Here is a 288,358-nt window from a genome sequence, read left to right as displayed (position 1 = left end):
TCAAAACATAAATAACCAACAAACTCTGACTGTGTGGGAAATGCACTGTACTAAAGGATTTACTTTCCCAGACAAAAGAGTGAAAGTAAGTGGGTTTGCTGCTATTGAATTCAAAGCAATTGAACTCAGCTTCTTTCTGTAGTTCAAGTTTCCAGCAAACAATTTACAGTGTAAACGTAGCAAAGGATTTTGCTGAACAAATGGTTGTGTAGTGTGAATGGGATATAAATTAAGGATGCTCTGTTTTTTCTGAACCTGCAAGTAACTTCTCATTATGTCTCCCTCTGCACTGCAGTTTGCTTTCCATGTGTGGAATGTGTAGCTTTGAAACAAAGCCATGGAAACTGGCATCTAGTCAAGCGGTGTGCAATCACAAATGGGTGGAGGAGTGCAGTAATGCAATGTGGCGCTTTAATTGAGTTTAGGTTAATACCACAACTTAGGAATATCAAGTTCTATTACCTACATTAAGAGTAATCTATTGGATGTAGTAGTTAGAAGTAGGAGAGGTTGGAAGCCACACATTAGTTAGACCTGCTTAAAGAGCTACCTGCTGTTGCTGTTTTTATCCCCTTGTCTATGGATAAAGATGTTAAGTGTCAATCACCAGAACATCTGACAACTCAATAATCTAATTGGACCATTTATAATTACTGAGACAGCCACCATTACTGGGGACCTGTGATCCATCAGGGTCTGTGTTGTTAGACATTTTGCTTATCTTGTTGCATTTAATCCTTACAGCAACCATGCAAAGTAGACATCAGGATCTTTATATTATAGATTTGGCAGCTGACAACTAGAGAGGTTAAATCACTTACCCACATTCACACTTTAAGTTATACAGCAAAGCTTGGACCAGGTCTGTTTGAATTCAAAACCTATGCCCTTTCCAGGTGAAGTGCTGCCTGTCAGCTATGTGAGAGGCAGAGAAAAGAACTGATGACTTTCAGCGGTACTACTGACCTATTGACGACAAGAATGTTCTACACCATCTCAAGATCACCTTTCTCTGGTATTTGGTGATGAGAGGACAACATAACGATTACCAACGTGAGTTTTAGCATAGGAAAGACCTGGAAAGACCCGCAATTCAACCACTTACTAGTAGTGGGATCTTGGATAATGTACTTATCTCTAGGCCCTTGTTTTCTCACCTGTAAAATGAGGGTAATAATGCTATGGTAAATACCTCATAGAACTGTAGAATGGATTAAATGAGATCATATATGTAAAGTATCTGGCATAGTGCCTGGTATATATTAAGCATTCGATAAACCTTCACTATCATTGTTAGTATATTATTTAATACTTTCATGTATAAAGTAAAGGAATTCTCTCTCTTCTTCTTGGAGATATGCCTGACTTAGCATTCTAGCACAAACACAACTGTGGCATCTACCCCCTAGTGTCCCACAAGCTATGTTCCAGCTATAAGACTTACCAGCTAATATGGCCTCAGATTCTAAAAGACCTTCAAAAGTGTCATGCCAGGGGCAAAGAATCCTCAGAGAAATGAGTCTCAGATTTTTTTTAACTGAACATAAGATTTTTCTCCCCAAATCCCAAATGCACTTAATCAGCCTTTCAATTTAACTGCCTTAAGCAACTACCCAAATTTCAGAATCATTTCTTGTAGCCACGCTCGCTGAGAACCTCTTCACTGAGTCACATCTCAGACTTTTAAGTCTCCTTCACAGTAGCCTTTAAAAAAGAAAGATCTGTTCCCTTTCAAATACTTTGCAAAGAATCAAATTGTTAGGTTAACTTACCTCATGCTGTATGAAAACCTGAGTTCCTAGCCCTCCCACTGAAATATTTAGTTTGCATGTACTACAAGTCATACCTATCATTTATTTTTAATTGCAATAAACTTATGTTTGCCATAAAGCAATTGCAAAGTTTTTATTTCAACAAGGTAAGCAGAAGCAGTGTTTATAAAGAATGAGCTTCATCCCCAGGGTCAAACAGCTTAGCAAGATTGAGTCAAATGGCCAATTTATAAAACTATGTTTAAAAATTATCCCATGTGTTAAAGGAAACATTTGAAGAAAAGTATAAAGTACTTGGTACTTGGAAATGTGAGGGAGTTCCTTAATTTTATTACAGCTGCAACCATAGACAGTAAGCCTTTAGGAAAATGGAAGTCATTTTGATGACACCCCTCAAAGCTGTAGCACCATGCACAAGTAGCAATCTGTCTTCTATAGCAGCTCTCTGGAAATATAAAGGGTCTGTCAAATGACAAGTTAGTACCCCAAACTCAGTAGGAAGACCAAATCGACATAAGATGCAATCCCCAGCCCCTCACTCTCTGCTCCAGCCTGAGGAATATCTTCCAGTTGTCCCAATGTCCTGTACTCTTTCATTCCTCCAAGCCTTAACCTCAGCTATTCTATCTGCCTAGTTTATTCTTACCTGCTACTTCACTTGTTTTACTCATCTTTCTGGTCTAATCTAAAAATGTCATTTTGTCAAAAAGTTTTCCTTGACCGCTCCCTCTCCACAAGTCTGGGTGAGTTGATACTGCTACATGTGATCACAACACCATACACTATTTCTGTCAGAGAACATATCACATCAGAGTGTATTATAATTGCTTATTTGCTTACCTAATCATCTGTACTAAATGTAAGCTCAGTAAAGCAGAGACAATGTGTTTCTTTTTCACCATTATATCTTAGTACCTAGCACACTGCCTAGTAAATAAATATTTGTTGAGTTGAATTAAATTGAATATTACTATAATAGAACTTCCATAGATATGAAAGATACCAAAAGAGTAAATTTATGATTTGGAAGTTTAACCTTCTCTGGCAATATAGTGTAGTAGTTATGAGCTGGATTTTACAGTCATCCAACCAAACCATAAGCTTTTAAGTGCAATTAACGTGTCGGTCATGCTCACTACTTTATCCTCAGCACATTGAACAGTATTGAGGGTATGATGGGAGCTCAACAAATATTCAATTAATGAATGAGTAACTGAATGAGTGAATGAACAAACAGCTCTCATATCAGACTTTCTCTCAATCAGGAAAAGTTCATGTCCTTGGAGAGTAAGGGAATCCCCACCAGGACCCTAACCCAAAATGTACCTCCTCCATGAAGCACTCTCTAATCCCCACTACCCCTCCCTAAACAGAAACCTTTATACCACCTGAATGAATACAGAAGGCAAACCTAAATAAATGTGAGCATTACATAAAGCTTAGAAGGAATAGTCAATAGGATGGATAATCAAATCAGGATTCAAAATGATCTCAATAAACCAGAATAAAATGCCTACACCTAAAAGATTCAATTTAACTGAAATATGCTCTAAGTCCAGCATTCAGGTTCAAAATACAATTTCATAAGTACAGGATAGGATGAGACCAGTCTAGACAGCTGTGAAATAGACCTGGAGATTTTAGTTGGCCTCAAGATCAATATGAGCCAGCAGTGAGATGTGACTGCTAAAGATACAAGTGCAGTCTAAAAACTACACTAGCAGAAGTATTTTGTCCAGTTCACTAAATGCAGTGGTCCCACAGTACCCTGTTCCAGCCCAACCACATCTGTGGTATTGTTTTCAACATTTTAAGATAATCATTTACAAACTAGATTAAGTTCAGAATAGATAAACCAGAATGATGAAAGTGTACAATATATGATAGATAGCTGAAGGACCAGGGGACATGTGTACTGAGAACAGAAAATCTGAGGTCAGGGAATGTAGCAGCCTCTCTGGGCAGGGGGAAAGAAACAAAAGGTAAGGAGTGATAGGGGGCATATATAATTTGAAGAAGTCCCACCAATGAGTCTAATACACACATAATCCACCATGTCCACCCCCCATAATTGTTGAGAACCACTGTTCTTGAAAAAATAAATTAAACCAGCCAGCAGAATATTACATGAGGACAATTCTAGAAATGATATTATAATGTTATTATAGTTGAGGCAGTGGAACAATGCAACAGACTGCCTTATGAGTCAAACAGCACCACCATCCCTCATTACTGGAAAAGTGTATACAGAAACTGAACATCCACTGTCAGGGATGTAACAGGGAAAATTAATTTTGGAGTCAGTTGTTGGAAGAGATGGTCTGAATAGTGCCTCCATGTTGTAAAGATGCTATGGGGGGGGGGGTGCAGGGAAGATGGCGGAAGAGTAAGATGCAGAGATCACCTTCCTCCCCACAGATACACCAGAAATACATCTACATGTGGAACAGCTCCTACAGAACACCTACTGAATGCTGGCAGAAGACCTCAGACCTCCCAAAAGGCAAGAAACTCCCCACGTACCTGGGTAGGGCAAAAGAAAAAACAGAGACAAAAGAATAGGGACAGCACCTGCACCAGTGGGAGGGAGCTGTGAAGGAGGAAAAGTTTCCACACACTAGGAAGCCCCTTCGCGGGCGGAGACTGCGGGAGGCGGAGGGGGGAGCTTCGGAGCCGCGGAGGAGATCAGAGCAACAGGGGTGCGGAGGGCAAAGCGGGGAAATTCCCACACAGAGGATCGGTGCCGACCGGCACTCACCAGCCTGAGAGGCTTGTCTGCTCACCCGCCCCGGCGGGCTGCGAGCTGAGGCTCGGGTTTCGGTCGGAGCGCAGGGAGAGGACTGGGGTTGGCGGCTTGAACAGAGCCTGAAGGGGTTAGTGCACCACGGCTAGCCGGGAGGGAGTCCGGGGAAAAGTCTGCACCTGCCGAAGAGGCAAGAGACTTTTTCTTCCCTCTTTGTTTCCTGGTGCTCGAGGAGAGGGGTTTAAGAGCACTGCTTAAAGGAACTCCAGACACGCGCGCGAGCCGCGGCTAAAAGCGCGAACCCCAGAGATGGGCAGGAGACGCTAAGGCTGCTGCTGCCGCCACCAAGGGGCCTGTGTGCGAGCACAGGTCACTATCCACACCTCTCTTCCGGGGAGCCTGTGCAGCCCGCCACTGCCAGGTTCCCAGGATCCAGGGACAACTTCCCCGGGAGAACGCACGGCGGGCCTCAGGCTGGTGCAACGTCATGCCGGCCTCTGCCGCCGCAGGCCCGCCCCCCACACCGTGCCCCTCCCTCCCCACCACCCCGGCCTGAGCGCGCCAGAGCCCCGAATCAGCGGCTCCTTTAACACCGTCCTGTCTGAGCAAAAAACAGACGCCCTCCAGGGACCTACACTCAGAGGCGGCCAAATCCAAAGCTGAGCCCCTGTGAGCTGTGAGAACAAAGAAGAGAAAGGGAAATCTCTCCCAGCAGCCTCAGAAGCAGCGGATTAAAGCTCCACAATCAACTTGATGTACCCTGCATCTGTGGAATACATGAATAGACAACGAATCATCCCAAATTGAGGAGGTGGACTTCGAGAGCAAGATCTATGATTTTTTCCCCTTTTCCTCTTTCTGTGAATGTGTATGTGTATGCTTCTGTGTGAGATCTTGTCTGTATAGCGTTGCTTCCACCATTTGTCCTAGGGTTCTATCCGTCCATTGTTTTTTTAAATTTTTTTCTTAATAATTCATTTTAATAACTTTATTACACTTTACCTTCTTTCTCTTTCTTTCTTTCTTTCTTTCTTTCTTTCTTTCTTTCTTTCTTTCTTTCTTTCTTTCTTTCTTTCCTTCCTTCCTTCCCTCCTTTAGACAACGAATCATCCCAAATTGAGGAGGTGGACTTTGAGAGCAAGATTTATGATTTTTTCCCCTTTACCTCTTTTTGTGAGGATGTATGTATATGCTTCTGTGTAAGATTTTTGTCTGTATAGCTTTGCTTCCAACATTTGTCTAAGGTTCTATCTGTCCTTTTTCTTTCTAAATAATTATTGTTAAATTCAATAACTTTATTATACTTTATTTTATTTTACTGTATCTTCTTTCTTTCTGTCTTTTTTCCTTCCTTCCTTCCTGCCTTCCTTCCTCCCTCCCTCCCTCCTTTCTTTCCTTCTCGCCTTCTTTCCTTCTTTTCGTCTTTCTTTCTTTCTTTCTTTCTTTCTTTCTTTCTTTCTTTCTTTCTTTCTTTCTTCATACTTCTACTAATTCTCTCTACTTTTTCTCCCTTTTATTCTGAGCCGTGTGGATGAAAGGCTCTTGGTGCTCCAGCCAGGAGTCAGGGCTCTGCCTCTGAGGTGGGACAGCCAACTTCAGGACACTGGTCAACAAGAGACCTCCCAGCTCCACATAATAACAAACAGCAAAAATCTTCCAGAGACCTCCATCTTAACACCAGCACCCAGCTTCACTCAACGACAAGCAAGCTACAGTGCTGGACAACCTATGCCAAACAACTAGCAAAACAGGAACACAACCCCACCCATTAGCAGAGAGGCTGCCTAAAATCATAATAAGTCCACAGACACCACAAAACATACAACCAGACGTGGACCTGCCCACTAGAGAGACAAGATACAGCCTCATCCACCACAACACAGGTACTAGTCCCCTCCACCAGGAAGCCTACACAACCCACTGACCCAACCTTAGCCACTGGGGACAGACATCAAAAACAACGGGAACTACGAACCTGCAACCTGCAAAAAGGAGACCCCAAACACAGTAAGATAAGCAAAATGAGAAGACAGAAAAACACACAGCAGATGAAGGAGCAATATAAAATTGCACCACACCTAACAAATGAAGAGGAAATAGGCAGTCTACCTGAAAAAGAATTCAGAATAATGATAGTAAGGATGATCCAAAATATTGAAAATAGAATGGACAAAATGCAAGAAACATTTAACAAGGACCTAGAAGAAATAAAGATGAAAAAAGCAACAATGAACAACACAATAAATGAAATTAAAAGAACTCTAGATGGGATCAATAGCAGAATAACTGAGGCAGAAGAACGGGTAAGTGACCTGGAAGATAAAATACTGGAAATAACTACTGCAGAGCAGAATAAAGAAAAAAGAATAAAAAGAACTGAGGACAGTCTCAGAGACCTCTGGGACAACATTAAACGCACCAACATTCGAATTATAGGGGTTCCAGAAGAAGAAGAGAAAAAGAAAGGGACTGAGAAAATATTTGAAGAGATTATAGTTGAAAACTTCCCTAATATGGGAAAGGAAATACTTAATCAAGTCCAGGAAGCACAGAGAGTCCCATACAGGATAAATCCAAGGAGAAATATGCCAAGACACATATTAATCAAACTGTCAAAAATTAAATACAAAGAAAACATATTAAAAGCAGCAAGGGAAAAACAACAAATAACACACAAGGGAATCCCCATAAGGTTAACAGCTGATCTCTCAGCAGAAACCCTGCAAGCCAGAAGGGAGTGGCAGGACATACTGAAAGTGATGGAGAAAAACCTGCAACCAAGATTACTCTACCCAGCAAGGATCTCATTCAGATTTGATGGAGAAATTAAAACCTTTACAGACAAGCAAAAGCTGAGAGAGTTCAGCACCACCAAACCAGCTTTACAACAAATGCTAAAGGAACTTCTCTAGACAAGAAACACAAGAGAAGGAAAATACCTATAATAACGAACCCAAAACAATTTAGAAAATGGGAATAGGAACATACATATCGATAATTACCTTAAATGTAAATGGACTAAATTCTCCCACCAAAAGACACAGATTGGCTGAATGGATACAAAAACAAGACCCTTATATATGCTGTCTACAAGAGACCCACTTCAGACCTAGAGACACATAGAGACTGAAAGTAAGGGGATGGAAAAAGATATTCCATGCAAATGGAAACAAAAAGAAAGCTGGAGTAGCAATTCTCATATCAGACAAAATAGACTTTAAAATAAAGAACCTTAGAAAAGACAAAGAAGGACACTACCTAATGATCAAGGGATCAATTCAAGAAGAAGATATAACAATTGTAAATATTTATGCACCCAACATAGGAGCACCTCAATACATAAGGCAAATACTAACAGCCATAAAAGGGGAAATCGACAGTAACACATTCATAGTAGGGGACTTTAACACCCCACTTCCACCAATGGACAGATCACCCAAAATGAAAATAAATAAGGAAACACAAGCTTTAAATGATATATTAAACAAGACGGACTTCAGTGATATTTATAGGACACTCCATCCAAAAACAACAGAATACACATTTTTCTCAAGTGCTCTTGGAACATTCTCCAGGATAGATCATATCTTGGGTCACAAATCAAGCCTTGGTAAATTTAAGAAAATTGAAATTGTATCAAGTATCTTTTCCGACCACAACACCATGAGACTAGATATCAGTTACAGGAAAAGATCTGTAAAAAATACTAACACATGGAGGCTAAACAGTACACTACTTAATAAGGAAGTGATCACTGAAGAAATCAAAGAGGAAATCAAAAAATACCTAGAAACCAATGACAGTGGAGACACAACAACCCAAAACCTATGGGATGCAGCAAAAGCAGTTCTAAGGGGGAAGTTTATAGCAATACAAGCCCACCTTAAGAAGCAGGAAACATCTCGAATAAACAACCTAACCTTGCACCTCAAGCAATTAGAGAAAGAAGAACAAAAAAACCCCAAAGCTAGCAGAAGGAAAGAAATCTTAAAAATCAGATCATAAATAAATGAAAAAGAAATGAAGGAAACAATAGCAAAGATCAATAAAACTAAAAGCTGGTACTTTGAGAAGATAAACAAAATAGATAAACCATTAGCCAGCCTCATCAAGAAAAAAAGGGAGAAGACTCAAATCAATAGAATAAGAAATGACAAAGGAGAAGTAACAACTGACACTGCAGAAATAAAAAAGATCATGAGAGATTACTACAAGCAACTCTATGCCAATAAAATGGACAACCTGGAAGAAATGGACAAATTCTTAGAAATGCACAACCTGCCAAGACTGAACCAGGAATAAATAGAAAATATGAACAGACCAATCACAAGCACTGAAATTGAAACTGTGATTAAAGATCTTCCAACAAACAAAAGCCCAGGACCAGCTGGCTTCACAGGCGAATTCTATCAAACATTTAGAGAAGAACTAACACCTATCCTTCTCAAACTCTTCCAAAATATAGCAGAGGGAGGAACATTCCCAAATTCCTTCTATGAGGCCACCATCACCTTGATACCAAAACCAGACAAGGATGTCACAAAGAAAGAAAACTACAGGCCAATATCACTGATGAACGTAGATGCAAAAATCCTCAATAAAATACTAGCAAACAGAATCCAGCAGCACATTAAAAGGATCATACACCATGATCAAGTGGGGTTTATTCCAGGAATGCAAGGATTCTACACTCTACGCAAATCTATCAATGTGATAAACCATATTAACAAATTAAAGGAGAAAAACCATATGATCATCTCAATAGATGCAGAGAAATCTTTCGACAAATTCAACACCCATTTATGATAAAAAACCCCGCAGAAGGTAGGCATAGAGGCAACTTTCCTCAACATAATAAAGGTCATATATGACAAGCCCACAGCCAACATCATCCTCAATGGCGAAAAACTGAAAGCACTTCCACTAAGATCAGGAAAAAGACAAGGTTGCCCACTCTCACCACTCTTATTCAACATAACTTTGGAAATTTTAGCCACAGCAATCAGAGAAGAAAAGGAAATAAAAGGAATCCAAATCAGAAAAGAAGAAGTAAAGCTGTCACTGTTTGCAGATGGCATGATACTATACATAGAGAATCCTAAAGATGCTACCAGAAAACTACTAGAGCTAATCAATGAATTTAGTAAAGTAGCAGGATATAAAATTAATGCCCAGAAATCTCTGGCATTCCTATATATTAATGATGAAAAATCTGAAATTGAAATCAAGAAAACACTCCCATTTACATTGCAACAAAAAGAATAAAATATCTAGGAATAAACCTACCTAAAGAGACAAAAGACCTGTATGCAGAAAATTATAAGACACTGATGAAAGAAATTAAAGATGACACAAATAGATGGAGAGATATACCATGTTCTTGGATTGGAAGAATCAACATTCTGAAAATGACTCTACTACCCAAAGCAATCTTCAGATTCAATGCAATCCCTATCAAACTACCACTGGCATTTTTCACAGAACTAGAACAAAACATTTCACAATTTGTATGGAAACACAAAAGACCCCGAATAGACAAAGCAATCTTGAGAATGAAAAAAGGAGCTGGAGGAATCAGGCTCCCTGACTTCAGACTATACTACAAAGCTACAGTAATCAAGACGGTATGGTACTGGCACAAAATCAGAAATATAGATCAATGGAACATGATAGAAAGTCCAGAGATAAACCCACACACATATGGACACCATATCTTTGATAAAGGTGGCAGGAATGTACAGTGGAGAAAGGACAGCCTCTTCAATAAGTGGTGCTGGGAAAACTGGACAGATACATGTAAAAGTATGAGATTAGATCAGTCACTAACCCCATACACAAAAATAAGCTCAAAATGGATTAAAGACCTAAATGTAAGGCCAGAAACTATCAAACTCTTAGAGGAAAACATAGGCAGAACACTCAATGACATAAATCACAGCAAGATCCTTTCTGACCCACCTCCTAGAGTAATGGAAATAAAAACAAAAATAAGCAAATGGGACCTAATGAAACTTCAAAGCTTTTGCACAGCAAAGGAAACCACAAACAAGACCAAAAGACAACTCTCAGAATGGGAGAAAATATTTTCAAATGAAGCAACTGACAAAGGATTAATCTCCAAAATTTAGAAGCAGCTCATGCAGCTCAATAACAAAAAAACAAACAACTCAATTCAAAAATGGGCAGAAGACCTAAATAGACATTTCTCCAAAGAAGATATACAGACTGCCAACAAACACATGAAAGGATGCTCAACGTCATTAATCATTAGAGAAATGCAAATCAAAACTACAATGAGATATCATCTCACACCAGTCAGAATGGCCATCATCAAAAAATCTAGAAACAATAAATTCTAGAGAGGGTGTGGAGAAAAGGGAACACTCTTGCACTGCTGGTGGGAATGTGAATTGGTTCAGCCACTATGGAGAACAGTCTGGAGGTTCCTTAAAAAAACTACAAATAGAACTACCATATGACCCAGCAATCCCACTACTGGGCATATACCCTGAGAAAACCAAAATTCAAAAAGTCATGTACCAAAATGTTCATTGCAGCTCTATTTACAATAGCCCAGAGATGGAAACAACCTAAGTGCCCATCATCGGATGAATGGATAAAGAAGATGTGGCACATATATACAATGGAATATTACTCAGCCATAAAAAGAAATGAAATTGAGCTATTTGTAATGAGGTGGATAGACCTGGAGTCTGTCATACAGAGTGAAGTAAATCAGAAAGAAAAAGACAAATACCGTATGTTAAGACATATATATGGAATTTAAGAAGAAAATAAAGTGTCATGAAGAACCCAGGGGTAAGACAGGAGTAAAGACACAGACCTACTGGAGAACAGACTTGAGGATATGGGGAGGGGGAAGGGAGAGCTGTGACAGGGCGAGAGAGAGTCATGGACAGATACACACTAAAAAACGTAAGGTAGATAGCTAGTGGGAAGCAGTCGCATGGCACAGGGATATCGGCTCGGTGCTTTGTGACCGCCTGGAGGGGTGGGATAGGGAGGGTGGGAGGGAGGGAGGGAGACACAAGAGGGAAGAGATATGGGAACATATGTATATGCATAACTGATTCACTTTGTTATAAAGCAGAAACTAACACACCACTGTAAAGCAATTATACCCCAAACTGATTCACTTTGTTATAAAGCAGAAACTAACACACCATTGTAAAGCAATTATACACCAGAAAAGATGTTAAAAAAAAAAAAAAGAAAACACTCCCATTTACCAACGCAACAAAAAGAATAAAATATCTAGAATAAACCTACCTAAGGAGACAAAAGACCTATATGCAGAAAACTATAAGACACTGATGAAAGAAATTAAAGATGATACAAATAGATGGAGAGATATACCATGTTCTTGGATTGGAAGAATCAACATTGTGAAAATGACTCTACTACCCAAAGCAATCTATAGATTCAATGCAATCCCAATCAAACTACCACTGGCATTTTTCACAGAACTAGAACAAAAAATTTCACAATTTGTACTGAAACACAAAAGACCCCGAATAGCCAAAGCAATCTTGATAATGAAAAACGGAGCTGGAGGAATCAGGCTCCCTGACTTGTGACTATACTACAAAGCTACAGTAATAAAAACAGTATGGTACTGGCAAAAAAAACAGAAAGATAGATCAATGAAACAGGATAGACAGCCCAGAGATAGACTCACGCACATATGAACACCGTGTCTTTGATAAAGGTGGCAGGAATGTACAGCGGAGAAAGGACAGCCTCTTCAATAAGTGTTGCTGGGAAAACTGGATAGGTACATGTAAAAGTGTGAGATTAGATCACTCCCTAACACCATACACAAAAATAAGCTCAAAATGGATTAAAGACCTAAATGTAAGGCCAGAAACTATCAAACTCTTAGAGAAAAACATAGGCAGAACACTCTATGACATAAATCACAGCAAGATCCTTTCTGACCCACCTCCTAGAGTAATGGAAATAAAAAGAAATAAACAAATGGGACCTAATGAAACTTCAAAGCTTTTGCACAGCAAAGGAAACCACAAACAAGACCAAAAGACAACTCTCAGAATGGGAGAAAATATTTTCAAATGAAGCAACTGACAAAGGATTAATCTCCAAAATTTACAAGCAGCTCATGCAGCTCAATAAAAAAACAAACAACCCAATCCAAAAATGGGCAGAAGACCTAAATAGACATTTCTCCAAAGAAGATATGCAGACTGCCAACAAACACATGAAAGGATGCTCAACATCATTAATCATTAGAGAAATGTAAATCAAGACTACAATGAGATATCATCTCACACCAGTCAGAATGGCCATCATCAAAAAATCTAGAAACAATAAATTCTAGAGAGGGTGTGGAGAAAAGGGAACACTCTTGCACTGCTGGTGGGAATGTGAATTGGTTCAGCCACTATGGAGAACAGTCTGGAGGTTCCTTAAAAAAACTACAAATAGAACTACCATATGACCCAGCAATCCCACTACTGGGCATATACCCTGAGAAAACCAAAATTCAAAAAGTCATGTACCAAAATGTTCATTGCAGCTCTATTTACAATAGCCCAGAGATGGAAACAACCTAAGTGCCCATCATCGGATGAATGGATAAAGAAGATGTGGCACATATATACAATGGAATATTACTCAGCCATAAAAAGAAATGAAATTGAGCTATTTGTAATGAGGTGGATAGACCTGGAGTCTGTCATACAGAGTGAAGTAAATCAGAAAGAAAAAGACAAATACCGTATGCTAAGACATATATATGGAATTTAAGAAGAAAAAAGAATGTCATGAAGAACCCAGGGGTAAGACAGGAATAAAGACACAGACCTACTGGAGAACGGACTTGAGGATATGAGGAGGGGGAAGGGAGAGCTGTGACAGGGCGAGAGAGAGTCATGGACATATACACACTAACAAACGTAAGGTAGATAGCTAGTGGGAAGCAGCTGCATGGCACAGTGATATCGGCTCGGTGCTATGTGACCGCCTGGAGGGGTGGGATAGGGAGGGTGGGAGGCAGGGAGACGCAAGAGGGAAGTGATATGGGAACATATGTATATGTATAACTGATTCACTTTTTTATAAAGCAGAAACTAACACACCATTGTAAAGCAATTATACCCCAATAAAGATGTTAAAAAAAAAAGATGCTATGATTCTATCCTTCCATTTCTCTGAATTCCTAAATCATCTAGCTTACCCCATTCCTCTCGCAACTACTACTCATTTTTTCAGACAGTATTTATATAAGACTTTTCTGAGGGTGGATTCATGCACAGAATTTTATGCAGAGTAGGTTGTCAGATGTTTAGTGAATAAATGAATCCTTGAATTGTAAAAGGTATTAAGAAGTTTCAGAAAACTGAATGTCAGCAATATTTACTAGAAAAAGACTGGGTTTGGATTTAGAATACCTGGATTCTAGACCCAGTTTGTCTTTTGACCTTAGTCATCTGAAATTAATTAACCTCGGCTTTCTCATCTATAAGATAAGAATAATAATGCCTGCCTTAGCTATCACATAAAGTAATAATTAAATGAGATAGTGTATCATAAACTCTAAGGTGTAAAAGTTTTTCTCAAACTATTGATGTAAAACACCAGCCGTCATCCAACCACTGGCCTATGAATAAGTGGCTGACTACTTCTTTGGCAGATTTCTATTGCTGTCAATATCAACACTACTCCCCACACCACCCACCTTCACTCTCACTCCAAGATCACGTAACCCTTCCTATGGCTCAAGACATTTGGCCCTTCTGATTAAGCCCTATTCTTCTCCCTGCTTGTAAATATGAGTGAGTACAAGGAACTTCCAGTGTGTTGAGATAATGGAAACCATTTGGTTAAGATAGATCGTCCCCATAAAGCCTTTTTAGCCTCTTTAAAGAACTCTCTCATTTACCCTCATAACCCCAGCCAGGGTCCCAATTTCTTCTTCCTATACCTATGCTGATGAAGACAGCTATCACAGCATCCTACAGTTTTCCCCTTTCAGGCAACCTCCCCTTGGGCCTCCCTCCCCTTTCTCTTTACTTTGGTAACTTACTTCTTTGCTACTCTTCCTTGGAAAAGCTATGAAAAAAATCTTCCAGACTGAAGAGCAAAGAGCTGATACTGTGCCTTTTTCCCTCCATTCTGGGAGAGAGATCCACTGATAGGGAACAAATACCTTCTTATCCCAAAGGAATGAGCCACTCAGGGACAGAATTACCATAATTTGAGAACATAGAACTCTTTCTGGAATCCTTCATATACTATCATATAGGCAACAGACTACTCTGAAAAGAAATGCCTCCCCGAGTCCATCTCTACTCTCTGATACCAGCCACCTTTTAATCTGTATCTAGGTGTACGTGGTTGGCCACATAATCTAGTCTTGGGTTTGAAAAATTTGGATAGCTGAGACTCCAGTGATCTATAGGTTGTGGTGTGAATACTGATAATAAAGTGAGAGCATGTGCCCCTTCAATTTCTCCTCTTCATGATTTTCTGAGATAAAGGTGGCACACATAGAGTCACTTGTTATACAATGTAAATATGTGTGTTTGAGGCTCCACATAGCAATTGGATTCACTGACTGACTCTAAAGCAACACAGATATTTGAAGCAATGTGAAGAGGCAGCCTGGCCAACAATTGTAGATTTTAAAAAATTGTGCTAAAGTGCCTGGCAAGGTTTCATATTTAGGCACTAATACAATTTAAACAATTTTCACAACCTTTTGATTTCAGAAATCATTCTTTGTATTTAACTTCTGCCTCTGCTTACTCTTGTAAAGTCAACTGGATAATGGAAAAATAAATTAAATCAGTGCAACCCGCTGTGTATCTCAAATCACCTTCATCTCTTTTAACAGACAGACACAGCCCTAAACGTATGTAAATTGCTCCAGACAAATTTCTTAAGGTAGAGTTTGCAGTAGCATCTGCTTTAAGAAAAAGAAAATGTGTTTTCTTTAATTTTGTCATAATATATGGAGTCTCATATGGAAAAAGTTCTCCTCACTTCATGTTCTATGCCAGGACTGCAGAGAATAATTGACCAAACTCATAAGATCCATATTCTAACCTCACTCTGTCACTAACCAGCTGTGGGTCCCTAAGCAAATCACTTTCCCTCTCTGGGTCTCACTTTATTCAACTGTGAAATGAATGTAGTTGGACTAAATCACTTGTTCCCAAATGGTAGTCCATAGACAGGTACCAGCCAGTGACAAAATATTTATCAGTCCTGAGCAAAAATGTTTATCTCATTCCTGAGCAAAAATGAGATAAATACAATGTAGCAAGTTTTGCATTAAGCTAATATTTTTAATCTTAAAAAATTTTGAACCTATGGACTTATTGGTATTGGACAAAAAGGCCATTGTTTTCTGATATGGTGATAATAGAAATGGTAATATTTTTCTTTAACAATATCTCTACTTGACAAAATCCGGTTAGCAAGCCTATATCAGTTCTCATGTTTTGATTTTTTAAATATTAATGGTAGATTACAATCAAAAATCAATTACATGGTTTCTAAGATCCCTTCTAGCTCTAAAATTCCTACGATTATGCATCCCATAACCCTGTTTTTGTCCAGGCTTTGCCATATATCATTAGAACTACATTCAAAAGTTTTGTCTTAAGAAACAAGGTATTGAGCAGTCACTTCAGAAGCATCTCCAAGAGATGTTGAAGGAATCTGTTAAAACGTGGAGGGTCTCTTTACCCCGTCAATCCAAACTCCAATAAGCTTCAACCTACAATGTCCAAATGTTGGCCACCTCCAAAACTGGAGAATTCAACTATGGCTGATATTTTAAACACACACACACACACACACACACACACACACACACACACACACACCAAGAGGGAGAGAGAGAGAGAGAACTCAGAGGGAGCAGAACTTCACATTCCCTCTACCCAAAGGATTTTGGGATCCTAGGATTGTCTGCCTTAAACATCACTACCCTCTACATGAAATCTTGCCTTTCTCAGTACCACACTAAAGAGTTTACCAGCTTGCCCTTACTGTGGTAGCCACAGATCCCTGTTAACCCACAGTTATAACACTACCTCACGTAGGTGCAAAGGTTTATGCTTTTCAGAAATCTCTTCTATACTTTGGAGCTACCCTGTATAAGCTGAGTTTACCACCTGAGGAAGACAGGTCATTGGCATGAAATTTATTGCATAAAACCAAAAAAATAGTGACCACTAACACAAGAAGGGTCTATATTTGCGTGATTTAAAGGAGTCTTCAAAAAAATTGCCCCAGTTTACTCTTGGAGGCCCAAAAGAGAAATAAGCTTTTATTGCTTGCTTGTTTGGGTTTTGTGTGTCTGTGTGCATGTGGGTGTGGGTGTGTGTGTGACATAGCATATTTTTAACATGTTTATTGGAATATAATTGCTTCACAATGGTGTGTTACTTTCTGCTTTATAACAAAGTGAATCAGCTATACATATATCCCCATATCTCCACCCTCTTTGCGTCTCCCTCCCACCCTCCCTATCCCAGCCCTCTAGGTGGTCACAAAGCACTGAGCTGATCTCCCTGTGGTATGTGGCTGCTTCCCACTAGCTATCTATTTTACATTTGGTAGTGTATATATGTCCATGCCACTCTCTCACTTCGTCCCAGCTTACCCTTCCCCCTCCCTGTGTCATCAAGTCCATTCTCTACATTTGCATCTTATTCCTGTCCTGCCCCTAGGTTCTTCAGAACCCTTTTTTTTTCCTTTAGATTCCATATATATGTGTTAGCATATGGTATTTGTTTTTCTCTTTCTGACTTACTGCACTCTGTATGACAGACTCTAGGTCCATCCACCTCACTACAAATTACTGATTTCGTTTCTTTTTATGGTTTAGTAATATTCCATTGTATATATATGCCACATTTTCTTTATCCATTCATCTGCCAATGGACACTTAGGTTGCTTCCATGTCCTGGCTATTTTAAATAGAGCTGCAATGAACATTGTGGTACATGACTCTTTTTGAATTATGGTTTTCTCAGGTTATATGCCCAGTAGTGGGATTGCTGGGTCATATGGTAGTTCCATTTTTAGTTTTTGAAGGAACCACCATATTGTTCTCCATAGTGGCTGTATCAATTTACATTCCCACCAACAGTGCAAAAGGGTTCCCTTTTCTCCACACTCTCTCCAGCATTTATTGTTTGTACATTTTTTGATGATGGCCATTCTGACTGGTGTGAGGTGATACCTCATTGTAGTTTTGGTTTGCATTTCTCTCATGATTAGTGAAGTTGAGGATCCATCCATGTGTTCGTTGGCAATTTGTCTATCTTCTTTGGAGAAATGTCAATTTAGGTCTTCTGTCCATTTTTGGATTGGGTTGTTTGTTTTTTTGATATTGAGCTGCATGAGCTGCTTGTAAATTTTGGAGATTAATCCTTTGTCAGTTGCTTCATTTGCAAATACATTTTCCCATTCTGAGGGTTGTCTTTTTGTCTTTTTTATGGTTTCTTTTGCTGTACAAAACCTTTTAAGTTTCATTAGGTTCCATGTGTTTATTTTTGTTTTCATTTCCATTTCTCTAGGAGGTGGGTCAAAAAGGGTCTTGCTGTGATGTATGTCACAGAGTGTTCTACCTATGTTTTCCTCTCAGAGTTTTATAATGTCTGGCCTTACATTTAGGTCTTTAATCCATTCTGAGTTTATTTTTGTGTATTTTGTTAGGGAGTGTTCTAACTTCATTCTTTTACATGTAGCTGTCCAGTTTTCCCAGCACCACTTATTGAAGAGGCTGTCTTTGCTCCATTGTATATTCTTGTCTCCTTTATCAAAAATAAGGTGACCATATATGTGTGGGTTTATCTCTGGCCTTTCTATCCTTTTCCATTGATCTATACTTCTGCTTTTTGCCAGTGCCATACTGTTTTGATTACTGTAGCTTTGTAGTATAGTCTGAAGCCCAGGAGCCTGATTCCTCCAGCTCTGTTTTTCTTTCTTAAGATTGCTTTAGCTATTCAGGGTCTTTTGTGTTTCCATACAAATTGTGAAATTTTTTGTTGTAGTTCTGTGAAAAACATAGCATATTTTTTAAAACAGAGCTGCAAGTCAAGTTTTCCCTCACTGTACTGGTGACAAATCAAGCCTAGTTTTGCTGTTTTTGAGAACGCTTCTCCTAAAGAGAATCTCTAAAAAGTTGTAGGACATTAGCCTCATGGCTTGTCCAAGGAGTTTTCAAAATGAAAAAAGAACATCAGAAACCTGGAGTGAGGAAGTACTGGAAATGAAATAGGCAGGAAAGTGTTTCTCTGATGTCATGTTTGAAAGATATATGAGATGATCAGGAGACTCCTTCTCAATGCAGAGCCTCGGAAACCAAAGTTGCACTTCAGGATGTAAGCAATATTAGAAAAAAAAAAAAAAAGAGATTCCATGAATTACCCTGTTCCAAGGCAGTGAAAGTTATCTAAAAAGCTAATGAATAGTAAATTTTCTTGCCAGTGACTCTGCAACTTGTCAACTTGTCATTCTTTGCTCCCCTCTGCCATGCATTGAAGGAAAGGATGACCAGAATCAACAGAGTGTTTTGTTATAAAGTGGCCTCATAGAACTTCAGCCAGCTCAGTACTTGACATATGGGGGATATTCAAAATTTGGTTACTTGGTCATGGTCAGAGGATAACCACATACTTTTTATCATTCAAACAGACATTTTTAGGGTAAGTGTGGCAGCTATTAATAATTACACTAGAACAGCAGGTATAAACTAAAACAGTCCTCAGGGAAACCAGCATGTCTGATCACCCTAATCATGAAGAATAGAATTCAGATGGTGAATTTAGTTCCAGACATAGCTGAATAAATAAAGGCTGTGACAGTCTAATTGCAGACAGAGGAGAATCAAATTGGGCTACTGCTTAACTCAGGAGAAGTCAGGTGATGGTTCAAAGATAGCCAGATGTTATCCAAAGAGAACACAAGTCTGTCTTAACTTATCTCTAATTTTAGGTTTATGATGTTTTTAATTATGTAAAACTACTGATTAAGAAAGGCAACTGTCACAGCACAGAATAAAAAGTATGTAAACAGTTGGACTGTATTATCATATTACCAAGAGTATATAACAGGCAAAAACTTTCTATTGAAGATCCAGTGATCTCAAGAGAAAAAGGAAATTGTCTCTCCCCCAGGAAGTTTCCCAAACAGCTCACTCCACTGCCAATAAGCTAACTTACACCAAGATGGACATCGTTCCTACTGAATGTCCATGAACCAAGTTTTCAGTCCCAACATGATTGCTAGAGTTGGAGGACATGCCATCCAACCCTTCTTACAAGAAACTGAAAAGTTCTGTGGATTCATAATGCAGCCTCCATTACATCTGACCCTCTCTCAGCATATATCCAATAGAAATCTTTCTGAATCAAGAGACAACATACCACCCAGTCATGCAGTAGGCATTTTCCTGGTAATCTTTTCAGCATCTTCAGAAAAGAAACTTGCTAGGTTGATCAAAGTACCTACTACTCCAGTAAAGGCCACATGACCAACCAGCAGCCACTTGGCAACAATTCAAGGCCAGCTCCAGAATAGGTGGAAGCAATGCAATTCCTGAGTTCTAAAATCAGGGAGTCCCAACAGTTCTGACAAAATTGGAGTGGTTATTCTGATCATTTAGGAAGAAGAAATTAACCCTGTTTGTTAACATTAAGAAATCATGTTGCTCAAAGTCAACATAACTCTCAGGATATAGAAAAATGTACCTAGATCTGTACGACCAGTAAACATCCTCAGTGCTGTGCTGCAAAGAGGATTATTGGCAGAGACAATCTTTAAATTACCTATAGCATATGTCTCCTTGGAAAAGCACCAAATAGCCCTTTCTTCAATGGCCATGCTAATGGAAAAAATATACTTCCGCAGATGACAACAAGATATGCACTGAGCCAATTATTATAATCTCTCCCACCAATGCTTTTACCATACATCAAGCAGCTATCAAAGTATCAGAAAGATACCCAGAAGTTAAGCAGCAGAAGGAAGTTGTGGTGTGGCTTGTCAGAAGTCTGGAGAGTTATTCCTGAGTAATTAAGATCTGGCTTAAACATTCTTAGTTCATAACCTTACATGTAATGCAATCTTCTGTCTAAGCAGCTTTCTAATTCTCGCCTTCTAGCCAACCCCTTACCAAGTCACCTGATGCTATACCAAAGGTGATAAAAACTTGGTGATTTCTATTAAATTAAATTCTAATACGTTACTTCTCTGCTTATTCATATTTTGAAAGAGAATTTAAGCTGACAACTTGCCTTCAAAGATAAACATACCTAGAGTGAGGTAGAAGACAGTCTGATTTAAAGCAAATGCCACTGAAATGGAGGCCAAAATTCTAGCCTTTTCAGCAACTCTCTGGTTTATCTTGACAAGATTACTTTATCCTTATATTTTCTCTTCTATGCAATGGAAACTTTGAACTAGATGACCTGTAACTTCACTTCCAGTATTGACAGTCTACATTAACTTTGGTCAGAAGAAACTTCATCTACAGAGAAGGCTGACCCTGTTCACAAATTTTATTTGTATGGATATCAGGACCACTCTGCCCCATACACGCTCAAATCCATATACTTGGGTGACAGTCTCAGCCATACCACTGGATCATCTTGGGTAAATCACTTAATGTCTCTGGGTCTTTCTCTTGCTCTGTAAAAATAAAGGGATGAAAAGGACCAGTAATTTTCAAATGATGTTCCATGGAGACCTTTGATTTCACATACCTATAAAGCAATGAACTCAAGAACTGCCATGAGACAAGGTAAGAGGGAAGACCAAGGAGAAAGCCAGTCATGTGAGACTCTTGGACACCTCTCCCTATTACAGGCCAATCAGAGCAGCTCCATTTTTATCTATATTAACTTGAGGGATAGGTAATATTTCACTTGAAGAGGGTGTTCAACAAATGAAAGGAAACTTGAAAACCATAGGACTAAGGTGCTTCCTGAGTTCTGCTTCATAAAAAGCATTTATTATTTGTTAAATGACTGATTCTGTGGTATTAAACCAGGTGTCAGCAAACTTTTTTCTTAGAAAGGCCACATAGTAAATATTTTAGGCTTTGTGTGCCATTCAATCTGCCACTACCATTCAAATCTGCCATTGTAGTGTGAAGGCAGCCTCATTAGACAATACATAAATGAATGGTCATGGGTGGCTATGTTCCAATAAAAATTTATTTATGGACCCTACAATTTGAATTTTATGAAGTGTTCATGTGCCACAATATATTCTTCTGGGTTTTTTTTTCCAACCATTTTTAAATGTAAAAACCATTTTTAATTTACAGGTCAAATAAAAACACGTAGTAGACCAAATTTGGACCATAGACTATAGTTTGCTGATTTCTTTTCTGAACCACATGGTACTAAAGAGAAAATCAGATGGAAACAACTATGTTATTAAAGGTACCTACTCCCTCTCTCCCAGGCTGTGATTTGGAAGTTCCTATCAGGTGACCCTCTCATTATGAATTTCCTTTCCAGTTTTCAGTAGCACGATTTTCTCCCCTTGTCCCATCAAGTCTAAAGTGGTAATCACTTCCTACAGTTGTTAGTCTCAGGGCAATTCACTGTCCCTTGTTAGTTCCCTTAACTCTGTTCACACCTTTGTAAATACTCCCTTCGTCAATCTCTCTACAGTTGCCCTTTGAGTGTGCCGTTTCTTATTAGAACGCTGACTCACACAAAGATGTTAAGTAAATATTCATTACCCCATCCTTCTGAATACACATTTCTCAATACGCTGCTTTTCTTTTTTTTTTTTTAATCCAGGAATAACCATCCCAAAATGTAATACAGGTCCAACTCAATTTTCTAAACAGAAAGTTCTTTCTCTGCCCAAACCTGAATTATCCTTCATTAAACAATTGCTAAATACAACAAACCTCATAAAGTCCTACCTTCATATTTACAAATGTCTTACAACTCGCTGAAATAAGGACAGAAGAGGTGGGAAACGTGTCTAGTAGACTTAACAGGAAGATCTTTGGTGTGAATTGGTTGACTCCTCTAAGGCTAAAAATCAGCTCCCCTTCATCTCTGGGAGTTGCAGCTTTGCTTTCATGAATCTATGGATCAGGCCAATAGCAACCTGTAGTTACATAACGTCTGAGCAAACTTCTAAAAGCAGCTGTTGATAACAGAAAGACTGGAAGTATCACACACAAAACGGACAGAGATTTCTGTTTGTTTATAAATTGTGTAATGTGTTGGTAAAAGTATGAGGAAATGGATATATTCATTCTAATTGGTGAGAGCCCATATTGATAAATCCTTTCAGGAAAGTGATTTGAAAATTAGCTTTAGTGACAAAATGAGTAAAACATTTGACACATTTGATCAAGTAATTCCTGAAGAAATAATGAGAGACTCAAAGATATATATAAAAGGATATCCTTGCAGAATTTTTTATTAAAATAATATTAATGTTACAATAAGGGAATTAATAGAATAGTATATTATAATCCATATCATTGGGCACAATGTAGTCATTAAAAAGTATATTTTCAAATAATATTCAATGTTATAAAAAGTGTTCATTATCAGTTGTTAAATGTAAAGAAATGTATATATACATATAAAGCTGTATGTATATCTATATGCATGTGTGTGTATAGATCTAGATAGATAAATATGATATAGATACAGATATAGATATAAATATATAGTGGTAGGCAGAATAATGGCCTCCCAAAGATGTCCATTTCCTAATTCCTAGAACCTGTAAATATGTTACCTTACATGGCAAAAACAAACTTTGTAGATGTGATTAAAACACATGTGATTAAGCAATTTTACATGGAGAGATTATCCTGGTTTAACTGGGTGAGTCCAATCAAATCACATGAGTCCTCATATAGATGTGACTACAGAAGAATTGTCAGAGAGATGCAACCTTGCTGTCTTAGAAGATGGAGAAAAGGGGTCATGAGCCAAGGAATGCAGGCACCCTCTAAAAGCTGGAAAAAAAAAGGAAATGGATTCTTCCCTAGAGCCTCTAAATAGGAACACAGTCCTGCTGACACTTTGATCATAGCCCAATAAGACCCATTTAAGACTTCTGACCTACAGAATTGTAAGATAATAAATTTGTATTAAGCCACTACATTTATGGTAATTTTGTTATTGCAGCTTCACACACACACACACACACACACACACACACACACACACACACACACATATTCCCTGTCAAGTTTGATTCAAACTGTATTGGAGTTTAGATTGATTTGGGAGGAATTGCCATCTCCTCAATGCAATGCTGCTCCCAATTGATTTTTTGAGCAGTATTATGCTTAGTGAAATAAGTCAGACAGAGAAAGACAAATACTGTATGTTATCACTTATATTTAGAATCTAAAAAATAAAACAAACAAATGTTCCCAGTTGATTTTTGTAACCTTGCTGAACCCTTTAAATCCAATTACCTTGCTCCCATCTTATATATTACTAATGTCAGTATTTTTAATTCTTACTTCTACATCCCCCAAATTAGTCATAATAGGTATTGATGCTTTACAGAGTAAATGTTTGTTAAGTTTACTCAAGCTAATTTCTTATTTGCCAGCTCTTCTTACATCTCACTCCCTTTTTCTGAATTCAGTACTGTTCTTTATTTTAACCCTCACTTTGAAGACATTATTCTGCTTTCTTCTGACTTCTACTGTTGCTATTGAGAATGCTGCTGTCAGACTAATTGTCACTCCTTGCAGATAAATCGGCCTTTCTTTCTGCTGCTTTTTAAGCTCTTCTCTTTGTCCTTGGTGTTCTGTAGTTTCATTGTGATTAAAGTAAGTATAGATTTATTTCTATTTTTCCTGCTAAGGATACATTGCACTTCCAGAATGTGGATTCAAGTCTTTCATCAATACTGAAAAATTCATAGCCACCATTTCCTTGAATTTGCCCCTCTCTCTCTCTCTATTTTCTCTTTGGAAATGGCATTTATTATTTATAATCTGCCTGTTTGCATAGTTTCTTATTACTCTTTAATGTTTTCGATTCTTTCTCTTATTTCTGTAATGATTTTAAACACTCTAATTTCATGGATTCTATCATATTGTGCTATTTTGTGATGTTTGGGGGATTCTAATCCTGATTTTTGTTGTATTTTCACTTATTCACGATGATATATTTTTTCATGTAATTTTGGGTTGTGAGCTCTTCTGCAGCAGGACTTTATATGTGAAAATCTTTTGCAACCTGGTTTTATCACTGGAATCAATTTTACCTGGAACCAATTTTAGGTTAAATCCTTGGCTTGCAAGTTCCTAAACCCTGCAGGTAGTGTAAATAAAATATGAAGGACATCATCCATTGTTACAAATTTTCAGGACAGAACTTTTCCTGACCCAGATCCTGGACAATGATAGGTTTCCTTGTTATTTCTATGTATTATTGCATACAATTTTTTCTACTCCACACTTACAATGAGGCTGTAGCCCTTCAGATTCCTGGTTTTCTGTGAGAGGCACTTTGTACTGACTCAAGGTTTTATCTCTTGTCTCCATATAGGTGTTATAACACAAGCCTTTAGACTATTGAGTGTGATACTCCCTCCACCTCTCTCTAAGGCATCCATATCATAAAGTATATGCTTACCCTCTGAGTTTTCCTCTTTGTTTCTGAATCCTACCAATATTCTTTACTTTCTCAATAGCTAAGTTATGTACTTAATAGAACACTGTTATAATTTATCTAATATTTCCAGAACCCTCCTGGAGGGTTCTCATGGTACCTAGTTCACATTAAGTCCCTCAATATTACTTTCTATATAACATTAAAAAATTTTTTTAGGAAAAGGGGTAGATGGAAGCATGAGGGAAATTTTGAAATAATGATGAAATGAGAAAGACTTTTCAAATGAAAAAATAAAACCTGGAATCTGTAAAGAAAATATTTGATAAAGCTACATAAAAATTAAAACCTTCTGTATGACAAAAAATTACCATTAAAAAAACAGAAGACAAATGATAAACTAAGAACAAGTATTTGCTATATATTTGACAGGAAAAAAAAGCTAATTTCTCTCATATTCAAAGAGCTATTAAAATCAATAAGAAAAAGATATAAATAGAAAATGAACAGTTCAGAAAATAAAAAATGCAAATCACCAATAAACATACAAATACATATTCAACCTCACTTATAATTAAAGAAATGCAAAATAAAACTGTAAGATACTATTTTTTCTAGCCATCAGATCGACAAAGGCTATGCTAATATCAACATTTTTAAAAGCTATACATGAGTTTATATATGTGCCTAAATATTATATCTGCATAGAAAGTTTCTGGAAAGATATATGAAAAACTCAAGTGACTACTGACTGCTACAGAGTGTGTAGAGGTGGAGAAGGAAGAAGATTTTATTTTTCGCCTTTTGTTCTTTTTTTACAGTTTGAATTTTTACATGAACAGGAATCATTTTTTCAACAACAACAACAAAAAGTTAGATAATAAGAATTATAGCAACAATAATAAATGCCAAAAGGAATAGGGCTCCATGGCATAAGTACAGGGAAGCGAAGAGGAGAGGAGGGGGGAAGGCTGAGATCCAAACAAGCACTGAGCTACTGTGTTTTCTGGCTGCTTCTAGAGGTACTGCCCATATAGAGATGAGGGACAAAGTGGCTGTGAGCTGCAGGCTCTTCAATGGGGACCAGTGATGCTTATTTCTATGCTGAATGTGTTGCCACATTACATTCTGCACTGTAATACTCTGTGTTAATTGACAATTTTCATTTTCATGCATATTAATTGTAATTGCATTCTAACTTTCAATCCTTCTTTGAGGAATACAGGTGGAAGCCATTATCATTAGCTATTTACCAAGTGCACAAACATATGTAAAAGATTTATTAATATAAAAAGGAAGAAAAGATAACAGACATATGTTAGCAAGAATTATGCTTTGAGAAACTCAAACATGCTTAAATCTCTTTCTCTTCCAGCTTAACCTGTAAACCCTTAATACAAGATCCAAATGCTCAAGCTCCCCTAAGATATTGCCCTTCCATTTTCATAAAGCATATAATGCACAGAGGGGAAAGCTCTGTCATTAGACTGGATCCAAATCCTGACTCAACCACTTCCTAGCTGTGTGCACTTAAGCAAGTTGCTTAAGCTCTGAGTTCGAGCCAGTTTCCTCATTTGTGAAATGGAGACCCTAAAAGTACCTACAGGGGTTGTTAGGAGAATTAAACAAGATGATTAGCATGTAAAGCAGTAAAGTGGCTGGCACATGGCAAATAATCCATAAATGTTATCTATGATTATTGTGAAAAATCAATCTATTGTATATTGAGGGCCCAGAACCATACTAAGATGATGTGAGGGATATTCTAACCTCTTATAATGTTGCTGAGTGGAAGAGCATGTAAATTCCAAGATAAAGCTATTGAAACCCTATATTGCCCACTGCCTGTACCCAATCAGCCTTACTCTTGAAATGAAAAGGTTCAGCACTTAAGCCCCAAAGCACAAAGCTTCTCTTGTCAATAATGGGTCCAACTAAAGCAACATTTTCAAAAGTAGTGGGAAGTAGCATCATGGTCATGGAAAGAAAAGGAAATCCAGTGAGTTGGGAAAATCAGACCTTCAGTGGGGCTGAATAGTCCAAATCCACAACACTGATTATTGTCAAGGTATATGATCTAAATAAGTCACTAATTGTACCTTAACGTACCTTTATAAAGCCCACCTTAGAACTCTTTGATTTTGTTGATTTTGTGTGGACTAACCAGCCAGCCAGTCAGCCAGGAAGTATCAGCAGAGGAGGACAGGCCAGTCTTTCCACAGGTGTTCCCCAGAAAGAAAAATACATCAATCAAGTGGCTTACAAATAAAAGATAACTGTATCTGATGGTGCTGGAGATGGTGGTGAAGTTGATGATACTGACTACACTGACTGCTAATGAATCCCAGAAGTGCTCTTATGCATTATAAATAACAAAATTGGAACTAGTCAAAATCTCATAGAAGCACAAAGTGTTAGAGCTGTAAAGGACATTAAGTCCTTTAAAGCATGGTGCATGGCCTGTGGACATCACAATTACTTGCAGGTATGTACTTGTTAAAATGCAAGTTCCTGGGCTCATTTGAATTTTTACATCTTCACTTTTATCAACATTCCTATGTGATTCTTAATGCAGTCTGAAGTATAAGGGTCCTGTCTTTAGAGACCGTAATTTCATTTTACAAAAGATGATCTTCAGTTGTGTTGAGAGTTACCTGCTGTAGAATAACCAAGAAATATTATGCTTCTTGGAAGCAGCATAATGAAAGAGCATGAGTATGAAATCAAACAGACCTATATTCAAATTATACTTGTGCTACTTATAGTTTGGTCTTAGATAAAATACTTAACCTTGTGACCCTCTGTTTTTCTGACGAGAGTGTAGATGAGAAGATTTACTTCTTGGGGTTGTTTCAAGGATTGAATAAGATCACAGAACATAGTAGGTATTCAATGAATCTGACTTCTTTAATACCATACTAACTGAGGATGTTTGAAAAGAAAGGAAGTTAATATAGATTGTTACCTATGTGCTGCTACTTTACATACATGTAAACTCCACAAGGGCAGGGATCTTTTTCTGTTTTGTTCACTGATGTATTTTGCTCATTGATGCCTAAGACAGGATCTGGAACAAGGTTAGTGCAAAGTAATAATGTGTGAAATAGATATCCTTGTCCTTTCTCTGGATCTCACTCCACCAATGATTGCCAAATGGATGGGGGTGGGGATTAAGGTTAGGGTAAAATTCAGGAATGCGCTAAAAGTTAGAGAAGGCTGTTGTACATATCATCTGTAAGAAATATGGAGGGTGTGTGTGTGTGTGTGTGTGTGTGTGTGTGTGTGTGTGTTCTATATATCTGGGGACAGCTGTTTTAACACCTGGACTAACAACATAAGTCCATAAATCATTGCCGTCAAGTGTGGAGAAGAGATGAGTGCTGTATAAGGCCTTGTGCAGAAAATGAGAATAGGCCTTGGTCTAAAAATATGGGTCAAATTCGATATATAGGCAGTAGAATTCACAGATGAGCAGAACTCGGAAAGGGATCTTTGATGTTATCCAACCTCCCACCAAGCAATGTAGGAATTCTCTCTACCATATCCCTAATAGTTTACCATCTGACCCCTATTTCAACCCTTTCTGGGAAATGAAGGTCATTACCTGGCTAGTCAGCCCATCCTTTCTAAGCAGCTCTGATTTTGACAGAGTACCCATGCTAAACCAAAGTCTGCCTCTTAATAACTTCTGCCCATTAGTCCTAGATTTGTCCTCTGGAGCTCCAAAGAATGTCTACTCACTTTCCCACATAACAACTCTTTACATTTTAGAAGGTAGCTCTTCAGCCCTCCTAAGCCAGGCTGAAGTGAGGAAGACATTCCTTCCTTGCACTCATATACAACATGCCCAGGCCCAGTAGTCTCAGGAACATTCCCAGTCCCAGTGGAGCCCACCCAAAAGGGAAAGCATTTCTGAAAAAATAAAATAGATATGTAAATAAGTCTGGTGAAATAATCACTGCTAAAAACAGCAACTTGCTAGGTGGCCTCCAATTCATAAAAGCAAGCAGCCAGCACAAATGTGTTCAAGTGAGAAACTGGGAAAATGGATCAATTTTCTCTTCAGCAATTGTTCTTCCTGAAATTGAACAATTTCTCACACTGTTCTACATTACCCACTAATTATTCCCTGGTGCTGAGGCCAGTGGAGGCTCCTTGACTGAAAAGTCCCAAAAAGAATAAGCCCCTCCCTCTCGACACCTCATTTCCAGAGTCTTTAGGTCAGGCTTTATTTGTCCTTGGAATCAGGGGAGAACTGGAGTGCCCACAGAACGGATAAGCCTGAAACATGTGTTTTCATGAGATGACAAGGGGAATGATTGCACTTGCAGAATTTCACAGCATATCCAAGAGAATATTGAGGATATGAAGAATTTTACAAGAAATATGAACATTGTCAAAAGGAGCATATTTCTGTGAAATTCTCTAAAACTCATCCACAGTTATCTCACAAGGAAATTGGTCATAACCTAATGGAACAGATTTTAATTTCTTACTCTGTCTATGCAGCTTTCATTTGTAGTTTAACAGTTTTAGTGAAGAGTTCGTATTGCACTCTTTTACTGTGCAGATTCATGTTTCCTAGATGATTTTAAGCACTTTCTCTCCACAGACCAGCCATTGCCTACATTTCCAATGGTAGCCTCCATTCTATCCCTTCACAGGTCAGTCTATTGGCCATGTTCCCAAAATACTCAGTGCTGCTCTACCTCTACATTTCTTAGTGACTTCCTCCACCAGAAATATCTCATTCCCTTGCCTCCATTCCTCTACATATTGAAACCCTGTTTCTTTCAAGGCCCATCACAAATTATTCTTTCTCCACGAACCTTCCATAATACTCCCATCCAACCCCCTCCTTGGAATTCCCAAAGTAATCTATCTATATTGCCCTAAGACCAAAGAATGTTTTAGTCTTAGTGAGAAAAGGGCAACATGATGGTAGAATTCAAGAGGAAAAAAATCAAAGGTTCGAAGCCAAACAAACTGCTGCAGCAGGTTGAAAAGGATAGAATTGGGGTTAATAAAATATACTTATTCAGCAAATGTCTACTGAGTACCCACTATGTGTCTGGCACCCTGAGAGACCCAGTAGTTACATTACAGAAATAAGAGAGAGATGATACTTAAGAGAGGCAGACATTTACCAACCCACCACACAAATATATTGATAGATCACACAAGGATTTTTTGCTTGAGAAACTGGATGGATGGTGCTGCCATTCACTGAGATGAGGAAAACTGGGAGAGATACAGGTTGGGGTGGAGCACTGGGGACTCATGGGTTCATTTTAGGTCCCTATAAATTTGGAGTGACCTGTGCGACATCCAAGTGGAGATATCAAGTCAGGGACTCAGAAGAGAGGCCAGGACTAGAAATGAGAGGAAGTGTTGAAAGTCAACAACCAGGAAATCAAGAGACAGCTGAAAGCAAGTGAAAAGTGGCCAGCCTGCAACCATTTCTGTAAATGTTGAGTGTCTCAAAAGGTACTCCTTTTCTATATTGGTAACAGGCTTTGAAGGGTGAAGAAAAGAATCTTAAAGGCGTCAAGTCACACTTATGGTACTTATCACATTCACCTTTTCTTATAATTATATATGGTCTTGTCTCACAACTCTTATTAGACCTTGGTGGGGGTGGGGAGAGGAGGCCAAATAAGTAGCACTCCTTCGAATTCTGAGTCAATCGCCTGCTAGACAATGAATTCAGACTGATGAAAATCAAAATATCACATTTTTTACTGCTGAAGTCTAGAGTCGAGGACATAGCTTGGGTGAATTTCCTAATATCTGAACCCCAGAACCTGATAGAGTTAACCCCATCACAAGTGACACCGGAAGTCAGCAGTCCTCCAGTGAGGACCTGCACCTATGTGACTTCAGGCATGCAGGAGCAGACCAGAATATGTCTCAAATAAAGATACAAGCTACAGGGCTCTCAAACAAAGCTGGAGGGCTCAGCTGAGCTACACTTGCCCAGCACCTTTTCTCAAACACACCAATCAGAGCAGTCACGTCTTCTCCTCATGAGAGGAGGAGATGAGGGGGCAGAGAGAGGCCAGAATGTTCTCCTAATGGGATGTCACTCCATATGGAAGGAAACATCAGGACTGGGGAAGAAGTGAACCTCCTTAACAGATTTGAAGCTCCTGGGGGAAGGCAGAGCTGGAGCTTTGTACCTCTGTGTATCCCCCAAAGCACCCTACATAGTGCTGTGCTACAACAGATGCCAAATAAATACTGCATAAAGGAATGGTGCCAGGAGCACTCTGTGTGTGTGGTATGGGTTTCCTTCATTCAAAACTCAGTTTAAAATTCTCCTCAGGGAAGCCATTTCTTTTTTCTTTTTTTAAATTGAAGTATAGTTCATTTACAATGTTATGTTAGTTTCAAGTGTACAGTAAAGTGATTCAGTTATACATATATATATATACATATATATATTCTTTTTCATATTCCTTTCCATTATAGGTTATTACAAGATATTGAGTATAGTTCCCTGTGTTATACAGTAGGTCCTTGTTGTTTAACTGTTTTATATATAGTAGTGTGTATATGTTAATCCCAAACTCCTAATTTATCTCTCCTCCCTGCCCCCCACTATCCCCTTTGGTAACCTTAAGTTTGTTTTCTATGAAGCCTTTTCTTTTTAACCCTCCTTCACTGTGATCATCTCTTCATCCTGGGCTTCCACAGCCCATTCCTGTTCTAGTTGGGTCATATGAATTTGCATTCATTTGTATGATAATTTGCAAATGTAACTATGAGTCATTTGCTATAAAAAAAAATCTTCCTTTCTTCAGCTGGATAGCAAGCACCTTGTAATCATGTGTTCTATCCTTCCTTATCAGTTGTGCCTAGAAGGGGACTGGCATTGCTAATTGTTGAGGCTGTCAATCTCCCACGAGAATCAAAGTGCAGTAACCACTGAGACACAAGAATCTCCACTGCAGCTCTGACTTCTTTACTGGATGCATTTCTCACTGCCTTTCTGTCCTATGCTCTCAGAACAAGATCCCTTGCCTACTGCCTTTTTCTATCTATCACAAAGGAGTGCATAAAGAATGATGGGCTCCAAACAAATGGAGTTTCTTCCCGCCCTTTTGCACTAAAGGAACACTCAACAGTGACAGGTTTTTGAAGGAGATGACAAAGAGAAGCCCTAAAATGAAAGCTGATGACATGGAGATTTCTCTGCATGAGGTCAGTCTCACCCTAATTCCTCCGTGAGCTGAGTTATGGAGCCATCATGGGTCACACAAATTGATAATGCATTTGATAGGGCATTCAAAATAGCATATAGGAAAAATTCTAGAAATAAGCTTTCACCCTAATGGAATTCGTAGAAGAAGGAACTAACCCAGCAGATGTTAACTGAAATGCCAGTTCTAAAACTGAGGGTCTTTCAGTTACTAGTCCCATCTTGACCTAATTCACTGCAGAATGATTTGACATATACAGGGGGTAAACTACAAATTAAATCCACAAGGGAGGCAGAGGTTCAAGATGAGTTTGAAATGAAAATATTTAGTGGGATCAAAGTTCATGTCTTAGCATGTCTATGCATCATCCTGCCAGCATGTGATATGTATGTGTGCTAAGTAGGAGAAGGGGGCGTGATCAGGAGTACACTCTGGATATGATTGGGGTTAATTGTCCTCATCTAGAAATATATAAAATATCAGACCTGATAAGCCCTAATTCAAAACCCTCATTCTATAGATGAGGAAATTGAATGAAGAGAGGGAGTAAATTAGGTCTCAAATCGGGCCTCTGATTCCTAGTTTGTATCTTTCTGCTCACCATAGGATGGGGATTACTATATGGTAGGCTATTTAATGGCAGTTCTCAACTGATTTGCCCTTTTAATTGTATAAACTATAGTAATAATATCTTTTTGGCCATTTTACCTCCATGTAACTCCAGAACCACTATTCATATTATTATGTGCCATGACTCTGCAAATTAAACACCCAGTTTCATTTTGCATATGGCACCACTGAGGGACGATGACTAAAGGGACTTTTCCAAATTCACAGAGGTCATTATAAACCCCAGTATTCCATCTTTACTCCCGGGGCTATTTAGAAGATTGGACTTTAGGATAAAAATTAATTCATCTCTACTGTTCCCTGAATATGCCATGTGTTTTCTTCAGAGTATACCTTGACTCATGCTATTCCTTTGCCTGGAACATCTTCTTACCAGCCTAGCCATCCTCATCACAGTCTGTCAAAATTCTATCTTTCATGGCACATATAAAGTATTACCTCCTTTATGAAGCTTTCTCTAAACCCAAGCTCTCAAGCAAAATGTCTTCTTTTCTTTGAAGCTACAGAGTCCTCTGTTTATACAGCCCCAAATTACATGTCACATTCTTCCTTTATGATGGTCATTTTTTAATGGCAAACACTGTTGCCTTCTCAACAGATATTTCCTCTACTTTCTTGCCAAAAGAAACCCGGGTTGGTGGAGCAATGTGCCTAGCCCCAGGGAATGAATTCTAATTTACCTAAGCCAAATATGATTATTCCACTTTCCTTTGCCATATAATCTCTAGCTTTGCTTCTCTCACAGCTAGGATTGCCCATATGGAAAAAAATCTGACCAATGAGACTGTCAAGAACAGGGAAGGATCTGAGATTTTACCCTATTTACAAGCTAGCAAGTTAAGCTGCCAGTGTTATGGATGCTGGCAGAAGACACACAATTCCTGAGCCAGAGACAAAGACTGTATCACTCACAACAGCATTAGTGATCAGACTCCCCATTTTACACAGGATGATAAAAAGAGAGCTGCACAATGACTGCAGACTCAGTGTGTTAGGTTACAGGAGAAGAACCCTGAATTCAGGAAGCATAAATCATTTATAATGGTCAGTACGCAGGCCTGCCCTTTGCCCTGAAAGAAGACATTATCTCTATCTTCCAAGCTATTTACTACACAAACATCCTTGAAAAAAATAATCCAGAACAAAGGTAGTCATTGTCTCTGCTCACAAGGCATGATGAAATGCAAATGACTGCTGGAGAATTATCTTCCAACAGAGAGGTACGTAGAAATTTGATGTAGAGGTTTTGTGAAAGATTTTTCTCCATAATAAAAAGAAAACTCTGCAAAAAATTAGAGCTCCTTCCATTTTTCCCTGCCTAGAACGCCTGCATGTGAGGACGTGATCTTTAATACTTCTGTAGCCATCTTGAAACTCTAAGAAGAGGCCAGAAGAATTCCAGGGATGGCTACCTAGTGCGCATGGATCATCTTGTTCAGAAACACCCCTGAAATAACCTACTTCCATGCTTGATGGTAAGTAACCATATAGTGGCTTTACGGCTTAAACCAGTGTCAGTAGAACTTTCTGTATCTTCAGGCAAAAGTGTCCAACCTGAAACATTTTTCATAGTTCTTATTATTCACCCACTTTCTGAAACTAAGAACTGTGTCATATATAATAATTAAGACAGATATGGGTTTGAATTCTTAGTCTTCTGTTGACTAGCTGTATGTTTTAGATTGTTACCTAAGCTCTCTAAGCCTTAGTTTTCATGTCTGTAAAATGAGTGTAATAATAACATAAACTACCTCAGAGAGTTTTTGTGAAGATTAAATGAAATTATAAATGTCAAGAGCTCAGCCCAATGTCTAGCATATAATAAGCATCCAATAAAGGACAGCTATCAGTATTTTTTTTCTCCCATATAAGGCCTAAGACAAAGCCACTTACAGAGTCAGAAGAATGTGTAAAATGAACTGTGCAGGGTCACATAGCCTGAGACTTAAATATAACTACTCCTCAACTCTCTGAGCTAAACAGAAATAGGAAGAACACAGCTAAATAGTGCCCTTGGATAATCTCTCAAATTCATTTTCATCAGTATTTTCAATTCCCACCCCAACCCCCACTGAATATTTTTTGAACAAAAATTTCCCAATATAACAGTAGAGCATATATGTATAGCTGATTCACTTTGTTATAATGCAGAAACTAACACACCATTGTAAAGCAATTATACTCCAATAAAGATGTTAAAAAAAAAAGTAGAGCATGCTCAGTGTGCAAAATTTGAAAAAAATGCAAAAAATAAAATAAAATAAAATCAGGAAAAAAATAAATTATAGCACCACCATCCAAACTCAACCATTCTTACCGTTCAGTTGCATTTCCTTCCATCTTTATTACTGTGCATTTACATGCATATTTTAAAATATAGTTGTGTTCACTCTCTAAATAAAGGCTTGTGTTTTTTCTCCAGTTAACATTACAACATAAGCATTTCCCCATGTTATTAAAAGCTCCTTGTAAGCACATTTTTAAATGACTGCCTAATAGCACATCATGTGGATATGCCATAATGTACTTAAATATATTCCCACATTCTCAAACATTTTGGTTGTATCCTATATTTGGCCAAAAAGAAATAAGCCACAATGAGCATATCTGTGCTTAAAACTTCACCTACTTAACATCATTTACTTAGGTTATAGAGATTCCCAGAAGTTAAATTATTGCATCAAAAATATAAACTCTGTCAAATTGTTTTCCAAAAGAGTTGTATCAATTTCTACTCCCACTAGTACCATTTGAGTGTGCCTATTTCATTATACCTTCCTTGGCTCTAGTATTTTCATTTCCCCTCCTTTCCTATTTTGATGGGGGGAAAAGTCTTAGTGTTCTAATTTGTATTTCTTCGATTATCAATGAAGCCAAACATTTTTTTTCCATATGTTCTCACTAAACCTTTTGATCAATGATGCTGACATATTACAGATCTTACTGATTCACACTTCCCTTATTCCTACCCTGGAAGCAATCCCCAGAAGACAGGAAGAGGCAAAAAACAATAAACTAGAAAATCCTCAAAAGTCCAAGATGGCTCCTAAATAATCTGATTTGATTGTAGAAATAGTTGACTAGAAGTTCTCCTTCCCATGGTATTTCCTGCCTCTGGGTCTGTACCCCACAACATTCCAGTCACTGACTGAGCTACATCTGAGGTGGGCAAGAAGCGAGGTACTTTCCCACTGCCTCTGGGTTTCATAAACTTAAGCTGTAAGAGGCATATTAAAGAACAAGCAAGAGATGCCTGCTTTGGAAACCTCAACTTAGAAGATCTTGCTTAATAGACCGTTAAATCAGTCATCATGCCTGCTTTTAACTTTCCTTACTACTAAGGGGCCTCTCAATTTACAAGGAATGTAGTACATGCTATAACTCTTTGTGCATCAAGATCTGACATATTTCTCACACTTGCCTCTCACCCCACCTCCCTCACACCCACGCAGTTGTCAGTGGCATGTCCCAAAGTGTGATTTAGGCTGACTTCACTGGCTCACTACTCTATGTCAGAAGAGTTTGCCAGGAGGGAAAGATGTGCAGCTACGCCATGAGTGCTTCTCTCAGGTGACCACCTGTATTTTGAGGACCAGGAAAGTGTCCTGGAAACCCCCTCCACTAGTTCTGCCTGCATACTGTGAGAAATACTTTGCAGTTCCCTACAAAATTTTAGTTGCCTACTTGCCAGTATTGTCACAGTGGTTACCCATCCGGGCCCAGCTACAGACTTTCCTGCCTGAAGGAGATGACTTTGCCTCAAGTCTCTGCACTTGAGGGTATTTTGACTTCTGAGAACCAGTCCGAGAAAAAATTTAAAGCTGTTAGGTATGTGATGTAGAAGTTCACTTCTGCTTGATCAGAATTCTTTTCTCAGCTTCCAAAGTTTAACTGGATCCAAGAACTAGCTCGCATCATTTTCCAAAGCAAGGCCACTGTTGTGTTATCCAGGCAACACAATAGATCAACATGACAGGAGGAGTCACTGAAGGTGTTTTAAGATTCAAACCCATTTACATTTACCCAGCTTGACATAAAGTCGGCACAAGCTTGCATCTCTTTTAAAACATAATGGGCATTCTGTGATGCAGCTCAGTGAAATCAAGAGTGTGAGGCTTGTAATGGAGGCATCAACCTACAACCATTTTCAGGAATAAATCCCAATAATAGATGTTTGCTCTGGGGCTGAATGTACCATTATCATACTATCTTGGTCTGACTATCATGTCCCAGCCCACTTCTCTCAGCAGCCCTCTGATCCACTGCTAACATGTCAGACAAGGCAAAGCCAAGAAATTATGGACTCACCCTCCAGGGAGCATGTTGCAGTTTGACTCAAGGAGATGTGAGTTCCATTCAGAAATCTCTTTGTCATCCTCTGTTGATAATCTAGCTGCCTTTTGTCTTTATTTTTTTTAAAAGACGACTTTCTGTCCTGGTGAGAGTGGAGTGACTGACTTGGGTGTCAGTACCACGTCACAGAAATGATTCTGTATTGGCTTAAGCCACACATTCAGCACCAGAGCTCAGTGCCTGGCATTTGCTTAGCATGCAATAAATGTTGAATTGAATCTAATTGAACTGAACCACATATAATCAAATTGAATTAAACAGAATGCAATTGGTTGGGTGTATTAAATGGGGTCTTCCTTTTCACATATATGGCAACCTTCCAAGTGCTCTATTTCAAACTTCCTCAAACAAACTGAGAATAACCAAATCATCACTAGAACATACAGCACAGCAAGAACAAAGACAGAGCTAGGTTTTTGGTTTTGTTTTGCTTTTGTTTTTTGTGGGGTTTTTTTTGGTAATATCATAACTTTATTTATTTACTTATTTATTTAGTTATTTTCTTCCAGTTTTATTGAGATATATTTGACATACAGCACTGTATAGGTTTAAGGTATACAGTATAATGATTTGATTCATATACATCATAAAAATGATTAGCACAAGTTTAGTTAAAATCCATCATCTCTTATACATACAAAATTAAAGAAACAGAAAAAAATATTTTTTCTTGTGATGAGAACTCTTAGGATTTACTCTCAACAACTTCCATATATAACATACAACACTGTTCATTATATTTATCATGCTGTACATTACATCCCTAGTATTTATTTATCTTATAACTGGAAGTTTCTACCTTTTGACTTGTTTTTGTTTTGTTTTTATAATGATAATCATATAACTAAAGGAGGGGGATAATTGTGCAGTTGGCTCAGAAAGCTGAGAGTCTAAGGAGAAGTCAGCTTTAGAAAGCACTATAATCAGAACAAAGTTTGTCCTCAGAAACCTTGACCTCTCCATTCGGGACCTTTTTCTGGGTCTCTCAAGCTTCTAGTGCCCAGCATGTTTATAAGCTTTCCCCCATAAAAATCCATTCTTGAGAAATGATGAAATGTACAGACTCATACTAAGATGTAAAGTATCAAAAAGTGTTGAAAGCATCAGCCCTCCTGAAGATGCCTACATGTTATAGGGACTTAAAAGCTTATGCTAAAGGGATGAAGTGGTGTATCAGTAGTCATCTACTGAGGAGAAACATTAGAGGTTGGGGACACCTAGGTGCACTCAAATCATACCACATCACCAGGAAGTAAGTTTTCCTTGAACTGTCACTTGACCCAATTAGAAAGTTAGAGGGTTTTTTGTTTTGTTTTGTTTTGCTCTGATTTGTTTTTTAATTAGGCCAATGGTTTAACCCCTGTGGTCTTCAACTTCCCCATAATAGAAAAAACAAAAAAACACAGAGGCAGTAATCAGACAACTCTTCTTGGTGATGCCTGTGGGCTGAGATGTTTGGGAGTACGTTTCTAAAGAGTTAGTAGTAAAGCAAACCAAATATATACTTCAATTGCCTCATTCTCTTCCCCAAGGAAAATCTAAGTTGTGCACCTGGCAATCCCCCAGTGTAAACTGGTTCCTCTGTCCACTCGCAGAAGGTACTAGCTCCATTCAGACTAGCCAATCTTGGGATAGGAAAAGTTGCTGATGAGTACACTTTTGAATGGAATGAGAATGGTATAAGAAAAAGGATGGACAAAATAAAAAGAGGATTTTTTTTCTTAAAAAACAGTGAGGGAGAAATCACTCTTCCTGCTGTTAAGGCCTACTACATAGCTACAACAATCAAGACAGCTACATATGTGATGAAATTACATAAAACTATACACACACACACACACACACACACACACACTAGAACACACACAAATGAGTACAACTATAACTGGTGAAATCTGAAAGAGTTCTGTGGATTGTACCAATGTCAATTTCATGGTTTTGCAAGATGATAACATTGGGGAAGGAGGGGTGAATACTGCATTGGACCTCCCTGTATATTTTTTGCAGCTTATTGAGAATCTATACATATTTCAAAATTTTTAATGTAAGGTGAAACCCCAATTTCAATACGGGGTGCTGCTGCCTTCCACTGTAGTATCCTGCCTTCTAAGCTCCAAGAAGTGTAAGACTGGCTACAGCAAGCATTAAGAAGACAAGTCCCTTTGCAGAGACCTGACCCTGGCCTCTCCCTAGGGGCTAGATGCTAACAGCAGGAGCTAGTCCTGGCCTTGGACTTTTTTCTTGCCTCTGCTAATGTTTTAGATCAGGGCCAAAAGCAATTGAATATAGGGGATTAAGCCTGATTTCCTTGGAGTCCTTGAAACAAGGAACCTGTCAGTGAGAGGAAAAATAGTAGATCTCCCAGAATACTGTGAGTGCTAAGAGCAGAATGAAAATGGATCTTGGGGGCAGGCAACAGGATGCCTCCCTGAAGAGAATCATAGCATTTGGCCATTGCCCTTTTCAAAGACCAAATTAAGAAAGGGGACAGAAGGAGCCTATCTTACTAAGTTGCTTTTAGACTGCAAAATTTTATGCCTGGTTGTTCTACTTGCTAGTTTTCTCTCCTGTGATGTGAAGAAGGAATGAGTTTTTGCTTCACTGAAGATTCTACTTCTAAGTTGTGTCCTTAAGGTATTACATGTTAACAAAATGTTGACAGATCAGACAGCATTTTTAAATGCTTCTTTTTTTAACTAAGATTTTTTTTCTTAAGCAGAAGTACTGCTAGCAGCACCTTCAGTGTTCATTTCATCAAATGACTCTCTAAACATATCGTATATTTATTGCATCTTTGGGAGTAATAATTTTCTTTCCAGCTTTCAAATTACTACATATTTGTTATTGCACCGCTGAGGGAGGAGATCATTTGTTATTAGTTCCTTGTCTGATGTGAAACATTTAATTTGAACTGAAACTACCACACAAGAAAATAAACAGTGCATTTCATATGCAAAGTGTCTGCTTCCCTCACTAGGAAGCACTGGGAATCATTTTGACCGTATGGTGGGTATTTATCGTCTGATGGCTCATAAGCGGCTCTGCTGTCTGCCTCCCTTTTTCCCTCAGACCTGGGCACTGGCTCTTTTTCAAGAGCAAGTGAGGTCAGCTTGATCTTAGACAGAGATTCTAAACCCTGGGAGCTCATCAGAATCCTCAGGGGAGATTTTTTAAAATACCGATGACCAGGCCTCATCACTCTCAGGTATGTTGCAAGGGTGGGGCAGGTTGTGAAGTGGTTACTCTCTTGGGCTCTAAAGCCAGATTGCTTGAGTATGACACCTTTGCCACTTAAGACTGTGAGTTGGTAGGCAAGTTATTTAGTATCTCTGGGCCTCAGTTGCCTCAAATGAAAATGGAGGTAATAATATTACCTACATCACAGAGTTACAGTGAGAGAATTCATGTAAAGTGATTAAAACAAAGCCTGGTTCACAGGAAGTACCTGATAATGTTGGCTATGTCCTTTACTGATGAGCACCATGATTCTTTTTTTTTTTATTGAAGTATAGTTGATTTACAATGTTGTGTTTAATTTCTACTGTACAGCAAAGGGACTCAGTTATACATATATATATATATTCTTTTTCATATTTTTTTCCATTATGGTTCATCACAGGATATTGAATATAGTTTCCTGCGCTATACAGTAGGACCTTGTTGTTTATCTATCCTATATATACTAGTTTGCATCTGCTAATCCCAAACCCCCAGTCCTTCCCTCCCCCACCCACCTCCCCCTTGGCAACCACCAGTCTGTTCTCTATGTCTGTGATTCCATTTCTGTTTCATAGATAGGTTCATTTGTGTCATATTTTAGGTTCCACATATAAGTGATATCATATGGTATTTGCCTCTCTGACTTACTTCACTTAGTATGATAATATCTAGGTCCATCCATGTTGCTGCAAATGGCATTATTTCATTCTTTTTTATGGCTGAGTAGTATTCCATTGTGTATATGTACCACATCTTCTTTAACCATTCATCTGTGGATGGACATTTAGGTTGCTTCCATGTCTTGGCTATTGTAAATAGTGCTTCAGTGAACATTGGGATGCATGTATCTTTTCGATTTAGAGTTTTGTCTGGGTATATGCCCAGGAGTGGAATTGCTGGATCATATGGCAACCTTATTTTTAGTTTGTTGAGGAACCTTCATACTGTTTTCCATAGTGGTTGCACCAATTTACATTCCCACCAACAGTGTAAGAGAGTTCCCTTTCCAGCATTTACTATTTGTAGACATTTTAATGATGGCAATTCTAACTGAACACCACCATTCTTAACCTATAATAAGAAAGCTAGGATTTATCCTCCTATAAGTTGTTCTTACCCACTGAGTTTCTCCCCCAGATGCTTCACACACAAACACGCACGTGCACGTGCGCGCACACACACACACACACACACACACACACACACACACATACACACATTCTACACAAGAAAGGGAAAAGCCCAGAGCCAGTTTCAAAGTAGGCCCGGTGCAAGGCAGATTGGATCCTTTGTTTTGCTTAGAATCAGAAATGTCAAAAATGAGTGAAAAGAATCCTTTGAAGAAACCTGATGCTTTCTATTCAAAAAAAATTTAATACACACACACGTAAAATGCCAAAAAGCTTTGATATTCCAAACTTTATGTCTAAATATCTTTTACCATCTACACATTACTAAAATATCATGTACCAAGTGGGAGAAAAAAGACTCTATCACACAAATTATTAGAGCATTAAGTTATGAGACCATAGACACCTGACAGAATACAGCAAACACCATAGCATCCCTTCTTATACTCAAACTCAGATCTGATAACTCTGGTTATTATGCATCTAGAAACTCACACACATTGCATTTCTGATGTCTTCTAGTCTTAGCCCTATAGGATGAGTCAGAGTCACAGGAGTGCTATTGTCTTGAAACATGTCCTTTGGGCTTCATAATTACATTCAGAGTTATGTGGCTCTTTAGGTTAAAATAATGTTTCTGTAAAGCAGTCTCTTTAGTCTGCCTTGATATTGCAGACTGCCACATGTTAATGAATTGTCAAAAATATAAAGTATAAAGAGGATGTGAAGAAGAAGCATATTGGACACGGCTCTGAGGGCTGTCATTTTACGTGTAAGTTAATTATAAGCGCATTTTTTCTTCCCATAGCACCTAGCAGTGCTTTCCACAGAGCAGGTGGTCAATCAAGATTTTGTGGCTTTTGAGTAGTATAAAATTTTCTGTACCTCCTGGAGGGTTTACATGTATTTAAGGTACAATGTGTAGTATTATTTTCAATCCCCTTGTTTTACTTTTTATTGCTTAAAAAATAAAAGTTAAAAATGTCTTCTTTCCAGAGACACGAAATGGGGAGTGATAAAACATCTTTTACTTACAGTAAGTTTGGATCTCTTCTGGTGATTGTTTATTTTTTTTCACCACTCATATTCATCTTCTTTTATTGATGCTCAGCTACAAATCATAGCACTGTATGTATCATGGCTTATTCATAACTCAGAATGAACCAGCATTTGATAAGCAGGCATGAATCACTAGCCTCTCTTATCTAAGTCTATCCCTCTACATATTTCTAGTGTCCATTAGCCCATCAGCCATAGGTACAAAGCTAAATATATTAAATATATTACCCTTCCCTGTTAGAGATAAGAATGACACTTTGGCACAAAGTTTAAGGACCCCCAAATCACATTTTTACAGTCATTTTCAAAATATGAATATATTGTATTAAATTTAACCCTCAGAATACATGACTTCAAGTGAAGCTGTTAAAGAAACTAGTTGTATTGTTAAAAGGCTCTGCTTTTTCCACTTCTGGGCACAATAGGAAGTTAACATAATGGAAAGTTACTAACACACAATATTCTTTTAGCACAACCCTCATATTATAATAAGGTTTTACTTTTAGATCTTTAAGCAATTTAACACAGTATGGATCTCATTATCTTAAGAGAACTATTGACCAAAAAAGAAGGTGGGGAGAGGAAAGGAAAAAAAAGCATATTACAATCAGGAGGCTAATGGCCTTATGTGAAAGGGAATTTTGCTAATGCTTTTCCTTTAAAGTGAAATTGGACAAAGGCCAGACTGATTGTTGAGGGAACAGTGCTGCCATGGTTAGGAGGAAGTGAGCTAATTGACCTGATAGGTTCTTTCCGTATGTGATAGCCGTGATTCTATCATTCAATTCTTATGAATGCATCCACAGACAAATGAACTGTGGTCTTTCCATGTGTACGGTACAAGGAAACATGTAACTATCTGAGCCTTGGGTCTCTCAACAAAAGAGTAATGCTGAAATTGACACATAGGAAGGTCTTTTTACTCAGAAGACAATGTGTACTCATTTGGCCTTTGCAGGTTCAAAGCCGCTAGACAAGAAACTATCCAGGAAGCAATCTGGTGAGGTGACAAACTTCAGTCTCCAGTGCTCTGTTAATTTCCAGTCCATGCCACTTCCATCTGCTAAAAGCATAGCAGCCCCAGCTATGGCCCCCACACTCCACACTCCACATTAAGAGTTCTCTCTGGAAACAGGTTTCCCTTTTAAAGATGATCCATCAGACTCCATTATAATCTTCTCTCCTGTCATTTACTTTGTTACACTTTTTGTGCCAACAGATTGTGAGGCACCAAACATTTTAAGCAAAGCTCTGTAAAATTGCTAACATCTAGCAATAAATATTAATGCCTAACTGTTACATAACTAGAGGTGGATATAAAGTTGGCTAACATTTGACAATAGTGGCAAATCATTATCTGATATTCACTTTAACAAATGTGATCAAGAGTGAACTCATTACTAGGATAGGCATGAAATACAGTTTTATGAGTGATTCTATTATATTTTCCTTTCTAAAGGGAAAATTATAAAAGATGGCTGAATGAATAGCAAAGATACTTTATTATATTGTAGTTAGTTGGGCTGGAGAGATTGGGGACAGGGAGACTGAGTCTATACTTTCACACTCACAGGCACACACACACACACACACACACACACAGGGCACTGAAAGAATAAGTATTTCTCCTAATCCTTCAATATAGACTTTTCCCTCCTCTTACAGCCTCTAGAAGAATTTGTTTTTAGTGCCAGGAAACTAAGGTACAGAAAGATTAAGTAACTTGCCAAGCCTGAAATAGGCAGTAGACTGGATTTAAACTCTAGGCTGCATGAATCTAGAGATGACAGATTTAGCCACTATGCCATGCTGTTTCTTCCGCCAGGACAGAGTACCAGTTTTGAAAGGCTCTACAAAATGCTACTATGAAAGCAGCCTGCAGCACCAACACAAACTTAGCAGACCTTCTAGAGACATCAGGCCAGCAACATCTAAGAAACTGAGCAGCTAACTTAGGTGGCTTTCAGAGACCCTCACAGAGAAGCACATAGGTCCTGCAGTATGAACAAGCTACCAAATATCATAAAATGATATTAGCTGTTTGAAAGTAGCAAAAACAAAGGCTGGGAGTGGGAAGGTTACAACTTTGTTATTCTGTAAGATGGACTGTGTTCGTGTACTTGGGTAATGTATTTTAAATACTTATTTGGAGAGCACTACATTACTGTAGCTAAGGACATGGGATGTGGAACCCTACAGTTGTTTCATCTGTAAGATGGGGTTTGTAATGTAATCTATCCTTTAGGGTTGTTAGAAAGGTGAAATGAAAGAAAATATGTCAAACTCTTAACACAAAGACTGGAACAGAGTAAGCACTCAATAACTGTCAACTCCTGCTGTTTTTGTTGTCTTACAGTTGATAATTTTTCTGTCTGTGCCTCCAGTTAGTCCATGAGTCTTTGAATGCAAAGACTCTTATTCCTCTTTGAAAGGCAGTAGAATGCAATAATTGAAAGAAGTCTTAGGAACCATACTACCTGGGTGTAAACCTGTCTCTGCACTTCCTGCCAATGAGATCTTGAACAGGTTATTAATCTCTCTGTGTCTTGGCTTCCTTACCTATAAAATGGACTTAAAGATAGAATTAACCTCATAAATGTGTCAGAAGGATAGAGTATAAGTTCCATGAGGACATTAATTTTTGTCTGTTTTGTTCAACCATATAAGCCCAGTGCCCAGAACATACCTGGCATACAATAAGTGCTCAGCACAAATATGCTGAAAGGTTAGACAAAATTCACCTCGAACAGATCCTGTACAGATATATAAAGGTTAGCTATGATTTACATCTCTACCATTGGAGCCTAGTATAGTGCTTTGCACAGGTTAAGCCTTCAAGAAGTATTAGCAGAGTGAATGAATGAATGTTGTCCTTCTAGTCTGGGGCAGCCCTCTCTCATGAGAAACTGTGAAGTTATTGAAGTTTAACCTTTCATGCCCCTGGCCTCCTTTACCTACATCATATACATACATGTGTAAATACCTATAGTAATTAAGAAAAATTTCTGTGGAGCAAATGAAATAGAACGTTAGACATGTAAGAGAACTCAGATCTATAATTCAAGCCTTCCATTTTGCTGATTTATTTTATATTCACTCAATATTATTTTATTGAGTGCCTACAATGGTAAGCAAAATACTTAAGATCCCTGCCCTCGTAGAGCTATGGATCTTATAGCCTCATCATTTCCCTTCTCTGCAGTTCATTTTCCTCATCTGTAAAATTAGGGAGTTGAATGATCAGTAAGGTACCTTTCAGCTAGGAAATAAAATGTAACATGCTGGTTAAAATCACAGGTTTTCAGATAAGGTTACTAGTATTTGAATCTCACTTCTGGTACTTGACAGCTGTTTGAACCTGAATCAAGTAAATGCTCTCCAAGCCTCAGTTTCCTCATCTGCAAAATGGGAATGATGATAATAGGAACTATCTTGCTATCATGTAAGGTGGACTAAATGAGAATATATATATTTCATTTTGATGGTGCCTGGCACATAGTAAATACTCAACAAGTGGTGGTTAATATTATTCTATAATGTGCAAACTCTGAGGCCCCATGTGAGAAGCTGCTCCCTGTAAGGCTAGCTGTGTCTATAGAGGTCAGATAGGGCCAATTTGCATATAAGGACTCTTTTTCTGAGATGTCTTTGGATTTCACCTCCTTTTGATTATCAGATAAAACAATGAAAGCCCTCAGCCCCTGCAATGCTTTCTTACCTGTGTCACATTACCAGGCAGCATCTGTATAGTGGGTCAGATTGTGATAAATTATAAGAAAATACAGGCAGGGAAAGGGGATAGTAAATGTCTAGGATGTTACTGAAATTTTAGTTAGGGCAGCCAGGGAAGGCCTCACTGGGAAGTGCCACCACAACTAAGTGGCAACCCAAGAATGTGTGTCTATTTCCTTGAGGTTTCCAAATGTGGGATTCTCATTCTTAAAGTGTCCCGGAAAGGAAGGTTTTCTGGTGCTCACTGCCTTCTGACTGAGGCTGCTTTTCTAATCACATTACTCTTTGGTTTATCAAAGCCAGATGCAGCTCCCTGACAAAGTGTTGGGAGAGACTTAAAACATCTTCAGCTGCCTTTGGAAACCTCAGAAGGGATTGATCCAGGCCAAATATTTGACCTGTCATCTGAAAATAGTAAGTGAAAAACTACCATATGCTCAGATCAAGCAGCACCCAGGTGCCGTTTCTGGAGCCCAGCCCAGTCCTCAACATCACTCCCCACAGGGCCAGCCTGTTGCCAATGAGCATGACCCTCCCATATAGAACCTCACTAGTGAGTACTTTGTGTCAAACTGGCTATTTTTTTTTCTATTTAAAATAACTTTTTTAAACCATCTTTATTGGAGTATAATTGCTTTACAACAAAGTGAAACAGCTATACATATACATATATCCCCATATCTCTTCCCTCTTGCATCTCCCTCCTTCCCACCCTCCCTATCCCACCCCTCTAGGTGGTCACCAGGCACCAAGCTGATCTCCCTGTGCTATGCGGCTGCTTCCCACTAGCTATTTTACATTTGGTAGTGTATATATAAGTCCATGCCACTCTCTCACTTCATCCCAGCTTACCCTTCACCCTCCCATGTCCTCAAGTCCATTCTCTACGTCTGTGTCTTTATTCCTGTCCTGCCCCTAGGTTCTTCAGAAACATTTTTTTTTTTAGATTCCATACACATGTGTCAGCATACGGTGTTTGTTGTTCTCTTTCTGACGTATTTCACTCTGTATGACAGACTCTAGGTCCATCCGCCTCAATACAAATAACTCAATCTCATTTCTTTTTATGGCTGAGTAATATTCCATTGTATATATGTACCACATCTTCTTTATCCATTCATCTGTTAGTGGACACTTAGGTTGCTTCCATGTCCTGGCTATTGTAAATAGATCTGCAATGAACATTGGGGTACACGACTCTTTATGAATTATGGTTTTCTCAGGGAATATGCACAGTAGTGGGAATGCTGGGTTGTATGGTAGTTCTATTTTTAGTTTTTAAAAGAACCTCCATACTGTTCTGAATAGTGGCTGGATCAATTTACGTTCCCACTAACAGTGCAGGAGGGTTCCCTTTTCTCCACACCCCCTCCAGACTTTATCATTTGCAGATTCTTTGAGGATGGCCATTCTGACTGGTGTGTGATGATACCTCATTGTAGATTTCATTTGCATTACTCTAATAATTAGTGATCTGGAGCATCCTTCCATGTGTTTGTTGGCAATCTGTATATCTTCTTTGGAGAAATGTCGATTTAGGTATTCTGCCCATTTGTGGATTGGGTTCTCTAATTTTTGATATTGAGCTGCATGAGCTGCTTGTAAATTTTGGAGATTAATCCTTTGTCAGATGCTTCATTTGCAAATATATTCTCCCATTATGACAGTGGCCTTTTCATCTTGTTTATGGTATCCTTTGCTGTGCAAGTTTTTAAGTTTCATTAGGTCCCATTTGTTTATTTTTGTTTTCATTTCCCTTTCTCTAGGAGGTGTGTCAAGAAGGATCTTGCTGTGATTTATATCATAGAGTGTTCTGCCTATGTTTGCCTCTAAGAGTTTTATAGTGTCTGGCATTATATTTAGGTCTTTAATCCATTTGGAGTTTATTTTTGTGTATGGTGTTACGAAGTGTTCTAATTTCATTCTTGTACATGTAGCTCTCCAGTTTTTCCAGCGCCACTTATTGAAGAGGCTATTCTCCATTGTGTATTCTTGCCTCCTTTATCAAAAATACGGTGACCAGATGTGCATGGGTTTATCCCTGGCCTTTCTATCCTGTTCCATTGATCTATATTTCTGTGTTTGTACCAGTACCATACTGTCTTGATTACTTTAGCTCTGTACTATAGTCTGGAGTCTGGGAGCCTCATTCCTCCAGCTCCGCTTTTCTTGCCCAAGATTGGTCTGGCTATTCGGAGTCTTATGTGTTTCCATACAAATTGTGAAATTATTTGTTCTACTTCTGTGAAAAATGCCATTGGTAGTTTGATAGGGATTGCATTGAATCTGTAGATTCATTGGGTAGTATAGTCATTTTCACAATGTTGATTCTTCCAATCCAAAAACATGGCATACCTCTCCATCTGTTTGTATCCTATTTAATTTCTTTCACCACTGTCTTATAGTTTTCTGCATACAGGTCTTTTGTCTCCTTAGGTAGGTTTATTCCTCGGTATTTTATGCTTTTTGCAGCAGTGGTAAATGGGAGTGTTTCCTTAATTGTTCTTTCAGATTTTTCATCACTAGTGTATAAGAATGCAAGAGAGTTCTCTGCATTAACTTTGTATTCTGCTACTTTACCAAATTCATTAATTAGCTCTAGTAGTTTTCTGGTAGCATCTTTAGGATTCTCTATGTATAGTATCATGTCATCTGCAAACAGTGACATCTTTACTTCTTTTCCGATTTGAATTCATTTTCTTTCTTTTTGTTCTCTGATTGCTGTGGCTAAAACTTCCAAAACTATGTTGAAAAATAGTGGTGAGAGTGGACAACCTTGTCTTGTTCCTGACCTTAGAGGAAATGGTTTCAGTTTTTCACCATTGAGAATGATGTTGGCTGTGGGTTTTTCATATATGGCCTTTATTATGTTGAGGTAAGTTCCCTCTATGCCTACTTTCTGGAGGGTTTTTATTATAAATGGTGCTGAATTTTGTCGAAAGATTTTTCTGCATCTACTGAGATGATCATATGGCTTTTCTCCTTCAATTTGTTAATACGGTTTATCACATTGATTAGTTTGCATATATTAAAGAATCCTTGCATTCCTGGGATAAACTCCACATGATCAGGGTGTATGATCCTTTTAATGTGTTGTTGGATTCTGTTTGGTAGTATTTTGTTGAGGACTTTTGCATCTATGTTCATCAGTGATATTGGTCTGTAGTTTTGTTTCTTTGTGACATCTTTGTCTGGTTTTTATATCAGGGTGATGGTGGCCTCGTAGAAAGAGTTTGGGAGTGTTCCTCCCTCTGTTATATTTTGGAAGAGTTTGAGAAGGATAGGTGTTATCTCTTCTCTAAATATTTGATGGAATTCGCCTGTGAAGCCATCTGGTCCTGGGCTGTTGTTTGTAGGAAGATTTTTAATCACATTCTCAATTTCAGTGCTTGTGATTGGTTGGTTTATATCTTCTATTTCTTCCTGGTTCAGTCACAGAAGGTTGTGCTTTTCTCAGAATGTGTCCATTTCTTCCAGGTTGTCCATTTTATTGGCATATGGTTGCTTGTAGTAATCTCTCATGATCCTTTGTATTTCTGCAGTGTCAGTTGTTACTTATCCTTTTTCATTTCTAATTCTATTGATTTGAGTCTTCTCCCTTTTTTTCTTGATGAGTCTAGCTAATGGCTTATCAATTTTTTTTTATCTTCTCAAAGAACCAGTTTTTAGCTTTACTGAACTTTATTATCATTTTCTTCATTTCTTTTTCATTTATTTCTGACCTGATCTTTATGATTTCTTTCTTTCTTTTAACTTTGGGTTTTTTTGTTCTCCTTTCTCCAATTGCTCTAGGTGTAAGGTTAGGTTGTTTACTTGAGATGTTTCTTCTTTCTTGAGGCAGAATTGTATTGCTATAAACTTCCCTCTTAGAACTGCTTTTGCTGCATCCCATAGGTTTTGGGTCATCGTGTTTTCATTATCATTTGTTTCTAGGTATTTTTGATTTCCTTTTTGATTTCTTCAGTGATCCCTTGGTTATTTAGCAGTGTATTGTTTTGCCTTCATATGTTTGTATTTTTTCAGATTTTTTCCTGTAATTGATAGCTAGTGTCATAGCGTTGTGGTCTGAAAAGATACTTGATATGATTTCAATTTTCTTAAATTTACCAAGGCTTGATTTGTGACCCAAGATATGATCTACCCTGGAGAGTGTTCCATGGGCACTTGAGAAGAAAGTGTATTTTGTTGTTTTTGGATGGAATGTCCTATAAATATCAATTAAATCCATCTCATTTAATGTATCATTTAAAGTCTGTGTTTCCTTATTTATTTTGATTTTTGATGATCTGTCCATTGGTGAAAGTGGGGTGTTAAAGTCCCCTACAATGCTTGTGTTACTGTCAATTTACCATTTTATGGCTGTTAGCATTTTCCTTATGTCTTGAGGTGCTCCTAAGTTGGGTGCATAAATATTTACAATTGTTATATCTTCTTCTTGGATCGATCCCTTGATCATTATGTAGTGTCCTTCTTTGTCTCTTGTAACAGTCTTTATTTAAAAGTTTATTTTTTCTGATATGAGAATTGCTACTCCAGCTTTCTTTTCATTTCCATTTGCATGGAATGTCTTTTTCCATCTCCTCACTTTTGGTCTGTATGTGTCTCTAGGTCTGAAGTGGATCTTTTGTAGACAGCATATATACGGCTCTTGTTTTTGTACCCATTTAGCCAGTCTATGTCTTTTGGTAGGAGCATTTAATGCATTTATATTTAAGGTGGTTATATGTATGTTCCTATTACCATTTTCTTTCATTGTTTTGGGTTTGTTATTGTAGGTCTTTTCCTTCTCTTGTGTTTCCTGCCTAGAGTAGTTCCTGTAGCATTTGTTGTAAAGCTGGTTTGATGGTGATGATTTCTCTTAGCTTTTGCTTGTCTGTAATGGTTTCAATTTCTCCATCGAATCTGAATGAGATCCTTGCTGGGCAGAGTAATCTTGGTTGTAGGTTTTTCCCTTTCATCACTTTAAATATGTCCTGCCACTCCCTTCTGGCTTGCTGAGTTTCTGCTGAAAAATCAGCTGTTATCCTTATGGGGATTCCCTTGTATGTTATTTGTTGTTTTTCCCTTGCTGCTTTATTTTTCTTTGTATTTAATTTTTTATAGTTTGGTTAATATGTGTCTTGCTGTTTTTCTCCCTGGATTTATCCTCTGTGGGACTCTCTGTGCTTCCTGGACTTGACTGACTATTTCCTTTCCCATATTAGGGAAGTTTTCAATTATAATCTCTTCAAATACTTTCTCAGTCCCTTTGTTTTTCTCTTCTTCTTCTGAGACCCCCATAATTCCAATGTTGGTGTGCTTAATGTTGTCCCAGAGGTCTCGGAGACTGTCCTCAGTTCTTTTCATTCTTTTTTCTTTATTCTTCTCTGCGGTAGTTAATTCCACTATCTTATCTTCCAGATCACTTATCTGTTCTTCTGCCTCAGTTATTCTGCTATTGATTCCTTCTAGAGAATTTTTAATTTCATTTATCATTTTGTTCATCATTGTTTTTTGCTCTTTAGTTCTTCTGTGTCCTTGATAAATGTTTCTTGTATTTTCTCCATTCTATTTCCAAGATTTTGGATCATCTTTACTATCATTACTCTGAATTATTTTTCAGGTAGACTGCCTATTTCCTCTTCATTTGTTTGGTCTGGTGGGTTTTTACCTTACTCCTTCATCTGCTGTGTATTTGTCTTTCTTCTCATTTTTCTTAACTTAAATGTTTTTGGGGGTCTCCTTTTCCGAGGCTTCAGGTTCATAGTTCCCGTTGCTTTTGATGTCTGCCCTCAGTGGATAAGCTTGGTTCAGTGGGTTGTGTAGGCTTCCTGTTGGAGGGGACTGGTGCCTGTGTTCTGGTGGATGAGGCTGGATCTTGTCTTTCTGGTGGGCAGGACCCCATCCGCTGGTGTGTTTATGGTGTATGTTACCTTATTATGATTTTAGGCAGCTTCTCTGCTAATGGGTGAGGTTGTATTCCTGTCTTGCTAGTTGCTTGGCATAGGATGTTCAGCACTGTAGCTTGCTGGTCGTTGAGTGGAGCTGGGTCTTAGTACTGAGATGGAGATCTCTGGGAGAGATTTCACCTTTTGATATTATGCAGAGACAGGAGGTACCTGGTGGACCAATATCCTGAGCTCAGCTCTCCCACCTCAGAGGCATAGGCCTGACACCCGGTCAGAGCACCAAGACCCTGTCAGGCACACGGCTCAGAAGAAAAGGGAGAAAAAAAGAAAGAATGAAGAGAGAAGGAGAGAAAGAAAAGAAAAGAAAGTTATTAAAATAATTTTTTAATTATTAAAAATAAAAAAATTAACAGGTAATTTAAAAAAAGGAAAGAAGGGAGCAACCAAACCCCAAAACAAATCCACCAATGATAACAAGCACTAAAAACTATACAAAAAAAAATGGGCAGACAGAGCCCAGGACAAATGGTAAAAGCAGAGCTATACAGACAAAATCACACAAAGAAGCATACACATACACACTCATGAAAAGAGAAAAAGGAAAATATATATATATATATATATATATATATATATATATATATATATATATAAACAAAAGGAAGAGACCAACCAAATCAATTAACAAATCTACCAATGGTAATAAACTGTAAATACTAAACTAAGATAAACATAAAACCAGAAACAAATTAGATGCAGAAAGCAAACTCCAAGTGTACATTTGCTCCCAAAGTTCACCGCCTCAATTTTGGGATGATTCCTTGTCTATTCAGGTATTCCAGAGATGCAGGGTACATCAAGTTGATTTTGAAGATTTAATCCACTGCTCCTGAGGCTGCTGGGGGAGATTTCCCTTTCTCTTCTTTGTTCGCACAGCTCCTGGGGTTCAGCTTTGGATTTGGCCCCGCCTCTGCATGTAGGTCACCTGAGAGCATCTGTTCTCGGCTCAGACAGGATGGGGTTAAAGGAGCAGCTGATTAAGGGGCTCTGCCTCACTCAAGCCAGGGGGAGGGAGGGGTACAGAATGCAGGGCGAGCCTGCAGTGGCAGAGGCTGGCGTGATGTTGCACCAGACTGAGGCACGCCGTGTGTCCTCCTGGGGAAGTTGTCCCTGGATCATGGGACCCTGGCAGTGGCGGGCTGCACAGGTACCTGGGAGGGGAGGTGTGGATAGTGATCCACAGGTTTCTTGGTGGCTTCAGCAGCAGTCAGCGTTTCATGCCTGCCTCTGGTGTCCACACTGATAGCTGAGGCTCACGCCCATCTCTGGAGCTCGTTTAGGCAATGCTCTGAAGCGCCTCTCCTCACACACCCCAAAACAATGGTATTTTGCCTCTTCAGCAGCTGCAGACTTTTCCTGGACTCCCTCCCAGCTAGCCGTGGTGCACTATCCCCCTGCAGGCTGTGTTCACGCCGCCAACCCCAGTCCTCTCCCTGCGCTCCTACGGAAGCCCGAGCCTCAGCTCCCAGCCCCGCCCACCCCGGCGGGTGAGCAGATAAACCTCTCGGGCTGGTGAGTGCTTGTCGGCACTGATCCTTTGTGCGGGAATCTCTCCACTTTGCCCTCCGCACCCTTGTTGCTGTGCTCTCCTCCGTGGCTCCGAAGCTTTCCCCCTCCACCACCCGCTGTCTCCCGCCCATGAAGGGGCTTCCTAGTGTGTGGAAACCTTTCCTCCTTCACAGCGCCCTCCCACTGCTGCAGGTCCCATCCCTATTCTTTTGTCTCTGTTTTTAATTTTCTCTTTTGCCCTACCCAGGTATGTGGGGAGTTTCTTGCTTTTGGGGAAGTCTGAGGTCTTCTGCCAGCATTCAGTAGGTGTTCTGTAGGAGTTGTTCCACATGTAGATGTATTTCTGATGTATATGTGGGATGGAAGGTCCTCTCCTCGTCTTACTCCTCCGCCATCTTGAAGGTCTCTCTAAACTGGCTATTTTGTAAGCCAAAGTATAACAGTGTTATCAGTTGGATCACTCTTTGGCAACAATTACTTATCAAAAGAAAGTAAACTTTTGTAGTTACTCCACCCTTCACTTACCCCATCCTAGAACCATCTAAGCACACTTCTCCAAACACACACACTCACATAATTATACTCACACACAAACACACAAATACACATATACACAGCTTTTTTGTCTCCAATGCAATCAAGTTTCAGGGATAAGAAAACTGAAGATGGTACAAAGTTAATTGTGACATTTTTTCCTATGAGAAGGCACTACTGTAAACTGTAAGGACCTTACATCTTTCAACAAAAAAAAGAGCTTGAACTTTTTTTTTTTTTTTTGCGGTACGCGGGCCTCTAACTGTTGTGGCCTCTCCCATTGCGGAGCACAGGCTCCAGACGCGCAGGTTCAGCGGCCATGGCTCACGGGCCCAGCCCCTCCGCGGCATGTGGGATGTTCCCAGACCGGGGCATGAACCCGTGTCCCCTGCATCGGCAGGCGGACTCTCAATCACTGCGCCACCAGGGAAGCCCAAGAGCTTAAACTTTTAAAAGTCAACATGCTGCAAAAAAAAAAGTGGTGAGTGAAAAACAACTACTTGCAAAGTAAATTACTTTTCCTATGGATTTTTACTGCTGAAATATAACAATGATCTCATGCTTCATCAAAAGAAAAAGAGGAAACACCCCAAGTAGAATGACTAAACTGAGCTGAAAACTTTGGGAAGAGAAAAGTTAACCATTAGATGCCAACCTCGTAACCTCTAGAGGGTTACACTCCACCAGCAGCTCAGGGCTTTGTACTTTTCCTTAGTAGATTTTTTCCTAATTCTAAAAGTTATCATTTTCCTTCTCTCTGCCCCTCGATGTTCTTCAGTCTGCAAAACTTGGAGATGTCTCCTATTTCTGGACCAGACTATACTCTGAATCTTCTGATTGCAGGGAAATTAAAATGTCAGCATTCCAAAAGACACAGTCTACCCAGGGTTCCAATTCTCCTTTATTCTCTGTGAAATATAAAGCTCAAGTGTACTGACAAGTATTCTCCTCAAAACTTGTGAAGTATATAGGTAACATCATCTGAAAATTCAAGCTAATGTGCTATGAAACAAGAGTGTCTCTTTCTTCCTCTGAGTTGTGTTCTTTGAAAAGATTCATTTTGTGAAGTTGGCTTGGAGATTGAATTTATGTTAAACTGTGCTTTACTTGTCGTGTATATGTATGTACTTATTTTCATACAGAGATGTGACCATTGTATATATTGAGAAAGAAAAAGAGAGAAAGAGATAGAATTTGTTTTGATTGATTGGGGTTTTTTCTCTCTTTAGTGATCGTGAAAATTATTTTCTAGCTCATTGCTTGCTAATCGAGGTTAGATAAACACTTCAGTTGTACTACGAGGGGAAGAAATGTAGAAAATAAGAAGTATGACATATAAAGGGGACACTGGTATGGAGCTTCTCAAGATCTGGGCCTATGGGTAAGGCACTGTATGATATGGAAATATCTCTAGTTAGAGCACTTACTACTCGGGATTGGGGATGAGTTGCTCTGCATGTGAAAACTGGGGGATCTTTGGGGAATGCACAAAGTCCTGGGAATTGTAAACAGAAGTCTTGTACACACCACTACAACAGTAAAGTTTAGTAGTTGCAACAGAGATCATCCAGCCTACAAAGCCTAAAATATATACCATATGTTCCTTTACAGAAGAAGTTTGCTGATCATTGGCATACAGAGTTGAATAGAAAATATCTGAGTGCATTGCAGGTAACAAGGATAATTGTTTGTGGAATGCTTGTTTTAGTTATGTGTGTGTGTGATACTGAGTCATCATGCAAAATGCATTTCTTACTATGCGGAGCAATCCCCCCAGATTGAAAAGCACTCTTGTCCATATTAAGGAGTTTGGACTTCATCTTAAGAAAATCATTGACAGGTTTTAAGCAGAGTTGTGACTTAACCAGCATTTTGTTTTAGCACTATCTTTCTGGCTACAGTGTGAAGAATGTGATAAATAGAGGCAGGGTGGATGAGAGGAGGCCAACTAGGAGACTATTTCAGCCATTCAGATGAGGGATGCTGTGGCCTGGATCACAGTGGTGGCAGAGGAAAGCTTATCAGATATTTGGGGAAAAGCTCCTCTGTATTAATTTGGGGACATAAAATGCCTCTGTCTTGGTCTCTGACACTCCATATTTTTCTGCTAAAAGGAAAAAAAATGAATGCTAGAACAGTGTTGGTAAAACATCTCCATGCATAGCATTCCCTGTAACTCAATTCTGACATCCTAAATCCTAAAGAACTATGTCCCAGACGAAGTTCTGGACCACTGAGGCAAGCTGGACAAGATCATTTCAATAACAGGAATTTTAAAATAGGTTTGTCTTTAAATTCTTTATATCAAGGCCTCCTTTTGGGAAACCTGGTATATTCATTACCAGAAACTTCATGCATGTAATTGGGATCATTCCTCTCCTCCCTTCCCATTTTTCTTTGTCTGGCTTCACTTCCTAGTTTAGCTCCGTGTTAAGGCCCTTGCTGACTAAGAAGGACCAGATAAAGGGCCTTTGGGGGCCTATCAACACCTCTTCGACCCCACTTGAACAATGAGGCAGGCATGGGAACAAATTCCTAGGCCTCTGGTGGCCAAGTGTTCACAACTAGTGCAGCCACTTTTCTCAGCTAATTTTTTTGACTCCTTGACATCTTTCTTTGCAATAGCCTGGGTTTCAATTTCTTTTCAAGCATGCCACCCATCCCCACCCTCACTACCACCCTGTTTTAGCCTTCAACCTACCTCACTTTCAATCAACTTTTTGGACCTAAAAAAGTCACCAAGGCTTGTTGTGAACATATATTGGGATTGACTCCAGCTGTGCTGACCTGTAACACACATGAATACATCCTTGACAGATTGCTTGAAACCCAGAGAGACAGATGAACATAGGGTTACCAGACCTTCATTTCATGGGCTGTTTACTAGCTAGTGTGCACAGACTCTAAAAGGAGCCATAGTTGTGTTGTGCATGACTAATGCAACTTGAAAGGCAGGTACTGGCTATAGAAGGAGTAGGGAGTTGCCTATGAGGCTGATCAAAAGCCCCCAGCTTAAAAATCCCACTGCTGCAATCACTTCTTTGGACCATGACACTGAGTTCACAAAAATCTCAGTTAAAATGTCAATATGTTTTTCAGATGGATAAATGCCTTAAGATATTAGCATCCATTGTTATTACTCTAGTAAGGAAGAACTTACCAGGTTGATTATTTGTCCCTTAAGAGTAGTTGAGAAGAGTAATAATTTCTAAGTAGATAGACATGGTTTTGAATTGTAGCTATGCTACTTAGTAATTGTGTGATATTGGGCAAGTCTCCTAAGCTCTCTAAGCCTCAATTTATTTGTGTATAAAATGGAGATAGCATCATCTACTACATAAAGTTACTGTGAGGATAAAATGAGATGATGTTTGTAAAACATCTGATACATAATAGGTGCTCAATAAACATTTGACTCCCTTAAACACTAGCAGAAAAAAACCGTAGAAGAGATGGGATTCAGATAAATTTTAGAGATAATGTAGAGAGGGAAGTAGGGAGACCCTTACAAGAGAGATGAGACCTCTGGTTGGGGAGATGGGGTATACTGGAAAACCTAGAGAGCTAAAAGAAATTCAGGCTTTGGGCACCTGAGGAAAGTCAAGACGCAAAAACACACAGAAAAGGAGAGTAGGGAAGTGTTGGGACCATTAGCCCAGCTCCCGCCTCACTTCTGGGCAGAAACAGCAGGTGTTCCTAACAGGGCCCAATGGACTCCCTGCAGTGCACTGAGCCTTGAGAGAGTGGGATGGGGTTATGGCCAGTGAGCCAGGAATTGCATGTACTGGAGAGAATCTTGTATCACTTCCCACCTATCCTCCTTCTCCACCTCAAAAACACATGAAAGAATGCTCAACGTCATTAATCATTAGGGAAATGCAAATCAAAACTACAATGAGATATCATCTCACACCAGTCAGAATGGCCATCATCAAAAAATCTAGAAACAATAAATTCTAGAGAGGGTGTGGAGAAAACGGAACACTCCTGCACTGCTGGTGGGAATGTGAATTGGTTCAGCCACTATGGAGAACAGTATGGAGGTTCCTTAAAAACCTACAAATAGAACTACCATATGACCCAGCAATCCCACTACTGGGCATATACCCTGAGAAAACCAAAATTCAAAAAGAGTCATGTACCAAAATGTTCATTGCAGCTCTATATACAATAGCTCGGTGATGGAAACAACCTAAGTGCCCACCATTGGATGAATGGATAAAGAAGATGTGGCACATATATACAATGGAATATTACTCAGCCATAAAAAGAAACGAAATTGAGCTATTTGTAATGAGATGGATAGACCTAGAGTCTGTCATACAGAGTGAAGTAAGTCAGAAAGAGACACACAAATACCGTATGCTAACACATATATATGGAATTTAAGAAAAAAAATGTCATGAAGAACCTAGGGGTAAGACAGGACTAAAGACACAGACCTACTGGAGAACAGACTTGAGGATATGGGGAGGGGGAAGGGTGAGCTGTGACAAAGCGAGAGAGAGGCATGGACATATATACACTACCAAACGTGAGGTAAATAGTTAGTGGGAAGCAGCCGCATAGCACAGGTATATCAGCTCGGTGCTTTGTGACCGCCTGGAGGGGTGGGATAGGGAGGATGGGAGGGAGGGAGACGCAAGAGGGAAGAGATATGGGAACATATGTGTATGTATAACTGATTCACTTTGTTATAAAGCAGAAACTAACACGCCATTGTAAAGCAATTATACCCCAATAAAGATGTTAAGGAAAAAAAAAAGCAGTACAAGAATGCAGTGTCAGACATGTGCAACTAGGTCATTTGCCAACATGAAGGAAGGTTAAGGACCCAAAACTCTAAGAGGACACCTCTCTGCTTCCATCCTGGAGAATTTTGTTTTGGGGGTTAAGGGTCTGATCCCCTTACAAGCCGTGGCAGTGCATCCAAGATGCTCCTCTCTCAGGCATATCTCTACCCCCAAACCAAAATAGTAAAAATGGTTAGTGCTATCTTTGTTCCTGGAGCAGCTGTCACCTCCTATCAGAAAACACCCTCTTAGGCATCAATTCCCAACATGGTTTCTTGACTCCCAACACAGCAAACCAGTGACACATTTGAGGTAAGTCAAAAGCACTCTGTTAACCAAAATGAAGAGGGGATTATTTTAATGATTTGTTTTATTGTGCTTTATAAATTTGAATAGTTTTGAGGTTACGCCTCTAATCTGGTCACTCTCCCATGTTAGGTAGAGGTACATAGTAGCGGTCCATGACCTTGGATATACCTATGTTGCATATGTGAATGCCCTTCATTACATGAGAATTTATTTACTTATTTATTTATTGCTCATCCATTCTTTGAAGGATCTAATTTTAAAGGAGGAGTTTCCATTTCTTTGGGGACCAAAAAACAAAAGGTAGACGAAAGAGAGTCAAAAAACTTTTCTTTGCCCTCTTAGTGTGGACTAACCCAGAAGCACTCATAATGGCCTTCTAAGACATAATGTCCTCCAAGCAAGTGACAGACCAGCCTCCCTCCAATACACGTTTATGAACATCTGTGAGTCTGTGTGAACATCTGCACCTATACCAGTGTGTGTGACTTGCGTGTCCCCCCATGTCCATGTTTGCTTTCTGATGTAACACCTGCTAAACTGCAGCACCAAATAGCTGGCTATTGCAGCTTTAGGGCTAATTCTGGGAAATAAGATGCAATCTCAATTTAATACATGTTGGTAGCGATAACAGGAAGATGGAGATCCGGGGAAGCAGTGGATTTCCTTGAGATCATTTTTTTTTTAATTGTCCAGAGAGAGTAGGTCATGCTGAAGCAGCTTAGCCTTTAACCACTAAAGGCAGTATTTGGAAATGGTCTGCCATGCTCCCTTTTTTTCCTCTACTCTGATTTTTTTTTCCTGCCAGTTGCAGCCAGAATGAATACTTACAGCGCAAGTGCTAAATCTCAGAGAATAATAGTTTGGATAAAGAAAGCTTGTCAGGGCTTTCACTGCAGCCTTGTTATGTGCAAAGTCAAAGTCTCTCTGGTTGCTTCTTTCAAACCTGAAGGCATCAAAGGGGCAGCCAGGTCATCTTTGTTTTAAACTCTTTTTTCCCCCCTGCTGTCAGCCTCTACTATTTCTCACCTTTTTTAAAATTAATTCTTCAGAGAAGACCCACTGTGGAGTTGGCCTGAAATGGTTTATTTTAAAGAAGAGTTTTAGTGCTCTTGTGTAAAGTACCACCCAGGAAAGTTGTTTACCACTCTGGATATGAATGGGTCTCCCTCCTCAGAAAAAGGTATTGACTGGGGTGGGAAGGAGAGAGGTACTAAGGAAATGACTGGAGCCTGGCTGAAGGAAGAATCTCCTCTTAGTTGGAGAATTGGTGATCATGTGAAATGAAAAAGGCAAAAGAAATCCTTTGGGTCTGAACATCAGTGAGCCCACCAAAGGCTGGTTCCCTCCTGGGCCTTATAGTCACCCTCACACCCTAGCCAACCAACACCCTCCGAGACAGATTTCACCAAACAATCATTTTTCCATAATAGCCTTTAATACTAAAATGCATTAAATTTTTGAAGCAGAGAAAACACATTAAGGGGAAAACAGAGAACCACCAGATAAAAGGAAACAATGTGGCAGATAACACTGTCTAAAACATAACTGTAATAATTTAATAAAGCTGCTTTATCATCTTCATAAAATAGAGTGGTGATTCTTTTTTGTCTTTTTTCTTTTTACAATGATTCAATCACTGTGAAAATGTACATAACATACAGATCAGCATATACAACAATTTCATCTTCATATAGTCAGCAACAGAGACTGCTTAATGAGACATACTGTACTTGCATCCCTCTAAATTTCCACCCTGGTTTGACACGTAAACAGTAATAGTGTCATCAGGCTCATTCCCCTCACTAGAGGAGCGAAGGCGTAAGCCTTTTGCAACTAATACCTTAGCATTCAAATAGCACAGGAGGTATTTGTTGCTGAATTTCTAGCTCGAGCTAGTCTGGCTCTTGGTCATTAAAGTCTGTATCCTAGCCTTCCTCAGATGAACGCCAGCCAGTGCCAGTAAAAATCTACTTAACCAGTGCTGTAATGGTGTTAGCTGGTTTGTTTGCTAAGGTTGACAGCAACGTTCAGTTAGTAACAAGGTCATCTTTAATTGCCAACACAGCTGGAGCAACAATCAGCATCATCAGTTTTCCCTAATGACCTACAGTGCTTTCCAATCAAGATCAAGTTTTTGTGGGTTGTTCTTTACCAAGAGCGCCTTACGATATATATTTCAGACAAGGTGGTTGATTTTCTTTGTTTTACAAAAGCAATATGAGTTCTATTGGAAATTAATTCACTTTGCACAACATGTGACCCACAGGCCAATTCCAGCCTCACAAGAAAACAAAGAGAGCTGCAATAACTTCATTAGGACAATGTGTTTTGCTCTGGAATATTTCATATCAATATAAAGCCACCCAGTCCCAGCCCCACCCCCACACATCCCCTTTGAATATTACTTTGTTACATACTTAAACTAAAGAACAACATCTCAATACACTTCAGTGTCAGCAGATACAATTTGACTCATGAAATGACATCCCTAAATGTAATTTTACCAAGAAGGCAAACACTAGGACTGTATACAATGGACTTCTTAAGCTCATTTATGCCAGTTTTTCAAAGGCAGGTTCTTATTACCCTGGGTAAAGAGCCAAGTGGACCATACTTGTCAGGATGCTTTGGGGAACATTCAACATCAAAATGATCCCCATAAAGTGAATTGGAATCACAGCCAGAACTTCTATTATGTACAATAATAATCCTTTTCCCACCCTGAATGCACAGTCAAGCTATCTCTACACCCTTGCCTCTCCCAGAACTGCCCTTTATCCTTGCTGCTTCAAGTGAACTGCTTTTGTTTTGCTTGTTAATACGATAGAGCTATACGAAAAGTTCAGCTGAATTCCCTTCAGACAATCAGTTGTATGCTGAAGTAACACTATTGGGATGACACTCTGGGTGGTTCCAATTTTCAGAGTTCTAAGTTGTATTCCTTTAATATTTTTGATTAGTGGTGAGAGGGTCACCGACTAATCAGTTTAAATGGGCACCTTAGGTGCAATTAGCTCTATTAGGCAGGTTCACACTGGAGCAGTGATACTCAAAGTGTGGTCCCTGGACCAGCTGCATCAGCATCACCTGGGAATTTTGAAATCAGCAAAGACTCAGGCCCCATTCCAGACCTACTGAACCAGAAACTCTAAGTGCGGGGCCCATCAACCCATGCTTTAACTAGTCCTCAACCTTTAGTGGGCATCTGATCCATATGGATTGCTAGGTCCCACCTCCAGAGGTTCTGCTTCAGTTGGTCTGCGTGAGGATGGAGAGTTACCATTTCTAACAAGTTCCCAAGTGATGTTGGTGCTGCTGGTCCAGGGACTACACTTTGAAAATCAGGAACTGCGGGGTCCCTTGGCCCATTACCTATTTGGGCAATAAGGTGGGCCATAATTTACTCTGCTGGCTTTAAGAGAATCAAAGGGATGGTAAGTTTCCTTCTGAACAGGTTCATAGATTAGTCAGTATAGGGAAAAGAAAAAAGAGACTCCACACAGCATGGCTCCCTTCTTCCTATTCCTTGTATGTAGTGTATTCCCATATTTGGGGAGAAGCAATCAATCAATGCAAACTAAAACCTTTATATTGCATGAAGATGTTCATCTGCTCAGGGACGTGCCCAGAACAGTTATTAGTAAAGCAAGTCACGTCTCAACACCAACTCCTCCCCAAAAGGGGCATCAGAATAAATGGAATAGAACTCCCTACGATTTAGGAACTGAAATTGCTGCCTCATATTTAAATGTGTAACATGTTTAGAGAGGAAAAGAAGAGAATATTTGGCCCTCTGGCCTTTGTGGCTTTTCATCAGACATGCTCAAAAGAAGGGGAGAAAAACATGAGCCAAAAGAGAAATTTAGGATCCTTGCACAAAATTCCTATTTGCAGCCACAGCCTGCCTATAAAACCAGCTTACAAAGCCCTCCTAGGATGCACTTGTGCTTCTGGGAGGATGTATACATCAAACAACTGTAGAGGAGAAAAAAAAAAGATATTTTCTTAATGAAGGGAATTCTCTGAACATGCTCAATAAAGGGTTTGGAAGCCAAAAAAATGTCTGACTGCCCATTGTGAACAAGTATTTTGAGAAGGAAAAAGGATTGGTCTATCGCTTAAAACTGAATTCTGGAAAAAAAATTGGAGGAAAATAAACACAAGAGAAAAGCAGAATCAATGTCACCCCTACACTAACATTTTAAACTTGGCTGGTTTAAAATGGTTAGTGTAAAGACATGGCAGCCAGTGGCCCCTCTGGCTCAATAGCCACATAACATTGAATGTTCCCACTTGCCACAATCTTTTCAGCTCCCTCATTCTGACTGAGCATAATAAGAAATACACCTATACAGAAACTGTCAAATCTGACTTGAAAGCGACCTTGAGGTGGTAGCCAACAATATGATATCAGGATGGATCAGGTGAGGAACAGTCTAAATTCTACAGGCAGCCATCATAACTTAAATGGAAAAAAATTAATTTTTAATGTGTTAATCAAATAGTCTATTCACTTGCAAACAGAAATAAATACCTAATTCAAAATCTACTACTAAAATGAAATGAATCAAAGGGGAAAAAAGCAAGAGAATAAAATGATCCAAAATGAAGATGCTATGGTAATTGATTTCTAATTGTGTCAGTTTCAGAGGGAAATTTGCAGCCACACCAATATTTTGCATGAGGTAGTATTCATCACTGAATAAGAAATAAGGATGAATTTGTAGCTTCATTATAACTTCTTTTTCAGAAATATTCTCCCCTACGTAACCCCATCCCCACTGCCTTACCCACCCTCCCCAAAACCATCCCTCCTGCAAAAGAAAATATTCCTAGTAATGTATAAAGCCAGGAACTCAGGCAAAAAATAACTAAAACATTTAAAAGATCAGACTTATCTACCTAAATTTAAGAAAATAAATCCTCTTTTGCATTCTTAGTGCTCTAACCTCTAAGCCTTTTTTTGCTGGATACTCTTGAATTTCAAAAAATGAAACAAATGAGAACATAACCACAAAACTTGTTTCTCTAGAAACAACTCTTTTAAGACCAAGGCAGAGCAAAGGTGACATATTTGTCTATTTTTAAATAATGAACTCTTAGGCTGCAAGAATACTATGTTGGCTAGTGAATATTAATAGACAGTAAATAAACGGGAGTTCGAGGAATGTTAAACAAACAAAAAAAGAATGTGTGTAACAAACTTGTTAATAAAAAAGATGTATTCCTAGCCTACAGCAAAGAGTTAGCTAAATGTAATGCATTTTTGATAGTTTCCTGTTCACATTTTTAATTTAAAAAAAAGTGTTAGTCATAAAAAGACGAGTTCAAGTGTCCAAGTGTCTCCATTTAGAAGGCACAGTAATTGAGTTAATGATGCTGTTACCTGTTACCTGTCTTTTCCTAAATGTACACTTTGTACTGCTTACTCTATCCCTATTTATAATCCTACGATACAGAGCAACATGGAGTTCTCAATTCCAGCCCATGACATGCTTTGCAGTCTAATTCTAATCATGACGGGGAAACACTGAATCAGGAAGTGTGTGTCTGAAAAGATGCTTATTTAGAACTCAAAATAGATTCAGTCTTTTTGAGTTTTAGATGATTGGAGATAAGGAATTTCTAAGCCTGGAAACTGATAACTTCAGGAGCAGCTTTCCTGTTCAGGGCCTGAAAATCAGAAAAATTGATCTCATAAAATTTTCAGCACAGTATTTCTGACAGCTGCAAATTAGATAGCAGAATATCCAAGAATGTCTTTCTGCAATGATCTATCATGGATCTGGGCAGAAGACTGAAAGTCAGGAAAAATACCCTGCAACGTGGTGAGCAACCACTCCGTGGGTAGACTCTGTGAGTGAGTATCCTCCAAGTACTCAATCTATATGTGTGGTGTTACTCATTCACTTGTTGTCTCAGTTGTTTGCACTTTGTTTTTATCTGTAGTTTTATTTTAGTTTTTTAAGAAAAAAACACCAACTTCTAAAAGCCTTTTGCCATCACCACACACGTAGCAATTTGCAATATCAAATATGACAATAGCACAGCTAGCAAAAGGGTTCTTAAAGCAGGGATGTCCACAGCAAAGTAGTGGCATTGGAAAGTACTCGAGCTTCAGAAACAACCATTTGGGGGCTTGATTTCACATCACTGAATCAATGAATAGTACACAATAAATGACCATTAACTTGTCTACACTACAAAACAGTGGCGAGCCTATTAAAGGTGTCCAGAGCTTTTTTTTTTTTTGCTTTTTTAAAATGTAATCCTCCACAAACAATGGTAATTTTTATTATAATTTTGACATACAAAAATATATAAATCCAAACACTTAATACATAATACTTTTCACAACTGAATTTGTCTCTGCTTCCCCAACATCAAGGCCCCATGAACAACTCAAGCCAAAGCTAATTTGCTCCAACGGAACACCCCTGCTGCCTGTTGAAACGAGAGGGATTGTCACAGAATGATAGTCACTTATAAACAATACATTTAGGGAAAGCTCTGAAATACAGCCACTCAAGAACCAACCATTGGTGAGCAATTAAAACGATCAGCTCCTGCTTCTTTGCTAGCCAGCATGGTTTCTCTCTCTTCTTCCCCAAGACTGATTTAGAGAATGATATCCTTCAGACGCTTCACGCCAGGAGACTCTTTGTCTCGACCTTCCTTCAGAATAGGGCTGACCTCATGCACGACTTTCTCGCCATCAGCTCCACGGGGTTCAGCTTCAGAGGGACGAGAAGGGCCATTGTTGACATACTGCTCTAGATCGCGGGCCGGGGGCGCCAGGGCAACGGTGTAAGACACAGAAGGCTTAGTAGGCAGAGGGCTCTTGAGGTGCAGAGGGGAGGTGACAGGGCTAATAGCCTCACAGCCATTGCCTGCCTCCCGGATAGCGCCGTTGACTTTGGGGCTGCAGATGGTCACATCAACAGTCCTCCTGCCTTTCAGGGTGGGCTTCTCCTCAGCTGGGTGGTCGCTGACATCCTTTCCAAAGGTTGCAAAAGTCCGCTTGGTGGGGCCGCAGTCATCATAAGCTTCAACATCGGCAGCAGTAGCTTCAATGGACAGTGCAATGATGTTCCTCACATGCTCAGGGGACTTGGAGCGGGTGGGCATGGGGTTCCGGGGCATCCAGCACCTGTCAGAGTGGCCAAGAATCCGGCATTCTTCCCTGCAATGAAATCCTTCATTCTGATCTGTTTGGAGAAAATAAAATGTCAATTTCATCAGCTTTTCCCAGGAATCATTGTTAGTCCCCAGTGTTCTGGTTTCTTAGGTACCCACAGGCCCTTTTGGGAAATGATACTTTTAGATAGTCCTTTATTGCCTTTTGGAACAAGTGTGAAGAATTGGATTTTTAAAAAGCTGCAGATCTCCCCCTCAATACTCTCCCCTTCTTTTTTATTTTTATTTTTGTTGCTGTTCCCACCGCTGACAAAACTAAAAACCTAAAGGAAAACACAGTGTGATGAAAAAATATATTTTTAAGAAGTTTATCCTGACTGTAGAGGTGCTGAGGGTCAGCAATTTTATCAACAACTCTTGTTAAAAATCAACTGTGTTTGAAACTGGTTCCAGCAGAAGAGGGAGTGGAGGCAGAGAAGGGAATCCAACAGTCAGTATATCTGAGAAGTCTTGGCCATGTTTTTGAGCAGTAGCACTGTCAACCACATTCCCACCCTACCTGTTAATGATATGCAACGCTTAATTTTAGATTAGTAACATGCTTTCTTTGAAAACCCAATCATGTCACTTCTTTTTGACCACCAGTCCCACCAGCCAATCTCCTCACTAAACCATTTACATAATTTCATTTCCCATCAGAAGGAATATATTGAGATCTCTTCCTTACATGTGACCCAGAAGGTTCAATTGGCCTTATGCACACATCACTCATAGATTGAACATCATTTAATTATACCCAACTAGCCATCCCTCCTTATCTTTCTTATCTGCAGTTTCATTAGGGTCATATTTCTTAAAATAATTCTTTCTTGGATTACCTTAACCCTATCATAGAAGATCTCAGCAAATAGAATTCATAATTATTGGCAAGACATGCTTTGCTCTTTTCATATTGGTTCATTTAGAGTTAAGGTTTTAATTTGGCTCTCAGAAAGGCTTTCTACAGGGGCTTCACTAAAGCATGGACCCAGGGTTAACGTCTACCTGTCCACTGGAAAACTATTAATGTCTGGTTTACAGCTCTAGTTTTCCAGATCAATTTATATTTGTTACATTCTTGCATGAGGATGACCTAATGAAGGTTTTCATAACATTGCACAATGCATCAAAATATTAGCAGCTTAACATTTATAGAAATCTTTGGGGCAGGATCAGAGGAGGTAGGGAGACCACAAGAGATCACAAGGACAAAAAAGTACATGTTAAAAAAAAGTTATAAATATGTGCTGTGACCGCTTTTTTTTTTTGCAGGAAGAAGTCTGCAATTCAGGGTCTTGCCTGATATTAGTCTATATATAACACACCTTCCTTATACAATTGTATTTCTGTGTTTTAGTCTGTTTCTTGATTTTTTTAAAGAGTAAATGACGGAGCAAAGAGGCACTGCTCTGCCTCAATCATCAAAAGTTATTTTGGTAAAGGGGCACTTGGGAGGGGGCTCAAGAAATAATGGTTGAATTGGGTGTATACTTCATCATTTGGAGAAAAAGTGTTAGAAGCAGCTAAACATCAAGGCCTAATCCAGGCTGAGTCTAGATTTCAACACAACTCTGGAAATGGCCTTTAACCTAGTCTAAAGTATGGAAAGGCCAACCAAAGGTAAGACCTCCTTCAATGCACCTGGACACAATTTGCCGACTTATCTTTAAGATGGCCATTTTAAGCCCCCTTTCAGTACTGAAGAATGAAACTTTCAGAATTTTGCAGAGGTGCAACCAAATAGCAAATGAGCATTATCACCAAGAAGATAAGTGCCTTCCCCATACACAGGACAATGCTTCTGCAATCTCCAGCACAGTTCCATGTCAGGGTTGCCTGGCCACCTCTGCAAAATGAGGGTTTGTCAAAAGCCCTTTCTCTGCCTCTTCCCTGAAAACTCTCAGTGTTGCCATCTGATAACTTATCATTATTCAAAACACATATGTTCTTAGAGAGTGAAGTAAGTCAGAAAGAGAAAAACAAGTATTGCATATTAATGCATATATGTGGAATCTGAAAAAATGGTATAGACAATCTTATTTACAAAGCAGAAATAGAGCCACAGACGTAGAGAATAAATATATGGATACTAAAGGGGAAAGGGGGGGTGGGACAAATTGGGAGATTGGGACTGACATGTAAACATTATTGATACTATGTATAAAATAGATAACCTAATGAGAACCTACTGTGTAGCACAGGGAACTCTACTCAATGCTCTGTGGTGACCTAAATGGGAAGGAAATCCGAAAAAGAGGGGATATATGTATATGTATAGCTGATTCACTTTGCTGTACAGTAGAAACTAACACAACATTGTAAAGCAACTATACTCCAACAAATATTTTTTTAAAAAATACACATATGTTCCTCGGAGGCAGAAAGTATGAAAGTATGGGAAACATGTTGGGATATACTTGGGAAACACTTTGTGTAGACCCAAACATTATGAGTGGAAGAGTCTATAGCTGATCTACCCACATTCAATTTCATCCAAATCTAGTGGATGACCCCAGTATCCCTCCAGTAGGACAGAGTTTCACACCTTCAGAGTTTCCCCAAAAGATGCTTCTTCCTCAACATTTCCTCTGAGGCTTATCTCATAACTCTCTAAGTAATGGCTCTAAAGAATTAGTTTGAGTGTTTGTTTGGAGGTGGGGAGTAAGGAGGTGCAAGTGGGGGAACAGTTCAATAACTAACTTCCATTTCTATAACTGAGTGAGCTCCCTGGAAGTCAGAAAAAAAAAGAAAAGAAAAAAATGTCTGGAAGGCTGTGGGATCCCTGTCCTTTTTGTCCACAATTTAGGGCACAGAGGCATAGAGGCCTTAACCTTTGAGCCATGGAACCACAGCCATATGACCAGCTATGAAGAGGAAATCCCAGCTGACCTTCAGACTGATATTACAGGCCACTTGCTCATATGCCCAGAGCAGAACAGTGATGAATGACAATCTAGTAGAATCTTCTCAATAGGCTCAACATAAAGCTCTCTTAAGTTTCTTTTAAGTTTTTAGTTTCAAGTAGCTATCTTCAAATTTGAAGAGGTACTTCTTTTCTCAACACAATTCATTAAGAGAACACCATTCATGTGTCACCCCAAATCCACATACAGTGCTCCTTCCCTATGGTAGGCTGCTTCAAATGAACAACATAAGGAGACCTGGATCCCCAGCATACACAGAGGGCAGAGACCCCAGAGGTAGATACCTCTAAGATCTTATGAATTGACAAAGACCAGAGCAGGGAACTCAATCATCTCAGAAGCTTCTCTGCAAAGATAGTGCTTGCTTTCAGCTTTCAGCTTACCCACTGCCTAAGTGAATAGATCACTCTCTGGGAAGAGAAAAAGGTAAACTCACTCAGCACCCCCAGGAACGCAATCGGTCTAAGCCTACACACCAATCTCACTAAGCCCACCTCAGCCCTTTGGAAGCTAGAATAATATACAATTTTCTTTGGTTAATTATGTGTACATATTAGGTACACTGCTCTTACCCCATGCAAGTGAAGACTTCAATCTGAAAGACTCATTTACTCACAATGTCTCACTCCTGGTTTAGATCTGATCTCTTTATTTCCTTAAACCCTTAACAAGGGCAGTGACTTGCTGCTTATCATTTTAGTATCAAACAACACTCAGTGACATTTGTGTCCATACTATTGAAACAAAATCTAACCTAGCTTTAGTGTTTATAGACATATGAAATATGAAAGAAAATATGGAGAATATAGATGGACAGAAAGAATGTCTTCCCAGCCCAAGGTAACTTACATTCATAAATGCAATGCAGATGAATTACCTTTAAAAATCAAAACTTCAGTTTAGTAAGGAAACTAAGTGTGCTTTAAAAGTGAGAGGGGGGAACTTCAAGAAAGCGGAGGACTAAGACATGGAGATCACCTTCCTCCACACAAATACATCAAAAATATATCTACATGTGGAACAACTCTTACAGAACACCTACTAAATGCTGGCAGAAGACCTCAGACTTCCCAAAATGCAAGAAACTCCCCACGTACCTGGGTAGGGCAAAAGAGAAAAGGAAAAACAGGGCTTCCCTGGTGGCGCAGTGATTGGGAGTCCGCCTGCCGATGCAGGGTACATAGGTTCGTGCCCCGGTCTGGGAAGATCCCACATGCCGCAGAGCGGCTGGGCCTGTGAGCCATGGCCGCTGAGCCTGCACGTCCGGAGCCTGTGCTCCGCAACGGGAGAGGCCACAACAGTGAGAGGCCAACGTACTGCAAAAAAGGAAAAAAAAAAAAAAAAAAGGAAAAACAGAGACAATAGAATAGGGATGGGACCTGCACCAGTGGGAGGGAGACAGGGGGGTGGGCAGATTCCCACACAGAGGATCCGTGCCCACCAGCACTCATCAGCCTGAGCAGGTTGTCTGTTCACCCGCTGGGGAAGGTGGGGGCTGCAAGCTGAGGCTCAGGTTTCAGAGGTCAGATCCCAGGGAGATGACCGGGGTTGGCTGTGTGAACACAGCCTGAAGGAGGCTAGAGCACCACAGCTAGCCGGGAGGGAGTCTGGGGAAAAGTCTGGACCTGACTAAGAAGCAAGAGACCATTGTTTCAGGGTGTGCGAGGAGAGGGGATTCAGAGCACCACCTAAATGAGCTCCAGAGGCAGGCGAGAGCCGCAGCTAACAGTGCGGACACCAGAGACGGGCATGAGATGCTAAGGCTGCTGTTGCAACCACCAAGAAACCTGTGTACAAGCACAGACCACTATCCACACCTCCCTTCCCAGGAGGCTGTGCAGCCTGCCACCGCCAGGGTCCCGTGATACAGGGACAACTTCCTCGGGAGAACACACGGCGCGCCTCAGGCTGGTGCAATGTCATGCCGGCCTCTGCCAACACAGGTACGCCCCACATTCCATACCCCTCCCTCCCCCCTGGCCTCAGTGAGCCAGAGCCCCCTAATCAGATGCTCCTTTAACCCCGTCCTGTCTGGGCAAAGAACAGACGCCCTCAGGTGACCTACATGCAGAGGTGGGGCCAAATCCAAAGCTGAACCCCAGGAGCTGTGCGAACAAAGAAGAGAAAGGGAAATTTCTCCCAGCAGCCTCAGGAGCAGTGGATTAAATCCCCACAATCAACTTGATGTACCCTGCATCTGTGGAATACCTGAAGAGACAACAAATCATCCCAAAATTGATGTGGTGGACTTTGGGAACAACTGTAAACTAGGGTTTTGCATTCTGCATCTAATTTGTATCTGGTTTTATGTTTATCTTAGTTTAGTATTTAGAGCTTATTATCATTGGTAGATTTGTTTATTGATTTGGTTGCTCTCTTCCTTTTTTTTGATATATGTGTGTGTGTGTGTGTGTGTGTGTGTGTGTGTGTGTGTGTGTGTGTGTGTATGTTTTCCTTTTCCTCTTTTTGTGGGTGTTTATGTGTATGCTTCCTGGTGTGAATTTGTCTGTATAGCTTTGCTTTTACCATTTGCCCTAGGGTTATTTCTGTCCAGATTTTGTTGGTTGGGTTTGTTTTGTTTTGGATTTTTTTTTAGTATAGTTTTTAGCACTTGTTATCATGGGTGGAATTGTTTATTGGCTTGGTTGCGCTCTTCTTTCTTTCTTTCTTTTTTAATTACTTTTTAAAAATTTTTAATTTAATTTTTTATTATAATAACTTTATTGCATTTTCTTTCTTTCCTTCTTTCTCTCTCTCTCTCTCTTTCTTTCTATCTTTCTTTCTTTCTTCCTTTTTCTCCCTTTTCTTCTGAGTCATGTGGCTGACAAGGTCTTGTTGCTCCAGCTGGCTGTCAGGCCTGAGCCTCTAAGATGGAAGAGCCGAGCTCAAGACATTGCTCCACCAGAGACCTCCCAGGCCCATGGAATATCAAATGGCGAAAGCTCTCCCAGAGATCTCCATCTCAACTTTATGACCCAGCTCTAATCAACGACCAGCAAGCTACAGTGCTGCACACACTATGCCAAAAAACTAGCAAGACAGGAACACAACCCCACCCATAAGCAAAGAGGCTGCCTAAAGTCATAAGGTCACAGACACCCCAAAACGCAACACCAGACATGGTCCTGCCCAGCAGAAAGACAAGATCCAGCCTCATCCACCAGAACACAGGCACCAGTTCCCTCTGTCAGGAAGCCTACACAGCCCAATGAACCAAGCTTACCCACTGTGGGCAGACAGCAAAAACAACAGGAACTATGAACCTGAAGCCTGTGAAAAGGAAACCACAAACACAGTAAGTTAAGCAAAAAGAGAAGACAGAGAAATTCACAGCAGATGATGGAGCAAGCTAAAAACCCAACAGACCAAGGAAATGAAGAGGAAACAGGCAGTTTACCTGAAAAAGAATTCAGAGGAATGATAGTACAGATGATTCAAAATCTTGGAAATACAATGGATAAAATACAAGAAACATTTAACAAGGACCTAGAAGAATGAAAGAGCAAGCAAAGAATGATGAACAACAAAATAAATGAAATTTAAAATTCTCTAGAAAGAATCAATAGCAGAATAACTGAGCCAGAAGAACAGATAAGAGACCTGGAAGATAAAATAGTGGAAATAACTACCACAGAGCAGAATAAAGAAAAAAGAATGAAAAGAATTGAGGACAGTTTCAGAGACCTCTGGGACAATATTAAACACACCAACATTTGATACAAAAACAAGACCCATATATATGCTATCTACAAGAGAACCACTTCAGACCTAGGGACACATACAGACTGAAAGTGAGGGGATGGAAAAAGATATTCCATGCAAATGGAAATCAAAAGCAAGCAGGAGTAGCAATTCTCATATCAGAAAAAATAGACTTTAAAATAAAGACTATTACAAGAAACAAAGAAGGACAATACATATGATCAAGGGATCAATCCAAGAAGAAGATATACGAATTGTAAGTATTTATGCACCCAACAAGGGAGCACCTCAATACATAAGGCAAATGCTAACAGCCATAAAACGGGAAATCGACAGTAACACAATCACAGTAGGGGACTATAACACCCCACATTCACCAATGGACAGATCATCCAAAATGAAAATAAAAAACGAAATACAAGCTTTAAATGACACATTAAACAAGATGGACTTTATTGATATTTATAGGACACTCCATTCAAAAACAACAGAATACACTCTATTCTCAAGTGTTAATGGAACACTCTCCAGGATAGTTCATATCTTGGGTCACAAATCAAGCCTTGGTAAATTTAAGAAAATTGAAATTGTATCAAGTATCTTTTCCGAACACAACGCTATGAGACTAGATATCAATTACAGGAAAAAATCTGTAAGAAATACAAACACATGGAGGCTAAACAATTCACTACTTAATAACCAAGAGATCACTAAAGAAGTCAAAGAGGAAATCATAAAATACGTAGAAATAAATGACAATGAAAACACGACAATCCAAAACTCATGGGATGCAGCAAAAGCAGTTCTAAGAGGGAAGTTTATAACAATACAATCCTACCTCAAGAAACAAGAAACATCACAAATAAACAACCTAACATTACACCTAAAGCAATTAGAGAAAGAAGAACAAAAAAACCCCCAAAGTTAGCAGAAGGAAAGAAATCATAAAGATCAGATCAGAAATAAATGAAAAAGAAATGAAGGAAATGATAGCAAAGTTCAGTAAAGATAAACGCTGATCCTTTGAGAAGATAAACAAAATTGATAAGCCATTAGCCAGACTCATCAAGAAAAAAAGGGAGAAGACTCAAATCAGTAGAATTAAAAATGAAAAAGAAGTAACAACTAACACTGCAGAAATACAAAGGATCATGAGAGATTACTACAAGCAACTCTATGCCAATAAAATGGACAACCTGGAAGAAATGGACACATTCTTAGAAAATCACAAACTTATGAGTCTGAACCAGTAAGAAATAGAAAATATAAACAGAACAATCACAAGCACTAAATTTGAAACTGTGATTAAAAACCTTCAAACAAACAAAAGCCCAGGACCAGATGGCTTCACAGGAAAATTCTACAAAACATTTAGAGAAAACCTAACACCTATCCTTCTCAAACTCCTCCAAAACATAGCAGAGGGAGGAACACTCCCAAACTCATTCTATGAGGCCAACATCACCCTGATACTAAAACCAGAAAAAGATGTCACAAAGAAAGAAAAGTACAGGCCAATATCACGTATGAACATAGAAGCAAAACTCCTCAACAAAATACTAGCAAAGGAAATCCAACAACACATGAAAAGGATCATACACCATGATCAAGTGGGGTATATCCCAGGAATGCAATGATTCTTCAATATATGAAAATCAATCAATGTGATACACCATATCAACAAATTGAAGGAGAAACCACATGGTCATCTCAAAAATGCACAGAGAGCTTTCGACAAAATTCAACACCCATTTATGATAAAAAAAAAAAAAACACCAGAAAGTAGGCATAGAGGGAACTTTCTTCAACATAATAAAGGCCATATATGACAAACCCACAGCCAAAATCGTCCTCAATGTTGAAAAACTGAAACCATTGCCACGAAGATCAGAAACAAGACAAGTTTGCCCACTCTTACCACTATTATTCAACACTGTTTTGGAAGTTTTAGCCACAGGAATCAGAGAAGAAAAAGAACGAAAAGGAACCCAAATCAGAAAAGAAGTAAAGCTGTCACTGGTTGCAGATGACATGATACTATACATAGAATCCTAAAGATGCTACCAGAAAACTACTAGAGCTAATCAATGAATTTCATAAAGTAGCAGGATACAAAATTAATGCACAGAAATCTCTTGCATTCCTATACACTAATGTTGAGAACTCTGAAAGTGAAGTTAAGAAAACACTCCTATTTACCACTGCAAGAAAAAGAATAAAATATCTAGGAAAAAACCTACCTAAGGTGACAAAAGACCTGTATGCAGAAAATTATGAGACATTGATGAAAGAAATTAAAGATGATACAAATAGATGGAGAGATATACCATGTTATTGGATTGGAAGAATCAACAATGTGAAAATGACTCTACTACCCAAAGCAATCTACAGATTCAGAGCAATCCCTATCAAACTACCACTGGCACTTTTCACAGAACTAGAGCAAAAAATCTCACAATTTGTATGGAAACAAAAAAGACCCTGAATATCCAAAGAAATCTTGAGAAAGAAAAATGGAGCCGGAGGTATCAGTCTCCCTGATTTCAGACTATGCTTCAAAGCTACAGTAATCAAGACAGTATGATACTGGCACAGAAACAGAAATATAGATCAATGGAACAGGATAGAAAGCCCAGAGATAAACCCATACACATATGGTCACCTTATCTTTGATAAAGGAGGCGGGAATATACAATGGATAAAAGACAGCCTCTTCAATAAGTGTTTCTGGGAAAACTGGACAGCTAAATGTAAAAGAATGAAATTAGAACACTTCCTAAAACAACACACAAAGAGAAACTCAAAATGGATTAAAGACCTGAATTTAAGGCCAGACACTGTCTAACTCTTAGAGGAAAACATAGGCAGAACACTCTATGACATAAATCACAGCAAGATCCTTTTTGATCCACCTCCTAGAGAAATGGAAATAAAAACAAAAATAAACAAATGGGACCTAATGAAACCTAAAAGCTTTTGCACAGCAAAGGAAACCATAAACAAGACCAAAAGACAACCCTCAGAATGGGAGAAAATATTTGCAAATGAAGCAACTGACAAAGGATTAATATCTAAAACTGACAAGCAGCTCATGCAGCTAAATATCAAAAAAACAAAAAACCCAATCCAAACATGGGCAGAAGACCTAAATAGACATTTCTCCAAAGAAGATACACAGATTGCCAACAAACACATGAAAGAGTGCTCAACATCATTAATCATTAGAGAAATGCAAATCAAAACTACAGTGAGATATCATCTCACAGCACTTAGAATGGCCATCATCAAAAAGTCTACAAACAATAAATGCTGGAAAGGATGTGGAGAAAAGTGAACTCTCTTGCACTGTTGGTAGGAATGTAAATTGATATAGCCACTATAGAGAACAGTATGGAGTTTCCTTAAAAAAAACTAAAAATAGAACTACCATACGACCCAGCAAACCCACTACTGGACATATACCCTGAGAAAACCATAATTCAAAAAGAGTCATGTACCACAATGTTCATTGCAGCTCTATTTACAATAGCCAGGTCATGGAAGCAACCTAAGTGTCCATCAACAGATGAATGGATAAAGAAGATGGGGCACATATATACAATGGAATATTACTCAGCCATAAAAGGAAATGAAATTGAGTTATTTGTAGTGAGGTGGATGGACCTAGAGTCTGTCATACAGAGTGAAGTAAGTCAGAAAGAGAAAAGAAAATATCATATGCTAACACATATATATGGAATCTAAAAAAAAAAAAAGAAAAAAAAGGTCAGGAAGAACCTAGGTGCAGGACAGGAGTAAAGATGCAGAGCTACTAGAGAATGGTCTTGAGGATATTGGGAGGGGGAAGGGTAAGCTAGGACGAAGTGAGAGAGTGGCATGGACATATATACACTACCAAACATAAATAGATAGCTAGTGGGAAGCAGCCGCATAGCACAGGGAGATCAGCTTGGTGCTTTGTGACCACCTAGAGAGGTGAGATAGGGAGGGTGGGAGGGAGGGAGACACAAGAGGGAAGAGATATCGGGATATATGTATATGTATAACTGATTCACTTTGCTATAAAGCAGAAACTAACACACCATTGTAAAGCAATTATACTCTAATAAAGATGTTAAAAAAAGACACTGATGAAAGAAATTAAAGATGATGCAAACAGATGGAGAGATATACCATGTTCTTGGATTGGAAGAATCAACATTGTGAAAATGACTATACTACCCAAAGCAATCTATAGATTCAATGCAATTGCTACCGAACTACCAACGGCATTTTTCACAGAAGTAGAACAAAACATTTCACAATTGTATGGAACACAAAAGACCTGAATAGCCAAAGCAATCTTGAGAATAAAAAACGGAGCTGGAGGAATCAGGCTCCCTGACTTCAGACTATACTGCAAAGCTACAGTAATCAAGGCAGTATGGTACTGGCACAAAAAACAGAAATATTGATCAATGGAATAGCATAGAAAGCCCAGAGGTAAACCCACACACATATGGTCACCTTATTTTTGATAAAGGAGACAAGAATATACAATGGAGCAAAGACAGCCTCTTCAATAAGTGGTGCTGGGAAAACTGGACAGCTACATGTAAAAGAATGAAATTAGAACACTCCCTAACACCATATACAAAAATAAACTCAAAATGGATTAAAGTCCTAAATATAAGGCCAGACACTATAAATCTCTTAGAGGAAAACATAGGCAGAACACTCTATGACATAAATCACAGCAAGATACTTCTTGACCCACCTCCTAGAGAAAGGGAAATAAAAACAAATATAAACAAATGGGACCTAATGAAACTTCAAAACTTTTGTACAACAAAGGAAACCATAAACAAGACCAAAAGACAACCCTCAGAATGGGAGAAAATATTTGCCAACGAAGCAACTGACAAAGGATTAATCTCCAAAATATACAAGCAGCTCATGCAGCTCAATATCAGAAAAACAAACAACCCAATCCAAAAATGGGCAGAAGACCTAAATTGACATTTCTCCAAAGAAGATAGATTGCCAACAAACACATGAAAGGATGCTCAACATCATTAATCATTAGAGAAATGCAAATCAAAACTACAATGAGGTATCACCTTACACAAGTCAGAATGGCCATCATGAAAAAATGTACAAACAATAAATGCTGGAGACGGTGTGGAGAAAAGGGAACCCTCTTGCACTGTTGGTGGGAATATAAATTGATACAGCCACTATGGAGAACAGTGTGGATGTTCCTTAAAAATCTAAAAATAGAACTAGCATACTATCCAGCAATCCCACGACTGGGCATATACCCTGAGAATACTATAATTCAAAAAGAGTCATGTACCCCAATGTTCAGTGCTGCTCTATTTACAATAACCAGGAGATGGAAACAACCTAAGTGTCCACATCGGATGAATGGATAAAGAAGATGTGGCACATATATACAATGGAATATTACTCAGCCATAAAAAGAAACAAAATTGAGTTATTCGTAGTGAGGTGGATGGACCTAGAGTCTGTCATACAGAGTGAAGTAAGTCAAAAAGAGAAAAACAAATACCGTATGCTAACACATATATATGAATCTAAAAACAAAAAATGATTCTGAAGAACCTAGGGGCAGGACGGGAATAAAGATGCAGATGTAGAGAATGGACTTGAGGATACGGGGAGGGGGAAGGGTAAGCTGGGCCGAAGTGAGAGAGTGACATCGACATATATACACTACCAAATGTAAAATAGATAGCTAGTGGGAAGCAGCTGCATAGCACAGGGAGATCAGCTCGGTGCTTTGTGACCACCTAGAGGGGTGGGATAGGGAGGGTGGGAGGGAGGTTCAAGGGGGAGGGTATATGGGGATATATGTGTACATAAAGCTGATTCACTTTGTTATACAGCAGAAACTAACACAACACTGTAAAGCAATTATACTCCAATAAAGATGTTAAAAAAAAAACAAATGTTAGAAAGTCACAACACAAAGTCCCTTAAGAATAGCAATGATGACAAACCAGATGTAAAAAAGTAGAGACGACTTGTGGAATTGCCTAGAACTGTTAGAGATTATGTGCCTGCCATCATGTAGTTCTGTGGCTGGGGATGGAGCTATGCGACTAGACAGGAATCATTTTGTACTGTCACAAATTAACTGTCAAGATTCTGGCTCCAGCTGAAATAGAGGTAAGCTAACAATTCACTAATTCCCGGCTAAGATTCCTCTTATGAGCCTATCTGTGACTCTATACCTTGCTACATCTTTCTCTGAAAGCATTACCCTGAGACTAGGCAAAGCAAAATGTTAAGACTAAAATCCACACAAAGTTGTGGAAATTTAAACACACTAACATGTACAGATGAATAAAAGCAGGTGTCTTTAATTCAAATACACACATGATTACGGGTGAAAGATGAATTTGCAAATTGGTTTTCCCTGCTTCTGAACTTGTTCCTAGGATTTGCAAATAAATAAATAAATAAATAAATAAATAAATAAATGAAGAGAGTGCATGAGTTTGGAAGAGGACACAAATCTTGAGGCCATGGAACTCCTTAGTTCAAAACAGATCAGATTATTTTAGACAAAAAAATAAATAAAATATAGAGAAAAAATAAAGCTTCTTCAATCTAGGTAGTAATAAATATATTTTTGGTCACAATCTGTCATTAGGGACTTTTGTAAGAGACTCCCAAAACCTCTGGCCAAAAGAAAAATTAAATAAATCTTAATGCATCAGTCTTATGAGAACATGGGAGGCATAAGAGGCTGCAACGCCTAAGTCATGATGGATAAGGAAGTAATTCAAATAGAAAAAGAACAGAATATGTTACTTTGTGCAGATAATAGCAAAACTTTTTGCAGCAATTACTACCCTCCTCAGGACGTGAAACTGCTGTCTCTTCAGATGTGGGCAAACAATATGTTTCCACACACTAGAAAGAGCCTACCCAAGGTCCCAACCAAAGTAAAAAAAGAAAATGATGAAAACACCATCTCAGGCTTTGCTAAAACTTTCAAAGTCTTGGTATAATAGAAGGGTTGAGAGGCTCTGTTGGGTTTGTATAGATGTTCAGCCACAATGGATGTGTTCAATAATGCTGGCAGTTCTTTACCATGATTCAGAGTTTGGTGTATTAACTCAAAGATCCCAATGATCAGAGACAAAACTCCAACACTAAAATAGTTCAAGGTAAGAATTACAAGAGCAATGTGTTACCTCCTCAGAAGTGATCTGCAATCAATGAGGCAGAAAGGGAAAGTTAAAATGAGTTCCAGTTCCTGAGAGCTCAAGTAGTTAGCTACATCTAAGTAGCAGCAGTAACATAACTTAGATGCAAGTGATGTGTAAATCAGAAAAGCTTCCTGGATTGTACTCATATATATCCACTTAGCTTACCCTGCGTCATCCCATAAACAAAATAATCTAAGACCAAAGTGGGGCCATTTTTTGTAAGATAAAATAGAAGGGATTGTGGCAAAGATTATGAAGAGGTTAAATGCTGTTAAAATTGATCACATGCACCTAATCAATAAAACATAACTGTCGAGAAGTGTCCCCTCTTGACTTAGCTAACTCCTACTCATCTGAAGCAGAAAAAACAAACTGCCTACCAAACATCCATATCTATTTTTTAACATCTTTATTGGAATATAATTGCTTTACAATGGTGTATTAGTTTCTGCTTTATAACAAAGTGAATCATTTAGAAACAGAACCCCACTTCTGTTAGGACTGGCAATGTGCCAGCTAAAAAACTACATTTTCTAGTCTTTATAGATAGGAGTGGCCATGTAATTAAGAGTGGGTCAATGTTATGGAGGTAGGATGTCAAGAAATCTCCTTAAAAGAGGTGAGCTGACTTAACTGGGGGACCTTTGTCCTTATTTCTCCCTGCTTTGTCCTGTCTGGAATGGAGACATAATAGATGGAGCCACAGCATCCATCTTACTACCATGAGGCAACTCTGAGGATGGAAGCCATGTGCCTATGAATAGCAGAGTAAAAAAATATAAGGACTTTGGGATACTGAAGATATTGTAAACCTACCTCACTAGACATGAACTTTTTTTAAATAAGAGGAAAACTAAGCTTCTCTCTTATTTCATTCAGTGATTTATTTTCCTTAGTGAGGGAAGGGGATGTTTATTACCAGCAGTTTAACACTATTCATATCTGATACATTATCCCTAAAGTCTCAACTTAAATGTAACTTCCTCAGGGAATCCTTGCCTGATTCCTTAGATTAAGGTAGGTCCCATACCACCTCCTATATAGCACTCATCATACTTGTAGTTACTTGTTTAATATCTATATTCAATGCCAGCTTGTAAACTCTAAATGAGCAAAGATTATATCTGTTTTGTTCCCTCCCATGTCCACAGAACCTAGCAAAGGGCCCAGCAGAAAGCAGGTACTCAATAACAGTTTAATTTAACTGAATGAAAAAGGTACCCAAAAAAGTGATGGCAACAGAACAAAGAATCTTGGTCAACACACCAGATACTGTGCCACTAATACAACTCCTAAAAGTGGAAATAACTAGTATATTCTATTTAGTAGAAACACTAAGGAAACCTGCAAAGAAAACTATGTAGCTTTGCTGAAGGCAATAAAGTAAATGAACACTTGAGAAACATTGAAGTCAAACGTCATCTTGGCCTCTGAGTGGTTTCCTGCACACTATATACAGATCTTAAAGAGATCTATTATGCTCTGATGTCCAGTCGAAAATACATTTGCCATGTACCTTGGAGTTTTTAATTCTAACAATAGTTAATGGGGCCTGTACTCATAAGTTAACAACACGATAAGCAGAAGCGTCTGTTTTATGAAATTAATCTGTTGTCCAAATACCCACCGCAGATGCTGACTCTTCCTGGCAAAACTAATTTAAATACCCATCAAGAGACTACTTCTCAAGTCAAATATGCCTGGGAATTACCAAAGGAAAGAATTATCCTGGAAATAATTCTTAAAAGCATTTTAAGGCCTGCAAAGAGTCAGGAGAAAGAACATCCATCCGTTATCTGTAACTTAACAATGCAAACGAGTAGCAATGGGCTCAGTGGAAAAGGGAGGGAGGGAAGGAAGAGGGAAGAAAGGAAAGAGAGCAGGAAGCACTATCTAGGCTTCAGATATTCCATCTTAGTTTTGATCTGATTGACATATTAAGAGCTAAGCTTCTTTTGGGTATTTAGATACCATTTGAGCATCTAGCAAAAATTCAATAAGGGCTCAGGACTTTGTAAAATCACAACTTCCCAAAGCCTTCCCCTCTTCCAGCTGTAATTCTGGGAGGAATTTACACTCACTTCCTAAAGGACCCAAAGTTTCAGCAAGTAAAGATGGAGTTCCATTTGTAAAATATTCAAGAGCGCACCAGTGAAGGCTGGGACATTTCTAGAGAGTCGTGAACCAATGACACCAGGCTATTCTACACCCATTCCAGTGTGACAAGAAGTAAATCACAAATTATGTACACTACAAACAGCTCCTTGTCTCTCATTCTCTTCTTCTGTTTCTTGCAGCATCTTCTGCCATTTTGGTTTCTCCTTCTTTCTGTTCTCCTGTTCCTTAACATCCTGCTAGTTAGCAGCCCTACCTACAGCACTATGGCCAGGCAGACAACATGCAGAAGGGGTAGGACCAAAAACTGTGATTGGCATTCAAAACGCTTATGTGACAGATGCCAAAGAAGAAGTATACAAAAACCAACACTTGTAACGTGGAGAGAAATTCCCACATTTTTCATTCATCTGGATACAGGTATTAAAAGTCCCTGTTAAAATAAGAGGATCCACTATCAAACTGATATCAACAGATTTCCTTTGGTCATAGAGCAAAGCCCTGGGTAAAGGGTACCAGGAGAGGAGAGTTTGATGGGGGTAAGAAAGCCTAGAAATGTCTGGAGGCAGAGATACCTCAGGAAAGGCAAGGTGGGGGATAGGATATAGGAACAGCGTTCCTGAGACTGCCAAAGGTATGTTGCCAAAAGAGAGGAGACAGAGAGAGAGAAAAGTCAGCCTTGATCAGCATAGGTTGGCATTTTCAGGATGGCTAACTAGTTAAACAGCAAGAATTCTGTGAAGTTTAGCTTTAGCTTGCAATAAAGAGGATGGCTGAAAAGACTGATGAATCCCAACCTTGTCCTAGACAATTTGACAGATCAGCATCAGTTAGCAAGTGCCACCCGATATTGGGCCTCTGTGATGCCAAATGGCACAAAGGTCTCTCCCCTCATTCACGGTCTATGCACGTGAAATTCACTTACTCCTGGTGCAACATGAAAATAGATTAAAAAGATGCCTCTTCCTGGGCTTCCCTGGTGGCGCAGTGGTTGAGAGTCCGCCTGCCGATGCAGGGGACACAGGTTCGTGTGCCGGTCCTGGAGGATCCCACATGCCGCGGAGCGGCTGGGCCCGTGAGCCATGGCCGCTGAGCCTGTGCGTCCGGAGCCTGTGCTCTGCAACGGGAGAGGCCACAACAGTGAGAGGCCCGCGTACCGAAAAAAAAAAAGATGCCCCTTCCAGAATGCAAAGCAGTTGAATTATTTTCAATGGAATCTTCAGTGCTGAGTTGGTCGAAAAGATAAAGTTAAAACATATTAAAGTATAAGTGGTTGAGAATTTAATATTTATGATAGATGAGAGTATAGCGTGTACAGTCATACAATCTAAGTTGCAATTTGGGCAATCACAATAGTTCCTGGAGTTTTCATTTTTGTACTGGGGCTCAATTCAATTCAATCCATAAAGAAGAGATTTCAAGATGTTTATAAGTATAAATCATTTGTGCTGATGCATGGGGAGTAAAGAAATGAAGCTGGGGTTGCCTGGAAAATTGAGACTGATAAATAAGAGGCACTGACAGTGACTGAGATAAGCAGAGATTGGCTAGACTAGAATCTTTGTATTTTGGCTTCTATGTGGAGCAAATTACCTGACAAAGTTCTGGACTTCATAGAGGTGCTTCGAAACCATTTGAAAAAGCTTTACAACTAAACTATGAGGTGTCACAGAAGGCCACTGAACTATTCCCCCAAAGGAGGAACATTGAGATACTGCAACTCTGAGAAAAGAGAGTTTCATTCTACAATGTCCACAGAATTAAGTCCTTTAGCCTACATCCATTGGACACCTACAACACCTCATCAGTTCTGTGAAGAGTTCGAACCAGCTGTTTAATTTTGTGTAGATGAAAAACAGACAGACCGTTTCACACATTCTACAGGTAGTTGTACCGCTGTGAAGACAAAGGCTTTAGATGATGCTTGCAAGTAGCACTGAACTTAATGTTATTGCCAACTTAGTTTCACTCTTTCCTTGAAACTAAGGAAATTGCTGACACATCATTAGCATGAGAAAAAAAGCCACTTTTATGCTGGTCATAAGTTTCTGGGTATTGGACATAATACGTAGTGAGGATGTCACAAATAAGGCTGGTATGGAAAGCAGGGGGGCAGGGCACGTTAGCCAAGAAAAAAACCTTCCCTTTTTGAGTGAAAATTTAATGTTGGTGGGGAAAAAAAGGCGCCCAGCAGCTGGTGTTCTTCTTAACAGGAACTGACACTTCCTTCAGTCAAGTCCCAGGACATTCAGTTTTGTGGAACAGGCAATGCCATACATGAGTCAATGAAAAATGTTGCAGCTGTAACTTCTAAATTCTTTAAAGATTCTCGACTGCCAAAATGTTCTTGTTACTGGGTGGGGAGGCTAAGAAACAACATTAGTAATTCTCCAATCACTTACTTCCCATTTGAAAAATAAAGTGTTCAGTAAACCAATCACTGTTTCTTGCAATGATTCAAAAAGATAGTGTGTGGCATGTCATCAGATAGGTAAGAATCACTAGAAATAGTCACTGGAAGCAAATGAGTGTCGGAGGGATTAATATCTATTAACTACCTTAGGTTGGACTATTCATTACCAACAAAAGCCTCATAGAAAAGTCTAGCATTATCTTGATATTTCAGCATAACTTCAGCAACCATCTGGAATACTGTAATTGCAATGACACTGCTTCTGGGTACAGCAAACAGCACAATCATTAAAAAATATTCATTTCAAATATCTTCCTGGAAGTTAATAAATTTTACAGCAGTTTCAATCCTTCCACATAGCAACAAAGAAAAGCTTCGTTCCAGACAAATTAAAAGTAAATTGATTGCCTTAGGGGAATCTATTCAAATATCACTTTTCCATGTTAGAAATCTTTTTTCCTAAAACATTAGAGAGAGAGAGAGAGGCAGAGAGAGATAATGAATCTTGGACGGGTGAGTGAGATGGATGATGGAGATAGTGTGAAAGGGATAGAAGCCAGTATATGAAAAAGACAAAATTGCAGCAGAGGGAGAGTGAGAAATAACCATAATCATTAAATCCTTGTTTGCAAAACCAGGTAGAAATCAACTTAAAATAAATGCAAATATGTCACTGAGGTGCAGGCCTAACATTTGTGCTGGAATTTATGAATCATAACTATGAATAATGAATACCAAAATTGAAGGGATCAAACGCCACCTTCTATGTTTACTTGTCATTATCCATCTTTCACGGACAATGCTTAATTTTATTCTTTTGCTCTTTTCCTTAGAATTACTTAGAATTATTCTTTTTCCAGTTGTCCACTTAATCATACTAGTAGGAGAAAACAAGCTGTATTTTTCAGGGTGTTGCCTCAAAAGCAATTAGACAAATTCAGAAGCAAAGCCAATATGGGAGGTCAGCTTCTTTGAGGAAGCTTGATCATTTGAAAGCATGAGACGCTAGTCCTGCTGCTCATTTTAGGAAGAAAAAAATCCTTTACACCTTTAGCACATGGTGGTTCCAGTATGACCGCCTGACCTTCAGCTTGTCCAACTCTACTTGGAAAGAAAGAATGGCTGCTCCATCTGAAGCATTGAGGAAGTCTTAGAAACTCTTTGGGCCACAGCTGTGAGGGCTTTCTCTGAGTTGGCTTGAACTCTGAATACAGAAGTAGCAGAAGCTTTTCGGTTGAGATGACCTGAGTTCAGACATCCTGACATGGCTCTAGAAAAATCTGTGTAAGAGCTGATGCATATTAATCCTAAATTATGGCCATAAAAAAAACTATCACGGACACACACACACTCACCAGCACCCCTATCAGTCCTCATCATCCTGAATACTCATCTCCATTCACAAGTTAAAACAATGGAGCATTATATATCAATCATATCTCAATAAAGCTGGAAAAAATCAAATGGAACAAATCAAAAGATTACTAAAAACCAGTCTGGTAAATTTAAATGCTTTGTCCATTTTGTACAGATCATGTATCTTTACACCCTTGGAATAATCTGTTTTTCCAAAACGTTGCCTCTTCTGAACTCCAATTTTATTGCATTTGCCCCTTGTTGGTTAATATGCCAATCTTTCATGACTGGGTCTGTGAAACATGGGGCTAATGAAGGAATGCCATGCTGTGGCTTAAGAAGCCCTGAGGAGTCTAGTTCTATGTTCAGAAAACAAGACAGCACTGGGAGTAGCGAATTTGATGCTTCAGCCAAGCCTGCATGATTTCTATTCTCTGAGATTCCAATTTGGCAGTTATAGAGAAGGAGGGTGTAGACTTGTTTAATATAAGATGTTGGACTCTAGCATAAAAATATTCTAAGAGTAAATTGAAATAATTAAAGAAAAAGACTTCTTTGGCCCTAGAGCTTTCTTATCCCCTTAATTCCACTTTGCAATCTTTTTTTCTTTGCTTCCCTCAGTTAGTGAACAGCAAATAATCTAGCTTGTTATTAAAACTGCAGATAAAATAATCAGCTTTGGCAAAATGCAAACGGTGACTAGCTGAAGAGCTAAGGATCATCATCTGCTCACATATGAAGACGTGACACAATTCTTTTAACTACCCTAATGGTCCTGGATTGGGGGCAGGGTTTAGAAAAGGGTTGGAAAGGAGAAAAGAACGGGGCAGATGCAGAATTATATTTTAAAACTTCCTGCTGGCAATCAATGAGCTCTCTGCTGTTACTAATCACACACACATATACACACAACACAGAATTGTAATGCTGACATAGCTTCCTGGATGAGATACTTATAGGACAGTAACAAAGACATTGACACATGGTTTTATTCTCCTGAGGAATCTTTGTCCCCCTTCTTCCAGAGTTTATGCAAACTGAAAGGTTTATATGTTTAACACCCTGTTATCCATTCCAATATGGGAGGTCAGCGGTATTTCAACAAAGAAACCACTCATGAGTAATGATTTTACGGAGACAAGAGTGGGAAAACGAACGGTTTGAAATGAGTCTAATTCCTTGTGTGACGGCTAATAAAAAGAAACATGTGAACACAGTGCTTGAGAAGCATTTTTGTACTGTTCAACAGACTGAAAATAATAGCCGTTTTTCTGGTCTGCATTACCATTAATAACAGCCTTCCCTTCTGGTCATCTGTGTTTACAGAGGGAATAAAGATTGATACAAGAGCTCGCCTTTCTTCTGCACCACCCAACTAGACACAGACTGTCCAGATGATTTTTTTTAAAACACAAACCAAGTTTTATTTTCAAAAGTAACACTAATCAGGGTACCCAAGTGTTTCAGAAATTACTTAGGAACTGTGCGGAAGCCAAAGAATTGCCAAGATGGTTCTCAGAAAGGTTGTTTGGAGAGTAAAAGGGGACGTTGACATCTCGCCTTTGTTTAAAGAAGCTCTTGAACTGTCCTGAGAGGAAATCTTTTATCCGTTCTATTTACTTTCTTCTGACCACACCCCAAAGACTGTCCAAGGCAGGGAAAGAGTAGATTGATTATGCACCAGATAGAATATTCCAAGGTAGGTTGTCGGTTCCCCCATTGCATTTAAGATGGAATTGCCTTCACAAAATTTCTAACATATTCACAGGCATTGCATAAAGGAAGGTTCCCCTGGAGTTCAATGGACCTTTTATTTCCACCTATAAATAATAAGTGCTCTCATGAATTAATTCTCATTCCTCTTTTCTCATCTCATTTCCTTTGTCTCCATTCCACAGTATTCAACACATCTCTGCCCTGCCCAAAATATCCTCTTTCTTACCATTCTGCTCAGACTTCATTTCTCTTCCTTTAGCTTTGTAGCCTTTCCTCATCACATCAAATCTTTCTGCCTAGAAACTCACACCTCCAGGGAAGCTACAGGGAGGCAATCAGAAATAACAGCAGTGGCCAAATCTCTGACAGAAAATCCCCCAATATGAAAAAGGCCTGTTCCCTGGGACATTTCCCACTTCCCACCAAGGAACCTTCAGAGTAAGCCTGATGGTTCTGTGGGGGCCCCTCCGAATATTAGAAACAGCTGTGTCTGGAAATTCCTTAGCCAGATATGTTACCAGAACCCCTTACAAGAAAAACTTGAGGAGAGGAATATTATCTGTACAACTACATAGTCTGCACACCCTATAAAAGAGCCCACATTTCCCTATTAGGAGAGTGAATGGTTAACATTTATTGTAAAACAAAATTTTAAGACAATTCCCTCAAATTCTAAAAAAGTTGCCGTGAATTTTATGTCTGCCAAAAAAAATCAGAAGGGTATTCAGTAAACCACTCAACTATTTGCTCACTGGAAACACAGTCTAATTTAACACTGGCCCTCTCCTGTCCTTCACGTTAGTATCACTGGGCCATCGGCCAAGGCCTAGAGAAGTGGTAAGCTTCATCTTGGTGAATTGGAATCTCTAGTGTCAGATATAGTCAGTCTGACTAAGGGGAACTACAGCTTGCCAAAATCTACAGTCTCCCTGTCTGTTCCACCCATCAAATATGCTTAGAAGTCCCAAGACCCAAGCCCAGCAGCCTACAGATCCCAATCAACTATCAATAGCTTAAGTGTAAGTGACTGTAGATGAAGTACAAGCCAAATGTGTTTCCTTTTTAGCTTCAGGAATTCCAGTGCTATTATGGCACCCATAATTCTCATACCTAATGATTCAGACAAGTATCCAGGAGCTAAGTTTTATGGGATGCTCTGCGCATGCTACAATTACAGCATTCAGCATAACACTAATAGGCATCCCAGTCTCGAGTTCCAAGGGCACCACATGCACAGTATTGACAGGATTACCCCTCCCATCCCTGGTTAAATATGATGGAAGATGTAGGGGTTCTCATATGCCCTGCTGCTAGTCTGGAGGCCTGTTTCTGCCTCTTCAGACTCCCACAGCTAGTGAACAAAGGAATGCATGTGTATATGTTATAGCCTAGAACTCTCTAGTGGGTCTCTTATTTCCCTAACATCCTAATATTGCATCAAATGTTAATTTATTGAATTTTCCTTCCCTTTCTATTCTTGAACACTACCCATATGATTCAAACTCAATGCTCTATCAAATTATCTTTTCTTCTCAAACCAGAGGCTTCCCATCCTATAAAAGAATATTCCATCTCAGAGACACTACTTCAAAGTGAGCTGCTCAGGAAAACAGTTTTTCAATAGCTAGTTGTATCAGGAGTGAATCTAACTGAGTTATCCCTAAATGCAGCAGCATCCCAGTGCATTTAAAGGGTGCTGCTTTATTTTCTTCCTTGATCAGGACCATATCTTGACATTCATATCCAGAGGAAAGCCAACTGCCTTGTGTTAACTATCATTGACCCTCCTCCAAGAATAACCTGGAAAATCCAAGGCATGGAAACCTGGCATCTCTTCAGAAAGCCCATACCTTGGGGCTCAGGTATATGCATGCCCATGTGCCTCTTTAGAGGGATAGAACAATTACTAGGTCCCAGACTCTATTGAACTGAGCAGAGCCAACTTTGTACATAATTGTGGGTGGAGGGTGGGAATGGAAAAGTTGGATAATCCATAATATTTGTATTTGCTATGGGGAAACCACAGTTCCTTTCACAATAATAGTGATCATATATTAAAAGTCTTTAGCATTATTGAGCTAGTCATTATTTAAACAAATCTCAGGAATAAAACTGAGTCCAGATATCATAACAAATCAGTCCTTTCCAAAGGCAGTATTCTTCTGCCTTTGCTTCCAGTGAACATGGAGAGAATCAAACTGAATATAAATGCAGCTACAATTTCACTAGATATTTTCTTTTCACTGTCATATTTAATCTTTGAGGGTTCCTTATTTTGTCCAACATCTTCCATTTCTTTGTTTCCTAGCACCATAACTGGAACATATTTGAGGATGTGTCTTTAGATTTTCCTAACCTTTGCCTAGTTTTTATCTCCAACTGATAAGAAGCTATAAGACAATATAATGAACACCAGCTGCCCCATCTTCACTTCTGACTCTAGGAGCTGAGCAAGCCAACCTCACAGGGTGTGGACTAGAGTGGGTAGAAAAATGTCTGGCTCCAGCCCAGCCATGGTGGGCCTCTCCCAAATTGCAATCCTCCTCTATTAGATAATACCTAAGTTCTTCAATCATGTTTACACAGCTGGAACTGTGCAGACCCTGAAAATCATGCAAAATGCAGACTGCTTAAGACTGCTGCCTGCTTCGTTCTAGATTTAATCCTGTTTATCCAAAGAAGAATAAATGCATGTATTAAATTCCCAGCACTGGGGTAACGGCTACCAGGAAAGAAAACTCCCCTTCCTGCAGCATCCCACAGGTGTGAGGCTTTATGTCTGCTAGTAAGTAAGCAGCAGCCAATACAAGTTCAGTCCAGTAGGAAAAGCAGTAATAACAGGAAACACAATCATTCACATCAGAAAACAATTCACTGTGTGACTACACTGAAAAACTACTTCTAGTGGAGAGACTGGCACTACCTTAGTGAGGCACAGTTTCTAGCCATTCCGGCCCTTGAGAGTATGGGTGAGTCTGCTCTCCCCTTCACAGAGTTCCCACCCTGAGTTTGTCATGTTCCTGCTGGCCAACACCAAGGAAAACCCTCCACACAGCTCCATCAGCTCCAAAAGTAGAGAACAGATAGAGTGTAAGTTTGGTCCTAGGCATTTGACAACCATTCCTGCTGAGGACCTAAAGTCATAGGGACTGGTGAAGAAAATTTTTAGCATTGCTAATTTTGGGGTTGCAGAAAAGCAAAGGCAAACCATGCTGATGCAGCAGTGTGTCCAAAGGCAAGCTTCTCTCCAGATAGAATGAGGTGTATGTAAGTCAGATCTACTGGAGCAACTCAAGACTTAATCTGCTCCTTGCCAAAGGGAAGCTTATCACCCTGCAGCACACCTGAAGCCAGCTTCTCTCAGTGAAGTGTGCATTTGAAAAAGGCACCATCCCTCTCTCCCAGAGGCAGTGTAGCATAGAGTGTAGACTGTAGGCTCTGGAGCAAGACTGCCTGGTTCAAGTCCCAGGTCTACCACTTAATAGCCCTATCGGGAAATTACTTAAAATTATTCTCTGTGCCTTAGTTTTTTTTCTTCTATCTGTAAAATAGGAATAACCCCACTGACCTCCTGGGGTTGTTGGGATGGTTAAAAGTAAAAATGCATGTAAACCAAGCTAAAGAGTACCTGGCACAAAGGAAGAACTCCATACATGTTTAGGTCAAGAAGCTCTAACTCTTTGGGATAGATGGAGTCCAAGCTGGCCTTATCCTTAGAACATGTAGCCAACTACTGGTGGGATATAAAGGAAGGGATGCTGGGAAAGATCCCATGTTAAAGAGATCACCCTCATCAGGCTGCCTTGGTGGCCCAAATGCCACCATTAATTATTCCCTTGTATTATCATCACATTAAGATATCAAATGCTATATGGAAAGAGAGACCAATGAGTTTAGCAGATCCCTTGGAATAATTAGGACCTTGGGGAAATGGAACGTGAAACAGATAAGTTTATATGTGGGAAGTAGGAAACAAAGCCTGAGAATGCAGGGCCCTGAGTGGTGACAGAAACTAAGAAAACCCAAGGGGAGTATTAGATGCCAGTGTTCCCAAATGGAGGGGAAGGAGAAGACAGATATAGTGGCACGATAGACACAATTTTGCCAAGGGCTCGCCCTCGCATACTCCTTCTGAGAATGTGAGCAATGCTCTTTCCCTCTGTGCTTTTTTTCCTCCTAGGCACAGAGCTAATTCTGACTCTCTGCTGCAGTAGAGCTCATCACTTAAGGGGAAAAAAAAAAAACCACACACGCAGAATGCATTCAAATTTAAAAAATAGACCTCAGAAAGGAAATATTGACAAGATGCCTAATATGCTAAGTATGAGGAATTAAATTGAATGAGGCACTTGGGGCGGGAAAGCAAAAACAGGCTGCACCACACACATTTGGAACGACAGTACTAAACCGACAATACAAAACGCTTTCAGTTGATTAACAGGGAACATAATATGAGAGGGAAGATGGAGTGGAGTGGAGAAGCTGACTTGATATCTTAGATGTAAGGGCAAGCTATGATAAGTGCAATTCCCAACAGTTAACAGTGGAAGTAAGTCATCATAAAATTAAAGGCCAGAGGGGCAGATAACATCAAAGCACCTAGGGAAAAACAGCAATTCTTTCTAAAATACAGGTGTACATAAAAGTAAAACAAAAAAAACAATGGGCAAGAAGGTTTCTTAGGAATTGAAGTGGAGAATCTGTGAAATGGACAAATGAGAGCCATTTAATTCAGGGGAAAAGTATATTTAGGATCTTTCTTACCCTCTGTTTCTCCATCAAAACCACATTAGAGACATTGGCCTAGGTTCTCCTCATAGATGAATCAGTGTCTCAAAAGGCTGAACAACAGAATCACTGGAGATAATGAGGCAAATGGAGCTCTGAAAGATTACTAAATTCCCCATTTCATGTGAATTAAGACCCCCAAAGATTGAAAGGCACCAAAGGGAACAACTCTGGTCATCAGATTTGGGAGTTCCATCACCAGGAGATGGGCTAGTAGTCCTGAACTAATGAACAGCTAAGAAATTGAAAGAAAGAGCTAATCATTACATTTTGGGAAAGGCAGAGGCAGCTGCCAAAGCATCAGAGAAGGAACAGCTGTGTTCTTCAGTTAGGGGAAAGACCTAATTAAGTTGAAAATTGCAAACTATTCAGAAATCGATGATTCAGTAAGGGAGAAGGAAGATGAGAACATGAATCGGGTGTAAAAAGGAAAGGAGGACCATTTTCACAAAATGCACGCACTTGAAAGCAGAGTTAAGCTAAACACATGCAAGCAAAAGTCAAAGACAAGGAAGAAACTCAGAATGTTTAATACAAGCTATCTTCACCAATGTTTCACCCTAATTTCACTTGCCACGATGGAAGGATTTTTACAACCCAAAGTCCCATGACTGAGTCATATTTCCCATCCTGGCTTGGTCTTTAGAAATACAAAGGAAAATTCAGCCAACATGCCTTCTACTTCCCCAATAATCGTTTCATACTAAATGAAAATTAAAGAGTCATAAAATATCAGCAATAATGAGCCCTACAAATCATTCCAGTCCAAACTCTTCATTTACAGATGAGGAAACTGGGGCCCAAAATGAGGAAGTAAGTCACTTAAGATCATAAATGGAGTTAGTAACAGATCCAGGACTTGAATTCAGATGCCTGAATCAGGGCTTTTCCCCAAACAACAAAAACCACAACAAAAAGAAAAAAAATAGAAAACACCTTAATAAATACTGGGAAGTCCTCAAGTCCATTCTCTATGTCTGCATCTTTATTCCTGTCCTGCCCCTAGGTTCATTAGAACCTTTTTGTTTTTTTTTAGATTCCATATATATGTGTTAGCATATGGTATTTGTTTTTCTCTTTCTGACTTACTTCACTCTGTATGACAGACTCTAGTGAAGAATGATCACAGGGTGTTTTAACAATGTGGAAAATATTTTTTAAGTCATCTTTGAGAAATGACTGTCACCAAAATGCCCATACAATACCACAAAGAACAAGCCAATCTAGAATGATTGGATCTCAGCAAGTTTGCAGTCCAATAAGTGAAAAAGAATGAAACCATATGATAAAACTTAGGACATTTATCTTAATGAAAACATTTGACCCAAAATAGCCCAGATCAGAGGAAATGATGAGGGGAACAGAAGCTAAAGATTTGAATTTCATCAGGCATTTTTTCAAGCCCCAACATGAGCAAGAAATCATCAAGGTCAGAGGGAAGGAAACTTCAAGAAGACTCAAGCTGTGATTCAATTGAAGTGTTGTGGTCAATGGAATTGCCAGTGAAACAGATTACACAGCAGACCAACTCAAAGAGTAAAATGTAAGAAACAAAGTGAAAGGCCAATATCTATATAGATATACTGTAGACACACCCAGGTACTATCAAACATGCCCCCTGGGCTAGTTAGGCACATTTCTTTCCTCCCATCTCATAGTAATGCTTCTAACTCCCTGATCTTTCTGGCTTCACTGCCATATTCTGCTGCAATTTCCCTAAGCAACATATCTTCTAAACTGGAGGAGGTAGCCCTTTAATAACAGGAATGAAAATTTCCTGCCAGCCCAATAGCCTTTGAGATTTCAAATGGAAAAACAGAACAATGCCCTGGAGTCACATAACAAGTCCAGGAAACACAAACTCTCTTCTGATCCTTGCACTGTCTTAGAGTAAATCATTTCACCTCCGGCATCTGTAGAAAGGGGTGGATGAGAACTGCCCTGGGGATCAAACATTGGTGGCTGGCATCCGTTGTTTGGTAGTGTTCAGAGCAATGAACTAATCAACATTTGTTCACTAAGGGTCTTCTCTAGTCATAGGAGTGTGCTATGAGCTGTGTGGGAGGAGGGGAAAAGTAATAAAGAAGGCAACTCTACTAAATGAAAAGAAGCCATAAAAATCTCCCATAAAGGAACACTGAACCACTACAACCAAAAAAAATTCTTACTCGATGTCATTGAAAACATCTCTGTTTTTCATAAAAATATAATGGTGAAAGAGAAGCTGTCCCTAGAAGAAAAGAGGATGGAATTAGGCTGAGTTTAAAAGGGGGAGGGTTGGAGAAAGAACTAAATAAGAAACATCAAAGGAAAAAGATGGGGGAAGGAAGAGGAGGAGGGGAAGGGAAAGGCTACAGTAAAGTGAGCAGTTTACAACTGACCCCATAGAAGAAAGTACACCAGATTTGGCTTAGAGTATTAGATTTTAAGAACAACAGATTGACTGTGAGAGGTGTGACATGGTAGCCAAGGAGGAGGAGTCTTAAACATTGTTTAAGGAAAATGAAGACAGTTATCAACTAGATATAGCCAACTTGCTTAGGAAAAGAGGAATGAACAGACATTCTAAGTTCATTGTGTCCTTAGACTTATTTGGCCTCTAATACTAGGGTGAAAAGCCCCTCCCTTGGTAGAACTTCACTGTTCCTTACTTTTTAACTGTAATTTTTCCTAAAATAGACAAGTGACCTGTTACTTCAGTTTGATTTTCACTCCATGCTTCATGACATTGTCATTGAGCAGTTTCCAAGAAAGGAACGCCAAAGGGAGAAAATTAAGATGAAAGAGCAATTACCCCTCAAAGCAAGCACACCATACCGTCTGTTAACTTGAGTATGGCACTCATTACAGATCCATTGGCAAATGGCTGTGTACTCAGGAATCTAAAAAGATTGTGCCCAGAACCCAAAATGCAGAATAAAAAGAGCTTGGAAGTTGAAAGGTCCTAACAATTACCAACCCCCTCATTTTACATTTTAAAAAAATAGGTAAAATGCAAATTAATGTGATATAAACTGTGTATATAGTTGTTGAAGAGGTACTAAGTAAAGGAGAGATCAGTCAAGAATGGCTTCTTATAGGACTTAAATTTTGCCCAAGAGGATTTTAAAGTAAGAAAGAGATATGGATAAGTGAAGAGGGGAAGTAAGCCAAGAAGGAGAATGATTTCATTAGCTTCATCTTACCACCATGATTCTTTGTGTGTCTACTATAAGAAAGGTACTTATCTAAGATTTTTACATGCATTATCTCATTTAACCCTTACAATCACCCTATAAGGTAGGTACTACCAATAGCCTCTGTTCTACAGATGAGAAACTCAAAGACTGGACAGGACAAGTAACTTGCATACAGTTGCACAGCTACGAATTTGTGGAATATAACGAGAACCAAAATCCCCTGACTCTCAGGTCAGTGTTTATCTGCTAAACTAGATTGTGCTGATAGTAAAGTGCTCAGGTCAAAAGGTCAAGCAGGAGACGGGCAGAGAAAAAAAATAGCTGATCACAATTATACTGTACCAAGAAAAAGTATTATACACATATAAATAGCACTTTGGTTATTGATCCTAGCAACATTATTGCAACATTGCTCATCAGCCTCTCTATAAATATATGAATTAAGATTTTGAGAGGTTAGTGACTTACCCAGGGCTCTGTGATGAATAAATAATAGAGTGAAAACTATAATTCTCTTTCCCCTGGGCAACATAGTATTAAATCATTTTAGGGCTATAATGATCTTTTTAGCATTTTGCAATATCATGTGGATTTGGATTTTTATAAAGGCAAAAATTATGCCCTTCCAGTTACACTGATCATAGAATGTTATGTTCAAGCTAGGGAAGTTTGGTTTTCTTTTTCAGAATCTGCCTTTTTTAAACACAGTGCGTGTTCCTGTGTTATAAGTCTTTTTTGCATATCCCTAATTCCACACTAGTCTCTGTATGTGTTCTCACTCTCTCCCTCTCTCATTCTTTCTGTCTTTCTTGCTCTCTCCATCTCCATTTATTGGCAAACACAAGCATAAGGTCCCTTACAAGCCAAAGCATTTTATGTCACAAAACCACAGCCTGCCAGCTAAATTCAACACACTATAACCAGTGAAGATGAGCTACCTGACTTACCTTAATATAAGACAAACAGCTCTAAGCCAAGGCATGAGGAAAAAGAAAAAGAAAATTCATTTATCAACTGTGTATTTGAGTGGCTCTCTCCTGGCATTTATATAGAGAGGATTTTATAAGGGGCTTTGGCTGAGTATTTTTCTATCATTAACAAATTCATTTTTTTCATTACAAAAAAGAGGCAGAAATCCAAAGGCACATAAATTCCCATCATTGCTCAGATGACATTGTCCCCATGGACCTGCTGTGAGCTCATTCATATGACAAGGAGATATGACCTTTCAGGTAGGAGCTGGGCATTTTTCAGTCCATTGGCAGAAAAAAAGAATAGAAATGATCCTTTGCAGGGTGACTTCTAGAGGAGAACTAGAAATGAAAAATGTATCTCCTCATTTATTTTTTAATGAAAGTCTGGGCATGAGGTAGAAACAAACAAAGAAAAAAGAATCAAAATGATGGCCCATTAGCCATTTAAGAGCAGTGAGGCAAGAGAAGGAGAGCAGGGAAGGATAAAGCCCCTGGGGGTTGGAACATGCACATTTTTGCAGAGGGAAAGCAAAGCAGAGTCAATGCCAACAGAAAAGAACTAGAACTTTGCTTGCCTCACCACAGGTGTTCAAGAATATGTGCATTTTGTAACATAGATTAACATGGACCTCTCTTTCAAATTCCACAATGAAACCAAGCAGGACACTGTGGGGCTCCTGGGCACAGAAGCCTTTCCATGTCCCCCATTTCTTGTTTGTAGAGAATAGAATCCAGCCTCCATGACCTTCCCTGAGTTTCAAAGGGCAGATTCTAACAGTTGCTAATCAGGGAAGGGAGGGGATGCAGAGACAAAGGAGGAACAGCCAAGAAACAATAGTGCAGCCTTATGGCAGGGTCCTGTTTCTGCCTCAAGGATACACATAACAATATCTTTGAGCTCTGTAAAGAAATAAAACCCCCAACAAATGGAAGATTTTAGCATTCTTCATTCCAGAGAAGATCACAGTTTGAATATCTAGAGAAACTCATCAGGAGACCACCTGAAACCAGATTAAAGGAGTGCAGGCCCTGCACGCACCCTGATCCTCATCAGCAACCCCACTGTTGAACCATTGCTATAAAACTCCTCACCAAATCCTCCTGGGTTGGGACACAGTTTTTGAGGCACGAGTCTGCTGTGCACCCCTTTGCCTGGCAAAGCAACAAAGATATTCTTTTCTACTTCACCCAAAACTCTGTCTCGAAGATTCTATTTGGCACCTGTGCACCGAGGCCAAGATTTCAGCATCGATAAGAACCTTTAGTGGACATCCTTTAATTTCTCAAACCAAAGTCTGGGCTAATTCAGAAACATGATGTGATAGTGAAGGCAGCTTTTCAGCATTCAGATATTTCACAGCAAGTAAATCAAATAATTATCCAGCATTCATTTGGACATTGATAGCTGTGGGTGAACTCATGAGGTTGTCATCTTTGGCACTCCTTTTCTGTGCTTCCCTCCACCTGCTGAGACTCAGTCTTCAATATTCTAGAAACCACCCACACACACACACCAAATTCCAAACTTAGAAACAATCTAATAGCAGTCATTTACAACTTAGTGTGAATTTGAATAAATGCATTCCCTCTTCCCATGGGCTGCTTGAAATTTGAGCTATAATTGTAAAATGAAATGCCTGACCCTCTGTTAAAGGTATCATAGATAGCAGCAAGCAGATGAGAGGCTCTGGACAGTGGTGTCCCTGAAATCATGGAAAGTAGATATTTCACTGACTGAATCTCTGTAGTAATAACAGCACTTTTTATTTTTGAGCACTTACTATGTGCCAGGAAGTAACACTAAGTGCTTTACCTGGATCATCTCACAACCATCCTGATAAGTAATTTCTATGTTTACTCCTATTTCATAGATGAGAATATTGAGGGTTCCAAAAAATAAGTAATTTGAGTAAGGTTAATAGCTATTAAGAAGCAAAGATAAGCATGGAACTTAGATCTGTCTTATTCCAAAATCTGTAGTCACTATGATGCTATGCTTGCCTTCAGATTTACAGGCAGACTAGTGGTGTCGATCTTGAAGAGAATGGAACAGGATAGAAGTTGGACTTGCTTATACTAGTTGGAGCCTGAATTGATGGGACACTGTCTGTCTGGAAAACTCTAATGACAATTAGCATTCTCCGGTTTACCTATGAGGATTAGCTAGATAGTCTGTCTGGACTATGCCTCTCCTGTCCCTGCCAACCCTACTTTCAACCACAGATATTTGTGTCTTATTTCATTTCTCTCAACTCTTCATTCTAACCTTGTCTACCTTTCTTAATCAGCTAAGATTCTGATTTTGAGTCTCATTTTAAATGGCTGTCACTCCTCTGTTAACTTTTTAAAATTCTACACTTGTCTCCCTCTCAGGGTTGCTGTAATAGATAAATGATATAACATGAACTCCCTTTCACGATGATTTTGGGGACTTTTCAGGACTTCAAACATTCTATGTTAAGTGGAAAATTAAGATACCAAAGGGGCCTCTAAGTAATGCTGCAGGTAGAATATTAGGTTCTGTGTCTGCATTTCTGGTATAGGTATTTTAATCTCTAAAGGATCCTACATAATTAACATTAGGCTTCTGGAAAAAGTACCACTTTTCTAAATTAAATAAAACAATGTCTAACTTTGCAAATCTCACTTATTTAATAGACAGCCAATTCCTCATCTAAAGGTTCTGTCCCCTAGGATCATGTAAGTTGTTCATTTTAGATAATTTTTCTTTACGACAATGAGAGAGAAATGAGGCAGTTAAAGGTGCTGTAGATGGATAAACAAAAGCACAGGATGAAGACATGAGTCCAATAGGTTTTGAACGCTTATCTCACAATGCTCCTTCCTCAGTGACACTTATTTCTGAGTGTAGAAACTATCAACAAGGCAGTGGGATGGGGGACAATAGCAGAAAGGAATGCTGCTCCTTCATCTTCATCATGCAGATGTAATCGTTTGAATGTTGGGTAGGCTCAGTTGATAACTATCATTTTTACTTAAACAGCTCTTTAAATATAGAAGACTTCCCCCCTCCTGACAGTACAATTCTCATTCCTTGGCTCATCATCCTGCAGAAAATAAGCAAAACACACCTCTAACACCCTTAGGCAATCAAGAGGAATTTAGCTCAACGCAGAAGGCAGACGGGGAGTCTGGCAGACAGGGTTACAGCCTGGGAATGGGTACCTTCAGACCATCAACCTATAATGTTGGTAGAAACATCTGCCACCCACTTCAATACCACCGGAATCTGGAGAGCATTATAAATTATACCAACTACAGAAGCAACTTTTTCTGGCATTTTAATTGCTGGAACATTAGAGATTAATTAAGCAAACTTTACTTAAATGGCAAGTCAGTCATTTTCCTCCATGAGGGGCACCATACTAATGGAAGCCTTAAAGTAGACTGTGTTTCTTTGAAAACTGGATTTTAAACCAAAGATACAAAGCAGATAGTTTTATGAGTCTCTAATTAGTATCACAAAGGAAACACCAAAAGGTTAATAAGAGATGGTTAGTTTGGAATGGTGGTTTCCTGGTGCCAGCTCCAGCAGCTCAGTCTGTTTGCAAACTCATTAGCTGCCTAGATTGATTATCAGCTGAATTCAGGAAGTGCTCACTTGCTGTGTTAGCAGAAAGTTAGTGTGATTCGATACACCTACCCTACAGCTAACTAGGGCCCAACAGTAAGGTAACATTTTCTGCAGTCAAATAAGGCAGGTTTTCTTTGCCTTCAACTTCAGTTGACATCAATTATAAATCTGAAAGTGTTTGGTGAAGCTCTGAGAGGCATAATGAAACCTTCTAAGTTGACAGTTGGCACAAACAAAGGTCTGGCTCCAGGTCTTTAATATCCAATTTGTGCATCGACACCATATTTCTGAATTCTCATTTTGCTGCTAAGCAAAATCATCCAGTGTAAGAAAACCCAAACTTAATAGAGTACTCACAGATAATCACTCAACTTCTAAAATGTACAGTTTGATGGGCAGTGAGTCAAGCAAAAGAATTTGCACTTTGGGTTTCACTCTGGACTTTGCCATTGATTTGTGTTCTGATGTGAATAAAGTTTTCAAATTCTTGGTGCATCAGTTTTTCTTCCAGAAAAAAAAAAAATGGAACAGATATTTATACGAAGCATGTCTCTGCAATAAAATGGGTCCTTGAATTAAACGGACTAAATTTTCTAGCTAGTGATGATAATAATAATAGCTCCCCAAATTTAAAATAGTTCACATTTGCATATGAATCATGGTTCAGCTTCTGCATCTGACTTACTTTAGTTTATCAACAGTGGGCAACCTGACTCTTACAAGCTGGAGGCATTTTTTTTCCAATAAGCTGATTTTTAAATTAAATTAAAATCAAAACCATTCTTTTTGTTCACCTCCCAGATTAGAGCAACTGACAGCCTCATTAATGATTAAAAACAGCAGGTGGTGATGTCTTAGAACAGTTTGACCAGTCTGAGTATCTTGGAACCTCTACCATTCCTCTTTTCCCCCTTTTACACGTATTAAAAAGGAAAGATTCTATTGTTCACACAGGTTGGAAACTCCACAGGGTGAAAGAGGAGGGAAGAAAGCAAGTGGTCAAACATCTATTATTATGCAACCTAAGGACAGAAAGGAGAGACTATATGAGCTTAGAAGTGGCAAAAGCGGCCACACATTGGAAAAATGTATCTCTGACACTGGATTTGAATTTGCAAACTCATGGCTGGGAAGCTGCCTTGCTGTAATCAACTAAGATTACCAAGTTTCTCCAGGTGATTATAGTAGTGTTTGTTTACAGATATCTATTCAAAGGGAAGCAGTATAATAGGTTATGCTTTTATTTTAAAGTAGATTACAATTGCACTCCTGCGTGACTTAGAGTCTAGTTACTAAACCACAAATTAGAAAGAATCTAAGGCTTAGCTAACTGGGGTAGGGGGAGATGAATGTGTTTTTAAGGTTTTAACTTCTTCCAAACTGAAAATCTCCCCGTTCAACTAAGAAAGGAACATAAAGAGTCTCATTTGCCATGAAAATGGATATTAAAGATTTAAAAGAACTAACAATAAGATGGTGTCGTCTATTATTTCAGATTTGACAGTTTACAAGTTTGTTGTCTACACTGTTGTGAAGAATAATGGAGTAGAATTATTATTTCTGATAACAAGGAACCCACAAAAGACAAAGTGTCTCTCATGAGGCCACCTCAATGAGACAAAACTTTGAATGAATTCATCCAGAGTTCATTTTATGACAAACTCCTTTGGCCCCTTCTGAATTCAGTGCCTTTCAAATCACCTCTGCTACCTACCATCTCACTTATTCCTCTAACTACAAGAGTAGATCTTTGGGGTGCACGTTTTGGGGTGAAGTCCAGTGTTCATCATAAAACCTAAAATCCCACAACACCCTTCTGACTTTGTCACTTGCACACAAATGTCTAGTCCCAAAGGATTTGCTCCAAAACAACTCTAGAGACTGGTATCTCACTGATAATCTTTATGAGAAGCCGTGGGGAACTGCTTTGTATGCTCTCTGCATGGCAGAATAACTAGTTGGCAGGGAGGGGGTTCCATTCTGCCCAATTGCAAAAGCATCTGTTTTGTCTACCCACTTTAAGCTGTGTGTAAGTCTCTAAAAAGTAACTTTTCTGATGGCTCTAAAGTCCAGTTCAAACCTTTTCCAATTTGGTGCCTGGTGATTTTTCCATGGTTGAAGTTTTATTGGGGGTAAGCCTTGGGGTAGGAATAGAAATTGAATAGACTTTCTTGTCAAGCCACATTTCAAAAGTGGATGTGTCAAATTAGCTTTCCTTGGCCCATAATGAACAAACAGGCAATGAGCCATCTAGTGAAGACAGAGACCAAAATACCTGGGGCAAAGACCTGATCCTGGATGACAAAAAGCATCTACAGTAAGAAAGGAAAGCCATTTCACAAGTATTTTGCCTACAGTGCAATAAAGGAATAATACATGATTTTGGTATTCTTGAAATTGCTTTTTAAATTATGACTCAATTCTTCATATTTATTTCATAATAAAAGGGTTAAAGGGAAGATGACAGAAAAAATACTTCATAAATATTTGAACAGAAAGTTCAGATTTATGTTTTCCCATCCTGATGGAGTTTATTTATGGTCCTTAACCACCTTATGATAGGACAGAAATAATGTTAAATAGATTGAGAGACCCAAAGAAAATAATGATCTTGACATTTCAATGGACTTTTTGAGTATGTGGATCAACCATATGATCTAGCCCTATACAACAACTTGATTTGCTTCTCATCTGTTGTCCTATTGGCAATGTCCCTACTTATCATGGCCTATAGAACTTGCTTCATCATGAAGCAATTGGGAAAAAATTCACCTAGCAAATCACATAGAGCATAATTTTATCTTGCATACTATGTCGGGGCCTGGCTTCCACTCTTCCTCCAAAGGGATCCCATTACACCAAACTGTCTTTTGAAATGCACTTTGCTTTCCAGCTCAAATAATCTTAATTAATTTCTTCACTGATCATATGCAGTCTATTCCATACTGGACCATTTGTGCTATTGGATCATAAACTCCTAGAGAATGAAACTGCTAATTGTTCAGTGTGCTCCCTTTATATAGCCTCCATCCTCCAATGCTTTCCGAGTGTTCAGAAATATAGAAATTCTTAGTGCCAACCAGTAAAGAAAGCCCTTGACATTTACTCTCGTGATGAGTAATGAATCCCATACTACAGGTAATTATTAATAATAATAAATTTTAAAATAGACAATGACTATGAGACAACTAAAAGTTCCAAGTGGATCAGGAAAACATTATTATATTAAGAAAAGGAATAGCGCTTTTATTTCAAAGCAGATGAACAGAGCTGTCCTAAAAGAATTCTCTGACCAAAAGGCCCAGGCCAAAATAATGCTAGTAAACAACTGCTAAGAGCATGGATGTTTCCATTAATTAAGGACAACATTTTATTCTAGCGGCTACCTTGCCAATAAAATGTAAATAATGCTTTGGAAGGAGTTCAATTATCTGGTGCAGCAATGTAGTTGAAATAAATAAAAGCATCCACCTGTCACTTCTCTTCCCACCTACCCAGCCATTGCTGAGACTGAGAATGGATAAAGGTCCTGGATGTCAGAATGAAAGGGAGACTGGGTATTGAGTATCACTGAGTACCTCTTAACCAGCAAGGTAACTGGGCATGTCAGAGATTAAACCAACCATCTTACAATGACAGTAACTAAAAGTAAGCAGGAAGTTCAATCTCAGAGTAGATGGATTTAAAAAGAAAATGTTTAATATTGTGACACTGTTCAAATTAGAACATCAAGAACCTTTCGTGATACTCTTACTAAAAATAAGATCTTGAGTGTAACAGTCTTCTTTTATTGTTTCTTTTGCTTTATTGGCACAATATTAATAAGGTTTTTATTAGTCCCAGGCTCCATTCTTACGATGATTTCTAAAATCAGAAAGAATTATTCATTTCATCATTGAGCTGACCTTGGTCACCCCAGTAAAACCCGGATAAGCATAGCTAAAAAAATAACTTTTACAGTCAATAACAGAAGTAGTTGACACATTCCCAGAGCCAGACATATAGTGGGCACTCCAAAATATTGCTGAATGAATGAATAATATATATCTATGCATGGATTGTTCCTGTCTGGTTAGAATGCTGTATACCTAAGGCAAGATGAAAAAAACCTGCAAGTCATATATATAGAAACACTGTATACATATACATTACTGTGTTCAAGCAATTAAACATTTTACCTGGTATATTTTCAAGAGGCTAAACACACCTTTAAAAGATTCTATATGAGCAAAACCAGGGGAGAAATAACCACATGAATTGCAAAACAGTATATCTAGCCTGAAAGATGCTAATTCGGGTCCAGGGGGAGCTAATCAACCCCTTTGTTGAAGTAAAGATAAAACTTTTTGACAGCAAATGCTATTCTGATAAAATGGAATTTTCAATTACTCTATGAACATCTGGTTCATGCTACCATTTCTGGAGCCCAGCAGCACACTGCTTTGCAATGTCACAAAATATTCTCCATTGAGAACTCCCTATTTTGCTAAGAGATTAATTGAAATGAGTGTTTGGAAATTTAGTGAGGTGAGAGGTGAGTCGGGGGATAGGTAAGAGGATAAGGAAAGGATGTTTAGTCACTGAATCATAATTTCCTTAAAAGTCTAGAGGAAATTAAATTACACATTGTTGGTAGAGTGTTGAAAGTGTAAACGTCTTAATACACCTGTGGTTGAAACTAGAATATGCATAGTATGCAGTCTACAGAACATTTTCATGGCTAATTTGCAAGCAGTGGTTACATTAGACACAGATCAAGTTCTTCAAATCCATGTTTTACACAACAAACATGTTAAATGATATTCAGGCGATGAAACTAGCAAATAAACAAGTTTAGGAACATGCAGAAGAACCTACACTCCGAGAAATAAAGCAATCATTATATTGCATTTTGGTGATTTTAGATGTCAAAATCAGCTAGATGTTATCACAAATTTCTGTATGTTCCTTCCATTTGGTATCAATTAGCATGGGAGGGGAAACCAATTCAGTGTTGTAGTGAACTCCAAATTAGGTGCATATTACAGCAATTAGAGTCATCTTTTCAGCTGATGAATTTATAATCAATAATTAAAATCATAAGGTAAGAGATTGAGTGTGATTTGAAACAAATTAGTTGGGCTTGGGACTAGTATGTATGGTTCTAAGACATGAACCTATAAACTCTAATTTCATATCAGGACTACACATTTGAGTATGCATAATGGGATATCCAAGTCATCACAAATGGGCATGCAAAGAAGCAAGGAGACAAAAGCCTCTTAACCCAGCACTATTCAATCCAAAAATAACCCTGACAGGAAGAGATTCAATCCCAGTGAAACCCCCAATTGTGCAACAAACCCATGAGCCTCTGGCATCTCTGACCACCCTACTTTTTGGCTATCCTTCTTAGAGATTGTCTGCAGAAATTGCATAGGGAGAAATTTTTGTCCCTGCCAGAAGGTGGTAATTTTACCAAATAACTCAAATTCACGGAGGGAAAACAATGGTTAAAAGATTTGAGTGCGACTCCCCAGCTCAGCACCAAATCACATCAGGAACCAGATCAGGTGGTAAAATCTGCTGAGTGATAACACTTACTTGTTCTCAAGGCACTCTGAGAGCTATAGAGAGCAAGCATTGCAAAAAAGTGCCATATGCCAGTAGAAGTACAGGATAAAGAATGTTCCATCACCTTCTTTTCTGGGAAGCCATGACAAGAGCTACAGTATGGGGGACAAGCTGAGACATATTAATTCAAAGGCACTGCAGATGATAAATGTAATTCAGTCACCTGGCAACCAGGAAATTCAGCTCAGCCAGTTCATCAACCCACTGACCTGGTTTTAGCCTTGTCGAGAGTGATACCAGGATTGATAATAATCCAGAAAGAAGAGATTCCTGCCATTCCATCATATCTCCACCCTGACCCAGCTCACAGATGTGTTTGGTTGGGGCAATCAAAATGCAATCAGTGATTGTCTTTCAACCACTGTGCCTTAGGATAAAATGAAAAACATTTATTATATGAATCCAAGTTTGAGAAAATGCTAGAAAATGTTAATTTTTGAATCATTGCTATTGTTTGAGGTAGCAATATTCAACCCAAGTAAACTGGTGACACCACCTATGTGGCTAGCCTAGAGTTGATTGGGGATACAATTAAGTACCATTATGGAAAGCTCAGTAGTACTGGGATATCATAAGGTAGAGCCAGAGATGTAAACAAGGCCTGAATTCCCTTTGTAACTAAACTTTAATGACTCAACCAAATTGAAAAGAACAAACCCGAAGGTTGGTTCAAGGTTTAGCCACTGCTAGAATAATGGAAAAAATGAAGATACATAGATAAGAATCGAATATTGAGAAACAAAATGTAAAAGTGTTGCCAAAACAGAAGAGCAAAAAACTGTGTGTGTGTGTGTGTGTGTGTGTGTGTGTGTGTGTGTGTGTGTAATCCCCATCTTAAACATAGGAGAGTCTTGGGATAATGCCACACATTTGCTTTAGAAGTCTCATTATTACAAATCTACAGTATCTATACACAATACATCCCTTTTGTAAGAAACACTCAGAAAAATTAGCTGCAGTCCACTGGTACTATTTTCCTAGAGACATGTGACAAAAAACTAAAACAAATGTTGTTCTAGCCAGGCACAAAGTGAGAATCAATTATGACTATTTCTTTTCCTGGAGTCATTTCATTTTAGAGAGCATCTAACTAAAACCCTTCCTGATACAAATGAAAAAGCATTTCTTTGAGACACAAGACTAGTAAATGATACATATCAGTCTGTATCCTGTGACACGCTGCTAATCCTCTGGGAATCAAATAGCCTCTGTTTCAGTTATATAAATGTTTGATTTTTTTCATCTTTAGTCTTAGTAAGATTACCCAGAAAGTATAGTATCTCTGCGGATGGCACCACTCACCAATGAGAGAAGGCAGCAGTGCATAATCGGTAGTGACATATATATTATAGACTTTGACACTTGGATCTGCTGGGGAGGGGATGGACTAAACAATTTAATAGAATCTACAGTGACTAACTTTTTCTCCATAGAAAACATTTTATTTTGTGGATCTTACATTTTTTCCCCTTTGGATTCATTTACAAGACCAAAACAAAAGCATTTAATGATGTTTACAGTGAAATGAAACCAGCACATAATCACCATATTTTGTTTTCTCATCTTTAAGTCTTTTAGCAGTGGGGCTTCCAGCTGAGCTTGCGTCTAGCTTCTCTCAAGACATAGCCAAGCATTCTGAACCTTCACTGAGCCTAAACACCAAGCTGAATTCATAGTTCTTAATTGAAAAAGACAGGCTGTTTGTCCAACATGTTTGCATCAGTAAAACACTGAAAATGACATTTGTGCTCAAGTCCATCTGAACATTCTGCCTTAGCTGAACTCTGCTAATGTTTTTATACCCTGGTTTATGCTTGGCTCCTCTTGCTAAAGCATGTGTGGCTGAGTTCCCAAAAATAGACTCTTCTTCATACATGAGGATGCCGTTCCTGACTTGTGCTTTGAGGCATTTTTGACATGCACAGAATGTTACATTAAGTCAGCCATGTTTTCTTACCCTGGTCTCTCCTATGAACAATGGCATGCATTTGCATGGTAGCTAGTGGGATTTGGCATCACAGCCCCATAGACAAAATGGGAAGTTTTGTACTCTCTCCTCAGTAAAGATTATGCAATCTGTGGTCAGAGAACAGAGTCTCTTTCTGGGTAAAGTTAACCAACTTGATATGGAAATAAAACTCACCCCTTTGGTGTCATAAGTGCTGTGCTCTCTGCAACTCAACTGATCAGTCCAATTCATGTACTAAAGCAAAAAGAGGCATTTATTCCTAGTGAGAAGGCATCTGTTAATTTCCTATGTGTGCAGTGCAGTTATGATCGATGAGTATGTATACAATATGTATAGGTAGTTGGCTTTTTAAATGCCTGAACGTTATATGATCATACGGGATCCACTCATGGAGGGTGAAGAAGAGTCTGGACAGGTGTCAGGACATCTCAAAACCCTGTAGGAAAATACACTCATTACAGTAAAGTAATGCAGTGAGCCTCCAAACATCCTGGGTTCTTTGGAATCTATGGTTGCAACTTACAGCTGATCAGCCCTTACCATGGTCAGGCATCTGAGATCCCATGGAGGTCACGCTGGTGTTCAGCACATCATTGACAGCAGTGTCACAATACAGGCTTCGCTGGACATCATGCTCACTGTCGGTCTGGTCACTCTCCTCATGGCCGCTATCCTTCAGGCTGTTGCCCTCTAAGTCCTTGAAGGTGGAGCTGCTGGGTTAAAGAAAGAATGATAATTTATAACTGTGATAGATCTGATTTTTAAAACTCTTTCAGAGCCAGGATGATGTCAGCTCTGTGGTGAGGCCAACAGCAACTGGATTGTCCAACAGGGCAGGAGGAAGAGAAATTTCTGTTTAAAGATCACGGAACTTAACACTGTAGAGAGGTTCCCACTACTGGATGCTGATGCAGCTAATACTTTCATTCACTTATCTTCATTGCATCACTACTGGCGAGGCGGAAGAAGCTACAACTCTGAAACAACCACCTGCAAAAAATATCATCATTTCAGAAGGTTTTTTTCTCTTCTTACATAATCAAATTAAAATAATAACAGCTAATGTTTACTGAGGGATTACTGTGCATGAGGCACTGTTTTAAGTGCTTGACATGAGTTAACTATTTTAATAATCACAACTCTATAAGAGACAGGTGCTATTAATATTCACATTTACAGGTGAAGAAAAGAGAGGCACATGGAAGTTAAATAACTTGTCCAAGGTCACATAGCTGGTTAAAATGTAGCAGATCTAAGACCAAACCCAGGCAGTCTAGCTGCAGAGCCTGGACCCTTAAACACTATGTATACTACCCCTCCAAAGATATCTACTAACCAACTGTGAAAATGAAAGTGGAAGAAATTGAGGTAATGCAATTCAAATAGAAAGGGTTATCAGGATCAGAGAACTCAGGTCAGTTTTAACTGAGAGAGGTTGAGGGACAGAGTCAAAGAAAAAGAGGAGAGGTAAGAGCTGAGAAGAAGAGAGCCTTCGCGCATGGAAAGTAAGACAAAAGTGAGAACCAGAGAGTGAACTCTAAGGAAACTGTGAGTGTAGCTATGCTAAGAACATGGCAACTTGCAGCTCAAGACTTTGTGTGTAAATTTTTCTTGCACCTATTAAATCAATCCACCATTCAATGCACTAAGCATACTACCCAAAATCCCCACACCATTTCTCACGAAATAGAGAACAATACATTAGGTACATCCATAGAGGCCCCATCTGCTATTTCTAATACTTTGTGTGTCCTGACAGAATCTGCAGCTGTGCTCCACCATGGACCATAAATTATGCATCTGAAATACCTAGTGAATGGGGAATCCATTCCCTAGTCAGTGAGGAAGCTGCAAAGGCATACTCAAGAAAATGTGTTGTTGTCTCAACAAGGGAGAGTGGCACACTTGTGAATTAGGACAAGTCTCAACAGACCTACTCTACCTCTGAAAAGGGAGCCCTGTGGAGATGACACTGCAAACTCGCTTGATCTGCTCAACCTTGAACATCCACAGGCCTGGCTCTCTGAAGCTTTGATAAGAACATTCAGTACATACGATGAAGAGCTATGCCATGGACACAATGGCTACATTGTCAATCTCCACACTTGGTCAAAAGGAAATCACAGCAGATTTTTAACATATGACCATCCTAGATGTAGAATGCTTGCTGCCCTGAATATGAAAAGGAAAAGACCAAAAGGGCAGTAACTGGAAAGCCATAATTGTCAGAAAATGAAGGGCAGAAGGGGGTGAAGCATTGACCTGTTTGCTAATTATTTTCAGAAAGAATAACTGAGCATCAACTGTATTAAAACTAAAATCATTCAATAGGCCAACTCACTCAGCTCCTCCAAATTATGTCATGCAGCTACTCAGCCCTATGGACCCATCAGGATGCAGTCCTATTCAAAAATCAATCATCTTATGAGTCTTTTATGGTCATTAAGACCAAATGGAAACACATGCTTTAAAGTGTGTCACCACCTCTAGTTTTATGGCACAGATTTGGAGGCTTCCTGTAAATACTAATCACACAGCATGAACAGATTCAAAGTTTGTTTTTTAGAAAAAAATCTGGTCCTGCCCACATGCACCCCTGCACCTCAGGAGAAAGGAAACCTGCCTGGATAGTATTACTAGTTCCTACATTTTTATAACAAATAATTTTTTGACCTGCATTTCTGCTATCTGAAGCATGTGAAAATTTCTTTAATCCACAATGCAAAATTGTTACCTTAAACCACAGAATTCAACCCTGAATTGACTGCATTTCAGCAGTTGCTAAAACTTGCTTGAGACATACGATGGTGAGGGGTGTAGAATAAGAACAATGCAATTAACCATTCCTTAGAGCAAGGTTCTCAACCTCGGCACCATTGATATTTTGGGATGCATAATTCTTTGTTGTGGGTTGGGGGGGTGTCCTGTGCATTGTAGGATATTTAGCAGCATCCCTGGCCTCTACCCACTAGATGCCAGTAGTGCCTCTCCCAGAAGTTACAACCAAAAATGTCTCCAGACTTTGCCAAATCACTCCCAGGTGAGAACCACTGCTCTAGGTTCTTTAAACTCTATTCCTGTAGCATATTAGATTTCCTGACTGTAGTGGAAAGAGCACTGAACTTGGAGTCATTAGAACAAGTGATAATCCATAATCTGCCACTTCATCTATGGGAACCTGGGCCTGAGAGCTAATGTCTTGGTGCCTAGACTTCCTTGTCTGTAAAATGCATTTGCTGGGAATTCCCTGGCGGTCCAGTGGTTAGGATTCCATGCTTTCACTGCCAAGGGCCCAGGTTCAATCCCTTGTTGGGGAACTAAGTACATCACTGTTAATCAATTATAATCCAATTTTAAAAAAAAAGAAAGAAAAAGAAAAAACTTAAAAAAATAAAATAATAAAATGCATTTGCTAAAACCTCTTTCAAGAGGCCATTTTGAGGACTCAATGAGATAGTTCACATGAAGTACCAGGTATACACAAATGCTCAGTAAATGGTTATTGTTTAATATGATCATTACTTCCATATATGGTAATGCTTTCATTGAGTTACTATTAAATATTATGCCCATAGTCTTTTTATAGGATTGATATAGGAAATGTATATATAAATAATGTTTCTATATCTTCTATAAACTATAGTCAGACATTGTCCACTATGTTAATTTCTTCTAAAATTCAGGGACAGGAAAAAAATTCTCCTGTCAAATGTGTATCCTTCCTTTATTAAAAAATGAGAATGACACGCTCTGGTATACTTACCTTTCTGTCTTGGCTTCTCAAAAGCTTCAAGGAAAATATAATGTTTAATTGCAGTGAGTTACATGTCAGGGATCTCTATTTAGCTTCTTGTAATTGGTTTTGGATCTGTCTTTTAAATTTTTAATCATTGTTTTTATATGCATCTAAATATTATAAACCACCTCGGAGCTTTTGGTTTTTTAGGTAGAAAGAAGAGAAATAATAAAATAGTGAAGAATTGGCTACTAGGACTTAAGGGACTGGTAAGGAGAGAATAAGTCATATATTCTCTAAAGAAAAAGCAAGCAGTATTAACCCCCTCCCCCAAACCTTAGAATAGTTAACTTGTTTAAAGCTCAGTTTGTCCATCTGACAAACTAAGTACCACTTACTCTCTAAGTACCACTTTCTCTCTCTCATCCTGTAAGGACATTTAGTGGCTTAATGAATGGATTTCTGTAAGGCAGTTTAAGACAGTAAGTAAGATGCTGCAAATTGTAAAACAGCCTGGTAAACGGCCACTCACCCAAAACAAATAACAATTTATGCCAGGCATAAAAAATGCTGATTCCACTTGCTTTATTACCTGTGTACTTCTTGGTAGATGAACGACTTGTAAACCAACTTTTGTGGGACAATAAATTAGGGTTCTTTTTGCAATGGTATTGTAAATACAAATGTTTCTATTACTTGCTCTGGTGGCCAACAGAGGGACAAGTTTGTCTGAGAAAACTTAGAACAAGATTCTGCACACAATAATTACTCATAAAATTCTTGATGAATGATCATTAATAACATTCTGACCCGTATTTACCCTTTAAAATATTAGAAATCTTTCCAAAAGACAAAAAAATCTGAAAGGAAACAGGTCTTATCTTCCTAGTAGGTCACACCACATACCCAGGAAATACCTTCTGAGAATGAGAAAAGAGTGAAAGTCAAAAGAGAAGGGAAACTATATTTAAGAAACATAAGGAAGATCCCAGAGTGGTTCCTAGACCACCTGTATCACAATCACCTTGGGAATCTGTGAAAACTGGAGATTCTCCAGGGATGGAGCTAGAGACTCTGCATTTAACAAGCCTCCCAGGAGATTCTAATGCACATAAAAGGACAGAAATTGCAGGTTTAAGGGAACATTTAATGCTAGTTTTCAATGGAAAAATGCTGAGGCGTTTTTTTCAACTTTTTTCCTCCATTCCTTCAATAAACATGTACCAGCATTTGTTATAGACAAGGCACCATACCAGGTGCTGCAAAACCCCAGGACAATTTGGGTGGAAAAGGAAAGCACTACGCATGGTTTAGGAGCCAATGCTCATTTTTTTCCCCACACTGCTTCAGTACCATGTTCATTTCCTGTTTTATTTTCTTTGAGCTATAGCCACATGCACTGCTTGATATTGCTCAAAAAGCACTGCAGAAGCAGGTATCAGACAGCAGCACAGAAAACTGGCATGAGGAAAGAGTGTTGCAGCAGGGACAAAGTAGCACTGCTGGCTTTCCTTGCTGAGATGACAGCAAGGAAACAAACATAGCAGGAAGGAAATCTATCCAGAAAAAAATCCTAACTGTCTTGGCTTGTTAATCTGGACTCTGACATAAACCTTGGGTATACCTGCAGGTTACAGGTGACGTTCTGAAAAAAAAAAAAACTACAGAAATATATTGCTAGATTACTCAGTGCAGAAGATTATGGGCGAATGTGCCATATATCTTCCGTTACCCTTCCAGATCTACTCTTCACCCTTCTCAACCTTGATTTGTGCTAGGAGAACCCCCTTGCCCTCTGGCTTTCCTTTGGTTTACCCTAGGTAGACAGATGAGAGAATAAAAGGAGTCTGAGTGTAAGACAGTTAACAACTGCTGGAGAATGCTAAAAAGAAGGGTCCAAGAAGCATCCTTGGATGGGTAGAAAGTGAATAGAGGAAGAAAAAATGGATAGGAAAAGAAGTTCTCAAGGTTGGCCTGAAATTGGATTGGCATTTAAAGAAACAAGGACTTGATAATAAAGTTAAAACTGATAATCAGATTCAGAATGTCCTGGTCAGGAGCTTTTTCCATGCATGTAAATGGATCCTCAAGAAACCACATACAGCGAAACACCTTTCAAACATCACTGTGAGCTATTTGAACATGGTTTGTGTGGTTTTATCACCTAGTCACTACTCTCTTAACATTTTCCACACATTTTACATTTAAAATAGTTAGTCCCCCCAAAAAGCATAGCACACAAGATTCCCTGTGTCTTTCCAGGTATTGTGCTTTGTCTAAATTCAATTGATCCTATAAATTCCAAGGCCTTTGTGGTTTTCTAAAGCCCTCAGGGTTCCAAAAACAGAACCTGGCAAAAATGCATGTGTCCCTGAGCTTTCAGATGTTTCCTCTTAATCAAGGTTGTCCCTGGTAAAAAGCCACTATCTTTGATTTCAGGCAACATCAGGAGATTTTTCCACTGAGATCCTATTGAGTCCAGGTTGTGCCTTTTGTGTGTCTGTGTGTGCAAACAAAAACATATAAAGTAATTAATCAAAATCAGAAGTTCAAGTGAGTCCCAAAGCTGCTGTGGAAATACATGTGTCCCGACAGCTAAATGTTCGAACATAAGTTTTCATCTCATCAGTTTGCCTTGTGCATTGGATATTCAGGTCTGACCTAAGACGGTGAGGGTCCCCAGGAGTCTTAGCTTTCTGCCATGCTATGAAAATCAGGCTTATGCTATTAGTTTAACCTGGTCGTAGAATCCCCGGGTACCCAGAGCTAGCCCAAGGGATCTATGAGGATAAGGTAAGTCACTGTTTTTACCAGAAGTTTAAAAAAGGAGCTATGAAATAACAGTTCTGAAGCAGAAAGAAAGCAAATTTCTGCTGTGGTTACTCTAATAAGTGCACAAAAAAGAGGGCTTTTTCCCTCCTAATAGATCAGTCGGATAATTTTGAATTCCTCCCCTTCTGCTTTTATTCTGTAGGCCAAGAAAATATTCAAAATGGATTCCTCCTAACCCCTCAAAAACTTCCAAACAATGCTATGACTGTTAATACTGGGCTATCCATTTTCAGATAATTAACGATCGACACTTAAGGTCACAAGCGATTCCAGACCAATACAGATAAACCTAGCATGTTTTCAGGGTTACTGCAGCATCGTGAATTAAATTAGATCTGAATTAAAGTTGTTTGTACAACAAACTAGTTTATTCCTTGAATCCTACACTTCTGGTGATGTAAATTTATGGAATTAGAGCCAGCAAATAATAGAATTTTCAGATCTTCTCTACTGCAGCTCTAACATACCCTGCTTGCTTCTCTATTTCATTTCTATTATTTTAACAATCACACACAGAGTTCAATTTTAGCTGCAGAATAACCACTGGACCATTCAAGAGGATATCTGCATCAAACAGTAATAAAGGCATCATCTGAATGGTCAGTACCAATTTTTCTGCACAAGTTCTCTCCTTAGAGGACTCCCTGAACCCCTTGTCTTGCCTGCCTTGGGCACCTCAGTGCCCACCGCACCAGATAGAAATCTTCCTTGGCAGTATTCAGCTCTGTATTCACATACGTTGTGGCTCCATGGATAACTGAGTTATGACCAACCATTCACACAAATCTCAACTTTGAACGCTTCATTTGAAATACTTCTATTTCAAGATTTACTGAATTAGGCAAATACCTTTTCTTTCCCTCTCTCATCTATAAAGTTTTTTAAAGATAAGGAATTAGTTTATCTGTCATTAAAATAGCCTTAAAATGATTTCAAAGTTGTCAAAATAACAGCCATGCTGAAATTCACTAGAAGTTCCACAGGAGAAAATTTTAATATTAGATTTCTTAATCATCACATAAAGCTGTATTTTAATATGACCCCAATTTTTTTTATTTTGTTAATTATTTCTGTATACAGTTATGTAAATAAACATGATAAAATGTCGACAGTGATTCTAGGTGGCGGAATTACCAGTGATTTTTACTTAGTTTTTTTTAATGCTTTTCTGAATTTTCCTAATTTTCTACAATAAACAGATGGGTATTTTCATTTCAAAATCTGAAAACGGCACCATTAAAAATACTTAATCTTTTTGCTTTTTATATTAAATCAAGCTTAGTTGTAGAAATAGGCAAGCAAACCAACATACCTTTTGATTAAATGGGCTCGGCTGTTCACGTAGTTGGAGTCAAAAGAATAGTTTTCAGTCTGCAGTGGGGGGAAAAAAAGATTAAAAAGGTTACAGAGATGACTCATGAAAAGAGCTAAACTCTCCTGCTTAGGAGGAATTTTTCTACTGGGCAAGAGGCAATGAATGAATCAGAAACCAAGGCCATAGTGGTGCAACAGCCTGACGAATGCCTGCCACCTCCTTGGGGCCCTGGGGGCTCTGTGGAGGCAGCTCTCCCAGGCAGATGAAGATGAACTTGACACAAACATCCCCTAGAATATGCCTGGCTACTGACCATGCAACCACTTAGGGAAGATACAGCATGACCCAAAATCTTTACAGAAACTAATTGCTTCCCATTCCCCAGTGGACACAATTCTGTGCCCATCAAATTGACTGGAAGTTCAAAGGTATTTTTATTAGTAGTAGATAATTAACATGTTAAAATATGTATTCCATAGATATGGAAATGCAAGCAAGGTAATCACTGTGGATTTAAACTGCACTTCCCTTTGTTTTAAGACATTTTGCTCAGCACTGGTTATACAGGAAGGCCTTCGTTTTATCACAGACATAAAGGCAAACAAGTATTATGCCTAAAACGGGATGAAGGGCAGTCCACAGGGGGTGCCAAAGCCTTTCATGTGAAACATGAAGTTTGCAAGCAAACCTATCATAGCACGTTCCTATCATTAAAACACCACTGTCTAATCTGGTTACAGCAGACTGCCTGAACAATGGTTTTACAAAAGCAAATGCAGAATACCTGCCAGATGAAAGAGATGGGCTAACAGCTGATGAGCATCCAGAGGTTGGGGGTGGATTGAAGGGGGGGCAGCCTTAGAAGGGGGAACACAGGGAAAAGTCAACACTGAAGTAACTGAAAGTCCAGTAAAGTGGATCTTACCTCTAACACTAAAGTACTACTCTCCTTGAACCATTGTATAAACTGAAAAATGTCCAAACACATCTCCTCCACTCTCCTGCCAGTCTACCAGAAATTCTCACCATTCTCACCATTCCTTAGGGCCTTCTGAAATCACTTCAACTGAAAGTGCCTGGGAAAGGAAACACAATAGCTGTCGAGCTAACAAAATAGTACATTCCTTTCCGATGACTACTGTCGCTAGGCTCTTAGATGCAGCTTTATGTTTCAAGGAGCTCAGAATTTGGTAGAGGGGAAAACAGGACAGGTGATAGCAGATCTAACTACCACATGAGCACCAAACAGCCAATAGTCAGGATAGGGACCCTAAGTATCTAGAGTAAGTGGGGATGGGGGTGGCGAGTAGGTGAGAGAAAGAAGGAAGAACGTATGGAGAAGAAAACTAAATCCCATCACTGCCCTGTACTTACTCAGGCATGCCCATGCCCTCCACATGCCCCTTATTTGAAGATGAGCTGTATAATATCCACCCACACTGCTTGTATCTAGAGGATAAAATCCCCTTTAATGAAAACCACAAGTAAGTTTTTGTTCTGTTGGAAGGAATGGATTGGGAGAGTGAAAATCAAAAGGGTTAGTTCATTTCTAATTTGTTCATAAGAAAATGGAGGCTGAAATTGTTGCAAACATAATTACAGAAGGAGGAAGCAAACTTGAAGGTGCATGGGGAATACAATGCTGGAAGAGGTTGTCCATCAGTCAGTCAACCAACAAACACTTCTTGAACTGATTTTTATACAAACATAAAATGCAAAAATGGTGTTGGGTAAATGTGCTTTTCTATGATATTCAGTACAATATATAATTTAATAAGTGGAAATCTCCTAACCGCCCCCCCAAAAGCATTCTATCCAAATAAAACAGGGAATTGATTAAGCACTCAGGAGTTTAATTATTAGTTTGTACAACCGGGACAAATTACTTAATTTCTATGTGTCTCATTTTACTCCTCTATAAAATAGGCATAATGGAACACAAATCCAAAGGGGAATTTCAAGTGCATTTATCATGACTCATTGTGGGAATGATGGAAACCCTTATCCTCTGCTTTCTACAGAACCTGGATCCCTGAGTAGGAGCAGGGATTTGACCACATTCGGGCAATAAAAGAGTAACGTGCATACATTCCATCTCAGCCTCCAAACTTCCTAAATCATTTTTTCAAGAAAGTTAATAGATAGAGAAACAGATGTAAAAGAAAAGAGGATACTGGCTTTGCAGGGAAAGCATGAGCAACATCCCAAGATATTGTCATGTTAAAGAAGCCAGTTTTCAAGTAGAATATTTTACATAGACTTGCATATGAGGGTGTCCAATCTGTGTGCACTGTGCATCAAATATGGAGCCCTGTGGAGATGTGACCTCCAGGCACGGTGCCAGAACTCTGGGCAAATAAGCAAAACCATACAAATTTATCCCTGGTGACTGTACTACTTCTTGGTCCTAATGGAATAATATATCTCACCTTGAGGATTCCCACTCACAGGCACTGAGTTAAAAGAGGACACAGGTCTAAAAGGCTTGCTTATGGAAACCTTAACAATTCTCTTTCCCTTGCTGTGATATACAGATGGGTTAACCTGGGCAGAAAAGCCAGCCATGATCTGCCACTGTAGGTAGGAGAGTATCATTGAAGCTTATCACCTTCCTATCTTTCTCCTTTTTCTTAGTCTAAAAGAGTAAACCCCCCTCCCATTCTCGTGGGTCCTGGCCTTCAAATGTAAATACTCCATTCCCCAAACCAGCACCAACCATAATGGACAGATGGCCCATGCTGCATCCTCATGCAATTAGAAGTACTGTTCATGAGGCAGGTTACTAGAACTGATTTTCCCATAATGGATGGTACTATACTGAGTCATCCATTGTCTTTTGCCTCTTTAATCAGTATCAGGTTTCTTTGTGAGGCAGCTTGGTTAGCGTTATGGAAACAACGTATGCAACAGAATTATTCTAATTGGGTAGGATACACTATTCTGGCCTCATTAGAACTATAATCCAAACAACTGAGCTAACTGGCCATAGATGGCCTTTTATGGGTCAGGGTATACTAACATCAAGTGTTCTTGCTCATACCGATTCAAGGCGTGTGCTCAAACCCAACTGTGCACTGAAAGAGTAAATTTTTTTCACACTTCAGGTAGAGCAAACAATGAGACTCAGACCACCCTGAAGAAGGAAATAATCTTTTCTTAATGAATAGTTTGCATGCCTTAAGCCGGTGATTCTCAGCCCTAACTGCACATTAGAATCAACTAGGGAATTTTTTTTTAATACTGTTGTGAAGGTCCCACTCCAAGAGATTCTGAGGTAATTGGCATGGAATGGGGCCCAGGCATTAGTATTTTTTTTAAAAGCTTCCCAGGTAATTCTAACAGACATCCAGAGTGGAGAACTCTCCTGAGCAAAAGATGGGCCACAGGCTTTGACTTGATGTGCTGTGTTTTCTAAGGCAAGCTCAGCTGTTTAGAAGATGGATCTCTTTTGTCAGATTATCTGCCAAGGTGATCTCAATAGAAGATAAAGAATGACAACAGAAATACACTTTTTAAGAAATAAAAGAAGAGCTTTTCTTTTTTGCATGAATGTATTGGCTCCTGGTTAGCCTTATTTAATCAAAATTTGCTTGACATTATTCCAATCCCCTCTCTAAGTATTCTAAATGGCAAATAACATAAAACATTTGAGAGGGGAAATTTTCTCTAAATGTCACATTAATTTCACTAGGAAATGTCCCCATCTCTAATGAGACAGCCAAGTTAACACAGGAACACAACAAAGAGACAAGAATATTTGTTTCTGAAAAACCTAAATCTTGACATTAGAAAAAAAAATGGGTCTAGAGCAAACTTTTATTTTCTGTCTCAGTGGTAAATAAGAGTCACTTTCCTATCATTTAATATATTTCTCCCAAATCCCTTCTCTAATTAGAATTCCTTATCCTAGGATTCACTGAGAGCAGACTTCTCACTTTGTTTAGGTTTAATAAAATCTTGATTTTCTGAAAACCTAAAGAATAAATACTTCTGGATAGCAGAGGGGTTTTTTTTGGGTTTTTTTGTTTGTTTGTTTGTTTGTTTTTGCAGTACGCGGGCCTCTCACTGTTGTGGCCTCTCCCGTTGCAGAGCACAGGCTCCGGACGCGCAGGCTCCGCGGCCATGGCTCACAGGCCTAGCTGCTCCGCTGCATGTGGGATCCTCCCGGACCTGGGCACGAACCCGTGTCCCCTGCATTGGCAGGCGGATTCTCAACCACTGCGCCACCAGGGAAGCCTGGGAAGCCCCTGGATAGCACAGTTTTTTAGATAGCTTAGTGCTTTCTCCTCTAAGGACTAAAACTTTGATTTAAAATCCTACCCATTCTGCCTTCTTTTTGAACGTTATCACACAGTTCCTTATTGGTTCCTTAGAAGAACCTTTCTAAACATAAATCACTGTACCATGCAGGTTTTGCCTGTACACTCACTGACCCCAAAGCACTGTGTTTTTTGAGTTCTTACCTTTAATTTTTAACATATGTCTCCCACCAACTTGCTATAAAACACTCAATATTGTTACTTCTCAGTACTATTAGTATATCAAAAGCAGCTCCTCTTCTGTTTCAAGTTTGATATTTCCACTCTGCTGTCTTGGAAACTATATAATTATTAGAACAGTCTAGAAAATGAGAGTTAAGTTCTGGGTAGAGAGCTGAGATGTTTTTCTGAGAGGGAAATGACGTGATCTTTACTATAGGGACTTCTGTGTAATGTTTTGGGTTTTGTTGTTGTTTGTTTTTTTACCTGCTCAGGAGCCTTCTTTGCTAACTACTTTCTACTCGCAGCTCCTTTCTGGATATGGGAGGTTTCTAGAGAGACTTTGGGGTGGGTAGTATGTTATTATGTTAATGAGTCTGGCACATCTGAAGTCAAATACTTCCACTTTGTCAGGCCCCCAAGGTACCAGAATGCCCTACTTTAACTGTCATTTTGCATTACTTTCACAGTTCACTAAGTTGTGCCCTAGTCTCTGGAAGAGTGACTGCGACTCTCTCAGCACCACATTTATCACCAGGAGAGACTTCAGCCCTAAGGAGAAACAAGCCCAATAAATGCAGATATCCAGGACTAGAATATTTGCCCAGCGGCACAAATCCCCAGGTCATGCTACAAAGTTAAAGAAGGTTACAGATGCTGAGATGAAAACAAGAGATTCATCAAACCTTAAGGTTTTCATTTGAAAATGAACAGCCATTTTAAATTACACTTTAAAAGTCCCATCAAACTGAAAAGCATTATAACTGCGATCTGCTAACTAATTCTTTTTAATTTTTCACTCAGTCATCTTATCAAAACAAATAGGAAAACTGGAATCCTAAATCAGATGCACAGCAAAATGATTTTTAAATGCTGGTTCTTGATCAATAATGATAAGATGCATAACCTTTTTCTAAAAGCGATTGCTGCTTTAGATGTTCAAATGGCATCTCCTCACAAAGGCGTTTTTAGAAAATGAATTGAAAATGACTTTTTCCTCCTTACTATCCTCAACACATAAAAATTAAAATGTAAATTCTATATAAAAACAAAGTCAACATGCCTCCAGTTAGAATGTATATTCAAAGACATCCATCCAGACAACAAAAGCTGGAGGAGGAATTAGTAAAGATGGAATAAAAGGCACCATCCCCAGAGCTGCCATCACTAGAAAGCTCATATTTACCCTGAACTGGAAAACAAGCTAAATAAACTTCCACTAGCCATGCCTATGTACACACCAGCACTAATTCTCATGCACACACACACGCGGTTTGACGATAGTAAGCAAGGTGGTGTAGTGGGGTGACCTGAATTCCCTCCTCATGTTTGTCACTGACTCGTTGATGGCCTTGAATAAATCACTTGATTCCTCTTGAAGCCTTAATTTATCTATCTAGGAAATGAAGAGAATAACCCAAATGATGCCAATGTTCCCTTCGAGCCCCCTCAAATTGTAGGATTCTAAAACAAAATGGGTCTTGTTCACGCACTGATTCATCTATTCATTCATCCATTCAAAACACATGCACCAAACCCTGAGGATGAAAAAAAAGATATAGGCTGTACCGGTAAGGAGGTCACAAATTGATAGACCTCTTGCTGGGGATGGTTAAAATGTCAGCCATTCAGAAAAACATGAAACACACACACACAGAGGCACATACACCTGCAGACACATGCATATACTTGTACAGAGGCTATGGAGTGCAACTTTGGGAATTACACTGCAACTTTATGGAACTAAGTAGCATCCTAGTGGCTTGATGGTAGTAGGTGATGCACATAGGCGGATTTGGCCTTTATATTTGTTACATGTACAAACCCATATCACAAGTACAAACCACATCCCTCTCCTATCAAATGAGTTATAAAACTTATGAAGTTCTTAGAAATAGCATGTGTATACGTCCTTTTGGCTCTACTTCAACAGCTTTCATCACCTTGTGACACTACTTCTTCAGTTCCATTTGCCTTTTCCTCTAGCCCATTTTGCAAAACGTTATGTGGATAATATTCCTCACCCACTATTTTCATCACAGCATTTCTCTTTGCAAGGCCTCAAAGAACCCTTTCAGTGGTTCCTTGTTACATTTAGCACTAAATCTAAATTAAATCTTTAGCTAAGCAGTCATCCAACACAAGTCCTCTATTTCTCTCATATCTTATTTCCTTCATTTCTAATATGTCTACATCCCTGATCATCCCACATAGCTTAGCATGTTCTCAGCACTTAGTGTACAGACTGTGTGATGTAGTTATGAATTTCCTCAGGTTCTATGATTACTTCAGTGTGTAGCATGTCAGTTCATCCTCCAACTGGATTGGAAGCTTTCATTTGAAGTGTCACTGCCACAATGCTGGACACTTAGCAAGTACTCATGTAATGAATCCATCAATGAAAGACCAGAGAATAAATGGAAGAGGTTTAGAATGAAGCTTCTTATTGCAGTTAAAGCAGGTGACCAATTCTATTAGTCCAAGGTGGTCTTGTTTCTTCAGAAAGTATCTATTCTGCCCACTGTCTTCTGTAGTTACAGTTTGTTTTCTCTCCTCACTTTCAACTATGACCTTATAAATACACAGTAGTCTGGATATAACTGCCAAGGATAAGATGCCACAGTTAGGTGCTTCCTGCCCATCATCCATCAGTCCTGCCATATCTCTGGGTATGGCAGTAGTGACACATGATACTGTTTCCAAACCAGGGGTAGATAAAATTCCTGTGATAAGGCTTTGCCTTATCTGTAGACTTCTGAGCCACAGATTGACAGCGTGGCAGCTACTTTTCTGCATGTGGAAGGGAACTCTAGGATTCCAATGGCTTTCAGGACAGGGCTATCAGTGGTAAACACAGCCCATTTAGTTAACATCCAAGTCAAGTTGAAAGAGTTCCCCTCTTGGTGGCCTTTTGTCATCACTGCTAAAATTCCACTGGCACCATTGATGTGGCCAGACTACATAGAGGTGACAAAGGCAGCTTAGGGAAATCACTTTTCTCCACCCTCATCTTTTATTGGGTCAAAGTTGTGACTTTAGAAGAGCAACCCAGTGCAAATTTTACTACAAAGGCCTCCTTGAGAAACCTAGCAGCTTTCTTCAGGAATCCATGTAATTCAGAGGCAAAGAGCCTACTGAATGACCAGGCTAAGCACCACCCCATTATATAGATAAGAACAGGCTTCTGAATAAGGCTCTGGGACCATTTTCTAAGTCCTCTGTGGGGCACAGTGCACTTTAAAATAATATCTGCTTATAAAAAGCTCTGAGGAACCAGTTAATGCCTATTCTACACAGGAATGCAAAATCAACAAGACTTCGGTGTGGATACAAGTAGTTTAAATAAAATGACTAACCCAATCACATGAGTCATACTATCTCATCCCACATAAACAAAATTCAACCTGAGAAGTAAATAGCTATCAACCACATTCACCAATGGAACAAACCCTGAAGACCAATCACCATCCCCAAATACGTAACTACAACACATTAAAGCTATTTTGCAGGCTCAGAGTGCCTTTCATCCCCAAATATTAAAGTACTTTACAAGCAGGTGCCAATTGTTACTCTCCCCCTTAAACAGCCAAGAAAACAAACACACAGGTTAAGTGCTACAGCCACGTTAAATACTGACTCAGCTAGAACAAGTCACAAAAACAAGAAAAATCCCCAGGAACACTGTTCTTGGCATTACCTACTACCGAGATGGAAAGAAAACACAAGATGGAAACATCAGGGAAGTGATTAGCCGGCTTTATACCTATTTTTCTCTGAATGACTTTCTTGGCTACTTTCAGTGAGTGGGTCAGGAGAGTATAGTGTAGCAGATAGACAAAAGAAAAATTTGGCACACACTAACTGGAGAAAGTTCTCCAGACCTAGATGGAGGACCCAGTCACATAGCCCAAAGGATCCAGGAATGAGCCACTTTCTTCCCTGCAACCTTGGTGACCATTTCAATTGTCCTTTAGAGGCATTTACAACCATCTTTACAAGGTGACCTAAGATGACTAGTGATGACTTATGGGGTAGCTTCAACTTCAGAAGCTATGATTTGGTAAAGCTGGTCTAACTGACAGTTAGAAACCAATATAAGATGTCCCACAAGCAATGGCCCATGGATCCACCGTATGAGCTCTCCTGAATCCAGCCTATCTTTAAGCCCTCCTGGCTTAGAGAAGGTCCAGCACTCTGAGCTGGTACATTTCTGCTAAATTCTATTTCATTGGTCTCAATTCTCTACTACTTAGCAGCTACAGAGCCTTGACTGCCTGCAGAGTACAATTTCTATTGAGCAAGCCTTGCCAGCCGAAAAACTTTCATAATATTTGGAGGGAAAGCAGTGTGTGGCCCTGTGCCTGTGGGCCAAAACAACACCCCCAAATCCAGTTCCAGCCCCAATCTCATTATTTATATTATACATCACTTAAAACCCAGTTGTCTCCACAAGCTTATTTAAGCGTGAAGGAGTAACAGCCTTTGGCATACCATTCTTAATTCATTTCCCTTGTATTGGCTTGTTGCTCAAGCCAGTAATGTGTGATCATGCTGACAAAAAAAACCGAGTTATATACCATCTTAGAAATAGTGAATGTGTTAGCTTCTAATATTAATGTTTTCTAATTAGATGCAACTCAATAGATCGTTTTCTTGTTTGTCGTCAATGAAATCCTCCATAGTCCTCTTTTGGTGTAGCTATTTTGATTACCACCATGGCAAACACAGGGGTGTCTCAGTTCACTGGGATGCATAGAGGAAAGGGTGTGCACACACAGCATCCACTACCAAAATATAAACAGATTATTTATTTCTGATCTTAAGTACTAATTTCAAATTTAATGAGGCACAATAAACATTTCTCAAAATCAGACTCCATCGGTTGCTTAACATTGGCAACCCTCTAATTATGACTGGAGTTTAAATAAAGGCATTTGGTTTTGTTGAAATTATTAGGCACTGAAGGAAATCCACAGTAACCTCCAATTTCTAGTGACTTAAAACAAGCATTGCAGCAAATCAGTGTTGGAGACAAGACAGAGCTTACACTTCGGCATCACCTTATGAAGCATCAATGAGAAACAATAGGAAGAGGACTGATTCAAGGAAGTAATGGAAATGTTTACTCATTCTTTCAAAACCCCTACCTGTCCTCCCAAATCCTAACAGATCTTGTTTTATGCCAGGGTGGGGGTGGTGAGGGTAGGCTGGAATTTGACCTGATTTTTTAAACAGAGATTAATCAAAAGGCTACTATCTGACGTTAAGAATGCTGGCAACCATGCACAGTAAATCCATGATTACACCTTGAAAAGTGGCTAATATTATGAGCAGTTTGAAATTGTCAGAGTATCAGAAATCTGTAATGTAGTTATGCAATGCACCAACAGAACAATTACTAAAGCACCTTGCATGTATATGAAACATTTTTCACAAAGAATTTCAGAAAGTTTAAAAAGAGTTTCAGGAGAGAGAAAAAAATGTACTTAACCTTTGAGAAACCATAAGATAGAGGAATATTCTTAGATGGGCAGAAAACAGACACCCAGGTTAGAAACTGGGCCTGAAGGTAGCTACATTTTCTACAGAGGTCATGGCACAGAATTTTGCTTCTCATCCATCCAGCAAGACTTCCAGGAGGTGCTTGATAAGTGCAATAGAGCAGGTGCCTCCTGTCAATATCATCCTGAAAGAATTAGCATTTGGAAATGAACACGATACACAAAAACTTGCCCTTTTTTCTTTTTTTCCCTTTTAACCAACATTAACTAGTTAATTCTCCTGCTACTATAAGTTAAATAAATATTAGTAACCCCATTAACAGCACGACAAAACACGTTAAGAGACTTGCCCTCTGCTAAAGAGAAGCAGTGTCACATCTGCAACTAGAATTCAAGATTTCTCACTGCAGGTCCTGCACTCACACCACTAGGCCACACCTCATTAGGATTCTTGGAAATGCAATGAAATAGAAGTAATTAAGACTGGCTGACTGGATGTACTATTTGGGAGAAAAAAAAATACCCTAGCCTGCTTGAACATGACAGGTTCAAGGGCAGTGAACACAACTAGAGCAATTTCCTCCTGCAGGAAGATTAAGAAATAATGAGGAGGAACACCTCAACTTCCCTCTCCCATCAGACTCTCAGCAGCAAAAACCAGGAACAATTCCAAAATTAACTGTCTAAAAAAAACTTAATGCTGTCAGAAACATAACACTGTACTGTGCCTGGGAGTCCTACCACTCAACCTGTACAAGTAACTTCTATGTTGCTTTCTCCACACAGTTCTTAGTGTCCTCCCTCCCCAGCTTTCTCCTGGCCAGTCTTCCAAATACTCTTTTTTTTTAAATAAATAAATTTATTTATTTATTTTGGCTGCGTTGGTTTCTTTTTTTTTTTTTAACATTTTTACTGGAGTATAATTGCTTTACAATGGTGTGTTAGTTTCTGCTTTATAACAAACTGAATCAGTTATACATATACATATGTCCCCATATCTCTTCCCTCTTGCATCTCCCTCCCTCCCACCCTCCCTATCCCACCCCTCTAGGTGGTCACAAAACACTGAGCTGATCTCCCTGTGCTATGAGGCTGCTTCCCACTAGCTATCTATTTTACACTTGGTAGTGTATATATGTCCATATATACACTACCACTCTCTCACTTCATCCCCGCTTACCCTTCCCCCTTCCCGTGTCCTCAAGTCCATTCTCTACATCTCTGTCTTTATTCCTGTCCTGCCCCTAGGTTCTTCAGAACCTTTTTTTTTTTAAGATTCCATATATACGTGTTAGCATATGGTATTTGTTTTTCTCTTTCTGACTTACTTCACTCTGTATGACAGACTCTAGGTCCATCCACCTCACTACAAATAACTCAATTTCATTGCTTTTTATGGCTGAGTAATATTCCATTGTATATATGTGCCACATCTTCTTTATCCATTCATCTGTCAGTGGACACTTAGGTTGCTTCCAAGTCCTGGCTATTGTAAATAGAGCTGCAATGAACATTGTGGTACATGACTCTTTTTGAATTATGGTTTTCTCAGCTCTTTCTCCATTTCTAGCACACTCACTCCTCATCCTGGTCTGCCCAATACTTCTGTCTACTTGATAACAAAGAAAGATTTTGTTTGGGGTTCAACCAGTACAAACAGGTGCGGGCAGTCATATCTTCATTCATAACACACATACAGGTACATGCAGATTACATATAATTTTTGTGAGGGAAAGAGGGTTGTGTTTTTGTGTCTCCATATTAAAAAATGCTTGTTCCTGGTCGACACAGCTCAGTTAGGGCCATAAGTCACCCTGGTGATTGTTTCTTCAGGTTGTTTTAAGCTTAGAAAAGAACACAGACTATTCAAAGAAAAGTCCTAGAAACCCTCCAAATACAGAACCTTCAAGGTAAAAATAGCTGTGTGACCTTACAGAAATCACTGAACCTCTCTGACCTGCAATTTCTTAATCTATAAAATGGAAATAGCACCTGTCCTAACTATCTTACAGAGTTGTTATTAGGATCAAATAAAATAATAAATGTGCAGGTGCTTTCTAAAAGTGAACTTCCAGACAAATGACAGGTCATCTGATTATCAGGTTATAAACTTGATCTCTCTTGAATACTCATTTCTATTTGCAACTAAATTTCCATTCAACATCATGAATAGTTTTTTTCTGAGGTTTCCTACTAGGATATTTTATCTCATTCTCCCCTTAACTGTACTATCAGAAAAAGAAAGAATGCAGTGAACAGTCTTGTTTTCTGGCATGAGAGATAAAAATATATATACATGAACCCAACTTCTCTAATTGCTGATTCAACACCTTAGCTGGAGTGTGTGTGTGTGTGTGTGTGTGTGTGTGTGTGTGTGTGGAGAGAGAGAGAGAAAGACAACTCATCTAAAGAGAGTTGAAATGACCTCATAACATCTGAAATTATGTGAAAGGCAAGATTTGAGACACTTTAAAATCCTTTATAAACTAGTTTTCCTTCGCCCCATTTGCTTCCCCTGTTATGATTGAACTGTCATGGAATCTCTTTTTAAAAAGAAGGAAGGAAGGAAGAAAGAAAGAAAGAAAAAGAAAGAAAGAAAGGGAGGGAGGGAGGGAGGGAGGGAAAGGGAAGATGAAAGAAAGGAAGAAAAAAGAAAGAAAGAAAGAAAGAAAGAGAGAGAGGGAGGGAGGAAGAGGGGGAGGGAGGGAGGGGGAAGGAAGGAAGGAGGAAAGAAAGAAAGAAAGGAAGGAAGGAAGGAAGGAAGGAAGGAAGGAAGAAAGGAAGGAAGGAAGGAAGGAAGAAAAAAAGAAAACCTCATCCCAGGATTAAGTAAAGCACATTAGCATGCATAATTCAGAGCAGTCAGCTGGAAAGGAGCCATTCAAAACCTAGTGTAGTGTGTGGATAGAAAAACATGGTTAAAGGGCTGGAGCAGCTTGACCAGGGCCTTCTAAGTTCCAAAGAAATGAGAGAGTTCAACTCAGGACCACCCTGGAGCCTACTGTGGGCTCATTCTACCATTCCTTAGAGCTGTGCTGTCCAATGGCATAGATACCATGTCCAATAGCACAAATATATGTAGTACTTTAATTTAAATTAGCAAAAATCAAGTTAAATTTTTAGTTCCTCAATCACAGTAGCCATCTTTCAAGTGCTCAGTAGGCAAATGTGGCTAGTGGCTCGCGTATTAAACAGCACAGATATAGATATTTCCATCATCCCTTAAAGTTCTATTGAACAGTGCTGCCTTAGAGAGACTGTTGGCCTGTGACTCAGGACTCTCCAGTTATGAAATGTGATGCTCTTGGTGACCTAACGAAATATAAGGAGTAGACTTACCTCTATCACATCATGTAATACATTTTATTACCTATTTGTCAGCCCCATGAGACTGGAAACTCCTTGAAGGCAAGGACCACGTCTTTAGTGTCTGTATCTTCAGTGCCTGTCACCATTCCTGGAACAGAGCACGTACTCACCCACTACTTGCTAGTCAGCTAACAGCTGATGTTAGACCTGTCCATCAGATAGGAAGAGCTCATTTGTCTCTTCCATAGATGAAATGTAAGGATTTGCAAAATTCTTTTAAGAAAGGCTACTCTGCTTCCTAGACTTGTATTTGTTTCAACATTTCTCAAGAATTTAGATTATAGGGAGGACTGGCTTAAGTTAAAACTACCCTTCTGTCTCCCACCCCTGTAAACCCATCTCTTTCATTCATCCAAAGAATCACTTGTGAACCTACAAAATTAGAATGGTATGTTTATTAACATTAAGATACCAGTGTATAATACACGTCATGATGAACATGATACAATCTACACATTTAAAGCAAGTTTTTACAATCTAATACAGTGAGAAACACCTGTAGGGCTGTGTCTCTCAATGGCCCAATTAAAAAAAATTATTTTCTTAAATAGCACCTTGTTTCAGTATGGTGACTGTTTTTCACACAGCCTTTCTCTATGCTCTTTTCCAATAACCACAACAGTCTTAAGAAGTACATAGGCAAGGTATTATTTTCCCTTTTTAACAGATGGAAAATATGAGGCCCAGAGAGTTTTTGAATCCAAAATCAATAGCCAATTTTTGGCAGAGTCAGAGCAAGAACCTGAGACTCTTGCTTCCCAGACCAGGGGACCTTCCACCCAGTCTAACTTTATAGACAGTAGGAAATGGAAACCCAGTTGGCCAGCACTGCTTTTGCTTTCAATCTATAGCCTCTTCTGAGTTCTATCTTTCATAAATTAGAAAGAAATACATCCTTTTATGCAATATTAATTATTTCTTCAGATCATGATAGAGCCCTCAGTTGCTTTTCTGCCAAATGTGGTCATTTGCAAAGGTTCTTGAAATCATTATTGCAGTCTGACCATGCTATGCCCTAGGCTTTGAAAAATTCCCTTTTGGCCTCATGACCGTCACAGAATCAGATACTCAGAGAGCATTAAAGCTCAAAAAGATCTTAGAGAGTATCTAATTTCTCTCTGTCTCTCTTCCCTCGCTATCTCTCTGTTTCTCTGTCTCTTTGTCTCTGTCTCTCTCTCTCACACACACATGCACACACACACGCACACACAGTCAATATTTTTAAGACAAGGAAATGGGCCCAGGGAACCTCACCACCACCCTCAAAGCATCACAGCCGGTTATTAGAAACCCAGACATAAGTTTAGAACTCATCTCTTTGGGCACCCAGGCCAGGGCTCATCCCTTTCCACCTTCCCAGCTCCTTCCTCTTATTTCTTCTAAGAAGTCCCCAAAGAGTAAAACCTAATGCTGTAAATTCCATCAACAAAATTTCTAAAGGGAGGGAAAAGTAAAATTTAGTGCAAATGATGTTTGTAAATCATTTTTTGTCAATGTCCTATCATTAAGAAAAGTAATTGTTCCTCAGGATACTGCAGAAAGAGGATGTATGATCCACCCAAGGAAACAGACTGTCTTTAGCTGAGTGATCCGAAAAAAGTCTAATGATAAAGCTCGATGAAATACAGCCTCATTCTAGCAAATGACTTGCTTTGTTGCCACTTAAATTGCTCATCTATAATTGCTAGAGATAAACTGCAATCAAAATACAGTATCTTCTATTAGTTTTGCCCACTGGGGATTGTTTGATCATACTGAAATTATTGAAAAGGTAAATTTGCTCATTTTTACTGCCTCAGTGGAAACTGGCATTAGACCACTGAGGGGGGCTAGACTGATAGCAAGTGTTGCTTCCTGGTGAGGGAGCTTTTCTCATCTCTGCATAGGACTGAGGTCCTGCCTCTGTGACTAACAACTAAGCAGGAAAGGAGGAATCTGCTCTGCCCACTTCCTCAAAGCATCATTCTCAGGCTTACTTGCTTCACCGTGTTGGAGTCATACCTTTGTAGTTCAGATGTCACTAATTCACATTTGGTGATCATTCTGATAGAGCTAGGCTGCTGTATCTATTTTTTAAAACGTTTGCTGGGCAAATTATGGTGTAAACAAGATTACAAGGGAAGTGTTTAAACCACTCAAGAGAATAAATTGTTTTTAAGCACTTTAGAAGCAATTTACAAACAATAAATATGTTAATTGCACATCATTCTTATTTATTCATTAAAGAAGATCCAAGGACTTCTACTTGGCAAAACTTCCTGGCAAGGGCTTTGTTAGTCTACTTCTTATTGCTCTATGAACTTGAAAGTAATAAAATTGCATTTCATTTCTATCTATAATTCCGACTGGCCTTCCCTCAAGTTAGTCTCAATTAATCAGATTTGACTGTACTAAATAAAGGCTGAGTAAAATGACAAAGCCATCAGCCCCAGGTCAAAAGACAAAAAAGTCACAGAAAATCCAGCGCTATGTTTAAGACTTTTCTTTGCACAAACTATAAGCACCCAGCAGTGAAAAATGGTAGATGGGAGTAATGGGGGAGGGGGGATAGAGGGAAAAGCAAAAAGATCATTCAGAGCCTTCCCCACAATTGAAAAGAGTTGCCTCATGCTCCCTGGCTCTCCTTGACTGCTGTTTAGAACAAATGGAAGCAATACACAGCTCAGGCCTGAAATAATTTAATTCAATTCAACAAATACTATTAAAACTATGTGCCAGGACCCATAGTAGATGCTAAGTGTATGGAGATGTATCAGATTCCACTCCTGCCCTCAAGGAGTCCACATTTCTAGTGTTGGGGACATGTAAGTAAAGACAGAATTAATAATGCCATGTTGTAAGTGCTATGACAAGGGTATATATGTGTGGGAGCACAGAGGAGAGAGCAACAGAGAAGAAGTTTCCTCTAGGTGACACTTGACATCAGAACTGCTTTCAGACACATTCAATCTAAGGTGGGGGATGGAACTAGGGAAATCATTTGTTTGGGGGGAAGAGTTTTCTTCTCTCTAGCTCTAATTCTTGATTTTGCAAGCTACGTGTGAGTGTCAGGTGTGAGAGAAAGAGAGCATAAGCCATGCTTAATAAAAGCAAGCAACTTCCCTACAGCCACAAATCCAACTGGATTTGGGTTGGCTCTTCTGTCAAGTTTGAAAGACAAGTTAAATTCAGTACAAGTGCTCAAAAAATCAATGTCCAAAGGGGTAGCTAATTAAACCACAGAGACTTATTTTTGAGCCAGGAAAGGTTTTCACCAGTGGTCAGATGTTCATGACCTTCAAATTCTTTTTTGCAGCCTTTGCATAAAGATGAGTCCCGAGACAAGTCGACCCTAGCTTGGATAATCTCTTAAAAGGTGCCCTAGTCCACTTGTCAGAGGTAGGAAAGAAGATGGAGCTCTTTCCTACAGCAGCCTGCAGGTGGAGACTTTCACTTTCCTTGCATGGCTGACCCACTTGCTCTCAGCCTTACAAGAGATTACCATAAAACTTGCACATTTGGTGGGGAGCAGAGTGAGCACTTTCTTTTCTCCTTTCATGGAATCTAAGAATGTGGATTTTATGCTTTTTCCATTCCTCTTCTGATTGCCTGACATTGTGCGTTTTTTCCAGAAGAAGCTGAAAGTTCTTGGGTCACCCTCTTGCCTTCCAGGTACTACTGGATCCCTAGTTCCTCCCTATCACCAGGTAACTGAGTGCCATCCCTGGAGCCCTGATTCCATCCAGTACCTCAAAGTGAGGGAAGGTCACAAGAGGAAACAAGGGAAATCTTGGCTTGTTCACAAACACTGTCTCTGCTCTGGATGACTCTCAAGCCAGACTCTTTCTGTCTACTACAGGCCTTAAGCCAACATGTACATGTTGTGTTTCTGTGCAAACAAAAGATTACTTTTATCTCTTCCCTCACAAGTTTTCTCCCCTGTGCTTTAAAAAATAAATGAATAAGGCATGAGAAGATAGACAATTAATAAATAAAGGTATGAGTGACCTCTCCCTACGTGTTCTAAAAATAATGAGGATCCTATGGAGGTCAAGCATTTCATAAAATTTGCCTTTTGAACATTTCTTTTCATAAGTTAATATTTCTTCTGCCATTTGCGATGATGATGATGATGATTAGAAGTGTTTTTTAGAAAAAGAGCCTATAAACCAGAAAATCTCAAAATTTCCCACTACATGCTCACCTTCTCAATATTCCTAAGAGGAAAACAAACAACATTCAAGGTTATTCCAAGATACTAACTCCTTCCTAACTCCACTAAAAGCACACCACTACAAAGCTGCAAAGGATGTCAAGATGGAAAACAGCATACTAGCAATCAGTCCATCCTTTCTAGGACCTTGCCTCTGGCAGTGGTGTTTTTTAAATGATGAGAATATTAAATATAGCACTCTACAAGAGGAAGGGAAATCCCCATGATCACCCAAGGATCCATGAGGTTTTAGCCTTATACCTGAGAACTGATCTTCCAGGCTGAGTACGTAAAGGCTGTTGTGCTGGTCGAACAATTAGCTAGTACTGGGTTCAAACAGCATATATTTTTACTCAAAGTAACTAATTCAAAGTTCAAACATTAGGAAGAAGAATGTTTTATACTTTTGTGACATTTTGGTTTCAGTATCTGCATTTCAACACATTTTCCCAGTGCAGACCAATGATAATGTTGGCTTCATGCAACTGACTTTTTGCCTCCATCATAATGAAGCAATAGAAATGTTGTTCCACAAATGACGTGGTTTCCTTGATCAGTTTCTTAACCTTCTTTGAAGCTTACTCTAGTCTGTCAGTGTCCTACTTAAAATAAGGCGATGCAGGATTGAACATAATACTCCAGATGTAATCTGAGCAGCAAAGAGTTCAGAGGAGCTAATCCTTTCTATAATCGGCAAACTATACTTCATTAATGAGGCCTAAGATCCTATCTGTTTTAGCAATCCACTTAACCTCAACTTGCTCTCCTCATAACATTTCTATCCTTCCTGAAGACTCCTTCCATTTTGGCATTACCAGTCCCACTCCAGATTGACATTGGGTTGGAACTTTCAAAAAAACCACCAGATAGGCAAGCAGAGCCACTGAAGAGTAGACCAAAAGGGAAAGTAACAGAACTCCCAAAGAAAAGAAATTCTCCTGAAAAGGAAAGCGAACAGGCTAGCTAATAGGGTTACCAGCTAATAGGTTACCTAGATAAAGAGGACAATTGGAGACTGCCAGATTTGACGACATGGAGAAGAATGTCATAGCCTTGCCTGTTGCACTCCTCACTTGTAAACAGCTAATTACTCCTGCTTACCAAAGTAACACCACATGGACATAGAGATTATCATACTAAGTGAAGTAAGCCAGACAGAGAAAGACAAATATCGTATGATATCGCTTATGTGTGGAATCTAAAATGTGATACAAATGAACTTATTTACAAAACAGAAACAGACTCACAGACATAGAAAACAAACTTATGGTTACCAAAGGGGAAGGGGGAAGGGATAAATTAGGAGTTTGGGATTAACATATACACACTACTATATATAAAATATTAGCCAACAAGGACCTACTGTATAGTACAGGGAACTATACTCAATATTTTGTAATAACTTATAAGGGAAAAGAATCTGAAAAAGAATACATATATATTATATATGTATAACTGAATCACTTTGCTGTACATCTGAAACTAACACAATATTGTAAATCAACTATGCTTCAATTTTTAAAAAATGAATTAGGGACTTCCCTGGTGGTCCAGTGGGTAAGACTCTGCGCTCCCAATGCAGGGGACCTGGGTTCAATCCCTGGTCAGGAAACTAGATCCCACATGCCACAACTAAAGATCCCACATGTCGCAAACGAAGATCCCGCGTGCAGCAATGAAGATCCTACATGCCGTAAGTAAGACTCAGTGCAGCCAAATAAATAAATAAATATTAAAAGAATAAATTGTACCAACAATGCAGGGAACATTAAAAAAAAAGTAACACCACATAGCACATAAAGGCAGAGATCAGCGTAAATAACCAAACTGTTGTCTACTTGAAGAATAAATGGAAAGAAAAAAAGTTAGCTAAACTATATTCCACAGATGTCAATTTTAAAGTCATAACTTTATTATAAGTCATGCTCTTCTGGACACACATTCCCCTCATGTCTCCTTTTGCTATTCTATTCTCCACCCACTAGCCTTTCTACACTATTAAGAATTTGGTAAATATAGTTAATTATTCTAAAGGTGCCCAAACTCTCATTTCAACTTGTTTCCCAGTTAATGTACCATAGCAGAGAATGAATCGCTATTACAAGGAACTGAAAATAAAAATGTTTCAGAGTCCGTAATTGGCTTGTCTTGTTGGTCTTTTTAGGGAGCCAAAGTACCAGTTCCAGGATATTAGCCCTTGGTTCATAGGAGAATAAAATATTTCATGAAAATACTTTGCTCTCCATGGTTTAAAAATAAAAAGGATGCATTTTATCCTACAATCTTTCATTTTAGGGGGTTTTGAATCTTTGCAGGCACAATGAAAGGAGAAGAAAAAATAAATAGGCACTCTGCTCCGAAAGTCAGCCATTACTTCATTAAAGCTTTCCCTCCTTTTAAGTTAGTTTATCTAGTAGCCCCACAAATTCACCACATCAAACAGTCATTAATTTGTTTTCCAGAAAAATACAGTCGTATATGTGTGTGTGTGTGTGTGTGTGTGTGTGTGTGTGTGTGTGTTTAAAATCAAATGCTAGTAATTATCTAGGATGGAGGCTGAAGGTATCTATATGCAATTATGGCAATCAGACATTTGAAATCACAAATTTGTGGATCCCTAGATACAACCAAAATCAAATGAGACTTGCTGTTTTATAATCATGTCATCATGGTCCTTCCTACTATAATCCAGTGAGATCAAATGTTCAGTGGTTTGTCTATGGCCTTTAGCCTCACAGAGTTGGTAGCTGTGTCCTGGCCTCCATGTGTGGTACATGTTAGTACGCTGTACTGCTTTCCATCACACTTATCATGATTGCAAGTAATTATCTGCGTAACCATTTTTTACTGTCTCCTGTACTATACTCTGGGCTCCATAAGGGTAGGAGAAATATCTGTTTTGTTCTTAAATGCATATCCCATGTAGGATACAAAGGTAGTAGGTAGGGTAGGTACTAATGAATGAATGAACTATGGGCCTGGCTGGAGAAGAGTCTGTGTGTGAAGTGAAAAGGAATAAAAATAGGTTTCACTGAAGCCTTACCTAACCACCCTATTTAAATTTGCAAAATTTCTCCAATACTCACAGTCCCTCTTTTCTGTCTTTCTCCATAACACCCATCTTCTAAAATATCATATATTTAACTTATTTATTTTGTTTATTATCTCTTTCCCCCTACTAGAATGTAAACTCCATGATCTTAGGAATTTTTGTCTGTTTTGTTCACCGCTCTTCCTGGAACCCTGAAAACACTGCCTTGCGTGAAGTAGGTATTCAATAGCTACTTGTTGAATGAATTAATGTTCTTTATGGACTAGGCAAATGGCTACACACACAAAAAAAATTTTCATAGTAAATGTGTGATACTCATTCTAAATTTTGTAAGGGCACACCAGAGAAATGGGCCTACACTAGCCCCCTTTGTCAGTTTTCGGCTTCCTAAGATGTCAGAACATGGTCCTGTTTTACTAGAGGACCCCACCCACCTCCATTTCCCATGTGTCCTATGTCTTCCAAGCATCACCAAGCCACTTCAGGCAACACAACGCCTTTCTTTCCTAACAGGGCAGTTGTAAGTAAAATAGAGAAGGAAACTGCCTTTTCCTGGTAATGAGATTCCGTTGCGACATGGGAAGAAAGTGCTGTGGTCATTTCTAAAGTATTAGCCTAATGTCCTCTACTAAAAGTTTTTCCTAGAATCGTCCCCCAACTCAAATTTTATGAGTCAGCCAGAATGCTGCCCCCTGTCCTAGAAGTCTCAATTGCCAAAGAGGCAGAGAAGCAAATTCCAGATGTCAAAGAGGGATCTGGAATTTGTACTAGAACTACTAGAATCCTCTCGCTTTTCTGGAAAACTCTGCTAGCTTTCTGCAGAAGAAAGGACTCTGGATCAGAGAGACTTGGGTTCAAGTCCTGATATATATGTGACCTCAGGAAAATTACTTAACCTTTAAATACTTCAGTTTCTTCATCTGTAGAAATAGGATAATACTGTTTCCAGTCTCAAAGGGCTGTTGTGACTATCGTTAGTTAATATAAGAAAGGACCAAGCCCAAGAACTGATTCAGTGATTCAATTGATTCAGTGTCCAATTAATGTCCTCAGTTCCCTTCCCTCCTTGGATCCCTTCTCCTTGTTTTATGGGAAAAACAGGGGGAAATCGATTTGCTATTCAAAAGCACTATAAAAAATCTTGAATTCTTGTTGCGCACAATGGTATCCTCTGAAAGGATGATCTCATTGGGGAAAACTGGTTTCATTTTTAACGTCTCCCTTTGTCTTTTCTTTGCACTATAATAAGGAAAACAACTTAATATGCTGAGATGCACAGAGAAGAAACTTGGACTTTTTCCCCTTACTCTTCCAGGAGAAAGCTCTTCAGAGCTAGCCCCTTTTCCTTTCTTTGAAAAAAGAACAAACCACCACCAGGCAATGTTAGATAGTCCCCAAGGCATTAAATTTAAAAAAGGCCTCCAACAAAACTAAAACTTGGAAAACCTCAGAGGGGCAACTTCCTTGTGAGGGAAAAATAAGAAAACCAATACAATGGACAGGCTAGAGAGCAAGGCAAGAAAGTTCTAGATGAGAAAGAAAACAAAGCAGGGCTCTGCCAAAAGTGGAAGCCAGAGGGATGGTCCTTTGGGGGCTCTCACAGGTGACTAAAAGGAAAGCAGCAGCCTCAGGGAAGCTCCTCTTTTTAACTACATTTTTTTCCAGTGTGGCTTGTGCTTGCTGGCTCTGAAACCTCCAAAAGCAAGAGAAGATTCCCTAAAATAAGGGTTTCTCTAGGGGAGCCACCTTTGGAGGCTGGGTGGTTTTCATTGATTTAAAAAGTAGCTTTCTTAGAAGAAAGCTTTATGGAAGAAACAGGGGGAAATCGATTTTGCCTTCCAGAAAACAAACTTTTTTTAAAATTTTACCTCTCCCCTTTTGATAATGCATAGGCAATACCTTGGGAAAAGGGGGCCAAATAACAGTTATTAATTACCCTAATTAACGCAATTCATGAGACATATTTGTATGGCTGTCATGACAACTGCTTTGACTAACTTGCCAAGAATAGCTTAGCTGTCCATTCAAATAAATCCCTGATAATTACCCGTCTAGTTTACTGGGCTTCTGTGATAATAATAATTAGTGCTACTGTGCAAAAGGTCACACTAAACAATTTATGAATGATGCATTTTGCATGGTGATTATGTGAGTCACAGGCAATGTACAGAATGTTCACCATTGTGCTATTAATGTGGAAGGAGGTGGCCAAATTTGAGGCAGTGACTGACTCTATGGTCTTTATCGCTAAAAAGGAGCAACAGGGGGAAAGTGGTAACTGTACTATGAACTAAGACCTGTCCAAAGAATGGCAGGGTACACTGTAACCGACTCTTCCTCTGAATCCATAACCCATAAGTGATGGTCACAGTCTTGGATTCAAAAGGGGATGAAATATGAAATAGTTGAGTTATGGAAGTACATACCCTGGTAAGAGGGTTTGAGAGGGTAGGTATGCTGTGTTACACGTAGTAGGAGCTCAGTAAAGCCTCAGGAACAGTGTTCAGGGATAATAAAGTCTGCGTCCAGATGTGCATGTTAAGCCCTATGCAATAAGGACAAACCTCAGAAAAGTCCCCTTAACAACTGGTGATGACCTTGGTCAAGTAAGGAGGTAAGGCATTTCAGTTGAAAGATCAATGTTTTATTATTCTAATGAAACACTGTTATGGTCCACATGTTTGAAAAGTAACACATCTTTGAAAAATGAGTTCTGAATGTCGCTGTCACTTTTCCATACTAGTAAAATGTCTTTACACTCCACAATTAGAATAGGAAATACAGATATCATACTCTGGGTTTTAGATGCACTATAAATTTGACTAGTTAGAAAAGATTGAGTCAATTGCAAAAACATTGGTCCTGCCTCCTCTTTCTACTTTGCCTTACTTTTGTTTCCCTCTCTTCCAGGGATTTTTTTAAATGGCACAATATTTTGGTGTCAAAGAAAAAAAATTAGACCAAAGTTTTGTTTTTTGTTTCATTCCTATATCAAATAATTGTATTTATTAGCTAGGTCTTTTTCTAAACTGCATTCCTTCTGAGATCACTGTCATTTCAGGCTTCAGACTGTGCTCTAAGTACTGTTCACATCAAATTAGAAATTTGGCGTTAATGAAGCGCTCTGGTTGAGTTGGCAGAGATACAAAACACATCCCTTTGTTGCCAGTAAACTTGGATTTTTTTATCGACAGCAAATGCAGAGAAGGTTCATTTATGGTGAGCAATTACTAAGATGCTGCAATGAAGCACTTGGAACCGTGCCTGGCATGTGGTGAGTGTTCAAGGAATGAGGAGCTACACGAAGAAGGAATTAGGTAATATTTACACTAATGTGGGACACAGATTGTGATTTTGCCACCAGGTTGAGACTCTTGAGCATTAAGATCACAATTGGTAACACCTGTTCCCTTGCTGATGCTTGTGGGAAACCATAACTGACTCCATTTTCCATTCCTTTTGGTTCCCTCCCTTCCAGGGATGAATTAAATTGTATATATTTGGGTGTCAAAAGAAAAAGATATAGACCCTAGTCTGTATGTAATGTCAAGGCCTGTTAGAGAGTAATCTACATATGAATTTTTATTACTCTATGCCTGATGGGAATCTCTTAGAATCACATGAGTTCTAATATCATACTAGGTACATATGCAAGCAGGACTGAGTGTGTTAAGAGACCCCAGAGTTTTATCGCAATTCTGTCAATACCTGCAGTGGAACCCGGTAAAATGTCCATATTTCACTCAATTGTGCTTCATAATTTTTTTTTCATTACGGAACAGAGTGGTGGCAATAATGGCATTATAAGTAACAAGTTGCCTTCTAAGGTGCTTTAATTAGGCCAAATATAAACTGTTACTAGGGAAGTGGTAAAACCAACACTTACTCTTCATGCACATAGTTTTTCATCTTAAGTACTGCCCTGTCCTAGCCCCGCCCAGTAGACTGTAAACTCCTTGAAGGCAAGGATTATTCCCCACTCACTTTTGTAGACTCTGCAGCCTCGAGCACAGACTGATGCACAGGTGTTCAATACCACACAGCTGAATTGAACCAAACCCGTGAGCAGATAGGGCTGCCTGAGGCACTGAAGTGTGCAGTCAGAGCTCATGGAGAGCTGTACATTAAAGAAGGTTCAAGAGAAATGAATCTGCAAGTGTGTAATTAACAACTCAGTGACTGCTGATGGGAAAGAAAATTCAATACTACGCAGCACCAAACACAACTTAACAAGCAGCGACCCATGTAAGGGAACCTAATACTCTCCACATTGTGGGGAGGAAAATCCTGCTAGGCAGTGAGGTGTAAGGGAATCTAATCTACTATGAATGGATGGCAGCCTAATAGGGTTTGATGTGATTGGAAATCCAATGTACTGGAGTAGAAGGAAACCCAATACGGAATAGTAGGGAACAGGGAATAAGCAGTGATTAACCAAACTGGTCACTGGAAGTTTCCCTTGTTCCAAAGACACAAAACCAAGCCGGATAAGTATTCAACACAGGATTGCAAGTCTATTGAGAAAGGGCAGGAATGACCCTGACTATACAAACACTTTTTTTTAAGTTGTTCATTTATAGCACACAAACCAAGGAGTAGTAGCCTAGGCCTGACTCCTAATCTTGCTCCCATCATACGGAAGCCATCCAAGAGACAGCAAGCTGGCAGCACCACTCACTCCATCAGTAACAGTTACTGTGTTAAATGCCCTTTGTGTTTAAAGTATTAGTGTTTTGCTGGTATAGAAAAGAAGAATACTCCTACTGGGCTCATAAACTAACATGCAATCTACCCACGTGGATCTTAGAAACAAGGGGGGCAGCCCAGAGCCCCAAGGGGAAAAGCTGAAAAGCATTTTATTGGGAAATCATTCTGCTTTTTAAATAACCTGTTCTTCAACACAGCTCTTTTCCAAACTCGCTAACAGTCAGAAAATTTACATGGAAAATGGCCTTTCAGAGCTATCGCTATTATTTATGAGAAAGCTATAACTGTGCCTGGTGCTTCACAATAGGCAGAACATGCTAAACTAAACCTTGTTCATTCCTCGTGTGGAGTTATTACAAAACTAGTTAGTTATAAAGCTCCCTGCACTTGTATCAATGTGCTAGCCAGTATAACTACCCCCGGCCAAGCAATTCTTTGTGACACCAGAATCATTTGAGCAAAGCAGAACAAAAGTCAGGTTAAGACATCAGAAGGAGATTGGCACTAGGAGCAGATGAACGTGAAGTGCGTGGGCTTTTGTCAGAAGTTGGTACTAAGCTGCACACCTCCTCACTCCCTGCAGCTGGGCTGTGGATGTCTTCTCCGATTATGTCATTGACACAAACAAGTCTCCACCTTCGTCAGCACTGCCATGCCAAGACATCTTCAGAGGAGCTTAAACTAGCTCTCCTCTGCCTCTCACACATCACACACAGAACTGTCACAGGCATATGTGGTTTGCTTTCTACGGCCAGTGATGTTGGAGGCAGACAGGCTCCAGCTGGATTCTCTGACCTTGGGCAGAGTGAACAGAGCACACGGTTAAAAGGAGACAATCCTCTTTGGACTTCAGCAAGGAGCAAACTCAATGAAGAGGTCATATTTGGGGAAGAAGGTGAATCTCTCCCTGGCCATATCATCCTCATTATTAAGACATGTCAGGAAGCAGGGCAGCTGCTATGAGGACAACAACCCAGGGAAAGCAAAGAAGAGGAGCCCAGACATTCTGCCTTGTTATTGGCAAAATGAGTCCTTCCCAAATGAGTCACAGAGGGTACCAGCAATTCTGAGATCTGTCACAGTTGCACACACACACACACACACACACACACACACACACACACACACACACACACAATATGCTCCCAGATCTCAGGAATACAATCCAGTTCTCTCTTTTTTTAAAAAAATGTAGACAGTAGCTTTTTCCCACCTTTACAAAATAGGTGGGGAAATGGTTACCCTTGATGAAAATATTAAAAGAGAAAAGGCCAAGATGCATCCCTATCTCTGAGGAATGTAAAGATGAAGAGATAAAGACAATGAAATTACTGTGGCCAGAGGAATAAAGGCTGCATTTTAGTGCATTTGTGCGCCCTCTACTGGCTATTGGGCAGAACTTCACAGAAAAAGAAGAAGGAACAGAAAGGGAAGAGAGAAAAAGAAGCCGAGACATAGGGGAAGAAAGAGTTCTTTCTTCTCTGGGGCCTGCTGTTTATTTATCCAGAGGGAAGATGAAAAGGAGGAATTCTTTGCCTTCTTCTCTATCAAGAGCAGCCGGGAAAGAAGATAAAATCATAAATAATGCCTCGACACTACTGATTCATGTTGTAAATGTAACTTGATAAGCCTGCAGTGTGCCACAAACACTATGTCACAGAGCTCATCAGTACACCACTCACTAATGTGTGTGGATGCAGCATGAACACAAAAGGCCATCGAGCAGAGTGGGCTTGAACTACAAACCATCCATCTGAATCTGGCTGCAGGCTGCTTCTTTCTCTACGTTAAAATCGATCCTTTCCATGGCTACTTCTCTGAAATGAATTTGTTTTCTGCAGAATTCACAGTAGACTCTGTGCATCACCCTCCTGCCTCAACCCCTTTTCCCTTTTTCAGCCAACCGCTATGTGTGGGATTCCAGACGTCAGCATTCAGATTCACACCACCTGGGGGGAAAGAACAACTTCCTGAAATTCAGCCAAGGGTTTCATTCCAGATCCACACCTCACCAGCCACAGCATGTGATGTTTTCCCACTTACCCACCTGCTTTGATTTCCCTGGCCCTCTCACTCCGGCTCCAGCAAGCTCTTTCCCACCTAAGGGTCTTCATACAAGCTACTCCTTTTCTCAGCTTTCAACTATCACCCCATCTCCACACCTTATTGCATCACCAACTCTTGTTCATCTTTCAAGTGTCAACTCAAATATGACTTCCCTAATCCCCCAGACTAGCTCAGGTTCTCCCATTTTCTTTCATAATAACATGATCCTTCTTTCATAGCACTATGACCTTATATTGGGGTTTTTGTCTCCCAACTCCACAAAGGCAGGGATTATGTCAGTTTTGGTCACCGCTCTTTAACCAGTAACTAGAACACTAAGAAAACACTGGGGGAAAAGTATAGAATAAAATAAATGAATATATCCATAGCAAAGCAAGCTAAACTATGCAAGAAAAGGATTTTCTAATATTGACATAAGCCTTAAAAAGCATTTTGGAACACTTCCCCCAAAATCTCTGTTCTTTGGTTCTTATTCCTCCCAAACACCCAGATATACTTAGTTACATCAAGAAATGCTGGCAGAACCCTTATGCCACAGCCTGCTTTCTGCTTCAATTACCTTTAATTCTGTTTTCAAATTCCAAATCAAAATCCTGTTCCCTGCTACAACTTACCACTCCAAGTGCTTATGCTATGTTTATTTAATTTTGCAAACCAAGGAATCAATAAAACATATTGATAACATAATTTCATTGTATCCTGCAAACAGGCCATCAGCTGATGCTTAACCAATTAATATTGAACTCTATGTATTCTCATTTGATCTAATAGTCACATACAGTATTTACATAGTCCATTATTCAGCAATAAAAAGGCCTAGAATCATTTGATCTATTTCTGACTTTTATGTTCTAAGAAATCTTTTTTTTCCACTTTGAAATATTATCTATACAGCCTTTCACCAAATTATACTCTGTATGCAGTATATAAAGTCCATGGCCAAAGACAAATGTTATTTTAAAAAAATCCTTCCTACTAATAGATGAGTATACATGACCTATTACCTAGTCTTCAAATGTTTAACATTGGTAAGAAAATGCCAGAAGGTCTTAGCTTAGTGGAATTTCACCTACCTGACTTAAAGATGGGTTAATGCAATCCACCAACAGAGACATTTTAAAGTCTTCTGTATGGCATACATTTACCATCACAAAAGACAGCATAATCTGACAAACTGAAACCCCGGTAAAACCAGTGAGTGATTTGTATCCAAGCTTCTTGTCGTCATTGAAAGCAGATTTTTTCTTCCTCTTCCACTCAGCCATAGGGAAATCAAATTTCATTTGGGGTTAATGCTTACTTGATTTGATGTACAGGGAATTTTTCTCCCCCTTGGTTCTTGCACCAAGAGAAACTACATCCCATAGAATGTTTTAGGTAGACTGTCAAGGTTATGGAGCACAATGTATATGATACACTTCTCTCTGCTACATTGTTATCAATCATTAAATTACATTGTGCCTGAACAAGAAAGCAAGAGCAAAGGGGGGAATCTGCTTTGTGCAGGGAATCACTTCTAAAATTACATTAAAAGGAACTATCCACCTGAAATGAATCATCAGATAAGCTTTGTATTTTGCACAGTTCACAATGGTTAGGATGATGTAATATGGGCAATTACACACAAGCAACAAGAAACTTGTAGTCCAAAATAGCTACAGCACAGCTGAGGTTTACGCTGGGTCTGTGGTTTACAGCAAAGCAACAACCTTCCTTACGCACAAAAGCCACTACAAATTCGCAGGAAACCCTGAGCTGTATGTGGATATTATTTTAATTGTATGCACATGGATTACAACTCTATAAGCTAGAAAGGAAAACAAAAGAAAAAAAGATCAGCCTGTATTTAAATAAACAGAAAGTGATTGATACTCAACTTCTGACTCTATAGGGAACAATATCTAGTCATTTAAAAAAGCAAACTAGTGTATCAGGACTACGTACAACCTGATTAAGAAATAGTGGCACCCAGCTACCTATTGTTTTGTTGGCATCAATCAATGAGTGAGACCATGCTTGCCACGGTTCACACTTTCCATTCAGGTGAAATATATTCACTCAGAGTAAAGCCATGTTTGCCAGGTTCACACTTTTCATTCACATTAAATATTATACTAGAGAATCAAGCTTTGTTCTCCCTTCCTACTCCCACTCCCACTAACTTCCTGGCATTTCCCTGAAACTCCCAAAAGTATAAAATGGTCCCCAAGTGGCCAAAGTAGAATTGGAGACCCTGTCCTAGGCCCTTATCTTCCTTCCCAAAAGTTGAGAAAAGAGTATAAAGTATCCCTCAAAAAGAGACACCAGGAACTGGTTTCCTGGGTGGAAGGAAGGCATGTCTGGCACAGAGCACAGTCCTGGGAACGTGAGCTCAAAATTTCCTCACCATGAACTGGCTATTTAAAATTCATTTGTAAGTCACTTGCATGAAAGAGAGAAGAAAAAGCAGTGGGCCTCAAACAGAGCCCAGGTCTGCGGAAGCAGCAGGTCACAGGAGAAGAAAGGCTTGGGGCAGTATTTATTGAAGTGCAAGTCACAACCCCAAGCCAGTGGTCCATGAAATTGCCATCTCTAGAGCTTCCTAGCTAATGGAGATGCCCAGCACAGAGTCACGCAGGAGAAAGGTTGAAAAATGCCAGATTAAGGCCTAAATTGATATCCACTGACTTTGAAAAGAAAATACAAGGAGATAACATCAGAGAAGAGCTTTTTGCTCTCCTGCCAGCACAACTAGCTAACTCTGATATGTGTAGGACCTCCTGCAACTTCACAGTTGAACTAGAGATGAGTATCATAGTAAAGAGCAATGAGAAACCTTGAAGGAGCCGCTAATGAAAAAACTAAATATTGTCATGCAAAAGGGACTTCATGTAACTAATAGCAAAAAACGTATGCTGGGGTGGAATTTATTTGTAATAATTAAATAGAGGCAAATGGAAGTTTTCCTTAATTTCAAAATTGGATTGTGTTGCCCTCTACAGTACATGGTTAGGGACATGAGATTCTGATTGCTTCCTTTCAAATAGAGAGGTACAAATTAGATACCTTCTTAGGCATAAAGAGATGATGATAATAATAATAGCTACTTGATATTTATGAAAGGCTTACTATGTGCCAGGTACTTGAATACTCACAAAAATCTATGAAGTAGGTTGTATTATTCTCATTTTCAATGGAGGAAGCTGAGGCTCAGAGAGTAACTTCCCTTAAAGTCACTGGCTAAAGACTAGCGTGGTTAGAATTCTTATAGTCTGCATCCAGAATCCAAGCTCTTTCCACTATCCTGCCTATTCTATGCCTAGATGTATAAGTCCAAGCCCTGCCTTTTTGTCTCCACAAAAGGAACTTTTCACCCAAGTGAAAACCATGTCTAAAAAAAAAAAAGCTAGATACAAAATATAGCTGCAAAATAGCTACAAATGTCAAGAGCTCTCCTACATACTCTACCAGCTTTCCAATTAGGAAATGTAATGGGGAGGATAGAAAGCCCAGAGATAAACCCACGCACATATGGTCACTTTATCTTTGATAAAAGAGGCAGGAATGTACAGTGGAGAAAGGACAGCCTCTTCAGTAAGTGGTGCTGGGAAAACTGGACAGGTACATGTAAAAGTATGAGATTAGATCACTCTCTAACACCATACACAAAAATAAGCTCAAAATGGATTAAAGACCTAAATGTAAGGCCAGAAACTACCAAACTCTTAGAGGAAAACATAGGCAGAACACTATATGACATAAATCACAGCAAGATCCTTTTTGACCCACCTCCTAGAGAAATGAAAATAAAAACAAAAAGAAACAAATGGGACCTAATGAAACTTCAAAGCTTTTGCACAGCAAAGGAAACCATAAACAAGACCAAAAGACAACCCTCAGAATGAGAGAAAATATTTGCAAATGAAGCAACTGACAAAGCATTAATCTCCAAAATTTACAAGCAGCTCAATAACAAAAAAACAAGCAACCCAATCCCAAAATGGGTAGAAGACCTAAATAGACATTTCTCCAAAGAAGATATACAGACTGCCAACAAACATATGAAAGAATGCTCAACATTATTAATCATTAGAGAAATGCAAATCAAAACTACAATGAGATATTACCTCACACCGGTCAGAATTGCCATCATCAAAAAATCTAGAAACAATAAATGCTGGAGAGGGTGTGGAGAAAACGGAATACTCTTGCACTGCTGGTGGGAATGTGAATTGGTACAGCCACTATGGAGAACAGTATGGAGGTTCCTTAAAAAACTACAAATAGAACTACCATATGACCCAGCAATCCCACTACTGGGCATATACCCTGAGAAAACCAAAATTCAAAAAGAGTCATGTACCAAAATGTTCATTGCAGCTCTATTTACAATAGCCCGGAGATGGAAACAACCTAAGTGCCCATCATCGGATGAATGGATAAAGAAGATGTGGCACATATATACAATGGAATATTACTCAGCCATAAAAAGAAACGAAATTGAGCTATTTGTAATGAGGTGGATGGACCTAGAGTCTGTCATGTGGAGTGAAGTGAGTCGGAAGGAAAAAGACAAATACCGTATGCTAACACATATATATGGAATTTAAGAAAAAAAATGTCATGAAGAACCTAGGGGTAAGGCAGGAATAAAGACGCAGACCTCCTAGAGAACGGACTTGAGGTTATGGGGAGGGGAAAGGGTGAGCTGTGACAGGGCGAGAGAGAGTCATGGACATATACACACTAACAAACGTAGTAAGGTAGATAGCTAGTGGGAAGCAGCTGCATGGCACAGGGATATTGGCTCGGTGTTTTGTGACAGCCTGGAGGGGTGGGATAGGGAGTGTGGGAGGGAGTGAGACGCAAGAGGGAAGACATATGGGAACATATGTTTATGTATGACTGATTCACTTTGTTGTAAAGCAGAAACTAGCACACCATTGTAAAGCAATTATTCCCCAATAAAGATGTTAAAAAAAAAAGTCATGTGGCATGACATTTATTTGAAAACATAGAAAATAAAGATGAGTAACAATATTAAAAAAAAAAAGAGTCATGTACCAAAATGTTCATTGCAGCTCTATTTACAATAGCCAGGAGATGGAAACAACCTAAGTGTCCATCATCGGATGTATGGATAAAGAAGATGTGGCACATATATACAGCGGAAAATTACTCAGGCATAAAAAGAAATGAAATTGAGCTATTTGTAATGAGGTGGATAGACCTAGAGTCTGTCATACAGAGTGAAGTAAGTCAGAAAGAGAAAGACAAATACCGTATGCTAACACATATATATGGAATCTAAGAAAAAAAATATCATGAAGAACCTAGGGGTAAGACAGGAATAAAGACACAGACCTACTAGACAATGGACTTGAGGATAAGGGGAGGGGGAAGGTTAAGCTCGGACAAAGTGAGAGAGTGGCATGGACATATATCCACTACCAAACATAAAATAGATAGCTAGTGGGAAGCAGCCTCATAGCACAGGGAGATCAGCTCAGTGTTTTGTGACCACCTAGAGGGGTGGGATAGGGAGGGCGGGAGGGAGGGAGATGCAAGAGGGAAGAGCTATGGAAACATATGTATATGTATAACTGATTCACTTTGTTATAAAGCAGAAACTAACACACCACTGTAAAGCAATTATACTCCAATAAAGATGTAAAAAAAAAAAAGAAGATGTGGCACATATATATATAATGGAATATTACTCAGCCATAAAAAGGAATGATATTTAGTTATTTGTAGTGAGGTGGATGGACCTAGAGTCTGTCATACAGAGTGAAGTAAGTCAGAAAGAGAAAAACAAATACCATGTGCTAACATATATATATGGAATTAAAAAAAAAGTGCTTCTGAAGAACCTAGGGGCAGGACAGGAATAAAGACGCAGATGTAGAGAATGGACTTGAGGACACAAAGAGGGGGAAGGGTAAGCTGAGATGAAGTGAGAGAGTGGCATGGACATATATACACTACCAAATGTAAAATAGATAGCTAGTGGAAAGCAGCCGCATAGCACAGGGAGATCAGCTCGGTGCCTTGTGACCACCTAGAGCAGTGGGATAGGGAGGGTGGGAGGGAGAGACAAGAGGGAAGAGATATGAGGATATATGTATATGTATAGCTGATTCACTTTGTTATAAAGCAGAAACTAACACACCATTGTAAAGCAATTATACTCCAATAAAGATGTTAAAAAAAAAAAAAGAAAATGTAATGGGGAAAAGAGCCCCCTCAAAATAACAGCAAAACTGTAAAGTAGCTGGAAATAAGGTTAACAAGAAATGTAAGGAGAACTGTATAAATTTAATGATGACAATGGAATGAAACATGACTAAATGAAAAGATATCATGTTCCTATAAAAAGGTATTAAACACTATATGTACATCAGTTCTTCCTAAATTTATTTCCAATCAAAATCCCAACATAATCATTTTTAAATTTAACATGATTCCAACGTTTATCTGAAAAAAATACAGAAAAACTAAAAGTTTTTTTTGAAAAGATAAATAAGGAGAAACAAATCCTACTATTTATTAAAATTTATTATAAAGTATCAGTGATTAAATCAGTGTGGTATTAGTACAAAAGTAGAGAAACTGGTCAATGGGAAAAAATGAACAACTCAGGTAAGTTCCTAGTATATATAAAAACTTAATATATGATGTTTTTAAGAAGCAACAGAAAGCAGTGGAGATGGAGGAGAAATAAACAATAAATGATACAAAGTCAACCAACTAACCATCTAGAAAAATATTTTTTTACAGTCACCTCCAACCACATGCCACAATAAATTCCTAATGAATTTAAAATGTAATGAAAAAATGAATTCATAAGAATATTGGAAAATGTGATATATATATATGCAGATTTGACCAACCACAGATGAACAATATTTGAAAAAAATCCAGAAATTTCCAAAAAGCAAAGCTTGAATTTGCCACATGTTGGCAACTATTTACATGGCATTTACTTTATTAGGTATTATAAATAACCTAGAGATGATTTAAAGTATACGGGAGGATGTGTAGGTTATATGCAAATACTGTGACATATAAAGAGACTTGAGCATCCACGGAAACAATCTCCTACAGATACTGAGGGACAACTGTATATATATAATCTCGGGGTTGGAAGAAAGTTTCATAGCTTAAAAGGAACAAAAGATATCACAGACTAAAAGGCTGATATATTTTTCTATATAATGATTCCAAAACACTGTAAATAAAAAATAAGCATAAACAGAGTTAAAAGTCATACAACGCACTGAAAAAAAAGTCTTTGCAACAAATTATAAGGGAGATTTTTTTTTGAAAAATCAAAGAAATACAAATTTAAACTAAAATTAGATACCCATTTTCATCTATGGAACTAATAATTTTTCCTCCCATTCCTGTGCCCTATACTCTCATTTGCCATTTTCCCAACAGGTACCCATTCTAATTAATTTCCTGTTTATTGTTTCATACAATTTCATGCATATATAAAACAATAAAATGTACATTTTTTCTCTCCTTTTTCACACAAATGATAGTGTGCTTACATATTTTCCTGAATCTTCCTTTTGTTAACAATATATTTAGAGATCTTTCACTATCAATACATAAAACATTCATTTTTGAAAGGGTTATATTGCTTGACATACATATTGTTTTAATTTTTGCTATATCGAATAATACATTAACGAATAATCTTGTATTTACATAATTTTGCACATGGTCAAGCATATCTATAGGATGAATACCCTAAAAACATAATTGCTGGGTCAAAATATATCATTTGCAAGTTTGAAGAACGCTGTCAAATTGTCCTCCATGGGATTGGTACCAATTTATACACCCAACAACAATGTATGAGACTGTCTGGTTCCCTATGGTTTCATCAGATTGGTGATGATATTTTATAATAATGCTTTGTGAGTACAGTGAAATGGGTTCTTATACACTGTTGGTGGGACTGTACATTGGTACTTTTCTGGGAGAAATATATATATCAAAAGTCTTAAAAATATATAAGCCTTCAGATAAAACAATTTCACCTCTAGGGAATTTATTCTAAGGAAACAATCAGAGATAACAAGGAGATTTATACATAAAGATATCTATTACAGTGCTATTTATAATATGACAAAAATTTAAATAACTTAAAAGATCCACATTAAAAGTTATTTGAGTAAAATAAATCCTATCTATAGAAAAGAATACAATTCAACCACTAAAAAAATCTTGCTTATAAATATTTTCTACTGATATAGAAAAAAACTCTTATGATATAATGTAAAGATGGGAAAAGAAACAGAATGATCTCAACTAAAGTGATTCCAATTTTAAAACAGTAAAACCGTGGAAGTTTTTTCATTAATTCACTAACTTTTATTGAGCATTTATTTTGTGTCAGGCACTGAAGAGAAAGTTAATGGTGGTTGCCCCTGAGTGGTAGAATTATGGATGATTTTCCAACTTCCTCAAATATTTCTGTTATTTTCCATTGTTTTCACAATGAAAATGAATTGATTTTGTAATGAGTAACCAATAAGAACAATAATAAAAAAGACACTGGGGGAATTCCCTGGCAGTCCAGTGCTTGGGACTCTGCGCCTCCACTGCAGGGGGCATGGGTTTGATCCTTCGTCAGGGAACAAAGGTACCACAAGCCCTGTGGCCCCAGACTACTTTTCCCCCAGAGAGCAACAGGTTTCTTAATAATTGTCAAGTTAAAGTCAGCTAGTATTCTACATTCACTCAGGACATTAACAGGTGTGTCTTTAAAGATACTAACCTGTGAGATTACCATTTGTGGCAGGGGGCTTTTGTGTGCCTATATCTCCCTACATGGCTCAATCTCCCTCATAATTGCACTAGTAAACAAGAACTTCTCAGCCACAAAGTCTAATCAATTCTGTTCTTGGGCCCTAGGCAACAACAGTGTGGAAAGTGGAGGGTAGGGAGAACTTCAAGGTCTTTAGACCTATCCATGGCCCATAGGCAAGTTCAGAATCAGAACTTCACACACATACTAGGCAGCAGCATGTGTTTAGTAGGGCCTTCTTCAGAGCCAGTACCAAACCCCCACAGATAGGCAACCGCCAATAGGATCAGAATTCAGTAAACAAAATTCCTTGCTTTCAATCTTCTTATCACCTTCTGGAGATTTACACTCTAGTGGTGATACGAATTTACATAGTATTACATTTTATTTTTTCAGGTAGAACACTCTGCTTTATCACATTAACTTCTTTCAATTAAATATTTTAATTTCCTGGGAATTCTTTTCTAATCCAAACAACCTCATCTTCAAGCCATATGAAGGAAAAATGTGAATCTTTTTTAAGTTGCCTCATAATCGTTTCAAGCATTCTCAATATTTCTTTAAATGAGGACTTTTTCATTAAAGATCTAAGATAGAAAAGAGGAGGGCTGAGAGGAAGGTAATGGTGTTTCCTTTAATTGCCCTTAATTTTTAGTCCCTTCTTCCTGTGACCACACTCACAAAAAAGAAACAGCTATTAAAAAAAAAAGAAACAGCTATTTATTTCTATCAAATACTCCATGTTATAACATGAAAAACACAATTTGAATAGAAACTCATCTAGTTAAATGACTGCACATATAAGAAATACAGTTCTACTGAAGTCCATAGTCTCCATTTATCCAAGGGACAGACTACAGAATTAGGCCACAGATGTTTTCCCATAGCTGGCAAAAACTTCATCTACAATCAGGGTGACATTGTACAGATGACATTCTCATCTATTAGCTATGGTGGTGGGTGGTGGGGTGAGCATCTGTTTGTTTGTAATGAGAATTTTCTTTACAATATCTAAATAGTTCTGCTATCTACACAGGGCCACTGAATAGTCATTTTACATACTAAGTGCAGTACTTAGTATGTGAGAAGTTTACACAGCCATCATTTAAAAGGTGTCCCAATGGATACTGGGTTTTGTAGTATTTATGCTGTTTAAGTTAGGCTACTAGATGGGGAGGCAATCAAATAAATGAGCATTTCTTTAAAAGGATTGAACTCATTCAATTTTGGGGGGAAAAAACAGTGCATTTAGTCAAGGCTGAAATTTGAAATTTTGAGTATCTCAGTGACCACCAACTCATCAACTCCCTCATTTTTATTGTTTCAAATTGTCAGGGCTATCCTATGTCTTAGAGCCAACAAACCCAAACATGAAATCAAATACTGAGGAGTATAAAAAAGTTCTCCTTTGAATTGGCTATTTGGTCCTGAAGAGGGCACTGAAAAATATATTTTGTGAAAACTGGCCCTTAGAAAAAGTCTACACCATTTTTATAGTATTAAAAATCTGTATGGATTAAAGTTAAATGTTACTATTTCAAAATCCCTCATTCTAAAAATAAATTTTGTGAACCAGATGTCTAACACTGGTGAAATAAATCTACTTTTGCAAGAGTATACATATGGGTAAGAAGAATGAAGGAGGAAAATATATTTTTCATAACATTATTTCTCACACTTAAAATGTAAACTGTAAAGAAAAGGGTTATTTTTAAATATAAACCTTCATACCTGTTATCATCTGAGAGAGACCTCCAAAAAAGGAAAAATAAGAAGAAAAATTCAGAAGGTATAATCTGACTGAAAAATGAAATTGAAAAGAATAATTGATCTGTCCCTCCTCATAATAACTTACAATCCTGTTTATGCCACCTCTTTGTTCCTTAATAGTTACTGTGTAATATAGTAGTTAACTTTTTAAAGTAACTGCTTTCCGATGTCAAAGATAATACATGTTCAATGTAGAAAAATAGGGAAATTAGAAAAGTACATTTAAAAAGTATAAAAAGTAAAAATCACCTGATTTCCTGAACTTGAGATAACTATTAACACTTTGGTAATTTACCTTCCAGTGTATTTTCTCTGCATATGTATTTTAAACAACTGGAATCAATCTATACATGCTGTTTTGTTTACTTATTTTTTTCAATTAATGTAAAACATGAGCATTTTCCTGTGTCACTAAATATTCCTCAAAATATTATATTGGGCTTCCCTGGTGGCGCAGTGGTTGAGAGTCCGCCTGCCGATGCAGGGGACACGGTTTCGTGCCCCGGTCCGGGAGGATCCCACATGCCGCGGAGCGGCTGGGCCCGTGAGCTATGGCCGCTGAGCCTGCGCGTCCGGAGCCTGTGCTCAGCAACGGGAGAGGCCACAACAGTGAGAGGCCCGCATGCAGCAAAAAAAAAAAAAAAAAAAAAATATTATATTAATGGTTTCATAGAATTCTAGCAATATATGTACCATGATATATTTAGTCATTCACATATTGATGATATTTAGGATATTTCCTATATTTTATTTCTATAATCTATGCTGAGATTGACACCCTTGAACATAAATTTCTAAGCAAATCTAAAGTTATTTCCTTAGGATAACTTCCAGAAGAAGAAACACTACATATTCAAGGACATTTTTTTTTTTTTTTTGGTACGCGGGCCTCTCACTGTTGTAGCCTCTCCCGTTGCGGAGCACAGGCTCCGGACGCGCAGGCTCAGCAGCCATGGCTCACGGGCCTAGCTGCTCCACAGCATGTGGGATCTTCTCGGACTGGGGCACGAACCCGTGTCCCCTGCATCGGCAGGCGGACTCTCAACCACTGCGCCACCAGGGAAGCCCTCAAGGACATTTAAATATCGACAAATTGCACCCCAAGAAAGATTATATTAATTTCAGTTCTATCAATTATACTCCACGTATGATAACCACACTCTTGCCAATGCTCAGTATATTTTTTTTAATCTTTCCTAATTTGATAAGTAAAAAATGACATCTTGCACATCAAATTATTGTCTGTGGTTCCCCTGAGGTAATGGATGGGTGAGAAGAGAGTTGTGAAGACTTCAATTCTATTTTGTACACTCCTGTACTGCTTGACTTTTTAATAAGTATATATAGTGTCCATAATTAAAAGTTAATAATGGCATTCCATTGTTATTATTTGGTTATTAAGATTGAAATATTTTCATATACTGGTCATTTGTACAGCTTCTTTATGAATTACCTATTTGTGTCCTTTGCATAATTTTTTAATTAATTAATTAATTTATTTTTGGCTGTGTTGGGTCTTTGTTGCTGCACACAGTCTTTCTCTAGTTGCAGCAAGTGGGGGCTACTCTTCGTTGCAGTGCACTGGCTTCTCATTGAGGTGGCTTCTCCTGTTGCAGAGCACAGGCTCTAGGCACATGGGCTTCAGTAGTTGTGGCACGTGGGTTCAGTAGTTGTGCCTCACAGGCTCTAGAGCGCAGGCTCAGTAGTTGTGGCGCACGGGCTTCACTGCTCTGCAGCATGTGGGATCTTCCCAGACCAGGGCTCAAACCCGTGCCCCCTGCATTGGCAGGCAGATTCTTAACCACTGCACCACCAGGGAAGTCCCATAAATTTTATATTGTAGTATTTGTCTTATTGATTTGTAAGAGCTCTTTATATTTGAAGGGCATTGCTTAAATGTCCCCTTATCCAAGATGTCTTCCCTGACCTCCCAGAGAATCTTCATTCCTGGCAGAGCATGTGCCCTTTACCATTCCTTATTTTTCTACATATCACCACCTAACATATTATATATTTATTTGTTTATTATTTGTACCCATAAAAATATAAACTCAATGGGGACAGAGACTTTGTTTTGTTCACTGTTGCATCCCCAGCACTTTGAATAGTGATAAGCACACAGTAAGCACTCTATAAATATTTGTAGAAATAATAAATATAGGTTCTTTGCTATATAAATTGAAAATATTTCCTGGCTTATAGTTTATTTTTTATTTAGCTTTTGATATTTTGGGACATACAGACATTTCTAAATTTTACTTAGCCAGAGCTGCTGGTATTTTTCTTTGCATTCATTTACACTGCTTTTACGCTTCTGAAGTCCTATTCAGTTTCAAGGTTAGATGGATATTTATTTGTTTTCTTTTAATAATTGTATTATTTGAATTTTCATCTTAAAGTTTTAACTCTTTAAGCCATGTGGAATTTATTTTGACATATAGTGGGAAATTAAAACTTTTTTTAATTGTTAATCAATTACATGTCACCACTTAGTGAATAATCCTTAGTTTCCCCATTGACTTTTTAAAATGTTTAACTTCTCAGTTTGTCTCCTCAATGACAATATAAGCTATGAGGGTAGGCACTGCTTATACTTGCTCTATGTCCCTCAGAGCTGAGTACTGGCTGGTCAATAAAGAATGATCTACAAATATTTGGTGGATGGACGAATGGGTGAATATTTTCAAACCAAAATATCTTTTTGAAAAAAAGTCTAACTAATTAAACAGGAAGTCCATTCACTAAAGTCTGGAAGTAATCCACATAGAGGGCCAGGCTTTACCTAGAGTAAATGAATACCCTTTAAGATCAGGGCACAATAACCACCACAGAAACTATATAACTCACGAGTAACAAAACACAATAACACCTGACACTGTACACAAGGAATTGCACAGAATTGGCCCTGCCTTCAAGGAGCCCCTGAAAAATATTCTTTAGGGGGCTTAAAAGTAAAACAGAGCTTCCCAAAAGCTCCCCTACTGACCTCTCCTTCCCCTGAAATAGCAGTTTACTCTCTGAAAGAAGTAGATTGCTTTGTTACAGAGAGTGCCCCAAATCCTGCTAAATGCAATCCGCCAGCCTCCAACATGCATTGAGTTTAATAATTCTGGAATCAAATCTACTTTAAAAGAAAATCTACCTCATTTTTGATTCTCAAGGAAAACCCCAAGTGCCCCCTATATATTGATTCTGTAGGGCTCAGTTAGCCTCCTATGGCCTGAAATTTAAAAATAACAGCAAAAACAAAAATACATGTTTTTTTTTAATTCTGGCTCTTTGCTGATTATCTATAGCAAACAGCAAAATAAGCAAAGCCATGGTGAACTGCCTCTCATGCCAACAAATGCTACCAAAAAAATGGACAATCACGGAAATATATTGTTAAGCATGAATAGTAGCTAAAAAATATTTATCTCTGTTGCAAGGTATTAAAATGAGAAAACTTTCAAAGTTGAAGCTTCAAGCAATTGCATTAGAAGTTGCATAATTTAGTTAGACTGACCTTAGAATGGAATAAAAAGCTGCTTATTTCCATAATGTTGGCCTTCAAAAGTATGAAAGGTTAGATAATTTATCATGATATACAAAACAGTTCTCAAGAATACCTAACTTAAAAAGGAGGTCTTGGTGACTTACAGCCCTGTGAATTTTTCGGTAGCATGATAATCAACATAATTTATACTTAAGTGAATTTGTGTTCTTCTGAAAGGTCTAGCTGGCCAGGCAAGAGAAGTGTATCTCCTACTCATCCCTAGAGCAAGTACAGACCAACTGAAGCCAGGTTAATGTACTCATTGCTGCCTTTATGACAGAACTCACATTGGACAAGGAGACCCATTTGAATAGGGAGGCTACTGACTTTCGACGTACATACAACTCACATTAGACACAGAATATCTTGCCCTCATGTAAAAGCTAAAGGGCCGTATCTATTGTGTCACCTGTCATAGCTAAGTTCCTTAGTCTCAATACCACCATTGTGGTAGCCATTATAGCAGCCATTGTCATCATAGACTCAAACCTTAATGCAGTTATATGAAACCCTTCAAACCAATACTGCAAAATTCAAATTATACTCAGAACTGCAAAAGAACTTGGAGATCCCCTGACCCAGTCTCCTTATATGTTTGTTCCAGGATTGGTGCCGTTTGGCATCTGTTTGGATTTTTCAGAATTCTCAATGTCTTGGAGTCTGCTTTCCTAAGTAATAATAGATTTCAATAAATTAAAGCTCTTCTTTTATGAGGTTTTTAATTCTGTTTCACCTGTTTTGCTAGTGACCTCCTCCTCCCCTATCCCAGAATTATAGATTTCTAGATTATCTTTGGGAATACAGTGACTAGGGGTGACACACACATTAGGGATAACTGTCCCAATGGAGCTTTCTAGGCTCAAAGGGTGAGGAAAACAAGGTATTGCAAGTGTCACACACATATTTGACTCCAAATATGACACCATGCACAGCCACAAACCTTTGCAGTTCCGGATGAACCCTTGCAGTTCAGTTTCTCTCCACCTTCCATGATCACTTCTTGAGGGTGCTAGATGATCAGATGTGCAAACACCAAGCTTTACCAGTTTTATAAGATTTTGCTCTATCAGGCCCCTACATAGAGTTCGTGCAAAAGCAGTTTAACTTTCTTTCCATTTCAGGCATTTCCTTATTGTATTTCTTGCTGCAACAAAGCACACACCTTTTTCTGTTTCTAAAGAATTACCAGTAGAGGCAAAATTAGAAAGAGTGACCTAGAGATGTAAGGACACACATCCCATTAGCAGGCTCACAAGCCACACAGAAAATTGGTGTTTCATATATAGCATTTGAGATTTGTTTCTAAAGAGTCATAACTATCATAAATTGTTTTGCAATTAAAAATCAGGCAAAATCTCACTATGAAAAGGACATTATTTAATACTAATGCCATCCTGTTCTCTCCCCTAAGGTCTTAGGAACAAATGTTGCCATTAGCATACTCCATCACTTGAAAGTCCATACTTGAGAAAACAGAAATGCACTAATTAAAGAAATGACCAGGATGGCAAGATCAGAGTCAGTGACAGTCTTCTGAGGGCAGCATGCCTGTGTCCTCACCATGGCCTCTGTGCCTGGCAGCACAGAGAAGGGAATCAGTCTTCCAACAAGTCATTCAACATTACCTACAGCCAGATGCCTCTGCTTGTCCCTGCATTTCCAGAGCCCTGTATCCCTCAAGCATGTCAAGCTTCAAATATGAATGCTAGATTACAGGCATCTTTAGTTATAAAAAAAAAAGTTGCTTAAAGGTTAAGTCAATCCCTATGAATGCAGTCTGATCTAGTCTCCCTACTCATACATCTCACTCAGAAAAGATATGGTTTTATAGCAAAGTACCTATACACATAGGCAGCCCAAACCAGATTTCCTTGAGCCAAGTGAATTAAAGAGGAAGACTTTAAACAGAATTATGCCCAAAAAAGACAGAAAGAGAAACTGAGACTCAGAAAATCATTTCCAAGGAACTGAGATTCCCTGTAAGGTTTTCTTAAGCTAGGTTGTATGCACAGCAATGTTTATTTGACTGCTTCCTACTCAGAGCTCTCAATTAAAAATAGTCCCCAGGATATCTGTCCCTGGGCTATATCAAATTGGGGTGCCCTGGCCTCACATTTGGGGGATCACACCCTGCTGTGATGAGGTTTATAAGCATTCCTCAGGGAGATAACCAGCAGAGTGTCACAGTGGGGAGGGGAGCTCTGAGAAGCTAAGCTCATAGATATGTATACAATCAGGCCAGCTCATAAAGGCTCCATCACCTCAGAGGCAGAATAAGTGGGTGAGACAAGTAGATATGTCCTCTCTCTCTCTCCCTCTCTCTCTCTCTCTCTCTCTCTCTCTCACACACACACACACGCACACGCACACGCACACACACACACACACACACACACTCCCCTAAAGGGAGAGTCTGGCCTTTGTATTGAACTTATCTTCCCACCAGCTTACACAGGGAATCCATTTTGTTCAGAAGAGCAAACTACACAATCTGAGATGAAGTGCCCTTCATGCTCTGGAAATCAAATTTACAAGCAAAAATAATCCAGAAAGCAGAGACTGCCAAAACCAGTGCTGGTGGCAGTGAGGGAGAGCAGCTTGCCACAGAACAGTGGCCAGATGGGGCCCGGTGGGAGAAGCTGAAAACTGGCCACCCTGGCATTCGGAGACTTAATGGAGCATCCGAAGACTATGCACATCAAGGCAGTGCTTAAGCATCTGACATGGAGAAGCCCCAGTGCTAGTCCATGTACACTGAGCTCAAGGAGAATGCAGGCTTCACACCAAGCTTCTTGCCTGCTTCAATCCCAAATGGTCTGCTTAAAACTCAAGATAGCTGCCCCTGACACCTGTCTGTCTGTCAATCTGTCTAACTCTCACTCTCACTTATTTTCTTTCCAAAAAGTAATTTTCTCCCTCCCCAAAGGCTGAAATTTTTTTAACATCTTTATATACTACCAAAGGCTGAAATTTTTTTAACATCTTTATATACTACCAAAGGCTGAATTTAAAGCAAGCTTAAGAGAGCGTTTTCATTTTCCAAAGTAATTCCCAGGCTCTACTCAATCCAGGAGACCCATATTAACTTGGGGAGCTTTTAGGACCTGGGGCTGCAAAATGAGAGCCATCTCTTTCAGAAGCAAGCTCATGAGGCTAAGACAAAACGCACCAAAAACATTCCTGATGGGTTGCTGTTCTTCCAGCTACAGACTTACAAAGAATGGATAGAGGGAGAGGAATAGAATGGGAAGAGGATAGCTGTAACCTTTAATTTTTTTAAATCTGGAGCAAATATGAAATGTTAACATTTGTTAAATCTGGGAGATATTATCTGTCTTCTCTGGACACCATGTATTTTAGATATTACATAATTACATTTTGTAATTAAGTGAGATTCAACCAGGAAGGCTAAACAGTGAGAAGTCAAGGGAATAATGAATTGGCCCACCTTTCAAAGGCTTTGTAAATCTTGCCAATGTGAGGAATTGCACTTTAAGCAAACAAGATATGTGAAAAATCCAGATTTACAAAGGAAATCGGTAAGGAGTTGATTACTCACATTACACAAGGGTTCTTTCCTTTATGAAGGAATCCGCCACAGTGTTTCTATACGGAATGCCACTACTGTGGTTAACAGGGGGTCTAATTTACAAAACAAACACTTCCTGCTGCACAACTTTTCAGGAACACAACTAAGGGCCAAAGGTATAGCCACAGGTCTTCTTGTGGAATCCAGTCAAGTTTTCTGTTACGTGACAGAAAGCACTTGGAAACTGCAACAGAGGAACTGCTATCGATCCAAAGGGACCCAGTTTGGCCCCAAATGATGTGTGCCTGGGCAACTCATCTGCCTTCTCTGCAACTCCATTTTCATGATTATAGAGTAGAAATACTGGTCCCTTCTGACACCTCTTCCAGGAGTGCTGTGGCGCCGTGTGGTCCTAACCAGTATCCTGAATGCTGCTGAATGATGGCAAATGAGATTTCCTCATGGGACCCCAAGTTCCTAGAGCTGGCAGAGCTGTTATCCAGTTTCAGGCTGCAGTACTTTCCTCCTGGTTTTCTGGGGGGACATACGAAGGCACTAGCAGCCTGGGTACACCCACTGGAAGCAGAGTGACCCTCACCATGCAGCCCACACAAAAACCACTCCTAACTACACAACAGCCAAAGAGGAAATGTAACTTGAAGAGCATTTCCCTCTACAAACAACTGATCCTCTGGGACTTTTCACTTCAAGCCTATCAATTGTTCGAAGTAAATGAGGCTCACATTAAAGGCCAGCCAGTCACACATCAAGAAATCAAGCCTCCTCTCAGTGGGGGAAAATGGCTGCTCCAGAGCCAGCCTCCCGCCTCTTATACACAGGCCTTTTGTACAAATGGCTTCATTTACCCACATCTGAGACACTTGATCCAGCCAAGCTTGGCCTCCCCTAAGCCCTAGAAGCTGAGATACACATGCAGAGGGGTCAACAACTCAAACTCCAAGCAGACGCCTCAGATCCACTGCAGCACCATAATTGAAAGACTCCAGCTTTGCCAGGAGGTGACTTCATCCTCTTTCAGTCTTCCAATTCCGAGCAAGAAATCCCCCAACCCTACTGCTTCAGCCTCAGGGCATGGTATACCAAAGCCACAGCAAAGACTAGGGCAAGGTTAGGGGAGGAGAGGTCTGCAGCTCCTCCCACTTTATAAATCTGACTGACAGAGAAAAACCAGGTAGGGTGACTGGGACCCAAAGCAAGTGGTCCTCTGATAAGAGGAATTCCAAAGGCTCAGAATCCTCTATGGAAAATGTCCTGCCTCCAGTCCCCTAGGGAGAGAAATCTCAGGATCATTAGCAAGCTCTCTGGCTGAGCTCAACTTTAGTGAAGGTGTATGGGGAGAGAGGTGATCTCTAAGGTAACCAGTTAATTGCCAATAAGGAATGATAATAATAAATTAGCAAATACTAATGTAAACTAACTCAGTTCTGCAGCAGTTGCATGGAGATGACAGAGGAACAGTTTATTCTGGAACACATCTTGCAAGCGGATCCCCATGGGAAACGCACTGCTTAGACTAGATGTGAAACGGGCCAATAAGATGCAATGTAGGCAATGGGTGGCCCTAGACTGTCTCTCAGTAAAAGTGGAGCCTTTGATTTTTAAGAAAACTGGAGTGAGCCTTGAAAATATGTGGGCTGCACTGTTTTGCATTGCTTCCCTCTGAAGCCTGAGGGGTACTTTTGACCCTTAGGGATAAGACTCAGATGGTTCCAAGACCCTGTCAAAACAAGGAAATTACAATAAAATTGCTTCCTGAAGCGTTTGTTGGTTTGTTTTAATTGGAGGGGGTGATTTGTGTCATTACCTTGCTATCCTAACCAGCCTCATTGTACCTATTAATTTTCTAGTGACTTCTGAACCTGACACCTGATAGGTTTGTGGCTGCTTTTCTAGCTCCTTAGCTCAGAGTTTCACTCAGATCACTGCAAATCCCTAACTTTTAAAACTCTTTTTAGGGACCAAAGCATGCTATTTCTTTCTTATTTTTCTTCAAAGCCTAACTGATGCTTTAGTTTCATTATTTGCACTAAGATAACACGCACTGAGACTTTCAGTAGGATAATTGGAAGCATTCAATTTGGTCTGCCACATACATCCTTGTCCTGCAAACTCATCCACTGCTACCGCGCTGCTACTTATGAAACTGCTCCGTGAGTGACCATAGCAGACCACGCACACACCCTGAGGATGTCTTATATCAAAGATGTTACAGTTTGCTAGTGAAAGAAGGAAAAATAAAAAGAGAGAGCTCAAGATGGAGTCTGAAACCAAAATTAAATCCCTATGCACCCTATGACTAGAATTCTGGAAGCTCTTGTCCACTATCACTCTCTTAGAATTGTCAGCTCTGAAACATTCAATATTTAAAAACTCAAATTAAAAATATCTCACCAAAGAGACTGGATGTTTGGCCATTTCACCCCTCCTGAAGGCAGGGAGAGGTCCCACCCAAGTCTCCATTACCAGCAGAAGAAATGAGTTTCATTTTCTTCCTTCAACAATGACCATGGCCTGGGTGACAAAAAGGGTAATGCAGGAATGCTGATGTACAAAGTAGTAATACTTTGTAGCATACAGAGACACCCAGAAGGCATGCCACCATTCCATAAGATTGGAAGAAAAATTATTTGCCGTACTGAGGAGGCTCTAAAAAAACTGGACTAGGGCTTCCCTGGTGGCGCAGTGATAGAGAGTCCGCCTGCCCATGCAGGGGACATGGGTTCGTGCCCCGGTCCGGGAAGATCCCACATGCCGCGGAGCGGCTGGACCCGTGAGCCATGGCCGCTGAGCCTGCGCGTCCAGAGCCTGCGCTCCGCAATGGGAGAGGCCACAACAGTGAGAGGCCCGTGTATCGAAAAAATAATAATAATAAAAAAAACTGGACTAAGTTTAGAAAAATCTTAGCAAACTGGCAAAACTACTTACTTTCTTCTCCATTATCTATTTTTTCAACCTCCTTTCCCCTCTCTTCACTATCCCCCCACCCCATACACCCATATGCATGTGCACACACACACACACACATTCACTTACATATACACTAAATCTATGGACTAAATAAACCAGGATGCCAAAGAATGCAAATCTCACCTTCAATTTAAAATATTTAAGAGATACTTGACATCACTAATCCTACAAAAGTCTTCTGTAAACAGCAAAAGCATCCTCCACGTTCCCTCATCAAATTTGTGTACAAAACCACAAAATCCACACAGCTGACCTCCTGACCAACATCAGAGGACAGGTAAATGAAGACAAAGAATTCCAGGCAAGGGCTTCCCTAGTGGCGCAGTGGTTGAGAGTCCACCTGCCGATGCAGGGGACACGGGTTCGTGCCCTGGTCTGGGAAGATCCCACGTGCCGTGGAGCGGCTAGGCCCGTGAGCCATGGCCACTGAGCCTGCGCGTCCGGAGCCTGTGCTCCACAATGGGAGAGGCCACAACAGTGAGAGGCCCGCGTACCGCAAAAAAAAACAAACAAAAAAAGAATTCCAAGCAAGATGGTCTCCATAATTCTAAAGGCTGAGTTCCAATGCAACTCATTTCTTCTGCTGGTAATTAATAGAGACTTGGGTGGGACCTCTTCCTGCCTTCAGGAGGGGTGAAATGGCCAAACATCCAGTCTCTTTGGTGAGGCATTTTTTAATTTGAGTTTTTTAATATTGAATGTTTCAGTGCTCCATTCCCTTTGCCTTTTCCTACCTAACTGCCTTTAAAGTCACGTTCCCTTCAGTTTCTAGAGCCAACAATATTCAAATGTGGCTAGGTCTGCACACTGATGCAAAAGTTACCCTCACATCAGCACCAAACTTGAGAGCTCAACAGTAAATCTACATATAAATGATGGCTGCGCTGCCAGGGAAGGAATAGCAGGAGAGTACTAAGCAGGCTGCAAAGTGACTGGAGGTTAGAAACCCTTTTGTGTTGCTTACAGGGAAATCATGTGGGTGATCTTAGCTCCCCAACCAAACTATGAACTCTGAAGGCAGATGCTACATCTTATATTTATTTGGGATCCCCATGGTACCTGCCACACAGCTGAGCACACAGTGGACACTCAAACAATGTTTAGTGATTTGATTTAATGCCATGGTGATAAACTTTAAAGTGTGATGCAGCGCTGTGAGGGAAGCAATTCTCACTCCTCTGTAATGCCATTGCCAGTAAGCCCTGTAACCGACGCTGCAGCTAATGAAGGGAGTGAGTTTGTCCACAAGGTAGCCCAGCAAAGGAACCTAATGCGTAGTGACCTTTGGTCCCAGTCTGGTGAGTAAGAATGTAATATGTGCTCAGTAAAGACATGTTCTCCTGAACTGAAATGACCTATTTACTTGTCTGTCTCCCCGTAAGCTCCCTGGGGTCAAGGATCAAGTGTTTTATTTTTGTATCCTTGGCAAGTTATACAGTGTCTGGCATGTTCTAAGTGTGCAATAAATGCTCCTGGGTTGAGTAAATGAATAAAAAATGGTTTAATGAAATAATATAGAGAAAAATGTACATGACATAATAAGATTTAATACAGAAATTTCCACAGAATCTTATATGTATCACATGGTAGCACTTAACACTCTGTGCTATAATTGCTTAACAATTGTTGGTTTCTTAGATGGATCAATTAATTAATTAGGAAAAATATAAAGAAAAGGTAGGAAATACATTATGATATTATTATCCTAGTAATGGAGACTATCCCATTGTACCTGATAGTAGCATCTATCACTCCATACCGCAAATCACCTATTTGCTTATCTCCCTCACTAGAATGTGCATTCTTTGAGATCAGAGGACATCTTTTTCATTTCTCTAACACCAGAGCCTACAACAGAACCTTACAAAGAATAGACACACAACAAATATTAGTTGAATGTATGAATCAATCATCCCTACACCTCTACAGATTTCACTGTACCTAAGTATTCTACCTAGTCCATGTTCAAGGGCCTCTGGTATGGGAAGAAAAGAAGTGTCATTTTCTCCATGCAGGACTTTGTGACAGATGCAGGTTTAAATGGCCTGATTCATGCTCTGCTGTGAGTGGGTCTCTCTCCTTCTGAATGGGTTTGTCAGTTGAACTCTCCGGGACTGCATGTTAGAAATACACAACCTCACCATACCTAATATATGCTGTCTTGGCCCTGACTAGCCCTAGACGCTAGGTCTGCATGACTTTGTTAAATAAGAGAGTATCTTGCTTTGTGAGTCAGAGATAGGATCAGAATTCAGACTTTCAATGGCTTTTCTAAATAACTGAAGCAATACTTTGTTTAATTTTGTCCACAGGAGAATCTCAGAAAGAACACCAAGATCTCAAGTAAACCATGCAGATATAGTCATATATCTCTTGCCCCCTCAAAGCATCCCATAGACACCAGGGCTTATGTTTCTCTACTACTTTGAATTGATTGCATAGTCACCAAGCCCTCAGGATTCAATTCTTTTGTCCATCTCCACTGGCAGCAGCAGTCAGCACCTAACCCAAAACCTTGGCATTTTTTACCTCCATTATTTAAAAGTCCAGTATGAATACGGTAACCGCACCACTTTGTAGATCTTCTCTATACAGAACCAGCCTAAATTCCTCTTTGGTTATAAGTGCCTAGGGAGTTACACTCAGGTATGCAGGCCATTACAATAGTCACTCTTCAATTATTGTCTGGTGAAGAGACCTACGATTCAGGGGGTACCTATGTGTCAGTCTCCTTACATTACATAATGCCATATTATTCCTTGGACCAACCTTGCATGACAGATGTACCCATTTTGTAGATGAGGAAACAGAGATTCAGAGGGATACCATAGCAAGACATGTCCCCCAGATTCAAAATCATGGTCTATCTGATTCCACTACATAGCACTACCTCTCCCTCTCCGTTGTTGAACTCTTGGTGGTCCATGAGTAGTCCTCCAGAAAGTCTATGGTCTAGTCCCTAGTAGTATCCACTGACATTCATAATTATAACGGAGCCTACCTAGCATAATACTGGATTTTCAATAAATCCATACTTATAGATTGACAATATTGGTGTCTCTGTTGCTAGAAGAAAATCATCAGTTTCTAAGGAAAAGCACTGCTTTTTGGCCCCATTAATTCTGATGAGAAATATTTTTCAGGAACTAGGAGGAGCAGTCGATAAAAGTGATCCTAAAACCCTTTGCCCTATGAAATTGATATAAATACTATCAGGCCATTTTATATGCATCCCAGCCCAGGTATGTTAGGCTGAATTATTTCTGAGGCAGGGTAGTGTCACTGAAACAGCACTCGCCAGAGTTATAGAGCCCTGCAATCTAGTCCTTCCTCTCTCTCTCTCTTGATATCCCTGCCCAGTGAGTCTGAACAAGTCCCTTAGCATCTCTGGACCTCCTTTCATCATCTACTGAAGGGCAACCTATTAAGATACCTGACTGTAAGGATCAAAGAAGACAAAGGTTGTGAAGTGCTCTCCAAGTATGTAGTATTCCTTTCATTAGTGGCCTGGAATAGGGCATATGCCTCCCAGTGCATTAAATTTCCAACCAAAGAGGGACTTAAGCAATTCAAGGAAAAATGAAATTAACTTAAGAGCTGTTATTTATAGCCTTCCACCCAGCCACCAACCTACCATCATCCATGTTACTACCCTACTACCCTGAAAAATTTCAATAGACAGCAAACACCGGACCACGTAGTGTCTAAAAAAAAAAAATGCTTCCATTTGAAAACATTCATTCCTGGTAAAGAGAAACAGAGCTAACTCAAATACATAGTTAATTCCTGAAATTTTCATTATTAGTGACAGTTTCAACCTCCTCATTTGTCAAATGTCACCATAAGAACTATTAAGAAACAGCAATGTGGCTTTTTTATATTTTTGTTTGCCTCCCTTTAACCGGCCCATCCATATTCTCAGCAAAGCACGTATATGACCAAAGAAAAAGCAAAAGGGGGTTTCAGAAGGCTGAATCACTCTCACACTAGGAAACTGGCCCCCGAGCATTCTAGGGCTCATCTATCTTTAAGACTACTTGTTGATTCCTAGCCACTTTAACTGTTGTACTGGTACAACAGGCTGGCAAGCGTACTGTATTTGCAACAGGTGGTACAATTCATATTACGCCAAAATACCATATAGGTATTTCAAAGGCTCAGACCTTGAGCTCCTACTCCCAACATCCACCCCTACAAAGGCTCAATATGTTGGGTTACCCTCTGCCCCAAGAAGCACTGGTAGCAAACCCTGACTTTGGAAATGGGCTTAGGCAGAGAAGTTCTCCCACCCCTGCCAGGGAACGTGCCACCATAGAGGCTGATGGGGTCCAGCGAGCAGCATGGGAAAGAGGCCTCGGAGGACCTCACAGAGCCGCTTAGCTGCACTCACCTCGGGCAGAGGCACACCGTTGATGATCAGGTCTGGTTGCTGGGGGCCCTGGCTGTTGAAAGAGTGATGGTAGATGTGGTTGGCGCTGGTATTGCGGGTATTCTGGTTCTCCACATTCAAGAAAGTGCTCTCAGAGCGGCGGCAGCCCAGAGGAAGGGTCTGCTGGTGGTAGTCGAAATAGTTGAGGGACGAGGTCAGGGAGGAGCAACTGACAACGTTCATCTTGTCTGTCTCCTCCACATCCCGGGGTACCAGGCGGATGTCATTCTTATTGATTTTTTTCTTCTTGCTTGATTTCTTTTGATGCCCATAGGAGTACTCAGCGATTCTATGTGACAGAAAAGGCAGCATGTATCGCTAACGCCCTCCCAAACCACGCATCGATTAATAAACATTAAGCACCCCAGAGGGTTGCACCCCATCTCCGCTCCAGCTTCTTATTCTGGTGCATTACATCATCAGGTTTCTCCCTGTGCTTTCTACGTGTGAAACCAAGCTGAGGGCTGTAAAGTTTTTATATTAAACATAGTAACCTCCCACTACCCCTCCCCAAAGTTTCTATACTTTAGATTTGGAATTCCTCATTGTGAGTGACCATTTAACAAGGGTGTGGGGACGGGGAAAGTTGAGCCTATGGGAGAAAAAGCATGAAAATGCTCAAATCGGGAGCTTTTCTGGAAGCCAAAGGAACTCCTGGGTGAAATAAGAAGCTAGTTCTAATTTAACAGAAGAGGAGATAGAAAGAAATAAAAACTAATCCCCTTTCCAGTTCCTCCAAGCAATTGCCATGTGACGAACACCCTCAATCAGGTTCCTTGGTGATTGAACTGATCGATTTTGAACGGGAGCAAATCATACCCTGTCGTTTGACAAATTCTCAGCTCCTCTCCTCCACACCCTCGTTCCCACTGCCCTAGCCCTGCTCCCTTCTACTCCCCACCCCACCCCCCACCTCTCCTCAGGAAATCTGATAGCCAAACCCATTTGAACCAGGGGAAAAGACTTTTTACCTCTTTCCCCTTAGGCTCACTTTCTCCTCAGCCTTTTTGTCTTGCTCCTTGCTAATGGGAGAAACCAAGATGCAATGCAGACACTTGCTGTTTTGTCCTTTTTTAAAACAGCCGAGGAGACAAATGATGGTTAAACAATTACTGCAAAGGAATTTAAAGGTTAGTGCATTCAGCATCCCTCTCCATTCAGGTGTACCTACAAGCAGCTGTGCTGGAACATAAAGAGCTCAATTTAATTAACACTGACACAGACCCAGCAACGCGCACCAAAGACACCAAGCATTAAGAGACTTGTCAAAAGAAATACATTTAAATGTAGCCAGATTCTCAAAGTCATTTATTACTTTGCACACAATGATTCAGCTTATTGTCTGGAAATTCCATTTCTGAGCAATAATCAGCAAAACAATAGGGTTAATAAATAATACAGGTTGATCTTTACAAGGGAAAGACTGTGCCTGTATTCTCCCTCGACAAAGCTAATTGTCTGAATACAAAAAGGGAGCCCAATTCAAACAGCAAGTGCAGATCATCTCGCAAGTATCATAAATGAATGCATTTCAGGAAGAGGCTCTGCAGAGGCTGAGAACAAGAAACCTCTGCTTAATACACGGAAAGACAAGCTCTTAAACTTTAGGTTTCTAAAAAGTGATCAGACCAGGAGATTGCCTATCTCCAGAGGCACATTCTTGCTATGTCCCAGGGATCTTCCTAGAGCTGAGCAGTTGCCTTCCCCTCACCCTTTCTCTCTGTGCTCAGGCAGACTTGCAGTGAGGGCAAGCTGATGCTATTGGGGCTTGGGAGCAGATAAAATCCCAAAGACCCCAGGACTGGGGTTGATTTTCTTTTCTAATCGTTTAGAATCAATGAGAAGTTCTAATCATTTTGTTTACCCACGATGGGTAAGTTTGGCAATGCCCCGTCCAATTATTCAGCTGAGGCATTCATTGCACAGCCCTTTCTGTATCGAGCAATTATTTAATTAAACTGTACTTCATTAATCCCAAACCAGCACAGGAAACAGAGCTCTTTACAAAATACACATATGAGTGAAGTTGAAGAGCACTGAGATTCACTTTTTTTGTTTTTTTTTTTTCTTTTCATTTCAAATGCTCTCCTCCCTGTTTAATGATCTCCCTGGCAAGCTCTCAGAAAGAGCTCTCACTTTGAGTCATACATCACCAAGAGGTGGCAAAGCCTTCAATATCTTTATTTCAACCTGATTTCTTTTCATCAAGGAAAGGGTCTTATGCATTTACTTTATGCTGAGGAAATGGCTTAAGAGTCCCCTCTATCATTATCTCCATATAAATAAAATTTTATAGACTCCTCATTTTTCTCCTATAAAAAATGCCACTGGCAGTCACAGGTTTCAAAGGTAAGAGTAATATTAATTTCCATTTCTCCCATCTGAAATGACTCGGAGCTGAAGGAAAGAAAAGTCATGGCCATTTCACTAGCAACAGGATTAAAGCATTTATGAGGCATTGCAGCTGCTCTTTTATGGCACCTGATTGATATTCATGTGTGGTTAGCATTTGTCTACTAACTTGTGTAACGCAGAGAATAGTAAAAGGGAAACAATAATTGCATGGCTGTTACATATTCAGGGGGCTCTGATTCACAGAAGTGTGCATTTCAGTTGATGTCAAATACAAATTGGACCTACAGGAACATATTTTGACTGATTAACATGCAAGCACAGATGGCACAAAAGACACACTGGATGTGTAGGTGTGTTGAAAGCACACACACACCTTGGTTGGAAATAGCAGCATCATTCATTTTCAGCAAACTAAAGAAACAACTTTTTTTTTCAACCGTTTCAATGAGACACTGCTGAAAAAAAATTACATGTATTATCCTAAATTGGATATTGTAAGGAAGGGCTTCAGTAAGACCCTCCAAAGTGCTTATCAGGAAATCTTTTTCTAAAAAAATTACTACGTGTCATTTCAGTTTCCACATTTCTATTCCCCCTCCCTCCCTCTCTCTCTCTCTCTCTATCTCCCTCCCTCCCTCCCTCCTTCCCCCACCTCCCTCTCTCTCAGGCATACCACACACATATTCTGCACACATTTCAAGGGAAACTGTAACACCACAGCCCATAGTGACATCCACTGGTAAGGACCAGCTCTTAGGGCCACAGCAGAGTTCCACATTAGAGGAAAGAACCATCAACTCCAGAAGATTGCTACTTTTAGTGAAACATCTGGATGCAAAAGTCCTGTTCCTCATTGGGATGTTTGGTCTCTACCCAATAACCAGATATTTGAAAACATATAGATGACTAGTAGAATTTCACTTCACATAGCCAGATGTTTGGGGACTGGATACAAAATAAGCCAAGAACACACTAAAAAACTCTAATCGCCTGCTTCCCCACACACTTCTGTTCTCTCTTCCCCCAACTTTGTTTCCTGCCTTAGACTCCCACTCACAGGCTTTCTTCAGAGGTTCTCTCTACAACAGGACAGGGCAGCTGCCAGTACTCCCTTTCCTTTCAGTACCTGTCCCCAAAACACTACAGCCCCCAAATCAAGTTGTGGTACTTCAAGGTTCTGCTAAAAATCAATCAATCTTTCTCTCTCTCTCATATTAATTTTATTCTGCCATAACTTCATGGAGACAGCTGTGCAAATTTTAAAATGATAATTGCTATTCTGCTCATCATCATTATGTGACAGAATCCATTCGAACAGTAAATGATTGTCTTCCAGAAAACTGTCAGTTCAAAAGAATTGATCAACTTGGGCTGACATAAACTCCCCCCTCCCTCCAAAAAGAAGCGCTGTAAGTAGGGTGCATGTATTTAAATAGGAAACAAAAGCACTGGGGTTTTCACACAGAGACACAGATACACATTATTCACCCAAGACAAAGAAGGAAAGAAAGAAAAGTTGGCTCTACCTGCAGTTGTAGGTCCGGATTTCTTTGTTGTCTCTCTTGCACTTGATCGCCACAAAGATCATAGTGACAAAGAGGATGCCAGCAATGGAGCCCAGGGCGATAATGAAAATTAAGGACAAGTTCACCGAACCCATCGACTCTTGGGCGTCGAGAGCAGGGGATAGGTAGATTAGGACGAGCGCAGAGGCGGAGAGAGACGTCTTGCCATGGTCGTGGGCCACCACAATAAGCTCGTAGGAAGCTTTGGAGCTCTCGCTGAAGGTGCGAGTGGTTCTGACCTCGCCATTGACCTGGTCTATTTCAAAGAAGCCGCGGTCGCCCTCTGTCATGTCATAGGTGACCCGGCCATTCTCGCCCTCATCGTAGTCGTCTGCTTTGACAACGGTCACCAGGTAGCCTATGCCCGAGTTGCGGGGTATGTAGACTTCAGCGGTGCCGTTGATCAGGGGTGGGGCGGTGATGACTGGGGTATTGTCATTGACGTCGAGGATGATGACCCGAACAGTGGAGTTGCTCTGCAGCGAGGGCAGGCCGCCGTCCTTGGCCAGCACCTTGAATTCAAATGCCTTGGTCTGCTCGTGGTTGAAGGATCGCAGCGCATAGATGTCACCCGAGTTGGGGTTGATGGAGACATAGGTGAAGACAGGCATGTCCCGCACCTGCGACGGCACGATCTGGTAGGAAACACTGCCATTGAGACCCAGGTCGGGGTCTCGGGCCGACACAGAGAGCAGATAGGCACCGGGAGTGTTGTTCTCCTGCACAATGACCTGGTAGTAGGGCTTGGAGAAGTGCGGGTGGTTGTCGTTCTCGTCGGTGATGCGCACGGTAAAGGACTTGGAGCTCTGCAGCATGGGCACGCCGCCGTCGCGCGCCTGGATCGTGAGATTGTACTGGTCGTGCTGCTCGCGGTCCAGCCGTCCGTCCACCAGGATAGTGGAGAAGCTTTCATACTCCTGCAGCCGAAAGGGCACGTTGCCCAGCAAACGGCACTGCACGCGCCCATTGAGGCCGGAGTCTCGATCAGACACCCGCACCAGTGCAATCACGTAGCCCGGTGGGGCGCTCTCGCTCACCTCCACCAGCTCGCTGTTGACCGACAGCAGGTTGATGACCGGCGGGTTGTCATTGGTGTCCAGAACGCTGACGGTGACCTTGCAGTGTGCCGGGATGGAGTTGGGCCCCAGGTCCTTGGCCTGCACATCCAGTTCGTACACATGGCCCTCTTCATAGTCTAGGGCACCAGTGACCGTGACCAGGCCGCTGTGCGGGTCGATCTGGAAGAGTTCTCGAGTGCGGTCGTTGACGTAGCCATAGAAGGAGTAGACCACCTGGCCATTGGTGCCTTCGTCTGGGTCACTGGCGTTGAGACGGATGACAGGCGTGTTGGGAGGTGAGTTCTCTGGCACGGTCACTAAATAGGTGGACTCGCCAAACACAGGATTGTTGTCATTGGAGTCGGTCACCTTGATGCTGAGGCCAACAGTGCCCAGGTGCGGCGGGTCGCCGCCGTCGAGTGCAGTGATGCGAAAGCTGTAGTGCGACTGCGTCTCCCGGTCCAGACTCTTCTCCACCACGAGTTCTGCAAAGCGCGAGCCGTCGCCGCGCGTCTTGATCTCCAGGCCAAATAGCTCGTTAGGCGTGAGCTCGTACGTCTGCACGCCGAAGCTGCCCGAGTCCGGGTCATAGGCGCTGTCCAGCGGGATGCGCGTCCCAGGGCTGGCCGCCTCTGAGATCTCCAGCTCAATCTGTGCCGCCGGGAAGCTGGGCGCGTTGTCATTCAGGTCCTTGATCTCCACCTTAATCACGCAGATCTCCATTGAGCTGGACATGACCTCAAGCGAGATGATGCACTTGGGGCTCTGGCGGCACAACAGGTCACGGTCGATCTTCTGCTTGGTGACCAACAGGCCCGAGCTGGGGTTGATGTCCACCAGGTGCGGAGCGGAGTTGGACACCACACGAAAGGCAGAGGCCTGCCGTGGGTCCAGTGCAAAGCCCGCCTCGCGCGCGTCCTTGGCCACGTTGGCGATCACCGTCCCGGCGCGCTGCTCCTCTTCTACCGAGTACTTGAGGTTAATGAGGGCGGCCGCCTGTGTCCACAGTACAGCCAACAGCAGCAGCACCGGCAGCAGGAGCGACTCCATGGCTGCGCGGGGCTCTGCCTGGCCTCGCCTCTCCACACCCCTCCGAGGCCGACGCCGCCGGCGCTCCAGCTTCCCGCCGACTCGGGCCGCCTGTTGCGCGCGCCCCGGGGCCCCGGAGGCCGCCGGAGGAGTCTCGCCCAGGGCGGCCCGGCGGCGCGGGGGGGACACCCGCGCCGGCTCCAATGCTGAGGTTGCGGCGGACCGGGCGGGGGCTCGCGGGGGACCCGGGGGCTCCGGGGGGCCGAGGGAGCGCCGCGCGGCCCCGAGCCCCCTCCCTCCAGCCCGGCTACTCAGTTTTCCCCCTTCAAAGTTAGCCGGGCTCGACTGGCCGCAGCGGCGCAGGGCTGCGGGTCGGACGGCGTCTGAGCGGCCGGGTCGACGCGCTGCTGAGTCCTGACCGCGCTTGAGGCGAAGGCGCGGAGTGCAGTGAGGGTACAGCCTCTCAGGCAGTGCCCGGCCCGCCGCGGCGCACCTGCACTGGGGCTGGCTATCGCGTAGTCTGTGCACCTGGCATGCGCAAGGACCTCCCCCCAGTGCTCCTGGATCACTGCGGAGACAGGACCCGCCTGGAACGCGCCCTCCGGGGTCCGGGGGGGTCACGCTGGCCTTTTCGAGGCCTGTTGGGGAGAAAGGGGGGTCGCAGGAGGGAGTCTGAGTTGCTGTCAAGCGCCGCAGCCGCCAGAGTATCCGGCTGAGCGGGATGGCTCTCCCCGGGCCGGCAGAAGAAGGGGGAGGGGAGAGAGGCTGCCGAGACGAGAACGCGCTCCCTTGCACTGTGGTTGGCTTCAGAAGGCTTGAGGGGCGCGTGTGTCCAGGATCGGAGATGGGCACGGAGCCACCCTCACAGAGCAGTTGGACTGCGGGCGTTTTCGTCTCGAAAATCACAGTTACCAACGCAGCCCGAGCCTCCACGTCAAGTTTGCGAAAGCTGGCCGATGGCAATTTGTCCAAGAAAATAGAAGTCCGGGTCTTTCCAATGGCCCGGGGGGCGGGGAATGGGGAGGAGGGGAGGCAAAGCGACAACAGTACCGGCCAGGAGAGGCGGGGCCGACGCCGCAGGTACCAGGGGCTTCTCCTCCTCCCTCAGTCTGGGCTGGGGTGTCGCTCCGAGGGCCGCCGCCGCCGCCGCCGCCGCCGCGGTAGGAAGCCCTCCTAGCTCAGTTGCATGTCGCTGGGGTCCGCCTCAGCAGCTGCCACCGTCGACGGTTATGTCGCCGCCAAAGTTTACTTGCGGGAGCGTCTTGATTCCATCCTCCTGGAGAGGCGCTGGCCGCGCTGCGTTGGGCTCACTCCCTCCCGGGCGCTCCAGCACTCGGAGGTCTATCTCGCAGTCTCTTTCTGTCTCGGGCTGTGGGTGAATGTGTGAAAGAAAGGAAGAGTGAGTGTGTGGTGTGGGGAGTGTGAGTGGGGAGTGTGAGCGAGCAGGGGTGGGAGGTTTCGGATCGCCGATAAAACCGCTCAGCCAGAATGCCGCGGAGCGTAACGCGCCAAGGGCCCGTGCCAGGCTAGGGACGCGGGTGCCAGTGTCCCCCGGGCAACCGGGGCATGGCGCGCGGGAGCCGTGCTACCGTCTGTGCCCGCTCGTCAGTCTACCCACTGCGCCCACCGCCGCCGCTACTGCTGCTGCTGCTCCTGCCGATGCCGCAAACTACTGGCTGTGGAGTCTGGAGAGAGCCGGAGAAAGCCCGAGCTGCCTAGCCCGGCTACGCCAGGCGTTAGCCAATCAGCACGCAGCCCAGCGGGCTCCGGGCTTGGGGAGGGGCCAATGCGCGGGAGGGGGCGGGGCGGGGCCAGCCGGAAACTTACACACTGGCGGGACCAAGTGGTACCCCAGCCAGCGGAGCCGCAGCAGGAGTCAGGGGAGGCCAGGCGGGCAGGCCCAGCCAGGGCAAGAAGGCAGGGTGGAGCAAGAAGAGCGGCGTGCTGGCGCTGCAACTTAGCCTCCCCAGGAACTGCGCGCCTCTCATGTTTGTAGAGATTGCAGGATTTGATTCTCTCGGCGTGTTTATCTCCCTCACATATCTTCATGTCTTGAATATAATATTCATATTCATATTCTTTTTCTCCTCCTCCCCCCTCCCTCTTTGTCTCTTCGCCCTGGGTTTGTCAGTCAGTTTCTCTGTCTTTCTCTCTTCTCCTTCTCGGGTAGTGGAAGGAAGAACGGATAGGAGAAAGCGCCCCAGAAGTGGTCATTCATCCGGCTCTTGGCCGGTGACTCTTCACTTCAGCTAAGAACCACGGCAGCCATCCTCTTGGACCGTCATCCCTCTCCCTCCTTCCCCGGCAGACGCAGCACCACGCTCCCCCTCCACCCCCGGCCCAAGCAGGGCCCCTGACCCGGTTCGGTTAGCTCTTGTCTGTTGCTTGTTAATCAAATGAGATCTGTGGCGCAGGGAGTGAGCCGCCGAGAGGGCTGGACACATTTCGTTGCCCCTCACCCCACCCCGTTGGAGAATTTAGCTCCCTATAAATAAACCGTACGTTTGAGAAGAGCTGGTGGAGCGGACGCCGCCGCGCCGCGCCGCGCCGCGCCAAGCCGGGAGAGCCCCGAGTCCAGCGGGAGCTGCGGAGCTGGCGCGCAGTCCACATAGGTCGCTGGCAGCTGGAGCCGGCGCCGGTGTGCTGGGCGCCCCAGCCTTCCTGCGGGGCCTCGGTCCTAGGGGGCTGCCAGCTTCGCTCGGGCGGTGGTGGCGACAGTGGCTGGTGTGTGCCAGTGCTGAGAAGCGGGAGGCCAGCGTGGCTGGGGCTATCAAACTCGGCTTGCCTTCTGGACTGAAGGCGCCCTGGGGACAGAGGGGACTCCTCCCCGCCCCGTTCTGAGTCTCTTAATTAAGGTCACTGGCGGGAAGAATAAAAAGCACTTCGCCGAACAAGTTGGAGTGTTTTTTTCATCACAGATTGGGGGTGGAGGGGACCGGCTTCTGAATTCAGAATTCTTAGAATAGTAAGCCTCCCTTCTGAGTGAGTCGTCTCGGATATTTGGGAATCTTGGGTGAGCAAAGTCATAATTAGCCCAGCGACGTTGGCCCGAGTCTGTTTGTTTAAAATAAGACTCACTTTTGCCCTTTAAAAAACATTAAACAAGAAAAAGGAAAAAGGCATTTGAACACATAATAGGTTTTCTCAAAACTGCCATCTTCTTGCAGAGAGCAACCCAGCTGCTTTAAAAAATATATTTCTCTTTCCAAAAGGAGCTAGTTTAGCAGCCTTTACCTTGGAAGGGGAAGAAGACAGCTTCCTCCTACAGAAAGGAATTATTTCGGGAGTAAGGTTGAGACCCCCTAAACGTGCATCTGAGACCAAGCGGAGGGCGCGGAGAGCTTGATCCGCTTTCAGCGTGGGGGTCGTTTCACTCTCTCACATTAGGATGCAATTCAGCCCAGAAGATGTAGGAGAAAATCGAAGCATCTGCAATAAGTATCATTTAATTTGGTCGTTTAGAGATGCGGGTGAACAGCAGAGCGTGGCTCGAGGGAGCCCCGCGGCCCGCCCGGTTTTCTGCAGACCCTTCTGGAGGAGAGTGACAACATGGCAGGCAACGCGGGCGCACCTCACGCGCTCCGTAAAGAGAAGGGCTCCATTTGATTTATCACAGTTATTTACCTTTGATGTCAGCGAGTGGGAATGAAGTGCATCTTGGTCTAATTAAAAAGGCCTAAAAAGGCATTTGAAATGGGTTTGCTATCTGATCACGGGATATGAGTTCGGCGTTTGGCAGCTTTCTAAAATATTGCTTGGACTATTTAAACAGAACAATTAGCAGCATACTAAAATGTTTGCATGCTCTGCTTAGAAGCTTTTAGCTGTAAACTTTAAGGCGATCTGTTCCCCTTTAAGTTAAAAAAGGATGATGCTGCTTCCTTGTGGCAAAGGCTGTCAGGAACCCGCTGATCAATAAAAGTAAACTGGCGCCTCCACGGCTTGACTGAGCGGGAGCAAAGAGTCTGAGAAGTAGTCTCGGCCATTAACAATCCCCCAGGTAACGAGAAATGGAAGAATTACTCAGGTAAAATGATTAATATTGCCGTGGCATCTGAAAAGATGCACACAACAAGATAAGAGGGCTGAGGACCTCTTACCTTGGGGAGTGCTAATAGAATGTCTATATTCTGCTGTCTTTTAAAGATAAATAGGAGAATTCAATTCATGTACAATGTCATTACCTTTGTAAGTGCAATCACATTGTAAAGACCTGTTCTGCATTTGCAAAGACAAATACTCTCTTAGCTAAGGAGATCACACGTGGTCCCCTGGGTCCTGTTCCCCGTTCACACTCAATGCGCCCCTCCTTTCCAAGTAGAGCACCCCAAGTACTCCCAGCTATACTAAACCGCTTTATGGAAGCCAGGTATGGAGAGAGGCAGGGGCGGGTGCCTCTGCTTTCCTACCTTCCCATCACCCCCAAGATCAAAGTGATAGTGACACCTCCCTTCCAAAAAAATAGTTCTTCCATCCCCCACAATCAACTTCTACAGATAACCCTAAGGCCGCCGTCCTTTGCTCTCAGAATGTATTTTTTGCGAATAGACGCACTTTATCATTATACTCCACCAATGTTTGCTCATAGACACACTTGATCATTGTACTGCAACAATGTTATTGACTCAGTGAGTAGCCGAAAACACCTTCATGCTCAGGAATTTATTAATTAATTGAATAAAACCGTTCTGGGTGTAGATAATAAAAACAAAAAGAAAGTTCCCTCAGTCTTAGCTTCCCTTTACTTCAATCCTGAAGGGAGCCCCCCCCCCTCCTCAGCCTCTTTAGAGACACAAGAGGGACATCTAGTGACCATCCTCAGTATTTTTGATCCAACTTTGCTGAGAAACACTAGGCCCCCCTAGGTATCAACTACAGTGCTGTGCAGCCCAGGCCAGCTCTCTGGACTAAGACAGCTCTTGGTTCTGAGGCCAGAATCAAATTGGTAAGATACTTTTATCTTTAAAATTTCAGCCATGCCACTGAAATAATGCTGAATGGGAATGGGAGAACTAGAATGAGGTATACCATGTTGACATCTTCCTGAAATTCTGTCCCTTCTGCCCAAAGTGATTGCCCAATTTCTAGTTAACAACCCCCAGCACACACACACACACACACACACATATACAGACACACACACTCCCAGGCATCACAAGGAAAGGCCTTAAGAGAAGCAGCCAGGGATGTAGGCCTGCTGGGCAGAGGTGGGGTGATTTTTCACCATCCTGGATGCTGTTTATGACACTTTTGAAATACCAGGAAGATAAGGGAAGGGGTACAAGGCAAGTCTTTGAGTCCCTTTTACTTTTTCCTCTCTTCCTCCCAAGCCCCACCCCCAATCCCACCCTGTGACAAAGGATAATAATGACAGCCAGAGAGCTGTAGCAGGAAAAACAAAGAGTAGAGAAAGTGTTCCTTACATGCTAAAATTGTTCATCATGACCCTAATGCTTGCCTTTTCCAAGAAACACAGAGAGGTAGGGAACAGTGGTGAAAAAGAGACGGAAAGCTATTAATCAGTCCAAGTCTTCCCATTTTGACAAGACCAGCATTCCTGAACAGATTATGCCCAAGTCCTTTCCATGCTTAACCCCTCTCATTAGGAATGGCACTTCCCAAAGGGCCAAATCCCTGCTGCTACAAAACTCATAACTGGTCCCTACATAAACACACATCATGGGGACTATTTAATTAGCAAAAGCTAAATCAGCAGATACATTTCAATAAATGACACTGCTCTCTAACACCTTCTGTACTATCCTGCAGTGACTACCTGTGATGTTTTGACAGCACCATTTGAGCTCATGGCATTATTGCCTGAACCTTTTCATGTGAATTCTCTCCAAGTGGATCCCAAACGCTATTTTCCTAGGTGCAAACTCATACCAACTGTTATTGTTCCCCACCACCAGCACTTCTGAAAACAGAAAGCTCTCCCTTCAAAGGCACTCTGATCAGATCATGCCCAACCTTCCCACTGCTGCTTCTCTCATCCCAAGGAGGAGGGTAAGAGTGACATTCCACACCCCCACTACCACCAGAAGAAATGCTTTCTTGACAACTTGGGAAAAAATCATCACCAAATAAGACCTCAAAAACCAACTGAAATATAAACTGAATGCTAAAAAGAAGAGACAATTGAAAGTGTACAGACTAGGGATGCTCTCTTTTAGGCCAATCCATTTTTTTGCACTGCTATCTCCACATTTTAGTACTGCAACCTAGTAAGTGGATTCTAGGGGCCCCTATACCATGTGTAACTGCCTAGATTAGAGCTCCAGATACGGCTGGCTTTTGACTCCCAGCCTCGACTTCTCTCAAAGTCTCTTCTGCTATTTCTGGAGTTGTTCAAGCGGAGCAGGAAAAGATGCAGAAATATCATTGAAAGGAATGGTTGATGGTGCTGAAAGATCCCTTACCAAAATATCAGCCTTACAGGATGGACCTTGAAGATTAGTTTTCTAAACTAAAAAAAAAATATCTATCTGGTTGCCTGGTTTTATAGGAGGCTGGATTCTTTTTGGAGATGTCCACAGGACTGGAAAAAACAAATCAGATCTTTTAAGGCTTTGAGATATACAGTGATGGAGCTGGGGTAAGTGTGTGAACTCCACCTAGAGCAGCCCTTTGCCTTAAGTTCAAATAGACAATAATAGCCAAAGAGCTGGTGAAAAGAGGAACACAAAAATCAATCTGATCAGCCAGCTTCCTGGGCTTCTCTAGATATCTTGGGCAAAAGATGATTTCAGTGAGGACCCCCGACCTGTTGTATACTCTTTTGTCCTAGGTGACCAGGCTGGGCCTAGGTTTGCTCTTGGTTCCTCCAAAGCTTCTCCCAAAACTCAGGAGAGGCCTTGTGTAGCTCCCTGGGAGTTCCAGCTGCTCCACTGACTGATTTGTCACTGAACTAGGAAAATTACTAGTTGGTTTAATGTCAACTTAAGAAGGAAAGAAAGAAAACTAATAAACATGAAGAACTACCAGTTTGACAGCTACAGTTACAGTACCTGGGCTAGCAATGTAAGTACCAAAGGCATGTCATGTATGCCACTAACAGCACAATGCACCATATCTGTTCAGGTTGACAAGCCCTGGGGCAGTGGAGAATAAACTGAAAGACGGAGATCCCAGAAGTAGACAGAGAGAGTACCATGAAGGGGACAGATAGAGCAGAAGTGACAGAAAAATCATCTTAGCAGCAGAGAAATTATGCACCCTTTTTGAATGAGAAGAAAACAATGGCTTGCCAGCTGGGAAAACATCCCGATTTGGGGTCCAAGAGTCTGCATATCGGTGTACTGGACGTGGGGAGGGAAAGCATATTAATTTGTGTCTGTTGCCTGCAGCTGAGGCCAGAATGGCCAGAGAGAACCAAAGACCTTTCTTCCAAAAGCTGGGACTTTGGAGGAGTAAAGAAAGAGGGTGTCCTGAATCACAGAAGAAACCAGCTGGGCTGAGCGTGTCTGGTCCCTTTCAGCAAAGATCACAAAATGCAATGACATCAGTACCAGGCAATATCTACTCAGGGATACCAGGCTAGGCAGCAGTGATCAGATTAAGCCTTGTGCCTAATGATAGGCTGGTAAGAGAACCAACAGTCTTAGAGGAGAGCTGGCCCAGCTTGAGGCCCAGGCAGCTCTGCGTGTTCTCTGCCCTGGGAAACAGTAGAACTTGAAAAAGCCTTGCCATCTGGCTGTGCAGTTTCATTTGGGGGAAGAGGCAATCAGTTCTGGCAGGCTGACCGAAAAGAGTGGACAGGAGATAGCTCAAAATGAGAGCCATCAATGACTTCGTTGCAGCCCCAGCCAAACAATCAAAAGCAAATAGTCAGCTTCTAAAATCAATGTTTTATGAAATGATGAGCCAGCCAGTGGAGTTCATGTGGGGGTGGGGTAGCAAGGAGGTTGGGGAAGAAGGGTAGAAAAATTCCCTCTCTCAAGTCACCCACCAAAGCAAGCAGCTGCATTTCCTTGAAACAGCCGATTTTGGTCCCTAGCAAAATCGGAACTGCAGTCTCCTAACAGAGCAAAACAAAGGAGCAGGGGGCAAGACACTTTTGAAAACAGGAAGGCGTTTTGGCAACAATCACGGAAGGGCTAGTAAGCCATTGTGCTCTTGGGATCCATCTGCTGAGCTCCAGAACATCCTCCCCACACTCCACCCCCATGCAGCTCTCAGATTGCATGCCCAGGGTCAACAACAGGGTCATTCAGAAAGAAACCGTAAAGTGAAAAAGACAGGCTCAGCCTGAAGATGAGAAGTGAGAAAATCCGCGTCTGATTTCTTCCATCCATGGAGGTGTGGTGGGAGAGACAAGAAAGCCCTTCTGATTCTTGGTGCCATTGCAGAAGAGCAAGAGTGAGCTCAATTAAATTAATGGAAAATACATTTAAAATTAAAATCAGTGTGCAACTTCTTATCAGCTTAGAATTTGCTGCTGTGAGAGACCACTGAGAGAAGCATAGTGACTGCATCTTTAAGGAACTGAATAATTTTATAGCTATTAATAATTTTGTTAGTCATGCAATATAAGTGAGCACTAGCAAGCTAATCAAATTGCATGCTCCATAGCAGAGATCAGGGCTATCTGGGGGGAAAAAAATTTAGATAGAGTTTCCCTCTTCAGTGTCAATGTATATGAAGACGTCTTCCACAGACTCTGCTTCCTAATGTAAAGAGAATAGAAAGTTATGTCGTTGTATACATATATATATATGTATTTTTTTAATGGAGTACCATACTTGACCTCATAGTCTGTGAAATCTCCAGATTAAAACCCCAGCAGATGTAATCACCTACAAGAGTCAGAAGAAAATTTACAACTCTGAATTTCACATATTTTCTTATATGTTAAAGAAGATTCACGCATGGGCTTCTCTTCCTTTATAACTCAGGGCTCTGAATATTACTTGGTGAACCATTAACCTGTTCCAATATAGCATTACATTTTTCTAGCCAAGGAGAGTAAAATAAAGATGCTTAATTTAGTTCCCTTTTCCCTGAGAAATAAATAGCTGTCACACATCCAGAGCAGCAGGGCTCATGAACAGCTTTGGAACATGGAGATCAATGAAATCTGATCCTCTCTTGAGAAAAAGAGATCTACATAGAGTTTAACCAAAGATTTCCTACCATAGGCAGTCCCTGGTCATCAGGAAGCCTTTGAAGTTCCTCCCAGGTTTCCTGTTCAGTCTTGTTTGATCTCCTGTGAACACTGTAATTATTATAAAGCAGTTTTATAAATGTAAATTACTCCATAAATGCAAAATAATTATGTCCAGCCTAAGCAACTAATTTCTGATTTCTGGAAGTTCCCATAGATTGGTCTAAGATAAGTGTTAGGATAATTCAACCTCCGAAGCAGATTTACTTGTAAGGATGATGGTTATGATGATGACTAACTATTTCTTTCCTGTTTCTTCACTTTCTCATCCCAGTAACTAATATTTGCACATGAAAGGACTTTCATGTTTTGATACATCCTTATGTAATGTAGGTCTCTTGCCAACTGTAATTAATCATGAGCCTTACTTCAATTTATTTTTTTCATCCCCATTTAAGCCATCACCAACAGAAAATATTACTTAATTGATCTAAGTTCCTGTACTTGATACTTAAGACTGACAATACGTAACAGTGTAAGATGTGAATCCTCCCCTCCAAGGGCTTAGGGTCTAGCTATGGATATCATAAAAGTAGAACTACAAATACAAGGAAGTATTTATCATGTATCCAAACAGCAGTACTCAGCATTGAAATAACCTAAGTCCAAAGGAGTGGCTAAAGACCTAGAAGCTGTGGGAAAGTCTTCCAGGTGTGGGAAAGGGTGTTTGTAGAGGCACATAAGCTGCAGTAATTTCAATGTGTTAGGCAAACAATTAAGAGTATAGTTTGGCTCAAGTATTTTTTTCTACAGACACCATCAAAGTAATATGATGTAGTTATTAATGGCACAAGCTCTGGGGCTAAACAGATCTGGGTTCAACTCTTGGTTCTAACATTTCCCTAGCTGGGTGACCTTGGGCAAATTAGTGTACTACCTATTTCATAAAGTTGGGGGGATTACATGAGATGATGCCTGTAAAGTGAGGTGATATCTGTAAAGTACTTCATGTTTTACATGCCTAGCACAGAGTAAAGAACTCAATAATTTTTAGCTGTTATATGTACTAACAGATAAAATTTAAAGTGCCAGGCTACTAGTAGAAAAGAGAAAGCTTCTGCCCTCTAGGATCTCACAGAAGCTTTGTATAGAGTAATGGGAGTTGAGGTTAGAAAAGTAAGTAGAGGCTATTGTGCAAGGCCTTGATTGCTAGAATGAAGAATTAGAACTTTATACTAGAGGCCAGTGGAGTCATCAAAGTTTTGAATGAGGTAGTAACTAAATATCATTTATATGATATGTGGTTCACTTGGAAATAAATCAGTTTGGCTTCCTCTTCCTTCCTCTAGTTTACCCACCTTTTAGGTTAACTCACTAATTCTTACACAAGTCAAATTCCAGTACAACATATACCAAGGCAGTATAACTAGAGCGAGCTCAGGCTCCAGGCTGAGAATGGGTGGCAACACTGAGACCAGAGGTATTGCAATTCAGAGGAGGATGGAATCAGCAATGGCAGATGGATGTCTAAGGCATTGTGTCCAAGGAATTCATGAAGTTCCAAAATATTTCAGGGAAGAAGAGGACAGGATACATCCATCCGTCAGCAGATGATTCCAGGTAAAATGCACAGGTGGAGTCTTTAGTTGGTTCCAGGAGATCTAGCTGTGACAGAGGGTGCAGTGAGTAGGATCTATGACTTGGAGGTTACACAGACATCTAGAGTACATCTCTAATGCACTTCATGTTAGGATAAGGTGTCTTTACAGTTTGCACAGCACATTTAAATTATTTAATTGTGTGTACCTTCAAAATTTCCATACCCTAGACTAAATCCTCAATCACTTTGCCTTAGTTATGGGTCGAATGATTTAAGTGGGCTCTGGGTCTGGACCTAGAGGTGGGTCTCATTAGTAGATCTAGTTGTAAATAGCTGGAGAAGGCAAAGGCAATAATAAAAAGGAAGAGGCTGACATAGAAGACTGGAACGTGTTGCCCTGGCATTTTTTTTTGTAGTAAATGTTCCTTGAAATAAAATGTTCTATTGATTGAGATCTGGGAGTCTTCTTGTTATAAAGAGATTTTATGATAATAAGAGTTTGGAGGAAAGAGATATTTGAGCAGTTTAAAAATACTCCTTAAATTATCGTTAATTTACTTGGCAAATATTTATTGAGCTCCTACTATGTGCTGGGCACTGAGGAAAGGAGAATGAACAAGCAAACACAAACATGGTTTCTACCCTCACACAACTTTCAGAACAGTGGGAGAGAGAGACTGAAAAATAAAAAAGACAAACTGACACCTACAACAATTTAAAGTTATAATAAATGATATGAAAGATACAAACATGAACTGAAATAATAATGAGAATGATGATGATGACAGCCAGGCACTGTTCTAAATTCTTTATGTACCATAACTAATCCTCACAACAACCCTATGAAGTATGTACTATTATTGTGCCTATTTTACTAGGGAACTGGGACGCAGAGAGGCCAAGTAACTTGCCTTGGGTGACACAGTTAGTGGTGGGCAGAGCCAAGGAATGGATCTATCTGGATCTAGAGCATGTTTTCTTACTATATCAAAGAAGAGGTTGGAGAAACTAACTTTAAAACAGAGGGTCAGAAAAGGCCTCTCTGCAAAAGTAACATTTAATATCAGACCTAAAAACCAATTAAGGCAGTCTACATTGATAAGAATTCACAAAATGCCAAGAGATGGACTGTTGAGCAGACCTGATTTTCTTCAATATGTTTGCTAACAATTAGACCAGGAAAGTTTCAGTAAAAGCAGTAAGAACTTTGTCAAAAGATCACACAGCACAAGGAAAAGACCAGGAGGCAGAGGTTAGTATAAGACCTAGTGGTAGAAGTGAAAATTATTAATTCTGGGAACCCTGACAGTATATCTGTAAAACCATGTATTGCTATGTTTTGCATACTCTTGGGGACAGAAGGTCCTGGAACTCTCCTGTGTACTCCCACAATTTCGACCTCTGTCAGAGCTCATGAGTACACCAGAAGTATGGTGTGTTCCAAGCCTATGACATCTTTCTTTAAGCCTATACATCTTTCTTTAAGCCTTGCCTTGGCATAATGAAAATTAAATGTGTCTAAGAGCACCCAGATGACCAGTACTAAGAACCAACCTCTTCCATGTGAACATAAAGCAAGTCTGACTTTGAGAGTGGATCCAGCAAATGATAGCTCTCTTGGTGCTACCCACGCAATTGCTTTAGGCCTGATACGTGGACCAACTCCAAAGTTCAGAAGACAACTCCTTTCTATAAGACGTCCCCATTTTGCACTAGGTTTCACTTATCAATTAAAAGGTAACCCCTCCTCTCTCCTTGACAACAAAGAACGTAGCAGATCAAGCACTTAAGTTCATCTTTATTTTCTGCCAAGGCTCACATGAGGATGGACTATGATGACATCCAAATAGCAGTGTAGATGGAACCAAGGAGATAAGTGGCAAGGCTCTCAGTATAGGTTGATGATAAGAAGATAGAGCAGCCAAGCAGCTTTTCCATACTTCCCAGGGCTTATAAAGCACTGACTGTGGGCTCCTAGTGTAATTGACAAGGAGGCGCTTAGTCTCTCTTGATACCTATACATCCTCAGTCAAGAGGTTAACAAAAAGAGTTGAAGAGCAGTTGGGCCACAAGATTAATCATGCCTTAGCACTGGTCAGATCTAGGTTACTAATGCACTGTTTCATTAATCATAATGGCTAGCTGTGGCTGGTGAAGAGTATAAGAAGCCTGTTTAAAGATTCATTACTTCCAAACTTGTAAATTTCATTCAATAGTTTAGAAACCAAACCCCATTCCATAATCGAGTACCTCCTAAAGAATCAAGAAGCTTCCAGGGAAAAGAATTTTTTCTTAGACAAGAGAGCAGATTGAACATTCTGTCTGTAGATGACTGGCTGCTGGGAGTGAGGTAAGAACTGCTGTTGAAATCCCCCCCAACTCCAGGTGGTGGCAGCACAGCTCTAGCTCCAGAAACTGAGGCAAACATTTTCATGCTAAGCCTCGGAGCATCTCAGCAGTTACAAATGACTAGGCTCAAAGGGGAAATGGAAAGTCACAGCAGTGACCAAGTCATACTAAAATAGATTCATGGCTGTAACTGAGGTTCCTTCAAGCTTGTCCCTGCTCTCATCTAGACACAACTTCACCAGGGCCCTTGGATTCACCAGTGGCCCTTGGCTGGCCACTTCACAGTGGTATGTGTACTCAGTAGACCTGAAAATATTTTCATGTCACTCAGAAAGGCCAGATATGGATCTGGCCTGTTCTTTTGGAATTATGCTTCAATAAATAGTGCACCCAAAAGAGATTCGAAAGCTAAGAAAGGAGAGACATAGGAGAAAGAGAAAGAGTCGTTCCTCCTCTCTTTGGTTGGGCTCCACTCTTCCAACCCTAGCTCTCAGCCTAGAAAAAAGGATGTAGGGTATCCCATAATAACTTTGACCTACTCAAAGAAGAAGGGTGAAGTCAAACCCACAGAAGAGCTGGAATGCCATCTTCTTTTCCTCTCTGTCACATAGAATTTTCTTCTCACAGAAGTTGCTATTTCAGGCATGACTAGAAAGTGGAGTTAGTTCATGCCAGGGATGGATATTATTTTCTTGGAATTTGACCTGTTCCCCAGCTTAGCATTACAATAGTGACAAAAGTTTTAAAAATTAAAAGGTATACAGAAAGACTACAGGAAAAGTGAACATAAGGAAGTGTCAAGGGCCAAACTTGATCCCTTGAGCATAACAGAGGAATAATAATTATCTCATTATATACCTAGAGAACTCTATTTTTTATAAAAGACTTTCATGTACACTATTAAAGCTGAGACTCCCAACAATATTGTGAGATAACTTACAGAATACCACTTTACAGGTGAGGAAAATGAAGCTAAGATAGTTAAGGGACTTGCCCAAGGTCACTCGGCCAGGAAGAAAACAGAAGCAAGACTCACACCTAGGTCCACCTGACTCGAAGTTGAGCTCTCTTTCTACTAAACCATGGTTCATAATCTTCTTCATGAATATAAGGACTCCTTCCCAGATCAAAATATTTCAGACTCCCCCAAAAGAGCATTGTTATTTTAGTAGTCATTGACTTAATAAAATGAATCATGACAAGACGCCATGCTTTTTTTTTTTCAACATCTTTATTGGAGTATAATTGCTCCACAATGGTATGTTAGCTTCTGCTGTATAATAAAGTAAATCAGCCATACTTATACACCTATCCCCCATCCCCTCCCTCTTGTGTCTCCCTCCCACCTCCCTATTCCACCCTTCTAGGTGGTCACAAAGCACCAAGATGATCTCCCTGCGCTATGCGGCTGCTTCCCACCAGCCATCCATTCTACATTTGGTAGTGTATATATGTCCATGCCACTCTCTCACTTCGTCCTAGCTTACCCTTCCCCCTCCCCGTGTCCTCAAGTCCATTCTCTAGTAGGTCTTCATCTTTATTCCTGTTTTGCCCCTAGCTTCTTCATGACCTTTTTCTTTTTTTAGATTCCATATATATGTGTTAGCATATGGTATTTGTTTTTCTCTTTCTAACTTACTTCACTCTGTATGACAAACTCTAGGCCCATCCACCTCACTACAAATAACTCAATTTCGTTTCTTTTCATGGCTGAGTAATATTCCATTGGATATATGTGCCACATCTTCTTTATCCATTCATCTGCTGATGGACACTTAGATTGCTTTCATATCCTGGCTATTGTAAGCAGTGCTGCAATGAACATTGTGGTACATGACTCTTTTTGAATTATGGTTTTCTCAGGGTATATGCCCAGTAGTGGGATTGCTGGGTCATATAGTAGTTCTATTTTTAGTTTTTTAAGGAACCACCATAGTGTTCTCCATAGTGGCTGTATCAATTTACATTCCCACCAACGGTGCAAGAGGGTTCGCTTTTTGCTGCACCGTCTCCAGCATTTGTTGTTTGTAGAGTTTTCGATGATGGTCATTCTGACCAGTGTGAGGTGACACTTAACTGTAGTTTTGATTTGCATTTCTCTAATGATTAGTGATGTTGAGCATCCTTTCATGTGTTTGTTGGCAATCTGTATATCTTCTTTGGAGAAATGTCTCTTAAGGTCCTCTGCCCATTTTTGGATTGGGTTGTTTGTTTTTTTGATATTGAGCTGCATGAGCTGCTTATATATTTTGGAGGTTAATCCTTTGTCAGTTGCTTTGTTTGCAAGTATTTTCTCCCAATCTGAAGGTTACCTTTTCATCTTGTTCATGGTTTACTTTGCTGTGCAAAAGGTTTTAAGTTTCATTAGGAACCATTTGTTTATTTTTGTTTTCATTTCCCTTTCTCTAGGAGGTGGGTCAAAAAGGACCTTGCTGTGATTTCTGTCATAGAGTGTTCTGCCTATGTTTTCCTCTAAGAGTTTTATAGTGTCTGGCATTACATTTAGGTCTTTAATCCATTTTGAGTTTATTTTTGTGTATGGTGCTAAGGAGTGTTCTAATTTCATTCTTTTACATGTAGCTGTCCAGTTTTCCCAGCACCACTTATTGCAGAGGCTGTCTTTTCTCCATTGTATATTCTTGCCTCCTTTATCAAAGATAAGGTGACCATATGTGCATGGGTTTGTCTCTGTGCTTTCTATCCTTTTCCATTGATCTATATTTCTGTTTTTGTGCCAGTACCATACTATCTTGATTACTGTAACTTTGTAGTATAGTCTGAAGTCAGGGAGTCTGATTCCTCCATCTCGGTTTTTTATTCTCAAGATTGCTTTGGCTATTCAGGGTCTTTTGTGTTTCCATACAAAATGTGAAATTTTGTGTTCTAGTTCTGTGAAAAATGACACTGGTAGTTTGGTAGGGATTGTATTGAATCTGTAAATTGCTTTGGGTAGCATAGTCATTTTCACAATGTTAATTCTTCCAATCCAAGAACATGTATATCTCTCCATCTGTTTGTATCATCTTTAATTTCTTTCATCAGTGTCTTACAGCTTTCTGCATACAGATTTTTTGTCTCCTTAGGTAGGTTTATTCCCAGGTATTTTGTTGTTGGTGGTGCAGTGGTAAATGGGGGTGTTTCCTTAATTTCTCTTTCATATTTTTCATCTTTAGTGTATAAGAATGCAAGAGATTTCTGTGCATTAATTTTGTATCCTGCTACTTTACCAAATTCATTGATTAGTTCTAGTAGTTTTCCGGTAGCATCTTTAGTATTCCCTATGTACAGCATTTTGTCATCTTCAAACAGTGACAGTTTTACTTCTTCTTTTCCGATTTGGATTTCATTTCTTTCTTTTTTTCTCTCTGATTGCTGTGGCTAAGACTTCTAAAACTATGTTCAATAATAGTGGTGAGAGTGGTCAACCTTGCCTTGTTCCTAATCTTAGTGTAAGTGGTTTCAGTTTTTCACCATTGAGAACGATGTTGGCTGTGGGTTTGTCATATATGACCTTTATTATGTTGAGGTAAGTTCCCTCTATGCCTACTTTCTGCAGGGTTTTTATCATAAGTGGGTGTTGAATTTTGTCGAAAGCTTTCTCTGCATCTATTGAGATGATCATATGGCTTTTCTCCTTCAGTTTGTTAATATGGTTTATCACATTGATAGATTTGCGTATATTGAAGAATCCTTGCATTCTGATATAAACCCCACTTGATCATGCTGCAAGATCCTTTTAATGTGCTGTTGGATTCTGTTTGCTAGTATTTTGTTGAGGATTTTTGCACCTATGTTCATCAGTGATATTGGTCTGTAGTTTTCTTTCTTTGTGACATCCTTGTCTGGTTTTGGTATCAAGGTGATGGTGGCTTTGTAGAATGAGTTTGGGAGTGTTCCTCCCTCTGCTGTAATTTGGAGGAGTTTGAGAAGGATAGGTGTTAGTTCTTCTCTAAATGTTTGATAGAATTTGCCTGTGAAGCCATCTGGTCCTGGGCCTTTGTTTTTTGGAAGATTTTAAATTACAGTTTCAATTTCATCACTTGTGATTGGCCTGTTTATATTTTCTATTTCTTCCTGGTTCAGACTCGGAAGGCTGTGCTTTTCTAAGAATTTGTCCATTTCTTCCAGGTTGTGCATTTTATTGGCATAGAGTTGCTTGTAGTAATCTCTCATGATCCTTTGTATTTCTGCAGTGTCAGTTGTTACTTCTCCTTTTTCATTTCTAATTCTATTGAATTGAGTCTTCTCCCTTTTTTTCTTGATAAGTCTGGTTAATGGCTTATCAATTTTTTTTATCTTCTCAAAGAACCAGCTTTTAGTTTTATTGATCTTTGCTATTGTTTCCTTCATTTCTTTTTCATTTATTTCTGACCTGATCTTTATGATTTCTTTCCTTCTGCTAACTTTGGGGTTTTTTGTTCTTTCTCTACTTGCTTTAGGTGTAAGGTTAGATTGTTTATTTGAGATGTTTCTTGTTTCTTGAGGTAGGATCTTATTGCTATAAACTTCCCTCTTAGAACTGCTTTTGCTGCATCCCATAGGTTTTGTGTCATTGTGTTTTCTTTGTCATTTGTTTCTAGTTATTTTTTGACTTCTTCTTTGATTTCTTCAGTGATCACTTGGTTATTTGGTAGTTTATTGTTTAGCCTCCATGTGTTTATATTTTTTACAGTTTTTTTCCTGTAATTGATATCTAGTCTTATAGCATTGTGGTCAAAAAGATACTTGATATGATTTCAGTTTTCTTAAATTTACCAAGGCTTGATTTGTGACCCAAGATATGATCTCTCCTGGAGAGTGTTCCATGAGCACTTGAGAATAAAGTGTATTCTGTTTTCTTTGGATGGAATGGCCTATAAATATCAGGTAGCTCCATCTTGTTTAATGTATCATTTAAAGCTTGTGTTTCCTTATTTATTTTCATTTTGGATGATCTGTCCATTGGTGAACGTGGGGTGTTAAAGTCCCCTACTATGATTGTGTTACTGTCGATTTCTCCTTTTACGGCTGTTAGCATTTGCCTTATTTATGAGGTGCTCCTCTGTTGGGTGCATAAATATTTACAATTGTTATATATTCTTCTTGGATTAATCCCTTGATCATTATGTAGTGTCCTTCTTTGTCTCTTGTAATAATCTTTATGTTAAAGTCTATTTTATCTGATATGAAAATTGCTACTCCAGCTTCCTGTTGATTTCTATTTGCATGGAATATCTTTTTGCATCCCCACACTTTCATTCTGTATGTGTCCCTAGGTCTGAAGTGGATCTTTTGTAGAGAGCATATATATGGGTCTTGTTTTTGTATGCATTCAGCTTGTCTATGTCTTTTGGTTGGAGCATTTAATCCATTTACATTTAAGGTAGTTATCGATATGTACATTCCTCTTACCATTTTCTTAATTGTTTTGGGTTTGTTATTGTAGGTCTTTTCTTCCTCTTGTGTTTCCTGCCTAGAGAAGTTCCTTTAGCATTTGTTGTAAAGCTGGTTTGGTTGTACTGAATTCTCTTAGCTTTTGCTTCTCTGTCAAGTTTTTAATTTCTCCATTGAATCCGAATGAGATTCTTGCTGGGTAGAGTAATCTTGGTTGTAGGTTTTTCCCTTTCATCACTTTAAATATGTCCTGCCACTCCCTTCTGCTTGCAGAGTTTCTGCTGAAAGATCAGCTGTTAACCTTATGGGGATTCCCTTGTATATTATTTGTTGTTTTCCCTTACTGCTTTTAATATTTTTTCTTTGTATTTAATTTTTGACAGTTTGATTAATATGTGTCTTGGCGTATTTCTCCTTGGATTTATCCTGTATGGGACTCTCTGTGCTTCCTGGACTTGATTAACTATTTCCTTTCCCACATTAGGGAAGTTTTCAACTATAATCTCTTCAAATATTTTCTCAGTCCCTTTCTTTTTTCTGTTCTTCTTCTGGGACCCCTATGATTCGAATGTTGGTGCATTTAATGTTGTCCCAGAGGTCTCTGAGACTGTCCTCAATTCTTTCTTTATTCTGCTCTGCAGTAATTATTTCCACTATTTTATCTTCCAGGTCACTTATCTGTTCTTCTGCCTCAGTTATTCTTCTGTTGAGTCCTTGTAGAGAATTTTTAATTTCATTTATTGTGTTGTGTTGTTCATCATTGTTTGTTTGCTCCTTAGTTCTTCTAAGTCCTTGTTAAACGTCTTGTATTTTCCCCATTCTATTTCCAAGATTTTGGATCATCTTTACTATCATTACTCTGAATTCTTTTTCAGGTAGACTACCTATTTCCTCTTCATTTGTTTGGTCTGGTGAGTTTTTACCTTGCTACTTCATCTGCTGTGTATTTCTCTGTCTTCCCATTTTGCTTAACTTATTGTGTTTGGTGTCTCCTTTTCCCAGGCTGCAGGTTCGTAGTTCCCGTTGTTTTTGGTGTCTGCCCCCAGTGGTAAGGTTTGTTCAGTGGGTTGTATAGGCTTCCTGGTGGAGGGGACTGGTGCCTGTGTCCTGGTGGATGAGATTGGATCTTGTCTTTTTGGTGGGCAGGACCACGTCTGGTGGTGTGTTTTGGGGTGTCTGTGAGCTTATTATGATTTTAGGCAGCCTCTCTGCTAATGGGTGGGGATGTGTTCCTGTCTTGCTAGTTGTTTGGTATGGTGTGTCCAGCTTTGGAGCTTGGTGGTTGAAGAGTGGAGCTGGGTGTTAGCATTGAGACAGAGATCTCTGAGAGAGTTCTCACCTATTGATATTACATGTGGCCAGGAGGTCTCTCGTGGACCAGTGTTCTAAATTCAGCTCTCCCACCTCAGAGGCTCAGGCCTGACAACTGGCCGGAGCACCAGAACCCTGTCAGCCACATGACTGGAGAAGATATGCTATGAGTTAGATGTCAGCCACTTCCCTGTTGTAGCTCTGTCTCAGCTGTTTCCAAAGGTCACCCAGATACATTGGGTTATTCCACCATTCCTCAGAACTTGCACATGTCAGTCTCGGATTTGTAGATGTCCTTCTGATACTCTTCATTGAAATACCTTGTATTCATGGTGGTGAGAAATATGCTAATAGTGTTGGTTCTCTTCAGTTCAGAGACTGGGACAGTCTGAGCCTTCATTTGGCCAAGTCAGGAGCAGCTGGCCCAAGGTCCCAAAGTGATAACATGTCAGATTCCAAGAAGTCTTTCTGCAGCGCCTGAGCACTAGTCCCAGCAGTCGCTCTGCTCAGCTGTAGCATTCTGACTGGGGAACTCAGTGGGACCCTCAAACGAGGATTTCTGCTGGCCCTAGAGCCCGACTTGTCCACCCAGGCAAGGAGCTGAGAAGAGCATCTCCTTGCCCTGTCTCACCAGAGGAGCAGACACCTGGCAGCTGCCAAAGCCATTCTTAATTCAATGCTTTTAAATGAATGTACAGTATATCCAAACAAGATCAATATTAATTTAAAAACATTCAATGATCACATTTTTTAGTCTACAGATAATGCTTGAAGTATATACAGATTCATAGACCCTGCACAATGGTTGGGAACCACTTTACTAAACCACCAAGGCAAGAGGACCTGGTTCTCTCTGATCATTAAACAATATAACATGGTGATTAAATGCATAGGCTCTGGAATCAGACTTTCTGGGGTCACAGTGGTACCCACACCATGTATATTCAGATACCTGATTCTGATAATTATTAGCAGTACTGCCCTGGTCAAGTTACTTAATCTTTCTGTGTCTCGGTTTTCTCTTCTTTAAAATGAGATACCTCATAAGATTATTGTGGAAATTAAACGAGATTGTGCACATAAGATCCTTAGCACAATGCCTGACACATATAAAGTACTCAAAAATGTTGGATATTATCTGCTACTAACCAAATGTGTTATCTTTATCAGGTCACTGAAATTCTCTTCAATTATTTCTTCTGTAAAATGGAAACAATGATAGATTAGTCACCCTAAAGCAGGTGATTCACGGTGGTATCTTGAGGTCCCTTCCAACTCTAAGATATGTGGTTCTGAGACCATCACCAGCTGCTCCTCATAACAGGACTGCTGCTAGCTTAAATGAACCATAACAAGGAAATCTAGAATCAATGAAACCTATAAAACTCCAATAATTCAGAACAACCAAAGCAACATACCTAATCTGGTATGACCTCATCTTAGCTTGATTACATCTGCAAACACCCTATTTCCAAATAAGGTGACATCCACATGTTCCAGGTAGACGTGAATTTGAGGGAAAGAGCACCATTCAGCCCACTACTCCTGGGAATGTCACTTAATCTGCCCACTCCTCAGTTTCCTCATCAGTAAATTGTGATCAGTAAATTGGTGATAAAAGTGGGCTCAAATAATTTGATGATTACAGCAATGCCAAATTTTCCAGAATCTATAATTTTTATGGTCTCCAAGCACAGTGGCCTTATGAGGGTCTGAGACAGCAGAAGAACTCACGACAGAAATTTGGAAGTGTGAATGATTGTGATCTGTTGTCCAAGCAGATCAGCATAAAGCATTAACTGACCACAAAATGCCAACTCCCACACTGTGCTAATACTATGATAAACACTATGACAGTGGGGACCTGGGCTTTTATGAGTTTTGAGCAAGTAACACCTTGCACTGTGAGCGCTTAATAAGCGTTTATCATTATCATTATCATAATTGTATCATAGGTTACCAGCAGAGATAGATAGTGCTCATTACAGCTCTGTTTTGAGATAGTCTCAGTGGGGAAAACCAGAAAGGAGGAACATGTTCTCTACACGATGTGGATTGCCCAATATAGCAAGTTTTGCCTCTGGACAGCATCTATGGGATTTTTATACTGCAGTCCTCTTAAAATTCAAATCTGTAACCTACCTCCCCATAATTACAACATCCTGAAACACAAAATGCCATATATCCCAAAGATAATGATTTCCCTAACTTATTTTTACTGAGGATAATGATAGTGGATGGAGAAGAGGCGCTCACAGGGAGGCATTGAGGCATCTTGGAAAAACTGCACTAGAGTTCAGAAAAGCCTAACCACATCCATGGACCTACTATTCACTACCTATGCAACCCTGGCTTATTAAGTTTTGTAGGGATGTTGTAACAAATTACCACTGGCTGGGGCTTAAAACAACAGAAATTTATTCTCTCACAGTTCAGGAAGCTAGAAGTCTAAAATCAAGGTGTCGGCAGAGCCATGCTCCCTCTGAAGGCTCTAGAGAAGAATCTACTCCATGCTTCTCTTCTACCTTCTGGTGGTTGTTGGCAATCCTTTGAGTTCTTTGTCTTGTAGCTGTATCACTCCAATCTCTGCCTCTGCCATCACTTGTTCTTCTTCCCTTTGGTCTCTATGTCTCTGTGTCTCCAAATGGCCCTCTCCTTTTAAGGACATCAGCTATTGGACTTAGGGACCATCTTAATCCAGTGTGACTTCATCTTAACTTGATTATGTCTGAAAAGACCCTATTTCCAAATAAGGTCACAGTCATTAGTTCCAGGTGAAAATTAATTGGAGAGGGGGGCACTACCCTGGGAATGTCACTTAATCTTCCCATGCCTCAGTTTCCTTATCAGTAAATTAGTGATCATTATTCCCACCATGTCTATCACACAGTTATAAGATATTCCTTTTAGGGAAACAGTGTGTGCTTGTGGAAGTATGCATCCACATTTGTGATTCCAGAACCAGTTTGGAAGATGGCAAGGTAGTTTGTTGCCCCTTCCAAAATACGAGTCAAACTCACTAATATTTATTGGCTGCTTGCTGCAGGAGGGATAGTTATAAGAAAGCAAAAGATTGCATGCTACAAAACTACAGTCTGGGTTTCTATAAACCAATCCAACATATACATTACATTATTTAATATAAATAATAGATGTTTCAGAGGTAATCACTTTTGAAAAATGAAATGTTCTGTCCTTTAAATAGAAATAACCCTACTGAGCCATAATCAGTGAAACAGAGAGTTTGTAGTGTTTTTCCAGAATAAGAATTCATCCAAAAACTCCCCCTAGGTCCCCACTGAGTAAACATAAACCCAAGGCCAGGGTAATGAGATCAGTCTCTGGCTACTTCAAGTAGCTCCCTGTGTATTCAAAACCATTTAGCAAGTGAATACATGGTACAGTGAGCCCTGTTCAATTTCTCTGAACCCTACATATATGGAAGTATACCAATAAGTTTATCATTATTTACAGCTAATCAGCAATAAGCTTTAAGGTTAAGTTAAATAAACAGAGTGTTCTTGGTTATAGCTTCCTTCTGCTGGAGGCTTTTTTTTATCTCTCTATGTGGTTCAGTGAAGTTGGTTGTTGGTGTTCCATGTGCTCCTGTGTGAAAAGGTGTACCTCCCATTAACAATACTTTTACCTCCACTAAAATGAAAAAAAAAAAAGCAACACAGAGAACAAATCAAGGAATATCCCTTTGGGCTAATCCTTTAGTAGTTTCCTTTGGGCCATCTTTGTACTTAATGATGGATTGTTCTGCCACACTACAAGACTGAGAAAATCCATCCTTTCAGCCCAAACCACTTACACTTCAGTAATAATTTTACTCAAAGGAAAGAAAGAATTGTTTTATATGAAAATTAGGCACCCAGGTAAAAATTCTGGTAGAAGTTCTCCCAAACAACAGCTGGGTGCCAAGCCACATCTTCAAGGAAAGATGTGAATTTGAAGATTTAAGGGTGCCAAAGTGATCCTCTTCTTTGATTAACCAGATTGATTTTTCTAATCAAGCATTAAGAGAGAACCAGTTAGCTCAGGTGACTCAAACCAGTCTGTGCAGTTGGGATTTCTTTGGTACTTTCCAGAAGAGAAACACAGCCAATTTGAGTAAGGATGTAGGCTCACTAGGATCAGTCTGGAGCACCTTGCAAGGAGATATTTGTTTGGAACAGTCTCTAAAATGAGATGGAAAAGGAGGTTGTGAGCTTTGAAAAATGGAATCTCTGCATATAGAGTTCAAGTAGTCTCTGCAGAAGTAGCCTGTCTCCCCTAAGTCTGTTAGGGTCATCCTGGGGCCAACGCCAGATTATCTAAATTTATCACAAAAATTTTAAATAATATTATATTTGCTATTAAGAAAACAGGATGGTCATTATGTCAAAATCAAAATAATTTTGGACTTTTTACATTTATTTTACAGTTTAGCATATTTTCACTTTTGAATTACATATGGGGAAAATCATAAGCTTTTTAGCACTTAGAGCCACTAAGTGTTAATCTGGCCAGGACTGAAGCACATAGGTAAGAAATTGTTTACCATGTTGACAATGGGAACATTGTTAAAAGATATTTGAGGAAGAGGATATGACCTCCAAAATCTGGGTGTCTGGAGTTGAATGATCCTTTCTACAAAGGCCTTTACCCATAGGTCCTACCAGAAGCCTCCTCTCTGTCTGCCTCAGGTTAGTTGGGGTCCTGAGGGGAGACTTTCGGACCAGTTTCCAGAGAGCAGATGCTAGCTGGTAAGCCCTGTTTACCAGGCCATAGCAGGTCTGCCAAGCAGAAAGACCCTGTGGAGAGGCTGTGGGTTGGAGACTCATGGCTGTAGTTGTTCTGAGATGATCCAGGGATCCAGAGCTGCCAAGCAGGCACCGCTCCCAGCATTGAGATTAGGAGAGAAACCAAGCAAGCAGTCGCATCAACCAGTATTTAACCTCTTGTTGCTGGGAGCTAAGATTTCTTGATTCACTGGGAATGATGGAAAAAAGTACTGGAGCAGTAAGGCATGAGTTCTATGTAGGTTAGTGCCAAAAAGGTTAAAGTTTCCCCTCTGAAACCAGCCAGTACAAAATGCACTCGGCCTCACAGTGTGATTAGGGGTCACATTTCAGCCACTCAGTCATGGAAATGAAGTTCCTTGAAATTCTGCATGCCTCCTTAAACAAACAGAGGCTTCAATCTTCATCCTGGGCTCTTGCCTGAGTCTATATTAGACAAGTATGGAAATCCAGTTCAGGATTTTACTTCCACTGTCATGGGCTGAAGCATTAGTCCAAACACTTGGCCCAGACAGACAACTAGATCTCTGCTTGAGCTCTGTATTCACTTGAAATAATTTAGTAGCAGGGGCTTTCACCTCCAGCAAGCATAGGTAAACCCTAGATTAGCGGTCCTTGTCATTCGTAAATGGACTGCACATCTCCTGCTGCTAGGCCTTCATTAACAAACTGAATAAACTGAAAGGGAAATAAGCAAGCCTATTGCCATGCACACATGTACTCACAGCCTCCTCCACTTTCGTCTTTTGGCTCCTGGGATTCTCACTTCACCCTGGGTTCTTTGAACAGTTTTTTCCTTAGTGTCTTTTTATTCCAACAACATGTTCACTTATTTCAGCTCTACTCTCTTCAACTCCTATTTCTTTTCTTCCTAACTGTACGGTGTCGTCAACTCCCACAGATTTCTTTTTGTTTCCTCTGTCTACAGTGACAATTCATGCTCAAAAACAGAGGTCTCCCATTCCCTACTTTTGCATTCCCCTCCCAACATGAACAATCCTAAATAACAACTTATGTCATCATAGATGAGGAGATCAAGGTATGAGTGATTCACAATGCCATATCCAGACTCAAAGGACTAGACAGATCCATTTCAAAAAGGACCATAAAGAAGGAATAGACATGGGCAGGTGGGCTAGAAGGAGCCCTGAGTTTGGTTCTGGCTGGGTGATGTTGACAATTTCATGATAGGTTCCTACACTTTTGTGTTCCCATCTGCTAAAAAAAAAAATACAGACATAATAGAAATGCCAGCTACCTGTGCATTTCATGGAAAACTCACAAATCAGTTACACAAAAGAAAAATTTTACAAAAGGCATAAAGAACCCCATAAATCCCTCTCTGGAAAAGTAGAAAGAGTATTGAACATTGGAGGATGAGGCTGGCAAATTGTGCCCCATGAATCTGTCTTTCTTTGACTCTCTTCCTTTCTCTGACCAGTCTCTCTCCATGAAATATGTCATAGCTAAAATTTCAATCTACATGCTGATAATTTCCAAATCTGAATCTCTGGGTCTGACCTCTCCACTGAGCTCTGCACTTATGTATCCAATCACATACTTACTGGACATCTCATAGACACTTGGGTGTCTCACAGACATTTCATATTTAATTTATCCTAAATCCCCCCTGCTCTTATTCCCTAATTCATAAAGAGAGCCATTACCCATCCAATTATCATAGTCAGAAACATGGATGTTAGCATCTCCCTCATTCCCACATCCATCTGTTCTACCTCTGCAATGTAAGCACATGTCCCTTCCTCTCCATCCCCATTGCCACCACTGTAGTATTAGACCTCATTATTTCTCACTTGTATCACTGCAACAGTCTCTTAACTGGCCATGAATGCTCACCTTTGTTCACGATCTTCCATGTACTTGTCACTGTGCTTTCCTCCACCTCTATTCCACTCCTCTTTCCCACTGCCATCAAGTACCTACCAGTGTCAGGAACTGAGTCAGACCTCTATATGCATATTCCCATTTCATTCTGGCAACAAGCCTTTTAGGTATATATTATCATTGTCACCATTTTACAGAGGAGAAAACTAAGGCTCAAAGAAAAGCATCAATAATTTGTTCAAGGACAAACAACAGCTCATTTAAAGTCAATTGCAGATCTACCAGATTCCAAAGCCCATGTTTTTCTCACTGCACTGAACTATGTCCATTTTTCTATCATTACTATGTTTTTTCTATCATGTCTATATTTTTTCATTAAACTCATTTGGTCCTTCTCTCCCTACCAAACTGTGTTTTAGCACCATGTCATTCTGGTTCACTAATATATCTCTAGTACTAAGCACCATGCCTGGCATCTAGCAGGTATTCAATATATAACCACTGAATAACAAGTAATGACTGATTGAAATCCGCTAAGGAATGTTCTCCACCAGTTCACACATCTCAATTTTTCTCACCTCACATCCTCACTGGGGCACTACTTCACATATTGTGCCCATATGAAGCTTGGTTTGGAGCTATAACTTGGGAGAATGTGTCAGACTAATTCCATTGATTCTTTCCCCACTTCCCTTATTATGGCCCAAGATAATTTTCAACCCACTGGATTTTCATGCCTAGTAAAACCTTTTCTCAGTCCCGGCATAGCCAGGAATGCAGCTGAGATGGCAGGAATCCCAGCCACCAATAAGACTGGGGTGAGGCTGTGTGAAGGCTGATTTGCTTCTACCCTCTCCAGCTTAAGAGGGCACAACACCGTGCCCCTCAGAGCTAGTCAGAGAAAATCAGGCTAACCAAATATACATTTTTGACCCATAGAATTTGGCCAAGAGCCCCCATTTTGTTTAATGACGCAGCACATCTCTTGGCACTTGATCACTAATAAGGACAGTACAGGCACTTGGCAGCACACGTTCTATCAAAAGGTTTTGACAACTAGAAAGCAAACAAAAGGACACTTTAAATGTAACATCACATCCACTCAGGCTGTCACTCAAGTGCCTACCAGTGATCTGACACCAAATCAATAGTATTATGGTTCATTGAAGTCAGATCAATGGCTTCACAAAGTTTCAAGCAGCAGCAGCACAATAGCAAATTTCATGTCTCCTGTATCTTATTACGGAGGAGGTAATCACTGTCTTCTCTCAGTGCCAAAGCCTCAGCGCACTGCTGTCTGAAGACTCTGGGACTCTAATAGAGATGACTGGGCACATCATGCCATTTTCTTCTTACCCACCTCCTCCAGCTATCTTGCCTCCTCTCGCTCCATCGTTCATGAAAGAAACCAGGAACTAGCTTGAAAAGGATTCCCCCATCCCCACACAAGAACCAGAGAGTCCATCTTAACAGACTCTCTGTGAGGAGCCACCACAAGAGTGTAAGTTCCCAGGAAAAAGACTACTTTTGAAGCTAGCTCTAGCTTGGAGGATTTAAAATGCCTCCTGGTCAACTTATTCTCTGTGTATTCAAGTTGACATGACCTTGAATAACTGTGAGAGGCTTATCTTTTCAACTAGCAGAAGACTCTCTCCCGAATTGCCACTTCCTGCTCTTTTCCACTTCTCCATGACCCTGAAAGCTAACTTTGGGGAGTGTCAATTTTCCAGAAGTTCCTACAGAGGAGTATAATCATTTGAGTAGCTTAATAGTAATTGTACAAATATAAATCCCCAAAAAAATTAAATGAGGAGGGAGCACAATCTCCAAATGCTCCCAATAAGTGGGAAACTTACTAGGAGCCTAGAAAGGTTGAAAGGCTCTAGTCACCGGGACAAGCAGCATTAGATGGGTGGGTCAGACAGGGGATAGAACGATTTCAGGGCTCAAATGAATTTCTCCCTCATGCCAGAGGACCTACTGTACTCACCAACTTAGCCAAAGGCTTGCACATCAATGAGATGAAGATGAATTATTGAAAAGCTTCTGTATAAAATGCTGCCCTCTGCCATTTCCTACAAATCAAATTATTGAGAGAGATATTTGATTGTAAACATATTTAGAAAATGATTTCATTGTTGTTAAGTTGGTTTTGCTTGCTCCTCCACCCCTTAAATTTCATTTGCATTAAAGTGCTACAAAGTTAAAAAGGTCATACACACATACCCCCTCCCAACTGGGAGCTTGCACAACAGCCACAGATGTAAATAAATTCAATCAGCAAAAAATGAAAACCTATTATAAGCAATAGAAAACCCTTTAAATCATGCCTAACATCCTTAAACAGAATTGCCTCCTCCTCACCCAGGCCACTAACACATAGTTATCCTGACAACAAAAGGCTTTTTTTTTTAGATGGAGGGACCCAAATTCTATTTATAGTTTTCAAGCTGCAGACCAAATGGGGTTAACCAGGTTGCACTGTTAGTTCAAGGAAGATCTCAATTTCAATCACAGCACACTTTCAGGACCTACTGTCTCGGGAGGTAGAAGTAGAGCCCCACCTTGCTGGATCTCTAGGAGGCTGTACCCACAGGCACAAAAGCCCACTCAGTGAAGGCTGAGCAGATTCTGTTTCTTGCTGCCTTGGGCAGAACAGTAGTGGGAAAATGAAACATCAGATGACCCACAGGCCAAATAGCTTTTGTTGAGGGACTTGCCTAATGGCATTCAACTAAGATACCATTGCCCAAGGGAGCCTCTAAGCAATGCCTTTGGCTCTAAGCACTTGAAAAACAAAGAAATGAATATTGTGGACTTCCCTGCTAAGACATATGGTAACAAAGAGAAGCATCTAGTGGCAAGAGTGAAGGATGCATTAATTCAATATTCATTCAATTTTTCAACAACTCTGTATTGAGTTCCTGCTATATGCCCAGTATCAAATTTAAACCAGCATTGTGAAGTTCCATCAGCAAATTTACAGAGCCCTCACACTCAGTTTCCCCTTCGAACAATGACAGTAATGCAGGTGTGAGTCATTGAGGTATCATGGAATTTGATCTATTAGAAATGAACCTCTAGATAATGTGAACTGGTAATTTATTCAACATATATTTATTGATTGCTCATGTTGTACAAATAATTGAACTAAAAAAAAAAAAGAAGAATTGAACTAAGCACAGTGACCAATGGGAATGGGTGGGAGTAGGACACAAAGGAAAGGGAAGACATGGTTTCTCCTCTCAGGTTGGTTCAAATGACAGGGGGATATAGTCAGAGACAAAGTCTAGTATTAACTCATTTGGCTCTGTTTTAGCTGTAACTGAACAAGACCACTTTGTGTTTTAAATTCATTTATTCATTCACTCACCTGACATTATTTGAACACCTGTGTACTCAGCACAATGCTAGGCAACCAAGGAATATAGAAATAATGGCTTATAAATAACAGCAACCACTAATTAAAGGACTACTATATACCAGGCCCTGTGATAAATTTCCAGGTTCTTTTGCATCACTCTCACAAAATCACTGCAACTCAAGTGATCTGGTGTGTAATAATGTATGGAGGTTGTCTTAGGTACAAGGAAAAATACCATCCAATAGCTAATAGTGCCATTTCTGTAGCATAAGTGGATAAATAGCTCCCTGAGAAGTATGATCTTAGGAAAAATTATTATTTTACCAAACTTTATTATAATTGTGTTGTTATATTGTAATGATAACAACATGTGGGACCATTTATTAATGTGCCAAATGCTCTACCAGAGACTTTCCATGCATTATCTTTTTCATTCTGCACAACTAACTCATGAGGTATTATTATCCCTATTTTACAAAGAAGGAAACTGAGGCACAAGGGGTAAAAAACTTGCCCAAGACTCTACAGTAAGAGGCAGAGTCACATTGGAACTCTCATCTGGCTGCATCCAGAGTTCTTTCCATTATCCTCACTTCAAGGTCCCTGACTTGTTTCCATTGTGTGGGGGAAAATGAGACACACCCAATAAACAGTTAAATGTAGGATTGTGGTCAAGTCATCTGACCACTGTTTCCTCATAAAAAATGGGGGTTATAAAACCCAACTTACCAAAATTGAAGGGTGATTTTGATAATCAAGTGAAACGGTTTGGAAACCTGTTTGTACAACATTTTGCAATTTATAAAGCAAACAAAAGAAGGAACGTATGCAGCAATCACTGTAAGGTTCAGCTATTCCAATAGCTAGATGCCTTGCTGGCCTACTTTTTGTGTTTTTCTTTATAAACCCTTTAGTAGAAAGACACCATACTCTAACCAAAAACAGGAGGCTTGGTACCTTAAACATCTGCTGTTCCCTCTGCCTGAAATGCTCTTTCCCTAGAGCATTCCATGCCTGCAATAGTAACTATGGAAACCCCTTAACTCACTGTTTTATTTTTCATGGTACTTATCACTACCTGAAATTATCTCATTTATTCCTTTGTTTATTATCTGTCAATCTCCACCCACTGGAATATATTCCCCTTGAGAGCAGCAACTTGCCTGTCTTTGTTCATTCCTGTATCCTCAGTTCCTTGAACAGGGCCAGGAACATAGAAGATGCTCAATAAATATTGCATCATAAATGTGATAGCAATACATGGCAATGAAAAAGGAGGCATGAAAAGGCTTTATAAAATGAGTAGGTCTGAGCATAAGAACTAGAAATTCAAAAGAGGGAGCAATTACTCTGAGCAAGAATAGACCAGTACAACATCAAATGGACATACACTTGAGTTCCTCCTTGGGAATGGGGAGCATTTGCATGTACGAAGGGCAGCCAGGAGGGCAGGATGGATGGCATCAGGAAAGGGTGAATATAAGAGTGAATATACCTTGTTCCAGCAACAGTGGTAAGCTCTGTCTGCTGAAGGTTGGTGGGATACAGAAGTTGGAAATGCACGTAGGTAAGTTGTGTGCAGATTATAGAGATCCTTGAGTGGCAGGTTAAGAAACTTGGCATTTAAGGAGACTTTTCCTAGGAAGAGCAATGAAAATGATAATAATAATATTAATAATAATAAAGAAAGTGAAATGGGGATTAGAAGGGGAACACACTCCGGTTTTATTTTCTTCCTGGTTATTATCACAGGCATGTGAGACTCTAGGAAAAGAGCATTTTAGGCAAAGGGAAGAGCAAATGTTAAGGCCCCAAGTCTCCTTTTCTTGGTTAGAATATGGTGTCTCACTATACACTATAAAGTGTTTAAGAGGAAAAATACACAGATAAAGCTGGCCAGGTATCAGTGAAATAGCTACTGTAAATCATAACACTTATACAGATGAACGTTTATAATGACAGCTACTTTTCTGTGGTAGACACAGAGGTTTCCCTACTAATTCCTGCTCCAAGGCCTTGCTAACCAGCTACAGGGAGTGATCAAAGCAGGGTTATAAGGCCCGACCATTTTGGACTAACAGGGGACTCTGGGGCCCTCAGATGGGCAATGGTCTTTCTTTATTTCCCTGAAGTGTTGGCCAAAGTTTTGCTGCCTTGCTGTAACTTGACATCTAACTTGACTTCTGCCCCTGCCTGATTCTGTTCCCTCTCCCTTCCTTTTACAGGAGTTGATCCCTAATAAACATCTTGCACCCCAAACTCTGTCTCCAGTTGCTTTACACTATAACAGACTCCTTTACATACTTTCCTCAAAGCTACCCTACAAGATAAGGATTTTTATCATCTTCACTGCATGAGAGAGGAAACTGAGGCTTAGAGAGGACAGGTAACTTAACCACATGTACACACTTAGGAAGAGTCATGTCTAGAGAAAGCAATTCTTGGCAGGAAAATTGTTCCCCCATTTATCATTCCCTTCCCCAGCCTATCTTCATGCATTTGATTACCAAAATTCATGTTGCCATTGGCGAAGACTCCTAACCCAAAATTACCTCTGTAAGATTCATAAGATCCAGAGAATTGTTACCACTGTTACTTTCTCAGAGTTACAAGTCAAATACATTCACCTTATGTAATTTTTCCATTTTGATTTAGGCTGGCTACATCCCTCAGCAAACCAAGTTCCTAGTACAATGATGAAATCCATCTTTAACACCCTTGAACTTTGTCATTTAACAAACCCTGGCCTGGAGGTACTGCATGTGCAACTCCTCATAAGGCAGCTAATTAACATTACCAGATGCAGAACGTGGAACCCTCTACTAGCAGAAGCTGCAACTTAGCAACCACTGCCAAATAAGGAAGAGACATTGCAGTCCCTCCCGGTGGACAGTATTATTTTCTCTCAATCAAGAATATCATAATTAACTGTACAGGTGTCACCAGAAAATTTCTGGAAAGAGGCCTATAAATTCAAGTGATGTGAAAGGTGCCAGAAATAATAATAGAATCATCTTGGATATATATTTAGAAATGCTGAGGATGTTCAAGGCTCGTGAGAAACAGCATATGTGTTAAAGTTTTAGGGATTGATAGTCCTACAGCAAGAACAATGTATGAAGCAAAGGAGGCTAGAGAAGCCCTAAAGTTGTTCTTGGTTATAACTTACCTCCAACAGTGGGTTTGTTGTTGTAGTGGTTTATAAAATGGAATTGAGTTTAGGTACAGCTAGTAGAAGCATTAACATGGTGTGGGAGGATTAGTAATTCTTGGCATAAGTTTACCTCACTCTTACTATATTAGGGATGAGGGTCCATTTTTTTCAGTCAAAATGCATATATTTCACTTTTTTGCTACAAGAGGTCAATGGAACATAAGATTCCTTTAATAAAACTTTAAGAAAATTTTGCTAAAACACAGCTCTTCTAAGATGTGAAGAATACCAGGTCGTATGAAAGGAAAGCTAGAGGAAGAGGAACACAGCCTGAAATTCTCTTGCCTACAGCATCACAGAATATGCTTCTGTTTCACATGGGACTATCCCCCAGGTGACTTCCACAGTTTCCCTAAGATGAATTAGACCACTTAATTAGTGTTCCAGTTACATCTTAAGCCTTTAAAACCTCAACAAAAGCTTAACCAGTATTGTGCATATAAGATATACATTAAAATTAAAAGGGCAAACTTTAATAAATTAGTTGCAAATAGCCTCCAAATGAGTTCCTTTGGAATGGGAACCTAGTCTCATTCATAATTGCATCTACCATAGAGATTAACATAATGCCTGGCACATAGTAGGGACTTGACTGAGTTTCATAAAATTGAATTGAAATGGAGTATAGACCAAGTTGAAAGGAACTAATGGAGACAATCCATTGTAAAGATATTTAACCAAGAAAGTTATATCCTGATTATACCTAGGGTACCAAGCTGTTCATCTCATGTGGCTCTCCTAATTTGAGAGCTAAGACTCCCATTTTTTCCTATTAATAGAAAGGGCAACTACTCTAAGCCTACTCTTCCTCCATCACAGGGATTCATATCAAAAGGTTCTTAATGCAAATTTTTCTAGAAAGCAGAAATCTGTTTTCCGTCAACAACTGACTCATTTTAAATGATCAAATTCTGTGTGTAGACCAGATTGGTTCAAGATGGCAGAGTAGAAGGATGTGCACTCACTCCCTCTTGTGAGAGCATCGGAATGACAACTAACTGCTGAACAGTCATTGATAGGAAGACACTGGAACTCACCAAAAAAGACAGCCCACATCCAAAGACAAAGGAGAAGCCACAATAAGATGGTAGGAGGGGGGCAATCACAATAAAATCAAATCCCATAACTGCTGGGTGGGTGACTCACAAAATGGAGAACAGTTATACCACAGAAGTCCACCCACTGGAGTGAAGGTTCTTAGCCCCACATCAGGCTTCCCAACCTGAGGGTCTGGCGATGGGAGGAGTAATTCATAGAGAATCCGACTTTGAAGGCTAGTGGGATCTGATTGCAGGACTTTGACAAGACTGGGAGAAACAGAGACTCCATTCTTGGAGGGCACACACAAAGGGACTTTGACAAGACTGGGAGAAACAGAGACTCCACTCTTGGAGGGCACACACAAAGTACTGTGCACATAAGGACCCGGGGGAATGAGCAGTGACCCCATAGGAGGCCAAACTAGCCCTACCTGCTAGTGTTGGTGGGTCTCCTGCAGAGGAGGGGGTGGCTGTGGTTCACTGCAGGGACAAGGACACTGGCAGCAGACGTTCTGGGAAGTACTCCCTGACGTGAGCCCTCTTGGAGTCCACCATTAGCTCCACCAAAGAGCCTGTAGCCTCTGGTGCTGGGTTGCCTCAGGCCAAACAACCAACAGGGAGGGAACTCAGTGGATTAAAGTTTTACTGAGTCTGCCCACCAGAGCAACACCCTGCTCTACCCGCCACCAGTCCCTCCCATCAGGAAGCTTAAACAAGCTTCTTAGATAGCCACATCCACGAGAGGGCAGACAGCAGAAGCAAGAAGAACTACAATCCTGCAGCCTGTGGAATGAAAACAACATTCACAGAAAGATAGACACAATGAAAGGGCAGAGGACTATGTACCAGATGAAGGAACAAGATAAAACCCCAGAAAAACAATTAAATGAAGTGGAGATAGGCAACGTTCCAGAAAAAGAATTCAGAAAAATGAAAATGAAGATGATCCAGGACCCCAGAAAAAGAATGGAGACAAAGATCGAGAAGATGCAAGAAATGTTTAACAAAGACCTAGAAGAATTAAAGAAAACACATGTAGAAGACTTAAAGAACAAACAAACAGACATGAACAATACAATAACTGAAATGAAAAATACACTAGATGGAAAAAATAGCAGAATAACTGAGGCAGAAGAAAGGATAAGTGACCTGGAAGACAGGATGGTGGAATTCACTGCTGTGGAACAGAATAAAGAAAAAAGAACGAAAAGAAATGAAGACAGCCTAAGAGACCTCTGGGTCCCAGAAGGAGAAGAGAGAGAAAGGACCAGAGAAAATATTTGAAGAGGTTATAGTTGAAAATTTCCCTAACATGGAAAAGGAAATAGCCACCCAAGTCCAGGAAGCAAAGAGAGTCCCAGGCAGGATAAACCCAAAGAGAAACATGCTGAGACACATAGTAATCACATTGACAAAAATCAAAGACAAAGAAAAATTATTAAAAGCAACAAGGGAAAAATGACAAATAATATACAAGGGAACTCCCATAAGGTTAACAGCTGATTTTTCAGCAGAAACTCTACAAGCCAGAAGGGAGTGGCACAATATATTTAAAGTTATGAAAGGGAAGAAACTACAACCAAGATTAATCTACCTGGCAAGGATCTCATTCAGATTCGACGGAGAAATCAAAAGCTTTACAGACAAGCAAAAGCTAAGAGAATTCAGCACCACCAAACCAGCTCTACAACAAATGCTAAAGTAACTTCTCTAAGTGGGAAACACAAGTGAAGAAAAGGACCTACAAAAACAAACCCAAAACAATTAAGAAAATGGTAATAGTAACATACATATTGATAGTTATCTTAAATGTGAATGGATTAAATGCTCCAACCAAAAGACACAGGCTCGCTGAATGGATACAAAAAAAAAAAGACCCATATATATGCTGTCTACAAGAGACCCACTTCAGACCTAGGGACACATACAGACTGAAAGTGAGGGGATGAAAAAGATATTCCATGCAAATGGAAATCAAAAGAAAGCTGGAGTAGCAATACTCATGTCAGGTAAAATAGAGTTTAAAATATAGAATATTACAAGAGACATGGGAAGTCACTACATAATGATCAAGGGATCTTTCCAAGAAGAAGATATAACAATTATAAATATATATGTACCCAACATAGGAGCACCTCAATACGTAAGGCAAATGCTAGCAGCTGTAAAAGAGGAAATCAACAGTAACACAATAATAGTAGGGACTTTAACACCTCACTTACACCAATGGACAGATCATCCAGACAGAAAATTAATAAAGGAAAACAAGCTTTAAATGACACAACAGACCAGATAGATTTAATTGATATTTATAGGACATTCCATCCAAAAACAGCAGATTACACCTTCTTCTCAACTGCACATGGAACATTCTCCAGTATAGATCAAACCTTGGGCCACAGATCAAGCCTCAGTTAATTTAAGAAAATTGAAATCATATCAATCAACTTTTGCTACCACAATGCTATGAGATCAGAAATAAATTACAGGAAAAAAAAACGTAAAAAACAGAAACACATGGAGGCTAAACAATACATTACTAAATAACCAAGAGATCACTGAAGAAATCAAAGAGGAAATCAAAAAATGCCTAGAGACAAATGACAACGAAAAAACGATGATCCAAACCTATGGGATGCAGCAAAAGCTGTTCTAAGAGAGAAGTTTATAGCAATAAGATCCTACCTCAAGAAACAAGAAACATCTCAAATAAACAACCTAATATTACACCTAAAGCAATTAGAGAAAGAAGAACAAAAAACCCCCAAAGTTAGCAGAAGGAAAGAAATGATAAAGATCAGGTCAGAAATAAATGAAAAAGAAATGAAGGAAACAATACCAAAGATCAATAAAACTAAAAGCTGGTTCATTGAAGATAAACAAAACTGATAAACCTTTAGCCAGACTCATCAAGAAAAAGAGGGAGAGGACTCAAATCAATAAAATTAGAGAGGGGTTTCCCTGGTGGCTCAGTGGTGGAAAGTCCGCCTGCCGATGCAGGGGACACAGGTTCGTGCCCCAGTCCGGGAAGATCCCACATGCCGCGGAGCAGCTGGGCCCATGAGCCGTGGCCGCTGAGCCTGCGCTCCGCAACGGGAGAGCCCACAGCAGTGAAAGGCCCGCCTACCACAAAAAAATAAAATAAAATAAAATAAAATTAGAGATGAAAAAGGAGAAGTTATAACAGACACTGAAGAAATACAAAGCATCTACAAACAACTCTATGCCAATAAAATGGACAACCTGGAAGAAATGGACAAATTCTTAGAAAGGTATAACCTTCCAAGACTGAAGCAGGAAGAAATAGAAAATATGAACATACCAATCACAAGTAGTGAAATTGAAACTGTGATTAAAAACCTCCCAACAAACAAAAGTCCAGGACCAGATGGCTTCACAGGTGAATTCTATCAAACATTTAGAGAAGAGCTAACACCCATCCTTCTCAAACTCCTCCAAAAAACTTCAGAGGAAGAAACACTTCAAAAATCATTCTACGAGGTCACCATCACCCTGACACCAAAACCAGACAAAGATGTCACAAAGAAAAAAAACTACAGGCCAATATCTCTGATGAACATAGATGCAAAAATCCTCAACAAAATACTAGCAAACAGAATCCAACAGCACATTAAAAGGATCATACACCATGATCAAGTGAGATTTATCCCAGGGATGCAAGGATTCTTCAATATACACAAATCAATCAATGTGATACACCGTATTTACAAACTGAAGAATAAAAACCATATGATCATCTCAATAGATGCAGAAAAAGCTTTTGACAAAATTCAACACCCATTTATGATATAAAAAAAAAACTCTCCAGAAAGTGGGCATAGAGGGAACCTACCTCAACATAATAAAGGCCATATATGACAAACCCACACCAAACATCATTCTCAATGGTGAAAAACTGAAAGCATTTCCTCTAAGATCAAGAACAAGACAAGGATGTCCACTCTCACCACTCTTATTCAACATAGTTTTGGAAGTCCTAGCCACAGCAATCAGAGAAGAAAAAGAAATAAAAGGAACCCAAATGGGAAAAGAAGAAGTAAAGCTGTCACTGTTTGCAGATGACATGATACTATATGTAGATAATCCTAAATATGTCACCAGAAAGCTACTAGAGCTAATCGATGAATTTGGTAAAGTTGCAGGATACAAAAGTAATGCACAGAAATCCCTTGCATTTCTATACATTAACAATGAAAGATCAGAAAGAAAAATTAAGGAAACAATCACATTCACCATTGCAACAAAAAGAATAAAATACTTAGGAATAAAACTACCTAAGGAGATAAAAGATCTGTACTCAGAAAACTATAAGACACTGATGAAAGAAATCAAAGATGACACAAACAGATGGAGAGATATACAACGTTCTTGGATTAGAAGGATCAATATTGTGAAAATGACTATACTATGCAAAGCAATCTACAAATTCAATGCAAACCCTATCAAATTAACAATGGCAGTTTTTACAGAACTAGAACAAAAAGTTTCACAATTTGTATGGAGACACAAAAGAACCCAAATAGCCAAAGCATCTTGAGGGAAAAAAACAGAGCTGGAAAAACCAGGCTCCCTGGCTTCAGACTATACTACAAAGCTACAGTAATCAAGACAATATGGTACTGGCACAAAAACAGAAATATAGATCAATGGAACAGGATAGAAAGTCCAGAGGTAAACCCATGCACCTATGGTCAACTAATCTATGACAAAGGAGGCAAGGATATACAATGGAGAAAAAGACAGTCCCTTCAATAAGTGGTGCTGGGAAAACTGAACAACTATATGTAGAAGAATGAAATTAGAACACTCCCTAACACCACACACAAAAATAAACTCAAATGGATTAAAGACCTAACTGTAAGGCCAGACACTATAAAACTCTTAGAGGAAGCCATAGGCAGAACACTGTGACATAAATCACAACAAGACCTTTTTTGACCCACCTCCTAGAGTAATGGAAATAAAAACAAAATAAACAAATGGGACCTAATGAAACTTCAAAGCTTTTGCACAGCCAAGGAAACCATAAACAAAATGAAAAGACAACCCTCAGAATGGGATAAAATATTTGCAAATGAATCAATGGACAAAGAACTAATCTCCAAAATATATAAACAGCTCATGCAGCTCAATATTAAAAAAAACGAACAACCCAATCAAAAAATGGGCAGAAGACTTAAAAAGACATTTCTCCAAAGAAGACATACAGATGGCCAAGAGGCACATGAAAAACTGCTCATCGTCACTAATTATTAGAGAAATGCAAATTAAAACTACAATGAGGTATCACCTCACACCAGTCAGAATGGCCATCATCAGAAAATCTTCAAACAACAAATGCTGGAGAGGGTGTGGAGAAAAGAGAACCCTCTTGCAATGTTGATAGGAATGTAAATTGATTCAGCCACTATGGAGAACAGTATGGAGTTTCCTTAAAAAACTAAAAATAGAATTACCATATGACCCAGCAATCCCTCTACTGGGCATATACTCAGAGAAAACCATAATTCAAAAAGACACATGTACCCCAATGTTCACTGCAGCACTATTTACAATAGCCAGGTAATTCAAGCAACCTAAATGCCCATCGACAGACAAATGGATAAAGAAGATATGGTACATATATACAATGGAATATTACTCAGCCATAAAAAGGAACGAAATTGGGTTATTTGTAGAGACGTGAATGGACCTAGAGTGTGTCATGGAGTGTGAAGTAAGTCAGAAAGAGAAAAACAAATATTGTATATTAACACATATTTGTGGAATCTAGAAAAATGGTACAGATGAACCGGTTTGCAGGGCAGAAATTGAGACACAGATGTAGAGAACAAACATATGGACACCAAGGGGGGAAAGCGGGGGGTGGTGGGGGTGGTGGTGGTGGGATGAATTGGAAGATTGGGATTGACATATATACACTAATATGTATAAAATAGATAACTAATAAGAACCTGCTGTATAAAAAAAATAAAATAAAATACAAAAAGAACGATAAAAATATTCTGTGTATAGTCACATGGTCTAATACTATTCAAGTAATTTTTCCTAACCCAGAAATGGCTTTAGAAATTTTTATCATAAAGCAAACTGTTCTGCCAAACTCTTTTTTAAGAAAATGCAATTTATCAAAAATTGGTTACCAACAAATACCAGCAAGGTTGTCTCTCCAATCTTTCTTACTTTAATCTTGAGAACTCTGCTTTTACTGAAATGTTCACATGCCATAAATTTTACCTTGAAACATGTTTCATGACAACATAAATTTGCCCATCTGGATGCAGTAGAAAGAAAAAAACCCAAAGAACAAAAGGAGTTATTTCCTAAAAGGTGGCTCAATGAGACAGTAAAAAATTCTAATGTAGAGGAGGGTTTGCATATAATCGGGTGTTACTGATACCACTAAATATGCATTTCCTTTCTGCTGCACTTGCATGAATAATGAAAATCAAACTGTCTACACCAATGAAAAAGCTAAGTTTTACTAATGCAGACTTTCTTAAAGGTTTTATTATTGTAAAATAATGCACATGACTTAAAAAGTTGATGTACTCAATGCCTTAAATTGAAAAGTAAGTTCCCTTCCCTTACCATGTTTCAGATCACTATCAACATATACTAGTCCCACTCTCAACACTAACCATGGTTATCAATTTCCTAGGTGTACTTCCAGAAATATTCTATGCATATACAAGCATATGTGTAATAATTGAATTTTACACAAATAATATCGTACATATTGATTTAGAGCTTGCTTTTACAACTTAATATGTCTTGGATATCTTTCTTAATAAGAACATATATAGTATAGCATCTTTTTAGCGGCTGCATAGTATTCCATAACTTAAATGTACCATAATTGACTTAACTGGTCCCCTATTTACTGATATTTAGTTGTTTCTATTTTTTGCTATTACACATGATCATCTTTGTACATATTTCTTAGGCACATGTAAGAATTGTTGGATGAAAGGTAACATACGGGAATATAAAATGGTACAATTGCTTTGGAAAATAGTTTGGTAGTTCCTCAAAATATTAATCATAGAGTTACCATATGACTTAGCCATTCCACTCCTAGTTATATACCCAAGAGAAATGAAAACATATTTTTATGCAAAACCTTGTACACAAGTGTTCACAGTAGCGTTATTCATAATAGCCACAAACTGGAAACAACTCAAATGTCTATCAACAGATGAATGGATAAACAAATATGATATACCCATACAATTAAATGTTATTCAGCCATATAAAGAATAAAGTACTGATTCATACTAAAACATGGATGAACCTTGTAAGCATTACACTAAGTGAGAGCTCACAAAAGTTCACATCTTGTGTGATTTCATTTATACAAAATATCCACAATAGGCAAATTCATAGAGACAAGAAAATAGATTAGTGGTTGCCTGTTGTTGGGGAGAGGGAGGGATGGGGAGTGACTGCTATGGTATTAATTTTCTTTTTGAGTGATAAAAACGTTTTGGGATTAGATGGTGATGGCTACACAATCCTGTCAATATACTAAAAAACATTGAACTGTACACTTTAAATGGGTGAATTTTATGGTATGTTAATTATATCTTGATAAAACCGTTTTAAAAAGTAACATAAAGCCTTTCAAAGAAGGGCCAGTCTGGAACACATACACTCCACTGGAATATTTTTATCTTGGGATATTTCCCACATACCCCAGGGGAAAAAAAAAACCTGCCTTTATATAATTTCTCTCACCAGACAGTTAAAATGTTTTTCCTCATTTCTGAAAGGAAACAACTGTGTTTAAATTAGATGAGAAAAAAATTAAATCAAAGATTAGCTTTCAGAGGCAAACTTAAATGTCTTTTTTTAATACAGTTTCTTTTGTTGTTTTTTCTAATTATAAAAGTAGCACATACACACTGTATGAAATTTGGAAAAGACATAAAAGCCTAAAAAGAAGAAAGTAAAGATTATCTGTCATCCCACCACCCAGAGATAATCATTGTTAACATTTAAGTATATTTTCTTCTAGTCTTTTAATATAGTTTTGTTTACGAAATTGGGATTATACTTTGCATACACAGCTTCATCTTATTTTCTTATTTTAATATTATGATATTATGAGCATTTTCTCATTTCAAAATCATGATTTTTAATGGCTGCATAATTTTCTATTCTATGCTTATACCATAATTCATTTAACCAGCTTCCAACTTTTGAATATTTAGCTGCTTCCAATTTTTGCTGCCACAGTTTTTGTAGCTAAATCTTTTTTTAACATTTTCAATTATTTCCTTATGATAAATACCTAACGGTGAAAATGGTGGGTCAAAAGATATACACATATTAAAGTTTTTGGTATGTATTCTCAAATTACCCTTCAGAAAGTTCAGAGCAATGTATACCTCCATTAGCATTGTTTCTCCCTTAAGCTATCCAACATTGGCTATGACAATTTGTTTTTAATTTTTAATTGTTGTCAATGTGTTAGGTATTAATAGAGCATATGAGTTCACTGTCCTTTATATTATGTCTATTGGCCATTTTTATTTCATTTCTTTCTGTCTTTGTATGCATGGGTGTGTTCATCTCATTTGTTTTTTTGTCTGTTGTGATGTTTATATTTTTCTTATGAATCTATAAGAACTCTTTACATATGAATAACATCAAGTATTTGTCTATCACTTACACTTACCCATTAAAGGGCATTTCCGTACCTACAGTACTATTGTACTTCTCTAGAGTCTTTATGTCTTCATCAGGGCAGTTTTCCAAAATCCAAAGAGGAAAAAGGAGAGAAATATTCCTTTTCCTTTATTTCCCCCATAAACTAAAAGATATAAGAAACCCACAAATGATCTTAATAATAAATGGACCACGTTATTAGAGAAATAATTCAGTCTCCCCTACGGATTCATTAATGGCCCCTATAAACACCTTTTCTCCCAAGTCTCTCTGGGCATCTAATGCCAGTTCTAAATCAACAGCCCTAGAGGCTGAGGGCCTGCCCAAACTTCTCTTTGAACCAGCAACTCAAACTGCAGCTTTCTTCACAGTGCCAGACATTTTAGCACTTGCTAGTACTTAAAGAGCAAAGCCTAGAGATTCTAATCACTAGGTCTAATTACAATGAAGGGAAAATTTTCACTGAAAAGTTAACAAAAGAAAACAATTAGCCAAATGGGATCCCATTCTCTTGACAGACTGATAATGTGGATTAGGCTGTGTTTCTAAAACCTGACTCCTGGATCACATCTATGAGCAAGGGGGGAAATCTCTCCTTACTATCCAAGAAAAAAGGGTCCTTGGGAACTTTATAGAATATGTGCAGTCTGAACTATGTACAGGCCTGGGGTAAGGAAGGACTTGGATTACTGATAATTTGCTATCATTTGAGGGGCACCTGAAGGCCCTGAGGTTCAAATAATCATTTTGTGCCCACAGATTAATGCCTGAAATACCACCATGAGTTTAGATGAACCATCTGGTGCTGAGTTCAAAAGCACTAGTCAGAGACACCTCACTGGAATTGAAGGGTATTTGGCTCCGTCTAAGTCAAAAGTATGAATGAGGCATGGTGGGGAGGAAGAGAGTAAGATATATAGAGTGCCTGAGGAAGCAAACATGTTTGGCCCATGAATCTGCTCAAGGCCATAACCGACAAGGGATAGCTGCAAATACACCCCATGTTGCTCTAATGGGTGCAAGTGAATAACAGTTCTTTTCTAATAGACAAAAGTCTTACCATTCCTAGTGCTCCCTTTGATCTAGATAAGACTCATCTTCACCCAAGGAAACAACAAAGTATCTACTATTGAGATGATCATGTGCCTTTTGTCTTTTGTTGCTGTGGTGTAACTCATTGATTGATTTGCATATGTTGAACCATCTTAGTGACCCTGAGATGAATCCAGCCTGATCATAGTGTGTGATCAATTTTATGTGTTGTTAGATTCAGTTTGCTAATATTTTTTTGAGGATTTTTGCATCTATAGTCGTCAAAGATATTGGCCTGTAGTTTTCTTTTTTGGTCATGTCTCAAAGTTTCTAGATTTCTCTTATATCTTCATAACAGAACTTCATCACATAATTCTGTCTATAGACTAGGAATAATTCTAAATGTTTTATATGTATTAACTCATTTATATTTCAGAACCACACTATCAAGGTAGCTGCTATTATTATCTTAATTTTACAGATAAGGAAACCAAGGGGTAAAGAAGAGGCAGAACTGAGATTTGACCCAAATTTGGGAGACTGTAAAGTTTATATTTCAAACCATGTTTGGAAGCTTCTTGTCCATTGCCAAAAGGATAGTATTCATAGCAAAAAGTCATTGTCACTATTCCATTTCAGCCTTCATGTTATATTTTCAGTGTTCTTTTAGGAGTTCTTTAAATGTGGGGAAGCTTTTTGAGAAGGTTATAATGAGTAAGAGCACAGGCTGTAAAATCAGACAGACTTGGAATCATGTCCAAACTCTGCCACACACTAGCATTGTGAATTTCAGCAAGTTACTCAACATTGCTGAGCATCAATTTCTTCATCTGTAACTGATTTGATAATCATAATCTCTACTTCCTAGGGCGCTTGTGAAGATTACATGGGTTAATATTTATAAAAAGCTTACTACAGAACAGTACCTAGAACCTAGCAAGCACTCCAAAAATTTATCTTATACATATTATAAAGCTGGAGAAGAAGACGTTAGGGATGTTCTAGAGTTTAGCTCCAGTTTGAAATAATTCTGAAGGGCAAGAAAAATACACAGGCACTAGCTCCACCAAGGGCACCACCATTCAAGACGAAGCCTCCCCTTGAGCAAGGGGGCCAGGCAGCATTCCCCTACAGAGCCAGCCTCAAAAAAAGATAGCAGCAGTCAAAGCCCAACAGCACAGTTTGTGTGCTGATGGCAGTGGTGGGGAGCAGAATGTACAAACGGACAGTAACTCAGTCTTCTCAGTCATGCCTGAGGAGTCTTCCCTTCAACACCCAGGTACAAAGTTATCAGACATTCTTCACCTCCAATTTGTTTTTCTTATTCACCAGAAGTTTGTTTATCAAGCTTGGGAAACTCAAGATGCAAGCCTTAGTTTCCTCATCTCCAGTGGATCAAGAGGAGATAGCCAAAATCATGTTTATATTTTCAGGCTAAAAAAATCAAATTAAATCATAGAGCAAAGGACCACAGATTGTAATATAATTGCCAAAGAAAATAGATCCAAGTAGTCTTGAGTTTAAGCATGGCTCTGTAACTTATAGGCTATGTGACCTTAGGCAAGTAACTTACCATTCTTAAGACTCATTTTCTGCAAAATCAAGGACAGCAGTTGTTGCTGCAACTAGTAAATGAAATGTTGCGCTTCAAAGTGCTTTGCAAACACTAACGGATATACAAGTAGTGGGTATGTTGATGTAGTCAAACATATGCCAAGAAAAATACTAAAAATCAAAATTACTGCAGGACAGGTTTTTGGTTTTTTTTTTTTTTTTTAAATACCATATATATGTGTTAGCATACGGTATTTGTTTTTCTCTTTCTGACTTACTTCACTCTGTATGACAGACTCTAGGTCCATACACCTCACTAAAAAAACTCACTTTCGTTTCTTTTTATGGCTGAGTAATATTCCATTGTATATATGTGCCACATCTTCTTTCTCCATTCATAAAAGATATACATTTTTTACAGCCCTCCTGAAACTTTTGTGTTTTTAATGTCATATTTTACATCTTCATCTTTATCCCTTAACTGTTTATTGTAGTTATAGTTGCTTTTACAATTTTTTGTCTTTTAATATTTGTACTGGCTCATTTAAGTGGTAGATCCTTAGTCCTTAGTATATATTTGCCTTTCTTTTTTGGATTTTCCATTTCCTATAGATGCTTACTTTTTTCCATTTAGAGAAGACCCTTTAACATTCCCTTTATGGTAGGTTTAGTATTGATGAACTCTTTTGGTTTTTGCTTTTCCAAGAAGTTTTTACCTCTCCTTGGATTCTAAATGACAGTCTTGCTGGGTAGTATCCTAGGTTTCAGGTTTTTCCCTTTCAGCACTTTGAATATATCATGCCACTCCCTTCTGACCTGCAAAATTTCTGCAGAAAAATCAGCTGATAACTGATTTCTTTCCTTCTGCTAACTTTGGGGTTTTTTTGTTCTTCTTTCTCTAATTGCTTTAGGTGTAAGGGTAGGTTGTTTATTTCAGATGTTTCTTGGTTCTTGAGATAGGATTGTACTACTTTAAAATTCCCTCGTAGAACTGCTTTTGCTGCATCCCATAGGTTTTGGGTCATCGTGTTTTCATTGTCATTTGTGTCTAGGTATTTTTTGATTTCCTCTTTGATTTCTTCAGTGATCTCTTGGTTATTAAGTAGTGTGTTGTTTAGCCTCCATGTGTTTGAATTTCTTACAGATTTTTTCCTGTAATTGATATCTAGTCTTATAGTATTGTGGTCAGAAAAGATACTTGATATGATTTCAATTTTCTTAATTTACCAAGGCTTGATTTGTGACCCAAGATATGATTTCTCCTGGAGAATGTTCTATGAGCACTTGAGAAGAAAGGGTATTCTGTTGTCTTTGGATGGAACGGCCTATAAATATCAATTAAGTCCATCTTGTTTAATGTATCATTTAAAGCTTGTGTTTCCTTATTTATTTTCATTTTGGATGATCTGTCCATTGGTGAAAGTGGGGTGTTAAAGTCCCCTACTATGAATGTGTTACTGTCAATTTCCCCTTTTATGACTGTTAGTATTTGCCTTATGTATTGAGGTGCTCCTATGTTGGGTGCATAAATATTTACAATTGTTATATCTTCTTCTTGGATCAATCCCTTGATCATTATGTAGTGTCCTTCTTTGTCTCTTGTAATAGTCTTTGTTTTAAAGTCTATTTTGTCTGATATGAGAATTGCTACTCCAGCTTTCTTTTGATTTCCATTTACATGGAATATCTTTTTGCATCCCCACACTTTCATTCTATATGTGTCCCTAGGTCTGAAGTGGGTCTCCTGTAGATAGCATATATACAGGTCTTGTTTTTGTATCCATTCAGCCAATCTATGTCTTTTGGTTGGAGCATTTAATCCTGTTACATTTAAGATAATTATCGATATGTATGTTACTATTACCATTTTCTTAATTGTTTTTGGTTTGTTATTGTAGGTCTTTTCCTTCTCTTGTGTTTCCTGCCTAGAGAAGTTCCTTTAGCATTTGTTGTAAAGCCGGTTTGGTCGTACTGAATTCTCTTAGCTTTTGCTTGTCTGTAAAGGTTTTAATTTCTCCGTCAAATCTGAATGAGATCCTTGCTGGGTAGAGTAATCTTGGCTGTACGTTTTTCTCCTTCATCACTTTCAGTATGTCCTGCCAGTCGCTTCTGGCTTGCAGAGTTTCTGCTGAAAGATCAGCTGTTAACCTTATGGGGATTCCCTTATGTGTTACTTGTTGTTTTTCCCTTGCTGCTTTTAATATATTTTCTTTGTATTTAATTTTTGACAGTTTGATTAATATGTGTCTTGGCATGTTTCTCCTTGGATTTATCCTATACGGGACTCTCTGTGCTTCCTGGACTTGATTAACTATTTCCTTTCCCATATTAGGGAAGTTTTCAACTGTAATCTCTTCAAATATTTTCTCAGTCCCTTTCTTTTTCTCCTCTTCTTCTGAGACCCCTATACTTCAAATGTTTGTGCATTTAATGTTGTCCCAGAGGTCTCTGAGGCTGTCCTCAGTTCTTTTTTCTTTATCCTGCTTTGTGGTAGTTATTTCCACTATTTTATCTTCCAGGTCACTTATCCGTTCTTCTGCCTCAGTTATTCTGCTATTGATTCCTTCTGGAGAATTTTTTATTTCATTTACTTTGTTGTTCATCATTGTTTGTTTGCTCTTTATTTCTTCTAGCTCCCTGTTAAATGTTTCTTGCATTTTCTGTATTCTATTTGCAAGATTTTGGATCATCTTTACTATCATTACTCTGAATTCTTTTTCAGGTAGACTGCCTATTTCCACTTCTTTTGTTTTGTCTGGTGGGTTTTTACCTTGCTTCTTCATCTGCTGTGTGTTTCTGTCTTCTCATTTTGCTTAACTTACTGTGTTTGGGGTCTTCTTTTCACAGGCTGCAGGTTCATAGTTCCCGTTTTTTTGGTGTCTGCCCCCAGTGGCTAAAGTTGGTTCAGTGTGTTGTGTAGGCTCCTGGTAGAGGGGACTAGTGCCTGTGTTCTGGTGGATGAGGCTGGATCTTGTCTTCTGATGGGCAGGACAGCATCTGGTGGTGTGTTTTGGGGTGTCTGTGGCCTTATTATGATTTTAGGTATCCTCTCTTCTAATGTGTGGGATTGTGTTCCTGTCTTGCTAGTTGTTTGGCATAGGGTGTCCAGCAATGTAGCTTGCACGTTGTTGAGTGAAGCTGGGTCTTCACGTTGAGATGGATATCTTTGGGAGAGTTTTCACTGTTTGATATTACGTGGAGCTGGTAGGTCTCTGGTGGACCAATGTCCTGAACTCAGCTCTCCCACCTGTGAGGCACAGGCCTGACACCCAGCCAGAACACCAAGACCCTGTCAGCCACACAGCTGAGAAGAAAAGGGAGAAAAAAAGAAAGAAAGAAAGAAAATAAAAGGAAATAAAGTTATTAAAATAAAAAACTTTTTCAATTATTAAAAGTTAAAAATAAAAATAGTAAAAAAAGAAAGAGAGCAACTAAACTAAAAAACTATACCAAAAAAAACCAAAAAAAACCAGACAGACAGAATCCTAGGACAAATGATTAAAGGAAACCTATACAGACAAAATCACACAAAGAAGCATACACATACACACTCACAAAAAGAGAAAAAGGAAAAAATATATCTACATATAAAAATAAATGGAAGAGAGCAACCAAATCAATAAACAGATCTAACAATGATAATAAACTCTAAATACTAAACTAAGATAAACATAAAACCTGAAACCAGTCCGTCACATACAACAAACCCCAAGTCTACTGTTGCTCCCAAAGTCCACTGCCTCAATTTTGGGATGATTAATTGTCTATTCAGGTATTCCACAGATGCAAGGTACATCAAGTTAATTGTGGAGATTTAATTCAATGCTCCTGAGGCTGCTGGGAGTAATTTCCCTTTCTCTTCTTCGTTCGCACAGCTCCTGGGGTTCAACTTCGGATTTGGCCCTGCCTCTGAGTGTACGTCACCTGAGGGCTTCTGTTCTTTGCTCAGACAGGACAGCGTTAAAGTAGCAGCTGATTAGGGGATCTGGCTCACTCAGGCAGGGGGGAAGGAGGGGTATGGAATGCGGGGTGGGCCTGCGGCGGCAGAGGCCAGCGTGATGTTGCAACAGCCTGAGGTGCACTGTGTGTTCTCACGGGGAGGTTTTCCCTGGATTGTGGGACCCTGGCAGTTGCACGCTGCACAGGCTCCCAGGAGGGGAGGTGTGGAGTGTGGCTTGTACTTGCACACAGGCTTCTTGGTGGCTGCAGCAGCAGCCTTAGTGTTTCATGCCCGTCTCTCGTGTCGGCGCTGATAGCCACGGCTCACACCCATCTCTGGAGCTGGTTTAGGCGGTGCTCTGAATACCCTCTCCTCACGCACTCAGAAACAATGGTATCTTGTCTCTTACGCATTTCCAGACTTTTTCCCGGTCTCCCTCCCAGCTAGCTGTGGTGCACTAGCTCCCTTCAGGCCGTGTTCAAGCAGCCAACCCCACTCCTCTCCCTGGGATCTGAACTCCTAAGCCCGAGCCTCAGCTCCCAGCCCCCGCCCGCCCCAGCGGGTGAGCAGACAAGCCTCTCAGGCTGGTGAGTGCTGGTTGGCACCGATCCTCTGTGCAGGAATCTCTCCGCTTTGCCCTCTGCACCCCTGTTGCTGCGCTCTCCTCCGTGGCTCCGATGCTTCCCCCCCGCCCACTCCCCCGTCTCTGCCAGTGAAGGGGCTTCCTAGTGTGTGGAAATTTTTCCGCCTTCACAGCTCTCTCCCAGAGGTACAGGTCCCGTCCCTATTCTTTTGTCTCTGTTTTTTCTTTTTTCTTTTGCCCTACCCAGGTATGTGGGGCGTTTCTTTCTTTTTGGGAAGTCTGAGGTCTTCTGCCAGCGTTCAGTATGTGTTCTTCAAGAGTTGTTCCACATGTAGATGTATTTCTGATGTACTTCTGGGTAGGAAGGTGATATCCACGTCTTACTCCTCCTCTATCTTGAAGATCCCCCCTCACTGTCTTTTAAAAATATGTATGTTGCCAGGGTACTTCGAAATATTTCACCTTGCCTTATTCTCACTTCCTATATTTCTTGTCTCATCCATTCACACGTTCTCATCTCCCAATGGGAAGGAACATTAAAAGCTTTCAAATGCATTCTCTTACCTTACTCCTTTTTAATTTTTTAAGTTACTTAAGTAATACACAAATACATTCTCATCATAAAGTGTCAACAACGTATGTCTCAATTAAAAAATTCAGAATGTCAACCATACAGATGTATATAAACTTGAAAGCCTCTCTTCACCATCACTCTCCATACTATACCACTCTCCAGAGATAACTTCAATGGTAACAATTTTGTGTATGTCATTCCAGAATTTTTCCTATGCATGTGCAAACACAAGCATAAAATTTGGGTTGTTGTTTTTTTTCACAAAAATTTGATCATACTAGATATATTTTTATGCTACCTACTCTTTTCATCTAAAAATATGCCTTAGAGATCTCTCTATGTCGGTATAGATAGGTCTACCTCATTTTGTTTACAACTGTAGAATAGTACTTCATAGCAAGAAGGTACAATAATTTATTCAATATTTAATTTTTCAAATAAAGATGGACCATTAGGTTGTTTACAATCTTCCAGGACTGTAAACATCCTTCTATAAGTCTCCTTGTACAGATGTGCAAATGTTTCTATAAGTGAATATGCTGCAACAAAGTATATTTGCATTTTAAATTTGATATAATAGTGCCAAATTACCCAACAGAATAGATATATGGGTCTATATTCCCACCAATCGTATGTGAGACTATGTTTCCCTCATCCTAATCAACACAACATATTATCAATCTTTTTTAATGTTTTGCCAACATATTGGGCAAAAATTCTGATTTTAGTTTCATTTTTTAATTCTCCTGGTTACTAGTGAGAAAGAGCACCTTTTCATATGCTTATTGGCCATTAGTACTTCTTCAATGAATTACCTATTCATAGCTTTGCTCATATTTCTAATGAGTTGTTTGTCACTTTCGTACTGATTTGTAGAGCAGTTGGTATGTTACGGATGTTAATAATTTGTTTTTTGCATATGTTGTAAATATATTTTCCAGTCTCAAACTCAAACAGTTACAAGGGCCAGGAAGGTAATGTGATTGTATGATGCTTACCAAGTGTAAAACACTAAGGAATAAGACAATAATGCCCAACTAAGGCTATTAACATTTTCCCCAAATATTTAAAGCTCCATGTAGGACAAAGTATTTGCATGTACAGTCCACCAGCTTGAGACCTAGCTTTCAGTGAGTTCATGTCGTTGATGAAATGTTCAAAGGTTTTTGTTTTTATTTTGCTTTTTAATTTATTGTGTGTTGTTGAATTTGTCAGTGCTTTCCATTGTGGCTTCTAGGTTTACTTTAGTATCTTGCTTATGAAGGCTTTATCCTCTTGTATTTTAGTCTAAGACTTATATAGATAATTTTATCTTCATTTCTTCAATCCATCTGGAATTCAGATTATAGTAGAAAAGTAACTGTATTAAATTTTAATTTTGTCCTCCAAAATCTTTTAAGAAACAGTCCATCATGTTCCACTGATTTTAAATGTCACATTTATCACATGCTAAATTCCAACTTTTAAAAATAGTCTATTTTTGAATTATATTCTATTAGTCTGATATTATATTACTAAACTATATTCACACTGTTTTATTATAAATTTATGCAATATTTTGATATTGAGTAAGGAGAGTCATCATTCATTTTTCTCTTCTTTTCAAAATATCCTTGGCAATCCCTGCCCATTTTATTTTCCAAATGAATTTCAGTCAAGTTTCTTGTAGTATCCTTTTGTAATATTGTTTGAATTGCATTGAATTTATAGATTAATTTGAAGAATATTTACATCTTTCAGATTCTGTGCCTTCCAATCCAATGGCATTCTCCGTCATTTATTTTTATGCTATTATGTCATTTGGTAACCTTTAATAGATATCATCATGTAAAATTATTACATGTTTCATTAGGTTTATTCTGAACTATTTTATAGTCTTGTTGCTAGTGTGAATTAGACCCTTCATACATGATATTTTCTAATTGGTTTTTACTGGAAAGATATTAATGTTTGTATATTGATTTAGTCTAGCCACTGTGCTAAATTCTCTTATTAGTTCTAAGAGTTTGCCAGTTGATTCCTATGGATTTTCTAGATATATAATTTTATCATCAGTGATTAATAACAGTTCATTCCATTCTTTCTAATATTAGTACTTTCTAATTATCTTTCTTTCCTTTCTCTGCTCCTCCTCCTCCTTCTCATTCTTCTTCAAATTGTATTGGCTAGATCCCCCAGAATAATGTTGGATAGTAGGGTTGAAAGCAAGCAACTCTGGCTTCTTCCTGACTTTAATAAGAATGTGTAAAATATTTCATTATTAAGTATCATATGCACTATATATTTCTAGTAGAAACCCTTTAAGAAAGTTAAGGAAGTCTCCTTCTTTCCCTAGGTTAAGAGTTGTTTTTCTTAAATCTAGACTAAGTATTGAATTTTATCTAAAGCTTTTCTAGCACCTGTTACAATTACGTTTTTCTTTTAATATGTTAATGTTGTAAAGTACGTTTATAGAGATGGCAATGCTGAACTATTCTTACCTTCCCAGAGTAAAATTTACTTCGTAATGATGTTTTCTTATTTTAATACACTGCAGCATTTAATTTGGTAATACTTCATTTGGGATTTTTGTATCTGTGTTCATAAGTGAAATTGACCTATGTCATCACTCTTTACTTGAATAACTTCTTCATATCAAATTCTTTCTTTAAATAAGTCCCTGGCCCAAGTAATTCTTTCGACCAACCTTGAGAAGTGTGTCTTCTGAGCCCGGAGGTGAAATACCCAAGTCATATTTTGTCCATCCAAGGGATTCCTATGACATCAGAGAAGGGAACAGTTGTTCTGAACTAGAAGGATCCCAGTAAATTATGTCCAGTTTTTCCTTCCAGGCTATTCCAGTAGTCAGTATCCTTAGGGGAAAACAAAGGATGTATATGGTTACCTGCTGTTGCAGCAACATTACAAATGTTAAAGACTTCAGTTCCACTCCCATATGGCTTATCCTGACCCATCTCAGCCATACAGAATAAATAAAAATAATTTCTGAATGCTTAATACATGTCAGGTACTCCTTAAATCCTCAATGCAAACCCCCATTTTACAGATAAGGAAACTTAGAGACAAAGAGATTAATTTCCCAAGATTATAGGACTAACAGGTAGCAAAGCCAGATTTCTAATTCCTATCAGTATGATTAAAAAGCTTCTGCTATTAACCAGTATACTGCCTTCCAACAACACAATGAGAGCCATCATGATCTAGAAAGATCCACAACATAGTTTACCTGCACTCTTGCAGCTTCTTCTCATAGCTGGGTCCAGGCAAATTCAACTATTTTGCTTGGGAATGGTAACTGCTATTGATTGAGGCCAGCTTTGAGTGGTAGAAATACTACATTGAGAAGATCAGCAACTCAATTATCACTTCCCAGCTGTAGGACCTTGAATAAATTACTTAAACTCCCTGAAAACCAGTTTCTCAACCTGTGAAATAAGAAAAATAATAGTGCCTAGTTCATGAGGGTTTGTGAGCATTAAATAAGGCAATACATATAAAGCAGTTACCAAAGTCCTTGGCTCTTAAGTGTTCAAAAATGTTCACAGTTGCTATCCTTATACCAGACATCAGAAAGACATTCTGCTACCACAGACTATCCTGCTTCCTGATCTCTGGCCACTGCCTCCAGTTCATGCTCTAATTCTAAAAAGTACTCCTTAAAACTCTCCACATCTTAATACACCTATCTAATTGTCCAACGGGCTGAACTAAAAAACAAAAAATAAAAAAAAATCAGCTTTAAAAAAAGTTTGCTGCATTTGAGGGACCCTCACTTCAAATTTTAGCAAAGCCTTAGCAAAGTTTTAATTTCAAGAAAAAAGAAATCACATAAGAATCAAAGCAAAAAATATGGGCTAATTTCAAAAGACCAAATCTCAGACTTAACCACATTAAATGCAAGTATTAACCCATTTTGATTGATTGTTTCCATGTGTCCCCCCAGATCCATCTCCTGCCTTCCCTGCAGTGCCCTGGGAAAATGACCTATACAGACTGCACCACCTGAGCTTCCTTGATTTCTAGTTTCCAGCTGAGTTTGGAAAATGGGAAGAAATGGCAGGACATCTGAAAGTAGGAGGAGAGTAAGGCCAGAGTACTTACTCCCCTCCAAGTCTCCTCTCCCCAGCCAGCCTATCGCTTGTGTAATGTTTGTGTTTTTCTACCTATGATGACAGCACCTATCTGGCAGCCCCTCTCTCATAGTTTTAGGTCTTACCTGGCCCTAGTAACCACTCTCTCTCTTGTGCATTCAGGCCTACCAGTAGTAACAGCTTCCTGCTCTTGCTACACTTGATTGTCTCACTATCCTTCGTGGGTTCCTTAACCCTGTCCATAATTCTGTAAATAGTCTCATCATTAAACTATCCTTAGTTAAACCTTTTGAGTATTCCACCTCTTTCCTGCTGTGCCCCTGATCATTACACCCATGGCAGGATCAGGGAAAAGAGCAGAAATAGCTCCAGATTATTTCAATGAGAAAAGTGGAACTGTGGAAGAGAGGCCTCCTGGAAGGAGCTATATTTCTAGAGAGATGTAGCTATTGTCAGAGAGGAAGTACAGAAGCAGGAAGGGAACAAATAAGAAATGCCCCAGCTTCTCTAACCTCCTGCCCTCTATTCCCCTCCCAGTGCCTCCCATCGAAGAAAAAAAATGGAAACTAGCCAACAAAGGAGCCTGGGTAAAGCAGTCTACAGGGGGTCAGTCTTTCAAGGCCCGTAGCAGGATGATAATGGCTCAGGGTTGGGAGAAAATAGGTAACCCTCCCCCCCAGTATAAACCACTTGTCCGTCTGTGAGAGCAAGAGATTTGTCTGTTTTGTCTACAGCAATATTCTTATCTGTAGCAATCTTTGGCATATGCAGATGCTCAATAAACATTTTGAATTATACAAGGGAATGCTATTCAGCCATAAAAAGAAGGAAATTCTGCCATTTGGGCCAACATGGATGGATCTTGAGGGCACTATGCTAAGTGAAATAAGTCAGGAAGAGAAAGACAAATACTGTATAATCTCATTTATATGTGGAATCAAACAAACAAAAAAAAACAAACAAACTCATAGAAACAGAGATCAGATTTGTGGTTGCCAGAGGTAAGTGGTGGGGGCGGTGGGGGAAATAGGTGAAAGTGGTCAACTTCCAGTTATAAGATAAATAAGTTCTGGGATGTAATGTACAGCATGGTGACTATAGTTAACAATACTGGATTGTATATTTGAAAGTTGCTGAGAGTAAATTTTAAAAGTTCTCACCACAGGGTGGGGGTTGTAGGAAACCTTTGTAACTATGTAAGGTGCTAGGTGTTAAACTTGTGCTAATCATTTCACAGTATATACATATATCAACTCATTATGCTGTACATTCTAAATTTATACAATGCTGTATGTCAATTATATATCAATAAAACTGGAAAAATTTTTAAAATATTTTGAATGAATGAATGAATGCTGAAAAACAATGGAAGCATAGCTATGAAGTATTAAGGGGAAATTTTTTTAACATCTTTATTGGAGTATAATTGCTTTACATTGTTGTGTTAGTTGCTGCTGTATAACAAAGTGAATCAGCTATACGTATACCTATATCCCCGTATCCCTTAAGGGAAAATTTTTATAACCCAAGAATTCTATACTTAGAGAAGCTGCCTTTCATATACGAAAGCATTAAAAAAATTCTCAGATATGCAACAGCTCAGGAAATACATCACTCATGGATCCTTCTTGAAAGAAACTAGGACATTCAGGTTGTCCAGGAGATGCATTAAAAATAAGAGAGCAAGAGTGAAGTAGCTATGGCTTAAAAGGAGTAATATTTAGTCTCTCTTTCTAAGAGTATGTCTTAATGAAAACATTCTGAAATGCAAATAAACATATGTGCACAAATATGTTTGTGGCAGACTGCTGTCTCCCAAAATCTCTTTTCTCTTTCCTCCATATTAATAGATGTGCCAGGCACATGATCGCCCAGCTATGCTTCATTTTCGAGCTTCACTTGATTGTGCATGGCTGTATGACTAGAAACACAAGCAAACGTGTGTGCTACTTCTGGCCCAGAGCTCTTAAGAAGTAGGCATACCTCCTCCCTGCTCTATGTCCTCTTCCTATGAGTCTGAGCATGGATGTTCAAGTGACAGAGTTAATGAAAAAGACAAAAGAAATCTGCATTCCTGAATGATTGCACTAAGTAAAACCATGACCTGACTCAGAACTCATTCCATTCCTTGAAACATTTCTTTGATTTGAGCCACTGCATGTTAGGCAGTCTATTCGTTACAGCAGTTGGCATTATCCTAACTAATACAATGCTCATTGTAGCATCATTGATATTTGAGAAACATCAAAACAATCTAACATGAGGAAACTTCCAAACAATGGAAAATGATGCAGTCCTCACAAAGTATGTTTATAAAAACTCATAAGACTTAAGGGGGTTCCCCGGGGGGTTCCCCTGTTGGTTCAGTGGTTAAGAATCCGCCTGCCAATGCAGGGGGCACGGGTTCGAGCCCTGGTCTGGGAAGATCCCACATGCCACAGAGCAACTAAGCCCTTGCGCCACAACTACTGAGCCTGCACTCTAGAGCCCGTGTGCCACAACTACTGAAGCCCTTGCGCCTAGAGCCCGAGCTCCACAAGAGAAGCCACTGCAATGAGAAGCCTGCACACTGCAACCAAGAGTAGCCCCTGCTCGCTGCAACTAGAGAAAGCCCACTTGAAACAACAAAGACCCAACACAGGCAAAAATAAAATAAATTAAAAAAAAAACACTTAGGGAAATGCTCGTTACATAACATTAATAAAACAAAGCAGGGTATATATGTGTGTATGTATATATATATATATATATATATATATATATATATATATATACATACACACACAGTATAATTTCAATTATGTAAGGTACATTGATCTCAAAAAGACTAGAAGGAAATAGGCCAATATGTTTTTAGTAGTTGCCTTTTGATAGTGAAATTCTGGGTGCTCTTTTCCAGATTCATTCTTTGTCGTACTCTCCAATTTTTTTTTTTTTTTTTTTTTTTTTTTTTTGCGGTACGCGGGCCTCTCACTGTTGTGGCCTCTTCTGTTGCAGAGCACAGGCTCTGGACGCACAGGCTCAGTGGCTATGGCTTATGGGCCCAGCCGCTCCACGGCATGTGGGATCTTCCCGGACCGGGGCACGAACCTGCGTTCCCTGCATCGGCAGGCGAACTCTCAACCACTGTACCACCAGGGAAGCCCATCTCCAAATTTTCTACAGTCATCGTGCATCACTCTTATAATCACAAAAATTAAAATGAAAATTTGATAAAGACTGTGAAGATTAGGTGGAGACATTGAAATGTTTAAGATATGATGCTATAAGAAAAGAGCAGGGCTTCCCTGGTGGCGCAGTGGTTGAGAGTCCGCCTGCCAATGCAGGGTACATAGGTTCGTGCCCCGGTCCGGGAAGATCCCACATGCCGCGGAGCGGCTGGGCCCGTGAGCCATAGCCACTGAGCCTGTGCATCCAGAGCCTGTGCTCTGCAACGGAAGAGGCCACAACAGTGAGAGGCCCGCGTACTGCAAAAAAAAAAAAAAAAAGAGCAGAACACAAAATCTATGTTCATTTGGGTTGCAACTATGTAAAACAATGTGTTTGCAGGTTGCAGTTATGGAGGGTGAATAAGTCAATTGAGATCTAAGTACAGCATGATGACTATAGTTAATAATACTCTACTGAATACTGGAAATTTGCTGAGAGAGTACATTTCAGTTGCTCTCATCACAAAAAAAAGTGGTAACTATGTGAAGAAATGATATATTAACAAGTTTGACTGTAGTAATCATTTCACCATGTACATGTATATTAAATCATGTGCACCTTCAATATAGAATTTTTACTAAAAATAAAATTTTAAAAATAGTTAATTAAAATGCCTATTCATTTGGATGCAGACTAGAAAGAGAAATGCAAAAGTGAAAATAGCTGCTGTGTTACAGGGCTTGTGGATGGTTTGTTTGCTTTAAAACTTTTCCTTCAATGTAATCATAACATTGTTTTATTCCAATAAAAACATGACATAATTTTTAACCTAGTTCCTTAGCCCCAAATATTTACACTCCCTAGTGTTTATTAAACTAATCACTGCGATTTAAGCATCAGCCGTGTGTGAGATTTTTCTGGATCAGCTATCTCATGGGCTTCAATCTAGAATGCTTTGAGTTCATTCCTCAACTCAATTTATCCTTGAACCAGTCATTCCACCAGATTAAAGGAAGAGTTACTTGAAGGACAGGAAGAAGCATTGCTGGTGATGTGTGTGTATTTACTCTAATATTCTCCTGACTATTTCCCTCCGTGTCCTTTTCTTACTGTTACTACAGTTCAGCTAATGGTTCAGGGCTGTTTACAAGTTAATAAAAGAAATGATACCGGATCGCCAGGTGTCCTCTGGGAGTTGGTGATGGGCTTTTGGCTTCGGCACACCCCCCTGCAATGCTGGTGGCTTAAAGCTTATTAGTGGGTTGCCCCATAGGCTGAGAATGTTTTACTTGGAAAGGAATACATAAGTCTCACTCCTTTTTTTGTGTGTTCTTCCACACAAGCACTCCATACAGTGTAAAAAAAAATGCTGCTGTACAGTGTTAAAGTGCTGCAAATACATCCCAGTTTCCCCTGCACCCATTTGAACTCTGACCAGGCATCTGCTACTACTCTGCCTCTGGTTACATCCCAGCTCAGCTGAAATGAAAATCAACAAAACATTTTTATGTGAAACAAGCTGGAAAGATAATAATGGAGTTGTCTGTGGTATCTACTAGAACAAGGAGAAACTTCAGACATCTTTCTTGCTTGCATCTTCATTGTGTGACTGCTGTTCTGCAGCAGAGCAAGGGCACTGCCCAGCTGCCACAATAAATCCTCTCTACAGAGGCAGAAGAGCTCAGATGAATGGCACCCCAAGAGATCCAGCCTGGAGCTGGAGATCAGTTGTCCTTTGCTGCAATCCTTTTCTCCCTCAAATGAAAAGCATAGGTGTCTCCTTAATTGGAAAATATTTTTGTGTACATCCCTAGCAATGTTTCCACTCTGCCCAAGAGAATTTACCCCCAATAGATTGTTTTCTTAGAATAATCTATGGATTATTTGAAGTAACCCAATAATTTGGAAAAAAGAAGCATCTGATCAAAGAAGACTAATGAGAAATGGACACTGTCGAAAGAAGAAAAATATTCTAGGGTTCATCAAGCTTGCAGGGAAGGTCAAAAGAACTGCTAAGTCGGAAACACTCTAACTTGCAGGCAAAGGTATCTGCAGCACTTCTAGTACTTTCCAAAGGCACAGTGCTGACATGGCAAATAGCTGAGAGTGTTCGCTGCTTGAAGAAGAATCTTACCATAGCCTTGGGGTGAATTTTCCTAAAGTCCCTACTTGAAGCTAGTCATCCTTCACAAAACTGTGAAGTCAGTAATTTGGCTTTCACATTTCCAGTCTTTTCTTTCTCACCTTCCCAGTGCCCACCACTCCTACTTTCAAGCAGGCAATACTCTTGTGCTCTATTCTTCATTTCCGCTAAGAAAATCCGCTCTCAAAAAAAGATCTAACACCTCTGTGTAACTGTGGCCCTGGCCCCTGTTAGGAAGATTGAGAGAGTCAAAGAAGGATTATGAAATGCAAGGCTCTGTCACCTTTTAAAATAATTTTAGCCATCTGCCAGTAGGTGGGAGAAGTGATATATTTTTAGGAATGTGACCCCTGAAATCCTACCCCTTGGGCTTCTACTCTTCTGTCTAAAGCTAATTTTGAGATTCAAGCTAATTCTTCAAACACAAAGCCCCTGAGCCCAGACAAATTATTCCAGCGTATTTCATGTTCCACTTCCTTTTGGGTGAGGCTCAACTCACTGATGAAGTTCTGGAAAATTATGGTCGATTACCCCTTGTGTTCATCAGTCTGAAACTGTTACATTGGCTAATCCATCCATTGGTTATGAGTTGGGTCTAACTTTGGCCAATAAACTGTCCTTATTGTAAAGAATCTAACTCTAAACTTAAATTCCAGGGAGAGACCCATAAAAATTGATTGCTTGGCATTAAAAAGATACTCTCCCTGGAAACTCAAAAGAAGGTAAAGTCATCATTGAAAGGGTGGGACTTGGTAGAGGTGAAGAACAGACCTCGAGACAGGTTTCACCATGATCACAAATTTCCAGCGAGACTGAAGTAGTTTACAAAAAAAAGGATTATTCCATCCTCAACCCCCACATATGAAAGAAACTTTTCATGGTCACGTTTCTCTCCTGGGACTGCAAGCTCTTCCAAGTACACCAAACCCTTGCATTATGCAGGCCAATAAGAGTTAAACTGAGATTCTTCTAAGGTCTCATGAGGGTCTGATCCTGCCAAGTTTTTCCAGTGGAAAGTTTCAGATGTTTCTATTTCTGATCTAATGGCAAGGCCCCTCTGCCTTCCTTTCTGTTCCCTTCATGTACTCCTTTGCTTTTAGTTTAGGGTGGAATAAAAGTAGATCCATAGGAGGGATAGGAGTGGAGAGTAGGTATCTTACTTGGTCTTATGTTCTTACTCATGTGGTCCTTCATCATCTCACAGGCCATCTCTTGCCTCATCTCTATTCCTAGAAAGTACTTGTGCCCCACATCTCCTCTTACCATTCTAATTTCCCTTTCTCTGATTGCCTTCAGTATCTCTCCCTCCCCAGCCTCTTTAGTCTCCCACCAGTCTGCAGATCAATTCTACTATTCGAGGATCACATTCTCTCTTATAACTCATTCCTTTTCTCTGGTGTCTTTAACGCCAGCGTTGACCCTTCCTCCATCTACACTCTGGGGTTTCCATTATTTTGAAGGATTAAAGAAGTACAAAGAAATTTAAATAGTCAAAGTACAAAGCAAATGAAATACACTAATGTGTTGGGGTAGCTATTTAGCCTGAATCATTTCTACAGGAAGAAGACACTTTTGTGAGGAGACGCTAAGGGCCTTGACTTCTTGACCCCTAAGAGCTCCAAATCCATGTGGAATGGCAGATGGGAGCCAGGAACTCAGCTCCATGCCTGCTCTCTTTTAAAGCAATGCCTTTACTGAGATCTTCAGGGAAAGCCAATATTGACATGTTTTGAGAAATTTAGTGAGAAGCAGTGAGAAGCATTTGTCAATCCCCTGCTGTGCTCCTGCCATCTGCTCTCCTCAGCTTAAGGGAGAAATCACAGGCTTATGACATCTTATCCAGGGCATTGCTTTTCCTCATCAGAGAGCAATGGGAAACTCCCTCTCCATGTGCCTTGTCCTATGGAGGCTGAGGTGTGGCATTGCTCACCCACCCCAGGCAGCACTGTTCAAGAGGACTCCATCTGGAACTGAGTTTCCTTTTGATGTACTCAAATGTGTTCACACACACTGGTAGAAATGAATCATACCCTATCTAAGTACCACTGTGCCCTAAATAAGGAATCTAGACTGGAGTTTGCCAAGGGGCTAATTAGAGGCACTAGTCATGTGACCTGTTCTTACTCTAAACCATCTAGCAGGAATCATTATCCTTGCTGGAGGGAGATTTAGCCTTCAGATACTGTCCCTCGATTACTGAAGTGCAGGGAAAGAGTTCTGTACATTAGAATTGCCTAGTGACATAGCTCTTGAGTTTGCCATTCAGAAACAGCCAGGAATCTTGCCTTCTTTGCACTCTGAGTCAATCAGCTGAGCAAGTGAGAAAAGTAGGACTAAGGAACGAGCCCCTTATGTACTTCTTTGATGACATAGGAAAATATCTCCGGAAGAAATAAGACCTCCCCCCCAAAAAAGTCAAGGAAACTAGACTGTGGCACCCTAAAAATAAGGCAGTGGGATAAAAGTCCAAATATAAAATGCTACTTACAATACATCCCATAGGAAATGAAGTGATCTGATTGCACATAATTAGTGGCAGATGAAATTCATGGCCAAAGCGGTAAATGCCAATACTAAAGGGTATCATCAAGCTTGAGAAAAGAAGGTAGTGACTGAGGAGTGGACTCTTTCAGAAAATGGTAAATACTATTAAGGAAGGAACTGATCTTGCCAGTGACCTCCATACTGATGAATCCAACGGAAACATCTCTAATCCTCTTCTTACTTAACTGCTCAAAAATATTCAATATGGTTAAACTTTTCCTTCTTATTGATAATATTTACTCCTTTCCTTCTGTGACACCACACTCTTCTACTTACTCCTCATCAGTCTCCTTTTCTGGGCCCTCCTCTTCCTGCCAGCTAAATGTGATAGAGCCCCGGCGGCTGAATTCTGGTTCTCTTCTCTTAAAAGGAAATAAGAGCATAGTAAAGAGAATGGACTCAGAAGCCAAACTTTCCGGTTTTGAATCCTATCTGCTACTTACTTAGTGTGAAATTGGGCAATTTGCCTAATCTATAAGTGCCTCAGGTTCTTCATCTGTAAAATAGGGATAGTAATAGCACCTACCTTGCAGTGTTGTTGTAAAGATTAAATAAGTTAATGCACATAAAGCACTTTGAACAGTACCTAGCATATAATAAACACTATATACATGTTACTATTATTATCATCATCATTGCTATTATCATTACTATTATCATTATTATTATTCTCTTCTCTACCTATACACTTCTTCACTAATCTGATCCACTTTCATAATATTAAATACCAACCATAGTCAAATGACTCATAAATTTATATCCCCCACCTCTGACCTCTCCCATGACATCCAAAATCATAAATCTGTTTGTTTCACATATCCTCTGACATCTAATTGGCATTTCAAATTTAACATATTAGTCTGCTCAGGTTGCTATAACAAAATACCATAGACTGGGTGGCTTAAACAACACAGTGATTTATTTCTCACAGTTCTGGAGAAATCCACAGACTGGAAAGTCCAACATCTAGGTGCCACCAGATTTGGTTCCTGACAAGCACCTTCTTCCTAGCTTGCAAATGTCTGCCTTCTCACTGTGTTCTCACATGACAGAGTGAGAGAGAGAGAGAAAACAAGCTCTGGTCTCTCTCCCTCTTCTTACGTCCCACTCTCATGACCTCAGCTAAATTAACCACATCCCAAAGGCCCCACCTCCAAATACTATCACACTGGGTGTTTGGGCTTCAACATACAAATTTGGTGGTGGTGGGTGGGGGCAGACACAGACATTCAGTCCATAATAACATGTCTTAAATGTAACTCTTGTTTTCCCTCCCAAGTCTGCTCCTTCCCCAGACACCCCCATTTCAATAAACATACCACTATCCACTCATTTGTTCAAACCCAAAGCTAGGAATCATCCTTAATTCCTCCAGTCTCGTCATCCCCAATATCCAATCCATTCACCAGTTATGACTGTCCTACCTCTAAAAGGCATTTCAAATATGACCATTTATCTTCATTTTCATTGCTTCCACTCTAGTTGCAGCTACTGGAACTTCTCACCTAGACTATTTCAATATGCTGTTAACTGGCTTCCCTTCTTCTTGTCCCCTTAAAATCCACACATCACACAACAGCCAAAGTGGGCTGTTAAAAATATAAATCACACTATGCCACTCCTTCACTTACAGCCTAGTAATAGCTTCTGATTACATTTATGTTAATCCAAAATCCTTAACAGGGAGTGCAAGACCCGTAATGATCTGGTCTCTGCTTGTCTCTCCAACCTCATTTCCTGCCCCTCTGCTCCTCATTTACTAGGTGCCAGCCATCTTGGCCTCCTTTTCTTCTTTGAACACTTTTACCTCTCTCTAAACTCAAGGCCTGTATATTGACTATTCCTTCCTCATGAAATGGTCATTCCCAGGCTCTTCATGTGGCTACATGAAACCATGTACTGAACACCTTTACTGTTCTAGGTGCTTCACTAACATCAGCTTATTTAATTCTCAGGATAAGACTTTGAAATATCTTTTAGTTTTCACTGCACAAAAGAAGAAACTGCGGCTCAAAGAACTATATAATTTACCAGGATCATACAGCTAGCATACAAATCCAAGTCTTCTGATTCTAAAAGTCTTCTACTTTCTGCTTCAACAAAATTTGTTCATTCATTCATTGATTTATTCATTAAACAATTATTGAACATCTATTTTGCACTTCTGTGCCAGGACCTGGGGATAGAGAAATGAAAAAGACACCACTTCCGCTCTGCACAGAGTTTTCAACCTAATTGTGGATACAGATAAGTAATTGGATAATTACACTAGTGGCAATAAATGCTACATTAGCTATCCTAGAGAAGGGAGAGGCAGTAGAGTGTAGGCTTTAGAGCCTGAATTCCTGGGTTTAAATTCCACTTAATTTAACATAAATGCACTTCCTAACTCTGTAACTTTTGGCAAGTTGCTTAACCTATACCTTAACCAATGCCTCAGTTTCTTTATCTGTAAAATGAGAATTAAAATAGAGTGCCAATATTACAGAATGATTGTGAGGATTAAGTGAGTTAATACATGTAAAGTGCTTGGCACATAAGAAGTATGCAATAAAATGTTAGCTGTTTTTAGAGGTGCTTAAGAGGGGAGACAAGACAAGGGCAGTGTCCACTGACACCTTCCTGGAAGAAGTAAAGATCTCTGAGCTGAGCTTTGCAGAAATAGTAGATACAGTGGTCAGCTGGGTTTAGAAGGCTAGGAATGGCATTCCAGACAGAGGAAAACATTAAAAGACCCTTTTCTTGCCAGCCTATTTCAGGTTCATCAGCCCAATCACAATTTATTCAGAAATCTGACACTGTGAGCCCTGTTCTTTCTTTAAGCTAAAATGGCTTTCACATATATCATCTGATTTTAGTGATGCTCCCAGAGTCCCAAAGACATATAAAATGAGGCTGAAGAGAGAGGCAGAAGCAGCAAGAGCTCTGAAAAAGTTGGTGGAGATGGAGAAAGGCAGGACATAAAGAAGTATACTCTCTACACACTGCTCTCTGTCCAAGTGCCTTGCAGCTGGGAAGATGGACGAGGAGGACAGGGATGCAGCCAAAGAGGAAAACAGGGTCTGAAGGGAGAGGACTGCTGCTCAGTTAGAACAATTGGGCTTGGTGAAGAAAAGAGAGGTGGAAGCGGAACAAATATAAAGTGAATTTTAAAACCACAAAGAATGGACTTCCCTGGTGGCAGTGGTTAAGAATATGCCTGCCCTACCTAAGGAGACAAAAGACCTGTATGCAGAAAATTATAAGACACTGATGAAAGAAATTAAAGATGATACAAATAGATGGAGAGATATACCATGTTCTTGGATTGGAAGAATCAACATTGTGAAAATGACTCTACTACCCAAAGCAATCTACAGATTCAATGCAATCCCTATCAAACTACCACTGGCATTTTTCACAGAACTAGAACAAAAAATTTTGCAATTTACATGGAAACACAAAATACCTCGAATAGCCAAAGCAATCTTGAGAACGAAAACAGGAACTGGAGGAATCAGGCTCCCTGACTTCAGACTATACTACAAAGCTACAGTAATCAAGACAGTATTGTACTGGCACAAAAACAGAAAGATAGATCAATGGAACAGGATAGAAAGCCCAGAGATAAACCCACGCACATATGGACACCTTATCTTTGATAAAGGTGGCAGGAATGTACAGTGGAGAAAGGACAGCCTCTTCAATATGTGGTTCTGGGAAAACTGGACAGGTACATGTAAAAGTATGAGATTAGATCACTCCCTAACACCATACACAAAAATAAGCTCAAAATGGATTAAAGACCTAAATGTAAGGCCAGAAACTATCAAACTCTTAGAGGAAAACATAGGCAGAACACTCTATGACATAAATCACAGCAAGATCCTTTCTGACCCACCTCCTAGAGAAATGGAAATAAAAACAAAAATAAACAAATGGGACCTAATGAAACTTCAAAGCTTTTGCACAGCAAAGGAAACCATAAGCAAGACCAAAAGACAACCCTCAGAATGGGAGAAAATATTTGCAAATGAAGCAACCAACAAAGGATTAATCTCCAAAATTTACAAGCAGCACATGCAGCTCAATAACAAAAAAACAAACAACCCAATCCAAAAATGGGCAGAAGACCTAAATAGACATTTCTCCAAAGAAGATATACAGACTGCCAACAAACACATGAAAGAATGCTCAACATCATTAATCATTAGAGAAATGCAAATCAAAACTACAATGAGATATCATCTCACACCAGTCAGAATGGCCATCATCAAAAAATTTAGAAACAATAAATGCTGGAGAGGGTGTGGAGAAAAGGGAACACTCTTGCACTGCTGGTGGGAATGTGAATTGGTTCAGCCACTATGGAGAACAGTATGGATGTTCCTTAAAAAACTACAAATAGAACTACCATATGAGCCAGCAATCCCACTACTGGGCATATACCCTGAGAAAACCAAAATTCAAAAAGAGTCATGTACCAAAATGTTCATTGCAGCTCTATTTACAATAGCCCGGAGATGGAAACAACCTAAGTGCCCATCATCGGATGAATGGATAAAGAAGATGTGGCACATATATACAATGGAATATTACTCAGCCCTAAAAAGAAACGAAATTGAGCTATTTGTAATGAGGTGGATAGACCTAGAGTCTGTCATACAGAGTGAAGTAAGTCAGAAAGAAAAAGACAAATACCGTATGCTAACACATATATATGGAATTTAAGAAAAAAAATGTCATGAAGAACCTAGGGGTAAGGCAGGAATAAAGACGCAGACCTACTAGAGAACGGACTTGAGGTTATGGGGAGGGGGAAGGGTGAGCTGTGACAGGGCGAGAGAGAGTCATGGACATATACACACTAACAAATGTAGTAAGGTAGATAGCTAGGGGGAAGCAGCCGCATGGCACAGGGATATTGGCTCGGTGCTTTGTGACAGCCTGGAGGGGTGGGATAGGGAGGGTGGGAGGGAGGGAGACGCAAGAGGGAAGAGATATGGGAACATATGTATATGTATAACTGATTCACTTTGTTATAAAGCAGAAACTAACACACCATTGTAAAGCAATTATACCCCAATAAAGATGTTAAAAAAAAAAAAAAAGAATATGCCTGCCAATGCAGGGGACACGGGTTCAAGCCCTGGTCTGGGAAGATCCCACATGCCGCGGAGCAACTAAGCCCGTGCGCCTCAACTACTGAGCCTGCGCTCTAGAGCCCTCGAGCCACAACTACTGAGCCTGTGCACCACAACTACTGAGCTTGTGCTCTAGAGCCCGCAAACCACAACTACTGAGCCCACGCACCTAGAGCTCGTGCTCTGCAACAAGAGAAGCCACCGCAATGAGAAGCCTCAACACCACAACGAAGAGTAGTCCCCGCTCACCGCAACTAGAGAAAGCCCGCATGCAGCAACGAACACCCAACACAGCCAAAAATAAATAAATAACTTTATTTTAAAAAAAAGACTCCACAAAGGATGCACTCCCAATTAAACCAGCTTTATGCAGTTTCCCAGGCAAAGTCCTAGCAATCACTTAAAGAGTTCCTTTCAATCACATTTGCCGTGCAGGCAGCTCACTGAGAAGAGCAAGCTGCTGCTGCTGTGTTGTGGTTGTAACTTTCGTAGAGACATTTCTGGAAGAGCTCCGTGGATGGGCCAAATGAAAGACTGCTGGTGGACCAAGGATCCCTGCCCTTGGCTTCAGCTCACTTCAGAGAGTTGAAGGGGAAAAGGAAGGGACGAGACTGCAGCCCAGTTTGTCACTCTGAAGAGAGGCAAACCTGATGTTTGGCATTCTAAGCTCACAAAGAGAATTTTTTAATGTCTCCTGATGCCTCTTGCTTGACAACATCTGCAAGAACTGGCCAACACAATGTGACATTTTGGTATCTAGAATCAGGACACAATTCCTTCCTGGAGTCCTTGTTCTGTTTCCCTGGGATGTGGTAGGGTTTGATGATGATGATCAGTGGTATTTGGAGCCTGCCTTGCTTTATATGCATTCACGATTACAGTCTGTATGCAAATTTTATAGCATTCCCCTCACCTTCTGAAAGCAGCAGGAGGAGTTGTGAGACATGGTGGGGAGAAAGGAGGTAAGTATACAAGCTTACCGAGTACTAAAGACTTGGAAATCCAGAACAGGATCTTAGAAGCCATCTGTTTTCTAGGGAAGAAAGTTACACCTGGATTGGGCATGTGAGTTCCCAAAATCACACAGTGAGTGACAAAGCTCTGATCCAGTTTCAACCAGTGTTTTTTTCAACCTGAGGGAAACATTGGCCCAAATGTGGTTTCTTTAATACAGCTAAGCAGTTTTAAAAATAGAAGCTACGTGATTCATGTTAATTCTCTTGATTTTGCTGTAATATATTATTATTATTCTGTCAGGAAGGTCCAGGAAAAAGAATGTAATTTCTCATGCCAACAGGTCACTGACCTGCATGATTTCTATGTGGCACAGACATTTTGAAGGCTGCTGAGAGTAAAATTCAAAAGATTTAAAATAACCTCCTTAACTGCAAAATAAACCAGTCCTTTTTTCATTGCCTTCCTAAGCCTTTCAACATGAGAACTCCAAAGGCCTTTGAACAGTTCTTACACTCCTCAACAAGTCAGCCAAATTGACTTGCTTCTTCCACCCCTGTGTACCTCGTTCTCTTTCCCCCTCCTTTCCAACATTCCCCAAGCCAACCCCCCGCTCATTGCCCCCGCCTTCCTCCAAAGTACCCTCCCTAACCAGTACCCCATGCCCCCAACTTACCTCAGGCCACACCTCTAGCCCAACCACTCCTGGCAGCTGCTGCCACCCACACCAACTCCCACCTCAGGCTAAGGGGCTCACCTTTAATCTCTATCCCCTCATCTGTCACCAGCACAGTCTGGGTTAGGGAGGAAGATCTAACTAAAGCCCTACTTCCAGACCTTCCCATGACATTAAAATAGTGTCTCCTCCAGTGGGTGGACACCTGACAAGAAGAAAGGGTAACAGGAAACACTGAAGTTAGAAGTCAGAATGGCAAATCTAGAAGAAAATTTTGAGATCATCTAGATCAGTGGATCCTAAACTTTAGCAAAATAGAATTACTTGGAGAACCCATTAAAACACAGATTTCTGGACCCCACCCTAGAGTTTCTAATTCAGTACAATTATCACTTTTAACAAGTTTCCTGATGATGCTGAAGTTTCTGGTCCAGGGATCACACTTTAAGAACCACTGTGCTAGTCTACTGTATACATTACACAGATAAGGAAAAGGAGTCCCAGAGAAGGAAAATATATCTCCATTTTACTGATGTGGAAACTAACAAATGGTTTAGTAAGTTGCCCAAGGCCACACAACTAGTAAGTGGTACTGACTTTTACATCATGGAGCCCAATGCTAAAACCTCTACTCTTCACCTTGCTACCTCTGCCGCTAAGGGTATGGCTTTTGGAGTCCTGACTCCGCCATTTCCCAGCTGTGTGACCTTGGTTAGGTTACTCCATCTATAAAATGGAGGTAATAATGATACCTATTTCCTGGGGTTATTGTGAGAACACAGTTAGAAAATATATGTAAAAACACATATTGATAAGCCATTAGCCCTGTATTTCACCATCGTAAGTGCTCAGCAAATGGCAGTTACTATCATCATCATGGCTGGGATTGTTTCTGTTAGTTGAGGAAAGCTGGGGACACCCTTTCTCTTGGCTTCATGTTCCCAAGTGGAGAAACATCAGTTAGCCTAAGACTGTTGACTTTTCTACAGCCTTTCATTTCCTCCTCCTCAAGAGAAGGAATTCTGATTGGTAGATTTGGGAGCTGACATAAAATCCCTCTTGTGGGCAAGACCTACAGTTTTCTTGCATTTCTTGGGTCTAGATGGGTATCTCTGCCTAACGCTGAAGGTTAGAATTAAGAAATCCACTAGGCAAACACATCTAAGCCACCTTCTCTAGCACTTCCATTAGAAATAAAGTTCTTTTAATCTCTACATACTTTACTTCTTTGTCTCTCTCAATCAGTTCACAACTGGAGGAAGTAAAGAATAGATGCCATTTATTCGGCCAACTCAAACCTCCACATTCTGATTGCTTATTTATGTGAGTTAGTGAAAGAGTTTTAACTGAAGCTAAGCTGCAAACTCCTTCGTCAGGGCTTATTAACTATCCTGGTTTTATTATATTGAAAATGGCTTCAGGGCTGCATTTCATTTACTTCATATTTTGTAGCATTTTACTGAGTTATAACATATACATAAAAGTGCACAAATCACAAGTGTACAGCTCATTGAATTTTCACAAACTGAACACATCCTTGTAACCAGCAACCAGATCAATAACCATCATATCAGAAACCTCTCATGCCTCCCTCCAGGCACTACCCCCCCCTTATTTCCTTCTTTTTTTTAATAGAAAGATAAAACCTTCCATCAGTGAGCAAATTATTTACATGCCTTACCATCACATAGTCTTGGGTTGAGTTAGGAAATCAAATCAGCCCTCTCAATCTTCATTTGAATAAACAATCTCCTCTCCACAGCTATGCAATTTGAGCATCATGTAAATGCTTCCAGCATCATGTAAATACATCTTGTGCATTCACTGGACTTGCCAATGCAAGATTCAAAGCCATGCAAACATCTTCCCTTCATTTTCATTGGAAGCTGCAGTTCATTCAAGAGTGACTCCAGCAGATGGACCAGGAAATAGCTTCAAGCACAAAGGAAAAATGATTAAGGTTCCTGAAGTTGGAGAGGAGATGGGCTGAGGACTGCCATCCACCTCCTAGGCATTCCAGATCTTGTAATCATGCATACTACCCCTACCTCCACACTCTACACACTTACACACAGTCACATACACACACACACACACACACACACACACACACACACACACACGGGGTGGCAACTGCTGAACTAGAACCTTGTGCCATGTACAAATTGGCATTTAATAAGTGCTTTTGTCATGAAGAATATTGATTATTTAAACTCCATCCTTCTCAGAGGTAGCTAAGATTCACATTTGGGATCCAAAATCATCAAGGTTATTCTCAGAAAATCCTCCCATTAAGATCTGGGTGGAGAATATAGTTGAGGGCACTAGTGGCTCACCTTTATCCTCAGAATAAAAGCCAGATCCTTCATTATGACCTACAGGGATCTACATGATCTGCTCACTTTCTCACTCTCTCTCTCCCTCCATCCCCAGTTATACAGGTTTCCTTCCTTTTCCCTGCTGTACCTCTGTCAGAAATGCCCTTTATTCCTGATCTTTGCAGGCCAACTCCTAAGTCATTCTAGATTCAGCTTCAATGTCACTTTCTCAGAGAAATCACTTGTGACCACTTCCCAATCAATTTCTCCCCAGTTTATTTTCTTCAAAAGATTTATGACTACCAGAAAATTACATTTTGTTACTTGTGTACGGGTTGATTGTCCCATTCACTAGGAGATAAGCTCCTAGGAGGTATGAGCAGGGATTTCGTCTGACTGGTTCACAAGTCACTTTATCCCAGTATACAGAACATTGCTTGGTACATAATAGATACACAATAAATATTTCTTGAATGAGTGCATGAGTGAATTATTCTAAACTCTCTGTATGCTCTGAAATCACCAGATGTAATTCATGGTTTCACCCCTTATCAGTCTCCGGAAAGTGTAGACTTTTAAACCTATAGCCTAGGTTCAAATGCTGGGTTTTCCCCTTAGTAATAAAGCTGGGTGAAGTTGGGCAAGTTTCTCAGCCTCTCTGAGCCTATTTCCTCTTCTTTAAAATTATTACAATCTTTACTTCAGATAGTTGTTGTGATAATCAAATCCTATAATGTAATTAAACAAACAACAGAGTGGGCTAGAACATAGATCACAATACACAGTCTCACACCTTCCTTCCAAACCATCCCCTTGTTATCATATTCCTTTCCATGTGCCTTCATTGTTCTTTTTGTCCAGATGTGCATAAATATTCCCCTCACTCTCTACTCTTCCTACACTCACAAACTGTCAAAACCAAACAACTATAGCAACAACCAAAACTTTTGACGCCTGCTAAGGCCACGTGGAAGAATCACCATTTAAACTCCTGGTCTGTCGCTTCCTGCCTATCATCCGTCTCTTCCACTGTCTCCTGTTGTTGTGAAGAAATCAAGCTGAAGCGCTATAAGTATGGACTTAAAGTCATAATAAAGCATTCAGATGTCAAGAGTCCTGATGTGCTAATCTGAGAGCAGAGGGATTGATTAGAAGGTTTAAAAGTTTCACTTATCATTTTTAAGAGTTTGTTTTTTCTTTCTTTCTTTCTTTCTTAAGAAAGATCAGGAGATGCATCATTCTCCTTTCTTGTATGGAAAAAGCTAAGTGAGTTAACATCAAAGGAATGTCTGCTACAACTCTACTAGGGAAAACTTTAGTCACTGTAGAGTAAGCACTAGAAGCTACTGTGGAAGTCGTCTAATTCAATCCCTTCATTTTACAGAAGAATCAAGACCCACAGATGAGCCGTGTCACTTGCTCCAGCTCACAGGGAGTTAATGACAGAAGTAGAGAGAAGTCCCAAGTCTTCTGACCATTAGTTTGGTGTTCTTTTCACTCAGCATCTCAAAGGAAAGATCAGGACAGCTGACTCAAGCCTTGGCAGAGAGACTGAGTGCATGTATCTTCCTTCTGTTTCTCATAGATACTTAGAAATGGTGAGAAAATGTACCAATCAAGGTCCCAGCAAGAAATAAGCAAGCACACTCAAATTGAGTAATTTGAGGAGAGTTTAATAAAGGGACTATTTACAAAGGTGAGGTAAACTACAAGAAGAGATAATGAAGTACTGGGAGGGATGAGGGGAGGTTATCACCTCAGGCCTGAAAGGGCAACAGGAGGAAGCTGCTCCCAGAAGGGGAGAGAGAGGGTTCCATGGAGAGGGCTTCCTGTGACCTTTCCTTGAGGGACCTCATCAGCTTACGGCATCCTCCAGGGAAGAAGCTGGGGCAATAAATATCCCAACAAATATCCCACTTCACTTTCCTCCCTCTGGCTCTCCCACTAGTGTTCTCCATTAGTCTCATCCACCCAGAAACCAGAGGAAAAGTAAGCCTAGTGAAGGAGTCTAAGACAAGTCAGTCTTACAAAACACAGAGGAGGATAGAAAAGGGTGGGGAATGGATCTGGAGAGGCAAAGGGAAGACGTCAACACAGCTGACAAGGGAAAAGGAACAAGCATTACCTATCACATCTCAGATATTAGATGTTTTCAGATTGTATTTATCCTTCACAACAAAGCTTTGCCATACATAGGATTTTCCCCATTTTACAGATTAGAAAACTGAAGCTAAAATGGGGAGGTCACTTGTTCAAGGTCACACAGCTAGTATTTGAACCCAGGCTTATCTGACTCCAAAGTCCATGCTCTTAACTACCTCACAATATTGCCCTGATAATAACCAGAAGTATAGAGCAGGCCTCTCCTGTGTCCCACCAAGTTAAGAAAAAGGGAAAAGAACCATGGGATAAATACTATCCAAGCAACCTCAAATATGTTAAGAAAACTACACCTACTACTTAATTCTTCCTTATCTGTCTTCTCCAAAGTGCCTAGTCTTTATCCCCCTGCCCTTTCTATAAACCCCTACTGAGATGTTGTTAACGGAAACTATTTTGTTAACTAATAATTTAGTATTAACTGATACAATCATAAGGTGTAACTACTTCCAGAGAAATCTGCCTTTTAATAGAGAACTCCTCTCTTGTCATCTCACTCCCTTTCATATACTTCTCAGAGTAATTATATAAAAAGGAAGACAAATTCACAGAAGCATACTGCAGAATGTTGGTTGCCAGGGCTGGGGGGTGTGAGAAATACTAAGATGTTCGTCAAGGGTACAAAATTTCAGGTACAAAGTGAATAAGTTCTGGGGATCTAATATACAGCTTGGTGACTACATATATACACAGCATGGTTAATAATATTGTATTGGATACAGGAAATTTGCTAAGAGGGTAGATCCTAAGTGTTCTCGCAAAAAAAGAAAAAAGGTAACTATGTGATATGATGAATGTGTTAATTAGCTTGATTGTGGTAATCATTTTGCGATGTATATAAATATTAAACCACATAGTACACCTTAAATATATATAATTTTATTTGTCAGTTATACATCAATAAAGCCAGAAAAAATAAATAAGATAAAAATGAATACTTGGAAAAAATTAATAAAAGGGAAGACTTGCTGCTGAGTTAGAAGGGCAGATGAGCCTCACCTTAGTCTATAAAGTAATGGGGGATGCATTTGTTAGAGGAAGTACAAATTTACACACTCTGACCCAGTTATTAAAAAAAAACAACTTAATTATCTATATCTGATTTCATCTTGCTCTAGAGCCTCAATTTCCCCAGTATCTTTCAGGTTAATATTCAATCAATTCAAAGTTCAAACTTCCTATTAGGGCTGCCTCTATCTTCTCAAAATATCTTCTCTTCTCCTTCTCCAAGATAGTACCAATGTGCAGAGGGAAGCTTATATAGCCTCATTGCACTTGAGAAAGAACTTCTGTGCTTCATGTTGGTGTCTGGTTTCTTTCTGACCTTTGCTGAGATGTCCCTAACCATGCTTGGCCATCATGAGTCTTGCAAATGTATCCACTACACAGTGTCTCAGGGCCACCTGGTCTTTGAAGAATCATGCTTGGACCCTGTGCTAATGACCATGAGCCTTGCCGTTACTCTGATGGTGAGGTTCCTGCACTCAGCTCCCTCCTCTTCCTGACCCCAGGCCTCTTCTAATCCACCTACCCTTTCTTCACTCTTGCATCTCCCACCAGGTTATGTGAGAATTTAAAATCTCCTTTACAGCCCTCTAGGACCAGGTATACTATATCCCCACTATATCCATGGTGCCATTTCTACTCAACTGTGGCTACCCTGTGTTGATATGGGACACCACTTGATCCCCTCCAAGAGTTATAAACAAGAAAGGCAATACCAGCACTTTTTGTGGCCCAGAATGTGAAGTCAGCATCTTAAACCTAAGCACATTATTTCTCAAATATCTCCAAGTTCCTCTGAGCACCAAAACAGCTTTCAGTTTCCTGAGTGGCAAAAACTTCCCTTATGTTGGTATCATCCATCCCCTCTACACAATGGCTGATAGTGAAGTACTATTTTCAGACCATCACATTTTGCTCTTGGTATGTAAAAGGAATCTACTCTGATCAAAGCTTGGCTTTTGAAACTATTATCTCACGATGCGCTCAGAAAATTACAGTTTGAAACTCAGAGTTGAGCAATGATACATTTGTTCCAGATCATATTTGTCTTCCCCTGAAACAATAAGCCCAATGATTCAATGAGTAGGAGGAGTACAAGACAAGAAGGAAACAGATTATCAGGAGTAATTGGCAACAAATATTGGTTTGATATTTTAAAAAATATACAGGGTGCACATTCATTCTTCTATTTAGACAAAAATATATTTTAAAGCACCTACCGGGTTAAAGCCACCCACTGTTCTGGATGACTATATATAATGAATAACAACAAACACCCCAGATCAATTTCTAGTACCACAAATTTACTATAAAACAAAAATTATTTCCAAACTGTGGGCAATCATCTTGGGCTATTTCCAATCCGATGACACATCAGCATGGCCAATCCTTTCTTCATTGGGTCTGAGAATAGAATATTGTGGTTAATTGTTTTTTGTCCGGGTAACTGAGGGTTAACCTGAAACCCTATTATTTTTCAAAATTTATGGCTGGAAATCCTATGAGTCCAATTTCCTGCCTTAGTGAGTACAGTAGAGTAAGTTATATCAGTGAACAAAATTTAATATTTGAAGATTGAAGATATTGCTGGGCCTTGGAGTCATCTTTCCAACCAGAGATGGCATCAGCTCAGACTAGTGATGTAGTTGTAAAAAGCTTAAGAGATTGTGCTTAACCCATAGTGAGCCCACAATACACTGGAAGTGCTGTTTAAAAAAAAAAACTGGAACATGGTTATCTTTTGATATGCCTCTTTCTGCAAAAATACAATTCAGAAAAGAGTTTGGTTAATTAAGAGTCTTGATTAAAGAAAGTTGTATTACTAGTTTGAAACTCACTGAAATGAGATTTTGAACTACATTAAATAAAATTTTATTTCATCTGATGCTGCACATTTCTTGGACATTCCAGTAAGCCTTCTTCTTATTGAAAGATCTTTGAGATTGTTCGCCATTATCATTTTGCTTTATTGAGCCTAGAATGCAATGGTTTTTATATTTCCAAATTCCTTTAATAAACTGCTTACAAGCTTTTCACAGTAGAAAACTACTTATTAGGGAAGTGATGTTATTCTTAAATTTTTCCTGATTTTATTGTCCTGCCCTCATATTGTTCAGAATCAGTATAATTCTTGCTCTAATTTGAGAGAAGCTGTCATTAGTTAAAGGGATTCTTTACACAGGTCACTGGGAGTGTTTTGCCCTTCCTCTCTAAGAGAATAATTACATTTTCTACCTAATGAAAAGCTTGTGGTTAAAAAGCATCTCAAGTTATAGCCAGGCAAAAACATGAAAGGAAGAGCCACTTACATGAATATATGAGATTTCATATCTCTTTTATTTTAATTGCTAAACAAATTTTGCAGACTTGAAAAGGGCTAGTTTGACAGGCCCAGAGCAAAAGCCCTTGCTTATTAACAGTTGTAGCCCTAACCTATTGTAAAAAAAAATATGAGGCCATAAAAGAGAGGAACTCTGGGGTTTCTTAGGAATGAGAGTATAAGAGGTGGGGGATGAAATATTACCTAGTGGTTAAGGCAATTACCTTTGTCAAGGGGATAGCAAAGTACCCCTATTTTTCTTCCCATTTCCTCCCCCAAAGCTGGTAGACATTGTCCTTATATCAAACAAATAGGCATGGAGATTAGAGAAGTATTCTCATCTGAGCTCAACCACCACTCCCTCATCCCAGGATTTCTTGGGGAAAATGACAATAATTGATTTATGTGCATAAAGGGTGGGCCACTCCCAGATGACAGTGAAGGAGGGTTCGAGAATGTACTGGAGAATGTCAGAACAATAGCAAAGACATTTCTAGCAGTAGCAGAAGCAGGGAAGGTTGAGTGGTGTATGGATGAACGCCAGCCAGCAAAAAGCCAAGAGGCCCAGCACAGCGCTTGTCTGCTAATGACATTCAAACCTACATCTTCCCGGAAAGCCACATCCCAAACTCTCCAAATAATGCTTGCTTCAGGGGTCAATTTTTCCAAGAGCTTTCCGTGAAAAGATTTTAAATGGAAATATAAGCTTCATGTGAGCAATAAGGGAAAAAAATGTAAATCTCTTCTCCACCTTGCACTCACTTTTCCTGCTGTGTTTTACGCAAAAGAAAAACACATCAGAAATGACTCCAAAGCCCAGACTCTGACCTCCTTAGATCCTGCTCCCTCTAATCAGGACACAGTTGACTGACAGTCAGGAAATAAACTCTTCTTTGAAGGTACAGTGGAGCAGGTTTATAGCAAATGACTAATATGATCTAATCTTCCAGCAATTTCAACAGTTTTCAGTTCTGGAAGATTCATATATGTCTGTTTAACTTTCTGATTCTGTCCTGCGACTGCTCATTGACTTATCCCTCAAGATTCAATCTTCTCAAATATTGCAACCTTTTTCATTATCAAACTTTAGTGTAATATCAAGATCCACAATGTGCCCAAGTCCTACAATATCCATCTGGGCAACATTGACAGCCAAAGAGAAAACCTAACAGAAAAAGCCTTATTGGTAGGAGGAGTAAATAACTACTTAATCCAATTAGCAAATCCTCAATGAACTGCTACTAGGTGTGCCAGCCCCTGTGTTAAGTATTGTGGGTGATACAATCATCCGTCAATTTCTGAGATGCCTAAGGTCAGCTTGGCCAAAAATCTAACTTCCCACAAACTCAGTGATGCCTGAAATCCCTTTAAGAAGGGAAACAGTCTTTAATTCCATAATTGGAGATAAAGCTTAGAGGGACGGTCCCTGTGAGAGGGAAGGAAGTTGATTTAAATCCATACTGAGTCGTAAATGATTGATATTAGAGCGACTTCTCAGAGCAGATTTTAATAGGAAGGAAGAAAGAGAATTGGCAGTACTGGAAGTCTGAAGGCTGGGGGTGGTGCTGGGAAACACCGGGGGTGGGGCAGACAACACAAAGAGAAAAGGGAACAGAGTACAGAAGTTGGGGACTCCAGAAACCAACTTTTCCAGCTACACCATCTTACCAAAAGCAATCCAGCCTGTAACTCAAGTAAGTAACCATGGAGTTTAGAAAAGGATGATGCCAAATGCAGCGGGTGCCAGCCAGACTATGCAAAAGTTTTACATTTTCTTTTTTAATTCCAGTAATAAATTATATACCCAAAGGGTCCTGATTGAAATGAAAAAACACTGCTTCAAGTGTAAAGCAGAATAAAATTCAAATCTTAAAATTGTAGAGAGTATTAACATATAAATTAGCTATTCCTAAAAGATTTTCAGGCTCACCTCTACCTATTGTTCATTCTCTCTGGTCCACTTCAACCATCTTTTACATTTGGAGCTCCAGTTTAGACTTCACTATCAGATCAGATTTTGTATTTGGTTTATTTACAATTTTGATGTGTGGGGCTCTGAAATTTCCTAGCATACAGTTCAAACTCCATCCATCCTTTTCTTTTAATTTTTAGTGGGCTGTGCAAGGGCTTGTGCTCTCATAGCATGAAGGTTCTGCTAGAGAAAGAATGTGTGTGTGTGTGTGTGTGTGTGTGTGTGTGTGCGTGTGTGTGTCTGTGTGTGTGTGTGTGTGTGTGTGTGTTGGAGACAGGGCTTTCCGGATTCTCACAGAGTACATTTTTCAGATGGACACACAAATGAAAGTATAATCACAAAGCAGGAGACCACATTCCCATTGATAGGACAGGTTCTCTGAAGCTCATCACTCCACCAAAGAGAAGACTAGCCATGGGGTTGACACACTGCTGCATTCATGATTCTATTCCCCTCTAATTAGGAAGATGTTGGCACTCTAGCATTCAGCCAGCTTCTTAGAATTATTATGCTCTTTTTGTTCCTTCACTGGGGCTTTAAGAACCTCAGGGTAGTTGGTAAAAAGAATGCTTATGTACAGCTGACAACATGAAGGGCCTTTATGAGCTCCATGGGAAAGAGACACTTCATATTTAGAGAGGGAAAAATTAAAGAAGGTGTTTCTTCCTCTCTGTCATTTCTCTGACAGACAGTAATGTCTCTCCTGCTGGTGGCTTTCAGGACAAGGAGATTTGTGTGAGTTGCCATGAAATTCATTATCATACATTTATGCTCTAAAAATGCAATTGGAGCCACTCTTCATGTGTGCCACATTTACAATAATTATCCCAATAAAACCTATTCACATAAATGACTAACAAGAACTCCAACAGGGAAAAGAGATTATTTTTCATTATTGGATCATATCTCAGAACTAAGGACAATCACAGTACATAAGCCAAATACAACATAACACAGCCTTCTCATGGGTGGCACAGTTACCTTTTCACTTGAGAATGCCTACCCCCAAGGTCCATTTGACAAATCAATTCACAATCCACCCAACTCACCTGAGGTTTCATGCTCCTTCACTATGCCGAAAAACAAGAGAAATAAGTGTGCTAGATACTTAGAAGTCTGGGTCTGCCTCTGGCTCTGTCAATAATCAATGGCATGACTTTAATGGGTCTCAGCTTTCTCATCTATACAATGGAGCAAACAACACCACCTGAACACAACAACACAAAAGTTCAAATGTGGCAATGAATATTAAAGCAATTGAAATGTATAAAATATAATACAAATGCAAGATGGAATTATTCTTTCTGATTCCAGAGGAGAAACTTGATCCACTGTGGGAAAATCATGCCTAATATTCTTCCCTGGAAGATATGCACATGGCCTTTTGTACCATTAAACAATGGCTGTAGAGGGTCTTGATCAACTACCAATTCAGTACTTCTGGTTTCCCCTCCCTCCCAGGTTTTTTCCCTGTGAAGCTCTCCTATTCATCTCCTCAAGGATACTCTATTTTCTTCATGTATCTAATGTTGCTATTGAGAAGTCTGAGATCAACCTAATTCTTGTTCCTCTGTAGCTGTACTCCTTGTTCTTTCAGGGTTCTTTTAGAATTTTCTTTTTGATACTCTCAATGTTCACTATAGTGTATCTAGCATAGGTTTTCCTTCTCTCTCCAAGAGCTTATCCAAGGCTAGGAAACATTGAGTTCCAATCATCCAGAGGGGAGAAACGTTCTTGAGTACCCAGGAGTTTAAGTAGAGATCCCAGAATGATCACACCTTAGTTATAGGGGTAACCTAGCCCTACAGTAAAGGCTACCCTACACCTTCCATAACAAAGCTTATAAACAAGGCTTGAAAGTTTCAAGCTGATCTGCAAGTGACTTAACTGCCTGCCAAAACAAAATTCAACATTCTTTAAAGTAAGACAGCAAAATCCAGGCACTCAACAACAAAACATTCACGATATCCAGCATCCTTTTAAAAAACTACTAGACAAGTGAAGAAGCAGGAAAATATGACCCATAAGCAATAGAAATATCAACAGCAGAAAAAGACACAGAAATGACAGAGGAAATAGAGTTAGCAGATAAAAACTTTAGAATAGCTATTAAAATATGTTCATGGATTTAAAGGAAAACATTGACATAATAAGGAAAGAAATAGAAATTATAAGAAAGAATCAAATGAAAGTGCTAGAGCTGAAAAATATAATATTTGAAATGGAATTGCACTGGATGGTATTGACAACAAATTAGACACTGCAGAAAATGAGCAAATTTGAAGACATAGTGATGGAAACTATACAAATCCAAAACAAACAAACAAAAAAGATGAGCAGAGCCTCAGTGACATGTGGGTTAACACAAGTGGTCTCACTATATGTAATTGGAGTCCCACGATGGAGGTTCAGAGAAAGTATTTGAAGAAATAATGGCTGAAAGATTTTCAGTTTGATGATAGCTATGAATTCACAGATCCAAAAATCTCCACAAACCTCAAAGCAGTATAAGCACAAAGAAAAACACAATTGGCACATCATAATCAAAGTGCTGAAAACTAACGATACAGAAAGAAATCCTCAATGCAACCAGAGGAAGGAAAAGAATACCTTAAATAAGGGAATAAAGGTAAAGATGAATACTGACTTCTTGTCAGAAAGAATATAAGCTGGAAAAGAATTCTATATCCAAAGCGGGGGCGGGGGACTTCAAAAATAAAGACTAAATAAATGCTTTGTCAGGCAAACCAACGTTGAGCGAATTTGTTACCAGAAAACTTGCATATAAAGAAATGTTATATTCAGTGCCTAGATCTTGGTTTTTAATATAATTCTGCAAAAAAAAGGAACCAGGGCTCCTTGGAGAAATGACTAACTCTCTAGGGATGGAGCTGGGAATACACAAGATGAGCCTGGAACATCCTGTAGTACCAGAAAGTAAGGAAGGACTAGGAAAAAAAAAGATGGAGCCATGTCAAAGGGACACAGCATTTACCTCAAGGTCCAGATGGCCAAAGTTGGAATGATTTGAAAAAGAAAATAGTGTTGGATTATAACTCAAAGTATAAAATAAGTATCCAAGTCCACACTGGTATGAATAAATGATTTAGTAAACAAATAAATGGAGGATAATATACAAACCTCCCACATAAAAGAATTCCAAATAATTTATTTAGATAGTCTCCCCTCAAGGAGGTGGAGCATAACTCCTCACTCCTCAAATGTGGGCTGCATGTAATAACTTCCTTCCAAAGAGTACGATGTAAAAAAGGGGGAGAAATATTAACTTTATAGTGGAGAAACCTGACAAATACTACCTCAGCTAGATGATCAAGGTTAACATAACAGTGATAAATCATGCTGATAATATGTACCCATGATACGACATGTTGAGAAGGGCACTTTACCTCTGTGATCTTCCTCCCGAGGACACATAAACCAGTCTCATCATAAGAAAAAAAATTTACATGAACCCAAATGGGAGACAATATATAAAATAGCTGACCAGTACTCCTCAAAACTCTCAAGGTTATCAAAAACAGAGAAAGTCTAAGAAACTGCCAAAATCAAGAGAAGGCTAAGGAGACATGAATACTAAATGTAAGGTGGTATCTTAGATAGATTTCTGGGACTGAAAAAAGGCATTAGGTAAAACCTAAGGAAATCAAAATAAAGAATGGACTTTAGTTAATAATAATGTATCTATATTGATTTGTTAGTTGTGACAAATCATACTAGTGTAAGAGGTTAACAGTAGGGGAAACACAGTGTAGGGTCTATGGAAACTCTACTATTTTTGCAATGTTTGTAAATCTAAATCTATTCTAAAATAAAAGTATATTTAAGAAGAAATGATAAAGGAATTTTTTCAGGCTGAAGTAAAATGACATGAGATGGAAACAGGTCTACACAAAGGAATGAAGAATGTCAGAAATGACAAACATATAGGTAAATATATATTTTGTGCCTAATATTTTGCATTTGATCCTTTTAAAGTTACCTTATTTTATTTCATATTACTAACTTATTACCATAACTCTTTATATATATTTAACTTGTATATTTTAAATTATTAGTCCATCTATTCCAATAATTCTGCATGGATGGTATATGTTGTCCAATTTGTTTTCTTTTTCTTCAATAGTCATCCATCCTTCAGAAGTCTAGGTATGTCAATTCCTGCTTCCTGGGGGTATCAGCTACTGCATCTAATAAATGTATATCAAGGAAGGGACAAAAGCCAGGCCTAGTCTAGTCCTAGTGCAGAGCCCCAGACATGACAGAACTACTGTTACTCCTCTATCTCAACAGCCCATGAGGCAACTCCTCTGGTCAGTCACCTTGTGTTGCAATCCATTATATCTAAGAGCTTGGAGGGGGAGAGGCAGAGCATTGAATGCCAGAAGGCAACTGGTTAGTTTATCCCTATGCTCCTCAACTCCTCCCTGCAGCAGGACTTTTGCATTGCCCATCTACTCATGAGCCTGTTAACACAGGCAGTTTGGGCTACTGCAGCTGATTTCTGCAATGAATAAGGCAAGCAGTAATTATACTAAGGGTACACAGGGGAAAGGAAGGAGTAGAGCTCTAAAAGTTTTCTTCTGCCCTCTCCTATCACTGATGCCATCCAACTTCTACACACACCAGTTAAAGTCAACTTTCAGTATCCCCAGGTGTTTCTCACAGTGTTGCTGTTGTTATGGTTGCTGTTGTTGTTCCTGGAATCTGTTTCCCTCTGTCTTCTATAGTTTCTCCAGAGTTGATCTTGGGGAGGAAGCAGCAACTCATTTGTCAAGAATTGCAAATATAACTTTTGTTAGGTGCTTAACTCTGTGCATAGGACTTAACTTGAATTATCTCAGTTAATCCTCTCAACATCGCTATGCAGTACATATTATTATTATATCCATTTTACAGAGGAGAAAACTGCTGCTCAAAGACATTAAGCAGCTTGTACAAGATCACACAGCTGTAAGAGATGGAACCAAAATTTAAACTAGTTTTATTTCAGAGACTAGGATCTTTGTTCACCATTGGATACTCAGTGATTAGCACATTGTACATGCTCAAAAATATTTGTTGAATATTTGTTGAATAATGAACAAATGGATGGATGGTTAGAATTACACTGCTAGCTTCCCCAGCAGTTATATTCCTCCATGTTTTCCTCTGTTTAATTGCCTTAGTGTCTCTGAAATATACTACAGAGCGAGTCTATGTAATCTTTACAGAATGACACATTCTACTTTCCTTTAGCATTTACCATTTAAAGAAGCATACTTGTACTTCTAATAAAAAGAAATACTTGTCTTGATTTTTCTGAGTAAGTATAGGTTGAAACACCTTTCTCATTACCAGAGCTCTGTCATGAAACCTGGCTTGTTTGCCCTCTGCAAATTCCTGGTGGAAGTAGGTCCTTCAAAAGAAAGAACATAAATGGCCATCAAACATATGGAAAGATGCTCAGCCTTACCAACTATGAATGAAATATATATTAAAATAACACAAAAATTCCATTTTTCAAACTGACAAAAAAAAATAAAGGATTAAAATACCCAGTATTAGTAAGGGTTCTAGAAAACAAGTTCTCTTATACATTGGCAGTAGGAGTTTAAGTTGATATAGCCTTTTTAAAAGGAAATTTAACAAGATCTGTCAACATTTAAATATGTAGACATTTTGACCCAAGATTTCCATTTCTAGGAATTTATGCTGCAAAAACAACTTGCATTGTGCAAGCACATTTGTTGTAGCATAATTCATATAGAAAAAAATGAAATGAATGAAATTTCTGTCAATGGGGGAATTATTAACTAGATTATGGCAATGGAATACTATGGAGCAATGTAATAAGAGAAATCTATTCATATTTACATGGGAAAGTATCCTTGATATATTGCTAAATGAAGAACACGGAAGAGTATAGAAAATATCATCCAAATTTGTAAACCGAAATAATTTAAATACCTTAATATATACGAACATTACATATACGAACATTAAAAGTGAATTTACACCAATCTGTTCATAATGGTTACCTCTGCAGTGTCAGATTAAACAGAGAACAGACTGGTGGCTGCCAAAGGTGGGGAGTGGGGGAATCGGGTAAAGGTTGTCAAAAGGTACAAACTTTCAGTTATAAGTTCTGGGGAATGTCATGTACAGAATGGTGACTATAGTTAACAATACAGGATTGTATACTTGAAACTTGCTGAGAGAATAGATCTTAAAAGTTCTCAGGGCAAGAAAAAGATTGTCACTGTGAGGTGATGGATATTAACTAAATTAATTGTGGTAATCCAAAAAAGGTGCAGGATGGTGAAACTTCACTTCCGTAGTATTTGAACTTCTCTTCAACATAGTAGCTCTTTTGTGATTTTTAAACATGTATATCAGGAAGAAAAGAAGGAAGGAGGGTTAACGTTCACTTGGAATCCTCATTCAGATCAAATAGAATTTCATTTGAAAAATAGCCAGGAATCAGAAGGCTTGTTTTATCTGGCCTCCTCTAGACTTGAATTTTATAGGGAAAGCGCTCCAGGACATTGAGCAGGAAGCTTCTTATGAAGAGTCCAGTCCCTCCTCACAAAAAACAGGTGTGTTTTTAGGTTGCTGCGCTAGTCATTAGTACAGCCCACACCCTTTGGGTAGAAAAGAAAGCACAACAACTGCTCTAGTCCTTGAAAGAAAAATTGATTTAAATTCAAAACCAGGGACTTCCCTGGTGATCCAGTGGTTAAGATTCTGCACTCCCAATGCAGGGGGCCCGGGTTTGATCCCCGGTCAGGGAACTAGATCCCACATGCTGCAACTAAAAAAGATCCTGCATGCCTCAACGAAGATCTTCCACGCAGCAATGAAGATCCCGCGTGCCGCAACTGAGACCTGACGCAGCCAAATAAATAAATATTTTTTAAGAAATGCAAAAGCAGGGCTTCCCTGGTGGCTCAGTGCTTGAGAGTCCGCCTGCCGATGCAGGGGACACGGGTTCGTGCCCCGATCCAGGAAGATTCCCACATGCCGCGGAGCGGCTAGGCCCGTGAGCCATGGCCGCTGAGCCTGCGCGTCCGGAGCCTGTGCTCCGCAACGGGAGAGGCCACAACAGTGAGAGGCCCGCGTACCGCAAAAAAAAAAAAAAAAAAAAAAGCAAAAGCAAAATTCCCTCAATTCCTTTTGCTTTCTTGATTCTAATATATACTTTTACATATCTGTTTATATCAGCAGAAAACCTCTTCCTTCAGCTACACTTAAAAGTGGACCCCCAGGTGGTCAGAAGTTGCTGATCAGAACTTGCTATAACCAGCAGCTAAAATTAGGCGGATGAGGGGCCTTGCGAAGTCAAACTGAGAATCTGAGCAGATGGGTATCCCAAACACTGAGAAAAGAGAAAAGACAAGGGTTCAGGTGGAGGGTCAAGTAGGCAGCCTCTCTTTGCCTCCAGACTCCAGACTCTGTGACTATCTCACTGTTAGGCCTATGTTTCCCATAAATATATCTGGAAAAACAAAAACCAAAAAACCCTCTGATCTTGTCCTAAAGATGGGCATCTTTCTTGATAAGACTATAATCGTCAGGACTCCAGTCTTTTTCCCTGTAGGGCAGCTGAAATGTGGCCAGGTGGTATTGTGAAATTCATCAGAAGCCAACTAATATACGCAACAATTTACCATCATTTTCATTTTCATCGTGGAGATCACTCCTACTAATCCAGACCCTCACAGCCATATAACAATAATCATTTTCAGAATACCAGTGACAAGAGTTTGCCCCTTGTGTGAGCTATCAGCCTGAGACACACAGGCTTGTAATTACTGAGGAAACAGGCATGGAATTTAGACAGAAAGGATGTCCAATCAATAGATTAAGTCTATATTTGGAGGTTCAAGCCTTACCCTTTTAAAAAATACACTAGATTACATTCTGAGTCCCACCAGGTAGAACCATACTCACCTAACTAAGAAAAGTAGAAAAAAGAAAAAAGATGAAACAGATGGAATGCCGACAGTCCAAATGTTGGCAATTCTAGTGGCAGAATATCTTCATGAGATACTTTAAATTTGAGCTTTTTCATCAGCTATACTAAGTAAAGAACCATTAGTTGTGCTCAATCATTGAGGAGTCTGGAGTCTGTGAAGTTCAAGGAGTAGGGGGTTGAGGGGGCTTTAAATCCTTGCTACTCAATGTTTGTCCCCAGACTAGCAACATAGGCATCACTTGAGAGGTTGTTAAAAATGCAGACTCCCAGGCCCCGCCCCAGTCAGCCATATGGAATCAGAATATTCATGTTAAAAAGATCCCCAGGTGATTCGAACTAAAGTCTGAGAAGTGCTGCTCTGGATGTTAGCTGGGAGTTGGACTTGCCTGATTTCAAGCACCAGCATCACGCCTGTAGTAGCTAAATCCCAGCATCCACTCTCATTCCTCATTCTGATGTCCAAACTCTAGGAGATATAAGTGCACAATGGTATTAGCTAATGGTCTAATTGACCAAAATTTATTCAGCCCCTACTGTATGCCCAGCCAAGTATTAGGCCCTTAGAAAGGAACAAAAGACAAGCCCCGCCCCCATTCTCAAAAGTGAACCTCTGCTTGGAGGAAGAGAGGAATATAGATGCCAATCCACCTTTCCCACCTTCTTTCCCACTCTTTCTCCTAGTGAATTTCATACTCTAGCCATATGGGTATGGATCCGTATTCTCCAAACAGGCCCTGTGCTTTTCTCCCTTTGTTCTCAATGATCCCTCTGCCTGGAACTTTTGCTGTCCACCCCCATCTTCAACTGTTGAAATCCTACATACCCATCAAGATCCAGCTCTTGCCTACCCTAAATTATTCTGTCTACCCTTCCCCGACAGTGCATTCCCATATGTGCACCTTCACCATTATCCAGTAACACTTGGCTTCAGATTAATGAAAAAGATTGATAAAGCTTTCTGAAGCAAAAAATAAACTTCAAGCGTAATTTCACCTTTCTCCCAGCTAAGCAGAATAACCTCCTTAATTCTTGTACTTAAGGTTGTCTTTGACCTCCTCTTCTCCTTCTAAATGTTTCTGTTTCATTTCCAGAGCTATTGAAGTAAAGCATTGCCAAAATGACTTTCTTAGTTTGAAATCAAATTTTAGGACTTCATGGAAATTTTAAATATTTCATTCTGGGATAAAAATACTGGTACCCAAACACTGGGCTTCACCAAGATTATTGCTTACCCTCCTACATGGCTTAACACAAAGCAACAAACACAGAAACCCAAAGGCCCTAAACTAGTCTCTGAGCAAGTCTCCTGAATTGATGTCAAACACCGGGTGTAATTTTCAGCGGATACTCTAGATGGTAGCATTGTGCATATTATTCTTTTACTTCTTTTTATTGGTTTACTAATTCATCCTTTTATACATCAGGAAAGCCATATGTGTGGAGGGGAGAAAGAAGGTCAAATATTAATTCTATATTAATAGGAATCCATAATGAGGTGAAAATTAATAACAATATAAAGTTTCCAAAATTCTATTGCTTCTTAAGCCAGTTTCCCATCTCTCTTTTCCCCATTGTTCATATTCTCAGAATTGCAGTCCACACCATTGACTTGACTGCCTCACCTCCCACTGACTTGCCAACCCTTTGCAATCTGACTTTGCCCCGCTCCTTCTATAACCCTTCTGAAATCAACATTTTTTAAAAGAGTTCCAGTGGTCTCCTGCTCCCTAGGGCTAATCCTAATTTATTTCTCCAAAACATTTGCCAGCTGATTACCCCTTCTTTTTTTCACAATTTTCCCAACTTCTTTATTTTGAAAATTTTCAAGCCTATAAAAAGTTGAAAGAATACTACAATGAGCCATATACCCTTCACTTAGCTTCACCGGTTAACATTTCACCACATTTCCTCCATTCTCCAGTCCTCACCCTCCCTCTCTCTCCTCCCTTTTCTCCCTCTCCCCGCTCCCTTCTCTCTCCCCGGACTTCATGACACTCTAAATACTTCAGCATACATTTCCTAAATTTCAGATACCATTACACTTGAACACTAAGTTTTTCAGCATGCATCTCCTAAGAATAAGATTGTCCTCCTACAACACTCTTCTTGATACCCTTGGCTCTCCTTGCCTTCCCTTGGTTCTCCTTCTACCTCTGACCACACCTGTGTAGATGTGCAAGGCAGAGGGCAGGAGAGCATGAAGACTCTAGTCCTGGTTTGGCCACAAACTAGCTCTGTTCTTTGAAATAAAAGATTTCCTTAATTAAGTAATATATGCTCATTATAGAAAACAGGGAAAGTACAAAGTTTAAAGAACATTAAAGTATCTAAACCTACAATTTTTTTAGTATTTCCTAATTTATAAGATATTTTACAGAATGGAGTGGGTAGAAAAGATACAGTATTCTATTCTGTTTTTTAATTTAACATTGAAAATAAGCATCAAAAATTTTTCATAAAACCTTTTTATTGTCTGCATATTATTCTACTGGATATAGTCTTGAAGAAAAAGATAACATTTCCATTTTTTAAATGACCAAAGGGTTTAAACAAGCAATTCATAAAGGAATGTAAACAGCCAAAAGTCCATGAAAAAAGTGTTCAACTTAACTAATAATCAAAAATAATTTTAAATTAAAATAAGACACCATTTTCACCTACCAAACTAGCAAAGATGTTTTAAGAAAAAAAATAATAACCAGGGTTGGAAAAAGAGAAGGGAGAACAGATACTCCACAAACACTGTTGATTAGAGTACAAATTAGTATATTTTTTTGATAAAATTTAGCAGTGTATAATTCTAAAACTAAAAATATACATACACTTTAACCAGCAAATACACTTATGGGAATTTATTTTAACAAGATAGTTGGGCAATTGTACCACAATGTATGCACAGAGATGCTCATAGTAGGGGGATTTATTAGAGCTTGTTTCCCATTTAGAAAATAATACGGAATTAACAGTAAATTATGGTACAGCCTTACAAGAGAATACTAAGCAGCCATTAAATATATCATTGTATCTACTATTAATAGAATTCTGAGGAAATAAAAAGATTATGTGAAAACTTTGATATTCTATGTTAGACATTTATATATTCTTTGAGATTTTTGTCCAATGAACATGCATTACTTCTGTAATTAATAGCAAATAAATATTTTTAAATGTATAAATATATCTATTAGCAGGAAATATATTAACAATATATTGATAATCAAATAAAGTGGTTTATAGAAAACATGTATTGTATGATGCCATTGTTAACAGCTGTAATGAGATATAATTTACACACCATAAAATTCACCCATTTGAAGTGTACAATTCCATGTTTTTTGGTATATTTAGAGAGTTGTGCAACCATCACCACAATCTAATTTTAGTACATTTTTTCATCAGTAAGTTATTCCATTTATGACTAAATAATATTCCATTGCATTGATATACCACATTTTGTTTATCCATTCATCAGTTGATGGACATTTGGCTTCTTTCCATTTCTTGGCTATTATAAATAATACTGCTATAAATAGTCACATGCAAGTTTTTGTGTGCACATGTTTTCATTTCTCTTGAGTAGCTAAATAGGACTGGAATTTCTGGATCCTATGGTTAAACTATGTTTAATTTTTTGAGACATTATCAAAACATTTTTCATAAGGTTGTGTCATTCTACATACATATCAACAATGTATGAGAGTCCCAATTTCTCCACATCCTCACCAATACTTGTTATATATCTTTTTATTATCACACCTAATAGCCATTCTACTGAATATGAAGTGGTATCACTTTGTAGTTTTGATTTGCATTATTTTATGCCTAATGATGTTGAGCATCTTTTCATGTGTTTGTTAGCCATTTGTAGATCTTCTTTGGAGAAATGTTTATTCAAAATCTTTGCACATTAAAAAAAATCTGTTGTTTGTTTTTTTTTATCATTGAGTCTCAAGAGTTCTTTATATGTTCTGGATACAAGTTCCTTGTCATATACAGATGACCCTCAAACAAAATGAATTTGAACTGTGCAGGTCCATTTATATGCGGATTTTTTCAATAGTAAATACTATAGTATTACATGATCCACAGTTGGTTGAATCCATGAATGTGGAATCACTGATACTGAGGAACTGCATAAACAGAGGACCAACTATAAGAAGTTATACATGGATTTTAGACTACAGAGAAGGTGGGCACACCTAACCCTCACTTTGTTCAAGGGTCAACTGCCTATGACTTTTTGCAAATATTTTCTTCCAATCTGTGGATTGTCTTTTTCTTTCATGGCTGGTGTTCTTGATGTCATATCTAAGAAAGCACTGCCTAACACGAGGTCATGAAGATTTACTCCTATGTATTCTTGTAAGAGTTTTATATTTTTAGCTTTTATTACATTTAGTTCTAGGATCCATTATGAGTTAATGTTTGGGTGTGGCATAATGTAAGGGATCCCAATTCATTCTTTTGTATGTGGATAGCCAGTTGCCTCAGCACTATTTGTTGAAAAGACTATTCGCTGAGCAGACCCAGTGAATTGTCACTGCTCATTTGTCAAAACCAATTAATTACAAATATTAGGGCATATTTCTGGACTTTCAATTCTATTCCATTGATCTATATCTCTATCCTATACCAGCACAACACTGAGTTACTACTTTTAACCATATATACATACAAAGAGAAAAACAATCCAAAAATAAATACATCAAATTATTAAAAATAAAATATTCTACTGTATGGCTTACCATATGTATTTAACTACTTCCCTCTTGTTGGGTATTTTAAGCTGCCTCCACATTTCACTAAGTAACACTGTGATGAGCAACCCTCCACAAAAACTAATCTATTTCAGATTATTCCTTAGGGTAGATTCCTATCAGTGGACTCACTGGATCAAAAGTAAGAATACTTTTAAGATAGATATAGATAGATAGATAGACGATGATAGATAGATAGATAGATAATGGAAAAAGGAAGGAGGGAAGGGAGGAGGAAGAAAGGAAAAGCGGAAGGAAGGAAATGTACCAGTTGAAATTACTTTACATAAAACCTGTATCGATTTACATTCCCAACAATATGTATTACTTAGAGCAAGTCACTTATCTCGTGCCTCAGGTTTCTCATCTGTCAAATGAGGTTAACAAAGCAAACCCTCCTTTGTTTACAAGGATACTGCAAGCATCAAATGAAATCCTTGACGTAACAGAGCTTTAATAAGTTTTAAAAGCACTACAAATATATAGGGTATTATTATTTCCATTTATTTTGTCCAGTTATATCAACAAGCATTTATTGAGCACTCCTTTCTATAGAGAACTATGAGAGACACAAAAATAAAAGAAAAAGAACAAGAAATTTTAAAAGTAAAGAAAAAATCCATTTGAAAATGAAAATTTATTGACCAGACTGTAAGCTGCTTGGAGACAGAAACCATCTCTGGTAGAGGATATAAGAAAATTATTTTAGTGCAAGAGAATGTGATAGCTTCTATAATAAATGTTATAAAAATCCTTTTAATTCACAGGAGATGAGGATATTAATTTTAGAAGAGGCAAATGAAAAAGACTTTTCAAAAGAGGTAGTACTTGAGCTAGGATCGGAAATTTGATGAGGGTTATCATGTTGGGTTCTTATAACCCACTGAGAAGGCAACATTTCTGCAGAGATGTCTATTCTATTTCTGATTCTGTTTATGATTTTTATAGTGAGTTATTTATTACATCTGTTCTATTGTAATAAGGAAAAATATAAAAAGGTAAAAGAAAATGTTTTACAATTTTTTTTTAGTTTACTCCCAATATGATTTGTTTTTCTTATTCTTATTTTTTCCGAGGCTTAAGATGTTATTCATCTAACTAGAAAGTTAGGCTTACCATATCAGACCTGGAGTGGTTAAAGACACCTGTTAATGGTCAAATACTCAGAATACAGAGGTTTGAATGTGCTTCTCCCCACAGTTCTACTCTAGCTTTTTACACAATTAAAAGGGTCCATTTAGGGCTTCCCTGGTGGCGCAGTGGTTGAGAGTCCTCCTATTCGTGTCCCCTGTCCGGGAAGATCCCACATGCCGCGGAGTGGCTAGGCCTGTGAGCCATGGCCGCGGAGCCTGCGCGTCCAGAGCCTGTGCTCCGCAACAGGAGAGGCCACAACAGTGAGAGGCCCGCGTACCTCAAAAAAAAAAAAAAAAAAAAAAAAAGGGTCCATTTGTATAGTTTGACCTCATCCATCAGAGGAGGAACTGTCAAAATTATTGACTCTGATTGATCGGGTAAGTTTTCATTTAAACTTATTACTATCATAATCTTATAGGCTTTTTATTATCATAATCAAAATATGCTTGTTCTTCAATCTTATTGTCTTTGTACTTGAAGACAGTTATGCATGGGTCTCTCACATTTCTGTATGTCTTGCAAGCAGAGGAATTGACTATATTATCAAGGATGCTTGTACAGCAAATATCCATGAAAGATATAGTATCCCCCTCTGGGTTAAAGTGCAGATTTGTTTATTGTCCAGTATCATATAAGTTTTCCTCCCACTATGCTCCTGTAGATAAGATCCCCTAGCCAAACAACCTTTCTTATCAAGGGGACAAGGCACAGTTCCTGCTTATCCCTGAGTAGTGGGATTCAGTTCCCTGACATCCTGCAGAATTATTCAAACAAGCAAATCACATATTCCCACAGAAACCAGGAGGCACCTGTGTGCCACCCCATGTGCCCTGCAAGGCAGGTGGTGTCCTCCTACCCTGGGCTGTGAGTGTGTGTGACTAATAAAGTGCTGTGGCTCTCATCTGGCCAGTGTTGGGCGCCATGTGTTTGGCAATATCCACAACCCTAGGGTGGACTCCCTCCCTCACCAATGGAGTGAAGAGGAGGTGATTAAAACTTCCAGTATAATAAACATAATGTTTCCATGTAGAGTAAATGTTGAACAGGTTGACGTGCAGCCAATTATAAGATTCAACTTCCCTAAGTTCAGCGTTCCTCAGCTTTGTGGACAGCTTTCACTCAGCCTCCTCTGCATCACCCTGGGGGAACGGGGGTAGGTGTGGCAAGGGAGCCTGATATGAACATGAAGCTCATGTTGATTGCTGTGCAGTAAGGAAATCTGTCTTTGACCCAGGAGTTTCATATCTTCTGCCAGTATCCTTGAAACTGGCATGTAAATAAGTCTCAGCCCCTTCACCGTTTTTTTTTAAAGTTATTTTCTTTATTGAAGTATAGTTGATTTACAACAGGGGTACCCAACCCCCGGGCCACGGAGCAGGAGTGGTACCAGTCCATTGCCTGTTAGGAACTGGGCTGCACAGGAGGAGGTGAGCGGCAGGTGAGTGAGTGAAGCTTCATCTGTATTTACAGCTGCTCCCCATCGCTCGCATTGCCACCTGAGCTCCACCTCCTGTCAGATCAGTGGCGGCATTAGATTCTCATAGGAGTGCAAACCCTATTATGAACTGTGCATGCGAGGGATCTAGGTTGCACGGTCCTTATGAGAATATAATGCCTGATGATCTGAGGTGGAGCTGAGGCAGTGATGCTAGTACTGGGGAGCAGCTGCACATACAGATTATCATTAGCAGAGAGGTTTGACTGCACGGAGACCATAATAAATCAATTACTTGCAGACTCATATCAACATGCTATCAGTGAGTGGCAAGTGAAAACAAGCTCAGGGCTCCCACTGATTCTGCATTATGGTGAGTTGTATAATTATTTCATTATATATTGCAATGCAATAATAATAGAAATAAAGTGCACAATATAGGTAATGCGCTTGAATCATCGCAAAACCATTGCCCTCCCACAGTCCGTGGAAAAATTGTTTCCACAAAACCAGACCCTGGTGCCAAAAAGGTTGGGGACCGCTAAGTTACAATGTTTCAGGTGTACAGCAAAGTGATTCAGTTTTATATATGTATAATATATAATATATATATTGTATATATTCTTTTTCAGATTTTTTCCATTATAGGTTATTAGAAGATATTGAATATAGTTCCTGTGCTATACAATAGGTCCTTGTTGTTTATCTACTTTACTATTTCTTAACTTTTTATTTTATATTGTAGTAGTATTGATTAATAATATTGTGTTAAATATTAATCAAACTACCAAAAATTAAATACAAAGAAAAAATATTAAAAGCAGCAAGGGAAAAACAACAAATAACTTACAAGGGAATCCCCATAAGGTTAACAGCTGATCTTTCAGCAGAAACTATGCAAGCCAGAAGGGAGTGGCAGGACATATTTAAAGTGATGAAAGGGAAAAACTTACAACCAACATTACTCTACCCAGCAAGGATCTCATTCAGATTCGACAGAGAAATTAAAACCTTTACAGACAAGCAAAAGCTAAGAGAATTCAGTACCACGAAACCAGCTTTACAACAAATGCTAAAGGAACTTCTGTAGGCAGGAAACACAGGAGCAGGAAAAGACTACAATAACAAACGCAAAACAATTAAGAAAATGGTAATAGGAACATACATATTGATAACTACCTTAAATGTAAATGGATTAAATACTCCAACCAAAAGACATAGACTGGCTGAACAGATACAAAAACAAGACTGTTGGGCTTCCCTGGTGGTGCAGTGGTTGAGAGTCTACCTGCCGATGCAGGGGACACGGGTTCGTGCCCTGGTCTGGAAGGATCCCACATGCCTCAGAGCAGCTGGGCCCATGAGCCATGGCTGTTGATCCTGTGCCTCTGGAGCCTGTGCTCTGCAATGGGAGGGACCACAACAGTGAGAGGCCCACGTACCAAAAAAAAAAAAAAAAAAAAAAAAAAAAAACAAGACCGGTATACATGCTGTCTACAAGAGACCCACTTCAGACCTAGGGACACATACAGACTGAAAGTGAGGGGATGGAAAAAGGTATTTCATGCAAATGGAAATCAAAAGAAAGCTGGAGTAGCAATTCTCATCTCAGACAAAATAGACTTTAAAATAAAGACTATTACAAGAGACAAAGAAGGACACTATATAATGATCAAGGGATGGATCCAAGAAGAAGATATAACAAATGTAAATATTTATGCACCCAACATAGAAGCACCTCAATACATAAGGCAAATGCTAAGAGCCATAAAAAGGGAAATCAACAGTAACACAATAAAGTAGGGGACTTTAACACCCCACTTTCACCAATGGGAAGATCATTCAAAATGAAAATAAATAAGGAAACACAAGCTTTAAATGATACATTAAACAAGATGGACTTAATTGATGTTTATAGGACATCCCATCCAAAAACAACAGAATACACTTTCTTCTCAAGTGCTCATGGAACATTCTCCAGGAAAGACCATATCTTGGGTCACAAATCAAGCCTTGGGAAATTTAAGAAAATTGAAATTGTATCAAGTATCTTTTCCAACCACAATGCTATGAGACTGCATATCAATTACAGGAAAAAAATCGGTAAAAAATACAAACACATGGAGGCTAACTATACACTACTAAATAACCAAGCGATCACTGAAGAAATCAAAGAGGAAATCAAAAATTACCTAGAAACAAATGACAGTGAAAACACGATGACCCAAAACCTATGCGTTGCAGCAAAAGCAGTTCTAAGAGGAAAGTTTATAGCAGTACAATCTTACCTTAAGAAACAAGAAACATCTCAAATAAACAACCTAACCTTACACCTGAAGCAATTAGAGAAAGAAGAACAATAAACCCCAAAGTTAACAGAAGGAAATAAATCATAAGATCAGATCAGAAATAAATGAAAAAGAAATGAAGGAAACGATAGCAAAGATCAATAAAACTAAAAGCTGGTTCTTTGAGAAGATAAACAAAATTGATAAACCATTAGCCAGACTCATCAAGAAAAAAAGGGAGAAGACTCAAATCAATAGAATTAGAAATAAAAAAGGAGAAGTAACAACTGACCCTACAGAAATACAGAGGACCATGAACGATTACTACAAGCAACTATATGTCAATAAAATGGACAACCTGGAAGAAATGGACACATTCTTAGAAAAGCACAACCTTTCAAGACTGAACCAGGAAGAAATAGAAAATATAAACAGACCAATCACAATCACTGAAATTGAAACTGTGATTAAAAATCCTCCAACAAACAAAAGCCCAGGACCAGATGGCTTCACAGGCGAATTCTATCAAACATTTAGAGAAGAGCTAACACCTATCTTTGTCAAACTCTTCCAAAATATAGCAGAGGGAGGAAGACTCCCAAACTCATTCTTCAAGGCCACCATCATCCTGATACCAAACCAGACAAAGATGTCACAAAGAAAGAAAACTACAGACCAATATCACTGATGAACATAGATGCAAAAATCCTCAACAAAATACTAACAAACAGAATCCAACAGTACATTAAAAGGATCATACACCATGAGCAAGTGGGGTTTATCCCAAGAATGCAAGGATTCTTCAATATACAAATCAATCAATGTGATAAACCATATTAGCAAATTGAAGGAGAAAAACCATATGATCATCTCAATAGATGCAGAGAAAGCTTTCAACAAAATTCAACATCCATTTATGATAAAAACCCTCCAGAAAGTAGGCATAGAGGGAACTTACCTCAACACAATAAAGGCCATATATGACAAACCCACAGCGAACAACGTTCCCAGTGGTGAAAAACTGAAACCATTTCCTCTAAGATCAGGAACAAGACAAGGTTGCCCACTCTCACCACTCTTATTCAACATAGTTTTGGCAGTCCTAGCCACAGCAATCAGAGGAGAAAAAGAAATAAAAGGAATCCAAATTGGAAAAGAAGAAGTAAAGCTGTCACTGTTTGCAGATGACATGATACTATACATAGAAAATCCTAAAGACTCTACCAGAAAACTACTAGAGCTAATCAATGAATTTGGTAAAGTATCAGGATACAAAATTAATGCACAGAAATCTCTGGCATTCTTATACACTAATGATGAAAAATCTGAAAGAGAAATTAAGTAAACACTCCCATTTACCATTGCAGCAAAAAGAATAAAATACCTAGGAATAAACCTACCTAAGAAGACAAAAGACCTGTATGTAGAAAACTATAAGACACTGATGAAACAAATTAAAGAGGATAGAAACAGATGGAGAGATATACCATGTTCTTGGATTGGAAGAATCAATACTGTGAAAATGACTATACTATCCAAAGCAATCTACAGATTCAATGCAATCCCTATCAAACTACCAATGGCTTTTTTCATAGAACTAGAACAAAAAATTTCACAATTTGTATGGAAACACAGAAGACCCCGAATAGCCAAAGCAATCTTGAGAAAGAAAAATGGAGCTGGAGGAATCAGGTTCCCAGTGTTCAGACTATACTACAAAGCTACAGTAATCAGGAGAGTATGGTACTAGCACAAAATCAGAAATACAGATCAGTGGAACAGGATAGAGAACCCAGGGATAAACCCATGCACATCTGGTCACCTTACTTTTCATAAAGGAGGCAAGAATATACAATGGATAAAAGACAGCCTCTTCAATAAGTGGTGCTGGGAAAACTGGACAGCTACATGTAAAGGAATGAAATTAGAACACTCTCTAACACCGTATACAAAAATAAACTCCAAATGGATTAAAGGCCTAAATGTAAGGCCAGACCGTATAAAACTCTTAGAGGAAAACATAGGCAGAATACTTCTGACATAAGTCACAGCAATATCTTTTTCAATTCATCTTCCAGAGTAATCGAAATAAAAACAAAAATAAACGAATGGGATCTAGTTAAACATAGTTCTTGACACATTGTATAGCCTGATATAACTACCTTGCAGTGTTTTCTTGATTGTCTTTTCTTTATTAATCAAGCAATATAAACCCATTTTGCAATATTTCTAAGTAGGACATGATCTGGTTCAGTTCAAGTTAAAGCCTTTGTTCAATCTGGTTCACTGATATCAGAAGTTTTCTTTCTCATACATTATTATTACCTACAATATTGACTTTTTTTGGTTTAAAAATATCATTGCTACCACTGGTACACTAAATAATAAATCATTATAATAATAATCAATAATCTTTGATATGGTAAAATAATCCTAATTAAATAAAGATGGAATTTATTGGATGTGCAGAGAGGTTCTTATTATGCAAGTGTTCATTATCTGAATCTACACAGTAATTTCCTGCAGGGAGCAAAAATTATCATAACACAAAAAATATTCATCAGTGAATTAATCATAGTAAAACTGGGCCCCACTTAAACATGCCTCTTTGACTAATGTTAGTGTCTATCCCTGGTCATTTTAGCAATGGTCTTTCTTTTCTATAAATATCCAACAATGCACAGTGCAAACTTGCAAAATGAAATTGAAAATTTTGCAAAATATATAGAAGTATGAAGTAGATAAAAGATGTTGGCAAACTGCCCAAATAACTCACAAAGTCATTGGCAAATGATGACCTGGCAAAGTTAGATCAGTTAACAATTGAAGAAGAGAAAATGGACAAGGATGATGATAGCACTATTTCAAATGAGAATTATTTGAACAGTAAAATCTTAAGAGAGGTCCTTGGAAAAAATGACTCAGTTCTCAAACAGCTTTGCAAAAATGACCCTCTAGTGAAAGTCAAAAGTAAAGTGAAGGGTATTATAATCATGCTGTCATGTAAGTTTTAAGAAAATTACACCCCCTAAAGCAACAATTCATTATTTGTTTTAAGAAGTTAGAAAATAATTGAATTTGAAACTGAATTGAGTTAAATGTAAGATAAACTTCTTTTCATACTAGCTTCACTTTAGAACTAAAATTCCAATCAAACCTTTTATTTTTCCACTATTCATCATCCCCTGTTTCACATAATTCTCTTTAAGTGATTTTTTCCAGTACCAGTTAGTCTTAGATAATCAGGGCTCTCTGTGATTAGTTAGCAAACCACTATATCAGGCTTCCTTTGATCCTGGAGTATATATTACACTAGCACAGTATTTCCTAAGAGTTGCACCCATACTACTGATAGTACACTAAATAATTGTAGATGATTTATGAATGCTATTTATGCATTTATTTTAATATGTATTAGAAAAAGTATAACTAATTGATTAAATCCAAGTTTTTATAGACTATTGTGGCTTAAGACAAAGTTAAATTTTAAAAGGTGAATTGATTTTAAATTAAAGAAAATGTTAACTATCATTTTTGTGTAGATGGTAGGCATATATGGCAAAAGTTACAACTGTGGCCCATCAATGACTCAGTTTAGGAACCATTGCACTAACCTTAAGGTACAAGGCACCTTCAAAAGATGACATCCAGTGGCCAAGGGTATGTTGAGCAGGACAGTAGAATCTCACGTTAGTGACTGGACAAGCCCTTTCACATCATAATCGTGGAACAGGTCCCAGCTATTCACCCACATGTAAAACTCTCCAGAAACAATAATAGTTAAAAGTGAGGACAGGTTTTTTCATCCCGCATCTCCCCCCTCTGCATGTCACTGCACCTTTCTCTACTCTCTGAACACTCTAAACTCCACCCATGCCCCCATTCTTACCCTTCTTAACTGAAGGCTTGGCCCTATCCCACTTTCTAATAGCAATCCAGTCTGGAGGCTCAGAGTACTTTAAAAGTCTCAACGTTGACCGTCCCAAACATCTGGGAAGCAGATGCATCTCCCACTCAGTGTAGGTGTGTGTGTGTGTGTGTGTGTGTGTGTGTGTGTGTGTGTGTTGTGGGAGGTAGTGTAGAAGCAGTCATTTTCAGTTCAAATGCTTTTTCCAGTAAGTTAGTTCTTACATTAATTGATGGAGAAAGGGAAGCTCTGGTGAAAACTTAGGACTAAGTCCTTTGAAACATTGATAAGGAAAGTAGGAAAAAAACCTTAATTTTAAAGCTTTACAACATATTGCTTTCAAAGGGTAGAGATCTTTGTTATGGACTATGGTTTTCCAAACTTTAGTCATCTATCACCTTCCCAATTTTTGCTGTGTCTAATTACCTGTACTATAGTTCACTCAATATTTTTCTTTTAATCAATTCAGTTTTCTTTCTTTGCTTCATCTTAAGCAATGATACTTGTGAAATTATAGTTTTTTTGTCCTACTTACATTTTCTCTATACAATTTAAAATATATAATATCTAACATTTACTGAATGAGCACTATGTGACAGATACTGTTCTAAGTGCTCACATAAATTACTTCATATAATCGTCACATCAAGGCTATGAATTAGACACTATCATTTTTCTCATTTTACTGATGAAGAAACTGAGGCACAGAAGATTAAGTAACATAATGAAGACCACATAGCTAGAAGTCTGTAAGAGCTAATAAACAAATTCAGCAAAGTTGCAGGATATAAAATCAACACAGAAAAAATCAATTGTTTCTCTATACACTAACAATGAACAATCTGAAAATGAATTTAAGAAAACAATTCCATTTACAACAGCAGGAAAAAGAATAAAATACTTAGGAATAAGCTTAACCAAGGAGGTGAAAAACTTGTATACTAAAAACTACAAAATGATGCTGAAAGAAATTAGAAAAGACACAAATTAACTGAAAGACGTCTGTGTTCAGGGGTTGGAAAACCTAATATTGCTAATGTCCATGCTACCCAAAGTGATCTACAGATTAAATTGTAATCCTTATCAAAAACTCAATGGTATATTTTCCAGAAATAGCAAAATGCATCCCAAAATTCATGTAATATCTCAAGAGACCATGAATAGTCAAAAAAATCTTGAAAAAAGTTGAAGTTGGAGATCTCACACTTCCTGATTTTGAAAAATTACTACAGGCTACAGTAATTGAAACAGTGTAATACTGGCATAACAACAGACATGTAGACCGAGAAAGTCCAGAAATAAACTCTCACATATAAAATCAAATGGTCTTTGACAAGGGTACCAAGATGATTAAGTAGGGAAAGGACAATTTTTTCAACAAATGGTGTTAAGAAAACTGGATATCCACATATGAAAGAATGAAACTGTACCCTTCCCTTACATCATATATAAAGATTAACTCAAAATAGATCAAAGATCTAAACATAAGAGCTAAAACTATAAAAGTTTTAGAAGAAAACAAGGGAAAAGCTTTATAACTTTGGATTTGGCAATGGTTTCTTGAATATGACACCAAAGGCAAGGCAACAAAATAAAAATAGATAAATTGGACTTCATCAAAATTAAAAACTTTTGTGCATGAAAGAACACTATCCATAGAGTAAAAAGGTAACACAGAGAATGGGAGAAAATATTTGTAAATCATATATCTGATAAGGGACTTATATTCTAAATATATAAAGAACTCCTATAACTCAAAAACAAAAACTGAAACCACCCAATTAAAGAAATGGGCAAAGGACTTAGACATTTCTCCAAAGAAGATATACAGACAGCCAACAAGCACAAAAAAAGGTCAACATCACTACTCATTAGGGAAATTCAAATCAAAACCACAATGAAATACCACTGCACACCCATTAGGATGGCTATTATTTTAAAAAACCCATAAAGTATCAAATGTTGGGAAGGATGTGAAGAAATTGGAACCTTTGTGCACTGTTGGTGAGAATTGTAAAATGGTGCAGCTGCTGCAGAAATCAGTATGGCAGTTACTCAAAAAAATATACATAGAATTACCACATGATCCAGAAATTCCACTATTGGGAATAAACCCAAAAGTATTGAAAACAGGGACTTGAACATACACCAGTGTTTATAGTAGCATAATTCACAATAGCCAAAAGATGGAAACAACCCAAATGTCCATCAGCAGATGAATGGATAAACAAAATGTGCTCTATACATATAATGCAGTCTTATTCAGCCTTAAAAAGAGAGGAAATTCTGGCATATGCTATAACATGAATGAAACTTGAAGACATTATGTTAAGTGAAATAAACTAGACACTAAGGGACAAATGTTGTATGATTCTACTTATATGAGGTGCCTAGAGCAGTCAAATTCAGAAACAGAAAATAGAATGATGGTTGCCAGAATCTGGGGGAAGGGGAAGATGGTGAGTTATTTTTTAATGGATACAGAGTTTCATTTTGTGGAGATGAAAAAGCTCTGGAGATGAATAGTGATGATGGTTGTGCAACAATGTGAATATACTTAAAATGCCACTGAGTTGTACACCTAAAAGTGGTTTAAATGGTAAATTTTGTTATGTATATTTGCCACAAGGAGAAGGAGGAGGAGGAGGAGGAGGATGGAAATTATTCACCCTGAAGAACACTTACAGGACCAGGGCTTACAGATTTCAAACACCTCAGAAAACTAAGGTGAGGTATGGGGCTAATACAGGGTAATTAGTTGAAAATCTGTGTATGAAGTGATTGAATCACCACCTAAGCTTCCAGGCAATTACGCCCACAACCAAAGAATCATTCTATGGAAAAATTAAACCAAAGCAGACCTAGTGGAGGGCAGGAGTGGATGTGGAGCTGAAAACACTTGGATGAAGTGAAAGTCTGCACACTAAATAAGGAACCCCTCAACTCCCTCTTGCCTGCCCACAGGATGCCAGTAGCCAAGCATCTAGCTCCCAAGAAGATGAATTTTTCTCTCGAGAAATGAAAAGGCCTATAGAAAATACATTTCAGACTCTGGCATCTCGGGATCATTCAGTGATATAGCAGCATACCAAAAGTCCAAACAAGGAAACAGTAAAAGGAAACAGGAGGAAATTGAGATAATGCATATAAAAGATTATCCATCTTTATTATTTTTCAACTAACAATATATTTACATGATTTAAAGGTCAAAGCAATATAAATAGGGATTCTCTGAGAAGTCTCACTCTCAACCTTGCCTCCATCCACCTCCTTTCCATTCCTAGTCTCCAACAGGAAATCATTTTATTAGCTTCTTGTTTGCCTTTTTAATATTTCTTTAGGTAGATATAAGCAAATATGAATATTTTTATTTTCCCTATTTATTTCACAAAAGATAGTAGACTGTATGCTGGTTTTTGCCTTAAAAATCTTTTTTCACTAAAAATGTATCCTGGAGATCTCTCCATAGGAGTACATGATAATCTTCATTTTTGTTGTAGTATTGTTTTTGGCTTTTTTGCATTTGGGTTTTGCTTGTTTATTTGTGGGTGGGGTTTTTTTTGCCTGAAAGGGTTTGTTTTGTATGCATTTTATTGTACATATGTATTTCTTACATATGTATCTATAGGATATCTATAAGATAGATTCCCAAAAGTGGGATTGTTAGGTCAAAGGAAAAATAGATCTGTAAGTATGGTATATATTCCCAGATTCTCCTCCAAGGAGTTGTGCCCTTTCTCCTCAAAGCCTCATCAATAAACTGTGGATTGTTGCCGAACTGGTAGGTAAGATTTGGTATTTCAGAAAAGTTTTAATTTAAATTTCTCTGATGATGAATGAAGTTGGGTGTATTTTTATATTTTTCAGGAATCTTTGCTTGGTTGACGGTTCTTTTCTTTCAGTATTCTGAATATGTCACCCCATCCTCTCCTGACCTGAAAAGTTTCTCTTGAGAAATTGCCAATAGTCTATGGGCATTCCCTTGTAGGTAACTTCTCTTTTTTCTCTTGCTGCTCTTAAGTTCTTTGTCTTTGACTTTTGACAATTTAATTATAATGTGCTTGGTGTAGTCTTATTCAGGTTCAAACTATTTGGGATCCTTCAGGCCTCATGGATCTGGATGTCCATTTCTTTCCCTAGGTTTGGGAAGTTTTCAGCCATTATTGCTTTAAAGGCACTTTTTGTCCCTTTCTCTTTTTCTTCTCCTTCTGAAACTCCCATAATAAAAATATTGTTTCTTTCACTGTGTTCCATAATTCCTGTAAACTTTCTTCACTCTTTTTCATTCTTTTTTCTTTTTGTTCCTCTGACTGGGTAATTTCCAATATCCTATCCTCCAGGTGGCTGATTCTTTCTTCTGCATGATTGAGTTTACTTTTGAAACTCTCTATCAATTTCTTCAGTTTGGTTTTTATATTTTTCAACTCTAGGATTTTTGTTTGTTTGTTTTTTGATGGTTACTATTTTCTTGTTGTACTTCTTATTTTGTTCATGCATTGTTTCCCAATTTCATTTGTTGTCTGTCTGTTTTCTTATAGTTCACTAAACTTCCTTAAGAGGATTATTTTGAATTCTTCATCTGACAGTACATAGATCTCCATTTATTTAGGATCAGTTGCTGGAGCTTTATTAGTTTCCTTTGGTGGTATTATATTTACCTGATTTTTCATGATTCTTAATTCTTAATATTGATATCATTACATTTGAGTAATCAAGCTCCTCTTCCAGACTTTGCAGGTTTACTTTGGCAAAGACTATTCTTCACCAGTCAGTTTAATTTAGGTTTCTGGGTGTGTCTGCTGGTAGTGTCCTTAGGCAGGTGGAGCCTGCTATTATGGTCTATATTGGGGTGAGGCAATTGTTCAAGCCCTGAGGATGGGCATCGGGGTGGCCACTGTCTGAGAGAAATTGGCTAGGACTGCTGGCTTGGTTCCTTACCCAATTGAAGGTGTAGGATAGGCTCTGAATTTGCTTAGACTCTCTGGTCAGGATTACTAGATGGTCAGGACTGGGTACTATATTCACTAGCAGATGGGGCTATGAATTAGCTTCCCTGTTTTGGCAGGGCAGCAGAATGTGACCTGGGGCCTGTATAGTACATTGTTTGGGGATAAAAATCAGGCTAGAGTGTGCACTAAATTCCCTCTCAGTTGAGGCCACTGGTTTTGCTCTGCAGACAGGGGAAACCATGGGGTCTGCTCCATGTACAACTGTCATTGTACATAGGGTTACTGAATGGGCTGTGCAGCTTCCCATGTGCTCTGGTCAGGTTCCCTGGTCAGACATGCTAAAGGATATATTCAGCAATGAGTGGGGCTATGAATTAGTTTCCCTTCCTGGGCATAGTGAGAGAATCAGCTCTAAAGCCAGTAAAGCTCTTTGTTGTCTTAACTCAGCTGACCTGCACCCCAAGTTCTCTTACTGAACACGGCCACTGGCTTTGCTCTGAAAACTACTGGCTCTGCCTACCCACATCTAGACTCAAGTGCCAAAGGGTTGCACAACTTTCAAGATTTTTCACCAAGCCTTTCTGGTCAAATGGGGCTGGAAGACACTATCCACAGCAGATGGGGATGTGATTCAGTTCCTTGCCTGGTCAAGGGCAAACCAGGCTCTAGAGCCAGCAAAATTCCTTGTTTGATGATTGAATTAGGTAGATCTGCACCCCACCAAGTTCTCTGGTCAGAATGCACCACGAACTTGGTTCTGCAGATGAGCAATGCTGCTGGTTGAGATTACTACTTGGCACTGCAGGTGTGAACTTGGTCTGCCAAGATCTGTGTGCTGGTTGTTGTAAGCCCCCCCACTTCTTCTCCATCACAATTAGATTCCTAGTCCCACAGATTCCCCTGCAATCCCCATGGTGTGAGATCAGAGTAGGAACTCCCACAAAATGACCCACATTGCTGCAGGAGAAGAGCTAGTTATCCCCCAAACTTTTTTTCCCACTGGAGGAACTGGAGGTCAGAAGACACCTCTCCACATGGTGTTGCACTGGCTTGGGGGAGGGGCAATGCAGTAAATGTGTAGTTGCTTCTCTTATCCTTCTAATGCGGTCTGTCTTGATCTCTGTGGTGCAGGGAGGTGCTTCAGTCTCACCTCAGTGTTCTATGATTCTCTCAGTGGTGTTTTGTTCTTCAATAGTTGTTAGTTGTTCTTTTTGTGAGAAGAAATGAAGTCAAAAACAATTTATATTGCCATCTTGGTGACATCACTTTCCCCAGAATTCCACCTTTACCATATTGATTTGAGATGCCTTATACTATATTCCCATATCTATTTGGGTCTGTTTCTGAATTGTTTCTGTTTCATTGGGCTGTCTATCCATTCACCAACACTATACACTTTTAACACTTGAGGCTTTATAATATGTTTCAATATTTGATTTTTCTGTTTCATAGAGTCCCAGTTATTTTTGCTTGTTTATTCTCTTCAAGAAAAACTGCCAACACTTTATTGGGATTACATTAAGTTTATAAATTTACTTACAGAGAATCAATATCTTTACAATGTGAATCTTCCCTATCCATGAATAGAGCATGTCTTTTCATTTCTTCAGGTATATTGTCTTTCAGTAGTGTTTTTCTCATATGTTTTGCACAATTTTTGCTAAGTGTTTTTTCTTTTTTGTTGCTGTTGTAAAAATGTTCTTCTATTCCATTGCATCTTCTAATGGATTGCTTGTATGTAGTAAAGATATTGATTGATTCCTATAGACTAACTTCATATTCTACCATTTTACTCAATTCTCATTCTCTCTCCCCATATTTTGACAATTTTCAAAGTGATTCCCTTCCATTAAAAAAGTCTTTTTAAAAGCTAATATTAATTTCCCCAGAAAATTAAGAAATTATTGTATCCATAGTACAAGAGCAGAATTCTATATAAAAAAAAGCATAAAGAATAAGAAGACACTTTTGAATTTAAGAAAACAAATAATAAGTTTAATCAAAATATTAGACGATAAAGTAGAGGAAATCTTCCATTTATAAAACAAAACAGACACAATTACACAAGAAGGAATAGTCTATTTGAATAGGCATATATCTACTAAAGAAATTGAATCAATAATTAATAACCTTCCAAACCAAAGAGCACTAGGCCCAGAGGTCACTGTTGAATTCTACCAAACATTAAAGGAAGAAATTTTGCCAGTTCTCTATGATCTCTTTCAGAAGATAGAAGCAGAAGGAATACTTCTTAACTCATTCTATGAGACCAGCAACACCGTAATACAAAAATATTACAAGGAAAAAAAAAAACTACGGGCCAATATCTCTCATGAACATCAATGCAGAAATCCTCAACAAAATAACAGCAAATTGAATCCAACAGTGTATAGAAAGTATTTTACACAATGGCCAAGAGGGATTTATCCCAGGTATGCAAGACTGGTTCAACATTTGAAAATCAATTAACGTAATCCATCAACAGGCTAAAAAAGAAAAATCAAATCATATCAATAGATGCAAAAAAAGTATTTGACAAAATCCAACAATCATTCATGATGAAAACTCTCAGCAAACTAGGACAAGAGGGTGACTCAATAAAGAACATCTATAAAAAACCTACAGCTAATATCATATTTAATGGTAAGAAACTAGAACATTTTCTGCTAAGGTGAGGAACAAGGCAAGAATATACCCTCACCACTCCTTTTCAACATTTTATTGGAAGTTCTAGTTAGTACAGTAAGACAAGAAAAGAATATAAAAGGTAAACTGATTGGGAAGAAAGAAGTAAAACTGTCATTGTTTGCAAATGACATGACTGTCTATGTAGAAAATCCAAAAAATTGACAAAAAATCCCTCCTGGAATTAATAAGCAATGATTGGAAGAATATAGGATACAAGATTCATATAGAAAAGTCAATCACTTTCTTATATACCATCAATGAACAAGTGGAATTTGAAATTAAAAACATAATACCATTTACATTACAGCCAAAAAATGAAATACTAAGATATAAATCTAACAGAATATGTACAAGGTATATATGAAGAAAACCACAAATCTTTCTGATGAGAGAAATCAATCAAGGACTAAATAAATGAAGAAATATTCCATGTTTATGGATAGGAAGACTCAAGATATCAGTTCTTCTCAGCTTGATCTATAGATTCAATGCAATCCCAATCAAAATCCCAGGACATTATTTAGTGAATATTGACAAACTGACTCTAAAGTTTTTACAGAGGGGCAAAAGACTCAGCATGGCCAACACAATATTGAAGGAGAAGAACAAAGTTGGATGACTGACACTATCCAACTTCAAGACTTACTATAAAGCTGCAGTAATCAAGACAGCATGGCACTGGCAAAAGAATAGACAAACAGATCAATGGAACAAAATAGAGAGCCCATAAATAGACCCACACATAGTCAACTACTCTTTGACAAAGGAGGAAAGACAATACAATGGAGCAAAAATAATCTCTTCAAGAAAAGGTGCTAGAATAACTGGACCTCCACATGCAAAATAATAATAATAATAAGACTAGGGACTTCCCTGGTGGTCCAGTGGTAAAGAATCCACCTTACAATTCAGGGGATGCAGGTTCACTCCCTGGTCAGGGAACTAAAATCCCACATGCCATGGGACAACTAAGCCCACGTGCCACAACTACCAAGCTCACACAACTCAGCTAGAGCCCGTGTGCTGCAAACTACAGAGCCCATGTGCTCTGGAGCCCACGCCACAACTACAGAGCCCATGTGCCCTGGAGCCTATGCGCCACAACTATAGAAGAGAAAACCCACATGCCACAACTAGAGAGAAGCCTGCACACCACAACAAAAGATCTCGCATGCCTCAACAAAGATCCTGCATGCTGCAACTAAGACCCGATGCAGCCAAAAATAAATAAAATAAATAATAAATAAATAAATCTTAAATGATAATAACAATAAGTCTAGACAGATCTTACACTCTTCACAAAAAGTACAGCCAAATGTATCATAGACCTAAATGTAAAATGCAAAACTGTAAAACTCTTAGAAGATAACACAGGAAGAAACTTAAATGACCTTTGGTATGGTAATGCCCTTTTAGATACAACCCCAAAGGCACAATTCATGAAAGAAATAATTGGTAAACTGGACTTCATTAAAATGAAAAACTTCTGCTCTGTGAAAGACACTGTCAAGAGAATGAGAAGACAAACCATAGACTAAGACTAAATATTTGCAAAATACATATATGATAAAGTTCTGTTATCCAAAATACACGAAGACTCTTAAAACACAACAATAAGAAAACAACAAGATTTTAAAATAGGCCAAGGGGCTACCCTGGTGGCGCAGTGGTTAAGAATCCACCTGACAATGCAGGGGACACGAGTTCGAGCCCTGGTCCGGGGTGATCCCACATGCCACGGAGCAACTAAGCCCGTGAACCACAACTACTGAGCCTGCGCTCTAGAGCCCGTGAGCCACAACTACTGAGCCCACGTGCTACAACTACTGAAGCCTGCACACCTAGAGCCCATGCTCCACAACGAGAGAAGCTGCTGCAGTGAGAAGCCAGCACACCGCAATGAAGAATAGCCCCTGCTCACCTCAACTAGAGAAAGCCCACACGCAGTAACGAAGATCCAAAGCAGCCAAAATAAATAAATAAAATAAATTAATTTTAAAAAATGGGCCAAGGACCTTAATAGACACCTTACCAAAAAAGATATACAGATGAGAAGTAAGCATATGAAAAGATGCTTTACATCATATGTCACCAGGGAAATGCAAATTAAAACAACAATGAAATACCACTACACACCTATTAGAATGGTCAAAATCCAGAGCACTGACAACACCAAATGCTGACCAGGATGTACAGCAACAGGAACTCTCATCCATCACTGGTAGGAATGCAAAATGGCACAGCCACTTTGGAAGACAGTTTTGTACTTTCTTACAAAAGTGAATATACTCTTACCATATAACCCAGCAATTGCACTCCTAGGTATTTACTCAAAGGAGTTGAAAACTTATGTCCACACAAAAACCTGTACACAGATGTTTATAGCAGCTTTATTCAAAATTGCCAAAACTTGGAAGCAATTAAGATGTCCTTAAGTAGGTGAATGTATAAATAAACTGTGGTACATCCAAACAAAGGAATATTATTCAGCTCTAAATAGAAATGAGCCATGAAGCCATGAAACAACATGGAGGAATCTTAAATGCATATTATTAAGTGAAATAAGCCAATCTGAAAATGTTACATATTATATGATTCCAACTATATGACATTCTGGAAAAAGCAAAACTACAGGGACAGTGAAAGGTGGCTGCCAGGAGTTAGTGAAGAGGGAGGAATGAACAGGCACAGCAGAGAGAATTTTCAGGGTAGTGAAACTACTCTGTTCAATACTATAATGGTGGATACATGTCATTTACATTTGTCAAAACCCATAGTATATACAACACAAAGCGTGAAACCTAATGTAAAGTATGGACTTCAGGTGATTATGATGCGCCCAAGCAGGTTCATCAATTGTAACAAATGTACCACTGTGGTGGGGGATTTTGAGAGTGGGAGAGTCTATGCATATGTGAAGGCAGGGGATACAAGGGTAATCTCTGTACCTTCCATTCACTTATGCTGTTACCCTAAAACTGCTCTAAAAATAAAGTGTAGTTTTTTAAAAAGCAAAACCAAAAGGTAAAGATATAAAAAAAGAAGAGAAGCGATAATAAAATTTGAGGGCAAATCTGGGGGTATAATAGCTACCTAATTAGAGTTCAGAAAGAGGGAAAATGAAGGAGATGAAATTATCTAATAGAGAAAGAAAATTTTCCAAAATTGAGGGGGTACAAGTCCCTAGAGTACTTGGTAAGTACTTGCTGAGCCCACCAAGTGCCCAGCAACATGCACGAAAAGAGCCTGACCACCCGGAAGTGATTTGCTTATCATCAATTGGAGCTGGTTTATAGTGAGTTTATATTATAAAATATATTGTTCTTTTTCAGTAGCTTTAATTTAAGGCTTGCGAATCCATTACAGCCACTTCAATGGAGTTTTCATTAGAATCAGTTGGCATGGGTCCAAACCCCGGGTGGGCCATTCAATATTTTCTGTTCTGTGGCCAGCCTCTTAGCATTGAATACGAGGGAGGCAGGGTGAGAAAGTACGGATGCGTCAATTCTAAAACCACCCCCAGTATGAGAAAAAGCACTCCAAGTACCTGTCCTAGTGGAATTTCTGCATCTTCATGTATAAAAGGCAGACTCCTCATTTTGGATAACCGAAATTTACTAATTATTTTATATAGTCAATTACTGTCCACACACTAGGCTGGATCTGGGCCTTGAAATGTTCTCTGGAGAAGGAAATAGTTGGGTTCTCTGTGTTTTTTGGTGGTTTCCCAGTTTTCTTTATTCACGTAAAAATTCAAGCAAGAGCCCAAAAGTAATTTTTCAGGCTAGAATTTCCAGGCACACGAATTTTATATGCCAGTCAGATTTATTGTAATAGGAATAGAATGAATTAAGTCAGCTGTTTCTAGATGATGTTTGTGATTGATTTTCCAGAGCACTTTGGAGACTGCCCGTTTATCTCCTACTGTTCTCAGTTTAAAAAAAAATTAGCTCTTTGGTCAGGCACATGCTATTTTCCATCTATCCTCCCTGGCACCTACTACTGCACAGCACCACATGTTCTTTTCACCCAAATTACTTGACTTTACCACGTCTCTCTGAGGTCTTTTGTTCTCCCTACGGTCATTGCTCTTTTGTCATATTCTCTTTGAATGATCTCTTTCTTTTCCTGTCTCTCTACTTCATGCTCACTTTCTAATGACACTATTGGTAATATCCAAAAGGCTTATTTAGAAAGAAAAAAGATCAGTAAGAAGAAAAACATCTTCTATTACTCCAGATTTTTCTCCCATTTTAAAATGTGATATTCTATTTATCTTGGAGATTTTTTTAAGTTTTCAAAAGTGAATATTAATCAAGCTACAGTAGGAGGCAATGAGAAGTCCATTTACCTTTCTATGCCTCAATCTTATCCTTTGTAAAAGACAGTCACTAAGCTGCCCAGAGTTGATACCCCTTGAATATAAGTAACTTCTTTCTTTTTTTGTCACTGCTTTCTCATTGGTCTCTGTCTAAGTATTCTGAGTAGAGTCCGCCCTGTAAAATGAAGAAACTGAGGGACTTAGACTCACTGTGATTTGATGAGGGTCACATGGCTTGCCTGTGGCATTCAGAAATAGCTTGGTAAACCCAGTACCCCAGACAGTCTTCCCACTCAATTGTAAATCATTTAAACTCAGATTTAAGTATAATACCTTGCTTTGCTCTCAGTGCCACAGCAGTCATTTTATTGTTTCTGGCAGAGAAAGGGGGAAAAAATGAAAACTAATATAGTGGCTGAAAGCTAAATCTCTTTAACAGGCTAAGCTTAAAAAGAAATTCACTATTTTCCTTCAGTTCTTCCTTTTGCACCCCAGATTTGGTCCTGCTTGAAGAACATATGAAAAGCTATTCGTTTGTCTTCTGTGGAGATAACTATCCCTGCTACAATGAGAAGAGCCCTGGAAAAGGAATCAGGAGACCCAGGTGCTGGTTCTAGATGGATCACTAACTAGCTGTGTTACTTTGGGCAAGTTGTTTCATGACCGACCTTCAGTTTTCCTATCTTAAAAATAAGGATTGTAGCAGAAAATTGCTAAGGTCATTTTATTTTTTAAACTAATTAATTTTATTTTTGGCTGCATTGGGTCTTCCTTGCTGCGTGCGGGCTTTCTCTAGTTGCAGTGAACGGGGACTACTCTTCATTGTGGTGCGTGGGCTTCTCATTGTGGTAGCTTCTCTTTGTTGCAGACCATGGGCTCTAGGCATGTGCGATTCAGTAGTTGTGGCACATGGGCTCGGTAGTTGTGGCTCGCGGGCTCTAGAGCACAGGCTCAGTAGTTGTTGCACACAGACTTAGTTGCTCTGTGGCATGTGGGATCTTCCCGGACCAGGGCTCGAACCCATGTCCCCTGCATTGGCAGGTGGATTCTTAACCACTGCACCACCAGGGAAGTCCTGCTAAGGTCATTTTAGTCCCAGCTTTCCTTGATGCTATAATCAATAAAAGAACACACTCTGAGTGATAACACGAAGTAAACAGGGAAGAAATAAGAGACTAACTGGTTGGTCAGGACAGAAGACAATGCTCAAAGAAAAATACAAAGAGGTATGAAGCTGAAAAGTATGAGAAGCTGTTAGCAACCTAAAAATTTAGATAACATTTGATATAGGCTCGTCATTTTACAGAGAACATGAAGACTTGGATTAGATGGTCAGTTTCCACCCCTAAGCTGTCCTTTTTTGTTGGTTGACGTAGTTACCAATCAAAGGGGATATAGGTTGGGCTGAAAGCAAGAACTTTAAGAGGTGAAGAGTATAGAAAGACAGAATCTGACCAGTGAAAGATTCAATAATCTGCAGAGAATGGACA

At 39.4% G+C, this 288,358-nt stretch overlaps 1 protein-coding gene and 1 non-coding gene across 4 annotated transcripts; one reads left to right on the top strand and one right to left on the bottom strand.

Moving 5' to 3' along the window:
- Positions 1-60,976: 60,976 nt before the first annotated feature.
- Positions 60,977-176,268, bottom strand: PCDH19 (protocadherin 19). Of its 3 annotated transcripts, XM_073799681.1 has the most exons (6): positions 172,473-175,690; positions 169,563-169,703; positions 168,553-168,880; positions 116,172-116,230; positions 108,832-109,004; positions 60,977-66,759 (listed from the first exon to the last, which is right to left on the bottom strand). In XM_073799681.1, the coding sequence occupies exons 1-6, from the start codon at positions 174,617-174,619 to the stop codon at positions 66,170-66,172; spliced, it is 3,438 nt and encodes a 1,145-aa protein (XP_073655782.1). In that variant the 5' UTR covers positions 174,620-175,690; the 3' UTR covers positions 60,977-66,169. The 3 variants fall into 3 exon arrangements, with proteins under 3 accessions (XP_073655782.1, XP_073655781.1, XP_073655780.1); XM_073799680.1 differs by lacking the exon at positions 169,563-169,703 and having other exon boundaries at positions 172,473-176,268; XM_073799679.1 differs by lacking the exon at positions 169,563-169,703 and having other exon boundaries at positions 108,832-109,001.
- An 83,864-nt stretch (positions 176,269-260,132) lies between these two features.
- On the top strand, positions 260,133-260,205 carry TRNAG-CCC (transfer RNA glycine (anticodon CCC)). The gene has a single exon. It is a non-coding gene; the product is annotated as a tRNA-Gly (tRNA).
- Positions 260,206-288,358: the final 28,153 nt, after the last annotated feature.

Source organism: Tursiops truncatus, chromosome X (genome assembly GCF_011762595.2).
Source record: "Tursiops truncatus isolate mTurTru1 chromosome X, mTurTru1.mat.Y, whole genome shotgun sequence".
Lineage (NCBI taxonomy): Eukaryota > Metazoa > Chordata > Mammalia > Artiodactyla > Delphinidae > Tursiops > Tursiops truncatus.
This window is presented reverse-complemented; position numbering and strand designations above follow the sequence as displayed.

Excerpts from the sequence above, each read along its gene's own strand:
- PCDH19 (XM_073799681.1), bottom strand. The coding sequence starts at position 174,619 with ATGGAGTCGCTCCTGCTGCCGGTGCTGCTGCTGTTGGCTGTACTGTGG. Across the intron at positions 169,704-172,472 it reads ATCCGGACCTACAACTGCAG|TAATTGTTTAACCATCATTT; the intron begins GTAGAGCCAACT and ends ATTCCTTTGCAG. Across the intron at positions 66,760-108,831 it reads ATCTCAGATGCCTGACCATG|ATCAGAATGAAGGATTTCAT; the intron begins GTAAGGGCTGAT and ends TTCTCCAAACAG.